Genomic DNA, 275213 nt, shown 5'->3' with positions numbered 1-275213 from the left:
AATTAAATATATATTATTGTATACCTATGATGGGGAGTGAAGACCACGGACTAGCAAGCGCAGCGTAGGACGTGCACCCACAAGATGGACAGACGACCTTGTTAAGGCTGCCGGAAGACGCTGGATGCGGGTCTCTTCCAACCGGTACGAATGGATGTCCAAGGGGGAGGCCTATGTTCATGTTCAGCAGTGGACGTCTTATGGCTGAGATGATGATGATGTATACCTAAACTCAACACAGTGTTATTTAGTGGACAGTGGGACCGATTGTACCTACCTACACACACATTTACTCTCTTGTCAGTAATTTGAGTTCAGATCATTTTGACCACCTCGCCCGCTTTGCTACATTTACTCCTGACTGTAGGTAAATACATACATCAGCACATTTACAAGATAAGAATAATTTATGGAATGTTGAGTTTATTATTAGATCTAGGTATATTTTAGCGTAAAAGATAACACAACATAAGCAATTTGGAATCTTTTATATAATATGATAAGTGTCACATTCCTTGTGAAGCCTTTGTAATGCTACTGCGAATGGTAAGAATAAAAACTGTTTATTAAGGGTGGTCAGAAAAAATATTTTACGCGTTAACTGCTTATTAGGTATACTTGGTCAAGCAGATCTTGTCAGTAAAAAAAGGCGGCAAATTTGAAAAATGTAGACGCGAAGGGATAGCGTCTCATAGAAAACTTAAACTCGCGCCTTTTTCTACTGACAAGATTTGCTTGACCATCTATATTTTAATTCAAGTTGAGATAAATTAAAGAATGGAATGATATATGGATTATAGGGTGACTGCTTTACATAGTAATTAGCCACTTTGAACTATAAGGCTACAATTGGCTTGTCTCTCTCTGATTGGTTAGGAAAATAAAAAGTGACTGACTGGAATAGACTATGCAAACGCAAGAATAAATAGGCAATTTCTAATTTTCTAAAGCATTAAATTACATAATATATCCATTACATTTTTAATCTTAGTTTAGGCTGCGAATTCCTATTTATAATTTATTAATTATTATCAAAACATATATACATAAATACACTAAACGAATAATAATGATAATAGATGAGCCAAAATAGCCACTAGCTGACATCCCCAAAGTAGGTAGTCGTGGTAGAGGCAAACCGAGAAAGAGATGGCGGGACGACTTGGATGCGTTCCAGTGGGATCGGCGGGATGTTGCTCAGCACACGGAGGGTTGGAAAGGGAGGAGACCTATGCCCAGCAGTGGGACACAAACAGGCAAAAAAAAAACAAATCACAGACCTGTGTATCAACACGATAACTTTGTCCAGAGACTCCCTTCATTACTGATATGATCAGGATGTATTGATAAAAGCCTTCATATGATACGTTATCTGATATGTGGCATCAATACAACCTATCTCTTCTAGCGATTAAACAATAATTACATATAAGTAGGATATTGTTAGATGTTAGGTAAGTAGTTAGTAGAAAATAAATACACATACCTACATTGACATAATTTTTGTTCGTCGATTCCTACAAAGCAAAGTAAACACATTTTAAACACCCTGTAGATACTGTTTGTTATATTAATTAAGTAAGTGATAACTAACTGTATATTGTTTCTGCGAGAGTTGACACTGGGAGTGCATTTGTGTTGTGCGGTGGGAGGAATCGAGATCATGGAGAAATTACAAATGGAGATCGATGAGAAGAAGCGAGGCAAGTATGGTGAATTAAAATATGTGTAAGGTTTTTCAAACTTAATTCTAAATACCCATTGATAGCCAGTTTACTAGGTACCTTTTAGAGGAGAGCCCAATTCGTAGAAAGTAGGTACCTTACGAGTATTTACGATTTACTTAGGACCAAAAAGGTTTATACCGACAAATGGCTTTACATACTTGACTTGACTTGACTTTATTAAGCATGTAAATCTATCATAACATTCATAAGACTATGGGCCCGATTCGAATTTTGAAATAGACATCTATTAGATATCTTTTAGACCTCACCAAGATACATTAACGATATATTTAAGATCTAACCGTCAAATTTGACATTTTCGTGATTCTGGAGATACTCGTGAACGATTTCCACAAGATATGACTTAGAGATCCAATTCACATCTAACAGATATCTTACTCTATCTAACGTTAAAATACGGCAGGCTGTTTGCTTCAATCGGCTAAATAGTTTTTGCAATAATCGACAATATCTAACAACAAATGGTGCCATCTTTGTGACATCATAAAAACTCATTCCATCACTTTAGAAGGTCCAACGTGCATTTTGATATACAGTAGGCCATGCTAATTCCAACTATACCACTTATCGGTATAAAGGATCACTCACGCTAGACCGGATCTCCGTCCGTAACAAATACGGGGTACAGAATAATTGACGGAGATCTCCGGCCGAGGTAGATAGAGGGGTGCTTTTTTTCTGACAGCTTGGTAGAATGGTAGATGACGGGTTAATAACACTGCCTTTCGTATATCTATGTAGGCAACTTTTGGAAATATAGCCGAATTACATTCTCCCACTAAAACGATCTGATAAACATTTTCAATGTTAATAAGTTCCATTGGCATCGTTATTTCATAAAACTACACTATTTTTTGTTTTCAGGGAGTGGTCTTGGCTTCCGCCACTTGCAGATGTTGTTAACTGCAGTCTGTGCCACGGTTATATATGTGATGAGAAGTAGCATGGGTGTCGCGGTGCTAGCCATGACTGACACAACCAAAAACAGTACTACGGTTGAGGTAAGGTCATTTCGAGACTAGGATTTTTTACAACGCATTTGGCCCTATATAATTGCAATACTGTTACAATCGGTTTCGGTACAGAAAGAAAAAATATATATCGGTACTAATTTGAAAAATACTCGTATTATCTTCTGTCAATCAAAAGAAAAATGTATGTATGGGGTGCATACAGAGTAACAGCCTTTCAACTTTCAGTATCAGTGTGAGATATTTATGAGATTTTTTCAAAGCAATCATGATATGCGAACACATTTTATGCTTCTTGAACAGAAATTGGCAACACAAGCAACGTGGATGATTAAGTGCCTAAAGATAGGTATTTTACTTTCAAGCCTCGTGGATACTTAAAAATAGATAGCGATTTTCTATTTAAGCTTCGTATTTAGATACACAAAGCTTGAAAATATAAGTAAGGACTAAGGAGCGGCAGACAACGTCAAGGGAAAGAAAAATAAACTTACTCGAGCTAATAAAAAGCTTATACAAACGAAACCCTTTTAAGATCACTCTCGTCCAGTCTGCTACAAAGTGAATAAGATTTATATAGGATTTTTGAGTTGATTCTAGAGACAAGATCAGAAGTCGATTTTAGGGACACTAAACAATTGTCTCTGTAAATAATAAGAAGAATTGTATCAACATGGTATTCATTTTTATTTGATATAGGACGTTAAATATGGTCGAAAACTGTCCTTTAAGGTTTATTTCCTTATCCCGCTATTTTAGATTTAGATCCAACTTTAATTTAGGAGTAAAATTTTGAAATAGAAAGTATTACATATTTATTATGTAATGCAGATTAAAACCATTTTTGTGTCATGTTTCGTCCATCATCGGTTTAATCTTACGCAATTGAAAAAATGATTAAAAACTATGTATAATGTTGTCCCTAGATTTACGAATGGAGCGAGGAGATCCGAGGAGTAGTGTTGTCTTCCTTTTTCTGGGGGTACACGATCATGCAGATACCGGCAGGTATCCTGGCGAAGAAGTTTGGTGGCAAACCGATGCTCTTGTCTGCTCTAATCATCAATGGAATACTGTGCTTAGCTACCCCTACTTTGGCGAAATTTGTAAGTATTTTAGTGTAATTACCTATTCAATTTAGTTGTATTGTAAAAGTATAAAACTTTGCCCTTTAACATAACTTTGTCCATCGCGACACAGTTGAGTAAAAGTTACAGAAATAACTACTTCTTCACTTTCTTCAGAAAGTGTATCTGTAATTACTTTTAAGTTATTTGGCTTTTACTGAACCGTGACGCGGTGGGCAAAGTTATGTTAAAGAGCAACGTTTTATACTTTTACGGTATTGTAGGTATATTATATAATTACTGGCACTGGGACGTGGTCGCTCAATCTCACCGACAGGGTGAGTGAAATGGAGGGAGCTAGATCGTGGTTTTTCTTCCTAATGGAATTATAAAATACTACCAAATCAATGGCATCGACAACATCTTACTTGAAAGGGTTGCCAAACACCCATTAGGCCAGTGGCCATTAGGGCAGACATACCCACAAAGTGAGAAACCCCTTAAAGAGACCAACGATGAGGTCAAGATTGCAGGGAACCTTTTAACGTGAGCACTTTGGTGCTCCTTGGGATATCCACCAGGAATCGTTCTTAAGTAATTATGTGCTGGACGTAATAAAAGCAACAACAATTTCACATAATTATAAAAAAATAGTACAAGATCATTTAATTAAATTTGTATTTTCATATTTAAAAAAAAAAACAAGGAAACTCGGTGTAAATATAGATATATTAGTATGTCATGACGTCAAATTGAACAGTAAAATTTTATCGTGGAGGTGTTGGCTAATGTTTGCTTTAGTATTAGTTACAAATTCAAATACAAATGGAAAAAGGCGAGGAACAATCACGTAATGTATAATTGTTTCATCAAACATTGGCTATACCGGTTTTAACTGATTTAAACCGGTTTTACTTATTGAGAATCTTCCAAGAAAACTTTCCATCAGCAAACTTACTTCCTTTTCTTATTCAGTGTATAATATAGGTACTTAGCTTCCGTGATTTCTGCCATATTAAGGAATAAAGCATACGAGTATAAAATATCAATAACGGTGTCTTTGAATGTTTCAGGGATCTTGGATAGCGGTGTGCTTGGTCCGTATGGCTATGGGCCTGACGCAGGCTTGCTTTATGCCAAGCACACATACGCTTATAGGCCGGTGGGCCCCGCCGCAGGAAAGGACAAGACTAAGCATGATCGCTTATGCAGGTAAAATAAGGCGTTCTGAAAACATTATTTCAAGGTTATCGGAAAACGGCGGGCCTAAAGGTGACAGTCCATTTCCAACGACAGCAGCACTTGACTACCATTCATTTTACTATGGAAATTAACAATAACACCGATAGTGCAGCTGCGGTCAGAAATGAAATGTCACCCTAAGAGTGACATTCCATTTCCAACTGCAGCTGCAATACTGTTCATTTTACTATGGAAACGCGTCGCTGTCATTGTCAATTTCCATAGTAAAATGAACAGTATTGCAGCTGCAGTTGGAAATAGAATGTCACTCTAAAGGTGACAGTCCATTTCCAACGACAGCTGCATTACTGTTCATTTTACTATGGAAATTGACAATGACAGCGACGCGTTCAGTACCGGTAGTGCAGCTGCGGTTAGAAATGGAATGTTACCATTAAGGTGATATTCTGATGGTTATACGCGTTCCCATGTCGGCTAAAGTCGCAAACCTCGTAAATCCGATTCAACGAAATTTTATTAGGGATTTTGCTACCTTAGCCAAAATACCTAAAGTCGCAAACCTCTTAACTCCTTCAGGATAGTTTTATTTCATGAGTTACTAGTGGTCTTAATAATTACTTACCGGTTCTTATCTTAGTAATGTTCTAGTCTTAGCACTTATTTTGTTTCAGGCATTCAGATAGGCACGATCTTGACGATGCCTGTTTGTGGCATGCTGTCTTCAACGTCGCTTGGTTGGACGCTCATTTTCTATACAATGGGTGTGCTCGCTTGTGGAACTGCTATCTTATGGTGGGGTTTTGCGGGAAGTAGTCCCAGAGAGCACCGGTGGGTAAAGGAGGAGGAGCGAGAGTATATTGAGAGCTCGCTTAATTCCAGTGGGAAGGTAATTTTCCGTGATATGTTATGTACAATAGGCGCTCAGTAATCTGGCACCCGATTTTTCCCCCTTTGTCAGACTGCCGGATTAGTGGATTTGTATGGGAAAAATAGGAAATCTCATGAAAACAAACACGTGGCTCTCTAGCGTCACAATACGTTAAGGTAGTAGTAGACCAGCAAAGCAAAGGCAGGCTGCAGTGATAAGATATGTATGAAATGAATATTTAGGGTGGTGTTTAACAAAAATGTGTCAACCCACATTAATTTTGCAATAATTTTTTTTAACATTAAGCGTCTTTTTTTTGAGTTGACATCTTATTGCGTAATTAATGTGGGTTGAGAAAATAGCTAAACATCATCTTATTGGGCACGTGTAGGAAAATGTTACATTTTAATTATATTTCACAGGCCTGCCCGCCCATTCCTTGGCGAAGTATCCTCACGTCACGGCCTCTCTACGCAACGGCGATCATCCACATCGGTTTCAACTGGACCTTCGTTATGTTTCTGGTCCAAATGCCTACTTACTTGAAACAGGCACTGGGAATTAACTTGAAAAATGTAAGCATGAAAAACAATGCTAGAATCCCTACTTCTCACTAATATTATAAACACGAAAATAACTCTGTCTTTTACCTCTTCACGCTAAAACCGCTGAACGGATATAGATGAAATTTGGTATGGAAATAGTTTTAAGCCCGAGAAAGCACATTGGATAGTTTCCCCATGCAGGTGAAGTCGCAGGCAGAACCTAGTAACAGAATGAAACTAGACCGACCGCGATAAGATAGACCGACATAAAAAAATACGATCCATAAAGGACTCAGGTTAGACCGGGCCGTGTCCGGACCGGAGCTTCCGGAGCTTACCTACTTTTATATGACATGACAGGTGATCACGTGATGATTTTGATAGAAAATGATGCGCCGGAAGCTCTGGCCTGGACACGACCCTGTCTAACGTGAGTCATCCTTAATGCACAGCCAAGGTGATTTGAGAATATTTAAAGCTCCCGTTCACATAACTATTTTTGTGTTTAATGTAAGTATGTAGGTATCTTTAGCCGGCAGAAACCAACAGCAATTTGTAAAATAAGTCGGTTACTACTCTCATGCGGCATTTTTGTCCGCCATTTTTTGAGCTCCTTATTTAGGAAAAATACTTAAGTGTTATAACTTTTATTATTATTCTTCTCCTTAACTTTATTTTCAGAGCTCCTCACTTTCGGCCCTCCCGTTCATCGGACAATGGATTGTCTTGGTGGTTTCTAGCGTGCTAAGCGATTACCTTATAAATAACAATATACTCAGTCTGGACGCCACTCGGAAACTTTTCAACTCAATAGGTATGTAAAAAATACTTGGATCGTGCAATGGTGATTGATAATGATATCACTAATAAATAAATCATTTATTTACATACAATATACAGTGAGTAAATCTAATACGGGCGATAAATTAAATCGGACATAGAATCCTATTCATGGATTATGCGATGTTTATGCCATTATTGTTTCCACCTAGTCGCGATTCTACACAATATGAATTCCACGCAGCTGAAGTTTATCACATGCGTTATTCCTCACAGTCATTATTTCAACACAGTCTTGATTCTACCTAGTAGCGATTCTACACAATATTTATTCCACACATCTGCAGTTTATCACATGCGTTATTCCTCACAGTCATTATTTCAACACAATCTTGATTCTACCTAGTAGTGATTCTACACAATATTTATTCCACACATCTGCAGTTTATCACATGCGTTATTCCTCACAGTCATTATTTCAACACAATCTTGATTCTACCTAGTAGTGATTCTACACAATATTTATTCCACACATCTGCAGTTTATCACACACAAATATATTACTATACAATCGTCGCAACTCTTATTAATGTTCGACATCGGTCACATTTCTGGTAAAAAGGCACCTTATATGAGTATTTTTTTAATAATAAGGGATTAATACTAACTACTAAGAAACAGTTTTCATATCAGAAATAAACTTCACTGGCCGCAGTGGCCTCTTGTCAAAGCCATTGTCTTGTTTGACGTTATCGCAATTGTTCACGGATCAAAATAAATTAATTTCTACTGCTTAAAGTTACTAAAACCGGAAAAACTTCTTCTTCTTCTCAACAACTTCGAGTACCGAGTTCCCAACAGAGACGGATGGGCACAACATTGGCATTTGACATAAGTTTCGTCTTGTCCATGTTCATTTTCAAGCCTACCCGTTGTGAAACTCGGTTGAAGTCATCGAGCATCATGCTGAGTTACTCCATCGACTTTGCCATGACTACGTATCGTCGGCAAACCGAAGGTGAGTGATGTATTCGCCGTTGATGTAGATGCCAAGTCCTTGCCATTCCAGGAGCTTGAAGGTGTCTTCCATTACGGCAGTAAACAGTTTCGGAGAGATAACGTCTCCCTGCCTTACGCCTCTTTGCAATGGAATCGCCTTCGTACTCTGCTCCTGAACTCGGACCGACATGGTGGCGTTACTATACAAATACTTAAACACTTCGATGTACCGATAGTCAATATGGCATCGCTGAAGAGACTCAAGCACCGCCCATGTTTCCACCGAATCGAAGGCTTTCTCATAGTCCACAAACGCTAAGCATAATGGTAAGTTATACTCTTCGGTCTTCTGTATAACTTGCCGCAGCGTATGGATGTGGTCTATGGTACTATAGCCTTTTCGATACCCGGCTTGTTCGGGAGGCTGGAAGTCATCAAGTCTGTGTTCGAGACGGTTCGTGATGACCCTTGAACACAGCTTATAGACATGGCTCAGAAGCGTGATGGGTCTGTAGTTCTTCAATAGGCTGTTATCACCTTTTTTGAAAAACAGCACCACCTCGCCTTTATTCCATGTTTCAGGCGTTTTGCCCTCGGACAAGACGGAATTAAAGAGCTTCTGGAGGACTTTAAGTACCGGTGTTCCACCCGCTCTCAGAAGCTCTGAAGTGATTCCGTCTTTGCCCGGCGCCTTGTTGTTCTTAAGCTGCTTCAGGGCCATCCTAATCTCGTACAGACTGATGTCCGGGATATCTTCGGTATAATGTCGGGACAGCTTGGCTCTTGGATCTCCTACCAAGCTGTCAACGGGCTTTGCAATCGAAGTGTATAACTGTCCATAGAACCTCTCGATCTCGCCTAAAACCTCCGCTTTGCTCGACGCTATGCTGCCATCTTCCCGTTTCAGCTTCGTCAGCTGGCTTTGCCCAATAGACTTGTCCTTTGCGAACATTTTGGAGCCTTGGTTTCACTCAATAGTCTCTTTAATACGGTTAGTATTAAAGAGACGCAGATCATGTCGCAAGGACTTAGATATACGTCTATTGAGTTGCCTATATGACTTCGCGTCATCGGGAGACTGCAACTGTAGCGAGCGTCGTTCAGCCATGAGGTTTAAGGTTTGCTCGGTCAATTTCTGAGGTCTATCTTTACGGCGGGGTCTAAAAAACTTAGACCCTACTATGTGGACAGTTTCCACTAGCCCGTCGTTGATTTCGTCCACTGAAGCCAAGTTCTCTAGGCAAGCAAAGCGGTTAGAGAGCTCGAGTTGAAAGCTTTTGGAGTCTTGAACATGGGCTCGATTAGGTCGGAGCGTAGACTTCATCAGGCTGGACCTTTCAAGTTTAATATTGATATTCAGTGAGCCTCTTACGATTCGGTGATCACTACCGGTCTTTACCCTGTTGATCACAGAGACATCGCTGAATATCCGTTTCTTGTCGGTCATGATGAAGTCTATCTCGTTTCTCGTGGCACCGTCAGGACTCATCCAGGTCCATTTCCTGTGAGGCGGCTTCTGGAAGAAAGAGTTCATCACGAAGAGTTCCTCTCTCTCCAGAAAGTCGGCCAGCCTCTGACCCCTGGGGTTCCGCTGCCCATACCCAAATTGCCCCACTCTCAACTCATCACCGCTTCTCTTGCCCAACTTTGCGTTGAAGTCCCCCATAACAACAGTAAAGTAGGTTTTAGAAGTATGTATGGCCCTACTTACGTCCTCATACATAGCCTCTACTACTTCATCATCGGAGTGTGACGAGGTCGGTGCGTATACCTGAATGACCTTCAGCGAATATCTTTTGGATATTCTGAGTATTAGGTATACGACCCTGCTCGACACACTGTCGATGGTTATTATGTTGTTTATGAGGGACTTGTGAACGAGAAACCCGACACCACCTTGGGACTGTTGGTCGCCCTCCCGGTGGTAGAGCAAGTTACCAGATTTCACGGTTGTCGTGTCCTCCCCCTCTCTACGGACTTCGCATAACCCTACAATGTCCCAGTGTAACCTGCTCAGTTCCTCTTCCAGCTCGCAGATCTTTTCGTCAGTCCTCATAGTGCGTATGTTGTGTGTTACCAGGGCCAGTCGTCGTCGGGGTGGGTAGCCGGATCTTTGCCGGAGATTCTTAGCACCCCTGACCCCGCTAATGCCCTGACCGCTACCATAGCCAGAGCACCGGGGGTCGCCGGAACCTCGGGGCCGTGGTTTTATTGTGCTCTGCATGATGGGGGGTGAATGCCATAATCGCCACGCTTGGCAGGCGGGTTGGCGATCGCAGTCGAGTACACCGAATTTGAGGGACGCTGCTGCCCGTCCACCGGTGGTCTTGGACGTAGTTTCAGGACATACCCGGGTCCTAGGATACTAGGGTCTAGGAGTTACTATTACAGAATCTCGAAAAGACAGATATCACTCATGAAACTCATCTGCTTTAGAAAATAAAATCTTTGATTTCGCGTTTTAAGTTTTTGTTTCTTACGATACGCCACTGTATTGGTTTTACAAAGAAATATGCAAAAATGACAGTTTTGTTTTTATTTTTTACAAAAATGTATATAACAGTTTTAGCTTCTAATAACCTCAGGAATGTGCTGTTAAAGTTATTCGGTTTCCTCCTGATACACCGTGTATAACTTTCGCCACGTACCCCAGGGTAACCTTTCTTTAAAAAAAATCGCTACGTTTTCGTGAATAACTGGGACGATTACAGGTGAAGACCTGTGCGACAGCATAGTGTCTATCTCTTTCTTACTTACTTATAAGTACGTTAGTGAGAATAGATCGAAAGTATAAAAACGTTCAACTTAGTAGAGCTGATCTGCTTTTTACTGATATCCGTGGATAGGTAATATTGTCCGTATTGCCTCCATCTAATACTTCTCACCCAGCAAATACAAAAAATAGATGGAGTTGTGTCATCATCATCATCATAGGCCTTTCAGTCTATTGCAGACTATACAAACAGTGTCAGGCAGGGCAACAACGTTTTTCATGGCTGTATAAGCCAATACGGGAGCGGCAACCACGACCGCAAAACTGGCAGGTGTAGTGTGCCCGTGGCGAACACATGTCGGGCTGATGACGCTTGGCTCGCTTACTTGCCAGTGTCTTAAACCAAGCGTCATCGTGGATTTTACGACCATCGAACACCAGTTTGCGCCACTTATCTCTGTCCGCAGCAAGCTCCTCCCATTTATGAACCGGGATGTTGAAGGAGTTCATGTCTCGCTTGACGCAGTCCTTATGCCGTAGCATCGGCCGACCGACACTTCTCTTAGCATCAGCTATGGCGCCAAGCAAAACACGTCACGGCAAACGAGAAGGTAGCATTCGGAGTTGTGTAGAACCACATTAATAAGAGTTGCGACGATTGTATAGTAATATATTTATGTGTGATAAACTGCAGATGTGTGGAATAAATATTGTGTAGAATCACTACTAGGTAGAATCAAGATTGTGTTGAAATAATTACTGTGAGGAATAACGCATGTGATAAACTGCAGATGTGTGGAATAAGTATTGTGTAGAATCACTACTAGGTAGAATCAAGATTGTGTTGAAATAATGACTGTGAGGAATAACGCATGTGATAAACTGCAGATGTGTGGAATAAATATTGTGTAGAATCGCTACTAGGTAGAATCAAGACTGTGTTGAAATAATGACTGTGAGGAATAACGCATGTGATAAACTGCAGATGTGTGGAATAAATATTGTGTAGAATCACTACTAGGTAGAATCAAGATTGTGTTGAAATAATGACTGTGAGGAATAACGCATGTGATAAACTGCAGATGTGTGGAATAAATATTGTGTAGAATCACTACTAGGTAGAATCAAGATTGTGTTGAAATAATGACTGTGAGGAATAACGCATGTGATAAACTGCAGATGTGTGGAATAAATATTGTGTAGAATCGCTACTAGGTAGAATCAAGACTGTGTTGAAATAATGACTGTGAGGAATAACGCATGTGATAAACTTCAGCTGCGTGGAATTCATATTGTGTAGAATCGCGACTAGGTGGAAACAATAATGGCATAAACATCGCATAATCCGTATTCATTAGTCTAATCATGAAGTAAAAGGTTTTTTTGAGTTGCAGTTCATTACGACCCCATAATTAATTTTTTTTAAATTTCTCAGCAGCAATGTACTGTAAACATGGTTGCGGTACCGAAATGTCAAATGTTCATTAGCAGTACAACAATAGCATTTACAAACTTACTTATCTGGAGGAACATTCACAATACATGTTAGCATTACACTGCGTTTAATGTTTTGTAGTTATTTTGGTAGATAAAAGAACTACTAGGCGTGTTAAAAGATATTAAATCTTATTTATTTATCATGTTTATCAACAAGAAACTGACTTCATTTTAATCAGTCACGATGACAACACTTGACGTGATTATTTCTAATCTGAGCAATAGACAAGCACCTTTGATAGCACATCCTTTTTGAAAATTCATCTAATATCAGTATTTCATAAGTGATTATTGTGTATTCATTTCGTATTTAATTTGCCTGATTTTTTATACCAGGATGGCGGAAAATAAGCATACGGCCCGCCTAATAGTAGTTGTGCAGTTATTACCAAAATTATTTCGAGCATTAACTAAACCGTCTAAACACCACAAAACTTGGTTGGTACATTGTGTGAAAACGTGGCAAACTCTTTGGTGGAATTGCAAGTTTCTCATTTTATTTCAACTCTGATTTGACAATGTCAGTCGTTCGATTCAATAGTAATCGTATGTTATAAAAATGCCTCTTTTAACAACTTTTACTGCTCCTGAATTAATGGACATGATTTTAATTTACGGTGAAACACTACAAAGCTCGCGAAGGATTGCCCGTAACTGGAAGGGTGGAGGGGGCAAAACTAAATTCAGGTTTCTCAGAATTTGTATCGTTGTAAATTGTGTTTTTGAGTTTTCTTTTTTAGTTGGTTTTCTTTGGTAAGTATTTCAGCAACTTCAGTACATTTCAGTTGTAATTTCAATGGGTCGTTATTAAAATAAATGATTGCTTTAATACGATTTTTTGATGTAATTTGATTTTAAACTAGGTAGTAATTTCGTCCGATAAAAAACATCATACTTATTTATTATTTACCCACTCATGACAGTTAATGACATTACATACGCAATAGGAGTTTTTGAAAGTAACTGTCGACTAGCGTTTAACGTGAGTGTGTTTGCATTACATTGCGGGCTGAATTATTTTGTATGGACAAAATTATTGTTGCAACTTTAAGTAAATGTTATCTAATTACCTTTACTTTGTCCTATACTAACCACCGTTAAGAGATTCGCCCGTATTAGATTTACTCACTGTATATACAGTGGTACAACTAAACGAAATTAATAACTAGCTTAAATCTAAAATAGGCCCCTGAGGCATTGTACCAAGGATGCTGGCGGCATTTCCCCGCTGTATCGCAATACTGATACATTGTGCGAGGTAGCCGCCAGCTCTTCGGTCACCAGTTACGTCAACCAGACGCTTCGCGATTTCTGCGAACAACCTAAGCGCGCTGGGACCCCATGGACCTAGAGTTTCAACTCCAAATGGTACAAAATGGTACTCTCTACCGAGGCTCTTATATTTGTTACGTTTTAGAATTTCGGCGCTTTCCGCCGCCCCGCCCGCTCTTACAGTAGTCCGTTGGAGGTGGGACGGTGCCAGCGTGTCTACACAGGTAGCATCCCACACCAGCATCCGTCCCAAGCTCCAAGGAACTAAAGACACCCCGTCAGGCCTCTTGCCATCATCTCTGATAATGCCAGTCGGCTCAAGAAGAGCAGGCTCATTATAATATTAGTACAATACTAAGTCTGTTACATTTTTCTTTCTGTTACCTCTTTACGCTTAAACAGCTGAACCGATTTCTAAGAAATGTGGTATATATAGTTTGAGGTCCAGAAAAGGATATATTATAGGATATCAAAGTTTTTATCACGACGAAGGGCCCGATTCGGATTTTGAAATAGACATCTATGTATAAGACATCACCAAGATACGATAACGATATGTTTAAGATCTTACCTGTAAAATTTGACATTTGCGCGATTCTGGAGATACTCTTCAACGATTTCCACAGGATATGACTTAGAGATCCAATTCACATCTAATAGATATCTTACTCTATCTAACGTAAAAGTGACATTGGTTGCCCGAATTGCGCTGCAAAAGAGAACTAGTTGATATGTAAACTATAACGTAGAAGTATAGAATGGATCTAGTACGTGTGGTCTCTTGTGAATATCTTGAAGTTCGAAAACGGCAGGAAGTCGGGGGTAGAACTAGTTCCAAAATTTAAAGTAATATCTTTTCCTTTAGTACTTTTTGTATTTAAGATATGCAATCCGATATTTACAGGCTGCATAGGCGGCGGTATAGGCCTTATCGTGATGTCATACCTCACAAGAGAGCACCAAAATATCGCCATAGCAGTGATGACACTCACTGGTGGAATTTTGAGCACCAGCGGATGTGGTTATGTGGTAAGTTCTCTTTAACACATTCAATGGCGGTATATATAGATAGGTATGTAAGTTATTTATAAAATGATGATCACCTGGAAGTAAGCGGATGCAGTAGCTTACAGCCTGATTTTAATTTTAATAAACGCCAAAAATTTTAATCAGGCCGTTGTAGATTCCAACAACGTTAAAACGGGTTTGTAACTTTTTTTCTGAAATCGACCGAGGTATGTTATTATGTGAGAATGTAAAATGTGTTACACCAAATGAACATTTCCATTTTAAAAATTCAATCCTCTTCAATGAAAATATCCAAAGTTAAATCTACAACGCCAATTTTTTTTCCTATTTATAACTCGTCCAGACGTATATATTACGCAAAAAGTGGGACTTATTTCTGTTAACTTGTGCGATAGAATCATTTACCTCTATACGCAAATAAACTTATCTTTTCGTTTTAAAATCTGAATAAATATCACCATTAAATATTTCGACCGCGCTCTAAGCTCTAACGCACCATCTTTGATGCGTGAGTTGCCATGCCTGATTAAACATAACTTGATACTAAGCTAATCTATTGTTTCCAGTTAAATCACATCGACCTGTCACCAAATTTCGGTGGTATTATGTTCGGCATGACCAACTGCGTTGCCAATCTAGTTGGCATCTTGGCACCTCTTAGTACAGGCTTCATCCTTGGTGACCATCCCGTAAGTGTTACCAGTTTACTAAATATCCTCTTGAATCCCCTTTATCATTGTTGCTGTTTTGAATTTGGAACTTTCTTGTCATCATCATCATGATCATATCAGCCAGAGGACGTCCACTGCTGGACATAGGCCTCCCCCAAAGAGTGCCACAATGACCGGTCTTGCGCCACCCGCATCCAGCGGACTCCCGCGACCTTCACCAGGTCATCAGTCCACCTTGTGGGGGGTCTACCCACGCTGCGCCTTCCGGTAGGTGGTCGCCACTCGAGAACCTTTCCGCCCCAACGGCCATCGGTTCTACGGGCAATTCTACCTCCTTGTATTCCATTTTAATTCAAAATTCGATTTGGATTTAATCCTTTATAAAGGCCTCAGGGACTCAGGAGGTTATATTCAGCTGTAAACCATTCAGTAAACAAAAATAAATTAAGCTAATTTTACAGTTAAACGTGGTTTTAGTCACTCGCGCGACATGTTTCGGAGAACCTTAGCTCTCTAGTCTCTCTACTTAAATTCTAAAAATACATAATTTAAAAAATACTGTACCCGTCGTTCTGTCCGTGTGAAATTTAGTTTCACATTCTCTACCTTTCCAGACTAGCAAATTGAAAAATCTCTGTGCTAACTTTAAAATTTTATATTTCCAGACAGACCCCGCTAGATGGCGCATCGTATTCTTCTTGGCAGCTGGCTTAATGATCACCGGGGACCTGGTATTTCGATTCTTCGGTACCACTAAGCTCCAGGCGTGGAACGATGCGCCGAACGACTATGAACCAGGTATCTTGTCCTGAGTGCAAACGAGCTCTCAGCCTTTTCTTCTTGACTGAAACCTCGCATGCAAGGGAAAATAATCATGCCATTGTTGATCCTATGAATCCTATTACTGTTTATTATTATTATTTCATGCCAACTCATTTTAATTGAAATCATTTATTCTTTTTTGTTGCAGGCAAAGAAAAACAGATGAAAAATAATACGGACTCAGAGAAAGCGAGTCAAGAAATTGTGTATAGTTTTCGAAACCAGCTCAAAGAAAAATAATACATGATAGGTTTATACTCGTATGTATGTGAAATAAATAACTTATTTATTTTTTCGTGTGAATAGTGAAATTAGTAAATAAGTAAAATAAAAACTGACTGTAGAAAAAATAAAACAAATTATAAGAAAACGACCATCTACACCTGCGGGCGCAGCATGGTACCATTTTTACCGCCTATCACTATGCCCATCACTTTCGCACTTACATACTTGTTAGAACGTGACAGGCATGGTGACAAGCGATAAAAATGTGACCGTGCTACCGTCGCTGGCCCTTTCGTTCAGACACGGTGTCTATAACGCAGGCAGCATTTCCGCACTATGCGATAGAAATTCTCTGTTCTTACAGGAATGCTGCCTGAGTGAGGGTCGCGTGTTTCCTCAGTCAAAAGTCTACTGAGTTCGTTGCACCCGAGCACACCTTTACTACAAAGACCGAGTGTCTCGACGCCAATTCCAGGAATTCGTATTTTGGCTCCTCTACACGATGGGCCAACGCGGGCCTATGATGTCCGCGCTGCACGGTTAGCTACATAAATTTGACTCCAGGTCGATTTGTAAATTCGATACGATCGGCCGTATCATATTGTCCTACCTCACTCTTTAAATACTAGTCAAATTTAAATTTTAAGAGTCGTTTACAATACTGAAACTTGATACAGATACCACAGAATTTATAATAGGTATTGTATTGCCCGACGAAAGGAAATACGAAAATATAAAACACCTACCTATTTTATCTTTTGAAGGTCCAAAAAAGGTTGATGTGGCCCTCGAGTGCGGGAAAGGTCTTATTTACAAAATATTATCGTGTTTTCTTAGCGTTTTCAGGGTTGGGAATTCTAAAAGGTTATCTGGTAGTTGTTTGTGAAAGGTTCATTGAAATTCGGTTTAGAGGATATAATAATTATTGTATTATTTTATTTCATTGTTAATAACTTAGCTGTAATATCGCCATCGTCTATAACGTACTTACATAGGATGACTCACGCTAGACCGAACCGTGTCCGATAATTATGTGATTTTCTATGATGGCTAATCGGTGATCACATGGTGCTTTCATAGAAAACGAAGCGCCGGAAGCTCCGGCCTAGCCCCGGCCCGGTCTAGTATGAGTCATCCTTAAATTAAATCCAACCAAGAGCAATTGGGTCAGGCTAATTGTACGGTTTAATAGTTACCCATTTCTGATAGGCAGACATCAAAGAGATGGTAGACCGAAGCAAATCGGATCACAGGGTGAGTCGGATCATGGTGAAAAATCTGTTGATATTTAAAATACTGCATATCCCGATTCGCCCTGTGATCCAATTATTAAATTTGTAGGTATTAAGTTTGTATACACTAATAAAGTTTATTATATAATGTATTACATACGTAAAATCTAATTAAAAAAACATGGAATTGGGTTTTACAGCCGAAATAGATGGTGCTTATGTTATGTGGTAACTGAATTGTTAAAAGTAACTTTTGACAACCAGCGCTATCGCATGTAAGGAGCCATACATACAGTCATACAGAGCCATCCAATTCAAAATAAACCTAAAGCAGTAATCCCTCAAAAGACAAACATCACGCTTCACCATTTCGTTTTTAATACAGTGAAACCTGGTTAATTGGCACCTGGATAAATGGAAAACCTCAATAATTGCAACCAAAAGTCCGGTCCCGGTCCCTTGAGACCAAAAGGCCTCTATAATTGAAATTTTGGAGCCTCTATAATTGCAATCTAGATTTTAGTGCTTTTCGTAATTTTGCCTCTGTAATTGACCACATCACAACTTAAGACCTCTATAATTGACACTGTTCTAAAAAAAACCGTTATTTTTGCTCTTGTTTTTACCTCTATTATTGAAACGAGTCTTACTTATTACCTCTGTAATTTAAATAATGTAGTTATAGGGTATCTATCACAGCCTGCAGTAGGTGAAATAGTTTTGATCAATAAAAAACAAAGTATGTTTTTTACATTTTGATAAAACTTTCTTCTTCAATTCAAGGGAATTTATAAACCCAAATGATAAGAAAATAAAGTGGTAATTAATGTACTTAGTGTAAAAGTGCAAGTATAGACAGAAGCAATATATAGACCAGATACCCAGAGTGTAAGCGTGTAAATCTACATTAAATGGTTATTTGCACCTCCATAAAAGAAATTTGTCCGAACGTAACCTCTATTAATGAAAACCTCTATAATTGACACAACGATTTTTTGAACCTCGTTAATTGACACGACCTGCTTAAATGAAAAACCTGGTTAATTGACAAAAACTGGCCGGTCCCTTGAGATTGCAATTATCCAGGTTCCACTGTATATCGCCGGATATTGGGGCCCGTCGGTTTGTTCACGCACGAAATTCGCGAGTAATTTTAATAGTCTGGGAGACTTGTAGGACATATTATATTATTAAATGACGGGTGGGGTTTACTTTATAAATTGTAGAAGATCATGTTGAGACCTTTAACTTTCCATGAACGTGTAGGTAATTTTTCTGAATAGCCATGCACAAATCATAAAAAAAACTTAGTCAAATATATTCCTAACTAAAAAAGAAGTTAGGCTTTTTATGTAGATAGTATAATGGATTTTACAATGACGTATATTTTTAATTAGTGCTTCCCAATTTACTTACTTTTAGCTTCAAAACCCTAGCTCCGTGGGGTCCATCGTTACAAGACTGGTTCCAAAATATGGCCTAACTACTGATCGATATCACTGGTAAAGCCGACCACTGTCTAACAGGCCGCCGGACGATATCGGCCTGTCACATATTTAATTACATTTACATATATTATATTATACACACATTACATTACATTTATTTACATTTTTTATTTTTTAGTTTAAAGTGTATCGGCCTGTCAGTTAGAACAAAACTTTGACAGCTCCGAACAACTGACCGGCCGATATCGTCCGGCGGACTGTTAAGCTGGAAACAAATTATCTGACGCGGCTGACGGGCGCGACATAAAAATGTGCACAGTGTTCGGGACGTGGCTTGCGGACGCGCAACAACGCTTAGTCCACAATGAACTGTAGACGAAGAAACATGCATTTTTGTAATCCTTTAATTTGAGATTATACAGTAATTCCTTGTTGCGAACACACTCGATAATTCTTTCCTCCATTTTTACCGTACGCACGTCCAAGCTCTCGCGTAGTCCGCGTCCTTCTGGCGCAGTGACGCGTCCCGCACCCCGTGCATACTACTGCATACCGTCCGCGGACGTTTTCGGCTGACAGGAACATCCAGCGCGCCAGATTTCTGTCGGACGTCCGAAGGCTCAAGGTCAGCACAAGGTTACGTCCACGGCTTACCTCCGATAGTTTGCACAGTTCAGTGTATATTTATTATCTAGATACCTATAAGTCGCGGCTGTGAGCCGCGTCCGTCAGCCGCGTCCGATAATTTGTTTCCAGCTTTAGTCAGTGATCGGCTTAACAAAGAGGCTGCTGGCAGCTTCCTTGCCTAAGTACCTACCTCTATATAATTGCGATCCATATAGTAGGTATGTAAATAGTAGGGCAAAACATAATAACTACTATGTACTTCTTTACTATGAAAATGTAGTTCCGTATCTACCTGTAGTTACACGTATGTGTATTAGAAAACTTATATTGCCTATCAAAAGAAACTGCGCTTAGTCAGAACATGTTAACAGAAGTTGTAACAAAGGGAAAAGTACTGGGACGCTGTTAGGCCCTTTTGCTGGGCGGGTTGGTACTTACAGTGCATCAGTAAAAAACAGTAGTTCAAATAAAAAGTATCCCAGCAAAAACATAAATGTGAAATGAGAGCCAAAATCAATATTAAGAATATGTGTCGTGAAAGAATTGAGATCTATTATGGGTGCCAAGTTTTGTGTTGTGTAGAAAATTCTAAAATTATAAAGGATTTGTCTAGTATGCCTAGTATGCCTAGGATTTCGGGGTTGGTACCATAGTAAAAGATGCTCAGTATAATCCCAAAACCTCCCTGGCAAAGGGAATGCAATTATTTTTAACCACCCTGTATTCATCACATATAATTTTATTTTCTAAACAAAAAAGTCATGCATTGTAGGGTTAAACAATTAACACATTTTTGTTAAATAATTATGTCTTACTTCAATAAATTATTTTCTGGCTACTGTGTTGAGTTAGTTAACGAAGTTGCAGAAACCTCGAAACGAAGTTGTCTACGTACGTGATTGTAATAATTCTGTTACTACCTATTGCCAAACTGGTACAAGAAAATCATTTGCTGTGCTTACATTCATATGACTTTGACGATAAAGGCTATATATATAATACATACATACTTACATACATACATACATACATATAATCACGCCTATTTCCCGGAGGGGTAGGCAGAGACCACGGATTTCCACTTGCTACGATCCTGACATACCTCTTTCGCTTCGTTCACTTTCATAACATTCCTCATACACGCTCGCCGGTTTAGGGTGCTCTTGACCTGGCCTTTCTTCAGGGTAATAATACATACGATTATGAATATTTGTTATTTATTTATTTAAGGGGGATAACAAAAAGTCTCTCAGTAACAATTTTGTAAAGCGCAATTTAACTTACCTCTAAATAATATCGTTGCACTACAAACTTCTTAAGTAAATTACCCGTTTAATTGCCAAGGCGAATAGTTGTTGAACTTTGGTGCAATTAATAGAACAAGCCCCAAGGAATGTTTCCGAAGCAAACATTGTGGCCAATAAAGGCATATACACAATACAGTCGCACGACCTAGAGAATAGGGTTTGTAAGTGGCGCTTTGACAAAATTAGCACTTTTCCCAAGCTGCGTCATGGACTGACTAAAGTGACTAAAACTGACGGTAGGTAGTCAAAAGTTTAGTGGGTAACCAAGAATAGTGCTCAAAGACGTAAAATGGAAGTTCTGTGGAAAAATATCGCCACTTTGTCTGTCTTCTACGTATTTACACGCAAAGTGAAAGCTAAGCTAACCTAAATAAATCTCTTCGACCCTTTTATTTTCGGAGTTTTATTTTATATATTCGGAGAACAAACAGAGTTTAATGTAGACAATTTTGACAAATTTGCTATGCGCAAATTGCGCGTTAAAACGAGAAATATTGCTCTGCGACACGTTCGCGTATTCAAAAAAGATTAGGCGCGTAAAAAGCTCCCTAAAAGTTGAACTAATCAGCACCTAAAACATTTCGAATGACCCATTTTTTGATGTGACAGCGTAAATTAGAAAGCTTACTTGAAAGCGCTTACAGCTCGTAAAAGTGAAATTGGCGTTAATTTCGGTGAAATGAGACTGGTTTTATGACCAAAATAAAATGTCGGCAGGTACAAATTTGTCCTGTTTATGGCCTTAACTGTCACAGAAAAGTGCCCCTAAGAATGTTTCATTTACAGTACAACTAACTATCTACTATAATACTTTTCTCTTTATGAAGCCTTCCGCGGCTTCTCTCGTGCTAGTTCTTATGTCTGAGCAGTATAACACAGAATACATTATAATTAAATACTTGAACTGACTAGAAAATGTATGAATTTCAATATACATTTACAATAACCAAGGAGTTGAGAGTATTTTTTTAAATACTAAAAAAATTAATAGTTTAATTAATTTCATGCTTACAATACAAAATATTGTCAAATAAATTCTTATAATTAGGTACAATATAATATAAAGTGAACTAGCTATATATGAATACTCTTTGAAAAACATGTTGTTGGCGGACTGTGTAGGCTAATTTTTTAGACTATTCATGTTTTTATTGCGGCCGTAGTAATTAGTTTAATTTTGTTATCTAGGTACTGTTACCTAATATCATAAGTAACAAAGTAAATAAATATATATAAAGAGTATAACAACTTAAATTATATTATCTAAGTCCTTAATTATAATGATAAAACTTAAATTATATAATATTGGTAAAAAAGTGTGCATATGCAGCAAAACCCGTGGTCCCATGTTGGGCGCCACTATAAAAAAAATTGGGATTTCTCTCTTCAGGCGAAACGAACCATTTTAAATCAACTGACAACAGAGTTGCTTCGGAGTTTTCATAGCACGGTAAGACTGTAATGGAACCTAAATTATTTTATATTGATAAGAATGTGTACATTTGGATCAAAGCCCGTGGTCCCATGTTGGGCGCCACTAAAAGTAATCAAGGTTACTCTCGTCAGACGAAATTACTCATTTAAAACAACTGTCAACAGAGTCACTTTGGAGTTTTCATAGCACGGTAAGACTGTAATGGAACTTAAATTATTTTATATTGATAACAATGTGTACATTTGGATCAAAGCCCGGGGTCCCATGTTGGGCGCCACTAAAAGTAATCAAGGTTACTCTCGTCAGACGAAATGACTCATTTAAAACAACTGACAACAGAGTCGCTTTGGAGTTTTCATAGCACGGTAAGACTGTAATGGAACCTAAATTATTTTATATTGGTAAGAATGTTCAATTGCAGCAAAACCTGTGGTCCCATGGTGGGCGCCACTATAAATGATTAAGGTTACTACATTGAATTTGGTTGGATAGGGAAAAAACTACCGTACGGTACGTTAATATAATACACATCGTTATATATATTATATTAATCGAATATTTATTTAAATAATTATAATATGTATATTTTAAAAATAATTAACAAAGATGTCAACGTTCATTGGACGATAAAATATATTCAGAATTTGTTAGACATCGAATACCTGTGGCCATTTTTGACAGGATTAAGACCAGCTATGTTAGCATTTTATAGCATAGTACCTAACCAAAATTTTGGTATTTTGTATTCCTTTCGGCTCAGTTAGAGAACTACAAAAGCTCAAAAGTCAAAATGTAACTTAATACTAGTAGTGCAGTCAACTGTAAAAATATTTGTGTAGACAACTTACTCAACAAAATGTCCCATAGTTCTTAATTCACTGACATAAGAATTATGGGACCTATTTTTGAGATGATTTGTACAGCTTGGAAAAAATGAGTAGAAATTAAAAAGTGGCAACATTGTCATCCCGTTTTCTTATGTAAATAGGGATGACACTACAGTGTTGCCACTTTTTAATTTCTACTCTTTTTTGCCAAGCTGTACACCCATATTTTTACAGTTGACTGTACCCATTGTAAATTCAACAAATAAAAAAAGTTGAGTGAAGCAAAGTAAGTAAGTATGTACATAAAATGGAATGAATACTTCGAAAACGTCGATAAACGTAAACAATAATATGACTGTGGAATATCAGAAAAGTTTTAAATACGCCTTCACTGCGTAATAGGATCCCTTTCCAGTTAATGAGATTCCAAATTGACAATACATTGTAAGCTGATTTTGTCACCATATTGGCATCGTCAGGTGTGCGGTACATTCAGTGCTGTAATATCAGTAATATTATACGGAGACGCCTCCGTAAACCGTAACTTTATAGCGTGTATTTAATGTAAGAGGATTTAAGAGAACTAGTAAACAATACATACGCTTGTTTTGTAATACATAAATAATTTCAGCTTTGATACTTCTACACGTTCCTGAAGAATTTAAAGAATTACCTATTATCTTAAGATCAGTCGGTGTTGACATCTCATTGATCAAAATCTGTTATGTACTTAGTTTCAACGCGATATCCAGAACACACGACCAAAACTAATACGGAACAAACAAACATACGGCCCAATTCGAACCATGCCGACCTGTCAGCGTCGAAACTGACGTTTTTGATTAAAAAATTGTCACTTTGGACACTGACCGATTGATTGATTGTACAACCCTTTGTGGCCTGTTATTCTGTCAGGTGTCCGGCTCTTTTAATAACGATAGTGTGCGAGTATGGCATACTTAAGTAGAAAAGTTTCGTTGCTTCATAAAATGTATACCTTTTTCCCATCTTTTTCCAAACTTATCTCGTAGACAATAAGTATTTGCATAAGTCCCATGTTAAGGCTGCACCTGTGTCGTTTGTGTGCGCTGTGCGGTGCAATGTTCAACTTTTCAGTAGTTACGGCTCAGCTTCCATCAGGTTCTTATTCTTTTTTATATGGCTATGTATAGAGACCAACTGATTTTTAACCGACTTCCAAATCTCAAAGAAGGAGGTTATCAATTCGGTTGTGTTTTTTTTTTATTTTTTTTTATGTTTGTTACTCCATAACTCCGTCATTACTGGACCGATTTTGAAAATTCTTTTTTTGATTGAATGTATATGCATACAGATTGGTCCCGTTTTTGTCAAAATTCAGTTCAGATGATGGGATCCATGAGGAATCGAGAGAACTCCTCAAATCTTAAAGGCATACACATAGTGATTTTTGGTTTTTTATCAACGAATCAAGCATATACATCCAAAAAAGTGACATTTGATGAAGTGGAACTGCTGATGATGATCAGAACGGAACTCTTCAACGACGCATAGTTCACGGTTGGCGATTTGTCCTCTTCGTTATGTTTGTTAAGCAAGTAAAATTTTTAAGCCACATTTTTGTCAAGCTCGAGTTCTGATGATGGGATCCATGAGGAATCAAGGGAACTCCTCAAATCTTAAAGGCATGCGTATAGAGATTTTTGTATTTACATCAGAAAATCAAGCATTTTCATTAAAAACTGTTGCATTTGATGAAGTGGAACTGCTGATGATGATCAGAACAGAACTCTTAAACGACGCATAGTTCACGTTTGGCGATTTTTCCTTTTCGTTATGTTCGTTAAGCAAGTTAAGTTTTTAAGCCACATTTTTGTCAAGCTCGAGTTCTGATGATGGGATCCAGAAGGAATCGAGTCCTCAAATATTAAAGGCATACGTATAGATTTTTTAATATTTTCATCATAAAATCAAGCATTTACATTAAAAACTGTCGCATTTGATGAAGTGGAACTGCTGATGATGACCAGAACAGAACTCTTCAATGACGCATGGTACACGTTTGTTGATTACGAATTTCGATTTTGACTTGGACTGGGACCCGGACTCGGACTCATACCCGGATTCGGTTCGGACCCGGATCCGGTTCGGACCCGGACCTGGGGATTACCTACCATAAAATTAATGTAGGTATAAAGTACGATGATGCCAATCTTACTAGCCCCTCCCGCTTAAACCCCCGTACACCGCACGGCATGCGCCATTAAGTGGGTTAGGTTAGGTTTGAACTGCGATCCTCACAGAACCGAACAAGGATTAGGTTAGGTTAGAACTGCGAACCTTACAGAAACGAAATGCTACTTGAAAAGTGGGTTTGATTGACAGAACCGAACTGCTATCTGAGGAGTGGGTTAGGTTAGGCTAGAACTACGACCCTCATGGCTCCTCTTCACGATGGGCCAACGCCGGCCACTCCAAGGGACGCATTTATGCGTTAGAGGGAGCAAGTGATAGTGCATGGCTGCGTCCCTTGGAGTGGCCGGCGTTGGCCCATCCTGTAGAGGAGCCATTATACAGAAGCGAAATGCTAGTAAAAAAGTGGGTGGTTTTTACCTCCTTTTCTACATAGTGTACCATCTACAATAATCTTTCATCCCCCCCCCCCACGGAAGTCGGTTTTTTTTTCTTAAAAATTATTTAAAGGACATACCGACTCAACTAATTATGCTATCCTCCTTAGATTGGAGTCATATTTGCAGTTTTGAATTTGGAACCTTCTATTATTCTATTGTAGTTCAAAATTCGATTTTAATTTGTTCTTTTTAAAGAAACTCGGGGCTTAGCAGGCTATACCCGTATTGTGAAAATAATACAAGTATATTTTAAATGTAATACTTCGATAAACGAAAATGCCTTAAAAGCGATTCCTCATATTTCCCCAGGATCCATATCCATCAAATTTCGATACCCACTCACTTCACATTATTAAATATTTACAAATTGTTCCATGATAATGTATCGATAAACCTTAAGCAGGATATTGAGTTTCTCAATTTTTCCATTTAGAAATATATCGTATCGATGGCAGCACATGGTCTAATATTTAAAAGCAAATGTGTACAATATTTTGTGTTTAATGTTGGCTCCCTCTGACATTCTATTTTATACGTATTATGTTAGCAAGATCCCTTCATACATATCGATATATCAAGGGATCTTTTGCACAAATACAGAATTCTTGTTACATTATTTTGATATTATTATTTGATAAATATTTTCTTATTATTTTAGGATATGTGTCATAAAAAATATTTATACCTCTACGCTTTTATTTATTCCAAAATTCGTTTGCTATGTTGCACGAAATACAAAGACTAGATCCAAATATTCACAAAGCATTGTGTTTTATGTTATTACACCAGCAGAACATAAAATAATTAGATATATAATGTACAATACAGATACAGATTTATATATTTACACTGAGTATATGAGTTTTCTCAAAAGGGACACACATATCGAGCAACAAAAGTGAGTGAACACATTTTACGAGTAAAGAGGTAGGGTTAAAAGAGGGTCAGCTAAGAGTAGAAAAATTTATTGGAAACTTGAAGTTGTCTAGCGTTAGACCAAGAAAAGTCTGCAGCGATTTTGATAGCTCACGCAGTGTAAGTTTTATTTTAAACGTCAAACTTATATCAAATTATGACGTATAAATAACATTTATTTGCACTGCGTGGGCAATCAAAATCGCTGCAGACTTTTATAGGTCTGACTTTAGATATGCGTAAGAAAAATTTAAGAGTATTTGCTGTGTCTCTTCACATGTCTTGTCAAACCATCTTCATTCCTTTTCATCCGTGTCAGTTCTCGCCAATGCTGGTTTCATTTCTTCTGCAAAAGCAATTTGAACTGAGTCATTATCATATGTAAATAATATATCGATTATACTATCGTTTGTTTGTGTCTTAGTCACAGTAATTAAATCATTATTGATTTGCTAATCTTTTCACCCACAAAAGCAACTTCGAAATGTAATGATATGGTTATGATTATGAGTATGACGGAGCGGACAAAACCAACAAAATTGGGTAGAAAAAATGTGCCGAAGGTTGATTTTGCTTACCAGGATCTGTCGTTTTATTGAAGTCAGGACTATCCCAAGGTTGCCTTTCACTGCTTCCGAATATAACGTACACAGTGTTAGTGATGGTACACAGAGCAGCAGTCGCCAGAAACACTATGCGCCATCGACTCACGTCAGTCTGTTGAGAAAAGTTTTATACTTATGACAACAACATCGTCTACTCATTGATAATTTGTTGCTGATGTCTAGTTTTAATTGAGAAAACCAATGTGTGCTAGTGCAACATCAAAAAATTCGCCCGTAACAATTCCCCTGCCTTTGGACGCCCTGTATACATGCTTTAACGACAGGGGCTGGGGATTTAGTAAACATATATACTAAGGGTCGTTTGTCAGTCAAAGTGTTGTTGATGTTGGCTTAGTTAGAAGTTAGTGAGTGATGTGGGTGCCACGTGCTCAAGCTAAGATCCTAAACTTGCCCGCATGTTGCATTTAATAGCAGTAGCAACTTTGCGTGGTAACAAGTATCTTTCAAGATGATTGAGGAATAAGTTAACGGCACCAGTCATGGAACACTTAAGAGAAAAATTTGGAGTAAGTATTTTGTAAATTTTCTGACACATATAATTAAAAATGTCTACAACATTATGCGTTAAAAGTTAAATGTTTTATTCGTCCATTATGTTTTCAATGTATTTAATGCAACATACTGCAATTGGATTCAATTTTATGAATAAATCAAATCTATGTTTTTTTGCTCCAGTCATGGGATGTATAGCGACATTAATATTAAAACAAAGAAAAATCAATGGAACATCAAACTTAAGTAGCTCTATGGCTCTTGTTTTTGGTAAAATGTTACCACTACAAGTATTTAAAAACCGGGCAAGTGCGAGTCGGACTCGCGCACGAAGGGTTCCGTACCATAATGCAAAAAAAGGCAAAAAAAAACGGTCACCCATCCAAGTACTGACCCCGCCCGACGTTGCTTTACTTCGGACAAAAATCATGTTTGTTGTATGGGAGCCCAACTTAAATCTTTATTTTATTCTGTTTTTAGTATTTGTTTTTATAGCGGCAACAGAAATACATCATCTGTGAAAATTTCAACTGTCTAGCCATCACGGTTCGTGAGATACAGCCTGGTGACAGACGGACGGACGGACGGACGGACAGCAGAGTCTTAGTAATCTTAGTAATAAATAGGTACGGAACCCTAGAAACTGATGATAAATACTTATTTTACACGACTCTTCTTTAATACCCCATTACTGGTCCCTGTGCCATTATAGGGGTGTTATACTAACCGGATCATTGTTTAGTATGAGAGCAGTAATTATGGGTGTTAGAATGCTGCCAGAGTTAGCTGCGAAGTTGGTCAGAGACAGCAACACGCCGGCGAAGTTTGGGGATATGTCCAGATGACTCATCTGAAAAACAAAACACTTCCTTAATTGGTTCTGTTTAATGTTCTAGATAGCAATTGGATTCTTTTGTATTCGATTATCTATAGATGTTGAGGGTCTCACGTTTCCCAAGAGTATCATCATAGATGAAATGGATATATATTAATACTGTAGCAATTAAAAAAAATAATCACTTTTCTTAATAATATTATTTTTATAATATTTCACATCAGAATAACGAGATATTTCGATCCTATCAAAAAATGTCCAAAGTTTTTTTTCTATTCTGTTACCATCATTCCAAATAAATATAAGAAAAGCGTAAATTTTTAGAGTAATGCTCAATAGATTCTATAGCACTGCAGAAAAGTAAACATAACGTACCGAATAATATCGTATAAACATAAAAAAAATATTAGAATAGCTATTATTTATTTTGATTGCGTCATACTGAGTATTTTAACGTGTGTTTGATTCCATTTATCATTTCTTCTAATTTCCTCTCTCTAAATAGCGAGATCGGACCCATTTATCGAACGGTATTAGACTAATATGTATTATTAGTGTAATATCATGGAAACCCATACGATTTGACAGCTGGTGGACTAACAATATTACTGCCCGATTCGAACTTTAAGATACGTGAAATATTACGGCTAGATACGATATGGATTAGATATAATGTCAGTGGCAAAAGTGACGTTTTTGTTTGAAGAAACGTCACATTTGACACTGACATGTATAATATGGGCCTTGTTGCCTGAATTAAATTTCTAAATAAATAAATAAATAAATAATCCATATAGTATCTAGCCGTAATATTTGACGTATGCTAAAGTACGAATCGGGCCGTTAAGCCTTGTTCGGACTAGGCTAGTATTTTAGTCTAGTGGCGAGTAATTTAGTAGCTAAACGTGTCTGAACACCAAAAAATTAGTCGAGTGGATTAGTAAGTAATTTAGTCGAGTCAATCCATTTTATTCTATTTTTTTTAGTAGTTTAGTAGCGAGTAGCACCCCCCACCACGCGTCCGTGCTCACTCGGCCGCCGGCTAAACAAGTCCGAACCTGTCGATTTAGTCGAGTTCATTAGTGATTTTTAGGCAGTAGCGAATAGTTTAGCTACTAAATTACTCGCCACTAGACTAAAATACTAGCCTAGTCCGAACAAGGCTTTAGTGTAATACCGTTCGAGAAAATGGGCCCTTTGGGTCTTTAACTTATTGAATGGAAGCGCGTATTGGGCATTCTTTTGTTTCTCGGAAACTCGTCTATCTTGTTACGTCACTTTGATGGAGTGTCGGATGATGTATGAAATTACCCCCATCTCCCATCTATGTCATTTTGTACGTGATCAATCAAAATACGAATAAAACCTCAGCCTTGTACCTTTCAGCCTTATCTTAGTAGCGGTTATGTAATGAAACCGTAATAGATTTTTTTAAGGTATTCTTGCCAAATATGTACCCAGTCTTTGATTATTAATAACGTCCAGAGGAGCGGTGGCAAACACAGAGGGAAATGGAGTCTCCTAATTAATGGTGTTATTAGTTAAGGGGCTCCCCCACGCCAATGACCTTCGATCTGAATCCCTTAATTTTCTAATGTTTTTTTTTTTAATTAGCATATCATATTAACAGCAACTGCTTTAAGCAATATAGTATTCCATTTTATTTCAAAGTTTATTGTCTTCGAGATATTTGGCATCAAAGTTGAACAATTTTAAGTAAAAAAAAACTGGTTTTCTGGCCATAAATTTTGTGTTAATTAGTTCAAAATTAAAACAAAAGACGTCACGAGTCAAAGACGAACCCAAATATGTAGATTTTGTATACAATGTAAAATCATTCACGGAAAACTTAACTTAAAAAAAAACATAAAAAATAAGTATTCATTTCTTTCAACTCGTGCGCACGACCCACCCCTCGCATCTCACACCCCGCACGATTGCCCTGTCTAGACAGCTTCGTTGACGGACTGTATTATTTTATAGATTGTACAGTCATCAGCAATAGTATCTTACACAACAAGGGCCGCAAAAATATGTGACACGTTCTTATTTGGAGCGCAATAAGAGCGCGTCATATATTTTTGCGGCCCTCGTTGTGTAAGATACTATTGCTGATGACTGTACCAATGCGCTAATAACAACTCTCGAACGCAACCTAGCTTATTATCGTTAAATTTAAATAAGGAATATATTTTAGAAGCCAATTTGACCCAGTTTTATCCAGGCTTCACATTGCTCACCTTGCAAATTTTGCAAAAAATAATAAAGATATTAATTTCCTCTTACCATAAACCCGGCAGCATTGAAACCGTATAAAGTTAATGCGATGATGAGGACAACAACGGCCGTATTCTTATTCTCTGGACCCAGAAAGGATAGCACGATGAGTGACGCTGACATGCCGAAAAACGCTAAAAGGAAATGAAAAAATCATCATCATTATCATCATTATCATCATTATCATCAATATCATCATTATCATCATTATCATCATTATCATCATTATCATCAATATCATCAATATCATCATTATCATCAATATCATCATAAAATCTTAGGCATTTCGGTGTATAGACAGGTACGCTGCTTCCATGCCAAATTTTCCTGGACTCTTGACCAGATCCTCGATCTATGTATTTGTTTTGTCTCCATTTCAAGTATTAGTCTTTTTTCCCGTGCATTTTATATTAAACATGTTTTGTATTTAAACCAAAAATACAAAGTTATAATTCAGTTCTTCCTCTTTAATCTCTATTGTTCCTTACTTCACATGTCGTGTATTCTCAGATATTTACCAAGATTTTTGATAAGATTTGTTAAGTTAAAGACAGGCGGACGCTTTTGTAAAAATTAAAATGTTCATGATTTGTGGGCACATGGGGAGCGGACGAGCCTGATAGCCATTAGGATAAGGCATTTTAATTAATTTAATGACAATCATTTTCAAATTAGTATAGTTTTTACATGATAGGAATAAAATATTGGGTTTTGGATGAAATATATAGATTTTTTTTTAATAAATAGGACAATCAAGAAATGGTGCTTGTGATACCTTTGAATTAAATGAAGTTCTATAAGGCGCTATAAAAGTTTCTAATGTCTGTTGCAATAAACTTTGAAACAACTCCCATAAGCTAAGGATCTTGGAAAAAACTTGTCTGTTTTCTAATCTATGTGTCAAATGGCGTTAGAAACTAACACTCTGCAATAACGCGAATGCAATTCTCTCTTCCAGTGTTATAATAACGGCTTTCATTTATTTGGATCTACTTACATATAGAATTGAATATCTTTCTGCAAACTCCGACAGAGAGAATTTTTCTGTTGTATATTTGTTCACAAACTGTAGATGACGCCACTGAGCCGATCCACATTCCAATGTATGGAAGAGCAGACAGAGATGCACTCTGAAATGTAATAGTTACTTAATTCATATTTATAGTTTTTTTTCTATCTCGTTTAATCTCAGTTTATGACTATGTGGTTAAGATGGACCCTTACTCGTATTAATTTTATGATAAAAAAAGTTATACCTATGTATATTGTCTATCCTACTTACAGTTTTTAAAGATATCTGCAGTCCTCGCTCCAGGTACGTGGGTAAGTCCACGAAGAACAGTACAAAACTGACGGCACTACCTATATGTGTGACGACTAGTACCCAGAACACTTTGGTTCGGAATATATCACGCCATGGGGTTCGCATTTCCTGTAGATGGAACAAACTAGAATCAAATACAGATAATGTGGAAGAACACACAAGTCCATAGAACAACATGATGTTGAGATTTAAATAAATAAACGATTCTTTAGGAGAGAAGTATAGCACGTACTCGTCCATACAAAAAGAGAAAACGTTTTTCCACTTCTAAATATGTATTTTCCAATTTCCATGATTTTTTAACATGTTATTGACACAGCTACACTTCCCTCTTAAAACTATCGTTCTCGGGTTATGTCTAAACGTTGCAACCCTCTAAGTTTTCTTACCTTAGATCCTCCTGCATTCAATCCTTTCTCTATGTATTTTCTTTCTTCATCTCTCATCAGTTTGTGCTCGCCTGGAGAGCTCGCCGCTGCGAGATAAAATATCGCGGCAGAAACAAAAACAAGCCCCGATATAGAATAAAATATGAGCTTCCAACCGATAGCTGTCTCTGCTAGAATACCAGACACAGGCATGCCCACTATCGTGCCAATCATTGATCCTGAAATTATGATTAGCAAATTAAGGATTGCGCTAAGCCATACAAGTATACATATTTATATTTTATAATGTTTCTCTTGGAGAAAAATACTTTAGAACGTTAACCCAAGTGACGGTTTTCCAGCTAGATACTTCTCAAAATTTTAAGTCATTCAAATTTAAAATTAAAATAATTATTCGAATATTCTTCAATGTTTAATTGTTTGATTCCGATGTCTCAAAAATAATGTATCTGGAATGCTCAAACGAATAATAAAAAAGGAAAATATTTGTTAGCTTTCTTTTATTAAAAAAAGTAGTCACCTCCATAAACAATAGCAGTATACGAAGTTCGTTCGTGAGCGGGCAGCCATCGTCCTATAAGTGTATGCGATGCGGGGAACAAGCAGGCCTGAGACAGACCCATGAGGACCCTAGATGCACACATTAGACGCCAGCCACCCTACAAAAGTAGATACACGTGCATTAGAAATACCGTATTTTTGTGGACAGATTTCTGATACATTTTGATAACATTTTTAGTACAGGACTGTACTTCTTGAAGACAGAGACCAGAAGCGGTACCTGTACTGCCTCATTTAAGAAAATTTTTGCTCAAATCCAACGCTCGTAAACGATCTCTAACTACCATTTGAAATAAACAGATGCCACTAACTTTTAAATATGTTATCAAAAGTACCAAAATTTTAACTCACCAGCTCCGCGAGTGTTGGTATCAATAAGTTAATGGCGGCGTTGGCAATCATAGCTGATAGTAGTATAGGCTTGCCTCCGAAATGTTTGGAGAGCAGCCCACTTGGAATTTGCATTACGATGTATCCCCAGAAGAAAGAGGAGAGGATAAGACCCTGGGTCTCCTTGTCCCACTCGTATATCTGTAAATATAAATAAGGTCTTATTAATCAGCCTTGAGGTTGCCAAGCCAAGCAACCAAGTTAGGTATCACGGTGTTCAGGCCCTCAGGCCCAGGGTATAACTGGGATGGGTAGCGTTGGAAGATATCTTCTGTGGTCCGTTCTTCCTCTAAAATACTATGAACGTCATCCATAAATGAGCGCTAGCCTAGCCCTAAAAAGTGCAGCTCAGTCGGTAAAGATCAGTTCAGTGTTCAATAGTGAAGTAAAACAATGTCAAATTGCGTTAAAATTGTAATCGCTTTCGTAACTTGGCCATTTCTTCATTTATGCCAACCAAATCAACCCAGTAAGTACTAGGTAAACGAATAGTTTTGTTTATTTAATATTGTCTAGTCAGTTCGTTTGCTCGATAATATATCTACACAATATTTGTTCTATTAGAGATAAAAAATGTTATTTAACATACTGTTTTTGCGTTTCAGCCATGTCAAGCATTATATATAGCAGTCAAACTTGGGATTTCCATAAATTTTACAAGTAAATAATTGAAACGTTCGTAGTGACATTTCTAATCAAGAGGGAGTTAATTCCAAATATACCGTTTACACTGTAAATGTTGTTGTGTCCCGTTCGTACATATTCGGTGCCATATGAAGGAGAGTGAATGATGTTATTTTACTTATTTATTTTATTTATTATGAGAGTAGAGTGTCCTGTGACTGCTGGGCAAAGGCCTCCCTCCTCCTTTTTCCACGTATCCCGGTCTTCACCTGTCTCCTACCAGTTTTTATCAAGGTTAGGCGTCAAGGTCATCTCGCCAACGCCGTCGCGATTTGCCGTGACGCCGGGTTTTATTGGTTGTTATTTTAGTCCGCAAGTCATCCGGCTACGGCCTACGTGTCCCGCCCAGTCCCATGTTAAAGGATAAAGGCACCAGTGCTCAGCCATGCACCAGTAGTCAGCCTTTCTTGCCTATTTTTGGCTGTAAATAATAAAGTTTTTCTAATTTTCATGTGAAAACTAGGTAATATTATAGATTGATAAGCTATTCATTGAAAAATACCTTAATTTTTAAACGAATACTCTACTATGATCCACAAAAAAATTTCAAAGTGGTGGTGTCTTCTGACATGAAGGGTTAAGAGATATATGCGCCATTTTTTTTGGAATGTCACATGGGATTTTGATAAGATGATAGCAGCCGAATTGTGATTTATTTTTAAAAGAATATGGACTGCTTCTTCTAATTAATACCTAAACTATCTGAAAAACGTAAAAGATTAATATTAATCCATGTGGAAGTAACATTTTTATGGCGGCTGACTATTGGAAACTACTTTTTTGTACAAAATCCAATAGTCAGCCTCCCCTGGCTGACTACTGGGTTAGAAGCAGTAATTTTAAAAAGGTCGTAAACCCAGAAGTCAGCCGGGGGAGGCTGACCATAGGATTTAGGATTTGTTATTATTTTAAAATGAAGTGTAAGTCGTTAAATCAAGCCCCTTGAAAAAATTACGTTATTATGAATTTATTTGCTTGAAATACATTAAACACCCAGTAGTCAGCCTGTGGCTGACCACTGGGCAATAAGCTCACTGTATTCGATCCCACTAATCAGCCATTAGAATAGGATGGCTGGGCACTGGGTACCTAAAGGCTGTGTATTGGTATACAGGGGGCTGATTACTGGCAAAAATGCCCTTTTATTATATTTAATTAAATATTTCCAAAAGTTGAATTCAATTCAGATTTATTCTTTACAAAAATTTAACTTTATTAAATTATTGAAAAGAAAGAATATTGATAATACCTATTGGTCCATAAGTGCACAAATTATACGATCTTGAACATAGAAATTTCGTTATAAGGCTGACTACTGGTGCTTTTACCCAATATAAATATGGTAAATTGAATTTCCTGCCAATATATGGAATCGCCTCGCAGTACCGCAGTATACTAGACATTTTCATTACGAAAATACTCAGAGACGATCCCGCGGGGCAATTGCGGAGCTGACAGCGACGTATACATTGGTTTTATTTATTATGACACAGACATACCTACTATATTTATTTTATATTATAAATGCGAAATTAATTCTGTCTATCTGTCTATCACTTCTTGTCGCTTAAACCGCTGAACTCATTTAGATGAGATTTGGTACCTATGGAGATAGTTTGAGACCCGGGATAGGAAATAGGATTGTTTTTATCCATTATTATCATCATTCCACAAAGACAATGTTTTAAGGATGGCTCACGCTACAACGGTCCGGGCCCGGGCCGGGGTAATTATGGTGATTTCATCAGTATGATAGAAAAGTTAACTTAACTTCTTAATTTTTCTGGAAATTAGACTTTATTACCTTAACGTTAGAGTCGTTTTTACGACTTGTATCAGTCATGGCTAGAACCGCCACTCCCATACTGCTCCGCGCGATAAAGAGAGCCGTCATGCAAACGCACATTACGCTCATCTGGATGTGACGAACGCCGAAACCATGGCCTGTAAGGATGTAAGTATTTTTGTAGTTTCATTGAAGTACATCTAAGAATACACGGCCTAATGCAAATTTTAATAAATGTCAAAACATAGCTTAGAAATAAAATTAAAAGTGGAAAAATATACTGTCTAGAGTCGTGGGTTCAAGTCCCACTCCCACCCACATTACATACATAGTACATTTTTCCACTTTTAATTTATTTCTAAGCTTAATTAGATGCTGATACGAAATAATGTGTCAACCCACATTCATTTCGCAATAAGATGTGAACTCAAATAATTTACGCTTACAGTTGACATTTGAAAAATTTATGTGGGTTGACACATTTTTGCTAAACACCATCCAATTAACATCGTTCGCAGATTCGCAGACGTTTCTGCTTGACACAAAAATAAAGTCAACGTTTTTGTTCTAAGAAACGCCACTTTTGACATTGACAGGTCCGGTCCGTATCGTATCGAGATCTAATTATTGACGTCTATTAAAATTAGAATCAGGCCGACAGTGCTCACAAATGTCCAAGAAGGAAGAGTTACAAATACATAGATGCTAAACGAAATCGTTTTCGACATCGTAATTACACTAATTACAGTAATTACTAAACTCTGACTTCGAGGAGCTTTTTTATGTACGTATCACTTAAATCACGTGGTATGTAGATTTAATATTTTTGAAAATCACTTCAATAACTTATTAAAGCTACTAAATTGTAATCTTATTTAGGACAAAATTGCATCATCATCATCATCATCTCAGCCATAAGACGTCCACTGCTAAACATAGGCCTCCCCCTTTTTTGGGGGGTAAATGCCATAATCGCCACGCTTGGCAGGCGGGTTGGCGATCGCAGTCGAGTACACCGAATTTGAGGAACGCTGCTGCCCGTCCACCGGTGGTCTTGGACGTGGTTTAAGGACATACGCGGACCCGGGTCCCGCATTTTGCATCATATATTGAATAAAACTGCTAGACCAATATTGCAACGCGTCTATCAGAAGTATATTTACAAGACGGTGCTTTATGAAACACTCTGGAATTAAACAATACTTAACCCTATATTGCGTACTACTTAATTGAAAACAGTAAAAATACTTTACGTTCTATAGCCACAGCCATTGAGTTTTTCCTGGCTCCTTTCTTTTCCACCATAATGGACAATGATTGCCCCTCCACAGCACAAACCAATATGACACCAACAACACTTCAACCCATAGTAATACCCGTTACATATACTAATTTCACTAACACTTAAAAATAAACCTTGCGTACTGAGCCTCTAAGTTTAGAATCCTTCATAAACTTGTCTGATGTGAAAATTGTGATTGTCTGATTGACATAAGTAAATAATTATAATTCCTATTTACATCTGTCTTTTTCTGAGCTACTTTATATTGTTTGCCTAGAATTTATCATATGATGCCCTGTTTAACCCTGTCGACGCTGCTGAAAATAGACATATTGTAAAATCGTTTCTAATATAATGTACATATTGCACTGCAGTGATAATTTTTATTATAGGCATAATTATCATCCTCTGTTATAATTTGAGATAAAAATTGACAGTACCTTTGGTTATATTAATTGTGTAACTTGTGTAATTGAAAATTGCGAGTTTGACGAAATTGTAGCTGCTCAAAGCCATTGACGTATGTATATCTGGCCTTACGGGCAATGAGAATGGAGCATGAATAGGGCCAGTACAGCGGTGTGACCCCGCTACAACGCGATTGGTTGATCAGTTACCATCACGCGCGCGATTGGCCGCAACTAGTTGCGTTAGACTGCACGATTGGCTCGAATTCGTGAGCGACACCGTTGAACTAGTACCATTTTTAGTACCCGTAAGGTACATCCTTAGATATTATACGTCGATGCTCAAAGCTAGGTCCCGCGCTCGGTGCTCTACACAGCGTCTCATCCCGTTTTCTCATCTGAAGAGGCTGAAAAAGCCTCTTTCTGCGTTAGACTGTTCTTGTAGACTTAAAGTCAACATCAATGTACAAAACGTGAGTGCACCTTGAAGTGACATCAGTCGAGCAGGGATTTCAACAACGACGGTTATTGAATTCGCTGTCTAGCTCCAATGTGTAATGTTTAGGTGTTATCTAGAACAAATCTAGAGCATATTTTAGTCTATTCGCCCGATTCGATCTTTAAGGTACCTACGTCAAATATTGCGACAAACATAAACATCACTTTTGACACTGACATATCTAATCCACATCGTATTAAGTGGTAATATTTGACATATATTAAAGTTCGAATAGAGCCGTATAAGACTTTTTGGTGGGGACTTTCCCATGCTGCACGTATCAGTTAGTTTTGAATAATTCTGTTTTTTATTTAAAATACCTACATGTGTTGCACAGTTTTTTTTTTGACATTGAGAATTTAATCTACGGAGGTTGTATGCATTTTCTGTTATTTTCTCTCCCTATTGCTATCAGTAATAGTTTACTATTTTGTATATACTTAGTTAAGGTTAGAGTACGAGTAGATTCCTTTGCATTATCGCACCTTTTCGTAGAAATTTATTTACAAAGTTTGTTAAAATAAATTTAGTGCGCGAGCAATTTTGTGGAAAGCACCCAGTTTTAAACTACCCACTAAGCACGTTAAACAATAAAGTTACAGAGTCCGTAGAGTCAGCTGTGATTTATAACCGTGTAGGTATAAAGGGTTTTCATTTTGGTACTTTCTGCCGTATTCGAACTTCAAGATATTCATAAGAGACGACACGTACTAGATCCATTCTACGTTATAGTTTAGATATCAACTAGTTCTCTTTTGCAGCGCAATTCGGGCAACCAATGTCACTCTTACGTTGGATAGAGTAAGATGTCTATTAGATGTGAATTGGATCTCTAAGTCATATCCTGTGGAAATCGTTCAAGAGTATCTCCAGGATCGCGCAAATGTCAATTTTGACAGGATAGATCTTAAACATATCGTTAACGTATCATGGTGATCTCTAAAAGATATCTAATAGATGTCTATTTCAAAATCCGAATCGGTCCCTTTGTGTGTAAAGGGGACAATCGTTTTTAGGTATACGGTATTTGAGCCCAAAACAATAGAAAAATATTTATTTTTAAATATGTAAATACCTCCTGTAGTGTATGCGATTATGCGAGTAGCTTAAATAGCATACATACGCCGTCTCGTGTGTCCTTGTGTTGGCTGCAATGCCATAAAAAAGTAACTGTCACTGTCTATGGTACGATGGCCGCGGGCTGTACGATTGCTGTTGTGGAAATGAAGTTATATTGTGTTTGCGAGGGCATTGCCGAGCCGGTGTTTATGTTTAGGTGTTACATAGTTACATAACTACTAATTTAACAAACACTATAAGTGGCGACGAGAAAAAGGTAAGCTTTAATGCTAAAATCTCAAGGAAGGGGATCACCCGATCACCGGTCTCTGTACAAAATTAAAGTTATAATTGCATTCCAAAATTAAAATTGTTTCGTTATTTTGCGTAGCTTCGTATACAAAACATTATTTTTACAATATATTCGATCGTTTGTAACATTAAATTCCATACATTATGATGTAATTGGGGTTTTTAATGCAAATGCGAGGTTTGTTTACCCGGCTCGTATATAAACAAAGTAAGGAACCTGGACAGCGTAAATACCTAGTAACAGTGTTTCATTCTGGGATTTCTACAATCTTATTACATTTATACGTTAACATTGCATTTAACTTGTAGTTTTTCTTTCCTCCTGCTATTAAGTAGTTAAAAAATAAGTTGTCCATATTCACTCATAATGACAAGACAAGTACTGCTAGTTACCTACAGATACAAAATGATTGTTATAAAAACATTTATTTTAATGGTAATTATATTATAAGAATACAGTATTTAAAACACTGGTCTAATTAAGGCAAATCATTTCATTAACTGTATATGGGTCATACCATATGGGTGTAAGAAACAATATTTTCTGTGAGTTCCATACATATCTATTATCTGATGAATTATAATTACACAGTGAGCCTCTAAATAATCACACCATAAGAAACATGTACTGCATATTTTTTAAATTTCAACTTAACTGACAGTGAACAGCGGACAGAATGGCGCAAACGTGTTGTGGAGGGTCGCTAGTTTTGTAATGAAACCGAAATGGTTCGCCACACTCGCTGATAAGAGGTAAAAAAAAGGACGACAAGGTGTCTCAGTACCGGTTTCCACAAACTTTTCTTGTCGAACCTGTAGTAGACCATGTTGGTCTCGCATCGGTCTATTCAGCCACCAAAAAACGGTGTTTCACCGGTGACACCATAAAGTGAAAAGGCCTATGATGATGATGATGATGATGGTGAAATAGAAATCAAGGTATAAATGTTCTATTTTGGTTGAAATGGGTTTGTCTCAAATAATAAGTAAACATTTATTTTACTTTTATTTAACTTGCAAGGTAAGATATACATATGTATCCATTTTACATTTTGTTACCTCGCCTTGAAATAAAGAAATAAATAAATATGATATAACTATGTATGTTGTAACTATGTATGTATGTTTGTAGGGGTCAAACTTGCCAGATAAATTGGACCCTTTTATCATTGTTCGAATAAGCTTGAACACCACATGCATGTGTATGTTGGGTGGCAATGTGGTATTGTGGTGCCATCGAGCTGGTCTCGTTATGAAGACGGGAAGTGGCATATAGACTTTGTTTTGAATTGTGATAAATAAAAAAATGTGAATTATGATACAACATAACCTGATTATATTTGGGTTTGTCTGAATTCTGAATTGTCTCAACAAGTGTTACTTAGTTGCCTGTTGGAAGAGGGTTGCAGTCGGCTATATAGAATTATACCAAAACAAAAAAATAAATGAATTTTTCCAAAAATAAATAAATAAAAGAATAACTTATAAAACCTTTTAGTAATTAAAATAAGTTATCATTACCTCTATTAGGAAATATCTGGTAGTTCAAATGAATGCCTCCATTAAATTGGAATTGGTTAACATAACCCCCATTAAATTAGGATATATCTGGTAGTTCAAATGAATGCCTTCATTAAATTGGATTTGATTAAAATAACCTCCATTAAATTAGGAAATATCTGGTAGTTCAAATGAATGCCTCCATATAATTGGAATTGATTAACATAACCTCCATTAAATTAGGAAATATCTGGTAGCTCAAATGAATGCCTCCATTAAATTGGAATGGGTTGACAGCCGCCATTAAATTGGAAAATGTCTGGGTTGACAGCCGCCATTAAATTGGAAAATGTCTGGTAGTTCAAATGAATGCCTCCATTAAATTGGAATGGGTTGACAGCCGCCATTAAATTGGAAAATGTCTGGGTTGACAGCCGCCATTAAATTGGAAAATGTCTGGTAGTTCAAATGAATGCCTCCATTAAATTGGAATGGGTTGACAGCCGCCATTAAATTGGAAAATGTCTGGTAGTTCAAATGAATGCCTCCATTAAATTGGAATGGGTTGACAGCCGCCATTAAATTGGAAAATGTCTGGTAGTTCAAATGAATGCCTCCATTAAATTGGAATGGGTTGACAGCCGCCATTAAATTGGAAAATGTCTGGTAGTTCAAATGAATGCCTCCATTAAATTGGAATGGGTTGACAGCCGCCATTAAATTGGAAAATGTCTGGTAGTTCAAATGAATGCCTCCATTAAATTGGAATGGGTTGACAGCCGCCATTAAATTGGAAAATGTCTGGTAGTTCAAATGAATGCCTCCATTAAATTGGAATGGGTTGACAGCCGCCATTAAATTGGAAAATGTCTGGTAGTTCAAATGAATGCCTCCATTAAATTGGAATTGGTTGACAGCCCCCATTAAATTGGAAAAGGTCTGGTAGTTCAGATGAATACCTCCATTAAATTGGAACGGGTTGACAACCTTCATTAAATTGAGAACAGTCTGATGGGTCACCTATTGGTTACCAACAAATTTGATATTTCAGGTTGCATTAAAGTGATTACATAGATATCATGATCAACAACCATCGCTGACCCTGGAAGGGTTAGATTTGGAAGGCGACCGAAGTTCCATCGGCAGCAAATAGGAGAGATGGAAGAGGTCATTGTTCATAATATCTGAACGCGGCGGACGTCACTGATAAATTAGAAATACATATACGAGGATAAAAACAAGGAAACCTAGATTAGAAACAAGAAGACGAAGAAGTTAATGCTATTTACAATAGAGTCAATAGAAATAATAAAATATATGGTACTTACAGAACTAAAAGGGAAGGGACACACATCAATAATAATATAAACTCTTGTGGACGTTGTGGAAATAAAAATCATTAAATGCATTACAAAGATTGCCCTACACTAGGAAAAACTTGTTTAATATGTGGAAAAATGGGACATTTTCGCCAATTCTGTGGTATGAAAAGGCACTCAAATATGAACACAAGAGGAAACAAAAAAGCTAGAGAAGAAGTAGGTTACATTTTCTAATATGTATTGATTGACAAATATTGCTGGTTAATTCTGGTTGTAAACCGAACCTTATTACTGTACAAAAATTGGAAACCTTGAATAGTTTAGAAGCTAGAGCAATTAACCAAACGTCCATCACAACCAAATTTCATATGAATATGTCACGTCACAACCATTTCCTAAGCTTACAACTGCTAGCTATGTTAATTTCCTACATTCGTTTGAATTGGTAGTTGCAGTTTGTTGTATTTTATAAAATTGTTGATGTATTGTTATTATTTTTGCTTGTATGTAAATTCATGTTCACGTGTAAAAGTGCCCTTGTGGCCTATTTGCTGAATAAATGTTGAAGTTTGAATTCAGACAGCTCTAGCAGGTTGTAAGGGAGGAGTTTTGATCGTTCTGTGTAGAGTGTAATATCATTGTTTAGTACTTATGTTGGCCCTATATGAATGAGTGAAATGTTTCAAATTTAGTCATTTAGGATGGAGACAAAGGACTTTCAAGAAAGTCTAATGGAGTACCTAATGTACCTATTAAGATATAAATTATATTATATTAGCGTATTAATGTATGTAGGTACAGCCTCATTCATCCACAGAAAAAAAAAACTGTTCATTAGATGGCAGAACAGGAACAAACTTCCATCGATTGATAGACTTAAAAGCACTGATGTTGATCTGGATGTGCGTGAGCGAAGATACAAAAAGAAAAGGGGTAAGAGTATGAGTCTAGCTGAAAGAGATAGAGTATATATGTTAAGAATATGGATAAAGGAAATAAATTCAGATCGAACTACAACCCAACACCTCATACTGTACAGAGTTTTAATAGAGGTGATGTATCTGTGGAGAATTATGTAACAGGGCAGATACTCAGAAGGAATATGGTTCATCTGAAAAGTAGGAAGATGTTCAGAGGAACGATCAGGAAGAAGGAACTAATAGAGAACACAATGATAGTGATAATGAGCGAATGTAGCTGTGATTTAATGTGCCATGATTTGGTTATTTGTTTCTGGGTTGTGGTTGTAATGCTGTTAATTAGTATGTACTTTCATACTTTATAAATATAATAGGTACCTGATTTATCTGTTTCAAAAGTACATATAATATGTTTCGTTACTGTTTAATTTGGAAGACTGATTCTAGTATTGTACCTAGTAATATATTTGCTGTGGTCATAAAGCTCTTGTTGTTAATTATCTAATTTAACTTCAAGGGAGGGATGTAGTGTATGCGATTATGCGAGTAGCTTAAATAGCATACATACGCCGTCTCGTGTGTCCTTGTGTTGGCTGCAATGCCATAAAAAAGTAACTGTCACTGTCTATGGTACGATGGCCGCGGGCTGTACGATTGCTGTTGTGGAAATGAAGTTATATTGTGTTTGCGAGGGCATTGCCGAGCCGGTGTTTATGTTTAGGTGTTACATAGTTACATAACTACTAATTTAACAAACACTATACCTCCTAAATTATCTGTCACAATTTCTACAGATATACTGATAGTATTATGATATTATTATCCCATCAAAAACATGTGAAATGAGAGCAAAGTTTAACTAACATTAAGAATATGCGTCATTTCATTGCAGAGTTCTCCGGAAAAAGAACTGATTTATATGTGGGCCAAGTTCTAGTTCACTTGGGCTGTAATTAAAGTATAGTAATGTACTTGGTTCCCTTTTACGAACAGGCTATATTAGGTATATTGTTATGTTACTTTTCTAAAATAATTATGGTTTTCAAAGTATCAAGGTCTCGGCCCCCAATACCATGTCGTGGCATTTGGTGTTCAGACACTGGGGCCGTGGGGTCCAAGCGCTCATGTTCTTTTTAAAGAACTGTCGTAAAAGCTGGCCGATACTACCGGTGACCAGAGAGCTGGCAGCTTTCTCTCGCAACGCATTAGTATTGCCATTCAGCGAGGGAATGCTGCCAGCATCTTTGGCGCAATGCCGCGGGGGCCTTTTTTAGATTTATTTTAATTTAGATTAGTTTAGTTTTTAATTTTAGGTAGTTTTTAATCTTTTTGATGTTACTCATTATACTGTACTATTTTTGCTGAATAAATGGAGTTGCATATATAAAAAAAAAGTGAAAAAAAAAATGGTTTGTTGGTAATGTTTCCGTGATTTTTTTTTCTATGGAGCCAACTTTAAACCTTTACGGTTTTCCTTAGACTCTGTCCTTGCTAATATAGTCTAGTTACGGAGTGAATTTTTCATGGCTTTTGTTCATTATAAATGTGTAAAAAATCAATTATAAAAAACTTAACCTTCTCTTACGATTTATATGATTAGAAAGTTTAAAGCAATCAAGTTAATAGTCGCCCCTTTCTCTTTCTATTTGCATTACATAATTAAAAAAAATCATGTTTTAAACACAAAATGCTGAAGTCCAATTTTTGTTATTTATATTTACTCTAAAACCTATTGGCATAACTGTATCAGCTTAATATGCGCATATATTATTATTTATAGACCGATATTTGATTAATTATAGACCACAATTACGCAGAGAAAATACCCAAGTTTACATCTCATAAGATATCGTAATACTTAATGCACACAAAACAAGACGGCTTTGCAATGTCATATTATTTGCTCTAGTTCAGAGTACAATCAGCAACACTCCTAACTGTATGTCGGTGGGCCTTCATAATTGGGTCAAACAGAAAACTATGTTCGCGTCTTTCCTGTAGACATACACAAGAGTTATGGGCTATAAAGGTTAATTTTTTTATCTAACCCTTATCCACGTGGAAAAGTCCTCCTTTTATTTAGGGAACTATGATAAAAAGGAGAGAAAACTAGCGTGTTCGCGCGAACTGTACATTTTTCTCTCCTGTGGGCAATAGTTAACAGCTTGTGGGCATGTAAGTAATGATTTTATCATAGTTCCCTAAATAAAAGGAGAACCTTTTCACGTTGGATAAGGGTTAAATAAGAAAATTAACCTTTATAACTCTTGTGTATGTCTACAGGAAAGACGTGAACACAGTTTTTCTGTTTGACCCCATTATTATAGGCATAAGGTCCACCGGTGTACCTACAGTTATCAGAGTGGCTACCGCGAAAACCGAAATTCGCAAATTGCGGGGATCTTTCTCTTTTACTCCAATGAAGGCGTAATTAGAGTGACAGAGAAAAATCCCCGCAATTTGCGAACTTCGATTTTCGCGGTTATAGCCCAGTGTGGGAGATAGTACTATCGCGTCACCGTTTATCTGTTGAATTTGTTTTGTTTTTATCATTAAGAAGCATGTGTTGGCAAGTGCCATATTTTTAAGGGAATCTTAAGTACTTATATCGTTTTTATATCTGCAATAACAATATGAACATAAATATTCGCTTTAAAATGAAATATCTCCACAACATACACCACTGACATAAACTATAAAAAACGTATTTAACTGATTTGCAAGACCGAAGTGATCCCATAAGTGTTCCGTAAACAAAGTTTTGTACGGAACACTAAAAAATGGCAAATGGATTAAAATCATTCATAAATATGGACTTTTGGTTCGAAATAAAATATTATTGATTGATTGATTGATAAATCATCGGGGAAGGCTGCAGACGACGCCCAACTTAAGCCTTTATAAGGCAGAGGGAATATATTTCCCACCTGATTTTGCACTTTATTTCAAAGTAATAATGAATAATGATTTATTGGTAAATAGTTATTTACAATACGGTTCAATTTTGCATAATTTCTGGCACCCTTACGGCCCTATTCTAACTTTAACACTAGAGATCATCTACCCATATAACCATTCCAGTCGCAGAATCATCAAAGTGGTAACTAAATGTCAGATGTGTCGTAACAGAGTCCACACAATGTGTCTAGAATTGTTTCGAAACAAAGTGTCGTCGCCGTGTGTACACTTTTCCGTAACAAGGTGTCGACACATTTGTGTGCACTTTGCGTGCGGTTTGCGACTAAATCTGACAGCAAATTTGTGACAGCCAATGTCAATATAAAATACCTCTTGAAAACCAAGGTTTGTCAAACTACTATTAGTGTCTCGTGTGCTCGTAAGTAATTCTAGTCAGTCATCATGGGCGATGCAAATGATAATAATCGACCAAAACCATATTTATAAACACCCAACACCTGTCAACCTTTTACAGAAAAGTTTTTAAAGAAATGCAATAAGCTACTTAGGTCAGCCAACGAATGCTCCAAAAAGTGGTAGAGGGAAATGCTCGGAACACAATTTTTGACTCTGTAACTTGGTTTGGGCAATTTAGGAGGTGAACATATCAAAAGTCCCCGGCCGTAGCCCTTGAGCGGGGGGGAAGAGAGGGGGCTTTGTTTGAAGGTCCCATTTTCCGGTTTTTCGATTATATCTCGGAAACTATGCATCTTAGCGACATGGCCATTTATACAAAATGAAAGTTAATTTAATTTGTTACAAGTTTATTCAGTAAATTTTTTCGATATGTTGAAAAGTTTTTGAGATATCCGCTCTTGGAAGTTTATTTAGGGCTCTCAATTTTATCTTGATATATCTACATCAGTGAAGGTGCTAGGCCGTGTATGGTATCGTTTTCGTATAAATCTGGGTTGCTGAATCCATTTAAGGTATCATATTGACACCATTCCACAAAATAAAAAAAAATCTTTTTAGGGTTCCGTACCTCAAAAGCAAAAAACGGAATCCTTATAGGATCACTCGTGCGTCTGTATGTCTGTCCGTCTGAATACACAAAATAGTTCTTTACCTATAGATGACAGGAAAACCTATTAGAAATGTGCAGTCAAGCGCGAGTCGGACTTAATGTACGGAACCCTTAATACGCGGGTCCGACTCGCACTTGGCCGGGTTTTTTTAAACTCCTCTTGACGCTTAACCGCTGAACCGATTTCGTTGAAATTTGGTATAGAAATAGTTTGCGTGCCGGAACAGGACATAGGATAGATCTTATAACCAAAATCATCTTTTGAAGGTGTGAAAAGTGGCGTGGAAATTTGTACGGGAAATCAATAACCGCTGAACCGATTTATATGAAATTTGGGATGGTCTACATCTTTGATTTAGGTAAAAATGTTAAAAAAACATGACTTCAAACCTAAACTTAAACAGTATTAACTTCAAGAAGTCAATTCTGGATTCCTCCCTACACCTCATTTCACACCTTTAAAGGATGATTTTTGAGATAACTTATTATGTCCTGTCTCGGGAGTCGAAATATATGTGTACTAAATTTAAATTAAAACTGTTCAGCAGTTTAAGCGTGAAGAGGAGTTTAAAAGAAAGTATTTTAATAAGTTTATATGTTTTTACTTTGGAATGGTGTCAATGTGATACCATAACTAAATTTGGTACTGCGAATTTATACGAAAACGATACCAAACATGGCCTCGTAGCTTTACTGTTGTAGAAGTCAAAATAAAATTGAGAGCCCTAAATTCTTATTACTTGGCCAAACTTGTGTAGAAGGAAAATAAAAAATAAAAGTCTTCGGCAGGAATATAAGACACAAATATAATATATTTTTTTGCGTTACTATTTCAATCATCAAATATAAACATACCTTGTTTATATTATTCTAGTGAGATTCTCATAGATAAACAAAAACATTTACTTAACAAATTACAAGGTCGAAATGTCACGGAACTTGTGAGGGTAATATGTGAAAAATAAAAACTTTTATGACAAAAAAATCTGGACACAATTTAAGAAGCATCCAATTGCGTCGAGGAATCATCTGTATTTTTGCTTGATTCATTACCTCCTCGCTTCTTTTTTTGTCCTTTGTATTCTGTAGCAATTTGTTAGATCTGAAAATAAAGATAACTTGCGTCGTCACGGATGTCGATTTATAGGTTTTAGGGAGTGCAGAATTCGAAAACGATGATCATTTTATAATCCAAGATGGCGGCTACGTATTTTGTCATAAAAGTCGTCATGAATATCGTTTTATAGGTTTTAGGAAGTGCCGATTTCGAAAATGATGACCAGTTTGGAATCCAAGATGTGTGCCGTGCACTTTGTCATAAAAGTCGTCATGGATATCGTTTTATAGGTTTTAGGGAGTGCAGAATTCGAAAATGATGACCATTTTGGATTCCAAGATGTCTGCCGTGCACTTTGTCATATAAGCCGTCATAGATGTTGATTTATAGGTGTTAGGAAGAGCAGATTTCGAAAACGATGACCATTTTGGATTCCAAGATGGCGGCCATGCACTATGTCATAAAAGGCGTCATGGATGTCGTTTTACAGGTTTTAGGGGGCCCCGCTTTCGAAAATGGTTATCATTTTCGAAATCTGCGCCCCCCAAAACCTATAAAACGACACCCATGACGACTTTTATGACATAGTGCATGGCCGCCATTCTGGATTCCAAAATGGTCATCATTTTCGAAAGCGGGGCCCCCTAAAACCTGTAAAACGACATCCATGACGACTTTTATGACATAGTGCATGGCCGCCATCTTGGAATCCAAAATGGTCATCGTTTTCGAAATCTGCGCCCCCTAAAACCTATAAAACGACACCCATGACGACTTTTATGACATAGTGCATGGCCACCATTTTGGAATCCAAAATAGTCATCATTTTCTAAATCTGCGCCCCCCAAAACCTATAAAACGACACCCATGACGACTTTTATGACATAGTGCATGGCCGCCATTTTGGATTTCAAAATGGTCATCATTTTCTAAATCGGGGCCCCCTAAAACCTATAAAACGACATCCATGACGACTTTTATGACATAGTGCATGGCCACCATTTTGGAATCCAAAATGGTCATCATTTTCTAAATCTGCGCCCCCCAAAACCTATAAAACGACACCCATGACGACTTTTATGACATAGTGCATGGCCGCCATTCTGGATTCCAAAATGGTCATCATTTTCGAAAGCGGGGCCCCCTAAAACCTATGAAACGACATCCATGACGACTTTTATGACATAGTGCATGGCCGCCATCTTGGAATCCAAAATGGTCATCGTTTTCTAAATCGGGGCCCCCTAAAACCTATAAAACGACATCCATGACGACTTTTATGACATAGTGCATGGCCGCCATTTTGGAATCGAAAATGGTTATCATTTTCGAAATCTGCGCCCCCAAAACCTATAAAACGACACCCATGACGACTTTTATGACATAGTGCATGGCCGCCATTCTGGATTCCAAAATGGTCATCATTTTCGAAAGCAGGGCCCCCTAAAACCTGTAAAACGACATCCATGACGAATTTTATGACATAGTGCATGGCCGCCATCTTGGAATCCAAAATGGTCATCGTTTTCGAAATCTGCGCCCCCTAAAACCTATAAAACGACACCCATGACGACTTTTATGACATAGTGCATGGCCACCATTTTGGAATCCAAAATGGTCATCATTTTTTAAATCTGTGCCCCCCAAAACCTATAAAACGACACACATGACGACTTTTATGACATAGTGCATGGCCGCCATTTTATATTTCAAAATGGTCATCATTTTCTAAATCGGGGCCCCCTAAAACCTATTAAACGACATCCATGACGACTTTTATGACATAGTGCATGGCGGCCATCTTGGAATCCAAAGTGGTCATCGTTTTCGAAATCTGCGCCCCCTAAAACCTATAAAATGACACCCATGACGACTTTTATGACATAGTGCATGGCCACCATTTTGGAATCCAAAATGGTCATCATTTTCTAAATCAGCGCCCCCCAAAACCTATAAAACGATACCCATGACGACTTTTATGACATAGTGCATGGCCGCCATTGTGGATTTCAAAATGGTCATCATTTTCTAAATCGGGGCCCCCTAAAACCTATAAAACGACATCCATGACGACTTTTATGACTTAGTGCATGACCGCCATCTTGGAATACAAAATGGTCATCATTTTTTAAATCTGCGCCTCCTAAAACCTATAAAACGACACCCATGACGACTTTTATGGCATAGTGCATGGCCGCCATTTTAGATTCCAAAATGGTCATCATTTTCAAAATTGGGGCCCCCTAAAACGTATAAAACGACATCCATGACGACTTTTATGACACAGTGCATGACCGCCATTTTGGATTCCAAAATGGTCATCATTTTCGAAATCGGCACTCCCTAAAACCTATACTGCCGCCTTAAGAAAAAAAACCATAACTAACAAAAAGTAAGTTTCGAGAAAAAGCCAAAAAACTTTGCACTCCTGTTCAAATAGGTTAAATTCAAAGTACAAAGTTGAAACTTTTGATAATGAACAAAGTAACTGTGTAGAATTTTTATGCGTTGTAAATTATTCGATTATCTTTTTATTTAAATAAGTTATTTAGAAAAAATAGTTACTGCCTCGTGATATAAATAAAATAAAAATATCTTTACTAACATTAAATGACATAACTGTGTACTTATGGTTTTTGTGTTAGTTTTGCACTACGATGTCTAAGAAATAAAAACACAAGTACACAGTTGTGCTTATGTTACTGACCGATCTCGAAGCTGAAAAAGCACAATTGGGTACTTTATGTTTTTTTTGCTTAGTTAACGTTATCAAATTATGATTTATCTCGTTAAAGGTGTTCTTAAAAATACGATGAAGTTCAGAATTAGTTATTTAAAGAAAACAAATGAGATATCTTTAGAGATATTTGATTAATAATGTAATATAAAACTAAAAAAATGCACAATTAGATTGCACTACCTAAGTACAAATGCTATAAATTAGGGACCTTTAAAATGTCATAATGTAATACAAAACTGAAATGAGGTACAAGTAAATTGTACTAAGTACTAGTCCTTAATTTATTGAGATGCTGCTGATGTTTGTGGCTAGATTTACATTATTTTCTTGAATGTCACATCTGGCCATAAGAAGCAACCCTCTGCTCCTGGATGACTGCCGCATCGTTAGTAATCTGATAACCAAAACAAACAAAAAAACGCACCCACAGCCAAGAAGCAAGCACAAACAGCCTTTGCATTCTAGAATAAAATATGGTTAGAATTAGAATGTTAGATACAGCTCAAACACTCAGAAAATTATCAATTTTATTCCATTATAACAAAACTTGCAATCATAAAAATAACAACAGAGCGATACTCATGAAACAATCATAATGAAAAATAAATAGTCGGGAAATGCCTGTTTCATGAACAAGCATGACATTGGGCGGTATATCCCATACTAAAATTAAGCCATGTGCCAATGTAAAACTGTAAATGTTATTTTGCAACATACATAAAGCTCGGTGGTGCCGGAGTGATCACACATAGGACCGAAACTTTAAGCCACGTTATTTTAAGCCATTGTACCTTAAATTCGTGGTTAGGGTTATAATATTATGTTTTACTTTCAATAGACAAGTTACTTAACACCAATATACGAGTAAATAAAGAGATAATGTTAATTCCAGATACGCATAGGTATAAATTTGAATACGCGCGCCATGCTACCTACTAGAATGACCGCGACAAATATACCTAAAGTTATTCAAAAATATAGGCAAAATCTGGAATACGCGACGAGATGAGAAACGTAACATGAATATAAGTATACTTACAAATAATTTTTGACACTTATTACAATCACGTATACACATTAACACTTCTAATATTTTTTGAAGTAGGCACAGGAGTAATTAATACGTGCGTCGTACGCGCAACCTCATCCGAAGGAAAGTAACCAGGAGTGAACCGGCCAAAATCTGTCCTTATAGGGGACCGGAGGGGGACTACATACCTACTAGCCTGATAAGGCATAACTGACCACAACGTTTAATAAATAAAGCACAAGTTTACTTTTTTTGCAACCGACACTAAGCAGAAAAAGCTTAAGGAAGAGTCATACGAGATAGAAAAAAAATAACGTGCAACTTATGTTTTTTCAGATTCCCAGAGTTATGACTAATAATTATTTTATACTAACAAGAATGAACACTTCTGTCAACTTATGGGTTTTTTACATAGAAATTTTAAAGAAAACCAATATTATGGTTTTTCTTCTTGTGAAATAATTGTTGGGCTCAAATTCAAGACAAAGGAAAAAAACACAAGTCGTCAATTTAGTACTTTTCTGTCTATGAATATATACTTATGCTTTTTCTTTCTCAAAAAGGCAGTAACTTTACCAAAATGGTGTGTAGTTATGCTTGTCTAAATCGTGACCTGTTAGAGATAAAGAAATAAGTGCTAGATAGAAAAATCACATTTTTCTTCCTGATTTCGAGGGTGTCAATAACTCAATTTCGCAAAAATTGTCACTTATGGTTTTTCTTCTTAAGGCGGCAGTATAAATCGGCACCCATCTCGACTTTTATGACAAAGTGTTTGGCTACCATCTGCATTTATATTATTTTTACGTACAAAAATGGCCCCCTGTCAACTTCCAACCGAGATTTAATCGATAATGTATTCGATTAATATTCAGATTAATTCAATTTCAACCTATGTTAGGTCGACTAAACTAATCGCGATTAAAATTTGAGGATTAACTTTTTTTATTCCATTAATTAGTCGAATAAACAGTTAATCCTATTAAGTCCCATCTCTGACCACGGCATTTTTACACTTTGAGAATATCTGAAAACAAATGAACACAAGGAGCCATTTTGTAAATCCAGTAACTTTGTTATTACTTTTGACAGCGCGTGTCATGTGTCTACACAGAGTCGACACAAAGTCGAAACATTTGCGACTACTTTGTGACTGCAATATTTCTCAGCCTTAAACCATATTTATACATCATAATTAACAAGTTTCTTAGTATGTAAAGCGTTATTTCTGTTATTTAAGTATAGTATACGCATCGAAGTACTAAAAATGCATCAAATAATATAGTTATGAACACAGGCACTGAGAAGTAAACAATTTCATTTCCGGCTAAACTGAAACAATGTGGTGGCGCGTTGATTATATTACACTTAGTTTATCAAATCACTCGAGCAGTTTAATTCCCCATTATAATTTAAGTCCTATTGTAATATAAATGCAAACAATATATAATTACGTCTTGTAATCCGTTTTAGAGATGGCGTATTAATGTCACTTATTTTTATTTAACAATTTTTCCATCTGACAGTTTCCATTTGACAGGAACAAAATGAACGAATGAATGAATGATATTGGCATAAAGTAGTCGCAAACTCGAAACAATGTGTGCACACGGCGACCACACTTTATGTCACTTTGTGTCATGTGTCGACCCTTCCCCATTTCTGGTAACTGTGTCGACACGGCGACGACTCTGCGACTGGAATTGTGACCGAAACAGACGGTGTCGACACAAGATGTGTCTACACCGCGTCGTAACGGCGACTGGAAATGGTTGTATGGGTAGAGATAAATAAGATACGATATCGAGAAGATATAGTCATTTGTAAGTTAGATATGTCAAATTTGACGTTTCCGCGATTCTGGAGGTCCTCTTGAACGATTTCGACAAGTTCTTCTTCTTCTTCTACCTAGCGTTATCCCGGCCTTTGCCAGGGTCCGCTTTCCTACTTGCTTTCCTCCACTTTGCGCGATCCTGGGCGTCGTCTCGTGTGAGCCCGTTCACGCTCATACTCGTATCTGCTTTCACGACATCGAGCCATCGCTTTTTTGGTCTGCCGCGGGGTCGGGGGCCGTCAAGGGCTAGTTTAAGGCATATGTTTCCTACGTAGTCAGCTGGCCTGCGACAAACGTGACCGAACCACCGGAGGCGACATTCTTGGAGCTTCTCTGCTACGTCACGGACTGCGAGGCTGCCACGGATGTACTCGTTACGGATGCGGTCAGCGCGCGTAACGCTGCACATCCATCGCAGCATCTTCATCTCTGTAACGCGAAGCTCCTGAACATGCCTTCCAAGAACCGGCCACGTCTCGGCGCCATAAAGTAGGACTGGACGGATAATACACTTATACACTAGCCCTTTGAGTCTAAGCGGTATTCTGCGGTCGCAGATGACTCCTGTGACCTCCCGCCATTTAGACCAAGCCGCGCTGATTCGACTTCGACAAGTTATGACTTAGATATCCAAGTCACATCTAGTCGATATCTAGTTGATCTCTATATCGTCTCTAGATCTTGTGATTATCTCGTTTCCCGAATACGCGTGTTATGTCTTATAAAGGGTCAACAAGCGCCGCAAATATGCATTTTTAAAAGGCAAGCGTCCTGGGAACGGTGCCCCAGGCAGGCAGGTTTTTAATGTTTTTACTTATCATCTTGTAAATTTACTATTGTAGGTACGTTTTTTTTTGTTGCCTACTTTGGTGTCCCACTGCTGGGCAAGGGCCTTCTCTCGTTTTCTCCACTCAACCCTGTCATCGGTCAACCTTAAATTAAAAAAAAAAAACCGTATTCGCGCGGTAGAGAGAAGGTGGAGGTGGACTTTCTCATTCAGTCCTTCACCTTCTGTATTGGCTGGAGTCGGGCCACGCCGGAGTGTATTTTCAATATACCTATGCATTATGTATGGCAGAAACGATGGAGTCCATCCGGAACATTTCGCGTCCGCGTGGAGCCGACCGGCTTGCGGCCGTACATGTGATGCCTCCTCTACACGATGGGCCAGCGCCGGCCACTCCAAGGGACGCAGCCATGCGGTAGAATGAGATAGCAATATCACTTGCTCCCTCTAACGCCTAAATGCGTCCCTTGGAGTGGCTGGCGTTGGCCCATCGTGTAGAGGAGCCATGAAATAGGGGCCGACTCGGCCCGCTCGGTGGGAATCTTGCTTTAAAGCTGGCCATACACACATAGGATACGTCTGCGCAGTTTTACCTATACAATACAATTCCGTATTCGAAGCTGGTTAGAAAACAGCGCAGTCGAAGCTGGCCGCGTCGCCAACATGACAATCGTTTACGCTCCGTAGCGATCGAAACGCAACTGTCACTGTCGCACTAAAATGGAAGAGTGATAGAGAGACACAAAGCGTTTCGTTGTCGAAGCGATAGCGATTGTAACCTTGGCTAGGCCGGCTTTAGAAAACTGCGCAGTCGAATGCCACATACGCAACCTGTGCAGTTGGCAAAACTGCGCAGGCATACCCTAGTGTGTAGCGCCAGCTTAACCCTTTATAAGGCATAAGGGTGTCTTATGCAAAATTGAAATCCATCACTTTGAAATAAAGTTCACAATCAGGTGGGAAATACCGGGTGTGGCCTGTAATATGAGCAAAAAATTACACTGTAGGCTGTGCTCCTCATACTGACCAACATTTGTTCAGCGACTTTTAAAAATAACTTGTGGTTTGATTTGTAATACACTTTAAAGTTAATTCTAAGACGCAATGTATTACGAATTTCGTTATGTTTAAGGCATGACAAGAAACGTCAATCACAATGATATGGCGTGGCGATGGCGTCCATTGAAGATAATATTTATTTTGTATGAAAAATAGGGAGTCTAAATACCTCATAATTTTTAAAAGTTGTAGAACAAAAGTGTCACCGTTTGAGGAGTACATTCTATGTTTTAATTATTTGCTCGTGTTACAGGCCACACCCGGTATATTCCCTCTGCCTTATAAAGGCTTAAGCTTTAAGACTAAAATTTTATCGGATAACGTGAAAAGCTGTTGACATCTGTTTTAAATGTACCCTTAAACCTAATTTCTATTAATACTAGAGGCACTAAAGCGAAGGCGCTGAACAATTTATTCCCTGATCTAATTAATGTATTTCACCGTTAATTCAAGTTAACTAATTTGTAAGGTGGTGTTTAAAATAGAAGTCTCATTGTTAAAACTTCGAGATTTTCCTCCTCAGTTTTACAAAGTAAGCGAACAATTTAATTAACATTTTAGAATTCTAAATTAAGTAACATTTAATTATTTCAACGACGTATTGTTTTTTACACAGGCTAATTCAAACGTACCTACACTGAAATCACAATGATCTCATTTAGGTATTGTGCGTCTCGCTCGCCCCAATAGATGTACGGACAAGTACGAGCGAAATGCACGATAACTGAATGATATCATGCTGACGTCAGCGTAGTTACGTTCGAATTAGCCAGAAAGTCAATTTTAACTTTATACGCCACGAACAAAGTGTTTTCGTTGTAATTACTTTTCATGCATGCATTTCAAGTATATTATAATCTACCTAATTAATAAATACCTGTAAACGAGCAATTCTTTTATATTTATTTATATATTTATACATATACACATATATATTCGGGGTCTCGGAACCGCTCTAACGGTTTCGGTAAAATTTGCTATCGTCGGGTTTTAATAATAGTAATAGTATCTAGTAGTCCGTTTATTGTACACAACAAAGGTTTACATCAAATTTACAGGAATCGAGGTACAAAGGCGAAGTTATTCCTACTATTAATAATACTAGCGTCAGACCAAGACAAGTCTGCAACGATTTTATTGCGTATAATTATTGTTTTATTTTAGTACTTTGCCTTTATTTATATGACCAAATGCTACTTTATTTCTGTAATCATCAGTCAAATATATTTAATCACTATTCGGGTGCTACTTATAGGGTCGTAGGTATGTACGGTAAGGGTCGCTTTGTCGTAATTATTTCTTAATATTTCATCGCTTGTCAGGCGTCATTTGTGAGTGGCATCCATTTAATAAAAGCTCCTAACGGTTTTGCATCATGGTCACAGAAAATAAGTAGAATAAGTACAATGTAGGTGCCACTAGTATTTATGGCCACCGAATTCACATATTTTCATATTACTTATAATTATGCCTATCTATATGTGAGCATTTTCTTTAAACTTGTACTTTAAAGCGCGACTTAAGAGCCAACAGGAGTGGTCATTTCTCCATACAAACGTACTCGACTGTTTCCTCCGTGTGTTTTGATGCTAGAGCAATGATTTTTTCAACACAGGTTAATATTGTCAATATCTGTGCCGGACCGTTTTGCTTTTTTTTGATATTTTTGATTTTTAAGCCGCTAGAGCCCTTCAAAAATGGCCAAAATGGCCTAATTGACTATGCCGCAATGAGAGGCGTAGTATTCAAAACTGATATCAATTAGCCAAAAAAGCATAACGGTCCGATACAGATAATTTCATAATCATTTAGATTTCCAAGTTTGGTTAGGATTGGTTAAGTTTTGGAGGAGGAAACAGTGTAGTACGACACCTCTATATTTGAGATTTTTTCGCCTTGTCCTTATCGCACTAGTTTTAGGAGCCACTTCCGTTAAGTAGCGAGACGGGTATATTTACCTAAAATTTTAAAACAGCTCCTGTTTCGTCTTAAGTCATGATTCAGTTAAATTCCTGACACAATTTTTAGGGTTTAACATTGACCGTCAGTTTTGTGACGATTGCTAACCGGCCGAACCCTACAATGCATACAGTTCCATATATGGCACAACCGAAATATGTGCGAATTACGTCAAGATTCAGGTAGGCATGCAGCGACATAGGTAGGCTACTATAATAGTTCGGCATGTTGCCGCTAGGTAGCAGTAAATATCCATGGTGACGGACAATCAGTCAAATTTCGGGAGTTGGTGCAAAAATCAGTTTTGACAAGTTTCGAAGTGCGACAAAAAAATCATTTTAAAGTTAAAGAATAAGAAAAAATATATATTGTGACTGTTAATCTGTATATTACTCAATGGTAAGTTTAATTTTATAGTTTTGCAACGTTTAGATAGCGTCAAGCAATATTTTTCAAACGTTCCCGATATGGCACACCATGCATTGAGGTTCATATTGCTTACACAAAACAAGTAAGGAACGCTTGCACCTGTCATAGTCTTTATTACGTTGGCATAAGTTTTAGTTTGGCGTAATCTGTAGGAACGGTTATTTATGGTTTTACGGCACACTCACGTTAAAATATGTATACATTTGAGAACTTCTGTCCAAGGCATAAGGCTCAAAATCGTTAACCTTTGTTTAGAGCTCACAAAAGCTGATTAATTAATAATTATGAACAGTTTTTAGACGATGCGAAAGTAAATCCTTACGGAATGCAGATAATGAGCATAATTTTTATCAATCCTTTGCAAGTAAAGATGATCGGGATCTGGATGAGGGGATATTAGAGTGCCGATAGTGAATTCGTCTTTGAAATAATGCGGGCAACAATAAATCAGGCTTCTGAAGAATTTAGCGACTCAGAAAATAGTCGGTCGTCATGTCCTGAGTTAGTTGAGCTGACGCCAGTTACATATGACTTATTTTTAACTATATCACAACTCCATACATCGGAATCACCTGTCAGAATTTCGGAGTTGGTATCAAGTTCAATAATAGGTCACCAATGTGTTCCATGATCATCTGCACGTCCTACACTTTAATTCTGTAAAGTCAACCTACAATACCAGAAGTTTTTGGAATGCTGATGCTGGTAATACATCACCAGTAGAGCTTCAAGCTGGCCTCATCAGGACTAAGTAAAATTACAAAAATCTCGTCAAAAACATCATTCAAGGCCGCTAAATCCACAAAAGTCACTTAAAAGCAATCCACATCCATAAAAACTGTTGATAGCATTACAAAAAGAAATAGAATATGTAAAAACGAAAATGTGCCATATATTTTTAAATGTATATACTCTATACCTTAATGCATGGTGTTCCACATATGGAACACAGATAAAAAACCTTCTGTTTTCCAAAATATGCGTTGGGTATTTTTAGGGTTCCGTACCTCAAAAGGAAAAAACGGAACCCTTATAGGATCACTCGTGCGTCTGTCTGTCCGTCCGTCTGTCACAGCCAATTTGCTCCGAAACTACTGGACCAATTAAGTTGAAATTTGGTACGTATATGTAAGTCTGTGACCCAAAGACGAATATTATATGCCGGTCTTATTTATGTATGTATGGTATGTCACTTTATTACACATAAACAAGTTTACACAAAACAAATAACATAACACACTCCACACTGACCACGGAAATTGAATAGGCGGAAAGCTACATTCGTACAAATTTGCCTGTAACATCAAAACACCAACGCAATATTAGTAAAGCTTCGGTTTTAGAGTCTGTGCGGAAAGAGAAGAGTCGTGGATTCTATGGGGCCCAATACATTTCACGACTCTTCTCTTTCCGCACAGACTCTAGTAGTAAAGTTTGCTATTATCTTGATGTCATTAAAACTTTACGTGGGTGCGAAATTGTTTCTCAATTCAGTAATGACTGAATGTTAAGGGCTTAACTTCTATTCCCGTTTACTGATGTTATTTATGACTATAACAAATTAATTTAAGCTTAGGAATGCGCCCTTCTTTACGGAGTTTAAACAAAACAAGGTGTTTAATACTTTATTAACGACCGGTCTGGCCTAGTCGGTAGCAGTGTTGGGCATTCAAGAATAAAATCATTATTTGAATAAGAATTTCTAAGAATAAAATCATATTGATTTTATTCCCGTCAAAATGATTCAAATAATTTTGGTCGGGAATAATTCGTATGTGAAAAAATTGAATAAGAATAATATTATTCTTAACCAAATAAACGTAATCATGATTTTATATTCTAAATAATATTCCTGGATTAAAAATCTAGTCTGAGTGCCGTTTAGGCATTACATATAGATAGAAGTAAATGATAGTACGAGTAGTTTCTTCTGTAATTTATACCGATTTTTATGGAATAAAATCTTACAAATTTATTGTAATTGGTATTGGTACCCGTATTGCTTTAAATGTGATAACTAAATCATCAGGTACAATCCAGCTGATCTGATCGGATGGTGGATAGCGGAACTCTTGAATGGCTCACTGTACCTAAAATAATGTAACAATTAAAAAAATATGTTTTTAAAGGTATGATGAACATGAAACACTCATGATTTTCTTCTGTTTTCGAATTATGTTTAGTAGTTTCAGGGTAGTTTCAGGGTCCGAGTTACTAGAGTTAGACCAAGAAAAGTCTGCAACGATTTTGATAGCCCGTCGCAGTGCAAGTGTTATTTTAAATGTAATACTTCTATGAAATTATGACGTATACATAACACATGCACTGCGTGGGCTATCAAAATCGCTACAGACTTTTCTTGGTCTAACTCTACCGAGACTTATGGTGTTTTTAAAAGTCCTTCTGATATTTAATATTTGCATTTATTATTAGACGGAAATGAACAGTAGGCATTAAAATCGTTTGACACACCGCCTGCCGCACGTGTTTACCAAATGCTGACAATCCACCACGCCACGACTTAATCCTATTGTTATTGCCAATGAGTTATAAATGACGGTCTCAAGTGGAAACACGCCAAATAATACAATACAATTCATGCTGCGACCTGCGACTTTCTGCAAATCTAGCGCTAAGCATAGGGCTCTTTTCTTACCTGCTGTAATTTACTATCTCTTTCACTTTCCGTGGGTGTGAAAGACATATCATACGTAAGACCTCAAGGCTTAAGGTTGATAGGAATAATAAACTAAATATGTACTTAATACGCAAAGGAATATACATTGAACCATCTTAGAATATCGCAGTTTACTTTCTATGTAGCTTCATTATCAAATTATTATCACCGTTTCGAAGGCACCAAAAAATTTACTTATCTATCACAATAAAATCTTTTTACACTAAAAAAATCAAATCAATCCGACCATTGAAAAGGGGTGAAATTCATTTTACAAACTATAACCAATTGTACTACAAAAGTTAACTTAATTCAGAATAACATTTTAATTGAATGAAACGTTATTTAAAATAATCCTACAACTGGAATAATTATTTTATTCTAAAATAACGAGTGCAGGAATAATTTTTATTCAAATCGATTGGAATAAGAATAAAATTTCTGTTTTTATTCTTATTCTTATTCAAGTTAATTTTTGCCCAACTCTGGGTCGGTAGTGACCCTGCCTGCGAAGCCGATGGTCCTGGGCTCGAATCCCAGTAAGGACATTTATTTGTATGATGATACAGATATTTGTTCCTGAGTCATGAGTGTTTTCTATGCATTTAAGTATTTGTATATTATATATATCGTTGTCTGAGTACCCACAACACAAGCCTTCTTGAGCTTACTGTGGGACTTAGTCAATCTGTGTAAGAATGTCCTATAATATTTATTTATTTATTTATTTATTTATTAACACTATGCTTTGTACATTACACATACCATAGAAGTATCTACCCTAACTAGGTACAGAAAGTTTAATTTAAACAAACTTGTTTATCCGAAATACTCTTGACATTGCAATAAAAATAATTGTCAATTCAATGAGTCGCTCGGTGGATGTACAACACCAGTAAATTGTACGCAAACCACAGAATAGAACAGCGTGAACTTTTGTAATACATTTTTTTTTTTAATTTATAAATAAGTTCAGTGACGGTAACAATGATCACAGCCACTACACTGCCATAGGGTAGGTACCATCTGCCGTAAAAGTGCATGATGACTTTATCACTGAATTCATTCATAATTCCTTCATGCAATTTTGTCGTATGCTATTTTGAAGTACCGTCATTATCGCCAACTTTTATTGAAAAGACACGAATTTCTCAAAGAAAAAATATATGACATCGTATGACTTTTTATTGCTCAGCACGTCCAAATTGTGATCAAACGCATCTGTTTACAGTTAAAGTTTAAAGATTTTTTTTAATCGTATTTTTACCCGTTTTTTCGGCGTTTTAAGGGCGTGCAATGACGGGCAGTTTTCGCCAACATTGCCCACGACAATTTGGTGCTCAAATGCAGCAGCTTTATACATAATAAAAGCTTGTTAAAATTTTATTTTAATATTTTGTCTGCGAAGTGGCTGCTTTGCTTTAACTTGAGCTACAATATTTACGTGTCATAAACTCCACGTCAGTATTAAGTTAATCTTGTGTGATAGTTAATGGGCCAAGTGGACTTAATTGAAACGGAAATTACTGCAATGGCTTGAAAAATTCTATCACATGTAAACACAGACAGGTAAATGATAAAGACTATCGGCCCGATTCTAACTTTAAGATACGTCAATTAATAGATCTGCAAACGATATGGATTAGATATGTCAGTGTCAAATGTGACGTTTCTTCAAACAAATACGTCACTTTTGACACTGACATATCTAATCGATATCGTTAGCAGATCTATTAATTGACTTATCTTAAAGTTCGAATCCGGCAGTGTTAGTCTGCAACTCTCCACACAAAATCGCGTGATCCATATTTGATACACAAAGTGCCATTACTCTAACCCTAGTAATTACAATGATCATGACGTAATAGATAGTGATGCTCTATTATTTTTATGCCTGAGACTTCTACATGTGGCATTCTATATATAGGTAGTTAATAATAAAGGATGACTCACGCTAGAGCGGTCTGGGTCAGGGCCGAAATTTAGCATTTAGTGCGCGAGGACCAGGTTGAAAACTGGCGAGAAACAGCACAGGGCCAAGACACACTTTGGGTTGCTAAGTTAGAGGAGTAAGTAGTAAGTAAGTAGTGTTTTTTTTCAAAGTGGAACGAAGTGAGTGCGTGAATCATCAGTGACAAAATTTTATAATGAGACTATCAGTATTTATTATTTGCTTGTCTGTGTACTGTTGCAAAATGAGAACATTGTAGTAGAACTTTTAATTTAACGGTGTACCAGACTCCATTTCAAAAATAGAAAATAAGTGTTGATATTTAATAGTTTGGCCGCATTAGGTTGATAATGTAAGTAATGTGAACTAATGTGCAAGTGTAACGTTAACTCATTCAACACTAATTACGCAACGTTGTAGTTTTGCTTCTATGAAGCATTTTCGCTACATACCGGGAATTCCATGTTACCAGCTACGACGTAGCGCTACCCGTAGCTCAGGGGTAAACAACGCTCTCTGTAAGTACTTGCAGCCTGATTCGAACTTTAAGATACGTCAATTAATGGATCTAGAAACGATATGGATTAGATATGTCAGTGTCAAATGTGACGTTTCTTCAAACAAAAACGTCACTTATCGTTTCTAGATCTATTAATTGACGTATTTAAAGTTCGAATCGGGCAGTAAATTTTTAATAAAATGTCATTATCGTCCAATGCCCCAACTCCATCCGTTTAATTGGTATTGAAAGATGAAAAACAATCCTTAATTTTATCGCAGACAGTTCTTTGAGTCAACATCATAATTAAAAGTTTTAAGCGGGACGCTTTGAGCGCTTTATTTTTGTCCGAGTGTACCTGAAATATCGTGATAATTAATCTTTCTCGCTTCCGTGTCCGAAGGTTGGCAAACGGAATCCTATTACCTCCCAACCTCCATGAATAAAATTGTGAAAACAAAAATAATATTTAATCTCTTTATTTACTTAAATATATGTTTTAACGATTTCTCTCTTCTTCCTCGCGTTATCCCGGCATTCTGCCACGGCTCATGGGAGCCTGGGGTCCGCTTGACAACTAATCCCGTGATTTGACGTAGGCACCAGTTTTACGAAAGCGACTGCCATCTGACCTTCCAACCCAGAGGGTAAACTAGGCCTTATTGGGATTAGTCCGGTTTCCTCACGATGTTTTCCTTCACCGAAAAGCGACTGGTAAATATCAAATGATATTTCGTACATAAGTTCCGAAAAACTCATTGGTACGGTACTCATTGGTTTTAACGATTTCTAACGGCTTGTTTTATTTGTCAGCAGCAAAGTACATATAAATGGCATATAAGGACTCTCAGCTATCTGTCAGTCTGTCTGTGATTCATGAATCATAATAGAAAAGGTAATCATTGTTAAACGTAACACAAATCCTTGCAATACTTCTATTGTTTTGCAACAAGTGCCCAATAAGTTTTATAATTTTATCATGTAACTTTCAATGTTTTCAGCGACATCTATCTCCGTTTAGAAACATCATTAATATAGGCCGCTGACTATTTACGGCACTTACATTTCAGGACGTCGTATTTCATGAGATAATTCAGACAACTGCGCCACCTGTAGGAGTTATACCGCAACGTGTTAAGGGCTTGCTTGAGAGAATAAATAACTAGATGGCGCCACCAGACGTAGTTATTTAAACAAAACCTTATGATTACTATCGTGTAACATGAATTATTTAGGTATGTACAGCACAAATAGGTGTTTACCTAGTACCTATTAGAAAGCATGTTACATAAATATACAAGGTATTAAAAAATAAGCGCGACATGAAATAAAATGAAACTAAAAAAAATCCTGTGGTTGAAACTTCTTTGCCGAATCCAGCAACATAAAAATTTGTTTTATGTATTCAAAAGGTACTCAAATAATACACAATACAGTACGACGTAGCGGCCCTCTTTTTTAAATACCTGTCGTAAAATTTAAATAATCACAATTATTTAGCAGTAGTGCACGTTGATGGGCTCATTTAATTTCTACTTTTTCATGTCTCACTGAATTTTTGAACTCATCAATCCTTCGAGCAACACCGGCTTCATCAATTAATCTTTGGTCTGTTTGAATAACCGAACTTCATGATGTAAAAGTTAAAGTTGAGTTAAACCTTAGCCTTCATTTAGGTACCTGATATTTCATGTCAATTTTGATAGGTTCGTCCATGGTAATAAGTGGGCGATTTCATGACAAATCCGTCAAAACTTACAAAATTAATAATTTCTAGTATTTATATTTAAATAAAAGAATATTTGTGTTTTGATCGATCGATCATGGCTGATAATTTACCTTTGATACCCGGAAAACAGTAAGTATTTTAGCTGCTTGCGGTGTGTGGGCAGGATACCTAGGCACTGCGCCATCAATGAATTACCTAATAAGGCGAGCATTGGTGTCGGCGAACGTCCCATGTGTCATGGAGCCCCAGGGCCTAAGTCGTTTGGACGGCAAGAGACCGGATGGTCTTACACTTGTTCCTTGGGCGAAGGGCCGCAGCTTGCTTTGGGATGCCACGTGTGTGAGTACTTTTGCACCCACTCATCTCACGCGCACGGTGAACAAAGCAGGTGCAGCGGCTGAAACTGCCGCTAGGTTAAAGCACAGCAAGTACGCGAACCTTGAACAAGTGTACGATTTTGTCCCGGTTGCCGTCGAGACGGCGGGGCCTTGGTGTGCCGAGGCCAAAGCCTTTATTAAGGATATAGGGCGACGTTTAAGGGATAGGGGCTGTGACCCTCGCTCTGGTTCTTTCCTTGTCCAACAAATATCACTGGCCATTCAGCGGGGTAATGCCGCCAGTATTTTTGGCACATTTGATCCGGGAGACAATCAGAGTGGGGGGCAATATTTTATTTGTTAAGTTAGTTTTACCCATATTTAGAATTATTTTAGTTTATAATTTGTATGTTTAATCATTTGTAATCTAAATGTTTATAATAAAGTATTTTCACTCTATAATCACACGGTGTGCATATCTACACAAAGTATTGTTTGATTACTGTCATAGTACATTAATACTTACTAGGTTCTTGATCAATCAAAATATTGTGAATTACCTACACAGTAATGATATAAAGCAGTGGTGGCCGAGTGGATATGACGTCTGACTTTCAATACGGAGGTCACGGGTTCAAATCCTGGCTCGTACCAATGAATTTTTCGGAACTTATGTACGAAATATCATTTGATATTTACCACTAGCTTTTCGGTGAAGGAAAACATCGTGAGGAAACCTGCATACATCTGCGAAGAAATTTAAAGGTGTATGTGAAGTCCCCAATCCGCATTGGGCTAGCGTGGGGACTATAGCCCGAGCCCTCTCGCGCATGAGAGGAGGCCTGTGCTCAGCAGTGGGACGTATATAGGCTGAAATGATGATGAATGATGAATGATAAAAAGTAGTAGTATAGTCACGCTCCTTGATTGTTACCCCATTAAGAGTTCTAGCTAAGCTGGACATTCCATAGCGTCATTGTATTGATCAACTAATTTAGCTAGGACCATAAATAGCGTAACGTTCAATCGGGGAGCGTGATGGACGTGATGGTACATGAAATAACATCCAGGCAATAAATTTAATAGCCAAACAATAAATTTATCCTTGGGAAAGCTGTCAGAAGTTCGTGCCACTCCTAATGTTTTTCAACAACACCGTTATTATTATTTATTTATTTTTTCTACTCCCGTACTTTTATTTGTCATTTAAAGGGTCGTGCACACACCTTTAAAACCCTACCTTATAGTTGTCAAGACAAGTCTTTAGTCTATTCCCCAAAAAAAGCATTTGTGCATACACGCAGTATCTTTTTGGCGATTTAACGATACTTCGTGTAATGACCACTTAAAAAATATTGAATGAAATACAGTGTTGCCAACCTTATTTTAAATGTCATCTCTGACAAATAAGTGAACCATAGACATGTTTTTCTTTTAAATTTCATTCATTCATTCGTTTCCCGCCCGTACTCTCCATTTTTGCTACTTCTTGAATTAAAAAGATTCGTTAAATTTTCAATTTTATTTCAAAGTAAGTGCTTGGTCGTAGAAAAAGTATTGTATGCAACGTTGTTTAACTGAGTCAAAAAATACTCGTGGCGTCTTTATTAACAATTTTCGGCTTCGCCTCAAATTGTTACTCACGCCACTCGCCTGTTTTGACCTCTCTTAAACAACGGTTGCATAAAATACTATAATAAAGTAAAGAGGTAATTCTTAAAAATAGTCATAGCAAAACTCAACAATGAGTTTGCCTGTGGGGTCATCAGTCTCTAGTTATTAACTTAATAAGCACAGTACACAGATTTCCTCCTTACCATGTTATCTGACGATTTCCATGCAAGCCGGGCAATATTTTTATTAAATTTAATATTAAATTAATTTTACGGTTTAAACTCACGTATCTTTAGTAACTCGCGCGACATATTTCAGAGAGCCTATTTCAGGTATCCTTTCTCAAGCACGCGTATGTCGCGTAGCGTGTGACTAAAACACGTAAGTTTAAACTGTAAAATTAGTTTAATGTTAGTACTTAGTATATTTAGTATGTCACACGACAGTTTAAATCGAAAATCATTTATTTATAGGTATACAAGATATTATTATAAACTGAATTACTTGACTGGTAGAGAATGCCTCAAGGCAAGGCAAGGCAAGGCGGACGCCAATTGTACTCTTTTTTTGTAAAATTGTGCAATAATGTTTAAATAAATAAATTAACAGTGGTACTACTAAACGAAATTAATAACTAGCTTAAATCTAAAATAGGTCCTTGGGGAATGTAGCAAGGATGCTGGCGTTTCCTCGCTGTATCGCATTGCTGATACGTTGTGCGAGGTAGCCGCCAGCTCTTCGGTCACCGGTTACCATAGAGTTATTATTCTAGGTCCATGCCAGTTACATCAACCAGTTTAAATTAAATTTAATATTGTTTTTAGAACGGTATGCGCGGACGTGAAACCAGTTTTGCGGGAAGTGTTCCGTGAGAGGGATCAGTTTCCACCCATCCCGGAGAAGAGCAGTGCTACTGATGATGAGAAACAATGGGTAATGGCGTTTAGAGTTTAGGTGTTTCAATAAAATTAAACAAAATCTACCCTCAAATGGCTCCTTAAGCCGGTTGAGGGTAGATCATAGACCTAGTATTACATAGATGAGCTATACGCGTGCCTCCGTGAGGGACAAAACATACTCAAAGCGACAATATTAAAAACACGTTTTAACATTCCTGACAACATACCAAAAATAATCTTCTTAATTCGGTCGGGTTATTTGTTGCCCACCATAAACCATACTAAATTTTTGGTGGGGAACAAACAAAAAGCGAGAATGTGACAAGGACAAGCAATAATACCGCTTTCTCTGCTGCTCGTACTGAAATTTCCATAAGTGCATCTCGTTCGGTCGTTTAGCCGCTCCCCCGTATCATCTCTATATTATTGTACCTCTATGGGGTAGATAAACACATCACACGATGAAATACCTAAAGTGGGTTAACCGCCTGGATCTGTCACTGAACGACCTAGGGCCAGTTGCACCAACCACATTTGACAGACTGATCGACGTCAGCCGGCGCGCCCCGGTGCTTTAATGTGAAACTTTCCATAACTACATAAAAATTTAGCGAACACTTTAACGATACGAACAGTTTGGTGCAACCGACCCCTAGTCAGGTCGTTTAAATTGGTTGGTTAAATGAAAATAAATGTTATAACTACCGAAAAATGTACAAATTATTTGTTTATTTTTATTTAAATAGGTACCTAAAGATAGAGTATAGACCAAGATGAGTCTGCAATGATTTTTATAGCACACGCAGTGCGTTTTTTTAAAAGTCAAGATTCTAAGAAATAGTGACTTATAAATAACACTTGCACTGCGAGTGCTCTCAAAATCGTTACAGACTTGTCTTGGTCTAACTCTATTGGTGAAAGATTATCTTAGACAAAGGGAAAAGGACCTTATTTTAAAACATTCACTGCCGGTGTTAGGCGCTTTTTGCTATACTAAGCGGAAATAACGTTTTACCTATCACGATGCAGATCTACATGATTTTTAACGCTGCGTATTAATTAGAATAAGAATTACTTATAAGTGCACGGGAAAAACAAAGATTAACAATACTTAATGTATTTATTGGTCATAATAATAACATTCGTTCTTAATATCAACAATAACAAACATGTCACTATTAATAATTATGGTGCGATAGCTGCACTCAACCCGTTTCCGACATTTGATAATAAGTACTTATACCTATTTGTACAAACATAATACCTATACCACATAATAAATAATAGTACTAGGTATAGAAAACTCACTCTCTAACAAAACGCGTCTGTTACGACCAGGACAGATATGGCCGCTAGGTGGCGAAGCCGCCACGCGCGGTTTATGGCTGGCCACCAAAATTGGTGTGGAACGGATGTACTTGTAGCAAAGCGACGAAATCGCAGAGTGAGCCACGCCTTTACTAAACTTATAAACTGTTAAAATATTAATGAAAATACTGATTAATACTTCTTTATTAGTTCTAATTTATATTGAATCCTATAAGGTTAGATAAGGATTAAAGATAAGCGAATCCTGAGGTCCGAAACTAAAAGGTGTATTATTTAAGTACCTTATTACACATGCAACAACTTAGTTTTAATTTATATAACATATCTTATCGATATGATTAAATTATTCTGCATTAACGTATATGTACCTCTATAGTACTAGCATAAATTTCATAACGTATTTATTACGAATAATATATGTCACTCGTTTTACTACCTTCGTTCGTATAACCACTTGACCGTCCGACGATAGCATAGTATCCGAAACCAATTTCCTTCCTCTTTTTATATTTTTTTTGGAACACTCGTAATTTTGATCTTTTCGAAAGTAACCAAATACACCTTAGTTATTATTAACTACAATATTTTACTGGATTTACCTAGTATATGATTAGAACCACATGCTTACGTCTCAGGTGTTCTTTGTAATCCAAAAATAAAATGAAATATAATATGTATATCCTAAAATTCTTTGATATTCTTGTTTCCACAAGTTACAGACAGTGTCAAAACTGTAACTGTATGGATAAGTACGCCTTTGTACTTCTAACTAATTTTATGTTATTTTTAATGTCTTTTTGTACAATAAAGAGTTTACTACTTACTACTGCTACTACTTGGTAGTATAGTACTGTCATCTTAGTGCGAGCAAGATATAATCATAGAAAGTAAATTACGTAGACGTTAGCGTATATGTTATGGCGACTGTACACACTCGTCCTGAGGGGGATCTTTCTCTTTTACTCCAATGAAGGCGTAATTAGAGTGACAGAGAAAAATGCCCGCAATTTGCGAACTTCAATTTTCGCGGTTATAGCCCAGAGCCTCTCGCTGAGAGTCTCGGCAACGCTCGGAGCGTCCAATCAGAGAAGCGCGAGAAAAGACTAGGAAGAGAGAAACGAGAAGGGAGCAGTACGTACACACTCGTTCTCTACCTGTCTCGAGATATCTCGACGAGTGTGTAGCCCGCATTAGTGTTGACACTTTCAGTGACTCGTGGTACGGGTACTTATTAGAATCTAGTCGCGAATTTGTACCAACTAAGTAGTTGACAAAAGTTTTTTTAATTCAAATAATATTACTACGACTAATGAATCCGTTTTAAGTTTCTTTCCAGCTAAAATAATAAATATGATGGTTATAGCGAACGTTTGAAATGAATTTACAACACAAAATGTATAAATTATATCCTCATGACCAACTATGAAATAGGAAAGTAAATCTGTTATTAAAACTTGTGCACTAGTAATGCACACTAATATAAAAGCTATCACGGAAGTCTTTACCAAATGCTTAACGTTTTTCGTTCTATCAACACCTATTTTACACGCCACATGAAATATCTCTACAAAAATCAATGCGTTCAAAAGCAACATAAAAAACTTAACCTGAGAATAAGATTTGTAGAAAACATTCCAGTATTCTTTGTAATATGTTAACAAGACTGGACACAAAACTCCGACAGGCAATGTCAGGAACCATACTAAACATGAAACAATACGTAATCTTATTTTCTCGTAAACAAACACCAAAACCACTTTGTCATATAAATTCTTCGTGAAAATAAACATCCAGGAAACTAGAGCGAAATCCGACTGAAAGTACAATCCGTATACCACATCGTTGAATAATCCTTGTTCCAAATTCTCGAATGATATCAGAAATTCGCACACTGTATTCACGATCCTCGCAATAGTTAGTTGCACTAACACTTTTTCGTCGTATTTCCTTGCATTTGGAATCAGAATCAACACGAGCAGCTGCAATATCAAACAAGCCGCAGACACTGCAATCCCCAACAGCCATGGCGTCTTGAACACTTGCAATACTACTATTGCTTCCATTGCTTCCAATTGGGTCAAATTTATATTTTCCGCACTCTGATTGGCCATTTTAATTGACGGCACTGGATGTGTATAACTCTAGAGAGTGACTGCCAGTAACGTGTGCAAAAATAACTCCGTAATATTTAAACACTCGTCGTTGAAACGGCTTAACTGAATTGAATTTTTAGTACAAACCGTTCTTTATGACTTGCAGTTTCATTGAGATATTGTTGTTAACCACTTATCGTAAATTTTGCACATTGCTTTATTAAAAACTTTATTTATTGTTGTTATTTGAATTCGACACGCGTTAGTCGTCGAATCTAGTGAAGTGCCGCCGATAAAATGTTGTTGTCACTAAAAACTGGGATGAATTGATAGTTGTAATTGTATGAACTTACGCTATTTTAAATTGACAAAGCATGTTGTCGCTTGTTGATAAAATTATTGTTGGAGCTAATTATCAAGTGGCCATCTGGTTTTAGAGTCGTAAAACGCTTTGTTTTTATAAAAGACCGAAATAAATAGACACCGCAGCATGCAGCTAAGTTGTTAGCTTTAAATTTAAGTTCGTCATTATTTACAACATTTACGTAGTCTTGGCCATTTAAAAATGATAATAATGAAGAATGATAATCATTTGTTAAAGCGTTTACCATCAGAATGAACTTTAAATTCATACATTTACTCTTTACACACTGATACTGATAGTAACAACACAAACTAGTTTGATTTCATTAAAGGTTTTCGTTGTCTATTCTAATAAATCTGTGTCTGGTTATTGATATTCGAAATCTGCTAACGGCAAAACCACACCAGAGCCATGTGTGCACAATAAATTAAAATAATAACAAAGGATATCTATTGAAATAGATTGTAAATGTATAATAACAAAACAAAACATATGTACATAGCAGAGATGGGCATTTCGTAATTGATTCCTGATTCCACGATTACTCGAAATTACTTTGTAATCTGATTACCGATTCCCAGATTACTTTGTAATCTACAATACCGAATTACTAAGTACAATTCCATTTGAGGAATCAGGAATCAGTTTTTCTAAAATTACAATTCCTAGTAATTGGAATCAATGTCGATTCCTCATTACAGGAATGCATTACTTGATTCCTTTCAGATTACATTTCGTACTTCTACTATCAAAAGTACATTTCGATAGTAGATATGTATAGATGTTGTTGATGTTGGCTTACTGGATATAGATGCACCTTATTTGAATCAGTTGAGCAGATTTCGAAAATGATGACAGTTTTGGAATCCGACATGTCTGCCGTGCACTTTGACATAAAAGTCGTCATGGGTGTCATTTTTTAGGTTTCAGGGAGTGCCGGTTTCAAAAATGATGACAGTTTTGGAATCTGACATGTCTGCCGTGCACTTTGACATAAAAGTCGTCATGGGTGTCGTTTTATAGGTTTCAGGGAGTGCAGAATTCGAAAATGATGACAGTTTTGGAATCTGACATGTCTGCCGCGCACTTTGACATATAAGTCGTCATGGGTGTCGTTTTATAGGTTTCAGGGAGTGCAGAATTCGAAAATGATGACAGTTTTGGAATCCGACATGTCTGCCGTGCACTTTGACATAAAAGTCGTCACGGGTGTCGTTTTTTTAGGTTTCAGGGAGTGCAGTATTCGAAAATGATGACAGTTTTGGAATCCGACATATCTGCCGTGCACTTAGACATAAAAGTCGTCATGGGTGTCGTTTTATAGGTTTCAGGGAGTGCAGAATTCGAAAATGATGACAGTTTTGGATTCTGACATCTCTGCCGTGCACTTTTACATATAAGTCGTCATGGGTGTCGTTTTATAGGTTTCAGGAAGTGCAGAATTCGAAAATGATGACAGTTTTGGAATCCGACATGTCTGCCGTGCCCTTTGACATAAAAGTCGTCATGGGTGTCGTTTTATAGGTTTCAGGGAGTGCAAAATGCGAAAATGATGACAGTTTTGGAATCCAACATGTCTGCCGTGCGCTTTGACATAAAAGTCGTCATGGGTGTCGTTTTATAGGTTTCAGGGAGTGCAGAATTCGAAAATCATGACAGTTTTGGGATCCGACATGTCTGCCGTGCACTTTGACATAAAAGTCGTCATGGGTGTCGTTTTATAGGTTTCAGGGAGTGCCGGTTTCGAAAATGATGACAGTTTTGGAATCCAACATGTCTGCCGTGCACTTTGACATAAAAGTCGTCATAGGTGTCGTTTTATAGGTTTCAGGGAGTGAAGAATTTGAAAATGATGACAGTTTTGGAATTCGACGTTTTATGTCAAAGTGCACGGCAGACATGTTGGATTCCAAAACTGTCATCATTTTCGAATTCTGCACTCCCTTAAACCCATAAAACGACACCCATGACGACTTTTATGTCATAGTGCACGGCAGACATGTCGGATTCCAAAACTGTCATCATTTTCGAATACTGCACTCCCTGAAATCTAAAAAACGACACCCATGACGACTTTTATGTCAAAGTGCACGGCGGACATGTCGGATTCCAAAACTGTCATCATTTTCGAATTCTGCACTCCCTGAAACCTATAAAACGACACCCATGACGACTTATATGTCAAAGTGCGCGGCAGACATGTCAGATTCCAAAACTGTCATCATTTTCGAATCCTGCACTCCCTGAAACCTATAAAACGACACCCATGACGACTTTTATGTCAAAGCGCACGGCAGACATGTTGGATTCCAAAACTGTCATCATTTTCGAAACCGGCACTTCCTGAAACCTATAAAACGACACCCATGACGACTTTTATGTCAAAGTGCACGGCAGATATGTCGGATTCCAAAACTGTCATCATTTTCGAATTCTGCACTCCCTGAAACCTATAAAACGACACCCATGACGACTTTTATGTCAAAGCGCACGGCAGACATGTTGGATTCCAAAACTGTCATCATTTTCGCATTTTGCACTCCCTGAAACCTATAAAACGACACCCATGACGACTTTTATGTCAAAGTGCACGGCGGACATGTCGGATTCCAAAACTGTCATCATGTTCGCATTCTGCACTCCCGGAAACCTGTAAAACGACACCCATGACGACTTTTATGTCAAAGTGCACGGCGGACATGTCGGATTCCAAAACTGTCATCATTTTCGAATTCTGCACTCCCTGAAACCTATAAAACGACACCCATGACGACTTTTATGTCAAAGCGCACGGCAGACATATTGGATTCCAAAACTGTCATAATTTTCGAAACCGGCACTTCCTGAAACCTATAAAACGACACCCATGACGACTTTTATGTCAAAGTGCACGGCAGACATGTCGGATCCCAAAACTGTCATCATTTTCGAATTCTGCACTCCCTGAAACCTATAAAACGACACCCATGACGACTTTTATGTCAAAGCGCACGGCAGACATGTTGGATTCCAAAACTGTCATCATGTTCGCATTTTGCACTCCCTGAAACCTATAAAACGACACCCATGACGACTTTTATGTCAAAGTGCACGGCGGACATGTCGGATTCCAAAACTGTCATCATGTTCGCATTCTGCACTCCCGGAAACCTGTAAAACGACACCCATGACGACTTTTATGTCAAAGTGCACGGCGGACATGTCGGATTCCAAAACTGTCATCATTTTCGAATTCTGCACTCCCTGAAACCTATAAAACGACACCCATGACGACTTTTATGTCAAAGCGCACGGCAGACATATTGGATTCCAAAACTGTCATAATTTTCGAAACCGGCACTTCCTGAAACCTATAAAACGACACCCATGACGACTTTTATGTCAAAGTGCACGGCAGACATGTCGGATCCCAAAACTGTCATCATTTTCGAATTCTGCACTCCCTGAAACCTATAAAACGACACCCATGACGACTTTTATGTCAAAGCGCACGGCAGACATGTTGGATTCCAAAACTGTCATCATTTTCGAATACTGCACTCCCTGAAATCTAAAAAACGACACCCATGACGACTTTTATGTCAAAGTGCACGGCGGACATGTCGGATTCCAAAACTGTCATCATTTTCGAATTCTGCACTCCCTGAAACCTATAAAACGACACCCATGACGACTTTTATGTCAAAGCGCACGGCAGACATGTTGGATTCCAAAACTGTCATCATTTTCGAAACCGGCACTTCCTGAAACCTATAAAACGACACCCATGACGACTTTTATGTCAAAGTGCACGGCAGATATGTCGGATTCCAAAACTGTCATCATTTTCGAATTCTGCACTCCCTGAAACCTATAAAACGACACTCATGACGACTTTTATGTCAAAGCGCACGGCAGACATGTTGGATTCCAAAACTGTCATCATTTTCGAAACCGGCACTTCCTGAAACCTATAAAACGACACCCATGACGACTTATATGTCAAAGTGCGCGGCAGACATGTCAGATTCCAAAACTGTCATCATTTTCGAATTCTGCACTCCCTGAAACCTATAAAACGACACCCATGACGACTTTTATGTCAAAGCGCACGGCAGACATGTTGGATTCCAAAACTGTCATAATTTTCGAAACCGGCACTTCCTGAAACCTATAAAACGACACCCATGACGACTTTTATGTCAAAGTGCACGGCAGACATGTCGGATCCCAAAACTGTCATCATTTTCGAATTCTGCACTCCCTGAAACCTATAAAACGACACCCATGACGACTTTTATGTCAAAGCGCACGGCAGACATGTTGGATTCCAAAACTGTCATCATTTTCGCATTTTGCACTCCCTGAAACCTATAAAACGACACCCATGACGACTTTTATGTCAAAGGGCACGGCAGACATGTCGGATTCCAAAACTGTCATCATTTTCGAATTCTGCACTTCCTGAAACCTATAAAACGACACCCATGACGACTTATATGTCAAAGTGCACGGCAGACATGTCGGATCCCAAAACTGTCATCATTTTCGAATTCTGCACTCCCTGAAACCTATAAAACGACACCCATGACGACTTTTATGTCAAAGTGCACGGCAGACATGTTGGATTCCAAAACTGTCATCATTTTCGCATTCTGCACTCCCTGAAACCTGTAAAACGACACCCATGACGACTTTTATGTCAAAGTGCACGGCAGACATGTCGGATTCCAAAACTGTCATCATTTTCGAATTCAGCACTCCCTGAAACCTATAAAACGACTCGCATGACGACTTTTATGTCAAAGTGCACGGCAGACATGTTGGATTCCAAAACTGTCATAATTTTCGAAACCGGCACTCCCTGAAACCTATAAAACGACACCCATGACGACTTTTATGTCAAAGTGCACGGCAGACATGTCGGATCCCAAAACTGTCATCATTTTCGAATTCTGCACTCCCTGAAACCTATAAAACGACACCCATGACGACTTTTATGTCAAAGTGCACGGCAGACATGTTGGATTCCAAAACTGTCATCATGTTCGCATTCTGCACTCCCTGAAACCTGTAAAACGACACCCATGACGACTTTTATGTCAAAGCGCACGGCAGACATGTTGGATTCCAAAACTGTCATAATTTTCGAAACCGGCACTCCTTGAAACCTATAAAACGACACCCATGACGACTTTTATGTCAAAGTGCACGGCAGACATGTCGGATCCCAAAACTGTCATCATTTTCGAATTCTGCACTCCCTGAAACCTATGAAACGACACCCATGACGACTTTTATGTCAAAGTGCACGGCAGACATGTTGGATTCCAAAACTGTCATCATGTTCGCATTCTGCACTCCCTGAAACCTGTAAAACGACACCCATGACGACTTTTATGTCAAAGCGCACGGCAGACATGTTGGATTCCAAAACTGTCATAATTTTCGAAACCGGCACTCCTTGAAACCTATAAAACGACACCCATGACGACTTTTATGTCAAAGTGCACGGCAGACATGTCGGATCCCAAAACTGTCATCATTTTCGAATTCTGCACTCCCTGAAACCTATAAAACGACACCCATGACGACTTTTATGTCAAAGTGCACGGCAGACATGTTGGATTCCAAAACTGTCATCATTTTCGCATTCTGCACTCCCTGAAACCTGTAAAACGACACCCATGACGACTTTTATGTCAAAGTGCACGGCAGACATGTCGGATTCCAAAACTGTCATCATTTCCGAAATCGGCACTCCCTGAAACCTATAAAACGACACCCATGACGACTTTTATGTCAAAGTGCACGGCAGACATGTCGGATTCCATAACTGTCATCATTTTCGAATTCTGCACTCCCTGAAACCTATAAAACGACACCCATGACGACTTTTATGTCAAAGTGCACGGCAGACATGTCGGATTCCAAAACTGTCATCATTTCCGAAGTCTGCGCCCCTGAAAACTTAATATGATATATGATATAGTTTCACACAAAAACTGTATTCGTGGCTGGGAGAAGAACGATCAAAAGTATTTTGACACCGAGTAATGTAATTTAGTCTGAACAATATTACGTAATCAGATTACTGGAGTAATCGATTACGAAGGAATCACGATTACCCTTGTACTTAGATATATTCAATTCCAAAGGAATCAATTACGCAAGTAATCAGCGGATTTGATTCCAGTAATTTCGATTACCAAAGGAATCGATTACTAAGGAATCATGATTACTGTAATGTAATGTGTAATTTAATTCCAAAAGGAATTGATTACGCCCAACTCTGGTACATAGGTACCTAATTTCTTTAAAATCCGATTCTTTATTAGCCGAAATATCAAGTTATTTTCAATTCCATCATTTAGTACTCAGATGATATATTATCTGGATATACTCACTATCACTAGTCACTGGACTGATCTAAGCCGTTACATAACAGTTTTATATCATTTTAGCTGGAAAAATACAATTCGGAATGCGAAAAGATCTGGCACCACGAAGGCGATTTGAGACAAAAATTTGCGAAGAGAATATCTAAGAATCATGACCCAAACTTGTACAAACTTTACGGGCCTGAGGGCAAGCAAGATGAAGAGCGGGATGGCTTGATTGTGAGAAAAGATCTCATGCCAAGTATTCTGCACAGTGCAACAGGTTAGCAAATAAAAGCTTTTAAAATTTATCACCCGACTACTGATTTTAGAACCAAATAACAACATAACCTCCTCGTTTTTGGAAGAAGAAATCGTCGGGTGACAAGCAAAAGTCTAACACCATTGAAATTATTGGACAATAAACCGTGTTGCAAGTGTAATAAAAATAAAGTGCATTGTTACTTAATTTTTTTGTTAGTACTTAGTGACTTTTGCTAGTCACCCGACGAAATGAAATGAAACATTTTTACTATCAGACAAATTATGGTCCAAATATGTGACGTCCCATGGGTAATTGGGTAAAGGTACCTTATGGCAGTTGGCGCTATTAACGCCGCTCCAATATTATTGCGGCGCTATGCGACGTAAGCGCCAACCGCCATAAGGTACCTTTTGTCGTGGAACGTCACATATACTTCCCTAAAACTAGCTTAGATTAAATAAATAAATGTAGCGTATGTCACTCAGGTCATAAAGCTCAGTAGCTTTACAATTGTCTTCTCTGTTCGCAGCCAAAGTTTCATTCAGAGTTAAAAAAATAAAGCTTGGTTGTCTTGAAAATTTCAATAATTTTCATATTTTATAGTTCACGTGGAGTTGTTAATTGATCAATTATAAACTATTATGATAAAACAACTCCAGCGACCATCATATATATCGGAGCGGTTAAGGAGTTCACAAATATCTGAACACGCCTCTATTGCTAAGGCGTTAGAGTGAGTGTTCAGATATTGTGAACACCTCGGCCTCTCCGATATATCTGATGGCGACTGTACATAGCTACAACCATTTATCACCGTGTCCTTGTCATCATTATAAATAGCTCTCTAACTATCCTAGTTCTGTGCAGTCATTGCCCTATAGAATTAATTTATTATCCTATATAACGTTTGTTTAATGAACTAACTATGCACTATTTTTTGTTTTTATTTATAAACGAGAAATACTCACAGATCTTGTAAATAATCCTACAAAATTGCACAAATAATAATATTTAGGTAGTTTTACTGTTCGGTCCCTACTTATACCTACTAATCTATACTTTTCAGCTTCAAACATACCAGCTATAGTATTTTCGAAACTCGATAGGTAGGTTTACTTTACAGGTGTCATCTCCATATAATTTATAATATAATAAGTTTTTGTCAAAAATTTCATTTTTGGTACCTACAAGCTTTTATCGCTGACTGTACTTTTCTTACGACAGACAACTAATACTCATCGAGACAATTCTAAAAACCCCTAACACAATTAGGTTGCGTTGTTTCATCACAGAGTTCCTATGGCCACCTCCTGTCTCTATCATCAGATCAGCTCGATGGTACCATAATATTGCATTGCCATCCGATTATGCAAAATTTCAGCTCAATCGGAATTATTGGAAACCAGGAAGTGGATCAAATTTAACTTGCAAGATTTGATTACAGACCGACAGACAGACAACGGACAGGTAAATAAAAGCTTGTAAAAACGCCAAATCTCGCAAAATTGTACTGAAATTAAACTTGTCAGCGTACCCATCGAGTTTGAAAAATACTATAATCCATCTATCGGATAGATAACAAGGCCGAATTCATAAATAGACGTAAAAGTGACTTACAAAATCTTGCCCAAGCACGTTTTTGATATTAATAAAGAGTAATTTATTTGATATCGTTTTCCCCACAATGCTAGTCCAAGATCCCGCTTATTAAAAAAAAAAAAAAAAGCGTTTATTCACAAGCCTACTTACATTTAGATACAATACATTCTTCTGCCAAACCACATAGCGGTTTGTTGGCAGACGAGGCTCCTATTATAATTATAATTATTTGTATATAGCTTTGTCTGTTTTGATAAGAAATCGTTTTGCAAAGGAAGGCTAAAAGTATCCAAACGGAGCACTAAGTTGCCGATCGGTAAAGACAAGTATGCGCGCTCAAAACCCTTTGCGTGGGTCCGAATTCCGACGCACCACAATAAACGTCTGAGAACTATAATGAAATTATTAATTTTCGCTGAATATACATTGGGATAAATCAGTAAGAATATGTCAGCGGGTTCTCTCATGAGCGTTGGTTTGATCTGGCCCCAATTTCACCACGGCTACAATTGTCAGTGACATATTTTACGGCGAGCGACAATTGTCAAGCGACACGTGACATATTACAATTTTATAAAATATTTTCTATAGAAATACTTACAGACATGACAGGCATTTTGCTACAATTGTATGTATTACAATTATGTTGTGAAACAAGAATTATTTGTTCTAGTCGACATATGTGTAGAATTGTTGGTGAATCTTGACAGGAAATGAGTTACAATATATGTCGGAATTTCGTGACAATTGTCGTGTTTCTTGTGACAATTGTCATAAACTTAGCAAGATAAATATCTATTTTTTTCCAATATGATAAAGTTTTTTTTAAATACAATGATGATGGAAAACAGGAATACGGCCCACCCGATGGTAAGCTGTAACCGTAGCCCATGGATGCCTGTGACGTCAGCAACAGTGATGTTTTACAATTGTCGCACCTCTCACCGTGGTGAAATTGCGGCCTGTAATGTCTGTACTGAACACCACGTGATGATTTCGATGATCGTGTAAATATGAATAACACGAGAAACCCTGGCATCCAATATGAAAGTGCTAAAATGGTAATGGGATGCTATTGAAAATAGTTGCGTCATTAAATAATATCTCATTATATATTATGAATTATATACCTGACGGGCTCATATACAGTGGCACCTGGATAATTGCAATCTCAAGGGACCGGCCATTTTTTGTCAATTAACCAGGTTTTTCATTTAAGCAGGTCGTGTCAATTAACGAGGTTCAAAAAAATCGTTGTGTCAATTATAGAGGTTTTCATTAATAGAGGTTGCGTTCTGACAAATTTCTTATATAGAGGTGCAAATAACCATTGAAAGTAGATTTACACGCTTACGTTCTGTGTTTCTAGTCTATATAGCTTCTGTCAATACTTGCACTTTTACACTACATTAATTCCTACTTTATTTTCTTATTAATCTTCTTCTTCTTTATTTCTGCTGCTGTGCCCAATAAATAAATTGAGTTCTGGATGAAGATATAAATAAAATGATCATTGCTATTTAAATATTGTTTCTGCTGTCTACAACTACATTATTTCAATTACAGAGGTAATATTTAAGACTCGTTTCAATAATAGAGGTAAGAAAAGAGCAAAAATAACGGATTTTTTTAACACAGTGTCAATTATAGAGGTCTTAGTTGCGATGTGGTCAATTACAGAGGCAAAATTGCGAAAAGCACTAAAATCTAAATTGCAATTATAGAGGTTCCAAAATTGCAATTTAGAGGCCTTTTGGTCTCAAGGGACCGGGACCGGACTTTTGGTTGCAATTATTGAGGTTTTCCATTTATCCAGGTGCCAATTAACCAGGTTTCACTGTATTATACAGCGGTCTCCTCGACTCTGTTTCGAAATGAGATGATTTAGCACCCGGAAACTTATCACAAAGTTTGATAACTTTTAAAGCTTCCGGCAAAATTGAGGCAAACATTTTCAATAGTGATTTACTTAGCTCCCTTTAAAGTAAGTACCTATAGTATAGTCTATAGAGTTAGACCAAGAAAAGTCTGCAACGATTTTAATAGCACACGCAGTGCAAAGTGTCATTTACACGTCATAATGTCATAGAAGTTTGACGTTTAAAATAACACTTGTATTGCGATTATCAAAATTGGTGACCTTTTCTTGGTCTAAATCTACCTACCATACTTCTGTCTGGTAAACGTTCACTCTAAAGAGGTTTAGTTTTGAATATGCAGAATATTTATTTTAAGTATAGATAAAGATTTATTAATGTAGGTATATACAGGTGCATGCACAAGCGTGCACGTGCATGCTTAACGTTTTAGAGTAGTAATAAGATAGGGTGCATTGGAGTAAATGTGAAGGCGGGATAATTTCGAAACTGGCAAATATCTACTGAACTAGAAACATTTTGTACTGTAGCAACAGTACGCAAGATGCCATGTAAGCGTTGCAGCGGCGTAAGTGTGGCTAAAGTATGAACTGTTTCTAGTTTAGTAGATATTTGCCAGTTTCGGAATTACCCCGACTTCGCATTTACCCCAATGCACCCTAATAAATAATTCCTACTAGGCCTGTCAGCCGGTAAATATATTTATTTTGACAGGTAACAAGAGCCTTTGGGTCCAAAATATTCTGAACAAAAGTTCTTGCGACGTCATCCAGAAGGATAAACCAGTGGACACAAGAATGCATCAGCCTCTTACAACTATCGGTCTTGACGAGTGTTCCAGGCAGACTTACAGGTTTGAAATTAACATAAATATTCAGATATCCTCCTAAGGACTAACCATACAAATGAAAAATCCATTATTTGCCATAGAAATTTGAACCTTTAGTGCAGGGAGTACAGTTGATTTTGGTTTTGTTTGAAAATTGAATTAAAGAAAACAAATGCGACTGTTCCAATTGAATATGATTTAAATTTCATCGAATTGAATAAGTACTATAGGTAGGACCTTGGGTCTTAGGAGGATATAATTTCGTCAATCGATAACCAAAAACGCACTGCAAATCCGAAAGATAATGATGATAGTGTTAATTGTGTCGAAATTACTAATGAATAAATGTTGATTTGTCACATTCGATCTACTTTAACTCATACAAAATAAAGTAATAATATAGTACCTACCTACTATCGTTGATACTGTTAAGTGACATTTCCTGAACCTTATTAATGATAAATGATAATGTTTAATGAGCTTAAAAATGGCAAATTGAAGTTGTCGTAATCTGTATAAGCTACTGCTTGTGATACTTCACATGTTTAGCTAATGTTAGCTTGCCTATATTAATTTTAAAATTAAGCTATTTAAATGTACTTGTAAAAATGTGTCAAAACTGGCTTCTATCACAACAGTTGCACGATGTATCCTTCTGATAGCCGCTAAAAGTCGCTCCCATACAATCGAAGATTACGCTCTCATTTTAAAATGGCATGCTTTCATTTGGCGGCCACGTTCCTTTGCCTCTCAAGTAGGTATATTGATAATTATTAACACGAACTTAAAATCTATTTCTTCAGCGTTGGCGAGCTGGCAGTTCGAAAAACGCCCGCATCACCCGTCGAGATAATAAAACCAATGCCTGAATACATATACTGCTTGCCAGAACAAATTAGCTTCGTTAACTTCACTCTGGGACCTACTTATACTGTGAGTACCTACAATATTGGCAGCGACCCAAAAAAATATAGAACGCATTCGAATTTTGAAATGAAGTAAAATCGATTTGATATTTTTTTTACACTAGCCGCCGATTATGACTTTCCAATTACAACCAGCCAAAACTTTCAACCCCATTTTCACTCATCATTAAATCATCTGTGTTAGTGAATTTCTACATTATTTGAATGAAATAAATATGCTTATATTGATCAATACCTATATTGGTATTACATATTCATCATCATCATCATCTCAGCCAAGACGTCCACTGCTGAACATAGGCCTCCCGCTTTGGGGAGGGTGAATGCCATAATCGCCACGCTTGACAGTGGCAGGCGGGTTGGCGATTGCAGTCGAGTACCTACACCGAATTTGAGGGACGCTGCTGCCCGTCCACCGGTGGTCGTGGACGTGGTTTAAGGACATACCCGGGTTCTGGACGTAGTTTAAGGACATACCCGGGTCATATTAATAAATTTATAATTTGAATTCTCCCCTCATCTACTCGAAGGTTAGCTGGAAGATATCCCTTACAGGGATAAGTTCACCTTTGTACCTTTATTTCTGTAAATATTATGTTAAACCTGTGTTGTGTGCTATAAAGTGATTACTATTACTACTAGATCTTCAAACTTTAAACATAATAATATTATTATATACCGACGACCGACCGGTCTGGCCAACTTAGTGGGTAGTGACCCTGCCTATGAAGCCGATGATCCCGGGTTCGAATCCTGGTAAGGGCATTTATTTGTATGATGATACAGATATTTGTTCCTGAGTCATGGTTGTTTTCTATTTAAGTATTTATATATTATATATATCGTTGTCTGAGTACACACAACACAAGCCTTCTTGAGCTTACCGTGGGGCTTAGTCAATTTGTGTAAAAATGTCCTATAATTTATTATTATATCTAAGTAACATAACTGTTTATACTTATATTTAGATTACTAGCGACTTGTGTATCTAAGATATATCAAATAGATATATCGTATCTAGTAGAGATTAAGAATTCGAATGCGCCTAGTAGTCTCACTCGTATAAAGTGACAAGAAAACGCCATTTCCTTGTATTGTGAGCTTTATTTGCTTCAATATCTCACTAAGTGCGTGAAAGGACTGACTAGCTCTGGGTACATTATAGTCAAAACGAGTTTGGATGTACGCCAGAAAATAGTTTAAGCATAATGTATTATGCAAAGGATTTAAAGCAAGAGACGTTTCAAATATCAAATATCAACATTTATTCAGCAAATAGGCCACAAGGGCACTTTCACACGTCAACATTGAATTTACATAAAAGCAAAAATAATAACATCAACAATTTTATAAAATAAAAACTAACAATTCAATCTAACGTATTACAATTACTAAGAGATTGAGATGGTATTTGAGGGTTGATTAAATGTACCATTCCAAATCGTTGGATCATAGAGAGAGAAACTACATGCAATTACTGTCATATAAACGGTCTGAACTACTTTGGGGTGTTTGTAAGGAAAATGCGCATGGCGATTTATATATGTACTTGAATTTATTATCGCAAATTTGTATGGTATAGTGCGTTCCTATGAAAAGTTATATAAGGCATTAGGTGCCTAGAAGTTAATTATTTGTGTTTGGATCTAAACTCCATAAGTAATATTTACACTGTGGTAATACAAATGTGAAGTGCAACCTATGCCTTTTATTGCTCGAACTATTACCAGAATTTGATGAAGTCTTTAAACAATGACAATAACTAACGCACATACCATCCTGGGAACAATATGTATGTAAACTCGTCGAACCAGGAAAAACCCAGGAAAACCTTGGCTCGACCCTTAATAATCAAAATTGTAATGTTTAGATACATTGGTGCTTACAAGTTTCAGTTGTCTAACAATAGCAATTAACAATCTACTCGTAATTTCCAAGACAGTATACACAGCATAATTGCGGATGACAGTTTAACATGCACATGTTAAAATTAGTCTGTAACACTCAACTACATAATACAATATCAGTACATATTTCCATTGACAATTCATTTACATCAAATTATCTGCGGGAACTTGAATCCCTGATTCTATAGATGTATTTATCCATATTTATTAGGTAACAATAATGAGAGTCGAACTCATTATATATAATTATAGAATGTCACCTTTAAATACTCGTAATATAATTTGGCAGACTATTATAGGTAACATTATTAACGCTTGGCCTAATGCTATGTACTTAACTGGATTATTCTGCTCAACCGGAACCACTGATTCTAGATCTGATTTTATACAGAATTAAATATAATTTACTTTACAAAGTTAGATAACACTTGGCGATATTTCACAGCAAGAGCAAATCTAATGGTCGCGCCGTCCTCTTTGGTGTCTGGAATCTAAGTGTCCGTCCTTCATCCCCTGTTCTTAGCGCAAAACCTTTACAATACTAGCTTATCTCTACTTAAACTAGGGTCGACTTTATTATAACAGTGAATAAAATACATTCTCGCTACAAGTGTCTGCACATCCCGTTTGTCGCGACGTCCCGTCCGAAGTTGATCGCTCAGGATTTGTTGTCTTCCTCCCGCACATGGAGCCAGCGTTGCTCTATCTCGCGCCCGCATAAGAATGTCAAAGTGCCTCGTAGGCGACGCAAGCGCAGGCCAGGGGATGTTTCGCACATGTCGTCTGAAACATTCGAATAAACCAAGGTAGATACTGCTGCGTATCGTATTGTAGACCTTAGGGTCATGTGTTGAGGTTCTAGATTAGTTTACCGTTGTGTACAGTGACGGCCCTTTATCTCTCCCAGTGAAAGCTAGTGTAAACGTTGTAATGCGTAGTTTTTTTTTGTAGTTTCTTCGAAACTATAAATTACCCTTGCACTTGTTTCTATGGTTTCGCTTGAACTTATTGTTATTTATTTTAGCCTGCTGTTTTTGTCCGTCTAACTAATTTAAATTTATTGCTTCCTCATGATGGGGTGACGCTACTAAATTATTAACACTTACTTTGTATCTGATACCAATATACCACCTCACACCCCTCTCTGGGTAGATGACCAAAACTACATCGTTCCCTTTTGGTCTTCTACACAAGCTATGTAGAACAACAGAGGATATTGGTAACCTATCTCTCCCTTCAAATAACTGTCTCGATATAAAAAACTAACCCTAGTCCACTCGTACTTAAGTGAGCATTGTCTTTCTTTAACAACGGTCTATTATGGGATTTGTAGTGGGCAGTAAACAAATATGTAAACTCTAGTGCCGGCGCCTACCTTTTGTGTGGCTACCTGACTATGGAGAGGTCAATTGTTGCTTGCATTTAATACTTATTTTAAATGTAACTAATAATTTTCGTAAGTACTCTTGAAGTCGCTACCTGTCTATGTAAGTCGTTACGTATCTTTGAACGTTGTTCCTATGTGATAATGAAATTTAATTACAGCTGTATGTTCGACACTAATGCGTTTATATAATTATAAATTAATTAAGAAAAATTGCCGAGCCCGTAAGTTACAGTTTATAATAACGAGATCCCTTGGCTCATTCGTCATCAAACAATCGTAATATTCACTCTTCACCTCTCATGATTTTAAGTTGCATTCGTCCACTCCTTTCAAAATCACGCAATACTCTGGCCAGAGATTTTTTCACACTAAGAAGAAAAAAAAAATTTTGGTTTTCAGTTCTATGTATGGGGAACCCTAAAAATTTATTGTTTTTTTTCTATTTTTGTATGAAAATCTTAATGCGGTTCACAGAATACATCTACTTACCAAGTTTCAACAGTATAGTGCTAATACTTTCGGAAAAAAGTAGCTACTTACACACACACACAGCTGTACAGCTGTGACATACGGACGGACAGACAGACAGACAGACAGACAGACAGACAGACAGACAGACATGACGAATCTATAAGGGTTCCGTTTTTTTGCCATTTGGCTACGGAACCCTAAAAATTAAGTTACTAAGTATAATAGCTCGTGTTAGCTTAAACAGACCAGTCTCCACAAACAGCACCCGTTCACGAGTATGACGCGTATCTCAGCCATCAAAATTAACAAATTCCCTGTGAATCTAGGAACCAGAAATTGAATCCTCACGTGCAACGTGTTTTTTGTCAAAAGGTTCATAGCCAGTATGTGCATGCAAATAAAAAAGACCTAGCTCATACTTGTAAATTTTGGCAATGCTTTAAGTTTATATGGGGTCGTGCATCATTAGTGGTGCATGCACGTATCATAATGTACCCTAAAATGTACACATATAATGCATGCACAGGGAACGTGTTAAATTGCTTTTTAAAAAGTCTTTACAAAGTGTTATGTAAAGTTATGTTATTATTTTTAATATAGACCCATTTTTATACTCAGTTTTTTTCTTGGAATAATATTAGGTAGGTACTTATTTTAACTCTTAACAACCAATATTCCTTAAATATTAAAATTTCCCTTTTCTCCTAAATTGATCTATACCCCTGACAATATTTACCCAAGCAGTTACTTTACAGATCTCTTATTTAATTCTGATGGTAGGTTCCAAATTCGAACTTATTTCAACCGGCTTAAGTACTAAAACAGCAAAACCTTCCGTCATGGCCATTTATGTGTTACTTTAGATATTGTATTTCATCGCCGGTTTTTCGTTACAAGTGCTCATTATGGAACTCTTGCAAAAGGACAAAAGCGCACTTAATTTTAAAAGCTTTCAAGGATCGAATGTACGTGTTTTTCGTACTTTAGTATTTTTGGTATTTTTATATCGATTAGGTACCTAAAGTTAACCGCAATAACAAGACGTACAGTCAACTGTAAAAATATGGGTACACAAAACATCTCAAAAATATGTCCCATAGCTCTTATGTCTGCGAATTAAGAACTATGGGACATATTTTTGAACAAGTTGGCTACACTCATATTTTGACAGTTGACTGTACACTGATATACATACAAGACATAATAATATCCAGCTCATTTCGCCGTAATCTGATAAATGGGTCAAACAGAAAACTATGTTCGCGTCTTTCCTGTAGACATACACAAGAGTTAAGGCCTATAAAGGTTAATTTTCTTATTTAACCCTTATCCACGTGAAAAGCTCCTTTTATTTAGAGAACTATGATAAAATCATTACTTACATGCCCACAAGCTGTTAACTATTGCCCACAGGAGAGAAAAATGTACAGTTCGCGCAAACACGCTAGTTTTCTCTCTTGTGTGAAGACAAAACTTTGTACCGGCGGCGACACGAGCACCTTCGATGAAAAATTCTAAGCGGTTAATTTTTTTCTCATTCTAACGAACAGAAATATTTTGTGTTAAAATGAAAGAGCGGAAAGCGCAGAAATTTTAAAACGTAACAAATACTTATAAGAGCACCATTCGGTAGAGAGTACCATTTTGTACCATTAGGAGTTGAAACTCTAGGTTCATGGGGTCCCAGCGCGCATAAGTTGTTCGCAGAAATCGCGAAGCGTCTGGTTGACATAACTGGTAACCGAAGAGCTGCGGCTACCTCGCACAACGTATCAGCATTGCGATATTTGCGATACAGCGAGGAAATGCCGCCAGCATCCTTGGTACAATGCCTCAAGGGCCTATTTTAGATTTAAGCTAGTTATTCATTTATTTTACTAATGCCACTATATTTGTAAATAAATGATTAGAGAATTAAAAAAAAACAAAATTAAGGATAGTGACAAACGATGATCAACGGTTTCTAAGATTTGACAAACGTTTTATCAATGACACCATTTTTGTTTTCTCAGCAACATCTCCGATTGATCAACGTATCGAAGTTTGAAATTCGTCTGTCTGTGTCACTGCCGAAGCGAAGCGAGCTTAAAGTAGAGCTTTCCGGTACTCATGGTCTACGGCTCACTTCCGGCTCAGATACTGAATTTAAGGTAACTTGCACTCTGGACCTACAGATTTTCTAACTACGACATATAACTATTAAAACAAGCGCTATTTTTGGTAATTTTATAATATAAAAATCGCGTGGGGCAACACCCACTTCTTGGGATTGGTTTCTTAACTTTTCATTAGCTAAGTTTTGTCATAGCATTATCAATTATACTACCTTGAAATTAAGATTTAAAACACAATACGAAGCATGAAAAAACCGGCCGAGTGCGAGTTGCCCTCGCACATGAAGGGTTCCGTACTATCACGCCAACAACGGCAATAAAATCACGTTTGTTGTATTCCAGCCTCACTTAAATATTTATTTTATGCTGTTTTGAATTTGTTGTTATGGCGGAAATAGAACTACATCATCTGTGAAAATTTCAACTGCCTAGCTACCACGGTTCATAAGATACAGCCTGGTGACAGACAGACGGACAGACAGACAGACAGACAGACAGACAGACAAACAGACAGACAGACGGACAGCGAAGTCTTAGTATAAGGGTCCCGTTTTTACCCTTTGAGTATGGAACCCTTAAAATTGTGACCATGATTAAAATATTTGCTTGTCCCGTGTCCAGATTCACTTCCATCCGAATGACGTACGCGCTTTTCGTGACGAGCTGCGTATACGCACCTCTTTGGGCAAAGGCTTGCTTGTGCCGATCACCTGTTACATGGAGCCACCCGAGTTGCACAGTTAGTCATTACAAGCTTCATATTTGACGACCGGTCTGGCCTAGTGGATAGTGACCCTGTCTGCTAAGCCGATGGTCCTGGGTTCGAATCCCAGTAAGGGCATTTATTTGTGTGATGAACACTAATATTTGTTCCTGAGTCATGGGTGTTTTCTATGTATATAAGTATGTATTTATCTATATAAGTATGTATATCGTCGCCTAGCACCCATAGTACAAGCTTTGCTTAGTTTGGGGCTAGGTTGATCTGTGTAAGATGTCCCCTAATATTTATTTATTATTATTTATTTATTTATTGTTCATCGTCATAATTACAGCCAAAATACTTACGAGTACTTCCTTGGTTAGACAAAAACTTATCCTAAATATTATCCAGAACGACCAGTAATGCAGTCTTATATTCAAATATTCATCAATTTTCATTTTCATGGTCATTCATTCATTCATTCATGGTCAGGTCATTTTGTACAAATATTTTTTATAGTGATCTCTTCTTCTTCTCGTTATCCCGGCATTTAGTCACGGCTCATGGGAGCTTGGAGTCCGCTTGATAAGTAATCCTAAGAATCGACGTAGGTACTAGTTTTTATGAAAGCGACTGCCATCTGACCTTCTAACCCAGAGGGGAAACTAAGCCTTATTGGAATTAGTCTGGTTACCTCACGATGTTCTCCTTCACCGAAAAGCAACTGGTAAATATCAAAATGGTATTTCGTACATACATTCCGAAAAACTCATTGGTACAGTCGCCATCAGATATATCGAAGCGGCCAAGGTGTTCACAATATCTGAACAAGCACTTTAACGCCCTGACAATAGAGGCGTGCTCAGATATATGTGAGCACCTTGGCCGCTCCGATATATCTGATGGCAACTGTAGGTACGACCCGCGGTTAGAACCCACGACCTCCGCATTGAAAGCCGCATCTTACCGCTAGGCCACCAGCGCAAATCTTTTCATAGTACACTAATAAAATACAAATAAATAATATATTACTTGTTAATAAAATAAAATACAAATAAATAATATATATTACTTGTTATAATTCTTATAAATACTCGTAGTTACGCTATTGTTTTTTTTTATAAAGTATTTCTTACTTCTAGTTTTCGTGCATAAAATGGAAACACCAGTATTCACCAGCACTGACCTCATGGCCTTCAAAATTTCCGAAAATCAAGGGAACATTATAGATTTGGGTGCCAAGCTATTGGGAGATCAGCATTATGCTTCATTAGTACTTCAATGTAACGAAGCCCATGTATCGTTTTTTCTACTTACTGAAGACGCTTGGCTTGAATGCAATATTGAAGTAAGTTTTATTTTATTTACAGTACATCTGGTACTACATTACGTCACCAGCAGTGTATGTAACTGTACATAATTTAGGCATTAAAAAACGCGTGTGATGTTTCAGCTCGTATTTTTATGCCATTCAGCATATGTAACAGCATACAAACTAAAATATCCTGCCTACTAAAATATTATGCCTTCTGGGCGAGCTCGCTCCATCGTAGGCCACGTCTACGCCTCGGCTAGTCTGTGGCCATGAGTAAGCCCATTCATAATAAAAAAAAATAAAAAAAAATAGGTATACACAACGTGAAATCACATGGTACGAAAATAAGCTAGTCACACGACGTACCCATTGTTAAATTTGATATATCAAATCACAAAACAAAGCGACGTCGCACTATGTCTTTTGTAGCTCCAGTTACAAAAGAAATAATCAAAAGACCTAAAAGATCTTCATATTACTATGTTATATAATAACATAAGAAACATGACTTTTTGCCTTTGCGTTTTAGTACGTAACATTTGTTGTGTCCTCTACAGTAGATTGTGTTTGATTATTAAATAACACGGTGCGACGTCGCTTTGTTTTGTGATAATATTAGAACTATCTATTAACCCCCTTATTCGTAAGACTTTACGGGCCTCATTTAGTTAAATTATGTTTTATCCCTTTCTTACATACACATAAGTCAAAACGACAGATATAGACAAACGATTATTAGCTAATTAAGGCTTCTAGTGCGTTTATAAGGGGGTTAGATTGTTCACTGTTTAATCTAAATGATTCAAGTAGGAACAAACAGTGTGTGATCCCGAACAAAAAACTTGCTCTTACTAATTACCTTATTTTATAACCAGAGCTCGGCAGGGGTGAGCCATTTTGACGTCACTTATGTCAAGTGTAGATATTAACATAGATACACCTTTAGAAAGAAATATTAAAATAAAACTTTATTAATTATAATTAAACTAAAATGACAATGCCTTATATACAAATAAACTTCAATAGCAGCATATGGATGGATATACATATTATTTCAAGAGGTTTACTAAAAAAGCTTGCTATAAAATTAATTTGTTTTAATGGCGACGTAAAGATCATAGCGGAAAGGCAGCCAGCGGCAAATAATTTCTTTAGCTATTAAATTACACCACATATACCATCGAATGAAAAGGCATGTCCATGTTATGCAAACTCTGAAAACAGCTCACCCTCGCCGAGCTCTGTTTATAACAGTACCGTTTACGTTTGGCTGAATATTTTTAAACCTATACCTTTTATTAGCTCATATTTCCTTACTTTTCTAATTAAATACCCTGTTTTATTTTCACAGGAACTGACTGCCAAAGGAGACATAAAAACCGGTCCATTTACCATCCATCCAGCCTGGTGGTCCGGCGGCGGTATAGTTCGCGGGATGGTCCGTTGTCACGCCTCGGATACGGGGTTCCACAGTGCTGAAATAAGAGTCCTGTCATCTACGGCTGTGACTAGATTGTTCCATGTTGTTGCTGACTCGCTGTATTATGATCCTGCACATATTACGATTCTGGTAATTTTCATTGGCAACTTGATGTTAAACGTAGGTATTTGTTTCACAAATGGATGTACCTATGGCATGTGCCCTTCGCATTTTTTAAATAGTCCCATAATCTACGGCTAACTTATTTTCATTATTCTAACGTTAGTTAGCCCAAACAAATTGTTATACATATTTAAGTTCCCACACTTCCACGACTGACGTGATCACATAAATGTTGCAATATCACATACACCTTTTATTGTTGATTTAATACGCGGTAAATTTGGTTACATACAAGAAATAGTTTAAGTCACTAGTACAGTATTTCCACTATTTTCGTAAGAACATGTCTAAAGGAAATGAGATGGAAAACCTGCGACCAAATTCGACATGTACAACTGTCAGATTTCGCATCCACGTCAAATCAACAGTTGATTTTATTGCATACTGAGTGTTGATTCCATCAACGGTGGATAATATCATTTGGTACTACCAAAACTCAACTCTAAACTAAGGGTGGTTCGGTTTGGTTTGCTTGTCACCCTAACTGTGGATTGTTAATGTCAAATTTTGACATTGTACGTATTCGAGAACTTATGATTTTTCCCACATCAACGGGAGATCAACATGATACGTCAAACGTCGCTTGTCGAATAGGGGTCCTGACCTCTTTTCTCCCATTTTCTTGAAGAAATGCATGTAACAATCACTAAATGTCACGATCTTACGATAAATTCTGCTTTCCCCGCCGTTTTATCTCAAGTAGTTCAAGAGTTACCACTTTATCTAGCAGAACGAATTGTACTTGTAATAAAAAGCTTAATTGTAGAATTTCATGTTAATACTGAACTTTACATATATATTAGTTTTTTAACCTTTTACCGCATGACCTTCAAAATTATTTGTTAAATTTGTACTTGAATAGCCGTCAATAGAGTATAATTTATGACGGTCATGGAACAACATGCGGTAAAGGGTACGGACATTTCTGTGATAGATTAAGAATCAAAGAAAAACACAGCAAATTCTCAAAAAAGAAAATGGTTACCAACACGAATATAAAAATGCAAGTAATACTTATAATTTACCGGCATAATTATTATTTAACTTTTTAACCATTAAACTGATATACATACAAGACATACACAATCGGGCTTATTTAGCCGCTGTCCGATAAATAAGACAAAACTTCGTGTAACTTTGCACCGCCGGCGACACGAGCACTCTCGACGAAAAATTATATGGCGGTTAAAAGGTTAAAGTCATATTTGGAAGTCATAATTGTCTTTTCTCAGGCGCATGAGAAGAATTACGATATAAATAGCGAAGATGATCCTGAATGCGAGTATTATGTAAACTTGGGTACCTCTTTCCCGAATCGTCCTTTATCCGCTACAATACAGATCGTTAACCATTGGTAAATAACATTCAATATCGTTATACTGTATTTAGATTGCTCATACTTGTTTCTTATGGCAAGGGACGCATTTATGCGTTAGAGGGAGCAAGTGATATTGCTATCTCATTCTACCGCATGGCTGCATCCCTTGGAGTGGCCGGCGTTGGCCCATCGTGCAGAGGAGCCTTTTGATCTTGTTTTTTTTTTGCCAAGAATTCTGCATTCATGGCCTGTGTGTGATGTGTCCCTTGTCAAATAGCCGAGTTCAGTTTAAAAAATTCCATTAAAGTGTAGTATCCTTACGTGTCATATTATGTAAAGAAACGTGACGTCAAAGTGTCATTCGAACAATACGATTCGTAGACAATCTAGACATCGTAATGTCAGGGGTTTTTGAGGCGATCTGTTCGTTACTGCGATTATTGATGAAAATCTTATGAAAGATAATATTTTTCAGTGGTTATTTGGTGGGTTTCAATACTTTACGAATTTCTTTAAGTAGACAACAACATTTTAATTGATGATTATGGTGTAATTCTAGAGAAAAGTGAGATAATGAAGTGAGTGTTTGTTTATATGATAGGACAAGTAAGGATGAATACACTCTATATCTCCTAAATAATTATGTATGGTTTAAAGTCATTTAAAATGCCCATATAATGTTTTCAGTCCACTTTCATACACATTTTCCTGGAAATCAAGGCGTTGGGGTGTATGCTCGTGCTGGCAGGAGAAATTGGCTTCAAGGACTGTTTTGGAGGAACAAGAGGAAACAAGCTGTCAGCTGTGCCCTGGAGCACAGGCTGCAAAGGAGGCTGGCGAGAAGGTAAGTTACACATCTAAGAAAAAGAAAATATACTGTGTGAGAGAAATAAAAAAGATGAAATTTAAAAAATGGTCATTTGAAATAACAAAATTGCTTTGAGACCAAAAATAATTTTATATGTACCTATCAATATCAAAACGTCGACAAACGATATCGGAATGATAGGCTGGTATCCCGGAGTCTCACAACTGAGTGAATTTTTCAACTTTTATTTCTAAGCATTCCTGTCCCTCGCAGACCCTCGATTTACATCTACATTTCAAATATGCACGCTGACTTAAGATATAAATCTGTACCTACTCGTACTGCAACAACTGGCTGCATCGTATGCACATGACATCCGCCTCGTTTTATTCCGTTTGAGTTACTTAGCGAACGTCTTGGAGCGAGGCCAGAAATTTCTGTAAAGATACATTATTTTGAATTTGGTTTCGAAAAGCAAAAGTGTCAGTTGCAGGCACAATGCCACCTTAAGAAATATAGCGTAATTTTCAAGTTTAACCCGTTACCAGGCTAAGAGATATATATTTCTCACAAACGGCACTTCAAATATGTGTTCTATTTTCGATGAGCAAGACTGAAATCCTATTGTCATGTTTGAAATGTCAGCCTGGTAAAAGGTTAAAGGTTTGTTACAAAAATGTGTGTGCCCTGCTTTTTAACCTCGTTTGTTTATCATGGATTCTGAAGCCTTGGTCACCGTTAGACCTATTTACTTTTGGGAATACAAGCAACGTTTCTACAAGACGTAACGCTTACAGCACCTGGAGTCACCCGGGTATAGTTTGTCGATTGATTGTGGTTTTACTTAACAATAGACAAAGGATTCATCATCATGATGATGATGATGATGAGACAAAGGATTAGCGGCTCGGGGCCAGTTACCAATCGATAAACTATACCAAGGTCTTAATATGAGTCTAAAAGTTCTTTTTGTGCAGCTAGCAGACCCTAGCTTGGATGAAATTACTCATCGGGTACGTCTGGAGCCGGACAGAGCTAGTGTGCGCCAGCGCAGCGCGTGCGCTGTTCGAGTTCATATGCCCGACACCGGCGCGCAGATAGGGACACACCGCACTGTGCTGCAGTTAGTACAAACTATAATGTATAGACGTCTCGAACGCTTACGTCTTAGTGACATCACTGACAGATTGAGTCGATATCAGACTGCGAACAGAGTCGGTCGTACCGAGTGATGTTTGTGTTGGCGAACCGATGCAAATACTTACATCGCAGGTATGATTTATTGAGGTAAATACAGTACTTTACACAAACTATAAATAGCGCATGATAGGCCCAGTGCAAGGCAGACCCGCTAACGCGCACGGTCTCTATAGCACATTTACAGGTTGCAGTTCGTGTTAGGTCAACCGGAATAAATGCGTCGTTTTCGCTATTTCTAGACGTAATATTTGACGTATCTTAAAGCTCGAAACGGGCCGTAAGTTGCAGAAAAAATTGTTCAAATAAATATCATACAGAGATCGCACACAATTTCCCACCCCCTGACACGGAAGCAAAATGTTCAAGCTCATTGGTGCGTGAAAAAGCCTATAGGTTTAAAATTTTATAAATTGCAAATGAATCCCGGTAACAGAAATTCAAATTGTCAATTTCTGTTCGTTTGCGTTTAAATTTGCATACAAATGTTTGGGGAAAATGCCAGACATTGTTTTTAAAAGATTTTTGCAATCGGTCGACTGAGAGTATTACGCATAGGGTAGACCGAGGCAAAACGGATCTCGATGAACAATCCGTTATATTGCAAATATTTCATTGATATGAACACACTGAAATGCAGTGTAGGTCTCTCCTCCTAGCCTACGACGCCAGTCATAAATATTTTAAATATCAATAGATTTTTTAGTAAGTTCCGATTCACCCTGTGATCCGATTTGCATCGGTCTACTATAATATGCACTATGAATCTATTTAATCGAGGCCTAGAGTAGAAGCGAAAATAATTAAACAAAATTTTATGGCGCAATTAGATCTCGAAGTACTTCTACATTTTATGGAGATTATAACCTGCAGTACCTAAATGCTTAATTACTACTATTTACTCATTTTGAACCGATAACCGTTGGGGTAGACGAGTTCTCGAGTGGAGACCGCGCATCGGCAAACGTAGCGTAGGACGCCCTCAGCTCAGACTAGATGGAACGATGACCTTCGCAAGGCGGCTGGCAAGAGCTGGATCAGAGTTGCCGCAAATCGTGCTCAATGGCGTGCAATAGGAGAGGCCTATGTCCAGCAGTGGACGAGAGTAGGCTGATGATGATGATGATGATGATGATGATGATCATGTTTATCTACTACTTTCACAAAAACGGTTTACTTTACAGATTAATACTGGAGAGCATACCAATAGAAAGCTTCAAGCCCGGGTACCAACCAAGTATAATAAGCACAAGAAAAACGGATGAACTTGGCCCTGATGGAACAGTAATTTTCTACCTACATGTTTTTAGAATTAAAACAATTCCTATAATTCTATTCATTGAATGTGTAAAGGTTAAGAAAAATTGCAAATACTTACCTACTTAAAGCCGTAAAGCGCTATCTACATTTACTATCAAATTAGAAGCACGACTTTATTTTAGACTTATTACATCTTAAGCCCCCTCCAGACTATGCGCGTGAATCGCGGGCGAAGCCGCGAACGCAAGTGTGGCGTCGATTTCGCAGATTGTTCACGCCTTCGCGCCTTGTTCTCCGTTTTTTGTCGGTATTTCGGCCCGTGTCAAAGGAGACGCGAAGCGCGAACTTGCAAGACTCCACATTACACAATATTTTGGCTCCTCTGTGGCAAGATAAATATGAATTATATTATGATTATATTATATTAAGCAGCTATATTTTACGGTTTTACAATAAAACAAAATGGAAAAACAGCAAAATCACGTATGATGCCATAGATAACTAACAGTTAAACTCGATCAGCTGATGCTTTTCCGCCATATTGCCGCAAACCAAACTGCGAAATCGCCGTGAAGTGTGCGAGTGTGGAGTCTTAAGTCAACTTCGCGATATGTTCGTTCCGCAACGTCGCGCCGCGATTCACGCACATAGTCTGGAGGGGGCTTTATACATCAATGAATCTTTGGTAGCGGTGAAATTAAAAACTGTCAGAGGTTTTGATTTCTTGTCCTAAGCCATTTGCATTTATAATCTCACTTAGATTAAAAATAATTAAGAGTCTAATTTTGCCAACTCTAAGTTAATATCTCAGCGATTATTTTTTGGCATTTTCAATTAGGTACGTAACGAGTGTTTAAACACTCGGTCCAATTCGAACAATCATTCTAAGAAGTCTCAGCTATACAATACCGAACTGTCACTGTTAATAGTGACATTTCTTCAAGCAAAAAGGTAACTTGTGATACTGGCAGATCGGTATCGTATAGATGTTCTTAGAAGCATTTCGAATCGGGCCAACTCTGAGGGGCTACCGCGAAAACCGAAATTGCGGGGACCTTTCTCTTTTACTCCAATGAAGGCGTAATAAGAGTGACAGAGAAAAATGCCCCCAATTTGCGAACTTAGATTTTCGCGGTTGTAGCCCTGTGTGGTAATTTCAGGTTTGGACCCACACGGTTTGTGATATCGTGCAAGCTCAAGTAGAGGTCTGGTGGAACGTGGTACCTGTTCGTTTCGTGCTGGATCCGGTCGTGGTGCCTCTCATTCATTCAAGAAGGTATTTAATTAGATAGTAGAAAGTCTCTAAGTAGACTGATAAAGATAAAATAAAGATAGTTCTTATTTAGTCATATGCCAGGGAATATAGTTCAGAGCCGGAAACCGCTACCAACTTTTAGTATGTTGTTGGGCATGGCATTGGGTCTCCAAAACTGCCGGGAGACGGCGGCGCCGGCCATCTACTTCAGCGGAATGACGTCATCAAAATGACTCCCGCTTCGTTGCGAATATTGCATACTGCACCCAAACTATGCATAGCACATACATGTGTGGGGTATTAAATGAAAGCCAATTAAATAAACTATATTTTATTTATACAAAGTGTATCAAAATATGCAACAGTTTCAGAGAAATTTACAAAATAATAAAAATTACGTAAAAAAATATTCGATTATTTAGGTTTTACAACCAAACCAAAAGTCGGACGATAAAACAATGTACTACAACATTAAAGATGACGTCTCAAGCCATACACCGATATCAATACAATCAAAATTGGACCAAATATGTGGAAATTATGCATCAAAATGTAGATATTTGCCCATACAAATGCATAAAAGTTAAAAAAATCCAAATTGGTCATTTTCAGGATAATCCGCATAAGCTTCTAGTATGTTATTAGCAATATGACCAGGATTCTAAAACTGCCAGGAGACCATCTTTATTGTCCCCCAGTCACGAATTATGACGTCATACAAATAATCACTGCCGAATTTCGTAAAATGTAAATTATAGCTATACTATGAGTCACACATACATGTGTGTTACATGTAATGAAAGGTTATTAAATTTAGTATGATTCACCTAAACATTATTTGTAAAAAAAATGTACGGTTTAAGAGCTAGAAACAAAGAAATACCCCTTTTTATGGAAAAAGTAGATGTATATCAATTTTATAGCTAAACTAAAATCGTTAATAAAACGTTGCATATAACATATAAAAAACCAGTTATTCAACTATACATTACAGTTTAAATTTTACATTTTCGATAAAAACTGTGGAAGTTGTGGAAAAAAAACTAAAGCGCGCCAACAATTCTACCTTAATGCGCTCATATTATGCAAAGAATAGTTCTAATTATCGAGTATTAAATGAATGAACATTACATAAAATACATGAAAACGACATTTTTGAATGGAACCATAATTAAAAAAATAATAATTTACTTGATAAGTAAGCAAAATACTGTTTCTTTAAGTGCATAATCTCCTCCTTTCAAAATCGGTTTAAATGTGGTTTTTGTGACCTGGGCTACAAAGACAAATAAATTGACACCTCATTTATCATAATCAGATCAGTTGTTTCATGTAAAAAATACATAATTACATACGTAGACAGCAGTTCCTGCTGTAGTCGCGGTAAATATTAATATGAAATAGACTCTTACGCTACATTATTAGAGAAATGTAAAGTTACATGCTAGTAAGTAGGTACATGCCTAATACAAAATGCCTTATCGAGGTAAATGCCATATCAGTTCACTTAATGCGATACATAATTATATATTTAAGCCTCGATTAGCCTTATACATACATACATCACTGGCTCAGTGACCCAAAGCAAAGAGGATCTTGGCCTCTGACACAAAAGAGCGTCACTCTGCCCTATTCTGCGCCACTTCGCGCCAGTTGGGTATTCTTATAAAAGTGGAATCTTGAGTGGTGCAAGGGTTTCAAGGCTGAGCTGAGAAGGCTGGCAGAATTTTCCCTCTGATCCTCCGAAATACAGGTCACCCCTCTGGTCCTTCGAAGCTTCCATAAGGCATCTTGCTAACTCATCGAGGTGACGCCCGCTAGGCCTGCTAACATCTACGGCCTTAGGGTTTCAACGTTTGATGCCAAGCCACGCCAGGCCATAATAGTAAAGGTCTAATTATTGAATTTTAATTTTTTGTCTGACTACGGAAGAATTTGCTATCTATGCGTGCATGTGTAGGTACCGTTTGCATGAAACTACTGAACTGATTTTGATAAATTAGGTGTCAATTTATTTGTCTTTGTAGCCCAGGTCACAAAAACCACATTTAAACCGACTTTGAAAGGAGGAGATTATGCACTTAAAGAAACAGTATTTTGCTTACTTATCAAGTAAATTATAATTTTTTTAATTATGGTTCCATTCGAAAATGTCGTTTTCATGTATTTTATGTAGTGTCCGACCGAAGGTTCGGTTTCGGTTTCGGCCAGTTTCGGCCAAAAAATCATGTTTCGGCTGTAGTTTCGGTTTCGGCCAAAAAACGGCCGAACCTTTCGGCCGGGCCGAAACTTACGAAATGGTACTTCGGAATAAGACCAAAAGTTGGGGAATAAGTAGGACAACAATATTAATACCTACATATTATACTGATTCATGTATAGGTACAGAAATTAACTGGTTTATTTATTATAAACGGTCGACGCAGTCTTAAGAGGCTGTCAATACCTATAACGCACACACTGTCTAATTGTTTCGGAGTGAATGAGTGATTTTACCTCAATTTACTATTGGTTTGTGTTCCACATGTCCTCTACTTCAGCTTAGCCTTTGGCCTCGCTGCGCCATGCTCGGCCTCCGGTCTCGTTTTTTAATACAATGGACATTGGTTGGAGTCTGTGCTCAACTACTTATCCTGAAGCCTGAAGCACGGCTTTGACTTCGCATGAAAGTTCGCCTCACTGGGGCACTTCGGACTTTTAGGCCCAGGTGAAGATTGGTACCCGGCCTTGCGATATAGTCAACAAAAAATTTCGCGCTCGCGTTTTTGGTTGGTTTTTTGGTTGACCCTGTATCTACATGTTAACTTGACTGGTGAATGAATAGAGTTAGACCAAGAAAATTCTGCAATGATTTTGATAGCATACGCAGTGCAACTAGTGCAAATGTTATTTATACGTCATAATTTCATAGAAGTTTTGACGTTTAAAATAACACTTGCACTGCGTGTGCGTGTGTTATCAAAATCTTTGCAGAATTATCTTGGTCTTAAAAAACTGCTGGAAAAGGTCTCAAGGATATTGGGTGTTGACAGCCCCATAATATGAGTATAAAAGGGGTTTTATGACATTTTTTCAACGATTTTAACAAGTCTACAAAAGTTTCGGTTTCGGTTTCGGCCGAAACTAGAGCCAAAGCCGAACATTCGGTTTCGGTTTCGGTTTCGGCAAAAAAACATGTTTTGGTCGGACACTAATTTTATGTAATGTTCATTCATTTAATACTCGATCAATAGAACTATTCTTTGCATAATATGAGCGCATTAAGGTAGAATTGTTGAGCGCTTTAGTTTTTTTTCCACAACTTCCACAGTTTTTATCGAAAATGTAAAATTTAAACTGTAATGTATAGTTGAATAACTGGTTTTTTATATGTTATATGCAACGTTTTATTGACGATTTTAGTTTAGCTATAAAATTGATATACATCTACTTTTTCCATAAAAAGTGGTATTTCTTTGTTTCTAGCTCTTAAACCGTACATTTTTTTTACAAATAATGTTTAGGTGAATCATACTAAATTTAATAACCTTTCATTACATGTAACACACATGTATGTGTGACTCATAGTATAGCTATAATTTACATTTTACGAAATTCGGCAGTGATTATTTGTATGACGTCATAATTCGTGACTGGGGGACAATAAAGATGGTCTCCCGGCAGTTTTAGAATCCAGGTCATATTGCTAATAACATACTAGAAGCTTATGCGGATTATCCTGAAAATGACCAATTTGGATTTTTTTAACTTTTATGCATTTGTATGGGCAAATATCTACATTTTGATGCATAATTTCCACATATTTGGTCCAATTTTGATTGTATTGATATCAGTGTATGGCTTGAGACGTCATCTTTAATGTTGTAGTACATTGCTTTATCGTCCGACTTTTGGTTTGGTTATAAAACCCAAATAATCGAATATTTTTTTACGTAATTTTTATTATTTTGTAAATTTCTCTGAAACTGTTGCATATTTTGATACACTTTGTATAAATAAAATATAGTTTATTTAATTGGCTTTCATTTAATACCCCACACGTGTATGTGCTATGCATAGTTTGGGTGCAGTATGCAATATTCGCAACGAAGCGGGAGTCATTTTGATGACGTCATTCCGCTAAAGTAGATGGCCGGCGCCGCCGTCTCCCGGCAGTTTTGGAGACCCAATGCCATGTCCAACAACATACTAAAAGTTGGTAGCGGTTTCCGGCTCTGAACTATCTCTGCGATCGTTTCCCATAAGGCATGGCACTATATTCAATATTACAATGCAGTTATGAACGTCAAATAAAGCTACACATCTTCTAACCCTAATTCTCTGCCTCGAGAATGTTTATTTCCCCCAATTCTCAAATAGAGGAGTGTATCCCAATATACTAGGTACTGAAACAGGCATACCGCAACCTGGTACAATATTATATGTCTTGCCTGGTAATAGGACATCAGAAAATCAAATTTTTAATCAGACGCTCGAACTCAACTCATTAGATACAAGCAGCAACACTTTTCGCTGTCCATCGGTGGACCTTATGTCTGTTGTAAGGTTTACGAACTGTCAGTTAACACTGTGAGCGATGGTACAGCCGCTTATTCATATTTCGTTAAAACCCATAATGATGATGATGATGATGTCCTCCGAGACGTATCCGTCGACGGCGACATCCTGACATGTTTTTTTAGGGTTCCGTACCCAAAGGGTAAAACGGGACCCTATTACTAAGACTTCGCTGTCCGTCCGTCCGTCCGTCCGTCCGTCTGTCACCAGGCTGTATCTCACGAACCGTGATAGCTAGACAGTTGAAATTTTCACAGATGATGTATTTCTGTTGCCGCTATAACAACAAATACTAAAAACAGAATAAAATAAAGATTTAAATGGGGCTCCCATACAACAAACGTAATTTTTGACCAAAGTTAAGCAACGTCGGGAGGGGTCAGTACTTGGATGGGTGACCGTTTTCTTTTTGCCTTTTTTTGTTTTTTTTTTGCATTATGGTACGGAACCCTTCGTGCGCGAGTCCGACTCGCACTTGCCCGGTTTTTTGACCTATCACGTCTCAGGGCTAAACGTAAACTACAGTGTGCCTCGGTTACGGTTACAGAAACCCATAATGACTAATAAGGCTGACAGAACCTTTTGTATTTATGCCTTGTACTTACGTGTTTTATTTCTAAAGGGTGAAAGCTGTCCCAGTCTCGTTAAGCGCAACGCAACTGTACGGGGTGGATGACATCGCCACACTTTGGCACTCTACAGCTCCCATGGTGCTGCCATCTGGCTTGGAACTCTCTCCCTTTAATACGATTGGAGCTAAAATGGTGGTGCCACTACCGTTGCTGCCCAATGAGTATCCTGAAGACGATGTTATAACGTGAGTCATCATTGACAATATTTGCTGTTTTATACACCGTGTTTTTATTGAATTCCGTTAACCTCGGGGTATGGTTAAGTACGTTTAAGAGAACTAAATGGCATAGTTAATATTCAAAAAAAATATTTTTTTGCTTTTTTTTGTAAAAAAAAAAGATTAAAAAGTAATTAAACGTAGCATGTAGCGTTGTTGTAACACGGGCATTACATTTAACTCAACCAAACAATTGAAATCTGTGACATATCTATGTTATTTCGAACATCGATCGACCAAAGTTGTAGGTACTTAAGTTTAGTACTATCAAATGTATGAACTCATTCTAAACACTAATCAATATGTAAACCGGCCATAAGGCAAAGTGTAAACGTTTGTAGAGGCCTTATAGTAAAAAAATAAATCATTTATTATCTCCGAAATGGAGTTAATTAGAATATCGGTGTCTTTTGAAATTAACGGAAATCAAAATAAACATGGTGTATGACCATATAAAACATATAATTTATTTACGCGAATTTATTTTATAATCTTTTCGCGATAGACCCGTCTATAAATGTGAGTTAATATGTATTCAAAACGTGAAAGTTTAAAGACTATACACCGTGAAATTTTAGTGGTTGTTTTCCCGCAACGAAATGATTCTGCTATCGATATACAGTCGATGTGTAATCTTTTTTTTAAATAATGTTAAGAAATGCCAGATTTATAAATGTGTCGAACGAAACTCGAAAGTGACCACCACCAGTAGTAGCACTGCAGTAGTACCTACCTAATTCTTTTGAGTGAATGAAACAAAATAACCTAAAAAGTAGTTCCATTTATTGTTCCTTCACACATTTTACGTGTGTAGTTTGCAGATCCTTAAAAGTAAACATAACAAGTTAAGGTGGATGTCTAGGGATGGGATGCCGATTATCAGCCAAAAGATGGCGTCACTGTGCACGAATTGTGGATTTTCACTATTTCTCCTAAAATACAAAGTTTCATACGATGTGTTTGATATGTGCGAAAACTATAAAAAATACTACATCCAAATCGAGACATGTTCAACTCAACATTGTCTCATTTCGTTATTATCGGAATCCAACTGCAAAATATTGCAATTTCTTGCATTCACGCACACTTACGTACTTAAAGTCACCTTAAAGTCAGTGTCAAATGTCAGCAGATTCGTAATGTTACAGTAAAGTAACCTAGAGGGCGCAGCGGATGAAATGTTTATTGTTGAAAAAAGATTGGAAATTAAATAATAAATTCTTGTTTGAGCAACGATTAAGAATTACAAGGCATTCAGAAGCAACTAATGTTTTCGACCATCAACTGTCATGTGCTCGTGGCACCCGTAGCCTCTATTTTGAAAAAAATCAGATTGTAGCTAAGATACATGGTTCAAACCCCGACAATGCCAATTTTTTTTTATTTTATAATTTTTGCATTCTCTTTTGAATTATTTTAAGCGTATGTTATTCTTCGAAACTAAACTTACGTGAGTAAAACATTTTCAGTAATTTGATTATTTTTTAATAATATTATGGGAAGATATATAAAATGTAGGCGCGAAGGGACATCGTTCATAGAACATTTGGATTTCGCGCCTTTTTTTACTGACAAGTTTTGCTTGACCAGGTATAAAATAAAAGTTTCCAAAATTTTATTGAAATGATATATGTACATATAATGATATACATGAAATAATCAAATACAACACATTTACTTAAAATAACTTTTAAAATAAGGCATATAAAATTACCAAAAAGATGAAATAAAATAAATACAAAAAGAAATGAGTCTTTGTTCGTGGTTTGAACCCTGTCATGCTGTTCAACTTGTTAGACTTATACTCAATAGCTAAAAGCCACTAGACCATTTGACCATAGTAGACCCGGGCGAAAAATGCCTTCTTATTTAAGTAACCCATTACTGTCAAAAATATCAAGTTTGAATTGATTTGAAATATAGTTTTTCATTGTCGACTTATTGACATCCAAACGTTGCGAGCATGTTGTACTTTAAACCATTTGGCAACGTCGCACGCGGGGAAATCTTCTGAAAATGTATGTTCTTTTATATTTTGATATTTATGGATATATGAGGATTCTTCTACTTATGTTGCAAATTGATTAAATTATCGAGAGACAAGAACAAGAAATATGATTCGGTTAAATTGTGTTCTAATGTATGGGGAAGACAAACTAATTATAGCCAGCCTTTTATGAATATAGTATGATACCTTAGGGTATGGTGCTTTACGCACACTAGCGTCCCTTCCCCTCCCCCTGACGCAACCCCCCCTTTTTGCATGAAATATGTCCCGGTTCACAGTTTTTTACATTTTTTGAGGAAAGTATATATTTTAGGAAAAAAAGTGTCAATGAAAGAAATAATCCTTAATAAATTCTTAATAAAAAAGGTCATATTCATTTTTTTATATGATGCACCTAATTCATGTATTAGCTTGTCAAAATTCGAAATAACATAGTTTTTACTTAGGATTCGAAACTCATTTATTATACACAGTGTAACACGAGGAACTCGAATAATTTTGACAGCGTATTCCTGATCATATTTAGAGACAAAAATGTCCTATAAACTTTTTTGAAATGCAGCTAGTTTCAGAGTTAATACCAAATTTAAAAAAAAAAAACAAGTTTCTATTGTTACATAGTTCAAAACGCCTTTTTGATGGCGATGTTGTTACTATGGGATTTAGTCTAAATATCCTTATTGATATGTCAAAAAGTGACAATTAAGTAACATGTTGCAAAAACTATGTTTTACGAAAAAAAAGTAAATATCCATGTTAACTGACAAGTTTACCAATAACATTTACTTTTTATGTACATACATATATATTCAAAAAATTTAAAAAAAAGCGGCCAAGTGCGAGTGGGACTCGCGTTCCAAGGGTTCCGTATATTACACAATTTTTAACAATGTTTTTTTTTATTTGAATATTTAGATATTTAATTCAGGGAACAAGGCCCATATTACAAATACCTTACAGACTAACATACATATGTATTTTATAAACTTAAAACTAAACATTATTTATGCGAAACGTGAGCGAAATCTTTAAAAAATCCGTAGGAGTCGGATCAAAAACTGTAATTAAGTCCGACTCACGCTTGACTGTACATTTCTAATACGTTTTCCTGTCATCTATAGGTATAGACCTATTTTATGTATTTTTTCAAAATTTTAAACCTAGTAGTTTCGGAGATAAAGGGGGGGAATAGTCATTTTTTGCCTATTTTCTTGAATAACTTCTAAACTGTTTATTCGAAAATTATAAAAAATATATATTTGAGATCCTTACAATAAGCTCTTTCATTTGATATGTAACATGATATAGTTTGAAAATTTTTATTTTTGAATTTTTTCATTTACCCCCCAAAAGTGGCCCCCATGTTTAAAATTCATTTGTTTACAAACTTACATATGTGTATCAGATTCCAACTTGATTGGTCCAGTAGTTCCGGAGAAAATCGGCTGTGACAGACGGACAGACAGACAGACGCACGAGTGATCCTATAAGGGTTCAGTTTTTTCCTTTTAAGGTACGGAACCCTAAAAACAATAAAAAAAATTGTTTTCGGCGAAATTGACCTAAACTCATACATATGTACATTTATTCCTTCTTTTGACCTCAGAAATAAAATCTTTCGCATTTCTTGAGAACACCTTGCATAATAAGTGTTATAAAATGAATATAACCTTTTTTACTAAGAATTTAATAAGGAACTATTTCTTTCATTGACACTTTTATCGTAAAATGTATACATGAGGTCAAAAAAAGGAAAAGATGTAATAATTTTTGTTTGGTTTTTTTTTTGAATGAATTTGTACATAAAAATGAAATGCTATTGGTAAACTTGTCACTTAAAATGGTTTTTTTTTTCGTAAAACTTAGTTTTTGCAAAGTGTTACTTGTCACTTTTTGACATATCAATAAGGATATTTAGACTAAATCCCATAGTAGCAACATCGCCATCAAAAAGGCGTTTTGAACTATGTAACAAGAGAAACATGTATTTTTTTTAATTGGTGTTAACTCTGAAACTAGGCGAATTTCAAAAAGTTTATAGGACATTTTTGTCTCTAAACGTGATCAGGAATACGCTGTTAAAATTATTCGGTTTCCTCATGTTACACCGTGTATAATAAATGAGTTTCGAACCCTAAGTAAAAACTATGTTATTTCGAATTTTGACAAGCTAATACATGAATTAGGTGCATCATATAAAAAAAATGAATATGACCTTTTTTTATTAAGAATTTATTAAGGATTATTTCTTTCATTGACACTTTTTTCCTAAAATGTATACTTTCCTCAAAAAATGTAAAAAACTTTGAACCGGGACATATTTCATGCAAAAAGGGGGGGTTGCGTCAGGGGGAGGGGAAGGGACGCTAGTGTGCGTAAAGCACCATACCCAAAGGTATCATACTACATTCATAAAAGGCTGGCTATAATTAGTTTTTCAAAAAGCACAATTTGACCGAATATATGAAAGAGGGTCATTGTTGTTGTAAAAGGTGTGCAGGAAATGATACGTTTCTGCACTAGAGCAGTTTAGGTTCCAATTCCAAGTACGATTTTATTATTCTTTTTACAATAAGCAATTGAAATTTGGGTATAAATGGATTTGTTATACAATTTCCATTCTGATATTTGACTCCCCATTCCATAAATAACGATACTTTTGGCCAAATTATTAATTGAAAATACCTACTCTCAAAAATACCTACTATAAAAAGGTATTTAAAAAAACACATCCATTTTACTTTCCTCGTATGCGAAATGAAAAGTAGAGTGTTTTAACTCGGGTGAAAGGCAGCATTTTTGAAAAAAACCAGGCAAGTGCGAGTCGGACTCGCGCACGAAGGGTTCCGTACCATAATGCAAAAAAAAAACAAAAAAAAAGCAAAAAAAAAAACGGTCACCCATCCAAGTACTGACCACTCCCGACGTTGCTTAACTTTGGTCAAAAATCACGTTTGTTGTATGGGAGCCCCATTTAAATCTTTATTTTATTCTGTTTTTAGTATTTGTTGTTATAGCGGCAACAAAAATACATCATCTGTGAAAATTTCAACTGTCTAGCTATCACGGTTCGTGAGATACAGCCTGGTGACAGACAGACGGACAGACGGACGGACAGCGAAGTCTTAGTAATAGGGTCCCGTTTTACCCTTTGGGTACGGAACCCTAAAAATATCATCTACTAATGTTATTGTTATGCACAAGCAGAAGATATTATAGAATCTTGTTTATTTACAAGAAGATGACATTTTTCTCCACATATCTATATATTTTTGAGAAAAATATAGCCAGGTATTTTAGTTTAAAAATCATTATTACAATAAATATAGGCTTTTCCAGAGAACATTTATATTTCTACCGAAACGAAAGCAGAATTCACAAGGGTTTTCGGTGGACGACCGTAACGCGAATGATTGTTTGGATTTGGACTGACCTTTCTATAAATATATAAATGTATTTTATTGTGTAATAATCATAATAATTATTAAGTTATATTAAATCTGGGAATGAAATTATATCAGAAAGGAGATTCTTAAATGAGTAGGTATACTCGTAACATGCTTTGTGCATTAAATATACCTCCCTCTATTGAGTGAAAATAAAACAAAATACACAGGTAATCTGTGTTGCGGTTTTAAAGTGCCATCTGTTACACCTTTGAATAATTAAAAATGATTGCTTGTCAAATGAAGTCGCCATGTTAGAATTACACCGATACTATAAGCATCACTCACACAAACAAGCAATGAGGCAAAATTTTACCAATATTCAAAGGCTTTTTTCTTAATAATTTTAATCAAAATCTAGTATTTTTTTACGTTAAGCGAAGACAGAAATATATATACTACCCAAACATTACATATACAAGCGAAGAAACCCTATATAATAGGAGCTAGGGTGCCAAGAAAGTTTGTATGAAAATCGAGCAAGGAGAACCACCTTAAGATCAACCTTTTAATGATCATAAACTTAAACAAACACTTAAACTTCCCGATACCGCAATAATTGTTCGAACTGTAATCCGCCACGTTCAATACACAATCACCTCTGCCCTGTGCATGTGCTGGCGTTTGAAACTGCCCGTGGTTAAGCAGCCGCTGTGTTGCGGCGACAATTGTTCGTCCGTGTGGAACTTGGGGGTTTAAAATCCCCCGAAGACGCAGCGACTGTAAATGGTCCAGTTCCGCGTAAAGTCGCCGGGCGGCGTGGGAGTCGTAGTTAGCCCTAGCGTACAGCTGCACCATCGCGACGTACTCTAAATTAGAATATTCGTAATGTCGATCCATTTTACTAGAAATAGCAGTGATGACATTGACAGGATCTGTTATCACATTAGTTTAATAAGCAAAGAGGATGTAATTATTCGATTTACCAAAGTTGACACAACGTAATGGTAATCATCAAACTAATAAAAAGGTTTTATTTCAACTGTTAATCGTGAAGGAACAGTCTAAGTAAATTTGAATTTCAGTTTCAGTACAGATATTTCAGTTGTCAAACAGTAAAGCACTCTAGCCTGTTACACAGTTTAAAAAAGTAACATGTGCTTGTTTATTTGTTTATCTGTTTGACAATATCGGGAACTGTCGTCGACTTGCAGTTTTAGTGCGGTACTATTGTTTTTCGCTTGTTCGAGTTTAGGTTTTTTTTTGTAATTTTTTTTATTGAAAAAACAGTTTATTTAAAAGTTTGTCTATCATAATTCGAAAGTACTACCGATAGCAAATCGCCCTGCCGCGGGAAAACAACCACTAAAATTTCACGGTGTATATATTTTATTTGTTGTTTATTATGATTATAACGTTATGGCTATACTAAGGCCAACAAACACGATGTGTAATGGCTAATGGCTCCTCTATACGATGGGCCAGCGCTGGCCACTCCAAAGGACGCATTTATGCGTTAGAGGGAGCAAATGATATTGCTATCTCATTCTACCTCATGGCTGCGTCCCTATTGGATTGGCCGGCGCTGGCCCATCGTGTAGAGCAGTGTTTTTCAAACTTTATGGTGTCACGGCCCTTTATGAGCACAAAATTTATTTCGCGACCCCCAAACCCCGTTTCTACGTTTTTCTATCTATATAGATATAAAGTCTGTGCGGAAAGGGAACAGTCGTGAAATGTAGGAGATTCCATACATTCTAAGACTCTTTTCTTTCCGCACAGTCCATCAAAGGTCGATATCAAAACAAAAAAAACCGGCCAAGTGGGAGTCGGACTGGCCAAAAAATCACGTTTGTTGTACGGGAGCCTCACTTAAATATTTATCAACTATATTCTGTTTTTAGTAGTTGTTGAGCAGCAACAGAAATATATCATCTGTAAAAATTTCAACTGTCTACCTATCACGGTTCATAAGATCCAAAAAAGCGTTTTGAGGAATTAATTCCCAGCACAAGCTGGAAATAATTTTAATATCTTAATTTGGTCCTAGATGTGAATAATCTGAGTTTGCTCCATCCCAGGAGATGTGGATTAATTTTCGAAGCCTTGGGAGATACATTTTACCTTGGATTGAATTGAACCACTCGAAATAGAAGGAACCCACCGTCAAAATTAACATCACTACCAGCAAGCTTGTTGTGGATCAGACATTGGTAAAAATAGTTCGGATTTCATACAATTTTATTGGTTTATTTTCTCTTAATACGTAGATTTACAGCACTTTCAACCTTGATGTTTAGGTAGTACATAATCGTCTGGCGCCAATTATTCAATATTTTTAATTAAAAAATCATTTGAAAAATGCGAAGATTTTAATTGAGCGCTTGTTTGTGTGAGTGATCTTTACACTATCCTCAGATATAAATTTTTATTATGATGAGCAAATTTTCCTTCCGACGTACCGTTTTTGAACTATACAAGCAAAAAACTGAAAAAGAGCAGCATTTTTTCATCAACTCGTGAAATGGAGCAAACTCGGATTTCACTAATTTAGAATCAAATGAAGGTATTAAGACGATTTCCAGCTCGCTACAATATAAATACAGTTTACCTATCTCTAATAATGTTTTGTTTTATTGATATGTACGTTAACGACCATTAAATTTTAAAGGGTTGGATTATTTTTAAGTAAAAAATGAAATCTGCTTTCCATAAGTTTCTTTCAAAGGTGAGCTTCGCGACCCCCCTGGACAAGTGCCGCGACCCCCCTGGGGGTCGCGACCCACACTTTGAAAAACACTGGTGTAGAGGATCCATAAGATAATACGTGCCATCTCCATATAATTTATAACGTAAATCTATAGCGCTAAATCTCGCTAAATTGTATAGACGACATTATTGGTATGTCAGCGAACCAATCGTGTTTGAAAAAGACTATAGTCATCCAAGTTGTATGTATCATCAGTTTTGCAAAAACAGTAAAATTCAGTGGCCCTCGATAAACTGACATATTAAAATAGCTGATGGGAACAGATGGAATGGGGAAACGTTTGTTGCAACCCGCAAATGGCTCGTGCTGATTGATGTTGCCAGTAAAATCCATGTGCTTACGTTGCCAGATATTATTACAAATTGCATGAATGAAATTGCTTGCTAAGCTAATGTGGTATTTTTCATTCGTTTCACGCATAGTAATAAAACTAATAAAATGTGGGAACAAGGCGCCGTCTATTGCAATATTTTGTCTGTATAGGTATAATGGCATTCAATAGCAGTGTTTCCCAAAGTTGTCTGGGCTCCGACCCACCTAACAAAAACTGTCAAACTCACCCATCTTATTTTTTTTCCTAGTCTATTTGAGTATCCTGCTGGGCAAAGGCCTCTCCCCTTAATTTCCATGACTACCGATTTGGTGCTTCCTCCGGCCAGATATTCAGGAAGCTGTACAGGTCATCCCGCCATCTCCGTTTGGGCCTGCCGCGTGCACGTCCCTCTACCGGCATCCACTTGGTGGCTAAGCTAGCCCACATCTCCTAATGTTCGCGGTAGACGTGACCGGCCCAGTCTCATTTGAACCTAACAGTTTTCTCGCCTTCGTCAGCAATGCGGGTTTTAGAGCGCAGTGTGGTGTCCATTTTGAAATAAGGAGCATAAAATATAATGAGCAGGCAGTAAAAATTTATTACATTAAAACAATCATAAGTACATAGGCAAAGGGTTAGGTAATACATATGTGGGTGGGGTAGAAAAGTGGTTTCAATCGATGTGTGTGATGAATATTATGAGCTTCGGGTCTGATAACCCGATCGGTCGGCATGTCGTCTTATGTTTCAGGGCCCACTCAAATTTTGCTCGCGACCCACCAGTGGGTCGTGATCCATAGTTTGGGAAATGCTGGCATATAGGATAGGTGCCATAGACAGCGGAATATGACCAAAAAAACGGCGTATTGTTCCCAGTATTTATGATTCCGCGTGCAGCAAGTAAAAATACCACTATAGCTGGGTTGCGTGTTTGGTAGGAGGATATTACCAACACATGGGCAAAGTTTGTTACTGGACTCTGACCACGCTAAGTTTGCACTAGCTTTGTTAGTGACAATGCATACCATTTCCATTAGGAACCGATAGGTGCGCTATACTAGATATTACTGAAGTCGGATTTTATTTATCATTATTCTCTAAAGCCGAATAGTTTTGGGCTTCGGTTTACCCTCTGGGTTGGAAAGTCAGATGGCAGTGGCTTTCGTAAAAACTAGTGCCTATGCCAGTTATTTGGATTGAATGCAAGCGAACCCCAGGCTTTTATGAGCCGTGGTAAAAAGCCGGGACAACGCAAGAAATATGATGATCCTCTAGAGACGAACAGTCCTCTTTTATTTTTCAGTTTTATTTATGGAAACCAATTAAATCCAAGTGCCAACAATATTTATTTAATTCCTACTGTTAGTTAGTTCGTTTTTAGGGTTCCGTACCTCAAAAGGAAAAAACGGAACCCTTATAGGATCACTCGTGCGTCTGTCTGTCTGTCTGTCTGTCCCAGCCTATTTTCTCGGAAATTACTGGACCAATTTAGTTGATATTTAGTACACTTATGTAAATTAGTAGCCCAAAGATGGACATATTTTTTATATAATTTAAAAAAACGTAGGTTCGTTCGTTCTTAAGTTATTTAAGAAAATAGCCAAAAATGACCATTCCTTCCCTTTATCTCCGAAACTACTGGGTCTAAAATTCTGAAAAACATACTCAAAATAGTTCTTTACCTATAGATGGACAGGAAAACCTATTAGAAATGTGCGGTCAAGCGTGAGTCGGACTTATGTACGGAACCCTAGAAACGCGAGTCCTACTCGCACTTGGCCGGTTTTCTTGTACGGTGGATTATGACTGATATATTTCTTCAGATTGAAAGCAGGAACAGAAGAGTGGTCTGCGAACTGCTACGTGACACGCGCATGCGCGACACGACACCCAGGTTTAGCTCCAGCGCGCCATTGGCTGGGCGTTGTCGTGCCTGGAGCCAAGATCTGTGCCAAGATGGAGATCTCCAACGATACCCACCAGGATGTAAGTTAAATGTTGCTCCAAGAATTCTTAATATAACTTCTACATATCCGACCGAAAAACGTATATCGAAAAATCGATCTAGCTAGATCTTATCTCTGAGAAAACGAGCATTTTTGAGTTTTTATATATTTTCCGAACAAAGCTCGGTCTCCCAGATATTCTAATTTAACTACTGTGGGCCCGATTCGGATTTTGAAATAGACATCTATTAGATATTTTTTAGTCATCACCAATATACGATAACGATATGTTTAAGATCTAACCTGTCAAATTTGACATTTGCGCGATTCTGGAGATACTCTTGAACGTTTTCCACAGGATATGACTTAGAGATCCAATTCACATCTAATAGATATCTTACTCTATCTAACGTAAGTGACATTGGTTGCCCGAATTGCGCTGCAAAACTGAACTAGTTGATATATAAACTATAAGGTATCTAGAATGAATATAGTACGTGTCGTCTCTTGTGAATATCTTGAAGTTCGAATACGGCAGTAAAACTCCATCGGGTCGCTTTCTCATTATTAAGGTACCGAGTCTAAACCTATAAATTATGATCACATCAGTAAATACCTTATGTAAAGAAAACAACGATAACGATAAGAAAACAGACCTAAACAAATAGCGCAAACGAAACGCTCCGAAAAGGCTTTAGGAAGATTACTTTCCGTTTTATAGAAGAACATATTTTTGTCTACATTACAAGTTACATTTTATACGATTTATCGTAGTTTCTGTAGCATTTCAGTTTTCAGTTGCTCTTTCGCAAATTGTTAATGTGATATAAGACCATTTTACAGTTTTGAAGGAATAAGATTTTATTTAATAAGGATCGTCATGTACAAAGAAAAACATGTCAAGCAATCACATTACAATAAATACCTATAAACTAACTTATATACTAAAACTACAAATAAACACAGCACAATACATAAATTATTAAATAATAATAAACAGTTTTGAATGATTCATGGTTATAGAAGTTAAAACCAAAATAATAATAATATTATTACTTTGCTAATCCGCGAAAAGATAACGTGCTAGTAAATCAGTGCTAACCCGTTTTACTTAGGTACTCCCGTATTTTTACATGCAATTAATGTTACCACCCTCCCATCGCAATTTATGAAAAATAATAAGTAATATTAAATATGTATGGTTATGGTTGGTGGTGTGGTTATGGTGTGGTTGGTTGGTAATAAAATATGGTTATAATAGAACGGGATACAATTAAATACAAAAACAATATAAAAGGTAATCACGGTCCATATTCCGGTCGATATAAGTTCAGCACCATTTATTAAATTAAAAACAAAAAATGTTTAAGTACGTAAAGAGAATTCGTTGGCAAAGTTTAACAGAAAATATTGAAATGATTTAATACTTCAGGGAAAAGGCCTGAGCGTAATTGAAATCGAGCCAGCAATCCAGCCATCAGCCGCTTTACCGAGTAATCATGATTTGCCAAATTGCCAACAATAAACTTTTCCCGACACCTGCTTATTTATAATTCAAAATTAAATGTAACCCCTAAAGTTAATTATGCGTGCGAGTGGCGGGGCAAAATCAAGAGGCGAATAGCGAGACTCTTATAGACCTCAAATATACTTCAAATAAATGATCAACGGATTGAACTCCATGAATGGACATCAGAGAAGAAAACAACATAGTAGATGCTCAGTCTTCCTTTCTGACTTAATCATGAGATTGCCAAGAAACATTAAAGGCAATGTGAGTTGTCTTGTATCTACAGTCAAGTGTAAAATATGGCACACATCATATTTACTCAAAAATATGTTCCATAGCTCTTATGTTAGCGAATTAAGAACTATGGGACATAGTTTTTTAAAGTTATATGCACCCATATTTTTACACTTGACTGTAAGTACATACATATTTTATATTCTGCCATGAGTCATTAATCAAAAGACAGGAAGGAAACGGTTGAGAACGTCTGTATGAAAAAATGGGCGTTTCTGTTGCCTATTAAGCGCAACGCACGCAAGACGCAAGATTAGATAAGATTAGTACGCAAGAGTTCAGTAGCGTGATATTTTATTCAACGTTGATGATAAATGGAAGTCAAAAGGATAAACAATATGGTCAAATTTAAGCGCAGTTAATTCTTTAAATAACTTCGTTAGCTGGCCAATCTCAATTAAAACAGGCACTCTAGGGAAATACTGAGTTGATGAGCTTGCCACATGGTAAAGTGGTTGTTAAAAATTAATAGGTACGTTATTCATATTACACCATTAGTGCGCTAAAGGAACGTATTGTGTTTCGTATGTACGTAGTTATAATAAGGCATTTCCCTAAGATAATTATTGTTATATACTCATACGTTATCATAATTTTGTGCCCAATCACCTATTTTGTTTCATATTATGGAAGAGCCGCGGGGTAAACCATCTCGTATTTCCCTAGACGATTGATTTCAGTTTCCCCGATACAAGGAATTGGGGCACAAATGTAAATACAAATGTTATCGTATCTAGATGAAATATAATATTGTGGCTTTGGAAAATTCTCAGATACTATCGTAAAATATCAAAACTTTAGTTATTATGGCAGATAAAAGGAACTTCATTTATAAAACAATAATTTTCTAATAATGCTCGAGCGCTGATGGCGTATTAGCCAAATATTTAGGTTATAATATAGGTATAATTAATACAAACCAAATGTTTTATACTATTTTTATGAATTCGGTTAAAATCTAGCTTTTATAACTGATAAACATTGTCTTAAAAATAAATTGTTCGACACATCATCATCATCATCATTTCAGCCTATATACGTCCCACTGCTGAGCAGACGCCTCCTCTCATGCGCGAGAGGGTTTGGGCTATAGTCCCCACGCTAGCCCAATGCGGATTGGGGACTTCACATACACCTTTGAACGACACAATCGTCAGTTACTAAAATCGCCTCCGTAGTTTTGATGCTACGGACGGAACGTATGACAAAATCATACCTATGTACATACATTGTTTTGCTACATAGTTTTCTAAAATTATAACACCTCCATAGTAAGGGGAAAAAAATTACTATTTGCAAATACTATTTGAATTCAGCAATTTACTTACTTACTTTTACTCCTCTGACGCAGCGACCCAAAGTGTGTCTTGGCTTCCAACACGACTGCTCGCCACCGATCCCGGTCCTGCCGGCCTAGCCAAGGTTACAATCGCTGTCGCTACTACAACGAAAAGCATTATGTCTCTCTATCACTCATCCGTATTATTGCGATAGTGACATGTGACGTTTCGATCGCGACGGAGCATAAGCGATTGGCATCTTTTGGCTACGCGGCCTGTGCAGTGAGTTTCTTGCCGATCTCGAACCTGGAGTTTGCGCAGATCAGCGTCCACCACATCCTCCTAAAAATACCTAGATTGCCCGACCCGCCGGCTTTGCTATATGACCTAAATAATGTTTATTCCCTTAGATCTGCTGGTGGGCGACTCCGTACCGCTGGACAGGCGAGAATCCACCCAGCAAAGCGTGCGCGCAAACCGACCACGCATGCGATGTTTGTCACGAACGCGCTTGCACTTGCTCGCTACTCAGACCCAGTAGGGGATGTTTGGCTCACAACAAGCGCTCCAGGATCGAATACCACGTCCATGCGCCTATGGTTAGTCTTTTTTTTTAGTCATTTCAACCCAGTTTATGGGTATTGTCTTCTTCCTTCTTACGTTATCCTGGCATTTTGCCACAGGTCGTGGGAGCCTGGGGACCGCTTTACAACTAATCCATGATTTGACGTAGGCTCTAGTTTTTACCGAAGCAACTGCCATCTGACCTTCCAACCCAGAGGGGAAACTAGGCCTTATTGGGATTAGTCGGGTTTCCTCATGATGTTTTTCTTCACCGAAAAGCAACTAATAAATATCAAATGATATTTCGTATAGTCAGCCAAGAAAGTGGTCTACCACTTTTCGACTCATTGATTGATAGAGTCGACTCATTGATTAATAGAGTCGAAAAGTGGTAGACCACTTTCTTGGCTGACCATAAGTTCCGAAAAACTCATTGGTACGAGCCGGGGTTTGAACCCGCGACCTCCGGATTGAAAGTCGCACGCTTTTACCGCTAGGCCACAAGCGCATGGGTATTGTCATGGACTGCTATCATTACAGACCTCGTATCTCTATTTATAGTTTATTTATTTATTGCCTACTTTAGACTGACCGCATCGTAGCCACACTGGTGAAACTGACCCGCACAGCTCCTGACACGGCAAGAATACCGGGCGCTCCGGCCTGTAATTCAAGGGCCACCTTGCTGGCTTACCGGGTCGTGGCGCCCCGTCTGGTGTTACAAGTATTTCCTTGCGGTGGCGACAAGAAGGGCGATTGTAAGAAATAATAGTTATTTGTTTTACAAGGGGGCAAAGTTGTTGTTTAACCGCTCGTGCTATTGATACCAGAGCAAGCGAAAGATTCCAAAATTGAACCACGAGCGTAGCGAGCGTTGCGAGGGTTTCAAAGCACGAGGGTTAAACAAAATTTGCCCCCGAGTGAAACACAAAATTTTTCACCACACCAACCCGAAGCAAATATTAAATGTAAAATATCAAACAAAATCAAATCCAAATGAATTTTATTAAATATTTATCATCCAAAATCATCAATTCATCATTTAATAGTACATTATTGCAGAGGCCGGGAAAGGGCAAATCGTGGATGAGTTTCGATTTTGTCGGACGACGCGAAGCGGAGTCCGACAAAGAAGACGAATCCACGAATTGCTATTCCTGTCGAGGCATATATAGTGCTTTTCTCCAAACATGCGAGGAAATAAGCTAAAATAATTATTATTTAACCATCAAGCATCACTCAAATCAAACCTTCACATCCAAAATGTCAAAAACAATTTCCCTCTTTAATTAATTTTTAAAAGTTAAAGTTACAAACTTATTCTGCCATTCAGTATTCGTTCATTCAATATAATTGTGCAATATAGTTGGTCAAACCAACTTTTAAGTCAGTAAGAACCAGGAAAACTATACCCATCCTTTTCTTTTGGGTGCTAGTACTAGTTTAAGACAAAGATAGTATGATTCTCTTTGTCTATGTTTGAAATGAGAAAGTCCTTTGACAAACTATATAAGCTTTATGAACACGGATGAGATTTAAAAAAAATATAAAAATAATCTTTGATTTTATTAAGCAGTATTCGCACGATCATACACGTGAAATGATAGCTGATCGGGTCGTGTAGAAGCGGCTCGCGGCAATAATAATTGGCCGTTTTCGTTTTTTATTATTAAAAAGTAAAAAAACACTACAGTAATAAGTTATTACTGTAGTGTTTTTTTACTTCCCGTCCGCTAGAACAGGACAGCGATAGTTTGATGTTTTTTAATTAGAGTTTGACATTAACGAAGAACTTCCCGTACTATTTTTGCTACAGTAAGGTGAACATTTCCGAGCATATTGGAGAAAAAGTCAATTATACCGGCAAACATAAGAAAACAATATCAAACTGCACAACGGGACTTAATCGCGTATTTAAGTTTTAAGATTTACCTCCGACGTTTCGAGGACGGCGTTGTCCCCGTGGTCTCGGAGAAGACTGGCTCAAGTTGACATCAACATCTTCTAGCCGCGCGAGTTTTTCGAACTACCCGCACTTGGTCTTGTTTAGCAGTTTGAACGTTTTGCGCACTAGGGATGTCACTCTGTCGACACACAACACTAACGATATTCGATTTATCGACTGTCGATATTCGTTTCCGCTTACATTTACTAATGACTGGATTCCATGTGGATGAGATCTTAAAACCCTCGTCCCGATTAAAATTGCAATGTTTTTTGATTTCAATGGATTTTTGATTTGATTTTAATCGGGACGAGGGTTTTAAGATCTCATCCACATGGAATCCAGTCATTAGTAAATGTAAGCGGAAACGAATATCGACAGTCGATAAATCGAATATCGTTAGTGTTGTGTGTCGACAGAGTGACATCCCTAGTGCGCAAAACGTTCAAACTGATAAACAAGACCAAGTGCGGGTAGTTCGAAAAACTCGCGCGGCTAGAAGATGTTGATGTCAACTTGAGCCAGTCTTCTCCGAGACCACGGGGACAACGCCGTCCTCGAAACGTCGGAGGTAAATCTTAAAACTTAAATACGCGATTAAGTCCCGTTGTGCAGTTTGATAATGTTTAATAATCGTGAAAGTTTAAATCAGTGATAAGAAAACAACTCAAAATCTGCATTTGATTACTAAACTTTGCCTCACATGTGGATAAAATGTAACTTTGCTATTCGTTTTCGAAGTGCAAACTTATTTTGCTGGTGTGGTGAAAACTTATTTTTATAAATATCCTAAATGGCACCCCATTTCCTTGTCAAGATCTTAAAATGTCACGTCGTAACATCTAGATCAGCGGTCGGCAACCTTTTAGCAGCCAAGGGCCACATAGCAGTTAACGAAGCGGACGCGGGCCGCACTTTGTTAATATTTATGACTTTATCAGACATTGTCATCTGTCAATATAAGATACACAATAGCCAGGGAGGCTCGCGGGCCGCTGGTTACCGACCGCTGATCTAGATCATCTGGCTGTCGTAACAAGCTCTGGAGATGATATTTTTGTGTTCGAGTCAGAACTGCCCCTATCCCTCTTGTGCAATCAAACAGACTGATAGAATATTCTTAGCATTAATATAGTAGCTTTAATAATCATTATAATTATAATTCTGGTAAAATAATAGCCGCGACATGTCGATGTCGGCACTCTGTAGGTATTTCGCTATGATCCCCACGTCACAGGCTCAGCCTAGTGTGGGGATCACTGTACTGCCTCTCCTGTAATATTAATTTCTGAAATAAATATATTGTGAATTTTTGAATTTTATTACGGTTCAGATAATCCAAGAATTCTTTGATAGGCGAAACTTGTGATTTGGACCCTGGCGTAAATACCCACGGCAGCGCCTTGTTGCGACCCAGCCGAGTATTGACTCCTTGCTGCTGTTCATGCTACAAGCTGCGGATAACGAATACTACGCCCATAGCCACCACTGTGCGTTGGGAGGCACCCCTTGGTAAGCAGATACAAATTAGTCTTCGTTCTACGGGTGAAAACAGCAATCATCGTAAGCTGCTTTGATTCCGTCTCAGTTTCCAATTTTAGGTCTTATTTTAAAACCGTAAAAATACCCACTCACATAATTGATATTTTTCAGTGACCTCTATTATTATGTTAAAATAAGAGTGACAGTTCGCAACTACAGTTGCATGAATCATGTGAGTGGTTAACTTAGGTTAAGTTAATAGTAGTAGTTAGTCTCAGTAGTTTAAATTTGATTTAGGTCTTATTATGGGTCCAGGTCGGTTGAAACTTAACCAATTCCGAATCAGTTAAACAGTCTCAACTCTCAACACATTGCTAACACATAACGCAGTGGTGGATAGATGGTATACCAAAATCGAAATTCCGAATCTTTGCTTAAAAAGGAATTTCCCGTCTCACAAACTCATCACTTTACTCGTTTGTAGCAGTTTGTGGTACCTAAAGTAACACATTAAAATACCAACCTCGCCGTTTTGTCTTTTCTACAAAATACGTAGATAATTTAGTATGGAGTTTACATCCAAAATGACTTAACTCTACTAGAAAAAGTACACCATTTTAGGGTGTATGCTTTTAAAAATAAAATGTACAATTATGTGTAAGAAAATAGGAACTTTGATCATTTGGTCTGAGGTATAGAATCGAGTCGGGTCTTAATGAGCACCGAAACCGGGGGATAGTTAGTTTTTAAGATGACAAAGAATCTTTTCTCGTTACTAAGAAGGGATATTGTATCAAGGGCGTGCAGTCAACCGACTTTACTTCTAAGTCTACTGAGAAACTGTTTTCTGTTCTCTTAACATAAACATTTTCTATTTGAGTCGCCATTTTGGTTGGCTCTTGAATTTGTTCTGTCGACATAAATATTTTCTGGCGGCGACTTTTTATGAAAGACGATATCTGAATCCCAGCAAAGGCATAAATGTAAAAGAATGCCAAGATTCTAAACGGTTTCGCTAATAAAGTAAGTGAGATCTAACCGGAACCTGTGCTCGATATTAAACTTTCATGAGACATATTTTAAACTGTTTTTTAAACGACAACGGTTTCACTCACTTGAATTTTTAGTCGCTATTGGCGACATGTTTCGGGCCCTTCGGGGTCCTTCTTCAGGCTCGAGTGCTCGCGGCGACTGCAAGTCCTGCACTGATCGCGCCGCCCGCCTCGTGCGACTAGGAGAGCCTGAGGAAGGACCGCCGAAGGGTCCGAAACATGTCGCCAATAGCGACAAAAAATTCAAGTGGAAACCATGCCCTTAAAAGTCCCTTAAACCACACTTCCTGTCACGCATATTTAACGTTTATCAATTGCTTAAAAATGATTCGTTATATTATTTGCTTTCATTGTGAACCTTATAAGACCAATAATAATATTTCACTGATGATTCTTTATCTAATTCTGCTTTTAGATGGCGAAGAATTTCTCAAGGTGAAGTTTTTACCGAACGATTTCGAAATCGGAAGTTACAACGAAAAACAAATAACGGTATGTCCGTCTAGAATCTGTCATTTATACTTTTTTTTTCATTCGAAGAATAAGAAGAAGAAGAGATTCCCGAAGAAAGGCCAGGTCAAGAGCACCCTAAACCGGCGAGCGTGTATGAGGAATGTTATGAAAGTGAAGGAAGCGAAAGAGGTATGTCAGGATCGTAGCAATTAGGTATTTGGAAATCCGTGATCTCTGCCCATCCCTCCCGGAAATAGGCGTGATAAAAAAAAAGGTTGTATGGTTTTCATACATTACACATGCTTTGTGAAGCGGCGGTCACGCACATCTAGTAATGGGCCCCGATACCTACATATAACTGCATTATCATTATTATGTGTGTGTTATTTGTATTGATGTGTTGTCTGAATAAATGTATTCTATTCTATTATGGCAGTGCTCATAGTTCCAAGAAAACACATTCAAATTCTCCCGTAACAAAAGTCACTAATTCAATTTCCGTTTTTTCTTTTTACTGTACAATAGCTATACTAAAATTTAATTACAAAGGGTATCCAAAAACGTAATTTAATTATTTTAAAAGTTCACCGGGAATCTAAAATAATACCCTCACTGAAATGAACCATTCGGAAACTTCACCGTTAATTGCTTGAAAGGGAATTTTTATATTGTTTAACGATTTTCTTTCTTCCTAACGAATGCATAATGAGTTATTGTTAAGCTTCTATTACGTCGTATTTACATTGTTGGATTGCTTCGAACCCTTTCTCTTCAAGAAATAATTGCGATGAAATCCATTGTTGAGATTCTAGCGAGAATATTTTACTGATTCTATACTGGTACTGTTTTACTTTGTGCAGACAACAGTACCGAAGACAAGTGCTTGTTTAAAATGTATGAGCTAGCTTGCATTTCTTAACGAACTGCGGTGTCGTAAAAAGGGAGAAAACATTATATTTAGTCAATCTGTACTGTAATTATTATTTTGAGATCCAGCAGCGTATTTTCAACAACTCACAGACGTATCGTCTGATGGTTAGTGATTACCGTCCTGCAACACGAGAGACACCTGCAACACGAGATGGATTGTAAGCGTGATGCCGGAATTTAAGATGGGAGTACGAGTAGGCTCTTTTCTTGAAGGTCGTATCGGTCCGGAAAAACCGCAGGCGACAGTTCATTCCACAGTTTACACACACACTATTACACGTATATTGTTTCAGGTAATTTTGGAGCCTCGACGAGTGTGCAGGCGCAGATTGTTCGTGTTTAGAGCGAAGGTCGCGCATGCGTACAAGCCGCTTTATCTTCTCATCGACACTGCTATAGATGTGAGTATATCGGGTGTCCCCAAAATAGTCTTGGGTTTTAGGGACAACCTGTATAGGGATTACACCTATTCCATGAAATTGTCTACCGCTTGTACCGTACAACGCGAATTTTCTGAAGATATGTAGGTATAGGAGTTTTTGTGACAAAAGGTCAGAAATATGCACAGAATAATAACTGCCGACTTTAAAAGCCGAAAAAAAAGGTGGGATATATGAAATAAGATTCGTTTGTACGGGACAGCCTGTGGAAACATTCATAGAAGCATTCCATGGGTTGTCCCGTACAGACGCATTATTTTTATTCGGTGCATATTTTTGACCATTTGTCATAGAAAAGAAAACTCTTATAACTGTAAATCTTCAGACAATTCGTTCGTACAGGACAAGGATAGACAATTCCATGGAATGCTTAGGTATTTAATTTATTTATTTGAATTTTATCGTATAATATATTTTATTCGATTTCATTAATCCTTCGATGTTCACGGACATATTGGCAGTAAAAGATACATTTATAAATGCCTGATTTCTGAAAATCAGCGTCATGGCTTGCCGTGGCATTATGCTGAGTGGGGATCCTCTTTAGCATCTTAATAGTTTGTGTAATTTGTTTTGTGTGTTATTTCCAAGATGTTAAATAAATGTATTTCTTCTTCTTCTTCTTTAAAGTAATAACGCTCCCACCGGTAACTGTACGTATAATTAATTAACAACAACACTAAGCAACATTAAAAAGTGACCACACTGTAGTGTCGTCCCGTTCTCTTATATAAATTGATTTGAAAGGGACGACACTACAGTGTTGCCACTTTTTAATTTCTACTCTTTTTTGCCAGGCTGTATTTAAAACAATAGGTTCAACAATACAAAAAGCGCTGGTGGCCTAGCGGTAAGAGCGTGCGACTTTCAATCCGGAGGTCCCGGGTTCAAACCCCGGCTCGTACCAATGAGTTTTTCGGAAGCTATGTACGAAATATCATTTGATATTTGCCAGTCGCTTTTCGGTGAACGAAAACATCGTGAGGAAACCGGACTAATCCCAATAAGGCCTAGTTTCCCCTCTGGGTTGGAAGGTCAGATGGCAGTCGCTTTCGTAAAAACTAGTGCCTACGTCAAATCATGGGATTAGTTGTCAAGCGGACCGCAGGCTCCCATGAGCCGTGGCAAAATGCCGGGACAACGCCAGGAAGAAGAAGAAAAGAGGTACAACAATACAACAAAACACAAATTAAAAATATTTTATTCCTTTGCCAGATGATACAGATATTTTATTTTACTCTCTATTGTGCGGAATTTAATTACGCTCTCTAATTAAGGAAACAGGATTCTATTTACTAACAAGGGAGGAAAGCCGCTGATTATGTTACATACGGCCATTATTTGATCGTCACGAAATTTTCTAACAAAAGGATAATGTACATACATTTGCGCCAAAATATGTGTATAAACAGATCAGATCGATGCACAACAATAGCTAGCACGAGCGGAATGAATAATGAATGAAATTAACCGCATGAAAATCCGTTCAGTAGATTTTGAGTTTACCACAAACAAACAAACATACGAACAGTTTGTTTATACGGTGTAGTGATACTGATAATAAAATTGTGATTTTTACTTTTTGAAGACGGAAAATAAGGACGGGATGAATAGGTAGTATACAATCGGTGGTCGCTGAACGTTAGTTATATACATTTAATCGAGTTAATATTATTATCACCAAAAAATAACTATAAAAGAAAACAAATGTCACACAGATGTACTACCCTATAGTTCATTTTTTTTAGCATTAGAAAGAACTCCACAGAAGTAAGCGTACAGTTTTTATCAGGCTCTTTAATTGTTAATAATTATTGAATTATCTAATGTAGCACGGTCATTACATATAATTTACTTCAAATTATTACCGCTAAAAGTGCCGGATTTGGAACCACAAGCTTACTTCTGCGAAGTTCTTTCTAATGCTAAAAAAAACGAACTATAACGAGTGTATTTTTTTGCATGCGTTCCAAAGATGTTCACACGCAAATATACCGAAATTCTCACGAAAACGTGACTTTTTCTCGTTAGTCAGGTAAAAAACAGGGAAAAGATGTCAACTAATGCCTCTGTTCAACCACGCCATTTCCTCCAGGGATCACTCCGTTATTGATTAGCGCCCATCTCATCCATCCTGGCGACGTGTGAGCGATGGTTTTGGGTCCAAATCCGTGAGTGACAATCTGACGATTCCGTTTGGTCATAGATAAAATAATTTTAAAAATAGTTTTCCTGGTGTTGTCCTTCCTTCCTTTATGAAGTCCAGCGAATTTTACAACGGTCTACCTTGGGGAAGCCAACTGTCGAGGGCAAGATCAAATCGTTTGTTTCCACAGTCAACTATAAAAGATATGACGAAACTCCAAAACATCGGCTCGAATGACGAATAATTATGTATTGAAAACCCGGGTTTTTACGGCCAAAAAATAATGCGAAAATATAAGACTTAAACGGACAAACGGATTTTCAATACGGGGTTTAAACTTGGCTGCCATTAGTCTAGATACGACACGGTTGGATTTGACAAATAGATGTGTGCTCTCCGCGCTCATTTAGGTAGATTACTTTCAAAGCTGATCAATTTTAAAGTAACAGTTTCATAGTTACATGCATATTGGAAAAACTTGTTTACAAAGGGATAGACTGAATACAAGTTCACATTATGAAATTGATACAGAAAACATCGTATTGAAAGTATCGAACATCCATTTCTTTGCAATATCCATAAACGAATACCATAAGCAGCCGAACAGGTGAAAGTAGATTTAGTTTTTTTTTATATATTTATTGGTACACGCGTCTCACAAATCGAACAGATTTTAGTCTTATTAGCATAAATTTACTGGGATTTCCATTGCAAATAATTCTTCATTGTCACGGATAATAAATCAACTGCTTCCTTTAGCGGATTTAGCACAAAGGAATTTGTAATGGTCTGTAATGGTTAGTCAAGAACCGGTATGCGACTTGAGCGTTTAGACGAGTGAAAACACACCATCCTATTTGCACTTTGCAGAATAATTTTGCAAGTACTATTTAAGCGGCTTCATGCTAAATCTTGCAGAAATTTAAATACTAAATTTTATCACTAAGCAAAAACGTAGGTGCGCGTACGCTAAGATGTCACAATGTTACAAGCATATTACAAAAACGTTGACGCAAATTATTTGTGCATGCAAGTTGCTATAATGTGGCTGAGGTACCGAGCACCATGTCATTGATATTTATTTATATGAATAAGAATGGTTTCACGTTTATTTAAACTATATTGCACAAAAGAACAACTTACTTACCTGCCACTTACTTACACCACTGAACTTAATGCCATGAGGCATTATTTACCAGTCAACCCTAAGGCAAAGCAGAAAAGATTGTAGGCGGTGCTTTTCAAAACCAAAAGAAAAAGTTATAACAACATTTAAAATGTTGATTGATACACGCTTAAAGTTTTGCACATTTTATTGAACATTTAGTGCCATGATATTTGATAATTATTTCAATAGAAAAACGCGTAATCCTGGCGAATTAGGTATTTGACTCTGCACGGTTGACTCAAACCTATGGAGCGTGTCGAAGTGCCGCTAATTCAGCCGCTGCTCCTACCGTCCGGACCGCCCGGCCAATGTGCAAGGCGGCAAGTTCTGACCCACCTGGCGTCCCAAATTACTATACACTTATCCTTTCCCCTAAGTTCAAATTTCAGCCTGTCAGGCCTTTTGCCATCAGAGCGAGGCTTAGACCTGGAGGTTTCTGCGTAAACGGTTCATTTGCAAACACAAGTGCTCTTTTGACACTATAATTTCAATACTCAATACTCAATACTCAATATCTTTATTGCGAATAAGGAATAGTCCATGCAGTAGTGGATACACAGTATCAAACAAGTTAAAACAGGAAAAAAATAAAGTAATTTAAAAACATGTCAAAAATACAGAAAATAGATAGCACATAATAAAATTGATAATGTCATTAGAATAAAAATGAATAATTATACAGATTAATACAACACATCACAAGATTCAACAAACAATTATAATAACAGTCCAAAACAATAAAAATCAAGATAAAATTAATGCAATTCCAAGGTCTATGTTAATCAAATATCTTACCAAAGTATTCGTCCAGGTTATAGAATGGTCTACTTATTAAATATGTCTTAAGATTCGTACTAAACTCTTTAACATTATTGGAATCCTTAATTTTTATGTCAAGACTATTATATATTTTAATTGCGATGTGGTTGATGCTTTTCTTATAGTATGCAAAGTGTGATTCAGGTAGCACAAGATCTAAATTGCGGAGAGAGATTTAGAGTATGGTGGCGTGGTAATCTCTTAAAACTAAATTTAAACTAATCTGTACCAATTTATACCATGAGCAACTACATCAGGTAATTTAATATGAATATTTACATGTATCAGTTAAATTAATTTTAATAAAATTGTTAACAGGGTGTTCGAATAATCTGCGAAGTGCCTGTGGGTGGAGGGGAGAGGAACAATTCCGTCATTGCTCTTCGCTTAATGCAGGTAAATCACATAATCGATATTATTAATATTTCCACTTAATCATATAAATTATCAGCCCTAACGTTATTATGTTGATATAATATAAGTAATGGCATTCCTATGATGACGGTCTGAAGAGAGTGGGCATTTGAATTTATATTATTGATACTAGAAAACGTTATTTGTTAAAAGTATCTGCATGGAAAAACATGCAATGCGCGTTTTTTCAGGGATGAAACTTAGCTTGATCGATTTTTCGACAGAAAACCCCCATATAGCACAACAAAAGCGTTAGAGCCGTTTCTGAGATCCCCGAAATATATAATTATATACCTACATATAATCAAGAATGTGAATATCTTGTCTTTTTTTGGAAGCCGGTTGACATAACGAATAAATTATTCAACGCTAGAAAACTCATTGTTTAATACGATCATAAAATACTTATAGCACCTTTGTCATTTTACGAGCCCTGCATACAAGGTGCTTGTTAAGGCTGGCTTATGCTATAGTTCGTTTTTTAGGGTTCCGTACCCAAAGGGTAAAACGGGACCCTATTACTAAGACTTCGCTGTCCGTCCGTCCGTCCGTCCGTCCGTCCGTCCGTCTGTCACCAGGCTGTATCTCACGAACCGTGATAGCTAGACAGTTGAAATTTTCACAGATGATGTATTTCTGTTGCCGCTATAACAACAAATACTAAAAACAGAATAAAATAAAGATTTAAATGGGGCTCCCATACAACAAACGTGATTTTTGACCAAAGTTAAGCAACGTCGGGAGGGGTCAGTACTTGGATGGGTGACCGTTTTTTGTTTGCTTTTTTTTGTTTTTTTTTTTGCATTATGGTACGGAACCCTTCGTGCGCGAGTCCGACTCGCACTTGCCCGGTATTTTTAGCATTAGAAAGAACTCCGCAGAAGCAAGCGTGCAGTTTTTATCAGGCTTGTTATTTGTTACTAATGATTGAATTATCTAATGTAGCATGGTCAATACATATAATTTACTTCAAATTGTTACCGCTAAAAGTGCCAGATTTAGAACCACAAGCGAACTTCTGCGAAGTTCTTTCTAATGCTAAAAAAAACGGACTATACATCGATCCGAAGTTCGGATCCCGAACCCGAACTAATTTTGTGAAATACTTATCCTTTTTTTCCATTATTTTAAAAAGATTATGTACTTAAAACGTATTTTTTTTGTGGATGAGTTTCAGTTAAATTACAGGCTGTGATCCTCATGTGACGAGAAAGGTGCTACGAATTAATCTGAAGGGAATTACGAGGAGAGGAAAACCAATGAAAAGGTGGATGGACTGTGTGCGAGATGATATGAAACGAGCGCAAGTGAATGATGAGATGACGGGTGACAGAGAGGTGTGGAAGAGAAAGACATGCTGCGCCGACCCCAAGTGAATGGGAAAAGGGCAAGAGAATGATGATGATGATCCATTCCTTACATACATATTATAACCACGCCTATTTCCCGGAGGGGTAGGCAGAGACCATGGATTTCCACTTGCTACGATCCTGTCATACCTCTTTCGGTACATCACTTTCATAACATTCCTCAAACACGCTCGCCGGTTTTGGGCGCTCTTGACCTAGCCTTTCTTCACGATTTCACTCATTTGATTAGAGAAATTCCGCCGAGGTCTACCCCTTCCAACTCCCACTTCTACTTCTTCCTTATACACTCACTTTGTTAGCCTTCTTTCACTCATTCTTTTCACGTGTCCAAACCTTCCCTACTAATCTTCTTCTTCCTATTCCTCGCGTTGTCCCGGCATTTTTGCCACAGCTCATGAGAGCCTGGTGTCCGCTTGACAACCAATCCAAACAATTGGCATAGGTACTAGTTTTTACGAAACCTTCCCTACTAATATCTAATTATAAATTTGAACGTAACTCTGTGTCTGACTGTCTGTCTGTCTATCTGTTAACTCTTCGCGTTTAACTGCGGAACCTACTTAAATGTTAAACTTAAAGAGTTTAAGGCCCGGAAAAGGAAAAAGAATAGTTTTTATCAATAATCGTCATTCCACGGAGATGAAGTCGCAGAAGCTATTATCTACATAAAATTGAATTTCATTAATATGCGCCATCTAGGAGTAAGTGATAACTTTATTATGACTTGCAAAGAATCGTCCTCAAGTAGTTTCGCCCTGGCTAGAGGCCAAGCCATACAGCTAGTTTCAGTAGCAAATTCTCCAATACAATAAGTATAATATATTGTTACTTGGATGCCAATTCCAACTTACATTTTTACTTCGTCTTATCATCATTCGCCCGTACATCTCGCTCGCGCTAATATAAGCACGGACAAGTACAAGCGAAATGAAGGCGCAAATGATAACAAAATAAGATGTTATTTTCGTACACGGTGGGAAGAAGTTGATATCTGGCGGGAAAAAATTTAAGAAATTGGAACCTTATGTAATCTTACTTTAAGTTCAAATTCCTTCAGTAGAATATCTCGAGCTTCTTCCCGCCGTGTAAGGATTTAGAATTTAGATTATCAAAATGCACGTTCGATTTGACCTCTTACTCTATTGGCATTGTTTTGGTTTTGTAAGTAGTACCAGCCTCATTTTGTAGAAAATGTTTTTAGTAACTGTGTTCTCACTGGGAAAATTTAGTGTCACTTTTTTTTTGGAAGTCTATTTTTAAATTAAAATTTTTTTTGGTCAAACTTCGAAATAAACTAGGAAAAATATACAGTAGCCTTGTGGTTTGGCGAAGACAGGGCAATCGTGAGAGGTGTGAGGCCGGGTCGCGCGCACCCGAACTGCATACATCACCATTGTTAATAGCTCGGTACTAATTACAAGGCTCGCGTGTCTTATAATGAGTCAAGTGTAAATTTTGCACAGATGTGTAAAAGTCTATGACAACCCTACTGTGTTCTTGTGCTGTGTCCGCATTAACGCATACATCCAAGACATTGGCCCATTGTAACTTTTTACGCTGTGGTTGGTCAAGGCGAATTTGAATGTGTGAGAGCCGCATACATATTTTATGTATTGCGTAAATAATTCATTTGGGCGAAGGGAAACCACAGGCATGGGAAAGAATGAAAATGAGATGTTTACTGATATTTTCTGTTATTTGATTTGTTTGTTTGATACAGACCCATTGATATCAGCAGTATTAGGTTGCCATGAGAATGTAAAGGATAATGTTGTAGGCAGCAGATTTTTGTATTTTTGTTTGCAATTATGTTAATTAGATACTCACTGATACTTAGGTATGCCGTATGTTGCAATTTACATGGGAAGTAAGTGAAAAATGCTCGTATTATATCATCGGATGAAAACTAAAACTCACTATTTAGTACATTATATATATATATATCATCGGATGAAAACTAAAACTCACTATTTAGTATATTAATAGACACAACGAAGACCATTTTTTAAGTGTAACGTATTTATTGCAGTATTCATAATATAATTGTGACATAATTTATGTATACGCTATACGAAGAACCTAAATTTGATAATTAATCATCGTCTTCCTCGCGTTATCCCAGCTTTTTGTCACGGCTCATAGGAGCCTGGGGCTGCTTAGCAACTAATCCCAAGAATTGGAATAGTCACCAGATTTTACGCTAGCGACTGCCATCCGACCTTCAACCCAGAGGGGAAACTTGTTGGGATTAGTCCGGTTTCCTTATAATGTTTTCCTTCCCGAGAAAAGCGACTGGTAAATATCAAATTATATATCAAATCAAACATAGGGTCCGAAAAATTGGTACTAGTCTGGGTTTCAACCCATGACCACCGGATTGAAAGTCGCACGTTCTTACCGCTGCTAGGCTACCAATGCTTTTTTAGGGTTCCGTACCCAAAGGGCATTTTTAAAACTACCTACAAACAAACCTATCCTACTAAACCTACCTAACGGGACCCTATTACTAAGACTCTGCTGTCCTTCCGTCCGTCCGTCTGTCTGTCACCAGGCTGTATTTCACGAACCGTGATAGCTATACAGTTGAAATTTTCACAGATGATGTATTTCTGTTGCCGCTATAACAACAAATACTAAAAACAGTGGGGCTCCCATACAACAAACGTGATTTTTGACCGAAGTTAAAAGCAACGTCGGGCGAGGTCAGTACTTGGATGGATAATTTATTTTAGCCTTTTTGTTCCATTATGGTACGGAACCCTTCGTGCGCGAGTTCGACTCGCACTTGCCTGGTTTTTTTTCAATTGTGATACTGTAGTGTAGATTAAATGTTGGTAAAACCATTTCGGTGTTAATTATTTTGTATTTTGTTTTCTGTATTATGATTGCACTAAATACTTATTTTTTTATACGCACTAGAGTTAAAACACTGGTCTTAAGTATCCTGTGACCAACATTGATGAAAAAGGGTTTCAGGCGTTCCGTTTTTCCCAGCTTTTGCAATGGTAATGAATGACTGAGTATGTCATTCAATCACGGAGCCACGTGGAAACCTCATTTTACTCTCAGGAAGCCGATGGGAGTTCCTTACTTAAGTAATTAGAAAGTTAATGGACTTTAGTTAGTTAAAGTTTACGCTGAGTTAGTAAACAAGTTGTTAATTACTTACCTTACTACTTTTTAGAGTTCCGTACATCAAAAAAATGGAATTCTTATTGATAGAATCTCTTGTATGGCTGTATATTGTTCATCTGTCTGTCACACTCAATTCGCTCTGAAACTATTGGAACCACATGTAAAACTGTATTTCATAGACAGTCAATAAATAAATAAATTTAACATGCCTCATTCGCTCGGTGCCTATGTAAATAGGTAATAAAATTATAAAGTAGTTAGTGACAAGTAAAACAATCTACTGTTGTTTAAAGTCAAGGTATAACAGGAGCTTTACTTTTAAAATACCGCCGTTTATTATCTAATACAGGGTGTTTGGTACATCGTTTGCCAAATTAAAACGGCAGATAGGTTGAGTAATTTGCTATCTTCTCAGGTCTATAATTTTTTAATTTGGTGGAAAAAAAAAATGTCACTTCTATGACAGTTTTTCGTAAATTTCTAATTTTTACTTGCGTAGTAGTAAAAAAAACTATGCCCAATTTTGTTTTTCTAGGCATGAGAAGATAGCAAATGACTGAAGCTATCTGCCGTTTTAATTTGGCAAACGATGTACCAAACACCCTGTATTTTACTTTATGCTTAGAAATATTTAATTTGATTAATTTAATAGCCGTTTAAAATATTTTTACACAAATTTCAATGGTGTGTAACACCGGGGGTAAGAATATTGTTACTCGAGTCTTTAATTCACTCCGGCTACGGCTGTCGTGAATATAATAAACTCTCGTACAATATTCCTCTTACCCTCCACGTTGCACAATGCACTGTATTATGAACCTGATTAAAAAAACCCTTTGAATATTAGTCTCTTTGAATTTATCTGTCGGCGCTTGAAATTAAAATCGGCCACAAAAAAGAAAAAAGGCAGTAAGACTATTTGCGCCCTAATTTCAGATTTACAGATTGCTCTTACAAAAAATGAAGGGGCCAATTCAGAAATGAAAATATAAAGCCCTCTACCAACAAACCAACAATCAACTTATTTTTGACATCTTTGTGTCGTACACGCATATTTTTTCCTTGAAGAACGAGCTAGGGCAATTTTATAGTCAATCAATATATTTTCGGTATCATTATTTGACGTGGAATACAGATTTAAGAATGAGGCCAAGATTCTGTGTAAGCCGACCATCAATTTTCGCTTGGTATTTAGCACGTTTTATTATTTGAGGGTAGTCTGCGTCTCGTAAATTAGCTTCAGGGCCCGATTCGGATTTTGAAGTAGACATCTATTAGATATCTTTTAGACATCACCAAGATACGATAACGATACCTATGTTTAAGATCTAACCTGTCAAATTTGACATTTGCGCGATTCTGGAGATACTCTTGAACGATTTCCACCACAGGATATGACTTAGAGATCCATATCACATCTAATAGACATCTTACTCTATCTAACGTGAAAGTGACATTGGTTGCCTGAATTGTGCTGCAAAAGAGAACTAGTTGATATCTAAACTATAACGTATCTAGAATGGATCTAGTACGTGTCGTCTCTTGTGAATATCTTGAAGTTCGAATACGGCAGTCAGTGTTGAGCGCCGTGAAGATTTTCCCGTGTATTTAGGGAGAACTCCGCAGCAAACATAGGGAAAAAGTGGTTTCAGATAAATTCTTTAGCTTTTAAATAAGCTATTTTCTAGATCAAGTCAATTGGCACATTTCAATGTATAGGTAATTTAATGCAATTATAAAAAATAAGATATAAACCGGAATTTTGTTACTTACATCCTGAGAAATAACGCATAGACAATTATTAGCTGTTGTAGGTAATTTGAAACTTAAAGAAAGAAAATAATTTTCTTTCATCTCCACCACCTGAGGAGATGAAAATGCCGCTATAATAACAAATACTACTAAATAATACTAGGCCGCCTGTTGTTACCTCTATTGTTTTTGTTTATGTTATTGTTCATTTATTGTAAACTTCATGTATGTCAGGTGTGCAATAAAGAGTATAATATTGTATTGTATACTATGTATTAGTACGAAACTGACTCGCACTTGTCCGGTTTTTTTACTTTGTTGGCTTGATTAATATCAAGTACTAACGATCACGAGAAAACGAAGGAAGAGGCGACGAAACTTCCATGAAAACCTAAACACAAATATATTATATAAAAAAGCGGCCAAGTGCGAATCGGACACGCCCATGAAGAAGGGTTCCGTAGCAGCAAGTACCTAACATAATAAAATTGCGGTTTACGATTTATGACGTATTAAAAAGAAACTACGTACTAGATCTCGTTCAAACCAATTTTCGGTGGAAGTCTGCATGGTAATGTACATCGTATATTTTTTTTAGTTTTATCATTCTCTTATTTTAGAAGTTACAGGGGGCGGGAACACACAATTTACCACTTTGGAAGTGTTTCTCGCGCAAGTTATTCAGTTTAGAAAAAATGATATTAGAAACCTCAATATCATTTTTGAAGTCCTATCCATAGATAGATACCCCACACGTATGGGTTTGTTGAAAAAAAAAAACATTTTTGAGTTTCAGTTCTAATATGGGGAACCCCTAAAATTTATTGTTTTTTTTATATTTTTGTGTGAAAATCTTAATGCGGTTCACAGAATACATCTAGTTACCAAGTTTCAGCAGTATAGTTCTTATAGTTTCGGAAAAAAGTGGCTGTGACATACACGGACAGACAGACAGACGGACAGACATGACGAATCCATAAGGGTTTCGTTTTTTGCCATTTGGCTACGGAACCCTAAAAAGTACATACTAGTATTGACCACTCCTCAAACTGCGGGTGCGAGTACGAGCGCACGCGTCTGTGTGCGTGCATTACACACACAAATACAGTCTCTCACGTCGCGGTTACGCCCCGTCAGAGCGACGGGTATACTCACCTCGAAATCTCAAAATTGAGAACGGGCTCAGCTCTTGTTTCGTCTCAACTAAGCTTTTCGTCACATTTGCATTCAATTATGCAATATTCAGGCGGAGTGAAGTTTTCACCGCAAACTGCACGCGCAGCATACAAAATAGAACAGCCATTACTCAAGTTGTAAATTCACTTGTGTTTAAGTTGCCGTTATCAACAATTGTTGAGAATTGCAATTAGGGAGTGAATAATGGAAATCCTTCGGGACAAAGCCGACCTCACAAGTGGTTGTACGTATGCTGCTGTAGAACGCCTAGACTGACTAAGCCTTTCCTCTTTCTATAAGGTCATACGGCAATCGCTTTCGTAAAAAGCTAAAAGAGTATTTTTCCTTATAATAATTTGAATAAGTGTTTGGCAAAAATTACATTTTTGGTACAAGCTTTTATCGCTGACTGTACTTTTCTTTCCACAGGCAACTAATGCTCATCGAGACAATTCTAAAAACCCCAAACATAATTAGGTTTCGTTGTTTTATCATATAGTTCCTATGGCCACCTCCGGTCTCCATCATCAGATCAGCTCGGTACCATAATATTGCATTTTCATCCGATTTATACATGCATGCAAAATTTCAGCTCAGTCGGAAACCGGGAAGTGGATCAAATTCAACTTGCATGATTTGATTACACACATACAAACAGACAGACAACGGTCAGTGAAACTAAATAAAAGCTTGTAAAAAATAAGTAGGTATTGTTTTTCTACTAATACTATTATACTTACTAGTTTGGCGCGATGACCCAAAATGAGTCTTGGCCTCCAACACAAAAGCACGCCATTTTACTCGGTCGTCCTAAGTATCGGTGGGCGGATCGAGTGGAGGCAGATCTCCGGGAGCTCGGCGTCAGTGAAAACTGACGTGAATCCGCGCAGGACCTAGTAAATGGCGTATTTGTTTTTCTACAGTGGAATAAATCGGTAAAAACAATTTAATCCAATTTAAAATGTTTGTGAATTCTACGAACTATTAGAAATATCAGAAGTTATTCGGGTCGAGAGGCCATGTTGTCTTCTCTCTGGAAAGCAATTAAAATTGTTTTTCAAATTAATCGAAAAGTTCATAATTTCAAGTTCAATGTAACCCGTTCACTTTTCTCTGGAGTGCAATTTAAAAATTAAAGTGGTTTTCGGTTAGTAGCATGTATTGTGCCTAATTGGATTAACTTGAAGTAACTTTCGGAGCAGTTTTAATTAAATGCTTTCCTAAGGAACCTTGATCTTGAGCACTTACTTAACCTTACCTACATAGAAGTAGTTTCCTACGTTAACTATTAAAAATACTTTTCAATTACAATTAAAACATGAAATTATGTAAACATTAAAACATGTATAAGTAGGTAGCAGCCGACGAAGAAGCGTGGGCGGGGCAGGCCCAGGCGGAGATGGCGGGACGACTTTGACGCCTTCCTTAACAACTGGCCGGAGGAAACGCTAAATCGGGAGTCATGGAGAATCAGGGGAGAGGCCTTTGCCCAGCAGTGGGACACACATATAGGCTAAGAAAAAAAAAAAAAAAAGTAGATAGCATACCATGAGTATAACTACTAAATTAAAAATGTAATAATAACCCTCTACGCTATACTGATGCCGAAAAAATACATTACATGCCTAAAATGCCTTACATCATTTTGGGTAATATATAATGAAATAAGTAAAATAAGTACAAAGTAAATTATATTCTAAAATTGTATAAATTAGGTACAAAGTCGAACATTGATATAGCATTAAATGCTGCTAATGTCATTGAAAATGTCATCAAAAGGACATTAAAACAATACTTGACATGATACAAAGGCCGTCTTACGTAGAATAGAGGACTGAATATTAGCCACTGAATATTAGCTTTCAATATACGGCTTAAGATAGTACATTAGTAAATTCTAAATCAAAGGACAAATGATAGAGGAGAATAATAGGAATAGAATCTAATACATACAATACGAATTGAATTGGGGTTCATATTCGAGATGTCATAATAATTGCTAAAGACATACTGCCGTATTCGAACTTCAAGATATTCACAAGAGACGACACGTACTAGATCCGTTCTAGATACGTTATAGTTTAGATATCGACTAGTTCTCTTTTGCAGCGCAATTCGGGCAACCAATGTCACTTTTACGTTAGATACAGTAAGATATCTATTAGATGTGAATTGGATCTCTAAGTCATATCCTGTGGAAATCGTTCAAGAGTATCTCCAGAATCGCGCAAATGTCAAATTTGACAGGTTAGATCCATATCGTTATCGTATCTTGGTGATGTCTAAAAGATGTCTAATAGATGTCTATTTCAAAATCCGAATCGGGCCCATAGTTTATATAGTACTTACTAACAAAGGAGGTTGTAATGGTAACCTACCTAGGTACAGGGTGATTCCTGGGTCGTGATACAGAACAACTTTTTCTGAATGTAAATGATCGTCATTATTATAAATTAGGTAGTATTTGATTAATTTAATTTTTCTTATTTTTCATATAAAATTAATATTATAATATACTAAGTAATTGTCACCCTACTTTTCATATACGCCTGGATGGAAAGCGAAAAAACTGTCACATTGAGTAGGGTAACCAAATGGTATAGCCAAAAATATCTTTCTCTACTTGCCATATGAAAAATCATCATCATCTCATCTCAGCCATAAGACGTCCACTGCTGAACATAGGCCTCCCCCTTGGACCTCCATACGTGCCGGTTGGAAGCGACCCGCATCCAGCGTCTTCCGGCGACCTTAACAAGATCGTCTGTCCATCTTGTGGGTGGACGTCCTACGCTGCGCTTGCTAGTCCGTGGTCTCCACTCGAGCACTTTTCGACCCCATCGGCCATCTTCTCTGCGTGCAATGTGGCCTGCCCATTGCCACTTCAGCTTGCTAATCCGGTGGGCTATGTCGGTGACTTTAGTTCGTCTACGGATCTCCTCATTTCTGATTCGATCACGTAGAGAAACTCCGAGCATAGCCCTCTCCATAGCTCGTTGAGCGACTTTGAGTTTTGAGATGAGGCCGATAGTGAAAGACCACGTTTCGGAGCCGTAAGTCATCACTGGTAACACACATTGATTAAAGACTTTCGTCTTGAGGCACTGAGGTATGTCGGACGAAAAGACATTACGTAGTTTCCCGAACGCTGCCCAACCGAGTTGGATTCGGCGGTTGACCTCTTTCTCGAAGTTGGACCTACCTAATTGGACTACTTGTCCTAGGTAGATGTACGAGTCAACAACTTCGAGTACCGAGTTCCCAACAGAGACTGGGTATGAAAAATAATCATGGTTATTGGTTATAAATAATAATTAATAATGAATAACATTTAACTACAAATATTAGGCTCATATTTTAATTCTGTATGATGTATTGTTCTCTTGTTCCACGACCCTAAAATCCTGAGGGGCTGCCGCGAAAACCGATAATCGCAAATTGCGGGGATCTTTCTCTTTTACTCCAATGAAGGCATAATTAGACTGACAGAGAAAAATGCCCGCAATTTGCGAACTTCGATTTTCGCGGTTATAGCCCTGTATAGTCACCTGTAATTTCGGGAAATTCTAGTTTCTTATTGCGTTAACAGGATTAGATAATATTTGGGGCAATTCTCGCAGTAATACCAGCTTCAATTATAACGTCTTGAATAGAAAACTAGGTCCTTTGAAAGGTTTTGGTCTTTGAGATGAATGGAGCGTTGAAGACAACACGTGAATAGGTACTCTGTGGTACCTACCTAAGAGGCTGCTTAGACATGTTTGTTTTTAGAGATATACTGCCGTATTCGAACTTCAAGATATTCACAAGTGACGACACGTACTACATCCATTCTAGATACGTTATAATTTAGATATCAACTAGTTCTCTTTTGCAGCGCAATTCGGGCAACCAATGTCACTTTTACGTTAGATAGAGTAAGATATCTATTAGATGTGAATTAGATCTCTAAGTCATATCCTGTGGAAATCGTTCAAGAGTATCTCCAGAATCGCGTAAATGTCATATGTGACAGGCTAGATCTTAAACATATCGTTATCGTATCTTGGTGATGTCTAAAAGATATCTAATAGATGTCTATTTCAAAATCCGAATCGGGCCCATAGCTAAATGTTGTAGAATTGATACGGCATTTTATATTTTACCCATTATTTGCATAAAAATTAACTCACATGTTAAGTCACATGTGGCTAAACAACGGAGTTTATATCCTACCATCATGTATTTATCTACAGAACTTGGCAAACTTTAAATATAATTGTAGTAGTAAAATACTTTATTGTACAAAAACAAACATAAACATGAAATAACACACATCATTAGTACAAAGGCGAACTTATCTCTTTCACAATTGTAATATAATTGTTTATGTTAGTGAAGTAAAGTTGAACTATTTACTCATTTATCTTACTGTTAGGTTAGTTTAAACAGTTCCTTCCTCAATGTCCGAACGCTTTAAATGCAGTACCCTGCAGTTAAGGGTTAGAAGTGAGGCACGGTTACTCGCAGAAAATTATAAATAGAATAGTAATCCACTAACGTGGCTCTGTGAGCTGTAACCTCCCGAGCATTACTTTATTTTATTTTATTTTCTTTATTGGGGAAAAAACAGACATAGGCAGATATATAATACAAAAGAGGACATAGATTTATACATTAGCAGGTGCAACCTACATCCTGAGACAACTCCCACTATGATTTGTAAACCTAGGATATTTAAGTGGCATTGTCATCGGATTCAGGTATAACAGGATAATAGATACTAAACTAACATTGATAGACAGACGATAATAATAATCATTACAGTGCTGACAAGATTACATTCTAGCAGCGAGATGAGGAATTACATATTTACACTTATATTATGATAAATATAGGACTAAGCATATATTGGGCCAACAGTAATTATCTACTTAAAACTGAATAAATGGTATGGTACCGCCATTTTAAAAAGTCTAAAAACTTATTCGACAAACGAGTTAAATTTAAACATCGAACCTCGTCACACAAATTCACGACAATTTATTGAGAATTGCGACCTATAGATGAGAACAACCGTGATATAGGTACGGTAGTATTTTTGCCCAAGCTGAAACGGAGATATTCGCTAATGCTCGGTAAAAAAATTGCCGTCACGTGTTTCGTACTAATTACTAAACATAAACACCTGATGTAATCACTCGCACCAGTCTCTAATTATAGTCAAAATATACACAAACAGGCGTGCTAAGGCACTTGTCCCACCAAGAGTGAGTAAGCGATTAACTATCGGCGATTTTCTCGCCCAAGAAACGAACAAAAGATTAGAATCCTGTGTTAGTAAAAGAGACACATATATTAATAGTTCATCGCTGGCTGTTCACACTGCCGGCGAGAACACTCGCTCTACTAGTTTGTCGCCGCGATAAAATAAAACTAGCTCAGCGGTACGATAGGCGATGCTCGCTTCGTAGTTAGGACTCAAGCTGCGAGACCAATCAGTCTGCGTGTTCGGCTACGCTGCACCGCCCGAGCGAGTGATGCGAGTAATAAATAGCCCGTCGCACTCGAACACTCGCCTATAGCCGAGCGACAAAACTATTGGAGCTAATACTCGCTTCTCGCCGCTCGCCCACTCGTTTCTAGTATATCGTTTTACTCGCTTATCGCTCATCGTCGGCGGTGGGACAAGTGCCTAAACCCCCATCTCCAGTTACGCCTAATGATTCCAATGTTTTGAAATTCTCCTCTACTGAGAATCCATTACGTCTAATTAACTAATTAAAGAGGAATTGATTTTGAGATTATAATTCATCAAAGCTTGCCAAATCTTAGTACATATTAAATTAGGTCATTATGTTTATAAACCACGCAAAATTAGGGTAAAATCCTCCTGAATTAACATGTATATTTCATTTACCTTTTCAAATACATCCCAGCACAATATACATTGTAGGTTGTAGGTACTTTGTACGCTTTTGTATACCGGGTGTGGCCTGTAACACGAGCAAATAATTAAAACATAGATTGTACTCCTCAAACGGTGACACTTTTTTTCAACAACTTTAAAAAATTATGAAGTATTTAGACTCCCTATTTTTCATACAATAAATATTATCGTCAATGGACGCCATCGCCACGTCTCATATCATTGTGATTGACGTTGCTTGTCACGCCTTAAACATAACAAAATTCGGAATACATTGCGTCTTAGAATAAACTTTAAAGTGTATTAAAAATCAAACCACAAGTTATTTTTAAAAGTCGCTGAACAATTGTTGGACAGTATGAGAAGTATTGCCTACAGTTTAATTTTTTGCTCATATTACAGGCCACATCCGGTATTTATCCCGTACCCGGTTTCATGATAGTATTGTTAATTTTAATGACATTTATATTTCATTAGTTTTGAAAGGCGTTTAATTAAAAGTATAAAATTCATTTCATAGAGTAAATAGAATGACTGTTACTGACGGGACAATTAATCGTGCCAGTGACTTAAATCACTATGAATATTCACTGGGCAACAATGAAAACGAAAAAATCGAATTGAATTTTTAATACCTAGTGACCCTTCTGATTGCTCTTGAGTGTACATTGAGTAATTATGCGACACATAAATCTCAGAGGCACTGAGGCAATAAAATTTTAAAGGCATAATCAAATTCGTTATTCAATGAATAAGAGACGAATGAACTTTATTTTTGAAAATAAAAGTTCTTATTACCATTAATGTCTACACCGTCTGTATATTGTGTCCATTTGACCTTTTCGACGCCGTGTCAAAGTCAAAAGCTGTCACGCGGACGCCATGTCACCGAAGTGTCAAAACTGAAATTGAACTTTATACATAATGCACGTAGGTCTACGTATGTTGCTCTGTGGCCTGTGACCGATTAACCAGTCTTTGGCGTTAAAGCTGCGGTGCGGATATATCGGTCATTGGCGTCCAAAAGGTTAAACGGTTGTACGAGTATCTCAATATTTATAAAAATAGAATTATGCATCTTTATAGTAAATTGTAACAAAGATAATTGAGTTTAGCGATATAGGAACTCCTTAGCTGTCAATAAATTCTGCCCCATGGCCCATTCTATGTCTGTTCATCAGAATAAATAGTTTCTTCATGTCCGAAGTATGTCTGAATATCTGACGTCTGTTTGGATACCTAATATAAAATGCTTCTATCGATAACCAATGTACTTGCCCCTAAGATGGTCCATCGTTATTTTTATTTATTATTATTTATATGAGCCTAGAGTGTCCCACTGCTGGGCAAAGGCCTCCCTCCTCCCTTTCCACGTATCCCTGTCTTGACCCGTCTCCCGCCAGTTCCTATCAAAGGCGTCCAGGTCATCTGGCCAACGCCGTCGAGGTTTGCCGCGACCCCGGGTTTGATGTAGGACCCAATTGGTTGTTGTTATTGGTCATCGTTATTTTTATTTTTCTTATTTTTATATGGTTCTAGCAAACATGGACGCCAAATTTAAACCCATTCACACAAAACAATAAATTTTGAAAGTAGGCAAGCTTAAAAACTTATTTCGTGTCCAACTGTACCACGTAATAAAACGTGATGCTGTGGTTCTTCATTAGCTGGTCAGTCTAACTGCCGTATTCGAACTTCAAGATATTCACAAGAGACGACACGTACTAGATCCATTCTAGATACGTTATAGTTTAGATATCAACTAGTTCTCTTTTGCAGCGCAATTCGGGCAACCAATGTCACTTTTACGTTAGATAGAGTGAGATATCTATTAGATGTGAATTTTATTGTATATCTAAGTCATACCCTGTGGAAATCGTTCAAGAGTATCTCCAGAATCGCGTAAATGTCAAATGTGACAGGTTAGATCTTAAACATATCGTTATCGTATCTTGGTGATGTCTAAAATATATCTAATAGATGTCTATTTCAAAATCCGAATCAGGTCCTTAAATCTTTGGGGACCTGCAAAATCCACAGCTCCACAGTAAGTATTATTCGAGTCTTAGACTAGAGGTAGATTATTATAGAAGTGCACTCAAGTTCCAAGCAGCTCTCAAGGCTGGTTTTAAGTATTATTCAATAGCTTTTCAAGTGATTTGGGTCTTAGCGCTGACTATGAGTATAGGAGTAAAGTAGGTAGCTTTTATATCTTCTAAGCCCTTTAAAACCAGGATTGGAAACGATTAGGTAATGCTATTAAATTCACCGTTTTTTTAAAAGGAGGCTTGAAGAGTTATTTAAGTAAATAAAAGTATATATAGTCTAGTTATAGTCTACTAAATAGTGAATAAAAAAAGGTTTTGGATTGTAAAACTAATAAATCAGACTTTCTATCATTGTCATTTAAATTATTTAGTAAAGTATAATAGAAAATAATACTGTAATTCACAGTCTTTGAATCCGTACCAAAAAAGTCCTGTTATGTACATGGTTTCGTGGAAAACAACCAACAAGCAACAACAACGACCAACAACTGCGTACTGATGTGACGCTGGAAAGTTTCGAACTATGCGAAATTTGTACAAAGAAAAATTTCGAAATCTTATAGTTTTGTATGGAGATTGAAACTTCCGTTTACATTTTTTCCATTAATTTCCATTCTACGGAATGAACATTTCCAGCATTTGGAGAATTAAAAAAAAAATGCGAAATATTTTTCTGTAGTACCTACTGTCGTGTCATAATATTAACTAGTAAGGATATAGAAGATATTTGTTGTCTACAGAAGGAGATATATCCATGGGACAACACCAAAAAACCCACTACACCGGACGAGTGTTTTGAAGCCGAAGACCGCAAGAGAGCCGAAGTGCTAGGTAATCTTTCTCGTACTACTTTTTTTCTTTGTTTTATTTAGAAAGGTTTCGGTAAAAATGCAGATTGCATAACTTTTTTCCAGTTTGCAGCGCAAACTAGTGTTTTGTAGATAAGTTTATAAGTTTATTTCATATGCTTACTTAGAATAAAACAAAAAAATAAATAAATGACTCAAGTAGAGCATAATGATTTCAGTATTTTTCCGAAACAGATACCGGTCGGCCCGGTCGGATTAAATGAACTTTATCTCAAAGAAAAATTAACTTAATAAGTTGCTTAACTTTTTTCTCCATGTTGCTATATTTTTTTTCCCAACTTATTTAACTTTATTCCTATAACTGATATTGAATATGAATTGGATCGACAACGAAGCTATTCTTTTCGTTCATGCTTAACGAGAATGTGAAAAAATGAATTTTAAGTAAGAAGTACCAAAGTAAATATTATTTTAGCATGGTCACTATAGGCGCGAATCTTTGGAAGTTAATTTTTAGCGTTCCGTATCCAAAGGGTAAAAACGGGACCCTCTTACTAAGACTCCACTGTCCGTCCGTCTGTCTGTCACCAGGCCGTAACTCATAAACCGTGATAGCAAGGCAGTTGACATTTTCACAGATGATGTATTTCTGTTGCCGATATAACAACAAATAGGTACTAAAAGTACGGAACCCTCGGCGAGCGAGTCCGACTTCACGGTTTTTTAAAGAGTACGAACTATCATGGCAATGGAACGTGCACTGTTAGGTTATAGGTATTCAAGTTACTTATAAACTACAGATATTTTATGTCTAAAGCCAAAAAATATTAACAGATTCTGCACTCGCCAAAACAGTGAAGTAATGGGATAATGTAACGTCCGTCTCACTTTTACGTTAAAAGCTTTATGGCCCTCTAGGTCATCACGGCACTTCTAGCTGTATACATTCTGCTCATTACGTGATGAGTAATGCATGTTAATTATAAGATGTAATAATGTTTTGAAAAGATGTGTCCCGCCGAGTTTGTTGCCGGTCCCATATTGGGATACCCTCCTCCAATTGAGGGGGGATTTAAATCTTCTCGGGGCAGAGGTGTACGGTTGGAGCCGGTAAAGGTTTATTTGACGTTCATAAGCGCATTGTAATATGCCTACTTGAATAAACTATTTTTTATCTTTATCTTTTATCTTATCTACGTGGCTTTGAAAATTCGGAGCGAGCATTGTGCCGGCAGAACAAAACTTATATTTTGCTAGCTAGCTAGACTGAGCATTGTAATCGTTATAAACTCCTAGAAGTATGCATTCGTTAAAATATACACTAGCTATAAAATAGGACAGGTTGAAGTTAACGTGATGGCAAAAATTAAATTCATATTCGATTTTATCGTCATGGGAAAAGGTCAACTGGACTACTGTATGTAAACTGTCACTTTTTAACACCGCGGGTTAGTGATCGACGGACACCGTTTTATCACGCTGTCACGTAGACAAGAACCGTCATATCCATACAGCTGTCTGATCGATATAGACCAGTTCCATCTCGTGATTTAATTTATTACTGGCTTGCCAGCTCCCTCCCCCCCTCCCTAATGAGGAGCTTCTCGAAAAATTGAATTACTTTCAAGTTAATGAGGTTGTTTTGTGAGGGCGAGAATGTTTCAGAAACGGTACTTCATCATAATTTACCTTGCTGTTAAGTAACCGTTTTAGACGTTATTACCTCTTAGTAACTCCACTGTATCTCAATTATAGTAGGTACGTAGGGTGATGAAACTTGTGATTGTTTCGGAGGTTCTATTCTTAGCATAGAGGAATAAATAAGGATAGAGTACTAACTCCGTACATCAGTTTTCTTCCCAAAACGTGGGTTATTTTCGTATTCGACATCTAGCGTCAAGTAGTGGATTTATCAGTAGGTATACCTATAGGTACTGCTAAGTACTTGACAATAGATATCGCGACGAACGAAAAGTCAATTAATTGCTCAACAATTTTCAGCTAATGTTATAACCAGATTAATCGGAATTCTCTATTCACAACTGTTGGTAATATGAGTTGTAAATTGTTTTAGCAATATATTTTTCATCAGTCGCGACACTGGTAACATCTTAGCCTGGCAGTTTTTGCAGTCAGACCATATTTTTTGATATTTTTTTGATGATTTTTAGTACGACTTGCCATTTGCGCAAAATTTGCCAAGTTAAGCCGCGGCTGACCAAGAGCAGTTGAAGCTACTAAAAGTCAGCTACCTCTACAGAGTAGGTATTTTCTATATTTTTTATCAGGTAGGTTTTCATGCAATTGGCCACCAGACTAGGACTTGAATAATACAATTGTGCTCAAGGCGCCTCTACGGCCGTAAAACCGGGGGATTGGAACCGATCTGACGTTATTACAAGCGAGGGGAGGCACATCATACATTTCACTTACAGAAGGTTAACCCGTCAAACGTCCACCATACAACAAATTGATGAAAAGCAATTTGACCCATATTGATCTGTAGTAACACACGTCTGATACTAAGTCGCTACGACCCAAATTGAGTTAACATCACACGTGTCTTGCTACACAGACTCGTGTGCTGGTAACTAGTATAGGAGTTCCATACTACGGTAATTCTGGGGCGCTCCAGGGGTTAAGAGTTACCTCGTACCATTCGCCCACTGTTAACTGTACATCGGTCGACCTTATGCCTTTAGTAATAAGGTCCACCGATGGACAGTTAAAGTGTTGCTATTTGTATATACAAAAAACGGTACAAGCCTTAATTAGCGATTAATCGTTTGTCTTATTCTATCAATTTGAGAAACGAATATGATATATATGATATATGTGATATGTGATACATGTGATATATATGATATATGTGATGAGAAACGGATAAAACATAAATAATTAAAGCTTGTAAAATTTTATGTAAAACGGGGTATATCATTACTTACATCCAACTTATATTTGTTGTATTAAATGTGTTGTGTGCAAAATGTCTGAAAAAGATATTAAAAAAAGTAAACTACCTATATCGCAGTACCGCTTCTTATTTTCATGTATTAGAAAAATAAAAGTATCAAACCTAATGTGTACCTATCTAACTTTTAAATGTACAAAGACAGAAGTAAATATCGTAATTTTGCAAATACTTTATCACTAAATAAAATGTAAATAGATACAGAAATTTACAAACTTATAACTAGGTAAATATAAAAATTAAGGGTATTATATGCTATTAGGCCATACGTACCCGGCTAAATGTACCTAGCACGCTGCTGGCGTTTCTTCTTTGCACGGCTAGCGAAACACGCTGGATTAAAAATGCACCGGACCTGGGGTAGCCGCTTTTCTCTCGTAGGCGTTGACCTAACTTTCTAATGAATATCGTAATTAAATAGAGATGAGTTTCTGTGTTTAAACTATCATAATTAATATTTTGATTACGTAGCAGTGAAATAAATCGCAAAGAGCTTTGAGACTATCTTTAGATAGGTATTTAAATACAAGTAAACAAACAGTAGATATCACGGGTAAATATTTAATTTTCCGCTTATTACAACTATTATCAATTGGGTGCATACCTTCTGATGTAGCACATTACTGCGGTCTTGTGACATAATATTTACTTTGTAGGTACTGCGCAGCGTCAGATTGCATTTCCGCAAATAACATCTTCAGCGGTATTTGTATTCCATCAGGTATATTGGAGCGGCTGAGGTGCTCATAAATATCTGAACACGTACTCTAACGCCTTGACAATAGAGGGCGTCTCCAGATATTAGTGAGCACCGTGGCCGCTCCGATAGATCTGATGGCAACTGCAAGCAGATTATAAAATATGAGTTCTAGAGATTTGATCCTACAGACACTCAGTTACAAAATGTTATTAAGATGTACTTTTTGTTTTGTTATTGTAATAATATACATAATATACGGTCCCTTTCTAACGAAAGCTGTCAAAAAGTGATATCCGCTTGTTTTACAAGTTACTAGCTTTTGAGAAACGGGCTACTGGTCACGACTTGTAGTTAGTACAGTCGCCATCAGATATATCGGAGCGGCCAAGGTGTTCACAATATCTAAACAAGCACTCTAACGCCTTGACAATAGAGGTGTGCTCAGATATTTGTGAGCACCTTGGCCTCCCCGATTTATGATGGCGACTGTACATTTTGACAAGCGATCGTAACATCAATAATAATTTTTACAATAAACCCTTGTTAGTCATGATCATGACTTTTAGAAAAGGTCAAATAGTTCTTGTTCCTCTGTATAAATTTCAATCATGCTTCAAGACGAATAGCGCGAAGTTTCTAATTTATTGGCTGCCGAAGCCGCAGCTCTGAGGCTGGATAGTTTCTAATTAATTAGTTGGCATGTTTTATGATCTGAGGGACTACCGCAAAAACCGAAATTTGCAAATAGGGAGTATTACTACAATGTTCTGCCGCCAGAGTGCAGCACTAATTTGTTTAATAAACCATAGAGTAACTTATACATCTATACTAGGCCTTAAACAGTTTTTTGACAAGTTTTCACTGTGAAATTTGTTTCTTTTTTTAAATTAAAATTATGAAATTTGAAACAAAAGTGGTTTGTTTAAGTATAGGTGGCCTACCGCGAAACGCGAAAATCGGAATTTCTTTATCTGCCTCTCTGTTAGGGAATGCAAATCGGTTATTTTTTGTATGGAAATAATCGGTTTTTAACCGAAACCGCGGTTATTTCCATACAAAAAATAACCTATTTGCATTCCTTACTCTCTATCGATCGAATACCTAAACAAGAATGATAGAGAGGCAGAAACCGAACTTTCGACAGTCGTGTTTCACGGTAGGCCATGTGATTGACGTGACGTGTGATGTGTCATTGATAATTTTAATGGGGTTTGTTTACTGTATGCGCTAATGGTGCCACCTACTACGCAGAGCTTTGCCTAATATTCCCTATTGCGGGGATCTTTCTCTTTTACTCCAAAGAAGGCGTAATTAATAAGAGAAAGATGCCCGCAATTTGCAAACTTCTATTTCGCCCGAACTTGCAAAAAAACTCTCCCATAGAATATTTCAACGCCACGCCACACCAGCAAAATAAATGAAAGAGCCATTTTTTTTTCGTATTTTCGGGCTTGGCCATATGGTAAAAGTTGCTCAATATGACCTAACTTGAATAAACGGCTTTGAATAAATGATATTCATTCATTTCAGTAAATACTGTATTTATAAGGAAGTATATTCAAGATCAACTGACACATGAAATACGACGTCCTTTATGGAAAAAGCGATCAAACAAATTAAGCTTGTTTATTGGAAACCAGAATTTACGAATCTGTGAGCATATATTAATTGAGATTAATTTCCTACATAAGAAATAAATTATGACTCCTTCACGATCCTTTAATTTACTTCGGATCAAACGAATCAAATCAGAATTAGACGTAATTTCAAATGTAATGTTTTTTTTTATTTTATTTATGTTTCTTCTTAAGTTAGGTTAATTATAATATGAATATAAAAGTAAAATATAAAAACACTTACAAAACAATAAAAAAAAATTATAAACACATTATAAAAAACCTAACCTAGGGTGCCTTTTTTATTTTATTATTATGAATGGGCTTACTCATGGTCACAGACTAGCCGAGGCGTAGACGTGGCCTACGATGGAGCGAGCTCGCCCTAACCAATTTCTAGATTTAAATTTGAGTAGGTAATGAAATGTTTGTGCTGTATTGCTTTTTGAAGTATGACTAAAAATAATTTAACTGTTAAACGTTTTTAATTACCTATGCATTGTGTTTACTTATTATTATCCTACTGTCAGGATAAAATTTAATATAGAAACAATCCTACAAACAACACACAGTTTCGACAAAAATAATATTGATTTACTAAATTAAATAAAGTATTCATCGTTAACGAAATGCTCTGAACTAATTTGAATTTCAGTGTGGCACGTGAATCATTTTAAGGCCAAAACTAATTGTGTAAGTATCAAATCAAGGAATCATTTGCAATTAATCAGAGCTTTAAAATAACGTGAACGGAATTTCTACAACAGTATTTAAAAATCCCCCATCAACATTTTATTTCGTAATGGGTAGAATGACGTAAAATCGTCCCTTTCAGTTCATTTACTTCATTAAATAAATTATCCGAGCCGTCGTAACGAATTCAAATGAAAGCTTTTAATTTCTCTTAGAATAATTAATTTTATTTTATTTACATTAACCTTTTATTTCCTTAATAATCTAAGTTACATAAAAAAGTACATGCAAATTAAACGTATAGGGATTACCAAGGACCTCTTAGCGAGTGAAAGCCTCCTCTATTTTTCTTCATCGTCGGTGCGAATAAAAAAATCGCTATGTGTTTTTTTACGATATTTTGATTTTGGCATATTTGAATTCCTTTTTAAATTTCCCGTCGACCCATATAAATATTTTTTTTATATCTTTATTAGTTTTGAAAATAAAAATTCCGCTATGTGAACACAGAACAACATTTGTCCAAAAAAATAACAGAACAGAAACAAAAAAATTGCTATGTGATTTTTTAGCACATAACGATATTAAATGCCTTGTTTTCCGTCTAGGGTGATGGCGATAATGTTGCACATGGCGATTTATTGTAGAATGGATTACCCGACATAGACCCTAAAATCCGCTATGTATCATCTATTGTAGAATGGATTACCCGACATAGACCCTAAAATCCGCTATGTATCATCTCTCGTACTATGTTACTTTGGCAACAAATTGCTATGTGTACAAACTTCACACATGACGATTTTAATGAACCAAATTTAAGTCGCTATGTAGCAAAATTTGGTTAAAATAATAATATTGTAAAAAATAACATATAAATCTGTTTATTTTCTTCATGAGCATCATGTAAAAATCGTTGATCTATCAGAAAAAAAATACAGGCGCAACAAATATATTACAAACAGGAAAATAAACAGTTATTTTTGTCTCCTGAAAAGTAGCTTAAAAATACATGGCGATTTTTTTATTCGCACCGACGGTATAGTTCTATTATTTGACGACCGGTCTGGCCTAGTGGGTAGTGACCCTGCCTATAAAGTTGATGGTCCCGGGTTCAAATCCTGGTAAGGGCATTTATTTGTATGATGATACAGATAATAATATTTGTTTCTAAGTCATGGTTGTTTTCTATGTATTTAAGTATTTATATATTATGGAAACCCTCGGGCCTTGGGGACCCGGGGCACACGAAATATTTAGGGCGCTGGCGAAGCGTCTTAATGATGCTACGGGTGACCAGAGGGCTGGGTACTTCCTTGCCCAACGAATTGGCATTGCCATTCAGCGCGGTAATGCCACCAGCCTTCTGGGCACCCTACCATCCGGCGCCGAGCTAGCTCCCATTTTTTATCTGTAAATATGTGTAAATAGTTGTCAGAGTTTAGTTTTAGTTTTAATTTTAATTTTTAGTTTAATTATTTTGTTAATTCTTTTATTTTTGTTATATATTATATATATCGTTGTCTGAGTACCCACAACACAAGCTTTCTTGAGCTTACCGTGGGGCTCAGTCATTTGTGTAAAAATGTCCTGTAATATTTATTTATTTATTTATTATTTGCCGTGGTCATCCAATTACTGTCTGTTATTTTCTTAATTTCGTCTATCCATCTTTCTATGTTTCTAGGTTTCTAGGTTTCCCTTGGTGTCTAAGCCAGGCATTTCTTTTCAAGTGTGACTCGTTTCGTCCATCTCTTTTTCTTAAACTAATAGTTCTTTTTATTAACGTTTTTGCGTCTGGAATACTTTTTGCGTTTTCTCAACGTTAGGTAATGATCATTATCTGAAACCACTTAATGGTCTTGTCAAGCATGACTTATTAGGTACCTGTTCTCGTAAACCTTGCAAGTACTGAGCTTTAAGGCTCATTTAGACGATGCGAGAACTCACATGCGAGTTTCATTACATTGCGGGTTTTGATCGGTGGGTTGATTTGGACGTAACCAACAGTCCGCAATGTAACTAAAATCGCGTGCGAGTTCGCGCGCCGACTAAATCAGCCCTTAATCGAAATGACAGAAAATTCTAAAACACAAGTATTGACCTGTTATACGGATATGATGGTCGTTCTTGTCTACGTGACAGCGCGATAAAACGGTGTCCGTCACTTTCTATCCCACGGTTTTAAAAAGTGACAGTTATTTTAGTAATTTTGGATAAAGATGGATAAAGCCATCCATAATACGCCGGCTGGGTGATTACGAGATATCTTAGATATATTATTATTTTGTAAATTGTTACCGACCAATACTTTTAATTTCACCTTTCAATAGCTACGTAACTAAAACTTGGTTTATTTGCTAAAACAGCTGAAGCTCTTATTTCACCAGTACCTAACTGATTTATTTACTTAAGTGCTGTTCTTTTATACGACTTCTTATTTATGACTCTTACTCGTAATAGGTAATGTTGGGCAATATAAACGAGCTTTGCGTAGGTAAAATTTATGATTCGCACACTGACACTCAGTGTTGCCAACACGGATTTTGAAAAAATGCTAGACTAATGTCTAGATTATGCCAAAATTATGCCAAAGTTTTTTGAAATATGTTAATAAGATGCTAAAATGTAACTTGAAATTAGACACTTAAAACACATACATTTTTCAAATTTGCCGCCTTTTTCTACTGACAAGATCTGCTTGACCAACTTTAATTAGTCCGTCGACGTCCATCCGTCCAGGAAACTCAAAATACATATGAACATAATGAACTTCATAAGGCGATGGTGCATATTGTTGCTGCCAAGTTGGTGCAAACTTGGCTTAGACTAAATTATGCTAAAAAATATGCCAGATGCTAAATGGAAAATTTTGGTGCCAAAGAGAGTGAAAATATGCTAGATCTGGCATCATTTATGCCAAGTTGGCAACACTGCAGTGACACTGAAATCTTCACGGTTTAGCGGAACAACAAATTTAAGTAATTTTAATCTGCAACTGCTTATATGTACTTATGAGTTAATTTTTAGGGTTCCGTACCCAAAGGGTAAAACGGGACCCTATTACTAAGACTTCGCTGTCCGTCCGTCCGTCTGTCCGTCTGTCTGTCACCAGGCTGTATCTCACGAACCGTGATAGCTAGACAGTTGAAATTTTCACAGATGATGTATTTCTGTTGCCGCTATAACAACAAATACTAAAAAACAGAATAAAATAAAGATTTAAGTGGGGCTCCCATACAGCAAACGTGATTTTTGACCAAAGTTAAGCAACGTCGGGCGTGGTCAGTACTTGGATGGGTGACCGTTATTTTTTGCTTTTTTTTGTTTTGTTTTTGCATTATGGTACAGAACCCTTCGTCCGCGAGTCCGACTCGCACTTGTCCGGTTTTTTAATATAACTATAACTCTTTCGTTGCAGAAAGGATATGCGAATGTAAATTTGAGTTGAAGTATATCCCTCCGGTAAGACATATTCATCCGAAGTTTCCCAAACCGGGTTGTCCAGAAATAGGTAAGAAATCTTACTGTATTTATAAATTATAATTAATAGGAATGAATCTGGTGAATAATTGAATTCTAATCTCACTTAGTTACTTTATTCCACGTACGTACATAAATGTACATATTTGTTTATCACATTGTAGAGATTGAACGTATCTATTTAACGGATGAAAGAGGAAACTATGTAAAAATCACCTATAACTATTTTGTCTCAGGGTGAAAAATTGTACTTTATTATGTCAAAGTTTGCTAAAATTTTCCCAATAAACTACAGAGACTACAGAAGATGAGAATACAGATTTTTAAGGGTCGGTAATGTTCATGCGCGTTTTCAAAGAGGCACAATCCACCTGATGATGCCGACATGGCTCTCTGCTTCAGCTGTCATAAATGCGGCCGCAATTAGGCGGTCCCGCATAAACAGAATGAATTCAAATTGTTTATACGACAACGGTTTCACTCACTTGAATTTTTAGTCGCTACTTTTAGCCTGAGGAAGGACCCCCGACGGGCCCGAAACATGTCGCCAATAGCGACTAAAAATTCAAGTGAGTGAAACCGTTGTCGTATAAACAATTTAAAATATATTATGTCTGACGAAAGTTTAATACAGAATGAATTCATTAAGGGACCCACAGATTATCAGTTTGCCGGACGATATCAGCCTGTCAGTTATTCGGAGCTGTCAAATTTTGCGTTTAACTTTAGCTGATATCGTCCGGCGAACTGGTAATCAATAGGCTCCTTTAGTGAAACCATCCCTCAATGTTGGATATTTTCATTCGGCACCATTCGCTCGCACTCCAAATTTTTAACAAAGAATCACGCGTGCGCGGCGTACGCTTCTTGGAAAAATTAGTTAGCAATACACTTTTTTTAAATCATGACTTTTTTTTATGTGTTCAAAATATGACATTATTAAGTAATTATGATCGTTGTCAAATATTTATTCCTTGATAACGTTGATTAATCGTACCAATTACAACAGTGACTGAGCCTCCACCGTTGACGAGAGTTTGCCCGTGCTTCGGCAAGAGAATACCAAATGTCCCTGATCTTGAAGAACTCTGCTGCTTACAGTTCAGAAGCGTTCCTATAAAAACAGGTATTGTACCAATAGCCTACGGCCACTGAAATTTGAACCTATAGTGCAGGGAATAGAGTTGATTTTTATTTGTTAGAAAATTTAACGATACAAAAGAAATGCAACTCTGTTCAAATTGACTGTGGTTTAAAGTTCATCGAACTGAAGATGTAGGTCCTTTGGCTTTAAGAGGATAGGGCACTTCCGAGTTTTAGCACACAATAAATACACTTCCTACAAAACTGAAGTTTGATAGCGATTCAGGGACGAATTATGCTGTATGGCACTATCCCTTTCGGCTCTATAGGGTTGTCAAAATACAAGTATGTAATTATCTTATCTGTGGTTGTGCACGCCAGGGATATCAAGTTGTGTCAACCCTAATAATTGCTCGGAGCAATGCTGAGCCGAACGGAGCCGAGAAAGTCCAAAAGAAGGAGTGTCCCCCCACTGGTTTTAGTTATTCAGTCTGTTTCCGATATGATCTGTCAGTGTCAAAAGTGACGTTTTTTGGTGAAGAAATGTAGGTATCCGATCAATATTGTACCTTTAGTAAATTTTTGAAGCATCTTAAAAGTTCGAATCTTTAGGCCGAAAGTCATGTATATTTACAGATGTAGTGCATAGTTATTTTCCATCGTAATTACCCGGGAACGTACGAACGTGTCTTCCTATTTCAGTCAGTCTCCGTACAAAAAGTACTGAGGTTGTGTGAAGTAGCATGATAAATACGAACGTCTCCGAAAAAATAGGATAGAAATCAATTATGCATATATCTGTATCAGCGTTATTGAAATTTGTGATTTAGTGAGATCGCGGAGGCTGACGCTTCGCAATGATGGGAAGGTGACGGCACGATGGAGGATGGTGGTCCGACGCTGGCCACGCCAGAAGAATCGAGTGGCCAATATAGACGCATTAACTTTTGGTAAGTATCTGACATTTAATGGCTTCACTACACGATGGGCCAGCGCCGGCCACTCCAAGGAACGCAGCCATGCGGTAGAATGAGATAGCTATATCACTTGCTCCCTCTAACGCATAAATCCGTCCCTTGGAGTGGCCGGCGCTGGCCCATCGTGTAGAGGAGCCGTAAAACGTAGGGCCACTTGCACCATTCACTAACCCGGGGTTAACCGGTTAAACCTGGAGTGACCAATGGATACCAATACAATTTGACACTGGGTTAACCGGTTAAATCCGGGTTAGTGGAATTTAATGGTGCAAGTGGTGCTTATAGGGAACAAACAAAATTAGTTTATGAAATATATTTTAATTTGTGTTTTTTAAGTAGCCACTCTACGATCTAAATATCTCTTCTTCGTTTTTTTAGCCCAGACAATAAAAAGTAGCATTTAAAAAACAATAAATGTTGTCAGTTATTCAAACAAGTTGGTTCTTAATTTGGTTTCCAGTTTTATGAAAGACTCTGCTAGAAAGAATTGAAAGAAAATTAAGCCAGATTTATCAGTGTAGCTTTCAGTATTACTTTTTCAACTCTCCTGGCGATACCTTTAGATAATGCTGCTGTGTTTAAAATTGATTTTGTGTCAACCCACATCTTCTGTCTACTTGACTAAATCTTAGACTTGAATCTTATTTCGTCCTATTATCCTAAAGATATGCTAAATGTTTCCAAATTACTTACAAGTATATAAAATAACGGCAAATAGTAGATTCTATTTATTTAAACAATATAAACAAGAACAGGAATATAAAACTAAAACTAACTAAAGTAATAAAATTTTACGAAAACCAGCTGGCTATAAAGCTAGCATTATGCTGTGTTGGGTCCATTTCGTGATGCACACTTATTGATGTCTTATTTCCTTGTTGTTGTTGTCTGTACATGTTTTGTGAACGTCCCGAATAAATATCTTTTATCTTTATCTTTAAAATATCTAGTTCAACAAATAATAAAACCGGGCAAGTGCGAGTCGGACTCGCGCACGAAGGGTTCCGTACCATAATGCAAAAAAAAACAAAAAAAAAGCAAAAATAAAAACGGTCACCCATCCAAGTACTGACCACTCCCGACGTTGCTTAACTTTGGTCAAAAATCACGTTTGTTGTATGGGAGCCCCATTTAAATCTTTATTTTATTCTGTTTTTGTATAGCGGCAACAGAAATACATCATCTGTGAAAATTTCAACTGTCTAGCTATCACGGTTCGTGAGATACAGCCTGGTGACAGACGGACGGACGGACGGACAGCGAAGTCTTAGTAATAGGGTCCCGTTTTACCCTTTGGGTACGGAACCCTAAAAACCAGTTAATGGTCATTCGGATGCAGACCACGTATTGCAATTTGGGACTAATGACACATTGCATTTCGTGATGCGTTTGCGGTGTAACGTTTGGGAAAGCTTCTAATTAACATTGTTAATCAACATAATGTCGAATCCTATTCAAATTTGCAATGCGGTTCTGATTGTTGATGATGTCCGTTAACAACAAAATACATAAAAAATAAGTACAGTCATGTGCATAAATATGGGTGCACAAATCATACTCAAAAATATCTTCCAATATAGCTCTTATGTCAGCGAATTAAGAACTATGGGACATATTTTTGAGAAGATATACGCATCTATATTTTTACACTTGACTGTACCTCTGCCGCCCTAAGCTAAAAGGCAGTTTTTCGACATTTTGCCAAAATGGACTTTTTGTGATATTCGTAATGTAGAGATTGAGACGTATCGACCACTTTGGCCCGTTTTCCGATAAGTGGCTTAGTTTTCGAGAAAAATATCGTAAAAAGACCGTATTTGCACTAATTTTCGTTCGTTCCTAGTCTAAAAAGCGACTATTTGACAAAGCCAGGCTAAAACAACGTATATGCAGCTATACGTTTTTTTACGCTCTGGTTTGCGTAAAATCTTATACACCATATCTAGCCTAAAATAACGTATAAGCCAAAAACTAGGCTAAAAATACGTAAAAGACGCTATACGCACTTTAAGATTAGGATCTTTAGCAAAATTTTAGATCTGATACTAGTCTAAAAAATCGTATAATATTTTTTTTTGTTTAAATGTCTCATACGCCATTTTAGCCTAGCATCACTTAACTTTTTTACATCACCATAATAGTCTTTAGAAACGTATAACTATTATACGTTCTTCTTATTTTGTATGGACGTCGTATTAAACGCAAACAAACTTTTAAAATGGTTGAAAGTGCGTCTAACTAGTCTATAACGCAGTATATGCTCCAACCTTCGTCATGCTCCCCGCGCGCCGAAAGACACCTTTACGCTAAGTAAGAGCCGTCAGCCGCAAGCGCAGGCTTGTGGCTGCCGGAATGAGAGCGGAGGTGACTTTTTGCGCGCGAAATATTGACCGAACGCCAAGGTTAAAAAAATACTTTATTATTGCATTACCATCATATGCTATCAATAATATGTAGTGTTTACAATTAGTACCTTCGAGTATTATCATTTTTATCAAGGTATATACTTTAAAAATGCCTCGCAAATACTTCCACTCGACAGCAAATACGTCTTTCTAGCGTAGTTTGTGATGGTAAAATTGTTCATACGTACTTTTCTACAGCAAACGTTGTTTAAGTTTTATTTATTCATTGGACGGTTTGACTGCTTTTATTTAAATAAAATCAAATTGATATTACAGCTAATTTTATCGGGTTTAATTCCTTATAAGCCAAGTAGGTATTTGACATTATGAAGAGTTTAAATCTTATTGAAAAATGTTTTAAAGGAAATTTAATGAGAATTCTTACGGGCAGTATAACATTTTCCACCTAAGTATTTAGATAACCAGGACAAAGGACCATCGGCATCTTTGTATGGAACCTGGGTCCATCCGAACACCAACTGAGAATTAAAGATAATATTATATACACATATATATATATATATATATATATACTAATATTTTACTTAAATGAAATACTTAAGTAGGTTTTATCTAGTTCATATCGCACCAATAGATTTCGATAAGAAATATCGTAAATTAATTACTGCAAATTATATTACGTTTTATTTATCATAGTATTTATATATTACAGTAATATCTATTACGTTTTATAAAAAAACAATATGTATCATAAAATAGGTTGGTATGTTTGTGTATTAGATAATAGTTGTATGTTAAAATAGTCAAAGCTATGAGTTTGTAATCTAATAGAAAAATAATTTTATTTTGAATCTAATTTTTAATTACAACCGCTAAAAGGCGTTTTAGAATTAAATAAATGACAGAGTATGTGCAGGAATTAATACACTCGTATTAATTTTATTGCTAATGTAGACTACATAATTCGCTAACGTATTACCGTGCGATGAAATTCCATGCCTATTGATAACAAACTAAAATAAATATTAGAGATGCCACGAATTCGGTAAAACATTATGTATTTTTTGAGTTACGTGTATGCAAAAACTGGTCACCTACAAAGATAAATGTTTGCTAAGATTTAAGTCAGCAACAAGCTGGGTTCTCCATACAACTATAGTTACGCTCTCATTTTAAAACGATTAGCTAGATTGCTCTAAAACTTTGTACTCAGTGAAGGATAAGGTATATCTATGCCTGTAATTAATGTGTAGCTTCAGATACCATAGAAAAAAATACAGCGAAAATAAGTTTTTCATACAAAACTTATTTTTCCTCTATTTCATTAGTTTTGCTGGAATATAAACTAATTAGGTACTGGCATAGATATACCTCAAGTCATTGTATGTGCAATTTAGTACAATCCAACACGTTGTTTTAAAATGAGTACGAATCTCCGTTTTTACGGGAAGTAAAAATTCGGCTGAGCTTACTGCGGACTCTGTTAAGTTTCGTTGCTCATGCTCATTAGAAGTATATGTAATGTCATTAGTAGAGTCGAGTAAATCTAGTCTATTATACAAATAAAATCAGAAAGGCCGTACACTAAAAATTTGTTACATATTATGGGGCTATTCCCACTAGTTAGGTATCTACCGCCAAGTTATTACCAGTGGTAACTACAGGGAATTTATATCCCACTTTTCTTCCCAGTAGCTACCACCAACTCAGTTTTGTGGTAACTACTGGGAACTTCTTTTTCCAGTAGTTACCACTGGTAAAAGGTGTGATTTTTTCCTAGTAGTTACCACCAACATTTTTTTACAGTACAGTTTAAATGTTTGTTTATTATATGAACACAAAACACTATACTACCAGGCTATTATTAAAAAAACAAAATCCAGTGATTACTTTTTGGGTTATAATCTTAATTACCATACAAAATTAACACATAGATCGGGATTTTCCCACTAATTAGCTAATTACCATCAAGTTGTTACCAGTGGTAACTAATGAGATTTGTTTCCCAGTAGTTACCACTGGTAAAAGGTTGGATTTTATTCCTAGTAGTTACTACCAACATTTTGTTACAGTTCAATAGTAATAAAAACAGTATAAGTAGAATACTATAAATATAGAGTCTTTATTGAACCCTAACAAGATTGTAGTGGTAACTACTCCCATTAGTTACCACTGGTAACAACTTGATCGTAACTAGTGGGAATAACCCAATTTATATGTTAATTTTGTATGGTAATTGAGATTATAATCCAAAAAGTAATTGCTGGATCTCGTTTTTTTAATAATAGCCTACTAGTATGGCGTTTTTTGTTCGTATATAAATAAACATTTAACTACGTGACTGTTTTTTATTCCCATTTCTTCCATAAATACTAATCTATAAAACCGTATATTCGGTGTTTTTGTTGGTATACGTTTTTTTACACTAGCACGCTAGTCGAAAATCTGGTCAAATTCATAATTTTTCCTAGTATACTAACCAAAAAGGCCGAATAGCTGCTATAGGGTCTTTTAACTTAGGATCTCAAGTGCGAATTATTCATTGGTACTAAGCAAAAAGGCAGCATGTGACATATACGGCGTTTTTACCTAGTTTCTACTTCGGAACTAAGTTAGAACGCCGCATAACGCATGTTTACCGCCTTCTTGACTAGTACGACCTACTCATTTTTAAGCTTAATACTAATTTAAAGTGTTTTTTTATAAAATAAAAAAAAACTGAGCTGTTTAGAAACATACTATAAATACCTAAAATAAGTACATATATATACCTACCACATACAAAAAGAAAAAATGGAAAAAGTTTTACCGTTTCGTAGAAATTCAAGAAAGATGTTTGGGTTGGTTTTTTGCGATTATCTCGAAACTAGCTTTTGTCGAAAAACTGCCTTTTAGACTAGGACGGCAGACCTGCAATATTTTTGTCCTTTTCGGTCTTGTTAACTGTGATATATGTGCAGGGTGCATAAGAGAAAGTCACACGTCCGTTCAGTAGGCGATTTATTATGAGACTGGCGGTAGGTCTATAACTCACTACGTATATACATATCATTACTCTCTTCTTAAACCTAAACATAAATAGTCTATAAAAAAAAACAAAAACTTCAAATCTCAGTCGGCTAACAAAACTCGTATCGTTACATATCGGCCATTATCACTGTTATATACATTTTAACAATAAACTATTTCTTACTCTCTTCTTAATGCTACTTATAAAAAAAAAATATACATACCTACACATCACAAAGCTAAACTGGAGTGCAATGCAAAATGTAAATAGTTACTTATCTTACTTAATGATGCCGGTAACTAAACAAGGTCATCGTAAATCGGAACGCAGATCAGCTGATGAACTGTAGGTATAGGAACGTACATAGGTAAGTATAACATGTAATTTAAAATTGTTAAGGTTACTGACCTTCCTGTAGATCAAAAATAGATGTAGTAATGTACTTACATTAAGGTATGTTTACTAATATTTAAGTTTAGTAGTGACTCTAAACAGTAGTACTTATAACTAAAACAAATTAAATATAGGTCAGTATTCGTCTACTCACATGTAACAAAAGAAACAGTCTTAACAAAGAAACCTTTATTTTATGATCTGCAATCAACAACGTAGCAGCAGGCTAACCTACATAAATAACTAATTATTCACTACAATAATTTAGACAGGTAAGTTTATTATTGTCAACACAATTAACTAACCTTTTGTGAACCTTATTGCAACGAGGTAAGGTATATCAATGGTAAGTTAAGTTAAATTTATTATCTTTTAAGGTACAGTGATTACGATAAAAGAAAAAAAAACTAACATTACTTAACTAAAATTTGTATTTTGGGGGATTTAAAATCCGGCACTCCCTAACATGGCGGGGTTGTTGAGGCGGTTCCTGAGGCGGCAAGGGCGACGTTTGGAGGTCACTGCTAGGGCCAGTGGTAGGTGATGGCGGTGTACTGTGTCTCGCGCTTCCGGGTGGAATGACCTCGCGCGCCGGGGTGTCTGGCGGTGTACCTGGAGTGGGTGCAGCCTCTCTAGCCGTGCTTCCTTGTTCCGGTGGTCTGCCCTGTGGTAAGAGTAAAGCTGATGGATCTGGTGGACATACTAAAACACCCGAACGCCGCTTTAGCTGATCGACGTGCCTATGGGACCCCCTGCCTAAGCTATCTATCACTGTATAGTCGGTTGTTCCCTCTCTCCGTAATATCTGCCCTGGTGTCCATTTGGTGTCGCCCTGGTATTGCCGTGCCCAAACGAGTTCACCCGGCTGAAATACACGTTTTATACCTGCAGTATTAGACATCTGTTTCTTTTGAGACTCGCGCGTCTTTTTCTCACAATCCGGTCTAATCGCGTCCAATTTGGTACGTATTTGCCTACCTAACATTAATGCCGCCGGGCTCTCACCCGTGGACGACGTGTCTCAACGATAATGTAATAAAAATGTATTGATAGCAATATTTATATTTTGCTTTTGCCTAACAGCTTTTTTAATAACCTTTTTGATCGTACGCACGGCATTTTCCGCTGCTCCGTTCGATGCCGGGTGATATGGGGCGGAAAACAAATGTTCTATACCATTAGCAGTCAAATATGCCGCGAATTCCCTACTAGTAAAAGGCGGTCCATTATCGGATACCAATTGTCTGGGCAGACCCCAACGAGCGAAAGCTTCACTGAGTTTTTCAATTGTATTAACCGCGGAGGTGCTACATCGTGGGAAGACCTCCAACCATTTCGATCGTGCATCCACCAAAATTAGATAAGTTTCCCCACCTATAGGGCCTAAAAAATCCGCGTGCACCCTGGACCACGCTCTCGCCGGGAACGGCCACGCGGCGGGCCCGTGCCGGGGTGGCGCGTCGGCCTCGGCCGCGCACACCGTGCACGCGCGACACATGGCCTCCACGGCCTCATCGACGCCCGGCCACCATACGTAACTCCTTGTGAATGCTTTAGTTTTCACAATCCCCATATGACTTTCATGTAATAGATCCAACACTTTTTTCTGACAGCTCTGTGGTATCACAACGCGATGGCCCCACATAACACATCCTAATTCCTCATAAAGTTCGGCTTTCCTGTTATGATAAGGGCGTAAATTATCTATTTCTATCTCAGATGGCCAACTTGATCGTAAATAACTTAAAACCCGACCTAAAATTGGATCTCGTCGCGTTTGCGTTTTGATTTCGTGATAGTCTAACAACATTTCATTTTGTACAAAATGCAAATAAGTTTGCTCTGGAGGTGGGCCATCCATAGACGTCGCATTTTTAACTGGCACCGGCAAGCGCGATAACCCATCGGCGCCATTCGCGTCTGTGCGCACGTATTCTATGTCGTAGGTATATGCCGACAGCTTGATCGCCCACCTTTGCAATCTACTCGCTACCATCGCCGGGATCCCTTGTTTTGGACCGAATATACTAACAAGGGGTTTATGATCAGTCCTTAACACGAAACGCCTACCATACAGAAATTGATGCAACTTTTCAAAACTAAACACAATCGCTAAAGCTTCCCTGTCAATTTGCGAATAATTACGCTCCGCGTCGTTAAGCGAGCGCGAGACATAGGCGACCGGCCGCTCTGCCGCCGCGCCCGGCCGGGGTTGGGTCAGCACGCCAGAAATCCCGCGCGAACTCGCATCTGTCGTAAGAATCAAGGGTTTGTTTTGATCGTAATGCATCAACACTTCTGCGCTAACTAATACCTGCTTAATTGTTTTAAATGCCTTTTCACATTGTTTACCCCATTTCCACGCTACGCCCTTCCTAAGCAAGTCATATAAAGGCGACAATATGGTGCTTAAGTTTGCCACGAACCTAGCATAAAAATTGACAACGCCCAAAAATGATTTTAACTCTGTTATGTTTTGTGGTCGTGGAATTTTAACAATAGCCTCAATTTTTGCCGGGTCGGCTTTAATGCCGTCTTTAGAAATAATAAAACCTAAGTACTTCACTTCTTCAGTAAAAAAGAAACATTTACTTTTTTTTAGTTTCATGCCATGACTATGCAATTTCTGTAAGACTTTGTCCAATGTCACTAAATGGGATGCCACGTCTGGTGTGCCAATTAAAATGTCATCTAAAAATACTTCTACGTGTGGAATATCCTTTAGTAAACTAGCCATGATTCTCTGAAAAATACCCGGACTAGAAGATAGGCCGTAGACCAACCTATTATACTTAAACAATCCCCTATGCGTGTTAATAACCGTATATTGCTTTGAATCGTCTAGTTCTACCTGATTATACGCTTGAGTTAAATCAATTTTCGAGAAAACGCGAGCCCCGTTCAGCCTTACTAATAAATCATCAATTTTTGGAAGCGGGTACCTGTCGATCAGCAAATTCGGGTTAAGGGTTATTTTGTAATCGGCACAAATCCTTAATCCGCCATCAGCTTTACGTACCGGCACTAGGGGCGTGGCCACTCTGAAGTGTCGACGGGCTCGATGACTCCGCTGCGCAGCATCTCGTCCAGCTCGTGGTCCACCCGGTCGCGCAGCGCGTACGGCAGCGGCCGCGCGCGACAGTACACCGGTGCCGCGCCCTCCTTCACGCGAAGAGTCGCCTTGCCGCCCGTAAACCGCCCCAACCCGCCGCTGAATAGCTCCTTATACCTGTCGAGTAATTTACACAGTTCATCATTACTCACAGTTTGACAGTTAAATACTGGGATCTGAATCCCTAGCTCCCTTAGCCATTGCCGGCCTAACAAAGATGTTGTGGCCCCTTCTACAACAAACAGTTCTAAAGTTTTTAATTTCCCTTCGTAAACAACATCTGGTCTTATAACTCCTAACGGTTTAAATTTACTCCCATCAATAAATTTAAATGACAAATTGAATGGCCTAATCGGCCTATGCCTAAAATATTTATAATAATTTTCCTTACTAATACAGGATATTGGGAAGCCCGTGTCTATTTCCATGTCTAACATTATGTTGTCTACGTGCATAGACATGCTTACCGCGCTGTAGTCGCTCAAACAGAGATGATGCAAATTTTCTTCAAATTCAGTGTCCGACGAATTGCCCTCGTCGGCCCCTGGAGTCTCATATTGTGCCGCCTGGACGTGATGAAAGGCGCGCCGCGAGCCGCGACCACCCGCGCCCGCGCCGCGTCTGCCGGCGCCCGAGCTGCGCCCCCCGGCAGCGCCCTGGCCGCTAGCTGCGCCCGAAGACGGGCACACCCGCCTTAGATGCCCCACGCACCCACACTTGCTGCACGTGAAATTTCTATAGCGGCAGTCCGCTTCACGGTGGCCTTCCCGTCCACAAACTGCACATCTGGAGCCATTGTTCGACATGTTGCTGATGCTGGCACCGTTATTCTGTCGGTTATTCGGATTATTGCCTTTATTTCCGCCACGTGGTCCCGGTGTGATCGAATTTACGGACGCCATGTCCGATCTGGCAACGTTGCTCTCGCTCGCACCCGGGCGTTCTACAGTCGCTGCGTCCCTCTCCGCCGCTTCTAACGATAGCGCAAGGCTTACCGCTTTTGAATAGGTTAAACTCTTCTCGGCAAAAAGACGTTGTTTGATAGTATCGTTTTTTAATCAACACGTAAACTGATCACGGAGATTGTCCTCTAATGACGTATCAAAGTCACAATGTTTCGACAGTTTCTTGAGCTCCGTGAGGTATTGTGCCACGGATTCCTCCTCGCCCTGACGCCGCAGCCGGAAACGATACCTCTCGGCCATAAACGAAGGCTTGGGTTCCACATGATCTTGCATAATCTTAACGACATCTGCGTATTTCAAGTTCCCGGGCTTCTTAGGGCTAGTTAAATTCCTCAACAACTCGTACGCGTCCGCGCCCATGACAGCTATTAACGTTGGTAATTGCACCTCAGCTTTAATGTCGTTTGCTTTAAAATACATCTCCAAACGCTCGATGTACTGAGTCCAATTGCCAGAAGCTACTTCGAAAGCCTTGATCTTCCCAACCGACATTTTTGTACCACGACAATGCACCACAACAAAATAACCGCTTTCAAGCCAATTTAATTTTTACACCACACTATCACAGCAACAAAAAAAAATGTTTATATTATATTTGCACGCATCTATAATCCTTTAGTTTAATCGTCGATCGCCAATGAGATATATGTGCAGGGTGCATAAGAGAAAGTCACACGTCCGTTCAGTAGGCGATTTATTATGAGACTGGCGGTAGGTCTATAACTCACTACGTATATACATATTATATATAATGATATTATATTAAAATAGGTATCTATATTATTACCATTGAGTTGTTCAATTATAAGATCAAAGTGCATATAGGTACTTACATCGGTATTTACCGGTATTAATTTTAAGCCAACCGGAGCCATATCCTCCATGGATTCATTAATTTCATTATTCATTTCATTCAAATTTACATTTTGATATCAAAATAAACAGGTGAATTCGAATTTATACTGATATCACTGGCATCTGAGTGATGTCATTCAAATAACGTGCACTTTGGTCGTACTTGTTCGTACATGTATTGGCGCGGGCGAGACGCACGATAACTAAATAATAATTATGATACCAATATCATTCTAATCTCAGCGCACGTTAAGAGCCAACAGGAGTGGTCATTTCTCCATACAAACGTACTCGACTGTTTCCTCCGCGGGTTTTGAAGCTAGAGCAATGATTTTTTTAAACACAGATTAATATTGTTAATATCTGTCTCGGACCGTTTTGCTTTTTTTTGATATTTTTGTTTTTAAGGCGCTAAAGCCCTTCAAAAATGGCCAAAATGGCGTCATTGACTATGCCACAATGAGACGCGTAAATTTTTTTTAAAATCAAATCAAATATTCAAAACTTATATGAATTAGCCAAAAAAGTAAAACGGTCCGACATAGATAATTTCATAATAATTTAGATTTCCAAATTTGGTTACGATTGGTTAAGTTTTGGAGGAGGAAACAGTCGAGTACGATACCTCGATTTTTGAGATCTTTACGTAGGATTTTTTGCTTTGTCCTTATCGCACTAGTTTTAGGAGCCGCTTCCGTTAGCGAGACGGGTATATTTACCTAAAATATTTAAAACTCAGCTCCTGTTTCGTCTTAATAATTTCACCTTGTACATTCCTACAGACAGTTACGAACAAAACTGCTTGCATGACAAAATGACATAATAATATTTTATCAATATGTACGTTCGAATTGGCCTCATAGTAACAACTATCTGTTATAGAAAAGTTCATTTACGCTGGTTAACCTCACAGTTTTGGTTCACCTATATTTTAATTAATCCTGGCCATTTTCATGAGTTTCAACAATAAGCTAATATTTCATTTTCATAATGCAGAATGCTAAACTGATTAATTTGCGGGCAACTGAACTGAATTTACTCGAAACCCTTTGGGGCTTCACCGATATTTGCTTTTTGAAATTGAGCCTTATTTTTTTGAGATTACGACATAAAGTCGCAGAGTTGGATATTTGAAAATTCAATATTTGCGTATGTATATTTGTATATACATAATATATACACCTACTATTGATATACTCGTAAATATATTAGATTTGTAAAACGTGTGTGTAATTAAAATGAATATGGTAAATGTAATAACGAGAAACACGATACTTTGAAACATTTAGTTATACTATTTATAACAGTTTGACAGCTGAAGATGTAGGTAGATCTCAGATGACGGTTATATATTTGTGCCATATTATGGAAAAACTTTGTATTACTGTCATCTGCAGGGAAAATTATGTTTCCGGCTGACGATAATGCTTCCGAAGAAACTTTGGAGTTTGATCAAAGGCAGTTATTATTAGAGTTGAGTTACTAATTTACCCTATTGTCAGTGTCATTAAATTTAATCGAGTTAAATTTATGTTGTTTGTGACGCGAAGTTTTAGAACTTAAATTAATGTTTTTGGAAAATAAATAGACATTTATTAACGATTTCGCAATAAAACATAGAGATAACGTTTACATTACGAGTAGATATAGCGGAGAAAAGGAAATGCTCAAATTAAAGTAAACACAAGAAGTCGTTATATTATTGAATGTACGTACCTAATTTTTTTTTTGTTTTATTGAGAAACAAACAGTCTTACAATAAACATATGAGCAACTTAGCTAGTAGCTACAAATTAATTTTGGTATAGACCTATAGTTTCCTAATTTACAAATGTATGTATGTATGTATGTATATAGGTTTTTGGAAATACGTCAAGTAATAGATTAGCATAGATCATTGACGAGTCTTTAATGATGTATTAATGCTATATGCCGAGTAAAACCCAGCCAAGTGCGAGTCGGACATTACGCAAAAAACGGCAAACTAATCACGTTTGTTGTATAGCCCCAGGTAAGTAGTGATTTAGTAAAAATTATAGTTTCATTCAATCGATCTTCATCCTCATTGGTTTATTTCTATTTATTTTAATGAGAAAATAACATAAGCCTTTAAAAATGCTGTTTATAACGATAGTAATTAGAAAAAGCTTTACTCAATTTATACAATTTTGATTTAAGACAGGAAGACATTATCAAATTACGTGTCTAATAACGAGCCATAACGGCGGTTATCTTTCATTTTATTGTGATAGCGTGGTTCTTACGACTTGCCTATTATTCCCTAAGCATACCTGCCATACGAAACCAATATAACGGTAATCTAGATACCCATAAAAAACCGGGCAAGTGCGAGTCGGACTCGCGCACGAAGGGTTCCGTACCATAATGCAAAAAAAAACAAAAAAAAAGCAAAAAAAAACGGTCACCCATCCAAGTACTGACCACTCCCGACGTTGCTTAACTTTGGTCAAAAATCACGTTTGTTGTATGGGAGATTGGGAGCCCGATTTAAATCTTTATTTTATTCTGTTTTTAGTATTTGTTGTTATAGCGGCAACAGAAATACATCATCTGTGAAAATTTCAACTGTCTAGCTATCACGGTTCGTGAGATACAGCCTGGTGACATAATAAGGTCCCATAATAGGGTCCCGTTTTACCCTTTGGGTACGGAACCCTAAAAATTGTACAGTCGTCGTCAAAGATATGTTTACACTTTTGCACCTTACTCCTTTGTAATAAGGCGAAAAATGTAAACATATCTTTGACATCGACTGTACAGAATTGGAGATCACTCATTTAATGGTTTGCTCAGGCTTGTAAAGTACTGAGCGATGTTATCACAAGTTTGAAAGCTCGTTAAGGCTGGGAATTTTCGTAGAACGGAATTACGTGACCGACATAAGATAAAGGATCGCAGTTAATACAAGCTGTGTATCCGTCTGGGAATCACAATTTCTCAAATGGCCTAGAGCGGGCAGATAGTCATCAAAATTTGAACGACAGTAGATAGGCTTATCGTTTAACTGAGGTGGTTAAGAAGAATATTGTCTTCGGTTACCGCGAAAGTTACTCATGATAGAATAGAATAGAATAGACTTTATTGACCAAAAAATTTAATTTCAGTACATATTACATTTATATAAATTCACATTTCATTTATATCAATTAGTTTCAATATTTTTTCCTTATTAACTTTAATAAATAATTGTAATGTCATTGCTTTTTAATAATTCTTTCAGTCTGCCTTCTTGGCATATAGGCCTCCCCCAGCTCTCTCCACAGCTCTCTATCCCTTGCCGTCCCTATCCAATTTGGCCCCGCATGCTTCTTTATGTCATCCGACCACCTCATTATTGGTCTCCCTTCTCTCCTCTTTCCATCTCTAGGATACCATTCCGCTACCTCTATCCCACTTATTTTTACCTTCTCTTGCCATATGTCCAGCCCATTTCCATTTTAACATTTTTACAGTCACTGATATATCCTTAATTTTAGTTTTCTTTCTAATATCTGTCAGTCTTACTTTGTCTTTCCTTTTCACAGATAAGATAGATCTTTCCATGTTGTGTTGGCAAACTTTTAACTTTTAGTGAGAAATAACTTGATCGTAGGATTTTGACATTTAAAATTTATAGTTATTCTCATTGTATAACATTCATCGCTAGCAAAATCTTTGTCATTTTATATAAGTTATTATAATTTTAGCTAAAGTAATACAGTGTGCTCGCGTAATTCAAACACTATCCCAAAATTTATCACCCAATGTCTATGAGCTAATTCATGGCTATTGCTACTAGGGTAATATCACAGCAACATTTTGCGGAGTTAAGTAAACACGTCACGCACTGATATTACCTAGTCACTCCCATTTGATACACGAGTCCGAGTAAATAGAGTTTTGGGAAGAACTATAGTAATTTGACCTTGATATCTGTAAAAACTTAGAATTATTAGAGAGCGCATTTATTTGGTTTCGGTTGATGTATCGGCACTCCCGGGTTTGCTAAGCGATTTGAACAGCAGATTTAGATGGCTCTGAATGTAGGTATTGAAGCCATTATTCAACCCCCCCTCCCCTCGAAATCACGGCGTAATAATCTACGATCGGCGGTGCGCAGCCCGCGAGGTCATTAGCGCTTAGCGCTTTCATCGTTAGGTACTGAACAGGATTGATACCTTAAATTATCTGAAGTGTGCTATTATTCTACGCCACGTTATTCAATACTCAATATCTTTATTGCTTTATTGTTATATCGTATTACTTAAGGTGGCCACTGACGAGCCTTCTAACAGTCCGAATAGCGTGGCTGCAATCCAAAATCGGACCGTGAGTGAATGCCAAAAACGTAAGTACAATGTTGAATATTAGGATGCCGTCCATTTCGATGAATCCATTGTAACGGCATCCATTTGGAAGGCTCGTCAGTGGCCTGCTTTAGAACATTTAGTAACTGGGGGCCGATTTTTGAAATTCGACCACTCGATTTCGTGTATTTCGTTAAATGATATCTCCACTACTAGGCGTTTAAATTCTACTAATAGAACTGAAATCGAGTGGTCAATACCACTAGATTCCAAAGTTTGATCGCTCGTATTTCAAAATTTAGCATTTCGCCGTTTTCCACCGATTTTCGTGTGACGAAATCGAACGATCGAATTTCAAAAATCGGCCCCCTGGATACGTCATCGCTGTAATTTTCTATACAAAACAGTCGGCCGATTATTGCCTCAAATGTATTGCCATTTCTACATGATTTCTATGTAACATACAAATAGCCATAATATATCAGCCCATTGTGATATGGCTAACCTTGACCTTGCAAAATTGTGAAAGTTTGCCCAATTTTGCAAGGTTTTGTGGCACCTTAAGCTCTTAAAGGCGACTTCAGTTATTAAATGCTCTAAGTCATATTAGGATGATTGAAACAAAAAACTACGCAAAATATCATTGGTGTCGCTAATGTGTTCTCATTAATACGTGTTGAGATTCAAAACCTTCGAATTGAAACATTATATTATTGAACAAAAATAAACTACGGTATATTTAAACATATATTGTGTTTCTCTGATTATTCTTGGTCTATGCCTGAACTTAGTATCGTAACTGTATTTGGAAGATTGCTTAAAATGCTTAATCCTTTCATAATAACGTAGAAGTAATTTGCGATGGACGTTGCGAAGCCCGCGAGATCATTAGCGTTGATCGTGCTCAAAAGAATTGCTTACCTAATGCGAATTCAGTCATAATTACCTAGTGATTTGAAAGATACTTAGTAGCTGAACCAGTTGCTGGCAACGGCAGCACTACTAGCTGTGTAGAAAGCATGACACTTCATGTGGCCATCAATAGATCTTATACAGTATGTAAACTGACTATTTACCAGCAAACGAGTGGCGAATGTGAAGATTTATAAGTACACTAGCGACCCGCCCCGGCTACGCACGGGTTAACAAATTCCACACAACTATTAAACCTAAACCTACACATAAACGGGTTAACAAACACCTAAACCTTCCTCAAGATCACTCTATTGATAGGTGAAAACCGCATGAAAATCCGTTCCGTAGTTTGTGAGTTTATCGCGAACAAACACTCAAACAGACAGACGCGGCGCGGGACTTTGTTTTATAAGGTGTAGTGATAAAAAATTCTCTTTTCGCACTGCCTATCCGAATCTTCATAAATTAAGATTTGTAGCGATGCTACGTATTTGCCTAGGATAAATACATGTTTTTCCATACAAGATAACCGGTACAACATGACTGTCGCATTTCCAACAAAATAACATACACCAGAGTATGACACTTATGTAAAACTATAATGTACCTTCTCAGCTGTAGGTTGTTTAGCATATCCTGCCTCCTGGTTAGCTGGTTTCGAAGAAACAAGTCTAAAGAGTATGCCACTTGAACGGAACTTGTCACCCAGATTGCGCGGAGATTGGTGAACCAAACCTGGCTTCATGCATATCAAAATGATCCTCCTAGTTTACCCTAACTGCTCAAATAGGTCACTTCCTAATTTAATTAGTATTTTAGAATCATTTTCGGAATTTTTATGAAACATAAATAGTGAATATGAAGGTGTGAAAAGGTTGAAATTTTGACAGGAGAACTGTCAGAGAGTAGACTATGCGTTTAGTTACCGCATCGGAAAGAAGGTATTCTGAATGAAACAAGGTAGGAAACGTACGATAGAAATATAATTATTAGTAATTATTATTAACCACTTAAAATATTACAAGTATTAATGAGCATTGATATTTTTTCGAGAGTCATATGATTTGGAAAAGGTTTAAGTTGGTTTGACGTTTGATGCGTCGATATGGATCGAAACGGAGGGCTGGGGATTTTGCTAGAATCGACAAGGGATGGAGAGTTGGTACTGGGGCACGCTAGCATTTATACAGCTCCTAATCGAATATCGAAATAAACCGCCTCGCCCCCTTCCGCCGCCTGCCCTGGCCGGTGGAAGATTGGGATATATGTAAAGTGCGCCGTGTGTGTGTGTGTTGTGCGCGAAAAGGGCGTAGCCCAACGAGTGCTTTCCGTGCCGCCGGCGAGCGCAAGCATGGCCGACGGTCGTGTTGCTCCGAGCGCCGTTGCGCGCTCCCTGATGTGCTGAGCGTCGTGGGGACGCTGGTTTTCACCGCAGGGCGCAGTTTCCAAGGCCTGTGGACTGCGTGCCGCCTGGCGATCCCGAGGTGCTTCACACAGGCCTCCCCTTCACTTGCGTGGCCTGTCGACTCCGAGGCGCGACACGTTGGCGCCACCATCAAGCCGTAGGGCACGGCCTTGACCCGCGAGCCGTGTGTCGGACAGCCTTGCCGCGGTCCGACGACCCCAAGGTCTCATCGCGCGGGTCCTTCTTGTGGAACTCCTGAGCGCCGCGGGTTGTTCTCCCCCGGGCTTGCCAAAGCCGGAGCTTGAGGAACGCCCGCCGCCCACCGTCAGCGATCCGCCTGCTGCGTTAAATACCAGCGGGCCTGTGGATGATAGCTACGTTCGGTACCCGTGAGTGCACTAGACTTTTATCCCAGGTTTTGGCCAAAACCCCGCGTCTCGTTCATCTCGCGATCGTAGATTAAGGTTTACTATAGTGTCACCCCATAACCGCCGACAGTTTAGAGAAACCGATTGTATTCTGAGCAGCGCCCGCCCTAAAGCGGAGTGCATTGTAGTAGTTAGCGAATTGTATTAAATTGCATGTCATATATTTGGTCTTATCTTTTCAATATCCTATCAAGTTCCCATTAACCAGGTTAGAGTAACAAGAGGACCCTTGCACTCCAAAGGTGAAATGTTTTACTGCGGATCTTATCCGGGGCATCACTTCCATTAATCATTTAGACATCTTAAAAACCTTATTATTTCTTAACAACAACAACATTATTTTTTATTCACGACAGATTTTATGCAAATAAATTGTCAATTATGACTCCACTAACTGGAAATATTAAGAGCGTTAAAGTTATTACCAAGAACCGACTCGATTTCGGGTTACTTATTGCCTGGGAAGTGTTTTAATTTAAGAAAACTTTAAACGGGCATAGATTAAAAGTTTGTTTTTGCGGCGTTTTATTATCGTTTTAAATTCATCGGTTTATTATCGTAATAATGAAGTAATGGTTTACAAATTGAGAGGTAATGTTTAACTTCCATTCTTCTAATACGTAGGTATTTAGGCGTGTAAAATGGCGTTTAGCTTACATTCAGTTTTGGTGTATAAAATAAACCATTTCACAGCTAATTTAAACATGTTGAACTAAGTAATTACAAAAAAAATTAAAACGTTATGAATCGCTATTAATTAATCGCGTTTCGGGGAAAAAAGATCGGTAAAAACAACTTGAAGAAACAGATTACAGAACTAATCGTTATAAGGTGAGTTTCCATTTTCTCAACGACTTTAATTGTCTGAGGTAATAATCTATTATAAAATGTAGAATAAAAATGCTAAGAAATCTGTATACTTATTTTTATTAACCATTTTTACTGTAGATAAACTGTCAAACGATAAAAATATAAATACTGGGCGTAAAAAAACCTCAAATGAACGAACGATCGAATGATCTGAAAGAAATCCATTCAATCGTTCCGCATAATTAAACTGGATGGGGCGTGTGAGCACTAGGGTTGCCACATTCATTTAAAATTCCACTAATTAATAACTAAGTTTTAATTACTCATTAACTTTATAACCACTAGTCTTGCGGTTTAATAGATTACAATTAGGTGGCGATTACAAAGGTTTCGACAACTGGCTAAGCGCCATTAGTATTAATAACTAAGTTGACGAAACCTCCATACGAAAAAATCATTTAGGTTTATGCTTTTCTTATCACAATAATTTAGCCTTAAGACTACGAGTAACTTTTGTAGCATTTCAGAAATATATTCGATCTCTGTTTATTTATTTCGAATGTTAGTACCCAATCCAATACTGGCAAATTCAGTATAGGTACAGTCACCTGCAATAATATGTTACTCTTGGAAGGCCGCAAAAATATGTGACACGCTCTTATGGCTCTACAAATAAGATCGTGTCAGATATTTTTGCGGCCTTGGTTGTGTAACATATTATTGCAGGTGACTGTACCTAATGGTGGAATGTTTTATTAGGAGGTACTTGCTCTAATAAAAGGTAAATTAACTCGAGACTACATACTTACATGTACAGCGAGCTGCAAAATTTCATAAACAGCTTGATCATGCAATGCAATCAGGTACAAAGTGATCATGCAATTCTGCGCTTGGGTGTAAAAAAAACAAGGCCAACTTGAGTTTTAGTTATTAAATCTGTTTTCAATATCATACCGATCTGTCAGTGTCAAAAGCGACAATACTTCAACGAAAAACGTTACTTTTGACACTCGTCACATATCGGTATCATATTGGAAACATAATATTATGTAATAACTAAAACACGAATTGGCCAGATAGTGTCAACATGTACAGTCAACTGTAGAAATATTCAAAAATATGTCCCATAGTTCTTAATTCGCTGACATAAGAGCTATGGGACGTATGTTTGAGATGATTTTGTGCACCCATATTTTTACAGTTGACTGTACCTACTTAAAGAAATATTCTGTCACAAATTGTAAAGTGACAACCCTGAGCTGTTCGGTACGGGCAGTCGTAACAGGCAATATCGTGAAGGATTTATAGACGCCACATCCCAAATCCAATTCTTTGTGTCGATATTTGAACGGTTTCGATATAACACTCTTAAAAAAATAGTGGCACTCCGGGAATGCCGACAGAAGGATAAACTATAACAATTTTATTACTTGAACAGTTATTTTTATCAATCTATTTCAACCCAAACTCTCGTGTAAACCGGGCCATTATATGTAGATAGATTCTATACTTATTTACACGTGTATATAAGTACGGTTTCCGTTACGGTAACGGTAACAGTGTCGCGAGTTCAATGTTTTTTTCCCATCTCAAAAAAATTGTGCATAATCCACAATATATTTTGAACCTTTACTGACTAAGGCCCATTTGCATCATTCTACTAACCCGAGGTTAACCGGTTAAACCTGGAGTTACTATGGTTACCAGTACAATTTGACACTAGGTTAAATGTCTAACCGCTTAACCCCGCGATATTGGGATGGTGCAAGTGGGCCTAAGGGTTCTAAATCGTCGGGTGACAAGCAAAAGTCACTAATTACTATCAAAAAATTTAAGTAACAATGCACTTTATTACACTTGTAACACGGTTTATTGTCCAATAATTTCAATAGTGTTAGTTAGTGACTTTTGCTTGTCACCCGACGAAATTAAAAAACAAAACAACTGGCGCTGAGTCTCAGGAAGTTAAATGTACTACTTTTCACTTGTTCACTTTGTTCGTTCCAACTTTTAAACTATGTTCTTTGAACCAGTCTTGGTTGGATGAAAGTTTCAAAGACTTTCTTTTAGCTTCTATTCCGGAAATATTCACGCTTGAGGCGGATTTGCTCTACGCAGAGTTTCTTAAACTGGAAGGCCCGATTCGGATTTTGAAATAGACATCTATTAGATATCTTTTAGACGTCACCAAGATACGATAACGATATGTTTAAGATCTAACCTGTCAAATTTGACATTTGCGCGATTCTGGAGATACTCTTGGACGAGTTCCACAGGATACGACTTAGAGATCCAATTCACATCTAATAGATATCTTACGCTACCTATCTAACGTAAAAGTGACATTGGTTGCCCAAATTGCGCTGCAAAAGAGAACTAGTTGATATCTAAACTATAACGTATCTAGTACGTGTCGTCTCTTGTGAATATCTTGAAGTTCGAATACGGCAGGGAGTGGCACTAAAACTTTACAAATCTATACGTCAATATTCTAAAAAATAGAAAATTTTGTGTAATGCTCTGTTTTCACTCTTATAATTAAGTTGAAAATCGAGTTCTTCTCAAATTGATAAACGACCGAGTCTTTCGTAGAAACTTGAGTCCTTTTCCAAGAACTAAAAAGAAGAAGAAAAGATGTTTTTTAGGGTTCCGTACCCAAAGGGTAAAACGGGACCCTATTACTAAGACTCTGCTGTCCGTCCGTCCGTCTGTCACCAGGCTGTATCTCACGAACCGTGATAGCTAGACAGTTGAAATTTTCACAGATGATGTATTTCGTTGCCGCTATAACAACAAATACTAAAAACAGAATAAAATAACGATTTAAGTGGGGCTCCCATACAACAAACGTGATTTTTGACCGAAGTTAAGCAACGTCGGGCGGGGTCAGTTGGATGGGTGACCGTTTTTTTTTCCTTTTTTTGCATTATGGTACGGAACCCTTCGTGCGCGAGTCCGACTCGCACTTGCCCGGTTTTTTTTTACTGTTAGAGTAAATAAACTTACAAAATAGGTGACGGAGTCTTTATTCAATGCTCCCGTCCAAGATTTAAGGTTACCTATAAGGCTCAAACTAGAGAGTTTTCGATCGACGGAGTTTTGTTATCATTTGAGAACAAAATATTAAGTCATTATGTAACTTTGACAAATCTTTACAGAGTTTGAAGAAATAACGTTTGTTAAATAATTGAATAGTGAATACTTATCTAAGTCCTTACAATTTTAATTTTAGGTTTAAAATTTTATGGAAAAGTAATCTTGTTCTATTGTTCTTAAGCCACCGAAAAATATAAGAGACTTAGAAAATATAGTTTATTTACTTTTATTATAAAAATATTTCCAAGTTTAATCTATTATTAGTTATCATATTACCAAAGATTCATTGAATGTATTTAATGTAGCAATGTAAGCATAATTAAGGCACTGTACTGTATATGGTACTGTGCCCTCTGGGTTGTCAGAGGTTGATGTTCAACAATTCAGTTACCACAAATCATATGTCGGCGTCTTAGAGCATTTAATAACTGGAGTGGCCATTAAGAGCTTACCCCTCTGCCGAAAAACCTGCACATTGTGCAAACATTTGTATGGACTGACATGGTTATTTGTACGTTACGTACAAATCATGTAGAATTAGCAATACATTTGACGTCCCCTCCCCCGCAAAAATCGGCAGACTGTTTCGTAAAGAAAATGACAGCGATGACATCTCCAGTTACTAAATACTCTAAGGTCGGCGTACACCGCCTTCTTCTTTTTCTATCGAACTCACGGGCACATAGTTAATAAAGTAAAAAGGCCTTACGTATTTGTTTTTGGTTGTGATACCTTGATTCTAGTGAAATATTATATCGCCATCAAACTGGCCAGACTTAGGCGACGGGAGATCTAATGGAAATATTATAAAAAGCCTCATCTTGTTTACGAGTTATCAGTAAAATCATCTGTTGCAAGACAAGTAGTTTAGGTTCAAAAAATTACAATCAACAAATATTAACGTGTACCTATCAATAACCCTATCCTTGTAAGTCCCCGTGTACCTTTTGCAAGTACAAATTAAATTCGAGTTTAGAATTCATATACAGTATGTGTCTTTCATATACAAGTTTGACGCTTTTGAATTTGGAACTTTCTTTTTTTTTCTTTAGAAATTTCTACAGGGTGCTACTGACCATGGGGCTTTAATTCCAGGGCTTGATTTTACTCGCTAAACTGAGCTACTTTTACTATGGGACCAACCCTAAAATCGGGGAATCTTTTTTGGCTTTTCCATAGAAAACGTCGACATCTATTCTGATCAGCCAAAATGTATGAAAAAGTAAAAAAAAAATTCGGGATTTCGGGGTTGGTGCCATAATAAAAGTAGCTCAGTTTAGCGAGTAGAATCGCGCCCTGAATTTAAAGCCCGATGGTCAGTAACACCCTGTAGAAATTTCCAAAGAAAAAAAAGAAAGTTCCAAATTCAAAAGCGTCAAACTTGCCCTGGGTCTTACGAGTATTAAGGTAAAATTTGTTTTGTTTTGAATGGCAGGAGGCGACCGATGGGCGGGCGACGTGCGTTCACCGGGCGTTGTGATTCAGTGTACCCCGGCTAAAGGAATCTGCATGGTCGGTCAGAGTGTGGACATACTTGTGCAGGTGTACGCGGACTGTTGGGGACTATACTATGATCAGATCATGCTGATGGTAAGGTATACCACCAGGTGACAGCCTGTGGTATTTCTGGATCGTTACGACTTCAAACTTTCATGAAAAGAGGGCTACTTCCATCCGGCAACGCAGTTACAACCCCTGATTGTAATGACTTATTATTGGTACAATTCATTATTTAAAATGTAGTAATAACAGTCCACATATCCCTACTCGTACCTGAACGAGTATCGACCTGATTCTGTCTACGATACGATATGGATCGGATCTGTCAGTGTTAATGCCATGGACACCCACAACACCAGCGGCGCAGCATGGTTCCATTTTTATCGCCTTTCACTATGCCCGTCATTTTCGCACTTACATACTTGTTGGAACGTGACAACCGATGCTTTTCCCACATACTAAAATATGTGACCCACCACTTTAAGATTTTGAGACCACTGTAACCAACCACAACGTTAACACCCACTTTCTGAGTGTTCTCAGGTAACTTTGAACCATAACGATAAAATTACACGTATATTTTTGTTCACAGGTGGACCACGTAGAACCCATCGTTGTGGACGTGTGGATTGAGGTGGTTGGGCCGGTGCTGCAGTTTGTGATTCACTGTACGCTGCCGGAATTCGAATCCACTATGTGGTAAAAAAAAAACATTTTTAGTACAGCCAGCAGATTATTTTAAGCGGGCGAGGTGTTCAAAATTACCTTGACACGCTCTTATTCTCTTAAAAATAAAGTCGCGTCAAGATCATTTTGAACACCTGGCCCGCCGACCAACTTCTGCTGCTGACTGTACAAGCTTTTGACAGTACTTTTCTTTCCACAGGCAACTAATACTCATCGAATCAATTCTAAAAACCCCCAATAGCAAGTTTAAATCTGTTAGCGCTTTGAAAAGTCACTTATTCTTGCCTTTAGTAGCTTTTTAAGTTTTTATCTATTATCGTTCGACTCGCTTTCTTTCAATAAACGTAAGGCATTCAGTATAAAGCGTTTTGTACATTATCAGGTCATTTTAAGTCTGCTTTGTACCTATAGGTGAATCAAACCTACAATTTTAATATCTTATATTACACATGACATGACGTTATTAGACACATTCTCTCTTTTCAAAATAGATTTAAGCCAAAATAAAAATTAATTAAAGTGTATTTGGGTACTCTGCATTACTTCGAAATGTCGGGTTATTTCGAAAACTACCAATGATTCCATGATATCAGAATTCATTCCAAATCACCCAAATATTCACACCTGCAAAATTATAGTGTCATAAAGACACCACATACCTAATAAGAGTTTCTAAGTTTCTGTCTTAAAATACCTTTGCTTTTCTTATAATTCTTATTGAGCGTTTGTAACAAAACCAAACTTTAATAAAAGATTTCAAGCGAAAATGAAAGTAAAACGTGGCCACATTATTACGTGAAAAAACTTTCTGCAGACTCCAAAATCATGGAAATTGCTTTGGCAACTAAATTTTATACGAAGGTAGTTCTTTAACTTCTGTCAACTCCTTTGCAGTATTTGATGAAGGTTTTTAGAATTGCAAATCAGCAATTGAATGGTTTTTTGAAATAGGTACTGTTGGGTTACATTTCGTTATCAAAGGAACATAAGTAAACCCTTTACCAGACTGACAGTTCAAAAATTACAATCAAATGTCAGTCTTACTCACCAAAAATAGAACACATGTTTGAAGTGCCGTATGTGGGAAGTATATTATATCCATTAGCCTGGTAAAGGGTTAACAAAGGTTTTTCAGTTCTACTGCACCACCTCCACATTCATGTATAAAATGAATATGAATTTAATTTTTCAGTCTACGTCGATAGGAAACTTTCATCCTTTGATATATTATGCTCCTGTACAATCGCCTTGCTGATCGCTTTAAAATAAAACATTTATTTCCATACAAGATATATACAGTGGTACTACTAAACGAAATTAATAGCTAGCTTAAATTTGAGGCATTGTACTAAGGATGCTGGCGGCATGTCCTCGCTGTATCGCAATTCTGATACGTTGTGCGAGGCAGCCGCCAGTTCTTCGGACACTTTAAAATAATTTATGAAAAATGGTCAACTAGAAAACTACCATTCTTCACAAATACTTCCAGGCCCGTATCTTAAACACACAGTTGACGCCTAAAAGTCAATCTTTCACATCTGAACTAAGCTAAGGTTTAAAAGAGAACTAAGGCTAAAATAGGATGTTTTGGGGTTATTTCATTCACGACTAACGCTTACGAGTTCTTTGTGCGTGCGTCATATTACCGTCCCTTTCCCGTCACGTAAAAAGGATAACTCATTATTAGCCCCGTAATAATAGACGGCAGGTCTGGTAAATAAAATGCCTCCCGACGTAAATGGTTGAAAGCTAATGGAATGATTGAAACGTCCGGTCTGTAATTACTGGAAACCGGAGATAGGTAATACAATTAAGCGAAATTTGTCGTCTATTTGTTTTTGTTTTGAATGAATGTTACAATGTTTTAAGAAATATTCCGGCTATGGTGTATCCATTGCCAGGCGTGGATCACTCCATTCACGTTAAGTTCTCAACATTAAAATTTACATCAAGTGAAGAATTTATCCCTAATTACTTTGGTGGAACAGTATGTAAGAGGAAGCCTAAAAGTTGCACCCATAGTAGAAAAAGTAAGAGCGAATCGCCTAGCGTGGTACGGGCATGTGATGCGGAGGGATGAAAGTCATGTGACGAAAAAGGTATTACGAATGAATGTGGAGGGAAGTAATGGGAGAGGAAGACCGAGAAAAGGGTGGATGGACTGTGTGAGAGATGATATGAAGCGAACGCAAGTGAATGATGAGATGACGGGCGAGAGAGAGGTATGGGAGAAAAAGACATGCTGCGCCGACCCCAAATGAATGGGATAAGGGCAAGCGAATGACGATGACTTTGGTGGAACAGTTCCACCAAAATAATTAGGGATAAATTCTTATTTTAAATAGCTAATAAATAAGTACTTCATTTCAAATGAACAGGCCAATTTGAAAGTATTCTGTTTTGATTGCTTGGCATATTGCCGGACACAAAAAAAAGATACAGTGAAGAATTAATTCCTCTATATTCTTCATCTGGTGAACAGTCCCTTGTACTTTAGTGCTGTCTACTAAAACTTAGAATTTTCATATCTTGCTGTCTATTAAATTTACCCGCATGTATGAGCCCCAAAGAAACTTAAAGCTGTGGGCGCTAGAGACTTGTTAAACTTTGCGGTTTGCGAAGAAATTGACGGTACCAGTTTAGGGAAATCATTTTAAAGTGAATTTTGCACTGTGGTTCACTTTATGGCAAGATTTAAGCTTGTGCCTAAATTTACTTTTTGCGAGTTTGTGGCTTCGTGCATTTTAATATTTTATTTTCAGAAAAGTTAAGTTGTCTTTTTGGGAAGAGGGCGCGTTCGGTGCGAAATTATATTTTTGCTAACAAAAAAGAGTAGACTAGCATCCCCCTTAGTCCATACTCCGTTACATTCTATCCATCTGTCTGTCTATTCGTGGTTCCAAGACTTTTATCACGAGTATTACATAGTTACAATTTGGCATGAATTACATGTCAAATATTCTAAAAAAAGTGGTAAAACCAATCATAAAACGTTTACTTATCGAATGTAAGGGCCACATATTAACACTATAGTCGTGCAAAATTTACGTTTTACTCGCGTACTTAGCGTACAAGTAAAATTATTACAATTTTAAAATGAATATTTTACCCTAAAAAACAAAAAAATCGGATCCTTTCGTAAGTTGATGATTAGTCACTTTGTAAAAAAATTATTTAAAAACATAAAATCCACCTTCAGAATTCAGTAGGTATAGTTCGTAGCTCCGTAACTGAGCTCGGCGACTAATCCTATTGTCTATTGTTAAGTAAAACCGCAGGTGCTACTTACCTGCAAAAAAGGGTCAACTTATTATATTTGGCACCTGAGCGCAGGCTAGTCCAACGCTCAAAAAACCAGTGTAGTTGCGCTCTCCGATAATGCGCCTTTGTTACTCATCTCGATGACACATTTTAGACTGGTTCTGTAGTGTTCGACTCGCCGGCACTCAGTAACCGAAGTACGCAGGTTTTTATGCAGGTGGTGGTGGCACGTGGCACGAGCGGTTTTACTTAACAATAGACAATAGGATTAGCTCGGGCTCTGTTTGAAACCTACGAACTATATACAAAATTAGTAGGTATATACGTTTTCTCCAATTAAAGGGTGTTAAAATTATGCAAAAGCACAGGTATCCGTTAAGCCTGTATCAATGAAAGTTTAATTTGCTGCCTCCAATAGGCAAGGGAACAGAAAGCATCCTACGCAAACAGGTACCCCTCCTAACTCAAAGATAATTTAATTAAACGAAGACCGAGATCCTTTCAAACCTTCACAACCTTACAAAATTTCATAAATATTTCTAAGTGCTTGACGATGTAGACTGTTTTCTTCATTCATCTAACATTTTCCCTAAAATTTTAAATTAATTTCTGGCCCGTTATTTTAAAAGATTGAGTTATTTTTTTTTTCTCAAATTTAAACTGTGTTATTTGTGTCATAAGGTTTATATTGAAAGCGCCGTTGCGGTGTAGATAGGCTGGTCTTTAATAATTATTCGTCGGAAATAGGGTTCAATTTGCTTGTATACTACGAGCGGTCAGGTAAGAACAATATCAATAGTGGTTGAAGTAACTAGTCTCGTCTAGAGTACACTGTTATATGTAGAGGGCAAACACTCTAAATAAACAGCATAATCTAACTACGAAATAACACGGTAATTGCTCAGGGAAAAGGGACTTTCTGCCGTATTCGAACTTCAAGATATTCACAAGAGACGACACGTACTAGATCCGTTACGTTACTAACGTACTAGATACGTTATAGTTTAGATATCAACTAGTTCTCTTTTGCAGCGCAATTCGGGCAACCAATGTCACTTTTACGTTAGATAGCGTAAGATATCTATTAGATGTGAATTGGATCTCTAAGTCATATCCTGAGGAAATCGTTCAAGAGTATCTCCAGAATCGCGCAAATGTCAAATTTGACAGGTTACATCTTAAACATATCGTTATCGTATCTTGGTGATGTCTAAAAGATATCTAATAGATGTCCATTTCAAAATCCAAATCGGGCCCCTTATCTATGAAACTAATTGGATAAAGCCCTTCCTCGTTAAATCAAATAATTAAATTAATTATATCTAATTTTATTTGAGTGTTTTAATTTGCAGTTTATTATGTTGCTGTATAATTTCTTATCCAGCGTCGTTTTTTTAGGGTTCCGTACCCAAAGGGTAAAACGGGACCCTATTACTAAGACTTCGCTGTCCGTCCGTCTGTCTGTCACCAGGCTGTATCTCACGAACCGTGATAGCTAGACAGTTGAAATTTTCACAGATGATATATTTCTGTTGCCGCTATAACAACAAATACTAAAAACAGAATATAATAAAGATTTAAATGGGGCTCCCATACAACAAACGTGATTTTTCACCAAAGTTAAGCAACGTCGGGCGTGGTCAGTACTTGGATGGGTGATCGTTTTTTTTTTCTTCTTTTTCCGTTTTTTTTTGCATTATGGTACGGAACCCTTCGTGCGCGAGTCGGACTCGCACTTGCCCGGTTTTTTTTAAAGTTCTTTTAAGTAAGTTGGCGTCATTTAAAGTATGTGTATAGTGCTACATTGGTGTAATCTTCTATGGTTTAGATTGTATGATGTAAGAAAGTAATTCGAGTAAGGTTAGAGTTTAATATTAATGTAAGTTTGTATGGAATATTAAGGATGAAATATCTTCAATACAAACATCTGACAACAAATAAAGACACGACAAAACACACACATAAATATACACATGAAAATACAACATAGATCGGAAAATTGTCAGTGTTATAAATGAGTTTTTTTTTTTCAAGAAACGTCACTTTTAACACTGACATTATCCGATCCATATCGTATCTTTAGCAAACTTTTGAATTACCCATCTTAGCGCCACTTGCACCATTCCACTAACCTAGGATTAACCGGTTAAACGCGGAGTTACCATGGTTACCAGAACAATTGACACTGGGTTAACGGTTTAACCGCTTAATCCTGGGTTAGTGGAATGGTGCAAGTGGGCCTTAGTTCGAGTCAGGTTGATTGATTGATCAATCACCGATGTCGCAGCGCGTCCTAAAACGCACATGTGTAGATATACACTAACCATTGACTAGGAATCCTCTAGACCGAGTTTAGAGCAATTATTTCATGCAACCGATGGTGCCAAAAATGCGGGGGTGCGCGGGACGAGGTGAGCGAAGTCCCGTGCCGTGATTGGTCCGTTCAAAGACACGGACGTCACACAAAGACACTTTCGACTCGAACATGGAGTAAAATTATCCTATGCGTGGCTGATGGGGTAGCGCGACTATGCTCAGTCTGGGGGATGTTTTGTCTGTGACACTAACCAACAGGTCATCGCGTACGATACAACTAACGATAACTTGTCTCTTCAAAATAATTGGAATTTCACCCGGTATGCCGTCAAAGTGAAATAGGATTGAAATTTCACCGTTTCCGTGTGGAAAACGAATATTCAATAGGTAGCAATATTGTAGCAATTCAATCATCCATCGCGTTTGAATTTATATCTAAAGATGCACTCGAGAGAGCGCAAGCATTCATTTAATACGTTCTCGATATTATAAATCAAAGAGACGGGAATAACGCCCTAAGGAGCGATGCAGTTTAAAGCTTATTGCTCGAAACTTTGCCAGAGTTTATTATAATGAACAGCGCTTTTGCTTTCCTGTTCAAAGTTTTAACTACTATTTAGTATGATAATTCCTTGATCCAGCAAGAAATAAGTTGTTAAGTACCTACATTTTGTGACTATTTGAACCCTACTAAACGCGAACTAAATAGTTGGGTACCTATCGATAACATGAGACAGGCTTCAGGCTGCATGTTAGCCATCTTCTGGTCTAATCAAATTTAAACTGTATAACATTTTGTTAACACTATTCGAATTAACCCTTTAACAGGCTGACAGTTCAAAAATAACAATCGAATGTCAGTCTTACTTATCGAAAATAGAACACATGTTTGAAGTGCCGTATGTTAGAAATATATATCCTTTTAGCGGCACTTGCACCATCCCACTAACCCGGGGCTAACCGGTTAAACAGGTTTCCAGTACAATTTGAAACTGGGTTAACGGTTTAACGGGTTAACCCCGGGTGAGTGGGATACTGCAAGTGGCCCTTAGCCTGGCAAATTTTACTTTGTTCTCTAGGTTGTCAACATCGGATCCGCAGCGCACGCTGCGAGCGAAGAACACATCGCGTTCTCAGCTTACCATACATGCTTACACAATTCTAGAACATGGTGAGAAGTAGCCCCTATTTTGAAAATCACATAATATAGTACCTACCGTACCGTGAGTCACTGAAAGTGTCAAAACTGATCTATAGGTACGTTTCGCTTGCACTTATGTGCGAGTACGAGGGACATGCATAGACAGCAAGTTACGTCCTCGATAGCGTTTATGTCAGTGCCAAACTGGTGGTAGCCACATACGAGTAGGTAAATCGCTATCAGATATACTGGGCGACTAAGGCACTCACAAATATCTGAACACGCCTCTATTGTCAGGGCGTTAGATGGCGTGTTCAGATATTGTGAACACCTCGGCCGCTCCGATATATCTGATGGCAACTGTACAAGCCCTACTGATCATACACAAGCTTTCTCTCGCTCTACGAATTGTTTTGACTCAAAACTTTTGAGTTTTACTTATTTCCTTCTTAGAATTAATTCATGTGTCATATGAAGATGAATACTCGGTTTTCCAGATCTATCCAGTGCTATTTCATTTCTAAAACAACTTGAATACGAATATTTTGTTATTTATAGAGTTAGGACCAAAGAGAAATGATTTTGATAGAAAGGTAAAGTCTAAAAAAAAACTTGCCCCTTAGTTTGATACCCAAAACAGATGCCACTGTACAACTTTTGACGATCAAGTTACCGCAAAATTTATGGACATGTACAATTGTACAGCGGCATCTCAGTTACATGTTAAATTCGAAGCAAGAAACTGTATTAGATTTTACGCATCTGACTCAATCAATGTATCTTTGGTTACGACAATGCACCGATATATCAATGTCATATCAAGAGCGCACGACGCGAGGTAAGAATAAGGTAAACGGCCCCAAGTTCGTGTTAGTACGTTATTTCGTTAGTTTTTTTTATGGCGCAAATAATAAGGAATTCAAATATCTTTTATTCAAATTATACATATGAAAAAAATCTGTATCATTTAATCTCTTCAATAAAATGATAACCAATATTTTAGTGATTAAACGAAGAGTAATACGACGGTCGAAACTGTTAGACGGCCGCGAATAGCTGTGTTGTATGGGTGCACTTTTTTTAGGCGTAAGGTGCGCGCTCTCACTTGTTAAGCTTATAGGAAGGAAAAGCTAAACCCATTCAAATAAAAGTTTTTGGGAGTGTTTCTGTGGGTTCCTTAGTAATTGATTTGATAAGAAAAAAGATTGAATATATGCATAGAAATAACTTAAAATTGCAATAAATCGACTCACGAAATAGCGGTCATTTTATCTTACGTGTGTCTCCTATTTCGTGCCACTAACGAATCAAGGATTTTCTAGATACATTTTGAGTGCTTGTTTTTAAATATAACAACAAAGATAATTAAAAAAATAAATTAGAAAACAATTAATGTATTTCATGAAGTTTCGTATGAGCGAAATTCGGTATATGTTTTTTTCACTAGAATTCTCATAAAACGAGTTTGAATGTGACCCGAGTTAAAAATTTTTAGGTATGTTCCACGTATATTCTCATATTAACTACTAGCACAAGTTTATTTATTATTGAAATTTGATTTATTTTTGTGTATGTTTATTTTTAACGTATAAGATAGTAAATTTTTTTTTGGTAATAATTCTTATTTTTAATTATTTTTTATTTTTTTAATTTTATTTTTTTATTTTTTATTTAAATTAAATAGTTTGACTTTTAATCAAGTATTAAAGTACCCATATTATTTACCTAAGTCTTAATTCAACCATTAAAGTCGACGAGTACAAAAAACTTTCAGCTAGCTCTCAATTTAAATTTTTTTTATTATTATTATTTTTAATTTGACCTTACAATTATTCGTAAGTAGGTAAGACCGTTAAATATTTAAAATGATTATCAGCAAATTATCAATTTATCACCAATTACTCTAAGAAAACTTTATGCCGAAACAGGGGACACGAATTCACGAATTTAGGAGCTGACCTAAATTTGTATCACGAAATGGGAGCCAAATAAGAGGTTCACGAAAAAATTCATATAAACAAAAGTTTCAACTAAAACCCTACAGTTTATACATTAAATTATTAACAAAGAACTAATATAACATATTCAAAAGCTTTCAAGGTATTGATATGTTTAGTAATATTTAAAAAAAATACACAAACTCTCAACTCACTCTCAAGAGCCTTAACCTGCCGAAACAGGGGCCCTTTACCTTATATCGCAAGAATGTACTCTTCTTTCCTTGCACACTTTTATGTTCACCACTTCATTTCTAGCATCACTTTGTTACTAGAATATGACAAATGACAAAGCTAACTCTGCGTGGCATTTGCAAAGACAGAGTGTGGCAATGTCATAATTAATGTCAAAGGTCCATGAAAATATGACGTTTAACATTGTCATTTTATTTTATTTGTTCAAATCGGTGCAAAGTGTAAAATGTTAACAATTTAATTTTCGTTTGGAAAATTACACACTGCATAGAAACATAAATACTTTTTAAATTAAATTAAAAGCCGGCTGGTTGTCTTTCAATAACATTTTTGTTGACGATAAGTGGTGTGAGTGACAGACGGCGCAATTCGGGAAATGAATTAGAGATTCACTAGATATGAAACAGTAAAGATAATATCTTTGAGAGGTGTTTGAGAGTGATGTCCTTATAAGAAGCGTTTGAACAACACTCTGTGCAAACTACTAGGACTAGGACGTTAACGTAGTTTTAGAGTTAAATTTTCCAAACAAGAACTGCTAAAGTACATTTTCTGACATGAAGCCGGGTATTACAGAAGGTAGTTGTCTCTGGAGTCTCTCAACTTCAGAAACTACATAGTTGAAACTTGTTTATTGAATGAAATGACGCATGAGGGACCTAGAACCGAAATATGAAGCAGCTTCAAACAATCTGAATTTGCTAGAAAGTATTTTTTTATATCGCGATAAAACAGTTGTTTTAAATTTTGTTATGGTATACATTTACAATTATGAGAAGGCAAAGACGAATGGCCATGACGCAGGTTTATTAATCACCTACATATTATACAACAATGTACCCCGCCGCGTCTGTCTGTTTGTGTGTTTGTTCGCGATAAACTCAAAAACTACTCAATGGATTTTCATGGGGTTTCACCTATAGGTGTATAGTGTGTTAAACAGTGCGAAACCGGGTCGCTAGGGACAATAAAAAGTTAGTGAGTTTTTTATACATTTCATAGGATGAAGCTATAACAAGTAGATGACATATACCTACTTCACAGGTAGATCCAACACACAGTAAATGCACTAATTTTATATAGGTATTTTTTTATGATTTGTCCGCTTGAATAAACGTTCCGCCTTTTATAAGTAAGATTTTTTTGAATACTTGCCAAGACATTCAAAAAGATTGTTGAATTTGCAAGATAAAAGTTATTATAACTTATGGTAGCATGTCGTTAATGTCTCACTTAGTTAAAGTTAAACCCTATTTTATTAAAGTAAGAGCTCGTTCCCACTATGTCGGATGTCGTGGCGATTTTTAATCGTGTGTCGTTGCCGCTGTTCTCACTATGTCGGATGTCGGATCCGGATTTCAATCGGGTGTCGGCGGTACTGTTCCCACTAGTCGTCTGTCGTGCACGATCGCAGCTGGCGTGTATTTTTCGAGTGAGTAGCGAGGCTTAGTACAAGATGAACGTCGACGAAATGTTTGTGGTTTTGTATTATGTCTTTCTTTTTCATCTAACTTCTCAAAATCTGGTACGAGCAAGGAACAAATTTCTCGCCAAGCAGCCAACTTCAAATGCTTATTTTTATATTCTTCTATAGTCTTGTCCCAAATAATACCTCTTTCCTGAACAAGTGCGATCAAATCTTCAGAATATATATTAAGTACAGCCATTATTACAATTTTGCAGCATAAAAACACAATACTCTCTTTCTGCGCCAAAATATGTTTGCGCAATGCGAGCGATCGCAACGACGCGGCAGCGACGCGCGGGTGTGTGAGGGGGTGCCGCGCGGGCGGCGCGGGCGAAATCGTTCCGACATCCGACAAAATGTGAACAGCGCTATATTCACTAGTACGCGAGCGAGACACGATTTTTTTCCGGGCTGGGAGGGCTGGCAAAACGCACGACATTTTATGTCGTATCCGACACAAAATCGTTGTCGGACGAGTGTGAACAGCTTCATATAAAATGTTCTGCCAGTGGAACGTACGATTAAAAATCGCCACGACATCCGACATAGTGGGAACGAGCTCTAAGAACTGAATTTATTGAAATCGAATTCGATTTCGCTTGTTAGATAAAAAAGCCGATTAAGTAAGGTTACAACGATCTAAAAGGGTCAAATTGGCTTATTGTCTACCTTTAGGTTATTCACAAATAAATTAGATGCCTACACATATATTTATTATTCTTTTATACTCGCTTTTATCGACGACAAGGTTATTTTATTGATATTGGGTACGAAGAATTTTGTGAATTCATATTTCATAAATCCCAAGGGTATCAAACAGGATACGTGAAACCAATATTTCATGCGAGTAGCTATAAAAATTAAATAGTTAAATGCTACAAATATCTAAATTATCTGAGTGATTTATTTTATACCATTAAGTCAATTGGTAGCCTTATGTTAACTATTATAGCTGATTTTAGTCAAACAGATTTAGATGGAATTTGAAATTCGATATCTAGATAGTCTGAATCTCAGGAAAGGATAATTATAAGGTGGTTATTATCAATCATCGTCATCATCATCATTCCACGCAGACGAAGTCGCGGGCAGAAGTTAGTTTTTAACACATAAATTATAATTATTTGCAGCTGAATGTAAATTTGTGTACCTGACGAAGCCTGCGTTGCGGATATAAAAGTATGGTCTCTGAATAAATTTCAATGTATTTCAAAATTATAATTAGCAAAGTTTTTGCTTTTGGCATTTTCTCTAAGCACTTGAGTTTTTTCATTATCTTAACAGCATAAGGTGTCACATTGAATTAATTAGGCTTTTTCCAATCCTGACATTTGATAATAACTTTTAAATTTCGTATTTTTTAAAAATAATTGCAAATAACTTCGTTACTGCGAATTGAAATCAGAAAGCTTTAAGTGCCACCAAAAGTTTTAACGATTCCAGATTAATTAAAATCTAAAAAATACTTAAAAGTATTTTGAAAAGTTATTGCATAAAAAAACGCCAATTAAATCGTCAAAGCGAAAAAGCTGTAATTATTCAATTATGAACTGCTAATTTAATTAATAACGCCAAAGTTAAAAACTTTTCATTTCTCGTGCTCTGAAAGAGGGTCATTCTGCCGCCTTAAGAAAAAAAACCAAAACTGACAAAAAGTAAGTTTCGAGAAAAAGCCAAAAAACTTTGCACTCCTGTTCAAATAGGTTAAATTCAAAGTACAAAGTTGAAACTTTTGTTAATGAACAAAGTAATTATGTAGAATTTTTATGCGTTGTAAATTATTCGATATCTATTTATTTAAATAAGTTATTTAGAAAAAATAGTTACTGCCTCGTGATATAAATAAAATAACAATACCTTTACTAACATTAAATGACATAAGTGTGTACTTATGGTTTTTGTGTTAGTTTTGCACTACGATGTCTAAGAAATAAAAACGGGTAAGTAATATAATATATACCAATTATTAATATAACATTGACAAGATATACGCTCACTTTGTATAATTTTGAATAATATAAGTTTTGCATTGTATAAAACCCAAATAGTATAATGTCAAAAGGGCTAATTTGTTTTTGAATAACATTCAATGTAGACAATTTCATATTGTATAAAACTTGAATGTCATAAAAATTATATAGTCGAACGATCAAAAACTATATCAGTTACTAGATCTAAGAACATGAATGAATAATAAATTCTGGTAAGTTATTAAACCATGGACCAATTTCGTTCTGGCGCTTCGCCGGCCGCTGCCGCGGCACGCTCGCTTCGCTCGCTCGGCTCGCGCACTGTTTGTTCGCAGTTCAACCTAACACTCCTCCTCGCTTCGCTCGTCGTCGTACCTAACGGAGACCTGCTTTAGTAAAGAACAACCGGCAGAAGATACTAATTACTTTGTTACATGTATGATCATATATATTGGAAGGTATTTTTCTCATGTAATTGTTATGTTATAATATATTTCAAATATCTTTATTTGTAATAATTCCTATAAGTTATGAATGTTATATAAAAAATAATTAGCCAATACAAACTTTATATTATTTATTAATATATACGAAGTATGTTAGAGAATTTCTACCATATATGTTATAAACATATATTATTTGTTGGTAGCCCCAACGTGTGTTATATGTTGTGAATGATATTAAAATTAGATTATATTAAATGTTGGTATATATTATACGACGCACCCAATAAAAACACAAGTACACAGTTGTGCTTATGTTACTGACCGATCTCGAAGCTGAAAAAGCACAATTGGGTACTTTATGTTTTTTTTTGCTTCGTTAACGTTATCAAATTATAATTTATCTCGTTAAAGGAGTTCTTAAAAATACGATAAAGATTCATAATTATTTATTTAAAGAGAAAAACGGAGATATTTTTAGAGATATTTGATTAATAATGCAATATAAAACTTAAAAAATGCACAATTAGATTGCACTACCTAAGTAAAAATGCTATCAGGGAACTTTAAAATGTCATAATGGAATACAAAACTGAAATGAGGTACCTACAAGTAGATTGTACTAAGTACTAATCCTTAATTTATTGAGATGCTGCTGATGTTTGTGGCTAGACATTATTTTCTTGAATGTCACATCTGGCCATAAGAAGCAACCGTCTGCTCCTGGACGACTGCCGCATCGTTAAGGTGACAGTCCATTTCCAACGACAGCTGCAATACTGTTCATTTTACTATGGAAATTGACAATGACAGCGACGCGTTCAGTACCGGTAGTGCAGCTGCGGTTAGAAATGGAATGTTACCATTAGTAATCTGATAACCAAAACAAAAAAAACGCACCCACAGCCAAGAAGCAAGCACAAACAGCCTTTGCGTTCTAGAATAAAATATGTTTAGAATTAGAATGTTAGATAAGCTCAAACACTCAGAAAATTCTCAATTTTATTTCATTATAACAAAACTTGCAATCATAAAAATAACAACAAAGCGATACTCATGAAACAAACATAATGAAAAATAAATAGTTGGGAAATGCCTGTTTCATGAACAAGCATGACATTGGGCGGTGTATCCCATACTAAAATAAAATTAAGCCATGTGCCAATGCAAAACTGTAAGTGTTATTTTGCAACATACATAAAGCTCGGTGGTGCCGGAGTGATCACGCATAGGATCGAAACTTTAAGCCACGTTATTTTAAGCCATTGTACCTTAAATTCGTGGTCAGGGTTATAATATGTTTTAGTCTCAATAGACAAGTTACTTAACACCAATATAAATAAAGAGATAATGTTAATTCCAGATACGCATAGGTAAACATTTGAATACGCGCGCCAAGCCTTAACGTAGGTACCTACTAGAATCTGGCGAGGTTGCGGAAGAGTACTTCGACGTTCCTGGGACCTCGCCATATAGCAGCGAGGCGGCAACAGAGGGGTTTTAGTGGGTACACCTGGGGTCTCATTAGCCCACAACAGGGAGTCCCACATAACCATCCCGGCCCGTCCCCGCGCCGGGTGGTATGCGTAAAGCATTTCCCCTCTTAAAAAAAAAAGTACCTACTAGAATGACCGTGACAAATATACCTAAAGTTATTCAAAAATTTAGGCAAAATCTGAAATACGCGACGAGATGAGAAACGTAACATGGATATAAGTATACTTACAAATAATTTTTGACACTTATTACAATCACGTATACACATTAACACTTCTAATATTTTTTTGAAGTAGGCACAGGAGTAATTAATACGTGCGTCGTACGCGCAACCTCTTCCGAAGGAAAGTAACCAGGAGTGAACCGGCCAAAATCTGTCCTTATAGAGGACCGGAGGGGGACTACCTACTAGCCTGATAAAGCATAACTGACCACAACATTTAATAAATAAAGCACAAGTTTACTTTTTTTGCAACCGACACTAAGCAGAAAAAGCATAAGGAAGAGTCATACGAGATAGAAAAAACATAACGTGCAACTTATGTTTTTTCAGATTCCCAGAGTTATGACTAATAATTATTTTATACTAACAAGAATGAACACTTCTGTCAACTTGTGGGTTTTTTACATAGAAATTTTATAGAAAACCAATATTATGTTTTTTCTTCTTGTGAAATAATTGTTGGGCTCAAATTCAAGACAAAGGAAAAAAACACAAGTCGCCAATTTAGTACTTTTCTGTCTATGAATATATACTTATGCTTTTTCTTTCTCAAAAAGGCAGTAGCTTTACCAAAATGGTGTGTAGTTATGCTTGTCTAAATCGTGACCTGTTAGAGATAAAGAAATAACTGCTAGATAGAAAAATCACATTTTTCTTCCTGATTTCGAGGGTGTCAATAACTCAATTTCGCAAAAATGGACACTTATGGTTTTTTTTCTTAAGGCGGCAGCATTGTTGTTCTAAAAGGTATGCAGAAAATAATAGGTACGTTTCTGCACTAGAGCATTTTACGTTCCAAGTATGACTATTTATATTATTATTTTTTACGATAAGCAATTGAATGATATTGAATTTGGGTTTAAGTGGATTTGTTTTATTCCATTTCATTTTTGAGTACCCTCACGATTTACTATACAAATGTCTACTTTCTCATGTTTTTAAAATAACACACGCATTTTACTTTCCTCGTATTCGAAATGAAAAGTAGAGTGTTCAACCCGGGTGAAAGGCATCATTTTATACCTTGGTTAACAATCTACTATTGTTTTGTGCTGTTCCTTAATTAATTCAATTAAATTAATTCACGTAGACTTAAATTTACTTCATAAACAATTTTGTGCTGTTATTATTTTCAGAACACTTTCAAAACACTTTGCCCTTCCGACTGTACATGCGGTTCACGGATAATTTGAAGCCTGTCTGTCCTTGTTCCAAATTTCCTTCTAGTAAGTATTACCAGACGGTCTAGCATGAGTTGCGTTCTCGCGCGACTCCATACATCAAGCACGACTTCAAGTATGGACTCGCGCGCGAGAACGCAACTTATGATAGACCGCCTGAAAAATATATTTGATAGGCATATAAAAGAAAAGCGACTAAGGCCTCTAATAGGTACCCAGGGCAGACTTCAACCCAGCGTCTTCTGCATATAATCATTTTTATATATTTATATAATTTAGTTAGTGAATTGCCGTCGAGCGTGATAAAAATATGAAGAGATGAGCAAAGTGACACCAATTTTATAAACACTAAGCGGTAATTTCTATACCGGCCGATGTGATTTTCCTCAAAAAAGCCAATAATTACCTAAAAGTAAAACGTACGTTGCTGTGTCGAACATACGCTCACATTGCCAAGTCTAGATTGCCAATATTGTAAGTGAATCCACTGCTGGCGAACAACATGATATTCGGCAGCCTATATATGACGAACGGCAAGAAAGTATTTTCACGAATACTTATTAAGAAAAATATAGTCTAGGAATATTTTAATCAATGTGTTTTTAAAATCAGAATACTTTATCCACCAGGCGATTCTGTAGCCACTAGCGAGGAATCTTACACGTTTTCGGACATAATGTATACTGGTATTGAGGTGTACCTAGGAGACGATCACGGACTACAGGGCGAGGAATATTATAAGGTATGATGAGAAATTCCTTTGAATGCATTGGTAACAGTTGAAAATGGAATCAATTTTGAAAACAATATAATGTTAGGAAGCTAAAAACTCGGAATATCATAGAATGCAAAATGTCAAATGATTAAGTACTTCTTTCGAACCTCTGTATGGAGCCCAATGGTTATTTTCTTCGTCGTGTAGCAAATGCAGTCATAATGTAATTTTAACCGATTATAATAAGAAATTCCATGGGTAAGTTCAAGAAGCATTTTGACACAAGGAGACAGGGATATAATAATTTAAAAGTAATTCGTAGTGCATTGCTAAATTTACGCTTCTATTTTAAATAGGTACTTCTAGGTAGGTTTGTTACGAAGCCGATTTGTGGTCTGATGAAATTATTACGATGACACATCGAAAACAATAGTTAGTTCCAAAAATCAGCTCTTAGATCTTTTAGGTTCTCGATGCTTGCCGTAAAACTTAAAAAGGAAAGAGCCGATTTTGATTTTGTTATTTTGGATTTTCGTGTTGGCAATTTTGTCTGTTGAATGCAGGTGGAACCAACCGTTTGTTCCGTGGCGCCTGGAGAATGGAAGGATTGGCGCGTGAGTTTGAACCCCTTGGCAGGGGGCGAGATTGCGCCGCCTGGATTGGTGCTGCTGAGAACTATTCCAGTGGACGACCGAGGGTAAGGTTACACTTTGGATGTTTGCTTCGAATGTCATCCCACTCATCATTAACACGTATGAGCCGAAAGTAGCACAGGAAGGTAAAGAAGGAGTGCATAATTATTTTCCATCGTATTTTCAAGGAAACGTACGAACGTGTCTTACTATTTCAGCCAGTCTAATTTCTAAATGCTAGTTTCGAGTAAGTAGTTGATTCTTTCGCTTTATTATCTTCTAAGGGAAAGGGTTCACTCGTGGTTAGTATGTATAATGATTACAAAAAATTTTGAAAACAGGCACGTTGGACTTTTTTATTATATCGCAAAAGAGCGGGAAAAGTTTGGGTAAGTAAATTGGCAAATAGCCTTACGTTTTTTTTCTAAATACTACTTTCTTTTATTAAATGTCATTCTTTCGCTACATTATCTTTGAAGGTTATACAATCGTGGTTATATGTTTTATGGAGCTGCGTTTTAAGTGAAAGAAGGCAGAGACTATGAATTTACGATAATAAAAATATTCTATAACGTTTCTCTCTGCGCTACACTAAACTTCAAATCTAATAAGGTAAAAACCACACTGGATTTCTCGTTTCATTTCGCTTCCACAGTTACACTTTGCCATCGCTTCAAGCGATTCAAATATTTTTAGATCTCCCGACATTTCCTTCTTCTTGGTGTTCAATTTTCAGCTCATGCCTCCAACTATTACAAAGATAAAAGTTTTGTCGGAGTTCCAATTTTGCGCCAAGCAGTTTGATTCTGTGGATGATTGGCTGAATTTTATATTATTAGACCTCCCTAGAGAAATTATTCAGTGGTGAATGGGAAAACTAGTCAACCAATTTATGTAATATACAAATAATAAACAACAAGACAATGAATACGTAGCATTTATACAGAGGAAAATTAAGTCAGTAATAAAGGCATTGGTAAAGACGTACAAGGAAAAAATGGTAGTATACTATAATTATTATTATTCATTAAAATAAATAGTAAATGAAACAATTCTACCCATAACCCTCGTTTTGAAGAACCCTTGACGCCAACTCACAGAACAATTTGTATTTTATCGGATTTAACTAAAAATATACACAACACAGTAGAGATACAAAAGGTTTTGTACAAAAACGCAAACTAATTCACAAAAATAATAGCGATTCACATTATTTTGTATTAATTACTTTTTGGACCCCGGTATGTCCTTAAACTACGTCCAAGACCACCGGTGGACGGGCAGCAGCGTCCCTCAAATTCGGTGTATTCGACTGCGATCGCCAACCCGCCTGCCAAGCGTGGCGATTATGGCATTCACTCCCCATAAGGGGGAGGCCTATGTTCAGCAGTGGACGTCTTATGGCTGAGATGATGATGATGATGACTTTTACTTGTGTTTTAGAAACTCACGCTACAATGTATAAATTATAAACTGAAATAGTTGTCATATATTTTTAATAAACAGTGACCTTTGAATTTATAAATTTTTTGAATTTATTAAATAAGGAAATCCTAATAATACACGTTTGTGACTGCGACAGGAACCACTGGTTCCGCTGGGAGCCAGCGCCAGCGCGGGTGGGCGTCCGACAAGCGCCCCGCGCCGCTGTTCTACGCATGTCGTGCAAGGAGGTGCGCGCGCATATGTGCGCGCTAGATCTGCATTACAACGAAATTGCTAGGCAAGTCTTTAGTATTAAATTACTTATTGGTTCCTGCAGGAACTAGCAGATTATGCATGCACTGCGTGTGTCGGTTCTCTGTTTGTAATGCATGGAGGTTAAAAACTACTCGTACAATATTATGGGTCAGTTGCACCAAACCGTCGGTCTCCATCAAAGCTTTCGCTAAATATCATTGTAAGAATAGTTTCATACTTCATTGCTGATTGATGTTGATCAGTCGGCTAAATGTGGTTGGTGCAACTGCTCCTAAATGTATTAATTATTTAGTAAACGAACTTTTTAAACAGAAACTACTGGACTCGGTGAGAGCCCCTCTTCAGCTAGAACTATATTATACATATTGTGCTGCTTATTATGGAACGACTAGTTATTTTATGAACGTTACTTATTTTAGCACAAGTATACCTTAGTCAGATGTTTCCATAGCTTGATCCGAGCAAATCCCGGGAATCTATTTAACGTTACCAATGGACTTATGATCTGATATGCACGGGAAAGATGAGATTTAATCCTAGGAATCGGATGAATAGAGCACTCCGCTTTTATTACGCAAGGTACTGTCATCAAAAGCCACGTCTGACTTTGAGTCGCGGCACGTACTCATCGCGACGCCAACGCTCTTACCAGCAGAGAAGCGTCCTTAAGTGCATCTGTAAAGGCTGATATGACTGATTTGCCGATACTATAAGTTAATGCATTTTGCAAGAAAAGTCTTAGTCACATTATAATATTTATAAAAAATATTTTTTCATGGAAAATTCAACAACAATAAAATTAATGATTCATTTTAGCATGCAGCTTACAATCATAGTACCTACATGAGATTCAGATTTCAGATTATTCATTTGCTTTTTACGTACAAGTAAGTATATTATGCAAATACAGTTATAAAATAAAGGCTAAAATTAGTGATGTACCGACTATTGATTTGGCCGACTAGCCGACTAGCCGACTAATCGGCGCTCGAATGGCCGATTAGTCGGCCGACTAGTCGGCTAGTCGGCCAGATTATTAGTTTCGTATAAGTTTAGGTGAAAAACAATAGTTTTGCTCTTTTGGTTGCGCAATTCATATATTAGCTTGGCTAAAAGGTATTCTCTACAGGTTCAAAGACCTATTACAGGAATCCTCGTTCAATTTCTGTCTTTCTTTTATTTCGCGATCCTGAGCAGATCGTCAGTAGGTACAACTTGTAGGAGGTATTTCCAAGGCTCTATTTCTCGTACGTAGTCGCCAGTTAAGAACCTATCCCCTGTGGTCAGCGTTTTTACGAGCAACGTGCCCTGTTTATAAGTCTCTAAAATTTGCAATAACATTAATAAAAACTGAATTATAATAAAATCCTTTAAGTATAGAACTTGGCCATGAAATTACACGAGAATCAGTTGAGATCGACCTGTAGAAGAAAACACCAGCCACCACCACCATACGATAACGATCAAACGGTCAATTATATGAACAAAAGTTTTCACACCCTGAATAGGTATTTTGGTAAAATAGACATAATATGCTAAATATTGACTGTTGGTTTCATTTTTTCTGTTTTTCTTTCACTAATAAAGTGCCGACTAATCGGCCATTTTTGCCGACTAGTCGCCGACTAATCGCCGACTACAAATGTGGCCGGATAGTCGGCTTTCCCGACTAGTCGGTACATCCCTAGCTAAAATACATGTAAATACAGTTATAGAATAAATCCTTAAATACCTACCTTTATGTTGTTGCTTATTGTAAGGTTAAGTTAGTTATTAGGTCATCCTGTTTACGTAGGTGCTTCAATACTATAAGATTTCAATGACTTCCTTCGAATTTCTTCTTATCCTTTGATGAATGGCAATCGTAGTTTGACAATAATTACAACACACTATTTTTGTGCTCTGAACCACTCTCTATAAAATCAGTAGCAATAACTCAAATTGGCCTGAATTCCAGAAAAAACTAGGCTCTGAAAGGCAAAAAAAAACAATTGATGTTTTTTTTAGGGTTCGCAAGCGGTTCCGAATGCGGAACATCGGCACTGCTCCACTTCTGGTGCATTGTGCGACGGAGGCCCCATGGCAGATCGTCGTGAACAAACAGCCGAACGATTGTGAATGTGGCTGCGAACATGAGCTGGGTGAACGGTACGATGAGGTCGAGCTGATGGTGGAACCCTGGAGCTCGACTTCGGTAAGACTGTTGTTTGAGATGTATTTCAAGTTTTAGTCTGGTAAACCAATTTTGTCAGTAGAAAAGGGCGCGAAATTCATATTTTGTACAGAAGGTCGACGCTGTCGCCGATCATCATCATCATCATCATAAGCCTTTGAGTCTATTTAGACTAGGTAAGATATATATCGGACCATTTCTAATATAAGGTTATGGGAGCTGACGGGCCAAAATCCTATCGACAAGGAAATTCTCCTTAGGAAATGGCGCTGGATAGGTCACGTACTGCGAAGACCAGACAATCACCTGTCCAAACAAGGTCTGACGTGGCATACCTCTGGAAAAAGAAGACCCGGTCGTCCACGTACCACCTGGAGGCGCACAGTCAACAAAGAGGTGGCATCCGCTGGCCTCGACTGGAAGAAAGTCGAAGAGACAGCGCAGGATCGACAACAGTGGAGAACCCTTCTGAGAGCCCTATGTCCCTGATGAGGGATAACAGGATACCATCATCATCATCATCAAGATATATATAGTGTCAAGAAGGGTGTCAACCACGTGTCAACGCGTTTCATGGCTATATTTAAGCCAATACGGGAGCGCCAAACACGACTACAAGCCAAGCAGGTGTAGTGTGCCCGTGGCGAACCAGATGTTGCGTTGATGACGCTTGGCCCGCTTTGCCGATATCTTTATTCTAAACAGCAAAGTAATACAATGCTTTTGATGACAAAGTTTTTTCTGCTAACATTCTCATTTGGTATATATACTCGTAGATCTGTGTAGAGGTCGCGGTGGACACCACAGAAATGTGGCCGATTGTTGAAGAAGAATATGGCGTCGACAAGAAGTGCATACTCTCGAGTTACCCTCCTAAACGTGAGGTCACCGGTCAACTTGTGTTCTCCTGCGAGGAAGGGATTTTGGAGGTCAGTGAATAATAACCAGAGGTCGGACAGTGTGAGCTATTTACCTTATAATTTGATACGTCATATTATAAGGCAAATAGCTCAACCTATTCGAGCTCTGATAATAGGGTGTTGCCATGGTTACGGTCTCCTGGATGACTCTTAAAATACTAGATGTTTTGTATTTAAATGAACCAAACTTGAATATTTGGGTAGTTATAAGGCCTTTCCATATAGGGACATCTACTATGCACTTTTATATAACATGGTACAGCAGTTCTTCTAACACTATGGTACTATTGTCTCCTGGCTGATGGGACAGAATAACAAGAAATAGTTGATCGACCCAATAACACCAAACAGACAATAAAAGGACTATCAAACCTACCTACGACTACAATAGGTACATTATATAGGTACCTACTGCAATATCAAGATAATTGCAATATCAAGGGACCGGCCATTTTTTGTCAATTAAGCAGGTTTTTCATTTAAGCAGGTCGTGTCAATTAACGAGGTTAAAAAAATCGTTGTGTTAATTATAGAGGTTTTCATTAATAGAGGTTGCGTTCTGACAAATGTCTTTTATGGAGGTGCAAATAACCATTGAAAGTAGATTTACACGCTTACGTTCTGGGTTTCTGGTCTATATATAGCTTCTGTCTATACATGCACTTTTACACTACATTAATTACTACTTTATTTTCTTATTAATCATATGGGTTTAAAAAATTCCCTTGAATTGTAGAAGAAAGCTTTATTGGAATGTAAAAAGCATACTTTGTATTTGATTTAATCAAAACTATTTCACCTACTACAGGCTGTGATAGATACCTAATAAATAAATTGAATTCTTGATGAAGATATAAATAAAATGATCATTGTTATTAAATATTGTTTCTGCTGTCTACAACTACATTATTTGAATTACAGAGGTAATAAGTAAGACTCGTTTCAATAATAGAGGTAAAAAGAAGAGCAATTTTAAGCACTGTGTCAATTATAGAGGTCTTAGTTGCGATGTGGTCAATTACAGAGGCAAAATTACGAAAAGTCCTAAAATCTAAATTGCAATTATAGAGGTTCAAAAATTTCAATTATAGAGGCCTTTTGCTCTCAAGGGACCGGGACCGGACTTTTGGTTGCAATTATTGAGGTTTTCCATTTGTCCAGGTGCCAATGGCGCCACCTTTGCTTTGTAGGAAGGTGCGGCAAAGCACACAACAGGAGAAAAATATGGCATCCTGTTTCCACGTTTCTCATTTCTTTTTCTGAACTAATTTGAGTCAATTGACGTAACGTAGTGGCAAAGCAACGAAATATTAATAGTAAATTTTATTTATGTCTCTAGACGTTGCCACTGATACTCGATGTGGACTATCCCCTCCTGTCTCTCGAGCCGGACGCCATTGATTTTGGATTCGTCACTCACGGAGACACACGGAAGACATACTTTTCAGTATGGCATTCAAGCTGTAAGTTGCTGTATAAGTACCTAAATAATAATTGTATGTCACTGTCTACATACTGGACAATTATATTTCTCTATTTGTTAAAACATTGGCTCAATGGCCAATATTTTTTAACCGCCATCATAACTATCTAAAAGCGACACCTGCCAACGATAACTTAAATAAATGGAGAGAAATATTTGACATCCGAATGCATATTCTACGTGCGAGTATCTATAAAATAAAATTGCACGATAAATTGCTTGGATTCGATTTAGTGTAACGGAGGTACTAGAGTGCATATATATATCCGCAATAACTGCACTATTAACGATAACTGCTTCCCTCTATCTCATTCCAAATGTTCCGATTGGAAAATTCGCTGAATATTTTGGTTTATGATTTGGCAGTTTGAACGATTCTGTTTGAAATTTATATGTGAACTAGTTCAGACGATATAGGTCATCAACTTAATATGACTTTGTTTATGAGATTAACAAAAGTATACTTATTAATTCTATGAATAAAGTTAATGACATTCCATACATCTGGTAATACAACAAAGAAACAGAGGTAGGTAACGAGTTTTGGAAACTAACTCACCTCAGTCATAAAGTCAAAGTCAGAACACAATTATTATTCCTTTAGAAACCTTAAATGAAGTTTCAAGTTTTAGTCGACCCACGTGAAAATTCAGTGAATCTTAATATCTCTGAGGAACGTTCATTGAACCTCGTTGGAATTAAAGAACGTTCAAGTTTTTGAGGCAACAGAGGGGACTGGGCCATTTTGTAAGATTATATTTGCTTTTGTGAAATAGACTGTTAAAGGTTGGTAGAGTTAACACACATAACGATACAAATGATTAAAACTTTCAGAGCGCCATTTGACTGTAATCCTTATTATTTCACTGATATATAAATAAATAAATAAATAAATATTATAGGACATTCTTTACACAGATTGACCGAGTCCCACTGTAAGCTCAAGAAGGCTTGTGTTGTGGGTACTCAGACAACGATATATATATAGTATATAAATACTATAGTAATAATACTGATAGGTATATTGTGTTTGGTATCGTCTTGGGTCGTCCCATTCGTTTTTCGTCAAGTTCTTAAATTAGGCCTATTCTGTTTTCGTCACTCATTCTACAATGGTCGGTGGCTTTCAATGTAGAATGAGTGACGAAAGCAGAATAGGACTAATTTAAGAACTTAACCAAAAACGAATGGGACGACTCAAGACGATACCTTGTGTGTTTGTTAAATATCCAAAATACTTTACAATATTCTTCTAGTCTAAGTACATTAGTTACTTTAGTAGATTACAATATAAAGATACAAAATATAATTATAAAAATCTGGTGAATCCTATATTATATTAATGTTTGTTTAAAAACATACATTTTAGTACATCGCTAATTTATAAATTTAAAATCTTTTATCGGAGATACCTACCCATACTTTTTAGTATCTTTGTGTTTTCTAATTTATCGGTATATTACCCATATCCTTTTACATTCAAAATACCCCGTATCCCATGTCACCCGTACGATTATTTCGGAGCCCGGGTGGTTATTTACCGGTGCCTTAAATTTTTAAATCCCTACTGATTATACCTTTTTCTCGACAAATGGCCTGTATTCTCATTGGCTGGGCAAGAGTCCTAAACGCTTCTAAATTATTTGGGTTGACCAGTACAAATTGATATAAAAATCCGTAAACGTAACCTATTGGGCGGCATTACAATATTTGACGTTGTCAAACCCTGCGATGTACAGTCGTCATCAGATATATCGGAGCGGCCAAGGTGCTCACAAATATCTGAACACGCCTCTACTGTCAAGGCGCTAGAGTGTTCAGATATTTTTGAGCACCTCTTCCGCTCTGATATATCTGGTGGCGACTGTATAGTGCACGGTTTGACATCGCCAAATATTGTAATGCCGCCCAAATGGTTAAGGTTATGGATTTTTATGTCATTTTGTACTGGTTAACCCATGAAATGGATAAGACTGATAAGCATACTCTTACCCAACCAATGAGAATTCAGGCTATTTGTACCCATGAGGTTATTTTTGAGCTCTAATCAGGCTCCTATCATTATTCTAATTCCTTGGGATCCAAGCGATTGTCTCGTCAAGCATTTGGAATAAAGGCCCCGAATGAAATGGCGGCGTTTGAATAGGTAATATACGATGCAACGGTTTTAGGGATGAATGAGTGCCGAAAGGGGGTGTAATAAAGTCGTTTACTTGTTTACAAACGTTGTAAATTATTTAAAACATGGCAAACATACTTACAGCTGGCCAGATAGCAAGCAGTTACAGTAAATAGGTGCTTCTAACCCCAGGAATGATACAATAGTACAAGTCTTTATTTGAGAATTCCACATCCCTTGAGATCGCTTAAGCAGGCCATACAACATCCGCAGTATTCGCGAAATAAAATTCCCCCGATACCGCATTGTGCCAGACAATTTAGTGTTCGTGGTGTGAAGATGAATAATGTGCAACAGCGTAGTTCTATGTTAGAATTCAGGTATAAGAATAGGCCCAGTTATACTTAATGTTAGTTCACCGAGTCTATAGTAAACGGCGAAACCGTCATTTAATTTTATCGGTGCTTGACATCACTAGCCGAGAATGACACATCACTAGTGCTGTCGTTCATCTTGTATCTACAAGAGGACGACAGAGGGTTTTGCGCGTGAACTGGGTCGCATATTATCTAAGACCTAAACTCTCAAATTTGTGATTCCTAATAAATAATGTTATAAGTGGTGCTCTGGTGTTTTTACTCTTACAATAGCTAATGTTGTTACAGTAAGCGCGACCATCACACTAGGTGTGATGTGGCACGGTAGCGCGAAGCTGAGGCTCTATCCTCGTCACTTGCGCGTCGAGCCAGGGAAACGCGAACGTATCTACCTCCAGTATACTGCTGCGTGAGTATCAAGAACATTACAAAACGGTCATTACCTTCACCATGAACAAAAGCCTGACTTAAATAATACTATGATGCCACTGTAGTAATGTTGTTAAGTATTACCGATAACCAGTCCATCGAACTTAGTGTTCCTTTGAGAAGCATTGAGTAGAAGAGTGCAATCGTCCTAATTTGATCGTTTTCATTCCTTGTTAGTTGGACAGGCGCCCCAGTACCAATAGAAGGCTGCATCCGTGTATCGGCCGCCGCAGGCGCGGGCGCGTGGTGCCGCGTTGCGCTGTACGTGCGCGCGCAGCCCGCTCGCGACGCCAAGTTTAGACAAGAGGTGCACGACCACACGGATCAGTGGAACCTGTGGCCTCCGTCACTGCCTCGGCTGTGAGGTAAGTCTTTTCTAGGGTGCAAGTGAATCGCGGCCCGTGCGTGATCTAAGCTTAGCTAGAAACCAGGAGCCAACTGTGGCTCTGCCTTGGTTGTGAGGTAAGTCGTATCTTTCGTGGTACCTATGCGGGATCTAACTTTGGCAAGAAAGTGCCGACCACTCAGATTTAGTGACTACAAATAAATTTGAAAAACATTACCTGTTTGTTGTTATCTGTGTGTTGTTGTGTTATGTTGTGTATGTAGTGATGTTTTTGATACATCGTCGAGGTCATAAACCGAGGTTTATTGCTTAAATTTTCTAAGGATCTGAACAACGACCGGCTGTCCGCACGCGCTGCTCTCATACTGTTGTATAAGGCACAGCTGTGCATTGCTATGCCTTGCGATTTTGACCAGATTATTTGACTACTATGTTAGGGAACTTCCCACGTTGCGCCAGTGCACATAATATCAAAAAAATAATGGAAAAAGCTGTTACTTACATTTTAATTAAAATATGCTCTGAGAAATAACAGATGCTTTTCTTTAACATTGCATTTCAAAGGTTTTGGACAAGAGCTTAATTAAAGTGTAGATAGAATTTCTGGCAAACAGAACCCTAATTCTCAAATGAACTCTTAACTTATTTAAATTATATCGAAAATTGGTTCCGTGAACTCGATAATTCAAACTGGTTAAGATCTATTGGTAACGTCTTCCTTTTAGTCGGGTAAATTTCTGTATTTAGATGGTGACTTGTTGTTGTTTTCATGCTATTTTAATACTTCATAAATAAACCAAAAAACTTTAACGCAATAAAAAGTTATAATTGAAAAACATCAACTTCTTTTGTTGAATTAACACTTGAAGTTTACAACGATGCCGTGATGTTGGTATCAAATTTGTATTACATTCGTACTGAATATTCGTTTCTGTATGCATTCACTGCTAAAAAACTATAAAAGAAAGCATTCATGACATGAAAGAGCAACCAATCTCTCTTGCTGTGCTGAATGTTACGATTGTAAAGAAGCAGAAAATGGAACAATTCGAGTTCATTTGCAGTTTCCTTAACAGATGTAGTGGATAATTGTTTTCCATCGTATTTTCTCGGAAAAGTTTGTACTTGTCATGCTACTTTAGTCGACCTCAGTAGTTTTTGTACCGAGACTCACATCACAGTTTCGTTGTAACTGAATTATGTCTTTTAAATTGTAGGTACAGTTGATGAATTTGTAAATGGTTTGAATTACGTCAACAATATTTAACAAGCGTGGGAAAGCCCCCAGACAAAATCGCGAGAAACCGTTGGTAACCGTTCGTTGTGGAGATCCTTGGGGGAGGCTTTAGTCCAGCAGTGGACATTTTTGGCTGAGATGATAATGATTTTACAACTAATATTTACTTGTTTCTAGATCGCGGTTTTTGCGAAGATCTTGAACGAACACCGTGGATTATTGAAAATAAAGCTTTGTTGAAAGCTTTTATCTTTCTAACTTTACTGTTCTATATAATGTTTCAATAAACGGTTCCTGGTTTATAAAATGTTTCAATAAACGCGGCTGTCTCTAATAATATGATGTTTCTCGTTTTACTGTGCGATTAAAAATAAATAAATATCACAGGACATTTTTAAACAAATTGACTAAGCCCCACGGTAAGCTCATGAAGGTTTGTGTTGTGGGTACTTACTCAGACAACGATATATAAGCGTGTAAATTTTTTTACAGATCTACTTAGTGCACATAATTTCCTTCGTACGAGGGTCGCACTGAAATATTCGGGAATGGGACACTTAGAAATAACATAATAGAAAGAGGCATATAATTTATAAAAATGTAACTCTTTATAAAACTTTTAAGGTATATTTCATTTGGTTGTCATTTGTATTTAAGAATTACTGGCAATTTGAAAATTGTATGTCGAACATTATTTGAATTTTTGGCAAAGTGATTTTTCCGATCAAATTTTTAAACGGTTTTCAATATGCCCTCAGCGAACAAATAAAAGTTACAATGGGCTTCTGTTATTTTTTTATGAACTAGAGTTCATCGTACGCTCGTTTGCGGTTAAAATTAAATATGAAAGTCACTTTCATTTTATCCCATAGATGATCTTAAAGAAGCATGTCATTCCAAAGCGACGTCAAAAATTAAAATCGCATTTGTGCTGTTAATTAAAAAGACTGCCAAAAAAGTTGCATATCGGCAGATTTCGACATTCCTAAATATTCATATGACAACAGTAAAAAAATATTATATATATATATATATATATGTAAAAAAAACTTCAATTCCGTTGGCTACTCCACGAATTTCATACAAAACCACTAAGGCTCCAAAATCGCCATACAAAAAGGACTTTGGGATTATGAGCCGTGTGCATTACAGAATGATTACTTTCAAAAGAAAATTTATATGCGTGGTCAGTTTGAGATTAAGTATGCATTAAAATAAAGATTGACTGTCTAGATGCGACAGTATTCTCTATTCCCGACATTTTCAGTGCAACCCTCGTATTTCCTCGGAAACGTTCCTACTATACCATGATACTTCAGACAACCTCAGTACTTTTGAACCGAGACTGACTGAAATAGCAAGACATATTCGTATGTTTCCGTGAAACAACTACGGAAAATAATTATGCAGTGACATTGACTAAGTACATCTGTAGCCACATAAGTTTCTCGAGTCGGAACGATTTGACCTACCCGTGTCATCCAGGTGACTTTACATTGTCAAACAAAGTCGTTGAATAATTCATGAGAAGTAACAACCTCCATTCATCCTGCAATAATTTAACTTAATTTTTACGATTCGCGGTGCCATAAAGCGCTAATTCTATGCTGAAACATCACCAGCAAACATTTGTCTTGTATATACATATCGACTGTAACAAATGATCGTGTCTTCATTGCGTGTTGTCTTCCATATGTCTAGTAGAATTCAGGTTGTTAGGCTGCAATGTACAGAAAGCTATTTGAATAGACATGTAATTCGTAAGCCGGTTATCGCCTGGTTTGGTTATGGTCCATAAAAGCTCTTTTTACGTGTCTTGACTTGAGTGTCTTTTTTATATTTTATTGTAAATAGGTGGTAAATAAACTAATTTACTTGCGTTGCATAATTTTTTGTAGCCTTATTGAAACAAATTAATATTGAAAAGTATTTACTTAAGTAATATTATGAGTTTAATTTTTACGCACCCAACAAACGCATTACGCTGCAAGGCCTGCAAGTAATAAACAGCGGATATAATTATATACATATTTTATAACCGGCATGAATAGTAAGCTACATAGCCACTCACATGATTCATGCAACTGTAATTGCGAGCTGTCACCCTTATTTTCACATAATAATAGAGGTCACTGAAAAATATCAATCATGTGAGTGAAATATTTAAGTGACCCCATGCAAATAATTTTCCATGCAGGTGGATCACTTAACTATGCAGCTTACTTCATACACGCGCGGGCATACGTAGCAAGCTGGAAATTTGCAGCAGTATTATACCGGGTGTGGCCTGTAATATGAGCAAAAAAATTAACTGTAGGCTGTACTCCTCATACTGACCAACATTTGTTCAGCGACTTTTAAAAATAACTTGTGGTTTGATTTTTAATACACTTTAAAGTTTATTCCAAGACGCAATGTATTGCGAATTTTGTTATGTTTAAGGCGTGACAAGCAACGTCAATCAAAATGATATGGCGTGGCGATGGCGTCCATTGAAAATAATATTTATTTTGTATGAAAAATAGGGAGTCTAAATACTTCATAATTTTTTAAAGTTGTTGAACAAAAGTGTCACCGTTTGAGGAGTCCAATCTATGTTTTCATTATTTGCTCATGTTACAGGTCACACCCGGTATACACACATGGTTTGGTTTCAGCCTTTACAGGTGTAATTTGTTTCATTCACTAATGGACATCACAAATTCAATACGTTTAGGTAGGTTACTTTGACGTTTGAAAAGAAGAAACGCAATAAATAACAAAACAATTTTTGGTCAAATTACAACATTTGTTGCTGAAAGCAGTCTTGGCTTTGAAGAAGTTTAGGCAAAAGGTTCGACGAAAGGTGACATATTTACCCTTCAAAGGTTACACAAAGAAGGACTGGAAACGTTAATTATAACCTCTATAATAGTCAATACATAAACGGTTTTTTGATTTACAATTTGGAACTGTTTGGGACCACTGACTTAGGTTTTTGTTGAAATCTAATACACATAATTTCAGACTTTTTGAAGTTTACTGTTAATAATAAATAATAAAATGCTTGGGCCCTGCCCCGCTGCCGGCGGCACCCTAGGTTAGGTTTTTTATAATGTGTTTATATGTATTTATTATTGTTTTGTAAGTGTTTTTATATTTTATTTTTATATTCATATTATAATTAACCTAACTTAAGACGAAAAATGAATAAAGAGAATAATAAAATAAATAATAATAAATATTATAGGACATTTTTACACAAATTGACTAAGCCCCACGGTAAGCTCAAGAAAGCTTGTGTTGTGGGTACTCATACAACGATATATGTAATATATAAATACTTAAATACATAGGAAACAACCTTGACTCAGGAACAAATATCTGCATCATCATACAAATAAATGCCCTTACCAGGATTCGAACCCGGGACCATCATCAAGATCGGGATTATCATCGGGATAATTAATTTAATTTTGAGGCGTCACAATTTCAGATATGCCATTACTACTTTTTGTATGCTTAAACTATACAGGAAGACCTTTGTTTTTCATTAATTGTTAAGTCGGTACATACTAGGTGAGTCCATAATTGCATGTTATCATTTTATTGTTTGTGATTGTGAATGGTATTGTCTGACCCTCCATTATTTTAGTATTCAGGTAGGCAGTAAAAAGATATATCATATAATTCGCTTCACGAAAATACTAATTAAATCTTTGTTCTTATATCTTACTTTAAAGGTGTTTAAAAGAGAAGGGATAATTAAAAACGCCCTTCTCCGGCGGCCATTGTATTTCGCATATCTATCCCGTTTAGGGCCACGTGCACCATTCGCTAACCCGGGGTTAACGGGTTAAACCTGGAGTGTCACTATGGTTACCAGTACAATTTGACACTAGCTTAAAGGTTTAACCGGTTAACCCCGGGTTAGTGGGATGGTGCAAGTGGGCCTTAGTGACCTAAACATACTACGAGTGCACAACATCGTAATCAGTCTACAACTCTACACTAAGCTAAAGCTTTGAATTATAAAATAACATTCCCAGCCAACCTGGAAAACGGAATGTGCGGTGGGAACCGTGGAAAGCAAAGCTTACAGGCATTCCCGTTAATACGCTGCAGTGGCGTTCAAATTTTTCCTCAGACTTAGTCACATTGTTATGTGCCTAGATTTGTGCACACTGCAGGCAGTCTTCTTCCAACTTTAAGTATTTTTTACATGCCAATAATGCAAATCCTATATCTTGTCCGTGTACCTATATGCAGGTTTAGCAGCGTGACTAAAAAATAACTTATAATTAAGCTGGTTTTACGGTTTAACTTACCTACGTATTTTTTTTCACTCGCGTAAGTAGTACTTAACTTCTCCGAGCGCGGCTATTGTGACCTCTGCTGTTAGTGACTGGAAATGGAGACCCAGGCTCTCCGAAACATGTCGCGCGAGTGACTAGAAATACGTAAGTTAAACCGTAAAATTAGCTTAATGTTAGTATGACTCACACCAGTCAAATTTGACTCTTAATGGGCCTTACGTAATAATGATAAATACACTTTGGTGTTGCCGCTGTAAATCAAATCTTACAGCAGCCGTTATTTGGACTCTGTATATATTGTACCAATTACTACAATGCATGGCACCATATGGCCGCGTTACTCCAGCTGTCATTGTGTTAGTTCTATTTTCTAATCTATTAGTCTATGCACGTACTCGATACTTGGCAGTTGGCGCACTTTTAAATTTATAATACCCAGAAGGAAATTAAGGATATTTCTGACATAAAAAGATTAAAACGGACATTGTATAACTGGTTACTAGATAATAATATTTACAATATTAAAGAATATTTTGACTTCCACAATAGCTAATGACAATTTCTTTTTTTTATTATTGTGTGTCTTTTCCATATCTCGGGACCATGGGGTCCCGGACCTTTGGGAGGCGTACGTGGGGCCGAAGCCAACAGCGCAGAGGCCCTTTAAGACAATTTAATCTAAAAGCAAGGGATACACATGGCGGATACCATCCCCGAGTGCACAATATGATATGTGATTATTATTATTATTTTATCATTTTATTTGTTATCACTGTTGTTGACTGATTAAGAGATTGCATGAAATGTAAATAGATTTATTTAAGATATATCTGTACATATTTTTGCATGCTATATACGGCTAAATGTGTGGTACTTATAATTACAATAAGACCTACTGTTAACCACATTTAATGCAAATAAAGAAATTACTTTACTTTTTTTACTTTAATGAAAAAGGACCGAAAATTTTCCGTCAAATTTTAAGTCATATTAAGTCACATGTGTGGGGTTAACCTTAATTTTGTGGCAGGTTCCAATGAGCACATGCATAATGTATTAGTTAGAGTACAGCCTGCGCCCGGACTTGTATTACCTCCCGAAGACACCTCGTTGTGAAATATATTAAAAACGGGTCACTCACGTATTTTAAGTCGAAAAACGCTCGACTTGTTTCACTCCGTAAGTCAAAGTCGTTACGGAGTGAAACATGACGAGCGTTTTTCGACTTAAAATACGTGAGTGACCCGTTTTTAGTATATTTAATATGTCTGTGTCTCACGGAAGTTTTGTTATTAAAACCTCGTTGTGAAACTGAAAAGTAGCTGATTTACCTAGCAGCAGCTTCACAATTCAGACGCTTATACACTAGTAAAGTCCTAACTGCTAGGTAAATCAGTCTATTGTCTTACATTACCAAAGCTAATGTTATTTTGTGAACAAATAGTAAATAGAAGATTTAAAAAATTTCACAAATGAAGATTTGAAGAAGTGTTAAAAAGAGTAGGAGAGAAAAGGCAACTGTTGAGGACAATAGAGAGTAGGAGAGGGAAAATGATTGGTCATCTTATACGACATGACGCTTTTATAAATAACATAATAGAAGGAAAGATTGAAGGCAAGAGAGGAAGAGGAAGGCCGAGGATAAGCTACATAACACAAATAAAAGAAAAGGTAGCTGTATTGTCGTATAAGGAAATCAAGGAGGCGGCCCTGGACAGAGTCAAAAGGAGAGAGCTACACCGACAAGAGTCTAACTCTTAAATTTACGACGACGAAAGATTTTTCATATTTTAACGAAACTCAAATCAGGCACCGTGCTTTCATACTATCTAAGAATGAATCACAAATACAAGTCGTTTTGACGCTCTGCGTCTGAAGTACGAATGTGGTACGCAGTCGTTACGTTGTTTCGTTAACGTCCAAAATCGTTTACGGTAAAAACATGCCAGTGGCTAAGGGTTAAAATGCTCTACCTAGTGCCTACATCTGTGGGCTAACTCTATGAATAAAACCGGTGATTGGACCCTCCGGAATAACCGATCTTTTCCTGAAGCATGGAATTCACGGGTAGATTGCTGTTAGGATTCCTAAGATTGTAAAGGTCTTGAAAAGGTGTTTTAATCTGAAGTTATGTCTAAATTTCACATTCATAATAATTACGATAAAAACGCAATTATAATTTTATATTAAATCAATAAATAACTGTCATCACTCAATCGATAAATTTAACTTTTTTTTTTAATATGTACAAAACTTAAGAAACTAAAATCCGTTCTGAGCCATGCCGGGTCCAAAGGTCCCCATCACACTATAACTTATAGCAGCGTTACCCCGCTGTATGGCGATGGAGACCTGTTGGACAAGCAATGACTCAGAATCGATAAATAACATTTAAAAACCTAAACACCCAAAAAGCCAAACAATACCAATCCGTGTTATGTTCCAATTTCCATATCTGATTGTTTATACGATCGGTTATCAGTACCTACACGAACCCCAAAATGAGTGAGAGTGAGAGCTTACCGGCGTGCACTTCTAGCTAGATTTTGTAATGTTTCCGCTATTATTTGAAACGGATTTTCCGGTAAGAATGAAGCGCTATTAACGCAAAGGGGTTTAATTAAATAGGTACTCGCTTAGTGTAGGTACCTATTGTAGAATAGTGAACGGAACTATTGTACGAGAATTCCGGTTGTTCCGGAATTACTATTATGTCCGGAATGTACCTGCATTGAAGAAGGAATTGATTCAAATTTTATTTAATAGATATTAGCTTTTGCCGCGATTTCTACTGCGTGTAATTAGTAATTTGGGTACATACATGGTAAAAGAGGCTTACCTATGTTGTTTTTATAAGACATTATTGATCCCCTGTACAAATTTTCTTCCCATTTATACAGATGTACAGATTGGTAAGTATACAAATATATTTTACTCTTTTATGCAAAAAGTATTCCGTACAGTAGGTAACTATAGATACTATATGGAATGCAATCTCTTTTTTTTTTCTGATGTCACTCAACCAAGCACCATTACAGCGTTCAAACGCGTTTCATAAACGTAATTGACAACATTGTTTCACAATTGAAAGAGCTCAGAGGGCCTACCGCGAACGTTCGACATGTTACCTTCGTCACACTTACGTAATAATTTATATAAAAGTACGACAGACAGGCAACATGTCGAACGCGGTTCGCGGTAGCCCCTCTGATTTCAGCCTAGATGCCTGGAGTTCATTTGGGATTCCGGGAATATAACAAAAGCTTCCAAATCTGTTTTATGACCCGCTGTAATGTAATAACGTTTTCAACTACATTCCGTAAAGCATAACGGAGAAAATCCTTAACTTGGCTGCATTCAATTTATTACTGTGTGCACACAAAACACGTAATATGTTATGCGATCTACTGGCAATTGCTGGAATGGTTTTCATTTCTTTTGTAAATGGAAACGGTTTGTACCTAAAAATTCGCAAGGTATAATTAATGTCTACGTAACTTATACAAATTGAAATCGAGTTTTAGATAAACTTAAAGATAAATAATTTCAGGGTAAGTTAGGTTAGCTATATATTTTTTTACTACATGTTTAAAGTTACTATAAGGGAGATTAAGAATGATACGAGTACACGTCATATTGCACGAAACCAAACTCAACAACAAACAAAGTGAAAATTGTTGTGAAAACTTACAAAACATTTCTGTCGGGTTGAAAATACCGCGATTAGAACTTTGCAGGGACCCAGTTGGCGATAAAATGTCGCGTAAAAGACATTACGTGGTATACGGACATACACAGCCGTATTCGAACAATGAGATACGTCAAATACTAGACATTGAAACGATATAGATTAGATATGTCAATGTCAAACAAGTGTCAAAATTGACTTTTCTTCAAACAAAAACTTCACTTTTGACACTTGTTTAACACTGACATATCCAATCCATATCGTTTCAATGTCTAGTATTTGACGTATCTCATTGTTCGAATACGGGTGACAGTCGTCTGTAGCAAATAGATATCGCAAGATATTTGTATTACTACTAGTGAAATTTAATGATATGTACCTATTTAATATATTAAAATGGGTCACTCACGTCGAAAATCGCTTGATATATTTCACTCCGTACCGAGGAGCTGCAGTCTTCGCCGGTCCGCCAACTCGAGCTCCCAATGACACTCCTCGGCTCGGAGTGAAACATATCGAGTAATTTTCGACTCAAATTACGTAAACCAACGCAAACTCACTGGAGTTTTGTTATAAAAATATGTAGGTACCTTACTAATTCATCCTTGGTTATTTTTCTTCGTCTATGTTGGGCACAAAGTTACATTGTTATTGCTCATTTCCGAATTTAAAAAGAATGAATGTTTCACGAGAAAAGTGCCTCCGGGTATACATTTGAATAATCTACTTATACAAGGTGTCCAGAAAGGGTATCGGGTATTTGTTTTAGCGTCATATTCGAAACGGGGCCACGAAAGGGAGCGGTGAGGGGTTCGTGGCGTGCGCCATTTAGTAATACGCTCGTACGCAAAATGCGCGATGAGTCCCCGAGTACTGTTCCATCGTGGCTAAAACTCCACTAAATGGCGCACGCCACGAACCCCTCCCCGCTCCCTTTCGTGGCCCCGTTTCGAATATGGCGCTAAAACAAATACCCGATACCCTTTCTGGACACCTTGTATATTTGTCTGCGGGTGTAAAACATAATATTATGCGGCATTAGAAACATGAAAACGACAGTAACCATTATGATAGGAACCTTAGCCGCAGGCGCTTACCATTATGAATATTATGATACGTGAAATGAGGGTTTAAGTGTACTTCACTATACAACCGCTTAAAGTCACTTAAATAAATATTCACTTAGAAATACGTAGTCAACTACTCAATATATGCAATAAGTCAGGAGATTTTTAAGCTATCGATCAGGTGGGGATGCTATAGAAATTTATTTATATGAAACTTGGCGGGATTTCTAAGGATTATTTTAGTCAATTGAGAAAATCTCAGCTGCCACGTTCAGAAAAATATAGTCAATGTTTTGTCTAATAAAAATTGGTGAGTTAGATTGAAACCTGATTTCGTCGAATTCTGCTGGCAATTTTAGCCAAAATATTAATTTGAGTTAATAATCTTTATATTGAACTTAGGTTATATGTATTTGTATTTGTATTAGGTATACAGATTATTACTAAAATTTGCTGCCACTAAAACGCTAGCTATGAATCTACCAATGTGTAGTTACTTATAATACTTATAAGAATAATTAACGACATTATTATTAATGCTATATAATTTAAGCAATGGTCTTTATTTTACAGTTAAACTTTTAACGATTATTAAATTTATTCTGTCTTAGTTAGCAATTAAGCATTTCCGCAACAGTACGTCAAAGCGAAGCAAATTTCTTAGACAAAAATAAAATTGGTATTTCACTAAAGCGTAGTAATTAACTGTAAATCTAGTTGTGTTAGCATAACTATGAGAGTAAATTAACTGTGTTATTGCAAAATAGATAAGCATACCGTCGGCCTAAATCGCAAACCTCGTAACTCCTCCGGGGGAGTTGTCCAAGGTAGCAATTACTAATTTCCTTGAAATGGAGTTACGAGGTTTGCGATTTAGGCCGACGATACATGATTTTTCTCAAACATGCAATGAAATATTGATGTTATGTTCCTTATAATAGGCTGCGAAGTATGACGTTTCAGGTGCGGCTAGGACAAAAGGTCGTTAATGGAATTTCATACACATCTTGCAGGCCTAGGCCGGCAAAGTCCTCTTTTTTAATTTTCATTTCACAGATATTTGTGACACAGCATCGTGGCATTCATCCATTAAAAAAAAAACTAGAGGCAGTTATTGCTTTATGGTTCGTAATGACACTCTGCCACTACGCCTATAAAAAAAAAACAAAAAGCAATGTTTGCTATAATTTGCAGTTTTATTTGTATAAAATCAACATGAACTTAATAAATAATACATTCTATAATTTTAAATTATAAATTTAACTACACAAATAAAAATATTTAAAATATTTCATTTAAACGTTAGCGGTAAAAAGGTCTACTCAAACACGCGTAGTGATTTTTTTTAATTGTTATGGAGGTAAAGTTGAAAAATATTCATTCTGTTTTATTGGATTTATGGTGCGTTGTTGATTTTTTGACTTTAATATGAGTTCCGACGAAATAATGAAATTAATATTAATTGTAATCGTATGTGTTGGAATTGGCAGCGTAAGCAGAATTGATTTTAAATAACTTGCTGCTTCTGCCGCCAAGTCAAAGACGAAGTATGTATATGGTTGCTTATGGCAATTTTATTATTTGAGAAACTAAGAAAAATGGCTTACAGTTTATTAGAAACAGTTATGTGGCATATTTTAAATGAATGTAACTACAAATTCGTCAACACTGTGGAAATTATACTTATTTACTCCATGCATAAATCAACGATGTATGTGAAACATGTTATCAACATGAAAGACTATGTAAACCTTTGTGACGAAAACGACAGTCAGACGGATACAAGGCGAAAAAAATCAAAGATACATGAAAACATACGGGTAGTAAAAATACACGACTCGTGTAAAACATACGCGTGATAATGATATAGGTACGTGTTGGTTATATTTTGGGTGTAGTTTACTTTTAGTTTTTTCTATAAATAAAACTTGGGTTTCGTGGATTTTTTATTTTATTTATTTCATTGCATGTTTGAGAAAAGCACTATACACACCTCGGCGGGAAATGGGGTTGCCCGCGCTCAGACCTATCCGGCCTCGCTTCGCTCGGCCGTCTATATGTCTTCGGCCGGCAACCCCTTTTGTCCCGGCCTCTGTAGTAATGTACTATTAGTCCAACAACATGCAGCTTAGAGAGCGACGAAGGCTTATGTTGATTGTAATAACAGGATATGAATTTGATCCGGATTCGGTTTGGGCATGATATGTTACTTGTTAGTGTTGGTGGCCGAGTGGATCTGACGTCTGACTTTCAATCCGGAGGTCGCGGGTTCAAATCCTGGCCCGTACCAATGAGTTTTTCGGAACTTATGTACGGAATATAGTTCAATATTTAAACTAGCTTTTCGGTGAAGGAAAACATCGGGCATTGGGCCAGCGTGGGGACAATAGCCCGAAGTCTCTCATGCTTGAGAGGAGGCCTGTGTGCGGCAGTGGGACGTACGTGCATATCCGAGATCGTAAAGTATGTACGAGCCAAGTCCGGATTCGGATTCTGAGGGTCGTGAAGTTGGAACCTCGACACAGTGTGAATTTTAATTCTTTTGTGCTGAGCGTTCCGACTGAACATAGCGACTAGCGACCTTCACCAAGGAAGAGTTTTGGCCGAAGGGTGTCAAGTTCCGGCGGTTCCGCGGCCGGCTCCCTGACACTGCGGGGTTGCGAACTGTATCGCAGCCGTAATTGTGTTTTTAGTTTTAAGATATATTTTGTAATAATAATTATGTATGCTAGTTTTAAGGTATTTATCTATGAGCCAATAGTTGCCTGAAAATAAATGATTTTATTCATTGTTTTCTTTCATTAATTCATTCATATCCACTTTATGAATAAATTCAGTTTATAAAGTGTAATATATGTAGGTATGTAAGTACTTTTGCAGTTGTGTGAACCTACCTACTTAATTTACCTGTGGCCAGTGTGCGTTAAACTGAACTGAGCATAAACGGTAAGCTCATAAAGCGAAGAACTTATTTCGCGGGCGATTACACTTTGTTTCTGTTTATTTTTACACCGTTCGCGTTTAACGTCATGAGCCCCCGACACCGATAGGAGATTCCACTTTCCATTTATACAAAGAATGTCTGGAGCGCTAGCCTTGTACAGTGACTGGTCATAAAGATGTATACGAATTTAGACTTTATTTCAATGGCAAGAAGGGTTAATATTTTAGTCGTGATGGGTCATTAATGGCGCTGGGCTTTAAGGTTGGAAAGGGATTGACTACTCTTAGGTTTCTTTAATGTAGCGGTTGAGGTTTTATAGCGGCATTGAGTTTTGTGGTATTTTTAAATATCTTGCGGGAGGCGTACATTTTAAAGAAGAAGTATTATGAAGGTTTTATTCACGATGGTTGCAACATGGCGAATAAATTTGTGATGCAACATCCTAAGTGATAATGGTACTTTGGTGAGGTACAATTAACCTAATGGCTAATGAGCATTGGACCCGGGTATGTCCTTAAACTACGTCCAGGACCCGGGTATGTCCTTAAACCACGTCCAAGACCACCGGTGGACGGGCAGCAGCGTCCCTCAAATTCGGCGTACTCGACTGCGATCGCCAACCCGCCTGCCAAACGTGGCGATTATGGCATTCACCCCCCAAAAAAGGGCGAGGCCTATGTTCAGCAGTGGACGTCTTATGGCTGAGATGATGATGATGATGATGATAATGAGCATTTGCAAATAAATGGGTTGCCGACCTTCCATGTTCTGAACTTGCTATTTTGATAGTCTAAGTAAAGGGGCCCACTGATTAACAGTCCGCCGGACAGTATCGGCCTGTCAGTTAGAACCAAATTTTGACAGTTCCGAACAACTGACAGGCCGATACCGTCCGGCGGACTGTCAATCAGTGGGCCCCTTAGGGGACAATCTGTGGTGTAATTTTCAAAGCGTTCGTTTGACTACTCAATCTCAGTTTATTGACAGTTTTTGTTTTCGTGCATTTTAGATCTATAAAATAAGTAGTTACTAACAAGTACTTAAGTACCTAATTATAGTTCCGACCCATTATGTAAATATTCTCTGAATTTTATTCTACAAACTGGGGAAATAAAATAACGGGAACAATAATGGAAACTTATCAAGAAACCGAGCAGCCACTTGCACTCCATTTGAATGTTGCTTCTCTAAGGATCCCATTTAAGCAAATACGAGGAATACTAAACGTTTACGTGGGTTGAGTTTCAACTCCGTCTTTGCAAGGATTAAAGCGGATTTTTCTATTTAAGAGTGAAACGATGACTTTGGTGTTTAGAGAGTCCAGTATTCTGAGACTCAGTGATGCGAAACTGTTTTTTTGCGACTGGTATCGTGCTTATAAAGGCCGAATTAGAGATTCGGCGGATTAGATTGACAAGTCAAAATGCACAAATGTTGCTACAGTGTGGCTAATATCGATATTATTATTAGAAAAGTTTGCGATAGTGGTAGAACTCCGCTAGGGGTGCTAATGTCGCGCGGTCAGGTCAAATGTCACTTTGAAAATTGTGCAATTTCACATTATTGATGACAAATATACATTTGATAAAATATGATTAAATATATAAATTTTACGATATGATACGGATGTCTTATGTAAGTTCATAAGTACCTATAATATAATAGTAGTCCCCAAACGAGTCACTGCTGATAAGCTGATGCGAAATCGTGACAAATTTAATTTAAACGACATTTATTTTACAGGTCATAGGATAAGTCTATTATCACCTTTTGACATTTGGCAATTATGCTTGTTTAGTTAGTTTGACTTCATCAAATTCAAAAATCCTAGAGTCAACTTTAGAAGCTATTAGACAAAGTAACTTCGAATATGACCGTCATAACTTTGTCAAAAGTGATTCACTGAATCCCGCTCAAAGAGAAAGTTGTCTGACAGTCTGTTTCCCAGTTGTTTGTCGTAACTCGTAATGTGTCGCATTAACGCTAATGTATGGTAACAGTTCAACGAGTCAACGTAGCTAATGGGATGAGAAAAACCGGGCAAGTGCGAGTCGGACTCGCGCACGAAGGGTTCCGTACCATAATGCAAAAAACGGCAAAAAAAACGGTCACCCATCCAAGTACTGACCCCGCCCGACGTTGCTTAACTTTGGTCAAAAATCACGTTTGTTGTATGGGAGCCCCACTTAAATCTTTATTTTATTCTGTTTTTAGTATTTGTTGTTATAGCGGCAACAGAAATACACCATCTGTGAAAATTTCAACTGTCTAGCTATCACGGTTCGTGAGATACAGCCTGGTGACAGACGGACGGACGGACGGACGGACGGACAGACGGACAGCGAAGTCTTAGTAATAGGGTCCCGTTTTACCCTTTGGGTACGGAACCCTAAAAACGACGGCGGAGTGATTTCACGAAATTCGAAATTATTTAATTAAAATTCGGTAAGCTGAAATTTCTCAAGGAAAAATGAGTAAACTAAGTATGCATTAAGTAATTAACTAATAAGGAACTTTACTGGCTCAGTGCCCAAAAAGGATCTTGGCCTCTGACACAAGAGAGCGCCACTCTGCCCTATTCTGCGCCATTTCACGCCAGTTCGGTATCCGGAGGGCGGATAGGGCTTTTAGGGCTTTCTAGCTTTGTCGTGCTTTAACTCTTATTTTAACTATTGTTATACCTACGCTACACACCATACAGTCGCATTTTGAGTTTGATTGATATTTTATGACTGGAGAAAATTAGGTACCTTCTAGTCATAGCGTAATGTTGGACGGTTACCTCATAATTTTTTTTATAAGTCGCAGAAATTTCTAGCATAAATCATGTTGGCAAATTTCATTCGGTCATTTTCGGAATGTTTTACACTCGAATGCTCCTGGGATCAGATAACGAGAGAACCATGAAGGTTCCGGTCACACAGGCGCGTTTTCCGTGCGGGACGTGAGCGAGCCGGGAGCGTTTTGTATGTAAAACCGGCGCGCCCCGCTCAAGCCCCGCCTGGAAAACGCGCCTGTGTGACGAAGGCTTAAGGTGGTTCGCCTAGGTTACTCAAAACTTAACTCTCGCTAGATGGCACCACTTTTGCAAAATTTCAGGTTTTATTTTTTTGTGAAATGGTCATGGTATTTGTATACTTAAAAGTATGTTTCGCGCACTCTTTAAATAAATATTGAACAATTAAAGTAAACATTGAATACTTCATTGTGCAAAAACCACCTTTTTAATTCGACGGAGTGTTGCTGTCACGCTTTTTCCTAGTATTACTCACACATGCAAACAGTGTTTCCGTGATCCTTGTAGTAGACAATTTCACACAACGTAAGTAGGTATGTTGCATTGCAATAGCGTAACGGTATGTTCGTGGAAATAACTACGTGCAAGAGGATTGGGGTTCAAGACTGGTGCGAGTAGGTAATTTCTTTTTGTTTCTCCTTTGTGTTATCTTACCTTTAAACGAGCAATTATTATATATATGTTACTGTAAAAGCCCGAAGTACGGCAAAACCTAGGATTTACCGGTAAAACCTAGGTTTTACCGATGCCGATCGGTAAAAGCCCGAAATGTTAAATCTTACTAGTTTACTTCGGGCTTTTACCAACACCGATATGGTAAATCCTAGGTCTTACCACGGCAACCGGTAAAGTTTGAATCATGCACTGATTCTTGAGATTATTAGATGAAAAGTAGGTAGGTTTGGATCTCCCGGTTCTGCTGAAGGTGAAAGAGAACTCTACTAGCCTGCATCGTGGCTAGGCACCCAGGTTTAGGTATAGTTAACTTTAAAACCGAATCTGCAGCTGGCCACTTTATTGAGTAATAGAAACGCGTTCCGTATGTGTTTCGCTTTCCAGATGACCAGGGTGCCTAGCCAAGGTGCCAATGGTTTACGCTCCGTAGCGACTGAAGCGCAGCCGTGTCTGTCGCATTAATATGGCAGAGTGATAGAGAGAGGTATTACCCTAACGTTCGCTACGGAGCGAACGACTGGCATCATGGCTAGGCACCCAGATTTAGGTATAGTTAAGATTACCGCCGAATCTGCAGCTGGCCACTGTATTGAGTAATAGAAAAGCGTTCCGTATGTGTTTCGCTTTCCAGATGACCAGGGTGCCTAGCCAAGATGCCAATGGTGTACGCTCCGTAGCGAACGAAGCGCAACCGTGTCTGTCGCATTAATATGACAGAGTGATAGAGAGAGGTATTACCCTAACGTTCGCTACGGAGCGAACGACTGGCATCTTGGCTAGGCACCCAGATTTAGGTATAGTTAAGTTTGCCCGAATTTGCAACTGGCCACTGTATTGAGTAATAGAAACGCGTTCCGTATGTGTTTCGCTTTCCAGATGACCAGGGTGCCTAGCCAAGGTGCCAATGGTTTACGCTCCGTAGCGACCGAAGCGCAGCCGTGTCTGTCGCATTAATATGGCAGAGTGATAGAGACAGGTATTACCCTAACGTTCGCTACGGAGCGAACGACTGGCATCTTGGCTAGGCACACAGATTTAAACGCTTTTTAAAAATCAAAAAACTATTACTTATGAAAGCAGAAGAATATAAATGATCGTATTTGATTTATAATTGTTACATATTTGCCGTAACTTATTTTTAAAATGTGTTTTTCAATTAAAAGACACGTCAAGATTGTTTACCTTATTTCTAATGCTAAAAAAAACAAACTATAGTAATAATTGTGTTTTTCATTCATAGACAAAATCCATTATTTTATCCACAGGAAATTTTATATATCTCTTTTTTATTGCAGTCAGGATGTCCTGATTGTAAAAATAAGAGAGATTAGGTAGAGTATAATTTCTAATTTTCTTTGTCAAAAATAAACGAATACGTGTAGCCCATACCATACTTAATCAATCGATTTATGATAATAAGAAAAATTAAATAAAAATAAAAAAACAATACGAAATTTAGATGTAACAAAAATACAAAAAGTTATGTTCCAGCATACAATTGACTGGGGATCGAACCGGGAATCTTCCGTTTGTAAGCAAAAAAGCGACTGTTTGCATAACACGCCATGATAGTTCTTAGCTAAGCTGACGAACTTCGGGTACTTATTCTCGCTTAGGTCAATTAAGTACCTGTCAAACGTCAGTGTCAACAAAATTGCACTAAACATGACGGCACTCCAAATTCGCGCCGTGGTCAGCCCGGCAACGTCGGAAATGGTATGGCAACGTCGCAAATGTATCTGTACACGACATTTGTGACACACACATACGTAAAATTGATGAAAATTTAACTATGATTTTTGCATGATTTCTGTATGAAACATTGTTTTCCTGTTAATTTCGCGCAAACGAATATTCGAAGGAAGATAAATGCGGAAATATTTATGTACTAATAGTGTGTAGTTACTTAATGAGCTTTGATTGAATTTTGTATGAAAATCGAACCACCTTAAATATTTTGTTTTCTTTAAGATGATTATCGTTCGACGTAAGTTCGCACCCGAAATAAGGGAATCCCTAGGTCACGACCTTCAGAAATAAGGAACACAATACAAAGAGAGACACGCACGAGTACCTAAAGTCCGTAGAAACACCTCACAAAGGCTTGACTAGCCTTGCCGTCATAAATAATGATAATTCCTTCCTCTGATGAAAACTGGGACCCTTTTGTGATCGATCGCTGTCGTATATTAATTCTGGCGACGACAATTCATCCCGTTTACATGTTGAGTTTCGGAATGCAAGGCCAAAGGGCGACACTTTGTTTCAAGTCTGAATTTCATATAAAGCAATAATTTAGCGGACTGTAGGCCGTATGTCACGGTCGAGATAATTATAGCAATCCGTAAGGCGTATTTACATGGAGCGCGTACGTTGTACATTTTAGCGTGAGAGATTTTAACATAGTAATCATCAGTAAGAGACAGCGCAGGATCGACAACAGTGGAGAACCCTTCTGAGAGCCCTATGTCCCTGATGAGGGATAACAGGATACCATCATCATCATCATCAAGCATCAGTTTATTTGTTTGGTAGAAAAAGAGATAGCTACTGCAGAACTGACAAAAAACTCGTAGTGAGGCAGAACTGACAAATTATTGTCCGGATTCTATTTGCGTCTGCAGAAAGTCTAAAAGCCTGTGCACACCGGCTTGCGTGTGCGTGACGTGCACGTGCGCGTGCGCTAAAATGCCAACATTCCACACACACACACACACACACACGTCACGCAAGCGGTGTGCCGTCTCTCATAAGGATCTGTATACTACAACGCCGCACGCGCACGTGCACGTCACGCACACGCAGCCGGTGTGCACAGGCCTTAACCTTAAATGCATAGTGTTGCCAAATGTCTACGGGCCCCCCCACATCTGGCGTCTTTCGAGCGTCGGCGTCTGTCGGCGTCGGTCCACGCTATGGAAAATGACGTCGCTGCGCAGTTGCGTCGACGCTGCGTCGACGTTGCGTCGACGTCGGCCATAGAATTGTAGACGCCGACGCTCGAAAGACGCCAGATGTGGGGGGGCCCTACAAACCATTAGACAGCTCACAGTTGTTAAATAAAAAGGCTTACGTTCTTGAACGCACCTTTATACCAAACGTCAGGTAATAGGGTGAAGATTTAAGGGTTAAATTTACGCAATATTTTTAATTTATAAAAAATACATTCGTTTTAAGACGAAAAGTCGGCACACTTGGAAAAAACTACAAGTTGATAAATTTTAGTATGTGATTTTGAACGGTTTTTTCGGGGTATGTAATTATTTTATATTTAAAAACTTTATCATAGGTATATCACAAATAGTGTACCTTTCTAATGGTACTAAAAAATTTCATTTATATATTACTGAAAATTACATATTTACATAAATATGATTTAGCCAATTCAACTTCTAACACTGATTTCGCATTGAAAATCGAAGTTCTATTTTTTTTACTATTTTTCATAGAATCGGCAAACAATTATGTGATACATATATAAATTTCGGGAAAAAAGAAATAATCATGCATTTAAGGGTTAAAGCACTTGTATAAACAAAACAAAACAGACTACATATTATCTAAGAAGTTCACTACTTTACGATCCAACTTCAGTCAGTGCTCTAAATAAGAAGAACTCATCTTAACAGGACAAGAGCGAGTAAAGAAATAAAAAGTTCGTTAGTAAGTACGGTAACTTCTTAAGGATGCTTAACAAAGTTACCCGATTAGCAGACGACGCAAAAACGGGCAATTCTCAGAAAATATCCTTAACCGCTGCTGCGGTCCACTTGTTTCCAAAACTCAGGATTATACAAAGTGATTTTAAAACTAGTGCGCAGCTGGTATTTTTTTTCGTTTTCTTGTACTGGACTTGGGTTTCGGATTTTTTTTACTGAAGACTAGAATAATATTCTGTTAGCGATCTGGGGGCCTATTTTTGAATTTCGGTCGCTCGATTTCGTCCCTCTAAAATCGGTGGAAAACGGCGAAATGCTAATTTTTGAAATACGAGCGATCAATATTTGGAATCTAGTGGTACTGACCACTCGATTTCAATTCTATTAGTAGAATTTAAACGCGTAGTAGTGGAGATATCATTTAACGAAATACACGAAATCGAGTGGTCGAATTTCAAAAATCGGCCCTCTGGCCGTGTTTTGTAAAATAAATTAGTCACACTAAACGATTTTTTGATTGTGTCTAATCTCGAAATTGTCAATAAAAGGAACCAGACCACATTAAGATCTATGTTTGTATATGTGAAATTCATGTATTCCGAATTTGATCTGGTTAGTAACCGTCGTTTGGTAATTTCAGAATGACTAATAGTGATAGCGGTACAGCCTGAAATTCGGGAATCAGCTGCAAATGGTGTTAAAGGTATGAAAATCAGCACGATTAATCTTTAGGCCATTTGAATCAATTTGACCCGTAGCACCAATAAAAAAAAACTAACGGAAAGGAGTTATGACGTCATCTTTTTTTTGTATGGAAAAAATAAAAATTATTGTTCAGAATCCTATCGTGTGTGGTGTTAAATGAAAGGGCATTTTGAGCCGGTTCTAAAAATATATCACATTATTATATTTCCGTCACTTGCATTCAATTAAAATTAAAATAATTTTCAAAACATACCAAGTTTGGACTCCTCCAGATACGAAACTGTTGAATTATTTTTTGCGAAATATACCTCAAGTAATACCCAATATCCTCATATCTAACCCCAAGAAACCAATTTCGAAAATATTTAGTTGAAGTATTTTTTTTTTATTTTTTTATTATTACAAGTTGTGATATATCAATCTATCAATGAAACGGCCTCCTAGCCTAGTCGATAGTGACCCTGCCTATGAAGCAGGAGGTCTCAGGTTCGAATCCTGGTAAGGGCATTTATTTGTGTGTTCACCATCATCATCATACAAATTAAATTCCCATATACACATATACAAGCCCTGGTAAGGGCATTTATTTGTGTGATGATGATGATGAACACAAATAAATGCCCGTGACAGGATTCGAACTTGGGACCTCCTGCTTCATAAGCAGGGTCACTATCGACTAGGCTAGGAGGCCGTTTCATTGATAGATCACAATTTGTAATAATAAAAAATTTAAAAAAAATACTAAAACTAAATATTTTCGAAATTAATTTCTTTGGGTTAGATATGAGGATATTGGGTATTACTTGAGGTATATTTCGCAAAAAATAATTCAACGGTTTCGTATCTGGAGGCGCCCAAACTTGGTATGTTTTGAATATTATTTTTATTTTAATTGAATGCAAGTGACGGAAATATAATAATGTGATATATTTTTAGAACCGGCTCAAAATGCCCTTTCATTTAATATCACACACGATAGGTTTCTGAACAATAATTTTTATTTTTCCATACAAAAAAAAGATGACGTCATAACTCCTTTCCGTTTGTTTTTTTTTATTGGTGCTACGGGTCAAATTGATTCAAATGGCCTAAAGATTAATCGTGCCGATTTTCATACCTTTAACACCATTTGCAGCTGATTTTGGTCAACCGCTACTACTATAAGGGACATTCCATTTCCAACAACAGCTGCACTACTGTCAATTTTACTATGGAAATTGACAATGACAGCGACGCTCACAGCTGCGGTTACAAATGGAATGTTACCATAAAAGATTCATCTCACGGTTTATGTTGTAAAAACACCGTGAACTTATATTGCAGCGAGCAAGATGCTGCCAAAAACGTGAGGAAAACGGTATTGTGAAAGCGCTATTATAGCACTATAATACTATAATAGTCATGGTTAATATATTTTACATTAACATTTAAAGCCCACTGCCCTGTTTATCAGCTTGCAACTTGTAATACAAGTGAAAGTCCCTTTCTAACAAAAGCTGACAAAAATTTACAAGCTTTTGATGAACAAGGGCACATGCATTATTTTTGATGGTTTCATATTGATTCTTTATTACAATTTGATACAATTAACCTCCCCGACAATACCGACTATAAAACGAAACGAGCCTAAGAGAATGACCCGAAGACGATTCCACGGGAATTATCTAAATTCACCTAAGAAATGGCCTGCTAATGTTGCTTACCCTTACTCACGCACCGAATAGTATCTATGTAAGAAAGGGACGCAAGTTATCTGACAAATAAAAAGGTGTAAATGACTCATTTACAATTCGTGCCCAGTACTAACTTGAGTGTGCTGACGAAGTAGATTTACATATTTAAGTACCTAGTGAGCAATTTTCACACAGAAAAGTATCAAAACTTGTTGGTATTTTGTTAGCTCTTAGGTTAGGTTAGGTTACCTTAAATACATTTCCATCACAAGGAAATAATAGCGTTTGAGATTTTGTTTAACATGTAGTGTCATAAATTTATAGTTAACGGAATATCATAATTGTATCGTTTCTAAGGCACTTGTCACACCAAGAGCGAGTAAGCGATTAACTATCGGTGATTTTCTCGCCCAAGAAACGAGCAAAAGATTAGGATCCTGTGTTAGTAAAAGAGACACATATATTAATAGTTCATCGCTGGCTGTTAACACTGCCGGCGAGAACACTCGCTCTACTAGTTTGTCGCCGCGATAAGCGGTACTAGCTCGGCGATGCTCGCTTCGTAGTTTGAACAAGTCTGCGACGTCTGCGTGTTCGGCTACGCTGCACAGTGCACCGCCCGAGCGAGTGACGCGAGTAATAGCCCGTCGCACTCGAACACTCGCCTATAGCCGAGCGACAAAACTATTGGAGCTAACACTCGCTTCTCGCCGCTCGCCCACTCGTTTCTAGTTTATCGTTCTACTCGCTTATCGCTCATCGTCGACGGTGGGACAAGTGCCTAAGACCCTGATATATAAAGTTTTATATTCACTGGCATATACTTTCTTACATTTGAGACGGATTTTAACGCCCTACATTTTGAGACTATTTATCCTGTTTATTGTACTATACATCTTTTAGATAGTCTCATAACATATTCAAGGAAATGCGACGTAAATAAACCATTCCTATCCTCCATACCATAAAATGCTCGTTTTGTTTTTATGTAAGGAGAGACAAAACGCCGTAATTTGTCTCCAGAGGGCCTACCGCGAGCCACGTTCGACGTGTTGCCTCTCTGTCACACTTGTGAATTCGTACGTAAGTGTGACAGGGAAGCAACACGTAGAACATGGTTCGCGGTAGGCCCTCTGTACCGGTAGGTATTTATTTGGTTGCACAGAAGCGCTTCGGTTACAAACTTTTTCCTTGATATAATATGAAACAAAGATTTTGTAAATTATTTTATTCGGCGCCATTTGCAGAGAAAGAATAAGAGTAAGAATGGTAAAAATCGGTAATTTAACAAAGGAGAAAGTTATAGAAATTAAAAAATAATAGTTCTCTTCTCAGCATGATGCTATTGAATTTCAGCACTGAACTTTCGATGAGACCATCAGGTGAAAAATAAGCTTTTTGAACTAGAAAGATAGAAAGATTTGGATCTGAAGACGGCTGTGGAATACCCATCTTTGAAGATTAAATTTCTCTTCTTTCTACCGCACAACTGTTTTTTAAATACGTTTAAAATTGTATTATTTAACGTAATAAATGTGTTACCTCTCAGCTTTTTGAACTATGCTGTAGCTTTTTTTATAGGTTTAAGATTTGAGATTTTTTTATAATTATACCTATTTGCCAAAAGCATTACTAAAATTCTTAATTTAGCACATCAATGGAATAAAATACAGAACACACAACAAATTGACACTAAGGAGCGATCTGTTCGTATGGCAGCCATCAAAGGATCGGTAACGACCTAACGACACTCCTAAAGTACGGTGTAGCAATCCCCAGCCTATCAAGCGTGACCATTATGGCATCGCAAAGTGGGTTAGGGGAAGCCTTTGTCCAGCAAGTTGTACTTTGATTATGGCGAGTGGCTTGCCATACATGGCCATACCTATATGCCATTAGAGCCCACTCTAATTAAATCCTCTAGCCGCCCATACGTCAAACCTTGCCAAGCAAAATGAAATTTTATTTTGTCAACACAAAGTTCAAATTAGAATGGAACAGGAGACCTGTTTATAGGTCTCTGGGCGGCTAGAGGATATTACAGATGTTTATAGCTTAAAATTTCCTCATCATCAGCCTTTAAAATATCCTACTGCTAAGCACAGGGAACCTCTCACGAGTGAATTAAACCCTTGCGAGTTCAATGAAGAGGAACGCAACACGCATATTTGAATTTCTTGGAGATATAAGAACCGGAGTGCTCGTTTTACTAAATAGGTATTACATAAATAAGTATTAACTGCCGCACTAAGCATAAGAGCAGTGAGGTAAACGTACTGGTGCTCGACTCGATCACAGTACATGTCTTCTTAAAACTTCAGTTCAGTCATTGTCAATAGTATGTTTACCTTAATAGTAGTAGGTTTACCTTAACTCATTTTGAAAACTATTAGTACCAAAGTATACAATTGAATGTCATTTCAAAATAAGTCTTTCCTCTTATGCTTAACGCAGCAGAATATCTGTATTAATTTAGTAAACAAGTTCCGAAAAACTAATTGAAACAAGTCGGTTATCGGACCAAGGCCTTTGTTTGGAGACCGACAGCCTTTTCTCACTGCTACCATTGAAATATATCCATTCCATTGAATAGTTATACAATCATTTTTTTAAACTCGCAAAGCCATTTCGCACACGGTTTTCCTCTTTATCTCAACCACATGTTAAAGTGCGTACGTTCTAATCATAATGTTTGGTAAACTAAAAACTCTGCGTGTTTTTTTATCGCACAAGGAAATTGCAACTTAAAGCTCTTTAGTTTTTATCTAAAGTGTCCCGCGGCGAGGATTCCGTTCGTTCCGGTGCTTGGGTAGTAGTAAAACTTTACTTTTTATGCCGCTTAAAAGACCATTGCGAGAATATGTGGAACAATTTTGCATTAAAAATTCGTAAGTTAGATAGTTTGTATTTTTGTTCTCATTTGAGAGAATCCCTTGTGTATAAATAAAATAAATGAACTAACTATTGCACCGAAGCAAGACAATATAAGCAATTTTGTGTTGAACTCGGCGAGCAGAATTATAATTAATATGTATATATACTTATTTATGGGTTTCTACAGGCCTCTTATAGTTTTCCTTGTATGGCAATCATTACGAGTTCTTTCTCAAACATAGCAAAGGTATATATATTATGTACCTAAATAGAGACACGATATTACATCACGTTATAATTATAACTACCTTCTGATTTGGACGGTAAAATAAATACATTCCAGTTTTCTTCCTATGTTGGCAGTCACGAGATAGTACCCAAAATGGTTTCCGTTTTTATCTTATCACGGTTCTGGAGAAAGGTCAAACGGTGTACACGACATTTCTTCAAGATGTTATCGTCCGTTTGATAATATTTTACCTGTATGTTTCCATTAGAGACGAGTCCTTATGCTTCATTCTGCAATAAGGACGATTCTATCAGAATTTCTGTAGGAATTTCAGATGGAAACGTCGTTATTGGACTTGAAGCATAAGGTAAAGTATTATGTGATGGAAAGCCACATATCATTTATCTCAAATTCGAAATCTTTCAAAATGTTTATTTTGCGCAGTTCATTCTAGAGATATTCAGAAAGAAGGAAATTAAGGTGAACTTTGGATAAAAAAATATTGTTTTTAGCCTTAAGCTCTATTTACGTGACGAAAAATTTGAATAAAAAACTAATTTCCTTATATTGTCCGCAACATATTGCACCATCTGGGCGTACGATACCTTTCATGCTAATGGATGTTATGACTTATTTCAAGATTTATGTTTATGGTAGGTACGCGATGCCGGTAGAGTTTTTAAAAATTGATTCGAGATATCTGTGGTAGACGGAGACGTATATCATATATACAGGGTGGAAAGATAAGTCGGGCCCTGGAGGGATACTACCTTAAATCCTTAAGCTGGCTCATTTTACTTAAAGGAGACATTATTTTTAAAAAGAAACAAAACTGCATTCAAAGTATCTTTCTTTTTTTCTTCAATTTGGCTTGTCTAAAAAAATCTTAAGTAATAAATATTAGATTTTATGGATATTTTGTACGACAGACGAGTGTAAGACCTAATGTTTCTTGGAGAAATGTTATCATTAACATTAACTGTATCGACTAGTAGAATAAAATTGCGATTTTTTTTTTTTAGTCGGCACGATTCCCGGGCGAGGCAAGCGAGTTTTAGAAAATCTTTGAATGCAGTTTTATTTCTTTTTAAAAATAAAGGAATGTCTCCTTTAAGTAAAATGAGCCAGCTTAAGGATTTAAGGTAGTTTCCCTCCAGGGCCGGACTTATCTTTCCAACCTGTATATACGCTTACATATCACTAATTTTATGATAAGACTGAGAAGTGACATGTCGTAGCCGACTGATCTAAATTGAAGGGATGTTTACAAAAACAACATAGTTATGTTGTTACGCTTAGAGCGGTTGACACTTTTTTAAAAACATTGTTAATCGTTTCAGGTGTCAACCCGTGTAGTCACTTATGTTGTTTTTGTAAACATCCCTTCAATTTTAATGTCAAATTGGGCCACAGTTAGTGATAACATTTGATGCAATTTTCAAAAACTACGCAATAAAATATGATGATGGAAGTATTTTGATAATATCACCGTCACCTTTCACCATCATCATCATATATATAAGAGTTACGCTACGTCTTACGTAGGCGAACAACGCGCGAACGCGCCGCGCCGCGCCGCGCCGCCTGACATTCGCGTGCAAATCGCGCCGCACCGCGTTCGCAACGAGATCGCTTTCGTAGGACACTTCTATGGGCATCAAAGGATTGATTTCGCCGCGCCGCGCCGCGCCGCGTTCGCGCGTTGTTCGCCTACGTAAGACGTAGCGTTAGACTCTTATCGGTGGAGCGATCTCCATGTATGTCTATCCTCTGCCTTCTCCTTGACAGCCTGATACGACACGACGTTTGGCTTTTCCTTTACTTGATCTATACTCTGTATCTTTAGGTATTTAAATAAAAGTAATCAAAATCTACTCTCAAATGGCCCCTTAAGCCATTTGAAAGTAGATGAAGACATTACCCGATCAAATAATGTAGGTTAACGTCAGGTCGTTCAATGACTGATCCAGACGGTTTTGTAATTGGTCGGTTAACCAATAAATGTTATAAAGCCGGAAATGTACAAATTGTTTGTTTCATCATCATCATCATCTCAGCCATAAGACGTCCACTAGGCCTCCCCCATGGACCTCCATTCATACCGGTTGGAAGCGACCCCCATCCAGCGTCTTCCGGCGGCCTTAACAAGGTGGTCTGTCCATCTTGTGGGTGGACGTCCTACGCTGCGCTTGCTAGTCCGTGGACTCCACTCGAGCACTTTTCGGCCCCATCGGCCATCTTCTCTGCGTGCAATGTAGCCTGCCCATTGCCACTTCAGCTTGCTAATCCGGTGGGCTATATCGGTGACTTTAGTTAGTTCGTCTACGAATCTCCTCATTTCTGATTCGATCACGCAGAGAAACTCCGAGCATAGCTCTCTCCATAGCTCGTTGAGCGACTTTGAGTTTTGAGATGAGGCCGATAGTGAATGACCACGTTTCGGAGCCGTATTGTTTGTTTACTTTTATTTAAATACCTAAAGATACAGAGTATAATATACGTATTACGTTCTCCTTGGTCTCCCTCCCTTGTCCTTGCGTCAACCCCCCCCTTCAATGATGTTTTTGATAAACTCGTCGCACCTTTCACCAGGCAGCTAAAAATAACGGGTGCACATAAATTAATATAATTTGTCATATTTCCGAAGCTTAATATGATTTGCATAGCAGATGTAGAACGGTCCAAAGTTAAGTCTCGCCGCATATTAAATAGAACCCCAGATTTCATATAAGTGGTAAACGTACTAATATACAGAGTGTTCTTTACTTCATAAAAAAAATTAAGACACTATTGTAACACTGTGTTGTAAAGTTGATCGATGATAGCTAAATGCTTTTGGAGAGTTTGGCCTAATATTGCCATAGAACGAGACGCGTGGAAGAAAGAGGCAGGCGATATAAATAAATAAATGCTACTGGTTTTCGATTGCTCGTTAGTTTTTAATTAACAATGTACCAAGTCATAAACATTGAATAATTTTTTAGACGTTTTAATATTTTCTCATTCTTAAAACACTAAATTATGCTTATCATTTTGAACCCCCGACGCAAAAAGAGGGGTGGTACATGGTACATGTTTGACGCCAATGTCTGTATGTTTGTGGAATCGTAGCTCTCAAACGGATGGACCGATTTCGATGCAGTTTTGTGATAGCTATGTTTGATAAAAATCGACCCAGCTCATATCAAAAATTATGTAAGGCATTTTTGGTGCAAAATGATTTTTTTTGGCATAATGCATGCGTAGGGTTTTTTATTATTTTTATAGTTATTGTGTAAGTAGATGGCATTCCAATGAAGAGCGTCGTAAAAAACACCCTGTATATTATCTATTTTTGCGTGTCGTAACTCGACAGTCGCCTCGGGCTTTGCGGAAATGAAGGCGTGTAGCCAAACCCTTTGTAATGATTTAGGGGTTGGGAGCCTCCCCTAAATCATTACTAAGTGTGACATTGATAAGCAGAGCTGACAATAATAGTCGTTTTCTTTTATGCTATTAAATGATATCAAAGACAACTAAATTGCATTTTAGACTGGAAATGGAACTAGGTACATAAAATAGCGTTAAACCCTTACCTTACCCTCTTATTCATAAACGTTTACTAAAGTTGACAAGCCGATAATAATCGTTTGTCCCTTTCCATCATACCGATACGTCGGAAAGGGACAAACGATTATTATCGGCTTGTCAACTTTAGTAAACGTTTATGAATAAGGGGGTAAATGGGTACCTACACCTAAATTTGAAGTATAATAATAAAATTCATCAACAGTTAGTAACGGAATCGAAATAGCCAAACTGGATCAAAAGGCACCAAATTATATTAAACTGAATTTGAATGGGAAAGGCTGGTCCGAGAAGTAAATATCCATGTGTAATTAAATGGAACTAACGGATGCTGGGTACGGTCAGCAGCAGAAGTTGCTAAGCGGGCTAGGTGTTCAGAATGATCTTGACGCGACCTTATTGTTAACAGAATAAGAGCGCGTCAAGATCATTTTGAACACCTCGCCCGCTTAGCAAATTCTGCTGCTGGCTGTACGCCCACATTCTTTTTAGGGTTCCGTACCCAAAGGGTAAAACGGGACCCTATTACTAAGACTCTGCTGTCCGTCCGTCCGTCCGTCCGTCCGTCTGTCACCAGGCTGTATCTCACGAACCGTGATAGATAGACAGTTGAAATTTTCACAGATGATGTATTTCTGTTGCCGCTATAACAACAAACACTAAAAACAGAATAAAATAAAGATTTAAGTGGGGCTCCCATACAACAGACGTGATTTTTGACCGAAGTTAAGCAACGTCGGGCGGGGTCAGGACTTGGATGGGTGACCGTTTTTTTTTTCCCTTTTTGTGCATTATGGTACAGAACCCTTCGTGCGCGAGTCCGACTCGCACTTGCCTGGTTATTTTTGAAACAATTGCAAATACGACAAAAATTACAAACAATTTCAATTATAAGCACGACTCACATTAATAAGGCCAGGCACAATATTGGAGTTAGCAAAAGGCAATAGAGTTAGACCAAGAAAAATCTGCAGCGATATTGATAGCATTAAGTACGCAGTGCAAGCGTTATTTAATACGTCATAATTTCACAGAAGTTTGACGTTTAAAACAACACTTGCATTGCGTGTGCTATCAAAATCGTTGCAGACTTGTCTTGGTCTACCTCTATAATTGTGCTTGCCTGGAAATATTGAAATGTCTATTATTAGAACAAAGAACAACACACAAATAAACAGGAAATGAAACTTCCAAAACACTCGTTCATTTCTATCTGCCGTATTCGAACTGCAAGATATTCACAAGAGACGACACGTACTAGATCCATTCTAGATACGTTATAGTTTAGATATCAACTAGTTCTCTTTTGCAGCGCAATTCGGGCAACCAATGTCACTTTTACGTTAGATAGAGTAAGATATCTATTAGATGTGAATTGGATCTCTAAGTCATATCCTGTGGAAATCGTTCAAGAGTATCTCCAGAATCGCGCAAATGTCAAATTTGACAGGTTAGAACTTAAACATATTGTTATCGTATCTTGGTGATGTCTAAAAGATGTCTAATAGATGTCTATTTCAAAATCCGAATCGGGCCCTATTTGTTTTGGCTAGGCGGGAAATGAATGTTTCAATGACAGGACAGGAGGATGTATTTTAACACGTTCAGGGCCAACCAACAGTCAGGTACACTGTTTGTAGCGACTACACGCTCCATACGGCGAAAACGTGGCAACTGACTGGTGCTGCACTCATTTTGTCGGAATTTCTACGTTAAATCTTATGGAGTAAAATTAGTTTAAGCGGCTGCCGCTAGTACTAATGTCGGCCATTCCATAAGATTACCTGTCTTTGTGACGACGTGACGCCACCGACTTCGCACGTTCCCAATAGCATTGGTGCCCCAATAATTTGGGTTAACCACATTTGTGAGCTCGACGATTCATACGAAGTTTTAGGGTTTTTTTACTCCAAAGGTATTTGAGTTATTATTAGGTAAGGTATTTACATTCATTTCGTATACAGTGTCCGACCACATTTTTCCACAAGGCCAGTTTTGAATAAAGAATAAAATTACTCAGCCGCGGTTTTAGAAGTTTTCCCAGGCTAATAGAATATTTACGAACCGCAGTACTGTGTTGTGATTGAAAAGGGCTCAGCTTTGTTCAGCGACGTTGGCGGGTCACGCTACTACGCCAAGCCGACGACGTCAGTCAGCATACAATCACTGTCTGTTTGTTTTCAATAAAACTTCCATCTGTCAAGTGCAGAAACTTAGACATAACAATCCTGACTTGGCAATATAACCCTTCCTCCTCTCATCATAAGGATTTTTGAGTGGTATAAGTAAGTAGGCAGACCCGTGTCGCTCAGGGTGCTTGTCACGAATAACAAAGATGCCGACGTGGCATACTTCGGCCTTGGAGCCTCAATACACGTGCAATAAGATACGAGGATTTGAACGTGAACGACATCTGTATGATCACTTGTACTTTATCTTCTATCGGCATATAATCTTGTGTTGAGAGATGAAATGTTGAATGATTGAAAGATTGAGTGACATATTTACGAGTAGAATGCAATTTATTAGAAAATCAGTGTAAATTGAATTATTCCAATCATTCTCTTTAGATCCAGTCGATAGATCCAAAATGGATCTAGTGGGAAAAGTTTTTCTCCTTAGATCCAAAATGTATGTTGACATTTAGAAACTGGATCTATAGGGAAAATATAAATATCATTAGATCCATTAAATTTTTCCTATGAAGAAAATGGATCTAAAGAGATTTTTTTTATCTCAACAGATCCAACTTCCAATACATATAATACAATACCTACGTTAATGTATTTAATGGAGATTGGATTTATTTAAATCTTTATTAAATATATATCTGTAGAAATAAAGTCCCCGGCCGCGTCTGTCTGTATGTCTGTATATATGTTCGCGAGAAACTCAAAAACTACTGAACGGATTTTCATGCGGTTTTCACCTATCAATAGAGTAATTCTTAAGAAAGGTTTAAGTGTATAATATATTAAGGTTTTGTGTAACCCGTGCGTAGCCGGGGCGGGTCCCTAGTAAATAATAAAATAAATCGAAGGTTTGCCAATGCGCTATGAAGCGAAGCGTATTAGGTGTTCAAAGAACTGACCGCAGCAAATGACTTAAATAGTAATACCTAAGTAATTTATTATTATTTTAATTTTTTCTGATTAATACTACTTCGGTAAATGTAATTAAGGTTCATACGGCGTTCATTCTGTTTATGGCGATGAAGGAACCAATGTATTTAGTAACAATACCTAAGTGTACTTTAGTTGCAGTCTTGTATCTCATATGAGTGACATTTATTAAAAAGAGATAGATGATGATATAAATATCTAATTAAATATTGTGCTAGGGACCTTATCACAATAGGTGCGTTAAAGAAATTAAGTTATAGCAAACGAAAACCTAGGTACGGCACCTACTGGCTTTGCAAGTTTCCTTTATGAAAATATCCGAAACGAAATTATAGTTTGCCAAAGGACCGTCTCATTTCAATCATAGACAGAGAGAATCATATACTATCTTTGTCTTACACTAGTACTAGCACCCAAAAGAAAAGGATGAGTATAGTTTTCCTGGTTCTTACTGACTGACAAATTGGTTTGACCCACTATAGTTTGTTGATGCTTGCTTACTGGTAACACGTATACATGAACACAACAAATGTTTATGAGGAACTATCTAGTACCTATTCAAGAAATAAAAAAAATAGTTGTGTTTGAATCATTTAGTTACTTGTCTTTAACAGGCGACATCTAGTAGGCAGTAGAATAAATTTTTGAAGTGGGCAATAGCGGAACTAACCATCCCCACGTCACTTAAATATGACAATTATGCCGGCACCATAGAGTCGCTCTTACACGCTTCAAAGATGATTTTACAAATTATTGGACATAATAAGTGTATTATAGGTATTGGAAGTTGGAAATATTCAAAATCTTTACAAAATACAACTATTCACCCATCATGACAAATATTACCTCGCTTCTGGCTTTGTATCAAAAGTCAAAACCGCTTTAATATACGAGAGCGATAGAGAGGCAAATAATATGTATATTGCTTACACCACGTGGAGTTAATAATTTCCTCGATTATTCGAGATTAATAAGTAATTGTTGTCTTATGGACATCCCACATGATCTTTAGCAATGATGAGCGGGTGTATCTGTATATATAGTGCGACATAAAATTGAAGAAATTAAATGAAATGGAACTAAAAGAGATACTAAATTGTTGCCATGCTTAAGCATTTTACGTCAAAATCATTTTAGATCTAATTCTCCCGATCTGAGCTATTGGCGGTTTCATTTCAAAGGGACCCGACGGTTGCTTCCCAAAAAATACCGAAACTAAAAGGAACCCTCGGGAGTTGCATCCCGAAGGAACCTCCAGATTCGTCACCGCACGACAAACCGCTAGGCCATGCGATAGGCAGACACTCATATTGGCACGTCTGTGCATATTGAGTGATCAGCACAATTAATGTAGATCTTGCGCCTCCACTCGATAAGGGATTTCCTCTTCGATCACGTAGAATAAGTATATATAATGTTAGTATAACAAGTATTAGGGGACTAGAGAGTGTAGAAGCTGGAAGGTATTACATCTATTAACCGGTATACTGTGTTTACTGAATCGCCCCTTTCCACCCCGGCGCTCCGCCTATTACATGGCGACCGTGACACGTGAGGACTCTGCGTGAGGATACTGCGAGTATAAGATCATCATGGACGACGACAGTGAAGAGGACTTTGAGGACGAGGCGGCGGCATCGAACTTATCCAGTGATTTGTCTTGTTAATTGGTAATCAACAGTACCAAAATGAGAGTTCATAAACTGAAGAATGTGGTCATAATAGTGACCGTGGCCAGTATCAACATCGCTTCATTGGCTTCGGCGGGTTTGGATTTGACGGAGGTCCGAGATGTATGTCGTCGGCTACGCATCTGGGTCTGGTTACGCATTGCTGCCGGGTGCTGGGAGCGTCGCGTCGAGCAAGGTGGAAATTTTTAAGGGTATTTTGCGTGTTTTGTATTTTTTTTTTATCCGTGTGAATTATTTTTTCTACTTAGTTAACTTTATGGATTTATTAGAAATAATACGTGTTTTAAAAGTAGGAATAAGTTAATGACAGGAGATAAGTGAATTTATTAGTTAAAGATTGTTGTAAAGAAGTTGCAGCTGTGGATTTTAAAAAGTCGCATTTAAAACGGTAGAAAGATTTGAGTATTTACTCTTGGAGATTCAGGATAGGTAATAGTATGGTCGGATAATTACCGATTTTTATTAAAGACGTCTCTTTCTTTGCATTCTGAAAATGATTGTAACGAATTTATTTTTGCACACTCAAACTATAATCGCGGTACGATTAGTGCGAATCAGCAAGGTCGAGGACGGGTGTATTTGCGCGAGTAGGCAGAAATCAAACAGTTGCTGTAGGTAAGATGGATAGTGTAATGTCAATGTTATTCAGCACGTGACTTAGATGACAAACGTAATTAATTTGTTTTTTTTTTCGTGTCTAACGAAGATTATGTAAATATGTGGTCTTATAATACTAGTAATCACGTAGTGGTAACTTGTTCAAATAAGGAATTTATCAGATATGAGTTAAGAGTTGCTAGTTTAGGATTCTAACGGATTATACTTAAACAAATAAACTGGACACGACACTCTGGTACTACGTCTTTAAAGCTTGGCCAGCCTAGAGTAGTAGATATCATAAATAGGACACAGGAAGATACAGAATTAATAATTTGCGCGAGTAAATAATGACGAGATTGATGGAAGATGCGTAGTTAATAGCGAACCGGTAAAAATGATACTGATAATGGTGTTGGTGTGAACTCTACAATTTATATAAATCAAGATTCTCCATGAACGAAGGCACGCTTAGACGTATCGTTACGAGACTTGATTATGTTATGGGAAGGTCCCAATGCAGACATTAGGGTTATGGCTCATTGTGGAAAAGGTTAAATGTAGTAGAGTTGTTATATATTAAAAATGAGCTCAAATAAAAAGTATGTTACTAGGTGAACTAAGTAAGGTTTTTCGCGCGGGACAAGATGAATTACCTAGGTTATGTATGAATTATTTCGTTGTTAACGAAAATTACCGATCGGGAAATGATTGAAGTTATACTAAAGGATTATTATTGTTACTAACTAGTGGACATGCTGGTAGTACTAAACGGATTGACGGTATCTAGGAGTACGAGTATTATTGGAAAAACTACATTATATAAAACGAAGTATAGATTCTCATAAGCAGGATTTTAGCTGTAGACGTTTGTCGAGAGATAATCTTTCTATAATTATAGCTACCTATCACAGCTACAACATCTTTTGCGAAGCATTTTTTTTAGATTACTTGGACTTGGATAAAGCAGACCCAACACTGTGAAACGAAAATTATGATTGTTTGTTATTGTTATTTTATATTGAACTATAATTGTTTTATCACTTGTATAATTTGTATTTTATTCTGACTTGTAAAATGTACTTGTATTTTTACCAATAAAAATCTGTATTCTGTATTCTGCAGGATGTAAGACAAGTATATTATAACTTTGAAATGTGAAATATTAATTGTGAAATGCAATGTTTGTATTAGAAATAGTTTTTTTTTAATCAAACATATGAAATATTATATTATAAGTCAAACATTGTTAATTTTAAGATAGGTGATTTAGTATTAGTTAAGAATGAATGTTACAATAAATTAAATGACCTATATTTAGGACCATATTAAATAAAATAAATGATAGGGTCAAATTTAAAGGTAATTAAAAATAATACAGATTATTTAGTACATAAGAATAGAGTAAAGTGGTTTCACCAATAGTCTTCTTTTCAGGGGAGGGAACCCCCTACCTTTTCAGGGGAGGTGCGATAGGCAGACACTCATATTGGCACGTCTGTGCATATTGAGTGATCAGCACAATTAATGTAGATCTTGCGCCTCCACTCGATAAGGGATTTCCTCTTCGATCACGTAGAATAAGTATATATAATGTTAGTATAACAAGTATTAGGGGATTAGAGAGTGTAGAAGCTGGAAGGTATTACATCTATTAACCGGTATACTGTGTTTACTGAATCGCCCCTTTCCACCCCGGCGCTCCGCCTATTACAGCCATCAGCGCTGACAATTATATTGGGTAGGTATATCCTTCCATTCAATTAGAATTAACAAGATAGAGAATTTCTGATTGATACAATAACGTAAGTAAATATTGGATCTTGCGATAAAAAAAAATTCCCACTAGATCCATTTATCATTTCAACTGGATCTATTACTAAAAAAACTTCTCTATAGATCCATCGGAAAGAAGTTGGATCTAAGAAGAATTTTTTTTCTCACTAGATCCAGTTTGGATCTATCGACTGGATCTAAAGAGAATGATCAATCAATCCAATTACGTGTTAAACATCGGAATTTCATAGAAGTTTGTCGTTATAATAATAACACTTGCACATCAGTCTATGCTATCATAATTAATCGCTGCCAAATTAGCTTGGTCTAACTCTAGACGTGTTCTATAATTAATACCTAGCTATTTTTGGATATAACATCTCAAAAATAGATAGGTACTCTAGCATTAAGCAAATTCAACCTTATGACTGATGCGTAACTAGCAGATTCCGCTGGCCCCATGACTGACGACACACCCTGAAAAAGGAATATCACCCGTTTTTCACAATACTAAAATAAAATAAATTAATTAATTTTAAACTTTGACTTAGTTCGTTGTTTAGCATTAGAAAAAAGGTAAACAATCTTGTCGTGTTTTTTTATTGAAAAACACTTTTAAAAATTAGTCACGGCAAATATGTAACAATTAGAATCACATATCTGGGGCATAGACTAGGAATCCTCTAGACCGAGTTTAGAGCAATTATTTCATGCAACCGATGATGCCTAAAATGCGGGGGTGCGCGGGACGAGGTGAGCGAAATCCCGTGCCGTGATTGGTCCGTTCAAAGACACGGACGTCACACAAAGACACTTTCGACACGAACATGAAGTAAAATTACCGTATGCGTGGCAGAGGGGGTAGCGCGACTATGCTCAATCTGGAGGACAACGTCGCCAAGTCGAGCAAAACAAAGAGGCACAGCCGTACCTTCCTTCAGCGATTCAGGCGATTAAAAGACACGTCTAGATCACGTAGTCTTTTTCGAATGTTAAAAAAACCTACTAGGTATACCTACCTACTTGTGATTTATTCGGCTTCAACTTATATAAAAGCAAAACGTACCTTTGCGTTTCTGGAGTTAAAACATTTTCTTACAAAAGTCATTGAAGCATAACTTAAGGAACTTGAAGAAAATATTATTCTGTAAGAAATGTTCGATTCGCAACTTTTTTTATTAAAGTGCGGCGAGACGTTGAAATAGAATTATAGAAATACTAGACGGGCCCGCAGCTCCGCTCGCGTAAATGAAATAAAGAGTGTGTCAACCCTGCCAGGGTTCATAACGGTGATAAGGATTTCTTATTTGTACCCGTTATTTGGATAACTTAATACGCAAAATATCTGAAAAAAAGTGATTTGATAAAAGGCAAAATTATACTTTTTCATCTACGTAGTTATTTATTTAAAACTCGTTTCAACAAAATTATTATTTATTTTTATAAGCCTAATTGCAAAAACGTTCATTAGATTAATTTCCGCCTTAAGACGAATATGGACGACTACCGCCCATAAATCGCCTTTTGGTACAAACGTACGTACTCCCCATTTCCCTTTCTGAATACTAACATTACTTACTACGGTTATGTGAATCCTGGCCTCCGAGAAAAGATCACACCATGTTTCTCGGTCTTGCGGTAGCTCTTCTCGCCAGTCCCCATGGCCGAGGATATGCAGATCTCGAGCAACTACGTCGTTCCAGCGGTAGGTACCTATGACGTCCAATTGGGCGTCTCCCATTCCGTTGTCCCAAGTACGCTCTCGTCACGGCACGATTCTCTCCCATTCTCTCTAAATGTCCGAGCCAATGTAAGCTTAGCCACTTTTGTCTCTCAGTATTCCGCCACTATATCGGAACACATCCATATTTCTATAGCGACAGAGTTATATTACGATATTTGACCGACTGCTGATTGTACGTTTGCTTATTTTCACCAGGTCGTTTCGCTCAAAAATATCTGAACATGCACTTAATTTTACCTACCTACATTATAACTTGCTATCAACTTTGTATTTTTGGCCCATCTCGGCAGCCCGGTCCCCGGACGAATTTGTTTGCCGAAGCTGTGAAAGTAAATCTGAATAACATAACTCAAAAAGAAATTTAAAACAACAAAATACAAATTACTATTGATATTGATAAGTCATTATCAGTCATTATATGGCATGTCACTCGTATGGGCATAAACTAAGGTAAAAGGTTGAGGTTGAGAGCACTTTTTATTTTACTTCGAGTAAAAAAGGCCGAAATCACTGCATACCAACATAACAAACATAATTTTGGTTATTTGAAGTTCGAAACGAAACCAACCGAGAGTTTCCGAAAATAGCCGATAGTCTTAAAATGAAAAATGTTATGAAAATTTATTTTGCTTATTGTAAATTAAATACGCATCGAAAGCGATAGTTTTTATGCTCTAGTTATATTCTCATACTTAGATAATAGATTGGAACAGTTTTTTCTTATCATACGTGCGTCGTATTTGAGAAACGTGTCAAAAACTTTTTTAGAAATTTGTAAGGCGCCATCTCGCTTCTTCCCTCGTTTTTTATCCCGTTCTGGTTTTTCAATTTTATATATATATGATATTATAAAATGTACGTTTCACAATTTTTTCTCGTTTCGGTACAGTAAGTACCTACAGGTAGGTACTTTTGTTTGCCAACAGAGTATTGTTTCTTGAGTAGGTATTTAAATCTATTTAATAAATTGCATAAAACTGAAATTATTTACCATGAAAAAAAAATGTATTTAAATAGGTACCGAAAATTTAGTTGAAATACGCCAGTGAAAACATAGAAGAACGTTAATGTAGTATTTTGTGCGAGATTATTTACCATTTCAGCGGTAAAGCGTTACTTCCGTTAATGCTTTTAATAAGCAAAAACGCCGAGAAAAGCTGAAACACGACTTCGGGATGGTGTAATTACTCAACGCCGAAAAGGGAACTTAATCTACTCCATTAAAGGCTCGGTTGTTTTACAAGGCGGAAACACGCCCTTTTTCATAAGGCCGGCCGGTTCTATGTTATTGCCAACAGTGGGTGGTCATTTTTAGTAGAGATGCACCGGATATTCGGTTACTATCCGGTATCCGGCCTATCCGGCCATGATTTTAATATCCGGCCAGATACCGGATGGTGACCTACCATCCGGCCAGATACCGGATAGTAAAATTGCTTGATTTCGGATTAGGAGTAAACTAATTGGATTTAAGAAACAGTCTTGATCATAATTGTACAGTTTGTTTATTATTTTAAAACAATTTAAACATTCCACTGACTTGCACGCGCACTCATTTCGAACCTAGAAATGTGTCCGCGCGAACCTTCACTAGGAAACAGGTCAAACCTGCAGAATGCGCACCTGTAAAACCGAAATGTAGGTATAGTTCCGCTGGCCGAATATAAGGCAGCCGGATACCGGATATTCGGCCGATGATCAGGCCGAATATCCGGTATCCGGTATCCGGCCAAACAACTATCCGTTGCATCTCTAATTTTTAGTGCTATGTACCCAAAAGATCCCATTGGAACCTTATAAATATTTGTAATCCGGAGGTCGCAGGTGCAAACCTCAGCTCATCATTCACCAATCACTTATAAGATATCACACTGATACGATATACAACAGAACGGTATCGTATCGCGGTGACATCCTATAATCATTGTTCGTATTGGGCCGTGTGTTATTCTAGGTCACAGGCAAAACATCCTCCAGACTGAGCACAGTCATTGCTACCCCCTCTGCCACGCATACTGTAATTTTACTCGATGTTCGAGTCGAAAGTGTCTTTGTGTGACGTCCGTGTCTTTGAACGGACCAATCACGGCACGGGACTTCGCTCACCTCGTCCCGCGCACCCCCGCATTTTTGGCATCATCGTTTGCATGAAATAATTGCTCTAAACTTGGTCTAGACTAGTCTAGAGGATTCCTAGTCTATGTTCTAGGTAATTACAACCCAAATCTGTTGCCTGCACCGTATATTCACTTTTTTATGGGGGCGATGTTGTTTGTGCCGCCAAACAGATCCCATGCCGCGTATATACACGCCGTAATAAATATTCTTTAAGTATAAGAAACCGCCAAGCGACGCCACAGCGTAGCGACGTGTACACAAACAAGGGGCCTTATTCCACTTGCGCAAAGCTGACATTTCAAATCCACATCAAATCAACAGTTCGCATTCTATTAGTTTCAGAATGCTGCTGTATTTATTTAAATGGACAAAATACAAATTTAATTAATGGCTGATGGCATTATCTACTAGTCAACCATAGAGCTAAACAGAGACGTAGGTAGCTGTATAAAAATGGTGGAAAATAAAAAATAAGAACATTTTATTTTGGAACTACTTATTGTAAACAGTTGAAAACACATTAATAAACTACATATACAATACACAAATAAAAATACTATAATAAATGTAATTATAAATATATATTTTTAACACACAAATACATGATTTTTTTTCTGATATGCGGTACACTACAGCCTATACTGCCCCGCTCTACCTATGGGTTCCACAGTTTATGGGCCTCATTTATGTTTCCGCAAAACGGGTCGGGGTCCATGCTAGGCACTTTCACATATTATTTAGTTAAGGAACATAAACTCAGTATAGCAATGTGCACAGATTTACATAATATTTCTGATATGTGGTTATCGTCGTCATCTGTGGGCAGCGGCATTGATTCGTTTGTTTATATGTAGCTAACATTTATGTTTTTGAAAAACTGGCCCGTAGTATTATAATTATGACTACGGCATCTACAGTGCTACAGAAATTGTTAAAGTTTTGTAGCAAACGGTCCTTTACTCATATGTATGTACTACATGTATATGTAATATAAGTCAGTTAAATATATAGAGTCACATGAAATAAATATATCATCAATTCATCACGCGTGAACGGCTGGACCAATTTCGCTGATTATTTTTGTGTTGTGTATTATCAGAAAAAGTTTCTCATGAAAGAAAAGTAAAGAAAGCGCAACAAATAAATAGATAGGTATAGGTAGGTGAAACGAAGTTCGCCTGGTCATCTAGTAATAAATAAATAAATATTTAGAGAGCAATCTACACAGATTGTCCTAGCCTCAAACTAGGCAAAGCTTATACTATGGGTACTAGTACTAGGGTATGGATACGGAAAAATGCAGCCACCATATTTTTCTGTTAAGTTGATAAAGTGAAAAATAAATCTATGTGACAAAGACCAAAAATTGGAGAATCAATAGGACAACAATACTGATAGGTATATAGATAAATTAATTGGTTTCTTAAACCACAATTCCCCAATGAGGGCGCCACTGGACGGTCGAGTTTTAACAACATGACTGAAGCTGAACATCTGTCTCCTACCTAACTTAACTTACCTACTTGCCTATTTATATAAAATATTTATATTCCATAGCGTAGGCATGTTGGCTCCCGCCGTTACATTTATTTAGGGAAAAAGGAAAACATGTGAATATGTATGAGTACTTATGATGTAGCTTTGATTTGAATTTCGCCAGTCACGCAGAATAGCATACCTACACTAAAGGTTCATTAGTATATTGAAATGAAACTCAACATACTTCAACAAGTCATGAAAAAAAAATATTTTAACGGATTATCAGGTAAAATGTATTAAATATATTAATAATATAATATTTCACGGGTAACTATCGCGGTAGGTAACCGAAAAAACGCAGTAACCAATAAAAATACGCATACAAATACAATAATACATTTATATGAGCCTTGAGTGGCCCACTGCTGGGCAAAGGCCTCCCTCCTCCCTTTCCACGTATCCCGGTCTTGACCCGTCTCCCATCAGTTCCTGTCAAAGGCGTCGAGGTCATCTCGCCGACGCCTTCGAGGTTTGCCGCGACCCCGGGTTTGGTGTGGGACCCATTTGGTTATTGTTTTAGCCCACAAGTCATCCGGCATACGGCAAACGTGTCCCGCCCAGTCCCATTTCAGCAATACAATAATACTTATATCAAATACCAGTGGTGCCTGTATTACACTGCCGCATCAGGTATTTAAATATATATATTTTTACTAATTTCACAATAACGAAGTTTGCAAGTTTCCAAGCATCAAGATCATTAAAATCGTAGTACCTACCTAAAATCAACCCGATCATTAAAATCACGGTACCTAAAATCTGCATATAGCATAAGGACTGTATCGTTTATTATGAATACAACTTTACTTAGCCGTTTTTTCTGGTATTATATTTTTATTAAAAAAATACACATATAGTTTAATTAGTGCTTTAATAATAAGTAACATTTCGTCCTGGGAGATCACGTAAAGCATATGGTTTAGACAATATTTACCCAATCCTCCCGAGTAACTACAACGATTTTGGACAAATACTACAAGAAAATTTACGGTTTGCGAACAAGACGAGATATTACACAAAAAAAATCGTACTAAGTAAACAGCAATTACATATGATTCGTAAAGCGAAACATCTGGGCATAGTCTAATAATTTCTTTTAGTAGGAAAAAAAAGTTTTGGATCTGTGCTTGGTGGCCTTTTAGAGAATATGGCATGTTACTTACGACAACCCCGACTTTGGTATACAATATAACCATCATGGAGTGTTTCTATCGACCTGTTCTAGCCATGGTTCAACGCCATGAATGTCCGTTAGGCTTTGGATTTCGGTAGATTATTTTAGCTGTTTCCCTCATTTCTATTTCATATTCGCTGGTGTCAGAAATTGACAGGAATCCAAAATGTTGCATAAAAAGTCGTTTTCATGTAAAGATAAAAATTCACCACATTTATTCTGTTGATGTTCAATTGAGCAATAATGAAAAGGACACTTAGATGGCATATTTTGGCAGCATATTAACCTTTTGTTTCTTTAAATCGTACCAAGGAATCGGTGAAATAGTCTCAAATTAAGCTCGATAGGCTTGTCCAAATTACATTTGCTAGACGGTATTAAAATCATCATAAAGTCCCTAAAATAAAATAAATGTAAAACCTTCTTATATCAGATATGGCTTAAAAATACCCCCAGATTATACCTTAAGAACATAGTAATACAAAATATTACACACGTCAACGGTTAGACCAGGTTTTATCTGTATTTATAATAAACGATACAGTCCTTATAGACACACACTGCAAAATTATTGCGATGACGGACTGTCGTTGCAATTTAATTATCGTGCTTACGAAGCCACGACATTGACGTATGCGGGCATAATGACGGGCCTGAGGTTGATAGGGATGTCTTTTATGGAAATATTCCTTGTACAAAGAAATATTGGAGTCTTGATTTATTATACGTTAATGTTAATGTTTTGTTTATCGATCTATTGAGCCAGCATCCCCCACTCGGCCCGATTCGAACTTCGTCTCACGACATATCTTGCAACGTTTCTTCGAACAAAAATGTCACTTTTGACACTGACACATCTAATCCATATCGTTTCTAGTATCTATTAAGTGACTTATCTTAAAGTTCGAATCGGGCAGACTATTGTCTCAGAGCTGAACACTGTCCTGCATTATTGCAAGAAATGTCAAAAAGGTCACTTTATTGAGAAATTAAATTTGACGTTTCCTGCAGTAGCAATATAGTCGACTGCAGCAGTTTTGCATCGCGAATTTACTGTCGACTGCATTACTGCCACAAGTGTAAAATCGAAGTAGCTGCCCGAATTTTAGAAATACAGCAATACTGCAGTAATGCTGGTAAAGTTTGAATCCGAACGGTACCTTAAATTTCAAGCAAAAGAAGTGACACACGTGCTGTGAACTATTGGAATACTATTTTACTTATAGGACTCTATTTTATTATGTCAATCTCCTACGCTCTGTGCTATCATCGTCTGTTTTTCATCTGCCGTCCTTTAAGTACCTTATATAATCTAATCAAACTTTACATGCAGTTCTGTTGACGACTAAAGACATCATTCAGTAAAGTGTTTTGTTCATGTCTTCTCGCCAAGTCGCTGGCCCAATATAACAGGTTTCTGTGTTTCACTTTTATCGAACTGAAATTTGAACATTATCATAGTGGCATTAAGTCGAATTTCAACTATCTTTAAAGTAACATAGAACCCTGTAATATTGGGCCAGCGAAGTGTCTTTGTCGCTTCCACTTTAATTGCGTTAAGCCAACCCGCAAGCTTCTGCCAACGTTCGCTACTTTAAGCTCAGTACTTACAAGCCGGATCCTCAACGCTGAGCCCGATTCGGATTTTGAAATAGACATCTATTAGATATCTTTTAGACATCACAAAGATACGATAACGATATGTTTAAGATCTAACCTGTCAAATTTGACATTTGCGTGATTCTGGAGATACTCTTGAACGATTTCCACAGGATATGACTTAGAGATCCAATTCACATCTAATAGATATCTTACTCTATCTAACGTAAAAGTGACATTGGTTGCCCGAATTGCGCTGCAAAAGAGAACTAGTTGATATCTAAACTATAACGTACCTAGAATGGATCTAGTACGTGTCGTCTTGTGAATATCTTGAAGTTCGAATACAGCAGTCTCACCTGCTACTGGAGGGTCACTAGGCTAGGTAAGGTAGTGCTCGACATGCTAATGCCCAATAGATGACACCTTGCTGTCACCTCTATTGAAAATGACTTAAGTTTCAAGATGAATGTACTGGAACCGCGTCGAGCACCAGTACGTTTACCTTATGTTTAAATTGAATTTTGAAACTCAAAATAATATTAATTTTATGATAAAATAGAAATAAAGTACTTATCATAATTTTTTACATTTAGGAAAAATATGAATGTTTCCAGAGAATAATGTCCATGGAAAATATTAAAGGAAATATTATGACTCTTGGGCATCACTAGGCCGGCCGAGAATGACACGGGGGAGGTAATGACAAGCCGACATCTCGGAATTTCCCTGGACGCACATACCACGGAAAATTCGCACATTACTCTCTGTAACATGTTGTGTAAAAGTCTAGTGCTTTTGTTTTAAATGTCTTTTGTCACAAGTATGGAGGGTACAGGTAAGGAGAAAACTCTTACATGGGAGAATATTTGCAAAAGTGCCCAGGTGTCAGCTATAAATAATAGTTCCAAATCTCTCCAGAGTAGCGATAGAGTAGCTAAGAATGTAGCGTTACTCGTATTGACGGAGTGTAATGCGCTGTCAATGATTTTTTTTTTTATCAAATAGACCAAGGAGAACGTACATAGATCAAGTAAAGCAAAAGCTCAACGTCGTTTCGTATCAGGCTGTCAAAGAGAAGGCAGAGAACCGACATGCATGGAAATCGCTCGACAAGAGTCTAACTCTTAAATAAATGACGATGATGATGATCAAATATTAACATAAAAAAATATCGTTTGATATTCACCAGTATCTGTTCTATGCAGTTGGCAATGTAAACCTACCGGATTATACGCTCGAGTAGATACTCGTAGCTGAGTTATGTACTAAAGGCATAATTAGTTAGGCGTGTCGGGTTGCCAACCGCTTATTGATTATCGATCTCCTGAGATACCTACACAATATCCCATACCTAGTTCTAAGCCAGGTTATACGCAAAGGGACAACAACCCAAATTGACAAGTTCACTCAATGTCTACCCAACTAATGAAGTCATTATACTAGTTGGGACTGACACAGGATGGCTAAACAATGTGGGACGTTTTTGGCCACGGGATAAAGGCGGGGTAATCCTGTGGTCGGCGTTGGTCAAGGCCTGGGCGTGAAAAGGGTTAATTGCAAACGTTTTACTATGTATTTCGATATTACATACCATACTTAGTTTAATGCTTAAGGTTTTTATGTAATTCTTTCGTTACAGAGACTTTTAGCGGATAAGTTAAAGTTACTTTTTCTTTAATAAACTTAATGGTTAAAAAATATAACAGTCAGCTGGTATATATTATTTTTGTTTACAACAAGGCCCATATTAGAAATTACCTTAGACTAACAGTCAAGTTTATAAATTTCATAAAGTTGACACTAAACTCTTACCCCCTTATTCATAAACGTTTACTAAAGTTAGCAAGCCCATAATAATCGTTTGTCTCTTTCCATCATACCAATACGCCGGAAAGGGACAATCGATTATTATCGGCTTGTCAACTTTAGTAAACGTTTATGAATAAGGGGGTAAGTATTTAGGCGACAGAACGGCGTAGATACGTTTAACCCTTTACCAGGCTAACATTTCAAAAATGACAGTCGAATGTCAGTCTTGTTTGAGTGTCGTATGTGAGAAATATCCCTTAGCCTGGTAAAGGGTTAGTCGTTAATATATTGATAGTTAAGCATTTGTTGTAAAAGTATAGTTAGGTATAATAGATATTACAATCGTGGCAAAAAGTATCTGCAAGTATTTATTTACTTTATCATATGAAGAAAGAACAAACAGAGAATGAAAGCCAAAAACTAAGAAACATGTAGGTACTCCCTAGCTTTTATTCCCCAAACAGTACATTTATTACGTCGAAGTTGCTTTAGCAAGTGAACGCATATTTCACGATACGACACGAGATAAAGTATAATTTATAGGCCCTATCCGGTAATAAAAAAAGTCATTTGGATGTACAACCCTTTTTCTTGTGGCCGTATTATACTCGTAACAAGACAAGGGAGGGGAATTTATTATATACACATGTAGATATTATACAGTTAGCATTAAATAGATAGTCATGGGCAAAGTAGCTAATATCGGGACATATCCTTATTTCTATGGTAACAAATGTGTCTTAAGTATTTGTCCACTCTGGCTCTGTTTATACCAAGTGTATCAACGCAAGCAGACTGCCCGCCTGTTGGTAAATTGATACCGCAGATTTGGGACGCTTACCTGTCTACCGTATTACGACTCTTTAGATACCTTGGTGTACAAGAGTGGTATATTTTATTTAGACATACTTATTTACAATGTTAACTTGCAGGTCTATCACGACCAACACATAAATGCATCGTTTTAGTTTTGGTGACATAATACACATCCTAATTAAGTCATTTTGTTATCATCTTTTCTTACCATTCGCGCTTCATCATTCTTAGTAAGTAACACTTTATTGCACGGAAGAGAGGAATATAGGTACAACAGATAGAACATAAATATAGTACAAGGGTGAACTTATCCCTAAGACGGATCTCTACCAGTTAACCTCAGGTACCTATTTGTTGGCGTGAGTGAGACATACGGGCGAATAATAACAAAATGACATCATTTAGACATCTTTTTAATATTAAAATATAAGTTTAAATTCTCATCCTAGTAAATATGTATCATATTTTGTATATTATATAAATTGATTCAGTTCTGAAAATATCTCTCAAAGTGTGGCGTATAAAAATGTTTAATATTTTAAGCCCGGAAAACTTAATTGCAGCTAGTGGTTACGTAAATTATTTACTTACAGTGTTAAAGCTTGAAAGCCCTCTCATAAAAAAGGCAAGACTGTAAAATAAAATACAATTATGTAGCTGTTAAAGTAATATTTCAATTAAATGGAGCAAGCTAAATTTCATTAAATATAAATTAAAAAATATTTTCTAGGGCACCTAAATAACCCGCCCAAGAAAGGTAAACGTACTAGTGCTCGACATACTAATGGCCAATAGATGACACCCTACTGTCACCTCTATTGACAATGACTTAAGTTTCAAGATGACATGTACTGGGACCGCGTCGAGCACCAGTACGTTTACCTTATGTTTATATTGAATTTTGAAACTCAAAATAATATTAATTTTATGATAAAATAGAAATAAAGTACCTATAATATCGATTAATTTCGAAAGTACCTTTGACAATTACTTATGTTGGGACCGCGTCGAGCACCAGTACGTTTACCTTAGGGTCAAGAAGGGAACAATAGCTCGGTAGAAAAATTCCGGGTACAGTGGCTCACTCCACCTAATTTCAACACGAGAGAGGCGATATTTGGACGACTGAGCCACTGTTCGAGCTGAATCACTGTTTCCGCCTTGACCCTAACCGTACCTACTCGTTCTTTCGCTAAGGATAAATTTCAATTGCGTCAGCATTGCCCCGCCGTATTGCTGTCGACTGTGGCAGTGAAATGGCAAGGTGGCACAGTTAAAGTTTAATGTTATGAGATCATAAGCGTTACGTTCCGGTTGCAAATCTTCACTGCAGTCGTAAACGGAATGTAACCTGAAAACGCCACGTCCATATCCAGCAATCTTAAACCTGCATTGAGTTCCTACGGGTATTTGTTTTAACGAGCCTTTGTGTAAAGTCGCCGGTACAGTCAGAATAATTAAGCAGGCACTGTATATTCCGCGACGGTTGACTATACTGTTCCTTGCATGGGAATAGCCCCAATCGTGGTCATTTAGTTTCATAGCTTGCGCGAGCACTGGAGTGGTTTTACAATTTGTTAAAGGTTTTATATTGTTGTGATACCATCCTAACATGGTTAGCAGTATAGTAGGTATCTTTCCTAAACACATTAATAGGTGCAAAAAATATGCGTAAAAACAAGTCAAAATGTATTTTGCGAGATCGAGCGAATTGGAAGAATTCTAACAGATTTTAAAATCGGAATATAGCTTTCCGAGCGAGTTGAGTTTTCGGGTGACTCTATAAAACTATGTTTACTCGTATGTTACATAATTATATTAGGATGGGTATTAACAGTTTCTGCGTACTAGCAAATAGGAGGCATAAAGCCAGGAAGTTACTTATCGAACGAGCGAGCGAAGCGAAGTTCTTACATTCAACTTGGAACACACGGCTGGCTAGGGGCATGTCCCGGCAAGAAAGATTACGGCTTACCACAGATACAGTTTATTTTAATCTCCTAATAATTTATTTTAATTAAGGGCTCCAGAGAATAGATCTTGGAATAAATCTTTGACGACTAAGTAGCACTGCATTAAATTGATCTTTTTGGCGAACCGCGAGTTCTCAGTTCGGGGCGAACGACTAGTTTATTTTGATTACGTCTTCAGCAGCCTACGAGTACCATAACAGCGACAGCAGGGTTCCATGCAGCAACGGAAACAGGTGCAGGTGATCCTTGAATATATTTTTGTAACGTTAGCTTGTAAAATGTTTGTGAAATCGATTGTACATCTTTTAAGGCACCGGTAGCAGCATTGCAATAGATCAACAAGATTTGTGACGTTATGGAAACCCTCCAAGATGCCAATTCGTCTTATAAAATTTGTTATGGTTTAGAACTTGTTACGCTACGACTTTGACACAACTCTCACCACCAATCAGCAATATCAAAATGCCTATGCGTCAAGGTAGTATCAAATCGAGATCAAAACCTTAATCGTGAAAACAGAATAGGTATCAAGTTAGAACGAACAATGTTAAAAACGGTCAAAATTCAAGAAAAACCCTAATTTGGCCATAACTTGAAAACCGTGCCACTTTTACTGGAGTCATGTTAAGTTAGTTTTGGTCCTCTTGGCCTGGTCTCCAGTGTCACTGTGACTTATCATGTATGGGACACCCTGTATTCAGCAGTGGTCGTAAATAAAGATGACGATGAGATGTGTTTTGATGTTCAAATGTGTCACAACAGAGGACTGTTGTGAATGACACATTTGCACATCAAAACACAATGGCGTGGAAATTGCTTATGAAAACACCGGGACTTTACCGTATTTTCAGAAAATAAACAGCCGTTGCTCGTTTTACAATAGTGGCCAACCACGATCTGTACCACAATATTAAATATCTCCTGTGAATACCTCTTTGCCAGGCATTTACATAATATTCACCTTACCTCAGCGTAAAAGGTGTAACACGCCCAAAGATTGCAAGTCAGATGCGCCTTTGTATTCCTTTACCGTCTATCCTTTCTTAGCAAATTACCAAACAGCTTATATTAATTTTGTGTCTGTTTAAAATTGAAACGTAACACAAACGAATAAGGCCTAATTTAAAAGTTTTTATATCCTAAAAAAGGTTCTTCTACTTCATATTAAAGCAAAAACGGTGGACGCAAAAGATAATCTTAATTAAAATCTAATGTTAATATTTGAATGGAGTTTTTGCTTAAGATTTTCCATGATTAATACACTTTGACATTATTTAAGTTTGTTAATTAAAAACTAAATGACTTACCTGATATTTTCATGCTTAGTTACACTAACGCATAAAAGAGCTAGAAGAAGCATATATAACTAAACAACAAAGTTAAACATATATGTATAACTTGACGTATATAATAAGTAAAACGTATATAATTACACATTTCAGAAAAAAAAATCTGAAATACTACCTACTGTTGATACCTGACAGGTCATATCCATAACGGTAACAAGACATTAAAATCAGAATCAGGCTCCTGGTCGAACTCTGAGCATTCCGGAAATATGAATAATATTTTCAACTGTAACGTTAAAGAATTTCCATAATGTGTACGTGCATTTGCCGGCGGCTGCGGCAGGAATAGTAAATAGAAAAATAAATGTAAGCTCTCCGTTCAAATATCAGTTTGAAAAAAACTATTAAATAATTATTGAGTTTGATATTAACGATACCTACGGACACTGTGAAAATGTCATCGGTTTTTGAAATATCATTTCGCTTGCAAATCGCTTACAGTCAAAAAACTTTTTTTTTCGTGTGGAAGCTCTCTTTACTATTTCCCTAAAGTACTTAAATATTTTCGAAAGCGACAATTTAATACATAATCTGTAAAAATGCCAACTCGTTACATATATTATTCCCGATTCCACCCTTCCCACCGCACCCAGAACCATAACAAGAAAAAAACTTAATGTGGTTCAAACCAAAGTTGCAGGTAACGAACTTTTCCCCTATACAGTAGCCTTGATTATCCCATATTCTATTTAAACTTCTGCTTGCAGGAGCTGAAAGGGGCCCGTTCTAAAAAGTTGGGACCCAATTTTGTTTTACCCAAGTACTTTGACATAGCAAAGTTGTTAAGTTACAAGTTTAGTTTACTTTGACTGTATTCGAGAGAACCCTACATGATTAATCTACAGGGATTTACTTGGCATATTGAAATAGGCTTCGGCACCACAGATAACATAATGTTGTAGATATACTTAACTCTAAAATTAGGTAACTTCTTTTTCCGTTACTAACTCTAACATTTTAAAACCACCGACTAGTTTGAAAGTTTCCGCGTGCGTATACAAATATAATTAGGGCTAATATAAATTATCTTACAGATGCAACTAAAGACATTTAAAACGCGCAATAATTGCTCTGAGATTAACGAGGGGCAGTGCAGCGCCTTGTTTGTGTTAGGTACGTAAGTAAGATAAGTAATTACGTATCTCAGCCGTATTCGAACAATGAGATACGTCAAATACTAGATATTGAAACGATATGGATTAGATACGTCAGTGTCAAACAAGTGTCAAAATTGAAATTTCTTCAAACAAAAACGTCACTTTTGACACTTGTTTGATACCTACTGACATATATATTCCATATCTTTTCAATATCTAGTATTTGACGTAAGTATCTCATTGTTCGAATACGGCTGTCTGTCTTATGCTTCAGCCAAGGAACGAACGTTCAGAGCGTCCTTGTTTGGAACCTTTTTAGTGTTCCGTACCCAAAGGGTAAAAACGGGACCCTATTACTTCCGCTGTCCGTCTTTCTGTCACCAGGCTGTATCTCATGAACCGTGATAGCTAGGCGGTTGACATTTTCACAGATGATGTATTTCTGTTGCCGCTATAACAACAAAATACTAAAAACAAAATAAATACTTAAGTGGGGCTCCAACAACAAACGTGATGATTTTGCCGTTTTATGCGTAATGGTACGGAACCCTTTCTGCGCGAGTCCGACTTGCACTTGGCCGCTGTTGTATAATGGTGGCGTTTCTGTTTTAATTTAATCTCTGTCACTAAGTTTGTGATATTGATATTATTATATATGTAGGATAAGTCTGGGTATATTGATTTAAACTTTTGAGATATTAATATTGTCTGTGGTTTAGTTAGTCGGTTAAACGGGGTTTGAAACGTCGGCATGTATTTTAAATTAAATATATGAGAGATAATAAGTTAACTTTTTTTTGAGATAATACTTATTGTCATCCTGCACATAATTACACTATTATTTACCCCGGCTTATTCCAAGAATCCATAAATTAGTTACATGCAAAAAATTGTATTGCTGACTGTTTTCATGAAATGTTGAAACCGAAGTTTTATTTTGTTTTTTCATCTACAGTCCGTTTTTTTAGCATTAGAAAGAACTTCGCAGAAGTAAGCTTGTGGTTCCAAATCCGGCACTTGTAGCGGTAATAATTTGAAGTAAATTATATGTATTGACCATGCTACATTAGATAATTCAATAATTATTAACAATTAAAGAGCCTGATTAGAACTGCACGCTTGCTTCTCTGGAGTTCTTTCTAATGCTAAAAAAAAACGAACCACGCAACCAAAATATGGTGGCGGTACTGGTGCTCGACGCCGTCCCATCAGTACTTACTCGTACATGTCATCTTGAAACTTATGTCATTGTCAATAGAGGTGACAGCAGGGTGTCATCTATTAGGCATTAGCATGTCGAGCACTAGTACCACCACCTTACCCAAATTAAAAACAAATCGAAGCTCCCGAAGTTTCTCGAAATTCAATTCGTCAGAAAAAAAGAATGATTCCACTTTGTCGAATCCCGCCATTTGGCGGAAATTAAAAAGGTTCGCAAAGATAAAATCTCTAAGGTATATCGGTAATGAAAACTGATTGACATTTTAGATATAAACCTCCGAAGACCTTCAGAATTAACGGCTCTGAAGTTATAGTACTTGGAATGAAATAGTCTTTCACTGGTGCGAAATAAAACAAAACCGGGCAAGTGGGAGTCGGACTCACCCACCGAGGGTTCCATACTTTATAGTATTTTTTTATACAATACATCATCTGTGAAAATTTCAATTGTCTAGCTATCACGGTTCAAGAGATACAGCCTGATGACTGTGGTGACAGACGGACAGACAGATGGACAGACAGAGGAGTCTTAGTAATAGGGTCCCGTTTTTCCCATTGGGTACGGCACCCTAAAAATGTACCTAAAATTAAATATAACATGCATAGTCATAACATATAGGTAACCAGATTTTACTATTATTATGGAAAATAAGCTACAACAACTTACTCCCCAATTTTTGATCCATGTGATAAAGTTTTATATTATGTCATTTTGTTTTCACGTAACGTTGTAAAAATCAGAACTGCATCTTTACATTTTACATTTTGTGCTGTTTAGTAATTACATGTAAAATTCGGATAAATGATAACAACTACTTGAGACAAGGTAGTTGAACAACTAAGTAAGAACACTTACAAGTAAAACCACTAAGAGCTACCCTACCCTAGCGCACTTGAAGAGTATTGGAAGTAGCCGAATTCTAATAAAATAATCCACTTCAATTAAAACTTTAACGTCTGAACAAGAATATTCAAATTAAATCAACATTCGTAGGTAAGTTGTCCGCCAACTCAAATATGTACTTCCAAATAACAGCACTTCAATCTGAGGTGTTATTCCTACAGCTTTGCCGAGTGAATAACTCATGCGAACCAATAAAATAGCGCTTTCCGATTGCGGATAGTTTGTATAAATCGTAAAGGCCACGTACCTACTTGTTCACCCCAAAATATTCTCCCAAACATTCAATGACAGTATAACCCTGTCGACACTTGTGGCATCGTAATTGTGTTCTTTGTGAAATAACATTTGAATTGGTTTGTGTTCACTAGAATAAGGATTGCTGTTCTTATAACTTACAGAAATATCGATACAGAATAACCAGTACAAGCATGGCGTTGAGACCCATAAAGCCTGTGTGCAATCGGAGACCATCATTATTTTATATTTAGGTAGAATAGGCCTTAGGAACAACAACAGCAAAACAATGTATCAAATCAGCAGCAGCAACGTTAGTCAGAAAACACCATTTCTTTTCCCTCATTTCCATTTTGCTTTTTCCTTAAGAAACATTTGGCCAGGAAAAGGAAATAGCAATCGACTTCAAACGGCAGTTATCAATTCACTTAGATTTTAGGGTTCCGTCATCTAAGAACGTTAATTTCCCAGATGTTTTTTTTTATGTAGAAACTACAATTAGGTACCTAGTTTGTATTTGCAATAAGATCCCTTATTATGCAATTAGAATTCCTACGAAAAAAATGGCATTGGCTGTAACAGATTAGTTTATGGATGGTAAAGGTAAGGATAACAATCTCCATGTACATGGTCAAATAAATCCATCCATCCATGTAAATCCATGGTCCATGTAAATTTTCACGGTCCTGGGTTCGATTCCCAGTAAGGGCATTTATTTGTATGATGATACAGATATTTGTTCCTGAGTCATGGGTGTTTTCTATGTATTTAAGTATTTGTATATTATATATATCGTTGTCTGAGTACCCACAACACAAGCCTTCTTGAGCTTACTGTGGGACTTAGTCAATCTGTGTAAGAATGTCCTATAATATTTATTTATTTATTTATTTATCCAAAAGTGACCGTCAAAAAATCTTAAATAGGTGGCGCTAACTTCGATTACCCTCATCAATTTTATCTCACCACGCACTTCACACTCAGTCAAAGGGCCGAAAGCGTCTTATACTAAAACCCATAAATCATACCTCCGGCTAACAGATTTGTCCTATATTCCCGGATATTAGTGAAGAAAAGGTTACATTTCTTCACGTTATCGATGGCATTACGCTCTTTCAATGGAACCCTAGATTTATAGCTTACCCGCTTCAAAATGATCGATGGGTCATTGATATATATGCCTTCAATCTTGCCGAGTTCAAATAATCAGGTACTTACATATTTCTAAGTGCTTTGGGTACTAGAGCCTTACTATGATGTTCATATTGTATAACTTATATATGTAGCTCCATCCTTTAGCGATTCAGTTTAGGTCCTCAACAGAATCGCAATAAGAACATTATAGTAAGGCCCCTGGTGATGTTTTAATGTACAGTGAATTCAGTCAGCAGAGTGTTTGAAAAATCGTAGCGCTGTTTTAGACCATAAATCATAATACTAAGACACATATTCCCTTTCCAAAATTTGAATAGCAATCTTTCTTTAGTAAGTAGTTACGTTGTTAGCATTACGCACGGCAGTTTAATATTTTCAATTACACTCATATCATAATCGTCAAATACAATGATTAGCCACAGGATTATTAATAAAATAACGTCGATGAGAACGAACTTTGAGCCAGAGCTATCTTTACAAATTATGAATTTTGGACCTTATTTAATACCATTTTATGTTGATATTCGGCTGTCCTATCAAATAAATTGTAATTTGAAATATCAAAATTATTAATAGTTGATGACAATTGCAAGTAAAGAGAAATTAATTTTTAACCTTAAAATGTAAGAGATGCGGCTCAATTTAACTTAACGGCCTTAAAAACGGTGGTTTTTAAAGTCGATCATCCTTACTCATTAATGGAGTATTCTGTGGATACGGTAAATATTAATAGTCAATCTGAGAGTTATATAAAAGGGAATATGTGTCTTAGTATCATCTAACCATAAACCACTGTTTAAAAATAAGACCTTTGGATACATATCCAAATAAGCTTTGAAGCGGTTCGGATCAAAGCACGAACTGATTTGGTAAACATTTCAGTTTGCGATCCAATATAATCAAACTAATCTGAGAAATAGGGGTTGTATCACAGACAAAACATCCTCCAGACTGAGCATAGTCGTGCTACCCCCCTCTGCCACGCATACGGTAATTTTACTCGATGTTCGAGTCGAAAGTGTCTTTGTGTGACGTCCGTGTCTTTGAACGGACCAATCACGGCACGGGTCTTCGCTCACCTCGTCCCACGCACCCCCGCATTTTTGTCATCACCGGTTGCATGAAATAATTGCTCTAAACTCGGTCTAGAAGATTCCTAGTCTATGGGTTGTATTGACTTTCGAAATTCAATAATTCAAGAGTTTCGGTAAAAGGATCTAGTTGTTCAAAACTAATCTAAAATTGGAAACTCAAAACCGAAGTCCATATACATATTATAAAAATATATAAATATTATGGGACAAACACATAAATCAAATTAGTTAATATGCTAAATGACATTTTTTATTAATTAAGTATAGGTTTATCAGGTTTTGAGGAACAACTGTCTAAATAGGGCCCAATGAGCCTATTGCTTTAGAGCAATACAAAAGTCAGAAATTACAGTCAAAGTCTGACAATCGTACTCTACGCAAGAAATGCCCCTTAAAACAGTTCTTGGGCGTGACGTCACGATTGAGTTAAACGCAACCGAGCTGCATACATCGACCGAGTTTAGAGCAATTATTTCATGCAACCGATGATACCAAAAATGCGGGGGTGCGCGGGACGAGGTGAACGAAGTCCCGTGCCGTGATTGGTCCGTTCAAAGACACGGACGTCACACAAAGACACTTTCGACTCGAACATCGAGTAAAATTACCGTATACGTGGCAGAGGGGGAGCGCGACTATGCTCAGTCTGGAGGATGTTTTGTCTGTGTTGTTAGTATAGTAAGTGAAGTTGTAAGTCTTGTGCAGTTACTTTTTACACTGTGTCAGAACAAGCCTTTAGTACGAGTACCTAATTTATTGCACGTAAACTTTCTGAAACTTATTGAATTGTTCCGAGTCTTTTAGTTTTGGATCCTATAAACCAAATTAAGGCGGTCATTTTTTCTCAATGTAGGTACATAGATTCAATCATTACCAAGAAAAGTCTACAACGATTTTGATAGCACACGCAATGCAAGTGTTATTTTAAATTTCAAACTTCTATGAAATTATTCCGTATAAATAACACTTGCACTGCGTGTGCTATCAGAATTGTAGCAGAGTTTTCTTGGTTTAACTCTACCTAACTGTCAATATTAATAGGCAGGGGTCGTACAAAAAGTGCGGATGACGTCAAACCACTTATAGGATGATTTCAAATAGTATTTTTGATTTTCATAAACAATTATCACTTATCATTTATCAACCTCTTTATTAAACGATATCGCCACTTGAAATGAGTAATAAGTACGTTTTTGACTGACACATTGTCAATCAGATGAACAATAAATTGACTTCGTTATTGTTTAGCTATTGTATCTTCACGATTATATTTAGCTATATTTAGAAAACGCTCTAAAATGTCATCTTTACTCGAATATTGTGGCAATTTTCCATTTTTGGAGGTACGTGACAAACACGTATACTGCTCTTGCTGTAATCAAGATACACCAACGAAGGTAAGCAATATTATTAATTCCATGGATTTATTTACGATTATTTTGTTACTTCATTAATACTAATTTGTTACTACATGTCACACGGAAGTTTAAATACAAACTCAAACATCATCCTGTGTGCAAGATTACGTCATTTTTACGTCATCCGCACCTTTTGTCCGACCCCTGTTAATAGGTATTTCAGATAAATGAATAAACAAATTAGCTTCTTGTAGGTATTCCCTAGAGAGGCGTCTCGTCTCTTCAAAGTTGTACACGTGGTTTACTAACTTCTTCAGAAAACAAATATATTTACTAACTGTGTTAGGATGTCCTTTGTGAACGCCTACAACTCTACAAAGTATATTAGCATTCGTAATGAATGATTCGAACTCTGTGACAGTCCTACTTGAAGTGAAACACGTTCTATATGAGTATAAGTAAATAGAACGTGTTTCTAATTGTGGTTAAGTAATTTTTAGGGAACGGTAAACAAGGAACAACCAAAGGAATCATAAAGAGTGAAATGTTCGTGAATTTACTTTTACGTTTAATTTGTATAACTACTACTCAATTTGGCCGGGACATCCATCCACCATTTATTTTTACAACTTTAATTTAAAATTTCAATTTAATAATTATTGAAATTTACTTCGTTACTACAGGTTATATACCTACACGTTTTGTAACAAATTCTCTAGAGCACAGCACAAAGGAATGTTTCAAAGTGAATACTTAAGGAGGCTTAAGGAAATAATAAAAAAATTTTGCAGAGAAATATCAAATAAGAGGAAAGAGTAACATGCCAATTCGAGTTTTAGTTGAGATCTGTTTGTCATACGATATCTGTCATGTCAAAAGTCACGTTTTTTGGTGAAGGAAATGTCGCTTTTGCACTGACAAATCAGTATCATATTGGAATCAGTATCATATTGAGAACTAAAACTCGAATTGGCCTGGAAATCCTTGTAATGTTTCCCCGCAAACAATATCGCTCTCGCTCCGTAAGATATTGTTGACAATAATCAAGCGAGAAATAATAAATGGCAGTGCTTCCATAAGCTCGGGTTTGTTATTGTTGGCGCGCGGCTTACCGGCATGTTGGCTAGAGATGCCCCGAATAGTGGTTATGGCCGAATATCGAATATTCGGCCCCTCTTTTGGCCGAAGCGCCGATTCGGCATAACGTGCGAACCTTTTGAGTCACATTAACTATGAAAACGTTTCGCCAACAAAGCACAACGTATATTTGACGTTCATAAGCGCATTGTAATATGCCTACTTGAATAAACTATTTTTTATCTTTTATCTTTACGTTAGCTAAGAATTAACTTTTGTTGCGCAGAACACTTGAATGTAGTTAGAGTCTATCAGACCCAGGATAAAAATAAATTAATTTGTTATCAAAAAAAATCTCAAAAACATGGTCTTCGTATTCAACAACTTTCTAAGAAAACGTGTCGTGTATTCGGCCGAATAGAAGGCGATATTCGGCCGAATACCGAATATTCGCCGAATAGGTCGAATACCGAATAGTTGCCGAATATTCGTGGCATCTCTAATGTTGACTTTCATCTCGCTTCACCAGACTGTCTGTTAAATCTGATCTTTTGCACCGATGTGTTTCTACGTTATGGAACAGTTTGTAAAACTTTTGCACCGATGTGTTTCTACGTTATGGAACAGTTTGTAAAACTTTTGCACCGATGTGTTTCTACGTTATGGAACAGTTTGTAAGACTTTTGCACCGATGTGTTTCTACGTTATGGAACAGTTTGTAAAAATATGGCAATGTGTAGTACTCGTGTTTTGTAGACCTATAAACGGCGCGATTCGGGAAATGAATTAGAGATTCACTAAATATGAAATAGTAAAGATATGTGACGTTCCACGGCAAAAGGTACCATTGCCTCGGCTGAATATTGGAGCGGCGTTAATAATAGCGTAAGTGCCAGCCGCCAGAAGGTACCTTTTGCCGTGGAACGTCACATATCTTTACTATTTCATCATTCAATCTCTAAATCATTTCCCGAATCGCGCCGTAAATAATTATCTTACTACACCTGTACCTATTATAAAGCCCGAGGCAGAATTAACCTTTTAAACGCCAAGAACACAAAGTCGTCGTTACTAGTCGTGCCCACTGAACCATGGACAAGACAACTATATAAGTGTTGTGACGTACGCAGCGCTGTCAAAGTATTAAGGCCTGTGCACACCGGCTGCGTGTGCGTGACGTTCACGTGCGCGTGCGGCGTTGTGGTATAGAGATCCTTATGAGAGACGGCCCACCGCTTGCGTGACGTGTGCGTCTGCGTCTCCAATATTTTAGCGCACGCACACGCAAGCCGGTGTGGCTCGGCCTTTAACCTTCACACTTTCAAGTAGGTAAAGTTTACATTTAGCTCACTTGCACCTTGGCGTGTCAGTGACGTTTTTGTTTATAAAGTAAAGCGTACTAAGGGTTGCAATTTTCCTCTTTGAGGATGATTTTGATTATCTCATTCGCAGTTCTACTGCTGACTTTTCTTAATTGAACATGTTTGATAGAATAGTATACGTAATGGGACATGTTTCACAAAATAATAATAGTACCACAGAATAAATAATAGTACTAGGTACAGAAGACTCACTCCTTAACAAAACGCGTCTGTTACGATCAGCACAGATATGGCCGCTAGGTGGCGACAGCGCCACGCGCGGCTTATGGCAAACCCCAAAATTGGGGCCGAACGGATTGACTTTTAGCAACCTGTAGCAAAGCGACGAAATCGCGGAGTGAGCCATGCCTGATAGTACCTAGTTTAAATGTACTTACAAAAAAGTCAAGGTTTTAAAAAGCTTGGTTTTAAATGTTAAGCTTCCTAAATACTTATTCATTTTATTACCTCGTTTTCGCACTACCATTTCATTGTTGTTGGATTTTCTCGTCCGAGTTACGGTTAAAGTTCCTTTATTACCTCTGGACTTGCGGTCATGAATCCCTGACAAGCCCTCATAAACTGACATTGTCACTACCTCAGCTCTGGCATGGACTTTTATGACACATTTTAACTAAATTGTATAAGTAAGCCCACGCACAAGATGCACGGACGACCTTGTTCAGGCCGCCGGAAGACGCTGGATGCGGGTCGCTTCCAACCGGTACGAATGGAGGTCCAAGGGGGAGGCCTATGTTCAGCAGTGGACGTCTTATGGCTGAGATGATGATGATGATGATGTATAAGTAAGGCCCATTTGCACCATTCCATTAACCCGGGGTTAGCCGGTTAAACCGTTAACCTAGTGTCAAATTGTACGGGTAACCATGGTAACTCTAGGTTTAACCGGTTAATCCCGGGTTAGTGGGATGGTCTAAGTAGCAACTTACGTAAAGTCTGTCTAACCCTTAAATGGTCACGCTATTAAAGCACCGGCTTTTTAAAGTATATCTAGGTACATATATTTTGCGTTGGTTTAGGTTAAAAGGTTAGGGAAAATTTGAAATTGTCACTTATAACGGACATTGTCGGTTTGCCCTATCCCTTCAAACGTCCTATGAGACGGACATTTCCAAAAATAGCATTAAATATAAAAATAATATTTCTATTTTATCTCCTCGACTTAATATAATGTCATGTCTATTGATTTCTGACGATTGTTCCGACGAAATTGGTTTCTTTGCTCTAAACATTATACCTTTTCAGTGGCTAGCTCTTTGTCTACAATGTGTGATGTGTCTCCAAATGTAGCGGAGTAATTTCGTGTGGCATTCCGAGACAACGAGAATGAAGTTATTCACTTATTGCGACTCAGTATGAAGTTACTTTGTATTATACAACAATTTCCCAAAAGCTTTTGCAAACATAATATGTAGTCCTCAGAGAAAATGCATGGCATTTTGGACGATACCACATGGGAATGTACTTACATACGGCATAATCGCGAACAAATTTGTTTAGAGTGAGACCAAGACCAGTCTGCAAGGATTTTGATAGCATACACAGTGCTAGCGTCATAATAAACATCAAACCTAATGAAATTATGACGTATACCTACATATAAATAACGCACTGCGTTTGCTATCAAAATCGTTGCAGACATATCTTGGTCTAATTCTACCTGCATTTCCGACGTTTCAACATTTTTGACAGTATTCACTCGAAAGTTTTAAGTGTTAGCTTTTGTGTTGTTTTCCACATTAACATCATTCATTTAAAAATGGTTTTTCAGAAGAGGCGAAGGAAATTGAGTAAACAGAAATAGAGCCACATTCATTTATGGTAACATTCCATTTCTGACCGCAGCTGCACTTCTGGTACTGAACGCGTCGATGTTATTGTCAATTTCCATAGTAAAATTAACAGTAGTGCAGCTGTCGTTGGAAATGGACTGCCACCTTTAAGCTAAGCTAATATACTGCAAAAGACAATTAATTACTCTCCTATTTTAAAATCCATTACAAGCCTCAATAAGATAATTAATGTTTTTTCCCTTTAAATACTTAAGGCAAAGTAACAGATTAAGACAAACGATTGAACGCCAATAAAATTGGGCCCGATTTAGGTTTTGAAATTGACATCTATTAGATATCACCAAGATACGATAACGATACCTATGTTTAAGTTCTAACCTGTCAAATTTGACATAAATTTGCGCGATTCTGGAGATACTCTTGAACGATTTCCACAGGATAAGAGAGAGACACTTAGAGATTCATATCTAATAGATATCTTACTCTATCTAACGTAAAAGTGACATTGGTTGCCCGAATTGCGCTGCAAAAGAGAGCTAGTTGATATCTAAACTATAACGTATCTAGAATGGATCTAGTACGTGTCGTCCAGTGGCGGCGCGTCAAACATATCCATAGGCAACCCGGGGCCTAATTTGGCTTACATATTTCCTTTACAACTCTGCTCAAACGTCCGAAAAAAGGCAAGCCGGTGGGAAACGGCTTTAATGGACGCGCCGCCACTGGTGTCGTCTCTTGTCAATATCTTGAAGTTCGAATACGGCAGATTGTGTCATGTTTGTAAATAAGGTCATTAATTCGTGTTTACCTCGTTTGCATCCAAAAAACTTCGAAATGTTCTCCTCCATAAATCATGAATTGTGACCTAGTTTTAAAGGGCCCAATGATTAACAGTCCGCCGGACGATATCGGTCTGTCAGTAGTTCGGAACTGTCAAAATTTTGTTCTAACTGACAGGCCGATACCGTCCGGCGGACTGTTAATCAGTGGGTCCCTTTACATGGATGAAAATGTGACAGTCTCAGTAAATATCAAAAGGTCGAATTGAAAGAATGAAATCCTTACATTCAGTAGAACCGTTTGCAACATAGTTTTCCTAAGGTCAAATATTAGGTTTAACCCACATCTATGAAGAATCCTCGTTTACTGTTGATTTACTTTATCCTTCCCTTCCAATTGTATGTGGGATTTTCTCAGATTCTTTTTCCTTCTATTTCGCTCGGCTTCCGGACTCTCCCATTATGAGATTAGCGACAAATCTTTTGAGTGTGGTGTTTATAGGACAAACGGGGGACAAAGTTAAACGTTGACGTTGTAAAAACTTTAGGGGAAACGGTGGAAAGTTGTGATTAACAGACTAAGTAGGCACTAGCATTGTAAACGTAATTTTTAATAAAAACTATTCAATCTACAGAGACAGTTCTAATCTCGTATTGTAGCAAATTTAGGCTTCTTTAAAATCGTCTAAGGAAGGTACTATCAAAAAGTAGTCCTTTAGGGTTAGAATCGCTCAAAACTAAATAAAAACCGAAATTTTCGCAGGTTTTTCGATTTTTGACAAAGTTGCGTTCGGCGCTCAAGGTCACAAACTTGGATTATTAATTGGGCCAACATCATAAATAAGTCTGCAAAAAATCAGAACTACCGGATTTGACGCAGAAGAGCCACGTTACAAAATTGTACAATTTCACTAGATTATATAATTATGATACTATATTTATATTTAACTATAATTTAATACTTCTCATTTTATATTTCATAGAATAACCTTACATTAACTAAAGTGTACACCTGTTATTTTCCCACCCTGTATTTATTAATATATTTATGTCATTTTTAACATCGTACCTAAAATAATTATTGTTTACTTCAGCTATACCGCGTGTGGCCTGTAACACGAGCAAATAATTAAAACATAGATTGTACTCCTCAAACGGTGACACTTTAGTTCAACAACTTTTAAAAATTATGAAGTATTTAGACTCCCTATTTTTCATACAAAATAAATATTATCTTCAATGGACGCCATCGCCACGCCATATCATTGTGATTGACGTTGCTTGTCACGCCTTAATCATAACAAAATTCGCAATACATTGCGTCTTAGAATAAACTTTAAAGTGTATTAAAAATCAAACCACAAGTTATATTTAAAAGTCGCTGAACAAATGTTGGTCAGTATGAGGAGTACAGCCTACAGTTTAATTTTTTGCTCATGTTACAGGCCACACCCGGTATTGCAGAATAACCACAACCATGAGTAACAGCGGCAACCCCGTCTATGTCTCATCCATTTCGTTTACTTCAGGGTTCCCGATCATTCCACATTGTCCCAGCAAGCAGTGAATAGTGAAATAGAGGAGAAAAACGGCTGTTGTACTGAAGCTGCCGTGTTGTAGTAAAGGGTAGCGGAAGGGAATAAATCCCGCTATCCGAGCGTTGGGGATTTACACCGACCATATTGCTTCCAACTGACCGGTAAACATACATGTATGTGTACGGGACCACGATAAAGCTGCCAGGAAAGCTTCCAATTTAATAGGCATTATGTAGGTTACATTTTATAGCAAAGAAGGGGACAGTAGGATGCTGGGTGTACGATACACCATTTTTGCGTACAATTATTGCAATTGTACCCTCTGATTTCAAAAATAAAAGTGCAACTTAACAAGCTGGTGAGATAAAAATCCTTGTTTTGTTTACATAAGTTAAACTCGAATCTAAGCGTTGATAGGACGAAGTAAAGCTGTGATTATGCATAAAATTTGTCTCGTTACTGCATAAAAAATTTCGGACGATCGATATTCGAAATGTCATTGGTGTGTCATGGTTTTCAATTGTTTGGTGATTTAACCATAACGTCCGTGTTACGACTACGCTGTGAAAGTGTTATTTTAAACGTCAAACTTCTATGAAATTATGACGTATAAATGACACTTGCACTGCATGGGCTATCAAATCCGCTGCAGACTTTTTTTGGTCCGACTCTAATTTCTTTATACGAAAAAAACAATGCATTCAGTTTCCTTGAAGATTATAAATCACCTAAAATATCTGAAAATTTTAAATTTTCCTATATTTTATCTGTGCCAAAATTTTCCTGCGGCAAACGTCTATAAAATTTTATTGCAATCAGTATGCACTCGGAATTCGTAATGCATTCGATTTGCGAGATTCCTTCTGTTTGCGATTTTTGCTGTATATTTTATGGATAAGTATATGTAACTTTGTAGTAAACCAATGTTTATAATCAGGGGTCCCAAACCTGATGCATATTTTATCCAAAGGTGGTAAAACTCTGGAAAATCTTAAGCAAATATGGAATCTGCTTTTTTACAAATAAATTGCAGTTAAATAATAGGAGTATAACATTTACTGTACCTACATGGAACATACTTACCACTAACATTCTTACTTCAAAAATTATGTGTTTATGTTCTCCTCGATTATCGATATATAATTATGTAACATTACTTTCAAACACTATTAGCTTAATTTATATTACTTCATTTAGACGCTTGGAAAGCCTTTACAACTCAAATCTAATTAGTTTTTTTCTGACATATTTTATGTGTATTATATTATACTAATCTGTGAAAGTGCTCTTGTTTGATGCCTACTTGCCGAATAAGTTTCTGAATTATAAACATTGAACTATCTTAATGGTATCAATCATAATGTAAACAAAAAAATTAAGAGTCAAAACTTAGATCTACTGTTACATTAAATGTATTGTTAAATACTGTTGTTAGCATTATAGGCGCTTTGGTACTAATGTAAGCTTATAATTGTAATTGAATAAATAAATAAATAAATAAATATATAATGTAGACAAAAAAATTATGAGTCAAAACTAATGTTTGAAATTAATTTATGTAAGGTATTCACACTGTAATTCACAATTTATTGTAAGTAACGTAAGCTTTTGCATAATGCAAACAAAATAATGGTAATTTATTCAATACTACTTAATACCACATGAAGGTAACTCTAAAGGACTGCGCAAACCGGCGGAGCGCAGCGCAGATCACTTTAAAATTATCAATGTATTTTCTTCCGTATTTCAATTACCTTCAGATATAAATTTAAATGCTTTGAGACCGACCTCGGAGCATCACGGAGGATTGTTAGAGGATAGCGCGGCGGTAGGCGCCGGCATGCCGCGGCATCCCCCGGCCTGTGCCGAAGTGCTTGCTCCCTGGTGCGCCGGCCGCCAGCGCTCGGGCTGACGAGCGCTCACGGCATTCCGGGGTATTTGGCTTATTATTAACCGGGCAACTAAAATATTAAACAGGAACTTTCACTGGGCATATAATAATATAATTTGGCTGTGCATTAATATTTTAGCACCAATAAATTTATATTAGCCTCAAATGTAAGCATCATATTATTAAAAAACTGGCAGCAAAATCAAGCCACCCAAATAAATTATAGGGAACTTGAATTGATAGGTTGGCGTCTAAAATAATAATTTGGCACCTAATATTATAAAGCGATCATAAAATTTGGTTGTTTATATATTTTGTACATAAACAGAATACCTAAGATACCTATTATATAAACATAAGCTTTAAATACTCCATGTTTAAATAATTTAAATTTAAACATATGCATACCTAGTACTTTAAATTGACAAATTTCCTAATCCACAAAACACCACAAATTTATTTAGTTTAAGTACCCTACTATACTTATAGTTGAAATTCCTAATCATGAAACACCTAATGACCCATTATACCATTAGGTCTTTAAATTTTTAATTACTAATTTCAATAGTTACCAGGTTCTACCAGAGTCAAAAGATAGGTGCGACGACGAGCGAAGCGAGGAGGAGCGTGTTAGGTTGACCGTGTACTTGACAAACAAAATATTTTAAAAGGACTTCATTTTTAAATTAATAGATAGCCGTTTTCTTTTTAAAATGTGCTTCATAAATAGTCTCCAATATAATAATTTAGTTGCCAAATAAATATTTGGTACCTGCCTAAAAATAAACAAAAGCTGTAACGGCATTAAAATACAACTCATATTTATATATTTTAAGGCTCCGTTTTAGTTGCCAAACTATTAATTTTAGTACCCATTTCTATTATTTTAAACTAACCAAATTCGATTAATTAGTTGACCGGTTAAATACGTGCCGGGGGATTTTACCTCGCCGGTGTGCGCTGCGCGGCGTAAATCGTCCTCGGTGATCTGCGCTGCGCTCCGCCGGTTTGCGCTGGCCTTAATTCTGTACAGTATCAAAATTATACAGAAAACGTTTTAGTTACATGTTATCTCTGTCACTCTAAAGCGAGCTACAAGTACGCTGGAGAGTGATATAAATTTCATATTGAATTGAATTAATATTATATTGGCTCGGAACTTATGTTTCCAAATGTGGCTCGCGGCCTAGAACCAGCATTAACTAGTATTGAATAAATTATCATTATTAAGTTATTTCGTTTTCAACGATTCACTAAAACGAGAACCGCTACACAGAATTATAATTTTGTAACTTCGGGTTCGACGAAAAATAAAAATGGCAATAATAAAGCCCTAGAATTAAGTAATTGTTGCTATTTTGAGACAAAAACAACTTTGGAAAATTCATGCGATTAATTACAAGCTTTTATTTAGTTTCACCTGACCGTTGTCTGTCTGTCTGTCTGTGTGTAATCAAATCTTG

The 275213-nt window shown here is 37.2% G+C and overlaps 6 protein-coding genes across 6 annotated transcripts; 4 read left to right on the top strand and 2 right to left on the bottom strand.

Annotated features, from left to right (window-relative positions):
* Positions 1-1628: 1628 nt before the first annotated feature.
* On the top strand, positions 1629-16438 carry LOC134670303 (putative inorganic phosphate cotransporter). Its single transcript, XM_063528052.1, has 11 exons — positions 1629-1707; positions 2617-2749; positions 3646-3825; positions 4860-4998; positions 5661-5875; positions 6280-6432; positions 7084-7216; positions 14568-14692; positions 15259-15381; positions 16029-16161; positions 16334-16438. The coding sequence occupies exons 1-11, from the start codon at positions 1664-1666 to the stop codon at positions 16423-16425; spliced, it is 1470 nt and encodes a 489-aa protein (XP_063384122.1). The 5' UTR covers positions 1629-1663; the 3' UTR covers positions 16426-16438.
* Positions 16439-27042: 10604 nt separating this feature from the next.
* Positions 27043-37545, bottom strand: LOC134670300 (putative inorganic phosphate cotransporter). Its single transcript, XM_063528045.1, has 11 exons — positions 37431-37545; positions 36196-36335; positions 33669-33848; positions 33277-33415; positions 32757-32974; positions 32326-32475; positions 32041-32173; positions 31053-31177; positions 28659-28781; positions 27392-27530; positions 27043-27159 (listed from the first exon to the last, which is right to left on the bottom strand). The coding sequence occupies exons 1-11, from the start codon at positions 37480-37482 to the stop codon at positions 27110-27112; spliced, it is 1449 nt and encodes a 482-aa protein (XP_063384115.1). The 5' UTR covers positions 37483-37545; the 3' UTR covers positions 27043-27109.
* A 30118-nt stretch (positions 37546-67663) lies between these two features.
* Positions 67664-82820, top strand: LOC134669889 (uncharacterized). The gene is made up of 4 exons (XM_063527506.1): positions 67664-67683; positions 67970-68078; positions 78274-78472; positions 82645-82820. The coding sequence occupies exons 1-4, from the start codon at positions 67664-67666 to the stop codon at positions 82818-82820; spliced, it is 504 nt and encodes a 167-aa protein (XP_063383576.1).
* Positions 69292-71744, bottom strand: LOC134670346 (uncharacterized). Its single transcript, XM_063528161.1, has one exon. It carries the CDS (start codon positions 71482-71484, stop codon positions 70633-70635), a length of 852 nt encoding a protein of 283 aa, XP_063384231.1. The 5' UTR covers positions 71485-71744; the 3' UTR covers positions 69292-70632.
* Positions 82821-90189: 7369 nt separating the features above from the next.
* Positions 90190-104401, top strand: LOC134669888 (uncharacterized). Its single transcript, XM_063527504.1, has 9 exons — positions 90190-90303; positions 91410-91615; positions 92934-93152; positions 94418-94539; positions 95191-95347; positions 96289-96434; positions 97693-97792; positions 98929-99044; positions 104203-104401. Exons 1-9 carry the CDS (start codon positions 90282-90284, stop codon positions 104399-104401), a joined length of 1287 nt encoding a protein of 428 aa, XP_063383574.1. The 5' UTR covers positions 90190-90281.
* A 10307-nt stretch (positions 104402-114708) lies between these two features.
* On the top strand, positions 114709-208988 carry LOC134670329 (uncharacterized). The gene is made up of 24 exons (XM_063528128.1): positions 114709-114893; positions 118348-118536; positions 119088-119259; positions 121803-121958; positions 123396-123472; positions 124657-124764; positions 129255-129332; positions 145480-145570; positions 154950-155042; positions 156021-156137; positions 156925-157044; positions 180169-180323; positions 180826-180932; positions 187577-187668; positions 196568-196657; positions 197242-197354; positions 197891-198024; positions 199542-199682; positions 201668-201854; positions 202610-202762; positions 204093-204216; positions 207021-207141; positions 207339-207526; positions 208922-208988. The coding sequence occupies exons 1-23, from the start codon at positions 114864-114866 to the stop codon at positions 207523-207525; spliced, it is 2835 nt and encodes a 944-aa protein (XP_063384198.1). The 5' UTR covers positions 114709-114863; the 3' UTR covers position 207526; positions 208922-208988.
* The last annotated feature ends 66225 nt before the right edge of the window (positions 208989-275213 follow it).

This window comes from Cydia fagiglandana, chromosome 13 (genome assembly GCF_963556715.1).
Source record: "Cydia fagiglandana chromosome 13, ilCydFagi1.1, whole genome shotgun sequence".
Lineage (NCBI taxonomy): Eukaryota > Metazoa > Arthropoda > Insecta > Lepidoptera > Tortricidae > Cydia > Cydia fagiglandana.
The sequence above is the reverse complement of the archived record's forward strand: the minus strand, read 5'-3'. Positions and strand labels throughout refer to the sequence as shown.

Bases quoted from the DNA above. Each gene is read 5' to 3' on its own strand.
- LOC134670303 (XM_063528052.1), top strand. From the start codon at position 1,664: ATGGAGAAATTACAAATGGAGATCGATGAGAAGAAGCGAGGCAA. The intron at 3,826-4,859 runs GTAAGTATTTTA...TGAATGTTTCAG, and splicing joins CCCCTACTTTGGCGAAATTT to GGATCTTGGATAGCGGTGTG. The intron at 4,999-5,660 runs GTAAAATAAGGC...ATTTTGTTTCAG, and splicing joins AAGCATGATCGCTTATGCAG to GCATTCAGATAGGCACGATC.
- LOC134670300 (XM_063528045.1), bottom strand. From the start codon at position 37,482: ATGGTGGAAAAGAAAGGAGCCAGGAAAAACTCAATGGCTGTGGCTATA. The intron at 33,416-33,668 runs GTGAGTTAAAAT...CTACTTTTGTAG, and splicing joins TACCAACACTCGCGGAGCTG to GGTGGCTGGCGTCTAATGTG. The intron at 31,178-32,040 runs GTAAGTAGATCC...ATTTCCTTTTAG, and splicing joins AAAGATATTCAATTCTATAT to CGTTTTTCGGCATGTCAGCG.
- LOC134669889 (XM_063527506.1), top strand. From the start codon at position 67,664: ATGCCTCAAGGCAAGGCAAG. The intron at 68,079-78,273 runs GTAATGGCGTTT...ATATCATTTTAG, and splicing joins CTGATGATGAGAAACAATGG to CTGGAAAAATACAATTCGGA. The intron at 78,473-82,644 runs GTTAGCAAATAA...TTATTTTGACAG, and splicing joins TATTCTGCACAGTGCAACAG to GTAACAAGAGCCTTTGGGTC.
- LOC134670346 (XM_063528161.1), bottom strand. From the start codon at position 71,484: ATGGCCAATCAGAGTGCGGAAAATATAAATTTGACCCAATTGGAAGCA.
- LOC134669888 (XM_063527504.1), top strand. From the start codon at position 90,282: ATGGAGCCACCCGAGTTGCACA. The intron at 90,304-91,409 runs GTTAGTCATTAC...TCTTACTTCTAG, and splicing joins GGAGCCACCCGAGTTGCACA to TTTTCGTGCATAAAATGGAA. The intron at 95,348-96,288 runs GTAAGTTACACA...CTTTTTGTGCAG, and splicing joins CAAAGGAGGCTGGCGAGAAG to CTAGCAGACCCTAGCTTGGA.
- LOC134670329 (XM_063528128.1), top strand. From the start codon at position 114,864: ATGGAGATCTCCAACGATACCCACCAGGAT. The intron at 180,933-187,576 runs GTAAAAAAAAAA...TTTGTTCTCTAG, and splicing joins GAATTCGAATCCACTATGTG to GTTGTCAACATCGGATCCGC. The intron at 196,658-197,241 runs GTAAGTATTACC...TTTATCCACCAG, and splicing joins TTGTTCCAAATTTCCTTCTA to GCGATTCTGTAGCCACTAGC.